Source organism: Protopterus annectens, chromosome 2.part0, assembly GCF_019279795.1.
Source record: "Protopterus annectens isolate FY-2018-M chromosome 2.part0, PAN1.0, whole genome shotgun sequence".
Taxonomy (NCBI): domain Eukaryota; kingdom Metazoa; phylum Chordata; order Ceratodontiformes; family Protopteridae; genus Protopterus; species Protopterus annectens.
In genome coordinates this window covers 1,061,260,426-1,061,523,178 of record NC_056728.1, presented here as the reverse complement: position 1 = coordinate 1,061,523,178, position 262,753 = coordinate 1,061,260,426, and the positions used below count along the sequence as shown (strand labels likewise).

At 39.2% G+C, this 262,753-nt stretch overlaps 1 pseudogene; it reads left to right on the top strand.

The window, feature by feature from the left end:
- Positions 1–23,942: 23,942 nt before the first annotated feature.
- Positions 23,943–207,509, top strand: LOC122792810 (annotated as a pseudogene).
- The last annotated feature ends 55,244 nt before the right edge of the window (positions 207,510–262,753 follow it).

Here is a 262,753-nt window from a genome sequence, read left to right as displayed (position 1 = left end):
GTACATTGGTACACTGTAGTACAGTCACTGTGTGCGTCAGAACCGTATTAGCCTGTCCCTGCATTGATGTTATGGATGACAGGGATGTGGCACAGGTATCATCATATGCACGGGGTGTGTTGCTGGATTGCCAGAGACCTAGGGCCATACATTTGACACCATGTGTGTGAGTGAGAAGTGTAAGTTACTGATATGGGCATGGTGATGTGGTGTGTGTAGGTATGGGGTTGCCCTAGGTGTGTTTGTATAGTGTGTGGGTATGCATGCACACAGTTCTGCCATGTGGCTGCCCTATACAGGTGTTTCTTGGACAGCTGCAGACCATACCTGGCAGGATGTGCAGTTCACCGCCTCCAGCCACGGACATGTGGACTGTGCCTGCCAGGGGTTCCACGGGCACATCAAGGTACAGGCCTCGATATACTACTCTCTCTAATAATGACATATGTCTGTTGGAACAAGGTCCCTCCTGGGACTGGCCAGGGCCACATATATGTGGCCTGCTGTGGTGTGTGTGGTGTGGACAGCACCCCCCCTGCAGTTCTGAGGCTGGTACTGCCACTACAGGAGTGGATTGGTGTCCTTGCATGTCCATATCGACCACCAGATGTTGATGTTTCTGGCCTACATACATGCAGCCATCGCCCCACTCTCACCACATGCTCTAGCATGGACAATCCATGGTTGATGAGGCCCACCATCTCACCCAACCATCTATCCATGACCATTGTATAATGATGGAGGGCACTTGCAAGATCATGGATGTTGTCACTTACAGATGAAAAATCAGCTCTCTGCAGCCTCAGACACTGTCTGCTATATAGTTCCATATGTGTCTGTGCCCCCATGGCAGCCTGAAACATGCATCTGGTGGTACCAGATTTGGCACTTCTGCCAGGGGCATGATGACCAGTTGCCCTCCCATGAGCAACCTGGTACATCTGTGTAAGTGGTGCCCTGCCGGACATCCGACTATACCTGCTGTGTCCAGACACACCAGCCATAGTTACCACACTGTCCTCTGCACTGCCACCAAACACCAACTGTCCCTTTGCTATGGCCACTGGTGATGGTGTATCTATAGGCACTGCGACTGTGTGTGGTGGTGGGGTCGATAATGGGGATGTCAAATGGTGGTGCAGATTCGGCCTCTGACAACCCCGCCTGTGCCTCTACACACCTATCATCATTTTCAGTGTCTGTATGCACACTAACATCAGATTGCATGCAGTAGGGACCCTGACTCACCGCACCACCTGTGAGCGGAAAACAAGAAATGCACTTTAAGACCTGTATGGTTATTACTTAACAGTGCACTCATACACACACACACACACACACACACACACACACACACACACACACACACACACACACACACACACACGTGCACAAGTTCCCCATCCTGCATTACACTTGGAAACAAACACTCATTATTACCAATCATTAATGTATCATTCTTATAATTGCCTAGTCAAGTGATCACAAAACATGACCTGTTACGCCATTACCTCTTTAACTTGATTGGTGTAGATTTTACAAGGACTTACTGCTGTCATCCAGTGTTCACCCTGGGTATGTCCAGACATTGTGAGTATGGCCCCCATATTTTAGGGGCTAGTATGGTCAATCAATGATGTCACACACTGGAGTGTCATGCGTAACTATTGCTGAGTAGATGCAAGAGCTGTTGCTCATTCAACGTATTATGTGGACAACAGTAATATATGGCTACACTCCCTGGTGTTGTCTAGTAATTTCCCAATGCATGTGTAGTTTTGCATACATGGGTAGTCTTTCACCTTTCTGCTGCTTGCAATTTTAACAATATACCTGGTGTCTAGTTTTCCTCCCAATGCATGTTCCATGCTACAGGCCTTATTTTACTATCAGTTGTCATGAGATTATATATCAGACAAGTATTCCTAGTGTCTCATGTGTCAGCCCATGTCCATGTACTGCACGATTCCAAAGAGAAGCACTGACGTATGAACAACCCCGCAATCACACATGTGCATACAAGGACACCCACACAAACACACATATACACATCCTACATGCATCAACCCCCCTCCACTCCACCATATTGTACTTACAGACAAAATAACCCCCCACACACACACCTACAGGTGAGTTTGCAAAAAGATAGTACACACAGACCTCCCGCTACCCATCTGTCAACATGCATAACATATGGTCCTCAACAGCATGCAGTGCAGCTATAGTCAATCCATGCTAGCAAAAGTATACATGTGTGTGATACATTGGCTGTGTTAGTAGGTGATTTCCCTTTCCCTGGAAAACACTGCACCCACGTATACAGTATTGCTATGCACCTGTTCTGTACCCTACCATGTACTGTGCACCATACCTCACAGGTGTGCACACCATTGCTGAATGTGTATTACTGTGTCAGTTATGTCTGCTGTAATGCTCACAGCCCTTATGTGTTTGTCCGACACATACCTAGGATGATATGTGGACAGATGTCATTTGTGAATGCCTGATGTCTGATTTACAGATGTCATCATCATCAATGCATATATGACTAATACAATACTATTACACTGACAACCATCAAACCTTAGCATGGCTATGAGGAGTGTACACACCGTTATTGATACGACACCCTCTTCCATGATATGCCACGGGACCACATTACTGCATATGTTAACATTACATGAGCCTGATATGTGACATATGTCCTGTACAATCAAATGCAGTGACTAAAAAATATGTTAGTTGTGCTGATGAAGACTGAGATGCATACGCTTCATGGGTGCATATGTGTGCATGCCCTTATCATGATGGTTGGTTGCATCTACTATGTGTACTACAGCAGTCACTATTCCTGGCAGGGGTATACTAGCATGGGCCATCTGCATTTGCCAGTATATGGTCAGTCTGCCCTGCACATGTCCCCCAACTCTGCAAGATTGCAAGGTCAACTCATGTGCATATCCCTTGGAGTTCACACACTGCCATCACTATTGCTGTGGAGTCAGAGTTACGTCTGCCACAGTTCCTGACCCTGACTTTGTGCAGATACAACCATTCATAGCATCCTTTGGATCCCTGCTGCAGTCCACTGGTGTGTCATGATGACAATCCCTCCCCACCTTTAGCATTTTTACAGATGCTTGACAACTATGGCCTACACATGTGTCTCAGTTTGCAGTGTCCCAAACACTGAACATCACGTGTAACAGCTTAGTCCCAGCTAATGAATGGCAAACTTACAGATGTATACTGGCAGTGGCACAGTACAGATGGGGATGGTGGGCCTGAGGTGGGGTGAGGCATTGATTGTGCAGCACATGTATCTTACGTGATACCGTCTGTAGGTTTCCAACGTGATCATGGTACACCATTACACATTGCAACACATGACTTTTGGGGACCTTTTCTGTTATGCATACACTACCTGTAGAGAGGCCTGGCTGATGTTTCCTGTGGTACAACTGTCACATCTGATTACCCTAACCCATAGGCCACATGTTTTCAGAGTCCAGACAATTGCTGACACGGGTACTGCACAGCCAGTACTTGCTAGAAATTCCTGCAACTCCCCTCAGTGTTGTAGCATGTTACTAGGCAGCCTGCATGACCAGTTTGCTACATGTGACATCATCTGTCTTGGATGGCCATCTGCTTATTTCCTTCATCATTCCTGTCCAATACATCCTTGCCACATAAATGACTGTCTGCACTGTTTATCATGGTATATGCAATGGTGAGGTATGGCTACATGTCCAGCTCATGGGTGCTACCTGTTGGGTATGGGGCCCACACCATGTCATGTAAGATGTGAGCAAGCCACGGCTGCTCTGTTGCAGGTAAGTGTGCACATTTGATGGCCAAACGTCTTGAGCAGCAGACCAAAACTTGGTGTGACACTGGGGATGTGTACTTGCTGGAAGGTGCATTTCCATGACAAATGCATGCAGTCAGTACCTCAACAGCTGTTTTCACTATATTTTATTTGGAGTGTGTGCACACATATGCTTCCAGTGTTTGTGAAGGTATGTATTCCCCATATTTGCTGCCCTAATATACAATTCCGTATTAAACACTCATTGCTCATGTTGGGACCTCATTACAGGTTTTAAGAGTTGTGGACCACAGTATTATGATATGCTGTAGTATAGATCTGTAACAGTTGCCATTGTAATACTGGTATATACACTGTTGTAGCACTGTATATGGGTGATGTTTGACACATGTCCCTATTGTAGGCCATTTGTACCACCCTTATGTTCATCTCTGTGGACACATTTTGCAATGACAGGATGTTAGTTATATTGCAGGAGTTTGACATACCCTTTAGATACACCATCATGGTCACCACTGTGATGCAGTGCAGTTAACATCAGCAATACGTGTACATGTATGGCATGCATTATGGGTAGGTGTGTTAAATGTGTGCATGGAATATACCATAGCCATAACATGACCAGTGTATTGGCAAGCCTGAGCAAAAACCATACTCACCAACTACAGGCTGATGCCTTGGAGGTATACCAGAGGGACTTACATAAGTGTGTGAGAGATGAGATGTCAGTAGCCACAGCTGTGGCATTGGTACAGGGTGGATGCAGCATTACAGTACATCAACAGTACAAGTCCACAATATTACAGCTTATGCACATCTGTTTATTACTACTACACAGCTACAGATTACATATATGTCATCTCACATATGCATGATCTACCTGTACGGATGTGGATGGATATGCAACAGTGGTCTACTGATGTGCCCTGTGGACTTAGCTGTACGCTCCGTTGCCGGTGTGTGAGTAGCAACAACCTCCACTATATTGTCAGCCAGTTGTGTGTGCGGGCTGGCAGGTGCCATGAGGCTGGCAAGGAGCTCCTCAACACATGTCAGCAGGATGGATGGCATGATCCCCCCTGTTGTGAGGTGATCCCCCCAGACTGCAGCAGCACACTGAAGGGCATTGCAAAGTAGGTCACTGCAATGATGCTGGACCTGCTCATAACTACGGTTATGCAGGCCAACATCACTGACCCTGTGGACAAGAATGTTCCATAGGGCAGTCCGCTCCTGCAGCTCATGGGCTGTTCTGCCATAGTGCTGCACCAGGTGTGTGATGATGACCTCATTTTCGTCCGCTGAATAGACAGGGAGTCTGCCATGCGACATCTTGCCTGAAAGACATAAAGATGGAAACAGGTCTGAGCAACTCATACAGCAAGGTTACCATAGTTCTTAATACACATTTCTGTCCCCCACCCACCATATCTGCGACAACAATCTGATCACACAACTCAGTAGGTATGGCTACAGCATACCTACCATTGGGACATATATCTTATTGTACCACACTTTGTGCTATGTGTTTGTAGCAATGTTCCCTGTGGGGACACTATCATTGCTGGCCTGTTACAGACAATGTCACCTGCATGCCATTGTAAGGGCCACTACGGTTCAATATATGCATATGGTCTGTTTGCTATGTGATTGCTGCACATCTGTTGTTATGTGTTATTGGGGATATCTATGCATGCTGTTGGACATGATCTGGGAAAGTGTGGACTATTACTACCCACATATCTTCTGTAACAGTGACACAATAGCATGTTTAGGGAACAGTTGAGAGCAGAACCACCTCTCCCACCTTATCTGGCCATGTTACCAGGCTACATCACATGTAGGACCCACCCTGGTGCCTTCTCATCTACTGGTCCTGAACTACCTTCAGGTGGAACCACCTCAGGGGATGGTGTACTCCCTGGGGGCACACACAGACAAGATCCTGTCACCTGAGGTCAGGTCCAGGGTCTGGTGCATAGGGAGCTCCACAGAGATGTGGGGGATGTGCTACAGCACCTTGAGGCCCTCAGTATAAACTCAGAGGGTCCATGTTCTCCTCCTGCTTAGCCTTAAGCCCTGGCACTTTCAGGGCTGTAAAGCTGATATTGTGACTGGCAATGGGTGAGGGTCTTGTTCCCATTGTTTCCATATGGGGGTGCATGGGGATTCCACATCGTAGATGACACTCACCAGCCAGGATGTTTACTCACCACATGTGTCATATACCACCCCTGTAGGCTGTCGTCTCTGTCTACCAACCCAACACACCTCCACAGATATACCTGCTATCCTTCCCCAAATTCCCAATCCCACTTTCATAGACAAGGGCAATGTGGTCCCAACAAGGGGTTCACACGTGACATAACTGTCACTGTTGCACACAATTACTGCTGTATATATATATATATATATGTGTGTGTATTGATATGTGTGATGTTCCCTCACACATAACATGCAGCACTGTGATGCAAAACTAGGGGATATGTATTTATATACGTGTGTGTGTGTGTTTGTATATATGTAGACATACACACACACACACACACACACACACACACATATATGTATATATATATATATATATATATATATATATATATATATATATATATATATATATAATGAGTTGTATATATGTGTTTATATATATATATATATATATATATATATATATATATATATATATATATATATATATATATATATATACACATATAGGTGTCTGTATATCTGAAGACGACATACATATACACACACATATACATACCTATATAAATATGGGGTACATTCAGACAACAGGTCCACACTCTCTAACTCTCCTTCTTGCACAGCTGCACTGTTCTGCCTTGCTACAACACAGACAGGTGCCACATGTGGACACAGCCTAACATTAGGGGGTTATATATAGGGACAGATTGCAAGTAAGCCTGTTACACACCTCTGGCATTTCAGCATGCTACATTACAAGTTAACTTGAGTGCCCTGCAAGTGGTGGGCTCTGGAAACCACATGTCTATCATAATGTCATTACTTCCACCACCAGCTATTGGCTACAGTAATATACATGTTTTCCATTACACAACACACACTATGATGGTTTACATCTTGTCAGTCAGTGCTGCTCTGCACAGTTGACGTGTATGGTCCACTACCCACAGAGACAGACACTATTGTCCATAGCAGTTGTTCAGCTGGACATCATTACAACAGCAACACCTGATGGTACATATAAATCATTCCACATCATCTATCCCATTATTATTACTCAAGTACTACAGTCAATTACATGCATATATACTTCACATAACTGTTGTGGGAATGATGTCTGTTCTGGATAGTTTGCTGAATTTTTTTTTTTTTTTGCTTTGCCGCTTTGCCTTTAGCTTTCTTTCACTCACTCTCTCTCTCTATCTCTATCTCTATCTCTATCTCTATCTCTATCTCTATCTCTATCTCTATCTCTATCTCTATCTCTATCGCTGTCTCTGTCCGTGTCTCTAGCTCTATCTCATTCTCTCTCCAGTAAATGAATTGAGCTGCTTTGAATAGATTACAGCATGGATTTTGTAGGTGATGCATATGATCAGGTGATGGCCTCTGCACCAATAAGTGTTCTCCACTTGCTACCTGCATGCAGCATGCTGTGTAGTACTTCAAATTACCACTGTCATGGCAACCCACTACTATAAATCCCTACATCATGTGGACGAGGTCCCTTTACCTTTCCTGTATGGTGGAGATCCTTCCTGTGTGTGGGCAGCAGTGTTACAGACAGCAGGTAGCAATCCCTCTTGCAAGAGGAGTTGCAGACTCAGGCCAGCTACATATTTGTATAAGGTTCCAGAACTACAGACAGAGTGTGAGTAGTGTTGTTATATGCATTGTATAGCACCAATGTTACATGTTTTGTGTGTACATACTAGTTTAACATGGAATGCAGTCTGTCTGCATAGCTCTCAACTGTGGGCCTATCCACATGATGGCCAGAGGTGTGCCTGTTATGTTTTGTATGTCACGTCACAGGTCTTGTGTCAGATATATCACTGGCAGTGTGTGTGTGTGTTGAGTGCTATCAGTACATGGCTACAGCCATTTGTGTTTCTAACTTCATATTCCTGACTAACGGTATGTTGCAGATTATCCTGTAACACCAACAACTACTCAGTGTATTTTAACACTATTTCACATAAGGGCCTGTGTTCTGGCCTCTGTCCTCCACCTACATAACAGGATTTGCCCATATGATATGCAGTAAGGGGTTCTTATGTAGTGGCCTGTGATTATGTCATTCTGCCATTCCTACCATCATTCCAGAGCTGTTGTGGCCCCCACACATATTGTGGGATAGGGTCCATATATATGTTGGCTTCAGCTGCATAAAACATGTGTGCCCCTCTGCAGACCAGAGATCAGTGTATGTAACAGTGTTATATACCCCTGCAAGTCAGTCTATGGGGGGGTATGCACCATAAATAACCCAGGCCATTACAACATGTAAGGGACATCAGTAGCAAGCCACCTTAAGGTATCTGGCTATACATTACCATACATTTCACCTTGGGAACATAGCTGGCCTACTGCTTACTGCCATTCAGACTGTTCTGTTTGTCAGTGTGATTGTGATGTTTTCAGTTATGCATTGTTATGTAACAGATATATCCCATTGTGTCAACTTAAGGGAATTTCATCTTAGGGATTGAGTATAGAGTGCAGTTAGAGGCTGCTGGACTATACATCTGCATTATATACTGTTGATTGATGGTTATTCTGTGGCCCAGTCTGTCTTTACTGTTGTACTACTTGCAGGCCTCGGTCTGGACAGCAACATATGTTATGCTTTCAGATTACTGCATTAAATAATCTGCTTGAGAGTTGCATTAATCTGTTAGTATGTATTTCAAAGTCTAAACAGCTATATGACATGGCATATACAACTGTAATCATACACAAATAAAACGTTCTTATGTATGCAAACCTGTGTGTGGTGTCATATCCTTTGACTTCTCTGTGGGTATATGTTTCAGACAACAATTGTCCATTGTATGGGTGACTCATACACTGTCCATTTGATATGATGGCAGCTGTAGGAATACTGGTTGTTCAGTATGGTGTGCAGCCTCTAAATATGTATCTTCCTATACATATATCTGTGTGTGTATGTGTAGTTACATATATATATATATATATATATATATATATGTGTGTGTGTGTGTGTGTGTGTATAGATATATATATATATATATATATATATATATATATATGTGTGTGTGTATTTGCATATATGTGTTTGTATATTTTGTATATGTATCTTTGGAATGTTTATTGCTTCCACATTGTACATTCCCTATGGTAGCCAGACTGGACTGCATGATATGTTATTGATACCATCCTGACATCATACAGGCAGGATGGATTACTGTTAACGTCTTGTGCCCATGTTGTGTTGGGTCCTGGGTATGGGACTTGCAACAGTTGGTATTCTGTTGCAAGGCAGATCTGTTTCACTGTGGGGGAGGTGGTGATATCAATACTTACAAGACTTATGTAGCTTGGGCCCCCTCACCCAATTAATGGTGCCTTTGGTCATATATGTATTTGTTATGTTCTCTTTTATATCTATAGATATATATCTGTATATACATATATATTTAAATATATAAATATATATATATATATATATATATATATATATATATATATATATATATATATATATATATATATATATATATATATATATATATATATATCCATATATATATGTATATATATATATATATATATATATATATATATATATATATGGATCTGGCGAAGGGTGACAGTGTTCTGTCCGGACCCGCTCTTGGAGGGGGTGAGCCCCATCCCCTGAGGTGGTTCCACCCGAAGGTGGTGAAGGACCAGTGCATGAAGAGGTCCCAGGGTGGGCCCCAGACTTACTGGTGCCCGGTGCCATGGCCAGATGAGGTGGGACAGGTGTGTCTGCTGGGACCGGCCTTCCCAAACGTGCTATGGTGTTTCAATTTTACAACATGTGTGGGTTAGTAATAGTCAACACATTCCAGGATTAGGTAAAACAGCATACATAGATATTCCCATCAACCCCAAACGCCAGATATGGAGCAGTTGCATAGCAAGCAGAACACATACATATATGGAACCACAGTGGCCATTACAACAGCATGCAGGTACATTAATGGCAGCATGCCAACAATGTGGGAGTATTTCAACATGCATAGAAAAAAATGTAAATATTAATCAAACAATAGGACATATGTCCACACAGCAGATTTAATGGAGCACATACTGATTGAGTTGTGTATTTAGTTTATTGCTGCAGATATGGTGGGGGGGGGTTGAGAAAGATGTCAATTAACAACTAGTATATTCCTGTAGTTCTCATTACTTTCCTAGTTAGTGCTGTGATCTGTACCTTATAGGCATTAGTACACTACCCTCCGGCTTTAGTTTGGACAGTAGTATGGATGTAAAGACAACTATATATATGAACTGAGTTTTGCCTGCAGTATACACCTCTTACCTGGTATACCTGTGGAAGTATTGTTTGTTAACACTACCTAACTGTTTCTACATGTGTTCCCAGATTCCAGGTTGATGTTATACACATACCTGTCCATCTCTTATTGCACACGCTCTGAGCATGTCTTGACCACATGCAGGTGAACCGGGACATATTTTTACTATTGCCCTCTTAAACCTTTGGTGAGTTGTACAATGGCAGGTTTGTTTTCATTGCCATTTTCCAAATATGTACAGGCCTGACAGTCAGTTATATGACATGAAATGCTGCCTACATGTCAGAGATTAGCTCGCTGATATGCCAGGGGGACAGGGTAACAGCCAGCAGATTTGGGCCGATTAACTGGATATTCTGGACAATTATGTACACTTGTGGGGTATGATTCTGCATACAGCTTACTACCACTCCCAGGATTCGAACCATGGCTGTGTCTGCTAAAAATAAAACAGTGTCCATCACAGTTGAGTGTGCAATATAGATATTGCTATGTATCTCTTCTCTGATTTCTGTCTATAAGTCTCCTGTGGTTTTACAATCTGACCTTGTAATTACAACACCCTTATACAGGATTTCCTAGATTGCTTTATTATGTAGCACAGTGTGAGTGACAGTGATGAGTAATACCTTATTATTCAGAGCAACGGCAACACTAACAATGCCATACAATGCCAGAGTAATCAGTACCAGTCCAGGATTTCAATCTTTTATTTCTAGGCACAGTTTTCATATCTGACAGACCTGTGGGGGCAATGTTTGTTAGCACTACCTGAATATAGCCACACATATTACCAGATTCCACATTAGTATTATGCACATACATCTCACTCTGTTACTGTACACACTCTGGTCACAGCTTCACAACATGGGGGTGGAGAAGGGACGTACTTGGCTTATTACTCTCTTATCATTTTTGGGAGTTCCTAGAGTGACACATTTGTTCTCCTAGATGTCTGACAATCAGTTGTATTTCATTATTTGCTGTCTAAACATCTGGGATCATCCCACTGATTTGCCAAGGGGACAGGGTGACAGGTAGTGGATATGGGCCAATTAACTGGACATTCTGGACATATCTGTACAGTTGTGGTGTATGATTCTGCATACAGCTTACTACCACTCCCAGGATTCGAACCATTGCTGTGTGTGCTAATACAACAGTTCACGTCTCAGTTGAGTGTGCTGTTTGGATTATGTTGTCTGTCTTTTTCACTGTTTTCTGTCTAAGTCTCTCTCAATTGGACAATATGACCTCTTGTGATTACAACAGTCATATACAGACATTCCTACACATGTTATTTATGTAGCGCAGTGTGGGTAACAGTGCTTAATACAATAGTACTATTAAGAGATTGTAACACTACGTTACTATATGATACCAGAGTAAACACATGCAGTCCAGCAGTTAGACCTTTATTGTCAGGGTGTAATCCTTTTATTTACATACTACCTATATGAGACTCTTCCTGCCATATTCTCTGGTGTATGCAGTACATGCCTTAAACAATACTGGTTTTATACAGGCAATTAACTTACTAATACTTTTAGATTTATTTTTTAAGACAATACATGCAAGAGTATTACTAACCTACCTCATGACGCAACTGCTGCAATCTACAGTCATGGGCTTCCTGGTTTGCAGCCCGCTCATCTGCCACTGTCAAAGACATAAGAGGAATATTTAGCCATACCTACCATAATACAGATGAGCTGGCAATTATTAAACAGCTAGTGGACTGATACTTACACATAGCTGGGACATCCCCCTTCCTCCTAGCCTGTTGAATCCACTGATCCAAGAGATCCCTCTTTCTCCACTTCAGGTCAGCTTAGGGATGCCTGATCTGCTCACCAACTCATGGTATGCCAGTGGCACTGATGAGGTCATAGGCGAGATGGTCCCAGGCTTCCGCTTTATACTGGGAACCCTGGTACTGGCCCTGCAGCAGACTCTGGTCATGGTCTTTAACAAGGAGTCCTTCCATGACTTTGGACTCCTGGATGCCCCAGCGCTGCTCCCGAAAGTGCAATTCCTCTCCCATACCAGTCATAGTGCCAACAGGAGGAAGCTGCAACCAGTTATGACATGTATTCCCACCTATTGGGTTTAAATTGGGCCGATTTCCTGCACTTTGCTGTGACTGGACAGTTTTGAAAATGTTAAGCTATGGGCAAACCTGCTTAACTAAGGTTGGCATTGCTCAAAGGGGTATACCAATGGGAAAACTGATTTATCTGGCCTACACATTACTTACTCCTAGTAAGCTGGGCTGTGCAATGCTTAGCATTGGTTAATTTTTCATTTGCATACTATTTGCTGTTTGGCAGTGATTTATTATTCATTACATGTTATATATGTGTTTGGTATTCAGGATTCATGTGTACGGGGTCTTTGTGTTTATCCCCTTGTGTTTATTAGGGGATTTCAACACTTTATTACAATGACACCTCACATCTGGACTTAATGCAGTACTCCAGCTTATTTATTTATGTTATGTAGTAGGTTATACAACATAAAACTGTGTATGTATTCCTTTTACATTAAGTTTGAATTTCCTATAGTGAGGATCTGTTTGGTAATACCTCAATTTTATGCACGCTTGTGATGGCTTAGTGGTTAACTACTGTGACTATAGTCGACAGGGTCCTGGGTTCAAGACCCTGCAAGGGCTGTTTACTTTGTTTCTGGCCAGAACAGCGGCTGTTGCATACAGAGTGATTAAGGCACTTTTTTCATCAATTGTAAGTGGGTTTGTGCAGGTTTGCACAAAGGTAAGCAATGCTAACCTCTGGTTAAATATGCTTACAGAGAGTTAGCTTCAATATTGCTTAACATGCATGCGCATTGCTTACACCCACACAAACGGGCTTAAACCCACTTACTACAGCTTAAATATGCTTACTCCCACTTACTACTGCTTAATAGTGCTTACTCCCGCTTACCCTCGCACTAATTTAGACAGAAATTTAAAATGGTTCTTGGGAAGGTGGTGGATTTGGACACTCTATGGATTTATCATTCATTACACATTGTACCTTTTATTTGCATCCCTGATTCATGTGTACATATATTGTATGGGACACTTGTGTTTATCTGTGGAGTTTACATTATGACAATGACACCTCACATCTGCATTTAATGCAGTACTCCACTTCACAAATATATGTTATTTAGTATGTTATGCAACAAAAAATATTGTTCATAAAATGATTTGACATGGAAAATGAAATGTTCTGGAGTGAGAGTCGAACCGGGAATGACTGCTCATAAGGCGAATGCACTGCTCACCATACTATTACAGTACTACTTCATTTGCATATATCTTGATATTTATCCTCTTATGCCATTTAAGCTGCAGTATATGTAGCTAAGCAATGGGCAAACCCGTGTACCTACAGTTAAATTTTGTCTGTTTGATAAAAAAAAAATAGCTTGTTTATATTTTATATTTTAACTAATTCTCTTATAAACTTGGGGGGATGTTGCTGGGGGTATGCAAACACTTATGAGTGGTCTCACTCATTCTTATTGCTAAACTGCTGTTCTTGATTGCAGGGGCATGTATATTTTGAGAGCTCTGCTCTCAGACACGCCCCATGCACTAGTACACGCTCCTTGTCCATTTAGGAGCTCAGACAGCGCGCCTTCATTAATATTAATGGTACACTGCCATGCTGCTCCTAAATGGGTGCTTCTGTGCAGGACTAAGCTAGTCCTGCACAGAAGAATAGTGAATCGGGGGGAAAGAGAATGCAACAGCCACCAATCACCTCCGTATTTCTTCCATCCAGAGCTTTAAGTGATCCAGCCAGAAGCTACAATTTCTTAATACAAGTTCTTTGCAAGCTTCCCACTCATCTTTGAAAAAATACTTCTTTTAATCAGCTAAAAGACAATTAAGATTTCTCTCATTTTCAGACATGCTTCAACACTAAATCTCTGCTTTTACACAATTCAATGGCATAGCTCTTTTACAATACACTTTTTTTTTTGGAGAGCAAAGATAGCATGCAATACCACGTATCTTCCCTTTAGTGTGTAAAGTAAGGCTTACTTTGCTTTGGCCACAAAGTTTGTATGCTACTCAGAGCCATAAATTTCTCTCATTTACTTACCGTGCTTCCATAAACCTTTCCCAGGGAAGACAAATTAAGTTACTTGGTCTCAGGCATGCAACTTGGCCTTTCTAGCATAATCCCTGCCTGATAACCTCACTGATGGGGCATCAGTTGCTATAGTTAAACCTTAATATGCATGTTCTAGTTAGTATGTATATCTATTACTTCATTAACCCGCATGTTCTAAAGTCATAATCCAATAAAAATACAGTTTAGCATGAATTGTTTTCAATTCTCCTTTTGTCAAGGTCATTACTCAGTGATTTTAATATCAAGACCCACCTAACAGCTTCTTTCGATTAAGACTTTTCAGCAGCCCTACCATAACAACACAATATTTACCTTCAGTCTTTTACATTACCAGCACAGCCAAGCCTGCCACTACAAGTCGTTTACTCGGCTCACTAAGTGTTTTTATTTATGTAACTTCTTCTCACCTGATATGAGCAAATGATAGCCAAGTGAAACCATAGCTAGATTAAACATCCTGTCTTGACATCAATTACTTCCTTGTTCATGCAGTCCATTCTTTGGTCATAGGCAAATTGGGTATTCTGCTCACTTTAATGAGTCCTTTGAGTAGGAGCCTCCTGAGTCTTCTCTTCCTGCCTTAATCCTGCTTCTTGTGTGAAATGAGGGACACCTGGCCCCTCCCTACCTTGATAATACATCCCCTACGTTAGGCATTCAGATACATCTGTACCTCACTTGAGAGGTAGTACAGGCCAGGACAATGTTTTTTTATTGCAAAACACTCCTTCACTCCAGCAAGAAAATAGAATGGAATATCATAAGACTACAAGAGAGAATTAGCAATGGACCACTTAAGCTAAGGCTGCTGTAAGGGAGTGAGTAAAGATGTGAGTAAAGATAATCATTCTTTGTTGATTTTCAGTGTCTGTTTAAAGTTGTTGAGTTTCCATGTCAATGGGCTTATATTCACAGAGCTTACCAACACATGGCAACCCCTCCATTGGGAAGTGAGGGTGTCTGCTTTATTCCAGCAACCTCCTAGCTATATAACTACTATACTTTGTTGTATTGCGCTTTTTATGTTATTTCTAAGTGATATTGTTATATTTCTACATTATTTGCTGTGTTTTTACACTTCTTTATGCCTTAAACTATTGCTGAAATTTCACTGTACAACTGCTGGTCACTTCAATTCTGCATCTAATTAATTAATTTCCTGGGATTTTACTGTATAAATTCTTGTAATTCTGCATGTTGGTTCCTTGTTTACTGATTTTTTACACTTAGATGAGATTGGTCTGTAATTTAGTGGCAGTGGAGGGTAGCCTGGTCTGGTCTGTGCTTGAGAATCACAGGGGAAAACTTAGAATATGTTGTTGTGATTAGGCAATGGGCTAGTTTCTTGATGTTCAATGTCTGTATAAAGTTGTAACATTTGCACAATGCTGCTCATCATGTAGTGGTGGTTAGTGGTCATCAGTGTTCTGTCCTCCTGTCTCTAGAACCAGCTTGGCAGAAATGAGCATCCTGAGACAGTAGCAGATGTCTCATGTTTATCAACAACCATCTAATTCTTAATCAGTCAAACACAGTATGTGAAAGATGTACTTATGCATTGTCACTGGAGGCAAAGCTCATAGATACAGCCTCTACAATTACCAAACAGGCTGCCAGAAATGCACATCGCATTCTACCTACCTCATATAGACCATGCACATAGACTCATCTTTGCTGAGGCACTTCAAATAATCTACCAAAACCCCAAAGTCCTCTTAGATGCAGCTGTAACAAGGTGGAACCTCAACAAACTCACAATCATTCTATCAGAACAATATTCACCAAGGCGCATACAGCTTCAGCTTATGCTGTCTCAGCTCACAAGCCCATAAGACAAACTTCACACAAATGTTCTTCTCATAGGTGATTCCATCATGAAACACACAAATGCTCCACTTGCCAAACTACTCAAGCCACTGAACCCCAAGTAAAAGTACGAGTCTGCAATGGTACATGTTGTACACGTGGGTGTACAATTATCTGAAATGTACCTCTGTAGTCTGTATGAAGAGAGACATGATGGAGCACTCCTCCTATGTGTTCCAGGCTACTATGAGCCTAGCATTGAGCAGCATTCTAGCTTCTCCATGGATGATGCCACAATATAAGCAGAAGATAATTGATTTTAATTGTCTTAGTTTTTGGTGTCATTCTAATGGCAGTACAATATTTCTCTACTTGGGGAGGGTGTAGATGACAGACCACAATACTTCACCAGGGATGATCTGTACCTGTTCCCTTTAGGCTTTTGAATATTGGCTAAAATTCTGTTCACCCCAAAGCATCACTTTTAGGCAATGCCACCTTGATTAACTTTCCAACACAACAAAACCAACCCAGGATAGTCTAAAGGTATTACTACTCAATGTTGGATGTTTAAACACAAAGTCCACTCCATGTAAGATCTCATAACAATGGAGAAGGTAGTCATATGTGTAGTTATAGAAACATGGTTTAAAGCCACAGAGAGCACCTCTGCAGTCTAAGACTCTAATGCCTTCCACACTTTTAGATCAACTGCTACACAAGAAGGGGGTATCTCAATATTCATTAAAGACAGTCACACCTCTAGACTGATCAAGCAGTATGATACAGTCGAGCTTCTCCATGTCCAACTCACCATAGCCAAAGTCCGTTACCACATCATTGCAAGATATTGGTCCTGCTTTGTGACCCAGGATAACCATACCACATACCTAAATGGACTGGAGTCACTCTGCTTTAAACCCAACATTTTATTCCTGGCAGATTACAACTACCTACTATAGACTGGGAAACATGCAGAAATACAAACACCAGAGATTCCTAAACTTTGTCAGCACAAATACTCTAGAATAAATTCTTAGTATACTCACTAGGTATGCCAACATCCTTAACCTGCTCCTCAAAAACATAGTGGAACTTTACACTCACCCATATGTGACATCCTCATTTGCAGGTCAGACCATAAAGCCATTTCTTTGAAATTAAACTAAAACCTCAGACCATGCATAACCATTCAACATATAAGAATTATTCCAAAGCAAACTTCTTACTACTGCATGATACCCTTGAAAAATTTCAAGCCCCACCCCCAATCTCATGAACTTCACTGCCTATTCAGAATCGTTCACAGAAAATCTATACCATCATGTAAACAGCTGCAATAATGCAGTTATATCCACCAGAATAAATAAAGGACAAACTCAAAGAACAGGCCACTCTGATGGAAACCAAATATCAACAAGTTGTGTAAAAAAGGAAGAAATCCATGGCCAAAGCTAGTAAGTGTAATATCCATCAAGACAAGAAACTCCTCATCAAACGAAATAAGTAACTCAGGGGTCTTAACATATCCATCAAAGCCAAATTCAAGGAATTGCAGAGGGATTTACATTTAGCTCAGACAGTTTATCAATGATATTTGAGTTTGGGAAGGAGTTGAATGTCTTTGTGAGGTCTATATGTGCAGGGTATACTACTTTGACCTCATTCTATTGCTACAGTAATGTTTTCAAAGAAATCAACCAGGTTAAATAAAGAGGCTCTACCTTGTCAAATCTGAACTGGCTAGGGTCAAGAGCCTGTATCTTACACATATCCTTATTTGTTAATTTCATAATGATCCTTTCCACAGCCAGAAAGATTCGACTGGTCAGTCTTAAGGATTTATAATTACCTAAGTATGTTGAAGCCCCACCATTGCGCAAAGGAATGACTGCTGCTATTCTCCATTCATTTGGCATAAAGCCTGTTTTGAGGCTGTCATTGACTAGCTTCTGTCAGATGTCTGTTTCAAGCTGACTAGTAGGCAACCTGTTATGTTGTCCAGTCCCACAGAAGTAGTGTTCCTGGACTTAGACAATGCTTTAAGGACTTATTCTTGGGAAATTTGAATCGGAATATAGATGTGGGTATATGATCTGAGAATACTGGAGATGAGGGTGAAGTCTGAGCTAAATTTGTCTGCTAGTACATTAGCAATGTCCTCTGGATAAAAGTATCTAATATCATTTACTATTAGCTCTGGCCAGTGCTGGGCATTGCTTCTGAGGATTCTGCCACAATTAAATAATGCTTTATGATTATCCTTCACCCGTGTGGTTATTTTTACCTCATATTTATTTCTAAGGAGGATGGTTGCATTGATGCAGCTATATACAAGTGCATAGAATTTGTCAGTATAGGGTTAAGCAGTGGGACTGTCAAAATGAAAGGGGCTTTCGAGTTTAACAAGGTCATCACTCAGTTTTAGTAGATTAGCCTTCACATAATCTCTGAATACAGAGGTATTGGAAGTAGGTTCAGGCTTAAGACTTTTGGAGAATGTGACTGATTTGTGGTCTGATTTGACTATTGAGAAAGTTACAGCTGGTGGGGAGTAAAGTTGCTCCATATTGGTAAGGACAAAATGCAGGATTTTATCACTCCTAGTTTTGGTGTATACTAACTGTTCAAGAGAGTTTGCATTGATAACATAAAGAAATTTCTGGGCATACATGTTTGAGGATGTATAACTCTCTCAGTTGATGGAGGTGTAGTTGAAGTCTTCTAGGGGAATGTTTTTTTGCTTAAAGTAATGGTAATCCATATTACTTAGACAGGACATGGCTGAGGTGTACATAGATGGGGTCCTATAGTTATCCATGATATGATAAGGGGGTTTGTTAATAGTTGGGCATGGAGGAGTTTCAAGTTTTTTAAGAATATGAAGAGACCATCATCTTTACTTCTTTTATCTAATGCAATGGGTCTGAAAATGTGATGGGTATTAAAGCCCTACACAGATGGAGTGATTTCACTGGTTTTGAGCCTGGTCTCTGTGATGATGCATATATATCACTGTTTTCCAGGGTAAAGAGTGCTTGTAGGGAGTGCATTTGTTTTGTTTATTTTGTTAAGGCTCCTAGCTCCGAGAAGCAATATCTTAATGTTGTCAGGATTCTGTTTTGTTATGTTGGAAACTTTAGAAAGACTGACGTTGTCTAAAAAAAGATACTAGGGGATGGACAAGGATTTTAGCCAATATATGAATGCCTCAGTTTAGGCCATCCTTGGCAAAGCAGTTAGGACTATCTACCATCTCCTCCCAGGCTGATATATATTGCACACCCTTTGAATGGCAGTATAGTTGAAAAAAATAATAATTTGTTCATATTGTGGTGTCAATCTTGGTGATGGTACAATGCTCCATAAGGTTAGGTATAGAGCAGCCACAGACTCATATTCAGAGAGTTCCATCATATTTCTCTTCATGTAGTCAAGAGAGGTACATCTCAAGTCATTTACATCCACATGTATTATGAATGTGTCATATATGTACTTGTAGTGCAAGGACTTGAGTGTGTGCAATATGTAGCAAACCCTGGTACATGATAGGTAATTGATTATGACCATCTCCTTGTGCAGCCTAGGAAATGGTGCAACAGTATGTATTACTATGGAGCCACTTATGATTAGGATATTGGAATGTGTGTTGGTTTGCCTTATGAGCTTTGGAAATGAGACATTGTGACTCTTAGATGTGTGTTTCATGGTGGGTGCTGCCTGTGTCATGTGCTAGTGAGGCTTCTGAAGGTACTTGTTTCTTAGGTTACTTTTAGGAGTCCTTATGGCTCAGCATACAAAGGTCTATGTGTTTGGTGTGAGCTGTGTACATCTTTTGTCTAATGTGTTATGTGGTACTGAAACCTGCTTGCTATTTTCAGTGGCTTTCTGTAAGAGATTTGTCCCAAATAACATTCTATAACTTCATCACTTACACACACACTGTGTCCACTGGTTTAAGTAGTAGGTGGTTGTCAGTAAACATGACACAACTGCTAAATTTTCTCAGTATTTCCATTTCAACCTGGAAAGGAGGGCCATTAGGTGAAAAGCTATGGATACGTGAATATAAGAAATAAGTACCATCCTATCCCTTTAAAAATTATATCACTTAAAGAAATAAATTTCATATCTTGGGTCATTTGAAGTATGAGAAGCTAGGAATGGTTAAAAAATTCACACTGTGAAAACAAAAAGCGTATTTTACAGAGACAGTCACATGGTTGCTGAGACATGCTGAATACTGTGCAAAATTATAACAGTGATAGCTGACATGATATCACTGTTTTATTTATACACTTAGGAAGTTTGCTAACTGCATTTTGGAGGCAAATTTAAATACTGATGTTGTATTATTGGTGCATGCACCAAGGAATTAAAGGAAACGTAGCCAATGGAAAGATATGTGTCACTAAAGGAAAATATAAATTTTCCAAAAAGAGTCAAAAAATGAAAATTTAATCAATAGTATGGATAATGTTGGCACAACATTCACATTTGTATTGAACTTCAAGATATGAATAATGTGATTAAAAGAGAGCACTACCCTTTGCTTACAATTGAAAAAAATAGACTCAGAAATGTCAAATGAGATGTTAAATTTAGTTATTGATGAAACAAGGAACTCTGGGAGATAAAGCTAAATGAAGCATCATCACATAGTCCAAACTGTGTTCATGCTTCATGTAAAAATTGAGAACAAGCTTCTCTATACTTTCATTTGGTGTTTCTTCAGTGCTAGAGTTACTACAAAGAGCTTGTGTACTGGTATTTGAAAGCTTGGAAGATATTGTAAATATAACTGGCAAGCTTGTTTTTTGCAAAGGTTGTTACAAAAACATGACAATTTGCTGAATAGATTAAGACAACATGCTTTCAAGTTAAATAATAGTAAATATAAAATACATTTAACACATCTGAAATACTTAGGTCATATTCTACTACCAGAGGAGCTGAAGCCTGAAAAAGAACCATCAGAGTAGCTGTGCTAATGCCAAGCAAGAAGGATGTACTATGATGTGAAGTTTGTAACTGACATGACTGAGGTATGTATGCCTCTAGGAAAGCTGTTAAAGTAAGATGCAGCCTGGTAATACAGCTATAAAACAGGAAGTGTGATTTGGACTGCTTAGGAAAATGATTACAGACAAATCCATATTAAAATACTGCGATGTGAAACAGTATAGATGTTCTCATCCTACAACAAAGTATTTTAGATACCTAAGGGGTAAGAACTTTACAAATTCATAAAAAAGATAAGCTCAGAGAGAAAAACATTTATTTGTAATAAACTATGATGGTGAGAAATCCTGTGAATATGTCTATTGCAGATAAGTTCAAGTAAAAAAGATCAAAAACCCTTGACAAATCATATTTGGAAAGTCTCTGTACAAGACACTTCTGAGATTACTGAGGATGGCATGATGAAACAATGAAATACAGAACAGACAAGGAATGCACATTGTACATATTTTGAATAAATGAGGTCTGGCAACAAACCAATTTGTCCAGGGAAATCTTCAGTGTGTATGGGTTAGTCTGAGGTAAAGGTGATTGGGTTTTTTTGGCTGTGGAAGGATGTTAAGACAGGAAGTAAGGGAAGGTTTGGGTAGATTTTATGAAGTAAGGGGAGAGTTGGAGGAAGTAAGGTAGGTGTAGGGTGGGGCTTAGAAGTTTTATGTGAGGGCAACTGGGAAGGGAATCAGATTTAAGTGTGATTTTGCTACACTGCAGATTTACATCTGAGATGAACTGTAGGCACTACTGTGCTCAGGAAGGCATCGGATTAATAGCTGTCGACATGGATAAGATAGGTCATGCTTGATAACCAGCTTGGTTATGCATTGAGGTATTGATTGGGGAGCATGCGGTTTAATAAATATTCCCCCCTCTTTTGGTAGGGAAAGATTAGTTTGAAGCTGTGAGTAACAGGTGTTGGGATCAGGCAGTGGTACATGTTGCGGCTATTGGGGAGGGGAGATTCTGGCCTAGGATATATAAAAATAAAAAATGGTGAGGGAAATGCAGGTAATCAGTCATCTAGTAATTGGGGGAAGGCAGAGAGCTTGGTGGTGTGATTCAATAGGTTAAGAATGGGCTTACATACCTTGCTGGCCATTCTTTGAATTTCTGGGATTTTGTCATGCAGGCTTTCAGGGTTGGTGGGTGGTTTGGTAGTCCCTGAGTCTGCAGAGTAGTGTGATGGATGTCTTGGTGCTGTACTCCAGCAGGTAGGGGTTCTGGAGTCTTCATTGGGAGTGCCGGTAGGCTGCCATGGCTTCTTTATGGCTGTGGTGGTTAAACAAAGTGGTGAAGGTCTTTTCGCAACCTCAGAATAGGCAGGATAATGGTCAGCTGTGTGGCATTAGCCATTGGGAAGGTGGGGGATGTATAGGTGGTTGCTCTGACAGGGAAGCAACATGCCAACTGTCAGCTTTGGCAGGACGTCCAGGTTTTGTCTCCTAATTCTGGTCTGTTCTTCTTAAGGCTGTGGTTTCTGGGAGTTGGTGGCAAGCAATAGGGATAGGGTAGGAACTGGGCAAAATTGGGGTTTTAACCACTGGGAGGGAGGTCTTGGGAGCAAGTGTACATTGGTCTGGTCTGCAAACATACCTCTCAACTGTCCTGATTTGGACTCAAATTTCAATGCAGTCCCTGTTGGTTGCTCCTAGAACTGGTGATTTGGGAGGAAGAAGTGGTGCATTATTCTGCTTGCATAAGTGGTCAGAAGAGCTATTATCTGTACAGCATGAGGTTGGTTATAGTTTTCTTTTATGTCATGAGATGCATATTACTTACTATTCCTTATTCTGCCCAATGTCTTCAGTTACTAGAGTTAATGTGGGTTTCTACCTGATTCTGTTAAAATTTGTCCTTGACTGGTGGAGAGCTATGCCTGAGAGTGAGGCATCTTCATAACTATTAGCCCTGCTCAAGGTCCAGGTGTTGTCTCATAATTTTGTGCTGTTTCTCATAGAGTTGCCGTTTTCTGGATTTGGTGACAATTGTTGTGGACTGAAGTCTTTGAACGATGGTAGCATTTGAGGTCAGATGTTGTGCACTTTGGTTATTGTATGGTGGCACATACTATTTTGTTTTAACAGCTTTTAGGCTCAGAGGATTAGGGTGCATTATCCAAGCATTTTTGGACATTGTGAGCAATGTCACTTAAGTGGGGAAGAGACAATGCACTGTAAAACAGAGGCAAGTAGATTTTAATTACAGCTTGACATTTTTTTTCTCTGCAAACGTCCTTTTAGGGACACGGATGCAGACCACATGAGGAGTAGTTACACTAGTATTAATATAGGAATTAATTTTTTTTCTTCTTCCTCCAGTTTCATTCTTGTATTTTCTGACAGATGGCAGAGATGGCCAGCCATTGTTTCACATGCAGAGGAGCTGCTTCAAGAATTGCCTACTAGTGAGTCTGTGGCAGCTGAAGAACCTGGGGAGTCCAGCTGGAAAAAGAAAAGGCCGCCATAAAAGAGCAAGTCATTAGCCCAAGGGAAGTGGACATAGCAGTCAAAGGATGCCTGCACAGTGGATGGTCTGGCTGCTGGACTGGTGCAGGATGTGGCAGATAATGACATGTTGTTGGGAGTTTCTGTAGGCATGTTGGACTTGATGAGTTTTGGGAATAGTCCAGGGATTATTGGAGTTGAGGCATGTCAGGAGTTGGGTGAAGCTGCAGTTGCTGTGGTGGATCTGAAGACAGTTGCTGTAAGGGGGCAGGTGCAAGGTGAGGCATTCATTGAGAAGTGTAATGAAGGCTTGTCTATAGGGAGTTTCGCTTTGTCCATAGGTAAGGTAGAGTCCTAACATGAGGTTGAGTTGGAATCTGACATCCAGCTGGGGGATTGGTTAGCTACACAGGGACTGGGGCAAGGAACACTGGCAGTTTTACTGACCCTTCACAAACTGTTCTCAGTTAAAAAAATATTTGGAAGGAGGAGCATGTTGATGACTTTGAGCTGGAAATTGTGGATGGGGTTTAACATTTGTTGGAATTGGATAGAGTGAATAGCAAAGATCTTTTGGCAGCTTTAGGGGCCTTGGGGCATAGTGGGTTAGATAGGCTGCGATCATGAACACGTGAAAATCGGGTGTTGAATTTCACATACTATATGGCAGTTTGGATGGAGAAGGATGCCGCCTTGGCCTTACCACTCTTGGCTTACTTTCTCACAATTTGGGAGGTTCAATGGTTACGGGTGGGGAACGCTTGGTTGTGATATGACCAGAAGTTTCAGAAGAAGAAAGCAGTGGCTCATTCACTCCATTGGGTGGTTAGGCACTCCAACATATGGCTAGCCACTATGATGGATAGCTTCTGAGTGGTTAGTAGAGGGGTAATGATAGGAGGGGAAGGGGTTGTGGTATGTTGGGCCATTAATGTGGGGTGTTCCTCATGGGCAGTGTGTAGGTTCTCATATGCTTGTTCAAAGTGTGTGAGAATACATCCAACTGTACAGTGTGGTCATCAGGAATGTAATTTGTGTAATTCTATTTCATTTTCTACTGACTTGGGAGGCTTACCTTCTTCCTTTCAGGGGTTTTAGAGTCTCTGAGGTAGGGGGAATTTCCATGGACAGAGGGTGGTTCCCTTTTGGGGGGGCAGAAGTCAGGTTAGGGGATGCATTCTCATTAAGGTGCAAGATTTGCAGCATATGCTTCAGCAACTTTCTGATTTGTCACTTAGGGATGCATTAATTGATGGATTTTTTCCCAGGGGTTTTCTATTAAATCAAAGGTTTTGGCAGATGGAGTAGTCTGTAAGAATCTACAATCAGTATTGGGAAAATACGATATTATGTAGAGTTTGGTGGAGAAGGAACAATGGGTGGGTAGGCTATTGGGCCCTTTTGACAGCCTTCCCTTTGGCAGTTTTAGGGTCACACCAGTGGATCTGGTTCCTAAGAAGTCAGCCGGTGAAGTCCGGTTGATTAACCTTTGTCATACCCTGATGGGAACTATGCTAAAAATTTTATTTCAGCAGATGACGCCAAGGTCAGTTATGCAAATATTTGTGCAGGTGGCTGGATTGTATAATATCACTAAGTTCATGACAGCTGGTCATATGTTGAAAGGATGGGGTAGACTGGCTGGTGTGAACATGGATATATGATGACCTTTGACAAGACAGGTTTAAAAGTTTTACTGAAGGGTCTAGCTTTAGTGGTTGGTGCTTCAGTGGATTATGCTTTGTGAGTGACCTTGTATTTGTATGGATTCATTTTTGAGCATACAGGGTATCAGAACTGTTAGGGTCTTTATTTTGGGGGGGGGTTGTGGCTTTTCCTGAGGCGGTGAACATTTGGTTACGTAGATCTAAAATGGATCAGTTGGGAAAGGGCATTCGGACAGTTCTTGGGAAAGATAAGGAAAACTGGATGTGTCCGGTGGTTTGAGCTGGGAGATTATTGTGGACCCATGCAGGGAGCTCTCAGGATTTGGTTTTTCAGTCAAGAGGGATTAAGATGGTAATGGGCAATCAGTCTGTATATATGATAAGAAGGACTTTTCACTGTATGGGCTTTCAAGTGAGAGGTTTTCCACTCATTCTTTTCCTATTGGTAGGGCTTCAGATTTAGCAAAGGAAGGCAGATCAGTTGAGGCCATTAAGAGGGTGGGTTGCTGGTCATCAAAAATGCTTTTTATCTTATATTAGATAATTGATTACATTGGTTGGTTTAATATTAATATTTTTTTTAAGGAAAGGAGGTTGTCATCCTGGGTCAATCGTATGTTCATTGGGCGGTGAAGAGGGCTGCTGTTTGTTTGGCTGGTAATGAATTGAATTTGAATCTCTTTGGGTGGAGAGTCATTTGGCATGGTATTAGAGGCCTGAAGTAGAATCAGCTCATGAATGAGTCTGCATTTATAGTCATGGGTGGGGATTCCTCAAGTATCGGTGATACATTTGGCAGGTAATGACTTGGGAATAATTCCTAAGAATCAGTTTGTGTATAGAATAAGACAGGATGTGGTTACACTGAAGATGTTATATCCAGAGGTTATATCCAGGTATATGCATTGTGTGGTCAGAGATAGTACCACAATTATGTTAGAGGAATGTTGCTAGTTTTATGGCTTTAGAGTGGACTTGGCAGTTTATTAATTGTAGGTTGGTGAGGCAGATGGTTGTTTTAAATATGCATATGATAGAACATAGGGACTTTGATGATAGGGACCCAGCTGAGTTTAGAGACAATGGAGTACACCTAAGTGACTTTGGCTTGGATTTGTATGATGTGCATTTAAGTTTATTTTTTGGAGGGTTTAGTGAAAGTCCTTCATTAAGTGATGAGAAACAGCCTGAGTCAGGTTGGTGGGCAGAGAAGAGGGGCAGGTCTGTCCCTCTTCTGTTCCCCATATTGGTCTTGGGTGTTGATGTAAGGAGTTTTAGGGATGAAAGAAAGTGGTAGGATGACTCTGCTTTGATAAGTAAGAATAAGTAAGCAGTGATGAGGATGCTGCTTATTCGGGCAGTGTGAGCGGGGATATGCTGCCCTGATGTATGGTTAAAAGGATGTTCATGTTGTGATTAGCAATTTAAAGTGATACAATAAAGTTATGTTATTAATAAAGGTTGTCAAATGCAATCCTGTTGTGATGTGTCTTACTAAAGTGGATTGGGACAAAACCTATTTACCATCAAAGCATAAATATTTTTTTAGACAAGGAGGAAAAGACTCTTTGAATAAAACCACACTTACCAATGAGAGAATAAAATAAAATAATTTCCTCAGATGTACTGACACCAGCATTAAAATACAGTTATTGAAAGATATTCCACTGTGACTATGATATAAGCAAAATTTGTCCGTAAGGAAAGATATCAATTTTTCATTAAAGAACAAATAAGTTATGTCTGCAGCTTAATGTTCAAATGTAAAAAAAATGCTTCAGAAGATATATGACATGGTACAAATAAACAGCAAAATATATTATTATGACCGGAAATGTTGCTCCAAACACAAGTAATACAGATCTATGCAGTCTTTGATGCATACCATAACAGCAGTTCAAAGGAAACAAGTTCAGCTTGTACATTTCTTCATCATACTTGCCTTCTGGAATATTTTTATCCGTGGAATGAAAGCCAAAAAAAATGTTGCATTTCAAGTCATATATTTTACAATAAAAGTTGTGTATAACAGCCAAAGTGGCAGACATAACAAGTGCAAGTGTGATTACTGCACTAAAGTCTACATACCTGAATTGGGATACCTGATATCATAACTGGACAGTAGTCTGCAATACAAAATTCAGCCCCCCCCCCCCATTGGTGGAAATGCAAGAAGAACTGAAATTTTTCTACATTTGTTAAACACCTGTTTGGGTTTGTTTGTTCTGATTTTTTCTTTTTTGTGTTCCAGTCTCCCTCCCTATTGGTAACCTGTTCTTATACTTAGTGGCTTTCCAGTTGCCCACCCCTACTGTAAATTTGATCTGGGACACTCCTCCCAGTTTAGTGTCATTACCTCATTCTACCTAATACAGGGAGAACATTTGAGAAGGCCAACCCACTTAGTTCTTAACCTTGAGTTATCTTATGCTTCTCCTTACTCCCTTTCCATTTTACTATAAAAAAAAAATCTAAGCTTGTTTCCTGCCTTTCATGTAAGTAGTCTAGTCCAGATAAATATCTGCTGTATCCAGGACTGTTTGTAAGCTTCTGAGCCCCACCGCTTAGCTAGGATTAAACTATTCCCAGCGCCATAAAGTCTGCTCTTCAAATTTTCCCTTAGAACTACCCAGTTTAGTTTTAGCACTCAAATCTGTTTCTTTGAGCTCAGCACTTGTTCAGAGCTCGTTGTAGGCACTAAATATGCTACAAATTACTACAGCACTCAACTTTCCTCACTTGTCTAGAGGAAAACAGGTTTTAGTACTTAATAAATAAGCACCTATCCAGGCATGTATAAGGTTCAGCTCCTGGTGTTTTTTCATGTCAACCTGATGAATCTCGGCATCTTGGGGCAATGCAACAGTTGCCTCATGTACACAGACAGCCCATTTCTCCTATCACCCAACACTACAACCTGTGAGAGATGCACTTATATAGCCAAACTCAAAGCAAAGTTCTCTTCACCCTAGACTGGACTAGACAGTCAAGAGGAGAGGGTAAACACTTGCACTACACCACACTCATCACATAGTCCCTCAAAACCTACACCACCAAAACACACACAAAGAAATAAAAATCTGCCCAAGCAACAGGATTCTCCAAAGCAAAAATGCAAGCAACCTCCACCCCCAACACAACCCAAATGACACATAACCCACAAACTCTGTGTGCCACTCAACCACAGACCATAAGGCATAACAATGTAACAATGTCGATGTGAATGACCTGAGACATACCTCCCTGGACTACATGAAAAGAGATATGAAGGAGCTGTCCGATCTTTTAGCTCAGTCAGGTATGACCCTATCCCTGAGTAGTATCCTGCCATCACCCAGAATGATAACACAGTACAAGGACAAAGTGATTGACTTCGACAATTGGCTATGCTACTGGTGTCATTCTAAGGGGATTCAGTATCTGTCTGCCTGGGATGACATGATCGACAGACCACGATGCTTTGCTAGAGATGGCTGTTGCCCTTGGGATTCCAGATATTGGCTAAGGCTCTTGCCACCCCTATAGTGCCTTTTTTTTAGTTAAGGTTCAAATGATAAACTCACCACAGTAACAGTTACAAGCAAGCAAAATCTGAGGGTAATGCTACTGAATGCTAGATGTCTAAACCTCAAAATGCACTCACTCGAGGCACTCCTTAAAATGGAGAACATCAACATCTGTGCAGTGACAGAGATCAGGTTCTGTGCAGTGACAGAGATCAGGTTCAAGGCTCCAGAGAGCACCCCTGCATTACCAGGCTATAATTCATACCACACCTTTTGGCCACCTAATCTGGACTGAAACACTAATGGTGGAGGCGTGTCCATATTCATTAAGGATATCCACACCTCCAGGCTAGTTGCTCAGCATAATGCATCTGAGATTATCCAAGGGCAACTAACTCTGGGCAAGACTGCAATCCAAATTGTAGCTTGCTACAGCTCCCCCACCGTGCCCCAGGATTCCCACTCCTCATTTCTTGATACACTGGGAAATATTAGGGTACAACTTAACACCCTAATAACGGGTGATTTCAACTACCCCACCATTAACTGGAAAAACTACTCCTGTACCAACTCTTTTGCTCAACGTTTTCTGGAATTCATGAATTCCAACGCCTTGGATCAACTTATCCACACCCCCACCAGGGTCAGCAATATCTTAGACCTGGTCATTACCAACATGGGCAACTGGTGTTCCACACCAGAGGTCAATTCCTTTAGGTCAGATCTGACCACAAGCTAATCACCCTAGACATCCACATCCCGTCCCCACCCCCATTAGGGAAACCTCCGTAAAAAAATTCTCCAAAGCCAACTTCACACTTCTTAAGACAGAAGTGGCAAACTTCACGACACCCATGCAGATGGACAATAGAGGTACAACTGCTGAATCCTACAAAAATTAACTTTATAAGCACTTAACACGAGTGCATGGATCGTGCAATCCCTAAATGAACCAAGATGCTATCCTGCAAAAAAATGAAGCCAATCTGGTGGTCCCCTGCGATAAACAAACTCTACAACAGAAGAAAGAAACTGCTGCAAAAACAGTAAAATCCCATGATTGGAGAAACACCCTGGTCAGCCTCAGTAAAAAGCTGAGATCCCTCATAAAATCCTCCAAAGCTAGTTACAAAAACAAAATTGCCACTGATTCTAAAGACAACCACAAAGCATTCTATAGCTATGTCAAGAATTTCAATGGCAACACTCAGATCTGTTCTGAGTTACAGCACAATGGCACTAAATATACAGAACCAACTGATATTGCCAACATCCTGGCCGATCGGTTCAGTGCTAACTTTATCCTCCTCTCGCCCCCTAAAGGGCCCATTTCTATACCGGAAGAATGCAAACTTCCTGTAATCACAGCTGCACAGGTAAAAATCACACTGTCCAAAGCCAAGAACACAGCATCCATGAGACCTGACAACATCCTGGGCTGCGTTCTACATGAACTACAGAATGAACTGGCACCCCACCTAAGTACCATGTTCAATCATAGTCTCACCTCAGGGTTTGTGTTCACTGAATGGTGCACAGCAATGGTTATCCCACTCCACAAAAGGGGAGCCACCACGGACCTCAGGAACTACCATCCCATTAACCTGATGAGCCTGTCTGCAAGGCTATGGAACATATTATCATGGAACTTATAAACAATGACATTGGTAATCTCCAAACTCTTGACCCCATGCAATTCGGGTTTATAAAAGGAAGATCATGTCTCATAAACCTGATAGACTTCTTTGAAGCGGTCACCAAAGCCGTAGATGAGGGTAAGGTGGTTCACACAGCCTATCTAGATCTTGACAATGATTTTGACGCCATCCCCCACTCTGGAATTATAGATAACCTCACTAAACTAAGTATAAATTCCTGTGTCACAAGATGGGTTGCCAGCTGGCTCACTGACAGAACCCACACTGTGAAAGTAGCAGAATCCAAATCCGCCTTCAGATCAGTGACAAGAGGAGTACCACAGGGTGCAGTCCTGGGTTCTCTCCTGTTTGGTAGCTACTTATCAGAAGTACAGGCTAACACAGAAGATCTTTTGCTAATGAAGTTCAAAGATGACTGCAAACTAGGAGCCATAATTGAAACTCCTAATGATGTGGACATCCTACAAAAGGGCCTCACTGAGACAGATGCCTGGTGTCAAAACCATTGCCTCAAGCTCAGTGCCAAAAAGTGCATTGTCATCCCTTTTGGTAAAAACTCTGTACCCATGAACTACCACATAGGCAGTAGTCTACTTAACACCAAAAGTGTGATAAGAGATCTTGGGACACAGGTGGACAGTAGTCTCTCCTTTGATAATCACATTGCGACAGTAATCAGGAAATCTTTCTACATGGCACACCTCATCAAAAAAGGTTTCTCATGCAAGAAAAAAGAGGTCATTGTTCCCCTCTACTCATCACTCATTAGACCCATTATAGAGTACAGCACCCCTTTTGGCATTTACCTAACAAGAAATCTACAACAACTAGAAAGGCCCCAGAAATACCGCACAAAGAGGATTACCAGCCTCAAACAGATGCCCTACGCAGACCATCTCAAAAAACTCCAGCTTTACTCCATTACATATCGCCTACTCAGAGGCGATCTCTGCCTAACATACAAAGCTATGTCAAACCCAGAGCTTTTGGACATACTCCACTTAAAGAAATCCTAATCCCTCTGGACTACATGTTCTAGGGACCTAAACCTTGTCACCACAATAAACAGAACATGCTGGAGGGACAGATTCCTGTCCCAGAGACTTCCCATACTCTGGAACAACCTACCTATCTATATCAAACAAAGCTCTTCATTAGTACTCTTCAAGAAAAAACTTGATGATTGGATGGGAGATAGGAAATTCACCCCCGGGGATCACTTCTGTGGCTCGGCTCGATGGAGGCACAGGAAAATAATTTTCTTGGGTGGCAAAAGCCAGGGTACCTTTTTGACAAGGCTTATATAGGCCCAAGGGCCAATAGCCAAGTACCTACCTATGAACCTATGATAATCACCCGGGCTAAGATACCTTAAAAGTCATTATTGCAATGTTCAGAATTCTTTCTTTTTTTATCAGAATTTCATTAAAATTGCCAAAGTGTTGAGATTTATGCTATCAGATGTCACACATTCAGTAGAAACCCTACCCTCAAACACATACATCATGCACACCTATGGGCAATTTGGTGGGTCTCAATTTGTATATGGCATGTGTTTGGATGTTGTCTGAAACCCCAAATGGACATAAGAAGGATGTGAACCTAAGGATCAAGAGCTGTGAGGTAGCAATGGAAACCATTAGTTCACTCTGTCACCTCTGTATATTTTATAATTAAAATGGGGCTGTTATATCTATATTCACATCTATATCTATATCTCTAACCATAACTATATCTATATCTAATCTATATCTATATCTATAATCATATCTATATCTATATCTATATCTATATCTACATCTATATCTATATCTACATCTATCTATCCATCCATCTATCTGTGTGGTATACTGTTCAGATATGTGGGTACACACTTTATAATTGCTTACAGATAAAAAAGTTGTAAATACAAATATAAAATATGGTGTAAGCAGTCTAGTGAGAGAAGCAACACATGAAATCTCTAGCCCTGCTTAGCACACATATAGTTCAGTTAAAAAGCACATTACATATTTATAGCTAAGTAAATAGCAAATATAAAATATAAACTGTTACATTAGTTCAAAATTAGACCTTATTCCCTGAATGGCATTTATGTGGTAATCCTGCACGTTTAGATTATCTGCTTTATTCAAAGTTACCCAGGTCGGTACTAATGCTAGTCATGTCATGTACATTCCATTCAATAAACCTTCCATTATTCATCTATTTTTCATCTCTATCTCTGAAAATAAACCATACTTGGCAGTCATTCATTATATTGTATTTTCTGTCACATACTTGCCTTCCTAACTTAGTTAATACAATGAAACTTCAGTTATAATTAGCAGTCTGTACTCATCTGTGTATTTCTATTGACAACAGAATCTTGAAACAACCACACCAACCGATAATTAATGTGTATTCAGGACGATCCCAATAAGTGCACAACTTCCTCGAAATGTTTAGGTTTTTATTGCGGACAACAAAATAAAAACTGAGAACCTAGTACAAATTTGAAAAAGGTTAAGTGCTTTCACTCACTATGTGAGCTTCTTCAGAACACTATTGTACAGTGTAGATACCATTAAATATTCAAACTTGGCGCCAAAAAATCGCCTGTGACGTGTTCTTATGTTGGTAAGACTGAGAGAAATTTCAGAAAGCGTATATATGACCACATTTATAGTATAACAAAAAAGATTCTACCAATGCACTTTCTAGACACGTAGAAAAAATGGGGATTAACCATGAATTCAAATTTGCCATATTAGATATTATATATAGCAATCCGAAAGGAGGGGATGTTAAGAAATTGTTGAATTTTAAGGAAATATGGTGGCAATTGTATTTAGACGCAACAAACCCACCGGGTTTGAACGATTTTATTTCTTGTAAACCTATTTTGGAGATGGAAAACTGACAGACAATAGGTACATGAACATCAACAAATGTGTTTAATTATGAATATATACACAAAGATTGTAGTTCATACATTTTATGGATTTCCTGTTCCTATTTCGTATGTGTAAAACATATCACATTCCATTTTTTATATTGAATGTAGCATATTAATTCCTGAACACTCATTTTTACCAGTTCTTATTAGTGTTTATACTTGGTTCAGCAATATGAGAAGCATACCAGTGTCAGCGTTATACGTAGTTACATTTTAGCATAGCGTTTTTTAAGCGTTTTTTTATATACAAATACAAACCTTCTTAACATATATAACATAACTTGATTTTTTAAAAGGATTTTTTTTAAGTATTTTTTACAACAAATGGTTTTAAAGAAAAAGAAAATATTCTTAGGTTATTGATCCAAATGGAATTTTATCATGGAATACTACTTGACACGAGTTGTACCTTTAAGTACACGTCACAGGTGATTTTTTGGCGCCAAGTTTGAATATTTAATGGTATCTACACTGTACAATAGTGTTCTGAAGAAACTCACATAGTGAGTGAAAGTGCTTAACCTTTTTCAAACTTGTACCAGGTTCTCAGTTTTTATTTTGTTGTTCGCAATAAAAACCTAAACATTTCGAGGAAGTTGTGCACTTATTGGCATCGTCCTGAATACACATTATATTCCAATTGAGACATACATTTCTGCAGCTTTTCTTCCTACATCAGATTCTTCACAGCCAGTACTCTCTGGATTCCTTGCTTCTCTTGCAAGTTCCTTCCTTTAGCATTCCTTTCCAAAAAAATATTCACTGGAAGGCAGTTTATTTTTTGAGCTTGTCTGCATCTTCATGTAATTCTCTTGCTGTAAATTCCCATACTTCTTTCATAGTTTCCTTATTTTCTGCATAGCATAGACAAGTGAAACGCTGACCAGGACCCTGATGACCTGGGAGGTCTATGGTTATTTATTGAATGGCAAAAGTATCGAATGTCATTACAATAGAAATGTTGTTCATCAAAACCTCCTTATGTAGGGGGTGCACCTCGATAATTATATATGTACCAAATCCGAGTTTGCACTACAGTGGAGAAAGGGCAATTTTCTTTATCTTTACCATAATGCGATCTGAGTCAGAATGGCTCGATGAACAGCATGTTTGACGATATATGCTGTTCGATACTTTGTTTTTCAATGAATAACCATAGTCCTGATGACCTGGTATGGCTAACAGGCTTGATTGTGGAGGAGCTGATAGGAAATGAGACAATAATGAGGTTTACACCTGCTCACTCATGTCAGAACTGATGATACTCCAGTATGCAGGGTACACCTGATATCACAGACAGCTCATCGCCGAGACTGATGAAATAAGGTGCTGGCAAGCCACTGGGGTGTTCAGGGTATTGCAGCTGTATCACTATAGAAGCAGAGCCATAAATCTTAATGCTCTAGTATATGCCCACCCCAACAACATCTTTCAGTTTGTTGGGAGGAGTTCAGGAGTGCTACACACATACTGTTTTTATGAGCCATAGTGATTTTGTCTCATTCCACTCCTGGTGCATGGCAATCCATAGATTTACTTACTCCTATGGACTTTATGCTGACAACTTTGAAAGAAAATGGTCACATAAGGATATCAGCAATGTGTAATGTGCCACAAAGTCCGAAAACAGTGGTGAGCTGTTTCAAATGCCCCTACAGTCAGGGGCAGCTAATCAATAAAATGTAGAAAAGGTGAATAATTACTGTCATTATTTAGTGCTGCCTTAGACTGCATATTACATTAAGACTTTACTAACCGCTCATCTTCATTGCCCCATCATTTTCCTAACCTGCTTATACACGTACTGTACCTCTCCCCTCTCATATAACAAGTCCCTACCATTCTCTTTGCTTAAGACTTTGCATCCTTCTCTTTACCTTTTTAAATGTTGTTTTTTTTTTTTTTCATAAGGCTGTCCATTGCATATAATTCTTTATCTTGCAGCTGTAAACTTCAGGCCTAAGTCATCTGCTTTTATCATTTGTTATATTAGGTGGAAATCAACACATCTGCAATACATTAGCTAACATTAGCTAGAGTTTATACTGCACTGAATATAACTCACATGTTCACCTCCACTAGAGCAGATAAAATCTGAATAATTTCCTCTTTAAGCAACAGGTGATTGACAAAATAACAAGCAAGGAAGCTAGCTCTTAAACTTCAAACGTGGTATGGTTTGGCTTTCTAGAAGCAATCCCTGAGGTCATTTGAGAAATCCCAGCTGAATGAGTAAAAAAAAAAAAAAGAAAATATCTGGATAAGTTGCTATTCACCAGATACTTTATGTATCTGACCAGAGGGTCTGGATGACTGGATAAACTCAAATTTCTTTTGAATGGCAGAATCAGTGTTGCTTTTTGGGGTACATCAGTCTTACAGAAGAGAAATACTAATGTGAGGTTGTATTGCATTCTTATTCATTACTGTGAAGTCTTCATTGTGGTTTTAATACCCATACGTGAAAAGCCACCCAGGAAAACAGAAGCTTGAAAAATGTACCAAAAAGGTGTAAACATAAAACATAACCTGATGGTAGATTAAAAGAATAATAAAACTATAGACTATCTCCTTTCTCAATATAGCCAGGCAGAAAGATACGATGACAGAAAAAATGATGAGCTACACTGAGAAAGAAAAGGAGTAAAAGAGGACTTTGTCAGTGTATACTTGTTCACAAGAAGCTCACTAAAGGGAATGTAAAATACAGCAAAGAAAATGCTGCTTATGTCTGCCTTTACTTATACTCCATTAGAAAGATATTATAAACAGATAGCCTCCTATGAATTTATATGCATAAATATTTAAGAGAAATAACAAGATTATCAGTGTTACATCATTTTCATATGTTCCTTGCCTATGGCTTACAATGGCTTGTTTTAAAACAAGGAAACTGGTCAATTATTCAGGACAAATAGTCTTTAAATTAATTTACACTGCTACTATCGATGAAAGAAAATTCACTTAACTTGTTTGACCATAATAAGTCATCAAAGATTAATTTTCCAAGTAAAGTACTGTAATAAAAGTAGCACTTTTATAAAATTAATAGTATTAGTGCATATTCTGTGAGTTACAATACTTTGCAAAATATGGTTCTTTCAACTAATATTGTTGTGTTAGGAAGCATGGTAACAATTCTAACACAGAAATCATTCTTAGAAATATTCCTGATATAACTAAATTTACTGTACTGGAAAATGGGACTGAAATTAATTTCTTAGATTAGTAGTATTGAAATAATGCTCTACCATTTACTAAAAAAGATTGTATTTAATGGTGGTGAGGTGCAAACAAGTAAACTAATTTTTTCACTGTTTTAAGGTATGGAGATCCAATATGAATTATTGTAAGACTGCTACTTTGCACCATCTCAGCCAGACAGAAAATTTGATCTGCTTTAATACCTCCAAAAAGCAAAGTGCAGCAAGGGAAGAGAAAAAGGCAATTAAGCTAATGCAAGTTGGATGTCAGAAGGTTGTATATATTTCAAGAGCTGAGCAATTTACCGTCTGGAAAAAAAGGGTGAACTCTTGCATCAACCATCTCTCAGTTCAGATTTATTATGCTTTTAGTTGTGTTATATGTGATACAATTAGCAGAAGGTGCCAATAAGGCGTATTTTCAAGGACATGGTCATCTTATGCCATCTGTTATTAATTGCATTGTCCTTTGCACAGCGCGCTGGAGGGGAAAGTTCTGAAAGGAGCACCTGCATGTTGTCATGGCCTGATGCTTGAAATTCTAAAATAGTTAAGATGATAAATACTAAAAAAAGAGCCCACTGGACCTGAAGTATTTCTCTCACATATCATATCACATTCATCTGTTTAAAACTGTTTCAGAATTTAAAAGCTGACACCCTTTTGATAAGAGGCTTTGTTTGCCCCCCCAACTCACACACACACACACACACACACACACACACACACACACACACACACACACACACACACACACACACATCTGAAAGAAACCTGAAAGAACTGCCAGGCTGCTAATGATCAGATCATATTGAGCTTTTATGAGTAACAATCAACTTCTTGGCAGAGTAGTCATTCTCCGTTGTGCAAATGTAATGTTTATGATGAATGCTGAGATCATTTTGGTCTGCAAAGAACCAAGCATCATTTATATGGATTGAAAAGAAATACTGTTTCATTTACCTACTTATTCTATCCTGTGCAAAAGCTAGACATTTAAAATTGATTAGCAGAGGCCTGCTTTTGATGTTAAGGCACTGTGAATGCAGATAATCTTTTTGCCTATGCAGATACAGCAATTTATCAACAATGCCTTGTTCCTGCTACTTGTCTTCACAGTAATCAGGGTTTAACAGACCATTGTGTTATTAAAATAAGTCGTGTAGCAGGTTCCTGCAAAAATTCCAACTGAACATGATAGATTACTGGCCACTATTAACTTTACTTTCACTTTAATGTTCTGTAGAAGGATGTAATCATACAGTATATGTGTCTGCAACATTTCTGACGAGTAAGGTGTTTTTCTTAACTTTATCCTTCTCCCTGGTATGTGACATGTATATAAAATGAAAAAAAAAACATAACGTTCTGTTACCCACTTGTCAGTATGTAATCTCATAAAATATTTGTGATACTATAAACAGCTATACAAAGGTAACAGATTAAGTTTCCTTTGTGTTAGAACAACTTCCTGAAAAAAAAAAACATGCAGTGCATACACAATGGTTAAATTAAAAATTCTGTTAAATTTCTTGAAAGTAGCCATTTGAAATTATGTGGCTATAAAAAAATTATCAGTGATGAACTGAACATTTTAGAGAACTTAACTTAAGATGCAACCCACTAGCCAACAGACAGAGTATTCCTGCAATATATTTTGCCTATAGTGACTGGCTCAGTATGAGAACATAGTTAGTTATAGGACTGGTTGTAGTGAAGTACATGCAACCAGCATACAAGTAACAGTGATATCTCATTTTAGAATAAAAACATGAGATGTATTGACTGCCTGCTTGTGGATAATTGAAAAGTACATGTTATACCTGAAAGAGAAGTGTCTGACACCATTCTGTTTTTGTTTGAATTACACACGTGGCGTTTTGGTTCTAGAACATGAAAACAAAACATGGCAAAGGACTAATCTGACTGGTTTAATGATGACTATAAAGCGCAAGACACAACTACCATCTATTGGTGCCGTCCACACTTGTATTTCATAAGACTTATTGCCTTATATAAAATGAACCCTCATGAAATGAAGTGTAATATTGGATACCTCTGCAATGAAAAGAACTATAGTAATGCTCAGGTCAGTTTCAAGGCTGTATAACACTGCAGAAAAATCAAGAAAAAAAAATTAATCAGATATAGGTAGTAGTGGGTGAAGGACTTAAAAGGAAATGCTATATGTAGGTTTGTTTTCAACATCACTAGTTAGAGCTGTATGTTCATATAACTATTGCAAACCACTGAGTTAGCTTACTGGTAATGTGCAAAACAAAATGCATTCTTATGGTAACTGTTATTCCTTGATAAACATATCTTTTTTACCAGATATGGTAATATTTTCATGAAACTGTATGCCTTCTGACACTTTCTGTAGTTCTTACAGTAGCTATACATTTGACGGAAATGTATTTGAATGATATTTTTTCAAATAAAACAGATTAAAATGCACTTACTGAATGGTAATTGTACTTATCCTCAAGATGAGTTGAACGTGTAGTTGTTTGTTAATAAAGGAGGAGACAGGGAAAGGTTTCCTCCTTAATAGAAATGTGGGGAGTGTTTTCATAGTTTCCTTATAAGAAACACTATGGAACTGAAAATCTTTTTGGTTGAATGAATCATAAGCAGCTTCCACTATGAGCAAAAAGGAGATTAGAAAGTAACTAGTGATACAGTAATACAGTTTGAAAATTTATGCTACTTTGTTTCTCCAATTAAAACTTAAAGTGTAAACTTGAGCTTAAAGTCACTTTATAGATGAAATGTAAATTAATGTCATATATATTTACAATGTAATTTTACTGTAATGCAGTTATTTTCTGTTTACACGTCACTCACATTCCTTGGCTCAAAAAATCAATCTGATTCACAGATTCATACATATTCAAAGGTCACTGAATCTTATGACCATTAACACATTGCTAGTACCGTCCTTTAGGCCACAACCCCTTTCTGCAGTAAGACCATATCAGTCAATCTCAGAGTATATTTGTGAATGCCAATCCATTCATCAGGGTTATATTTAAAGGAAGATAGCAAGTCTCACTGCTGAGCATGTAGGTCTAGTTTATTAAAGATGTTTGGGAAGTACGGGGTTATAAACCTGTCCCTCTACCATATTTTATTTATCTCTTAGTGAAGATTTAGGTCCCTGTTTCTAGCAGTGGTGGACCTATTGGACTTGTGGAGATACAGAAAGTTCAGGACAAGCAGGTCTATAATGGCATTATAAGCAATAAAGTGCCACCCCCCTCAAAAGCCTGTGAGACACATAATAAAGGAATAAAGCTTCCCCAATCTCCCTTGGTAACTCTTGGACTTCATATCCATGTAATGTTATTGAAAACAGTATGTCTCCTTCAGTTACATACAAAAATAACTCTTATTTACAATTTTTATTTACAAATATATATATATATATATATATATATATATATATATATATATATATATATGTGTGTATATTAATATATATATATATATATATATATATATATATATATATATATATAGATAGATAGATAGATACACACACGCACACACATACACACACACAAACACACACACACACACACACACACACACACACACACACACACACACATATATATATATATATATATATGTATATACATATGTATGTATATATATATATATATATATATATATATATACATGTACACATACACTAATCTATTTACACATATTCATAATTTCCTTTACAATTATATTAAATTATCCCTATTAGACCCCATCTTCTTTTTCCATAACCACCATTTGATTTTACTTAATACCGTTCCAAAAATCTATTTACTGTTAAACATAATCTCATTTATTCTCTTATTTCATATGACCCATATAACATAAAATAACTTTTTATGTACTATATATTCTTTTAACATATTATGTAATTTTCTTTTTAAATTATCCATATTTAATCATACCTATATTTATTTTACCCACTTCTTTTATATTTTTGAAAAACATTACATCTGTTTCCCCATAATTTCTTTAACTCGTTTATATTTTAAAAATACATGTTCTGTAGTTTCTTCTTCTTAACAATGTAATGTATTCTATCACTTTTCTTACTATATGGCATATTTAATTTTAATGGCAATTTATCTATTACCAGTCTCCCCCAAATTTTTTTTATTCTACTTTCTGAGTACACCACTATCTTCTTACTTTTATAGCTTTACTTTTTTAATCTGTTAGATTTCCCCATGATTTAATTAGTCATATGTTATCATTGCATTCTTATATCATACTTTTCTATCTTTTTCTGTATCATCAGTATTCAATTTCCACAACATATTTTTTCTTGGTAACATTGAATTCTGCTTATATCTTTATTCCCAAATGTTATGCCTAACACATAAATTTCTTTCATTGTAAAATATATATCCCCATATCTTTACTATACCACCAAAAGCTATACTTTTCTTTTTATTTAAAGCCATACCTATCACTTATTTGGACAAATTATTCCTTCTCTTTTCCATATTTTATCTGAAATTATTATTATGTCATCTGTATATGTTAACAGAATTGGAATTCTTAACCCTTTTGGTGTTATATACCATGCCTCTTTCATTTTGTGATTTATTTTGCATACTATCACATCCATAACTAATTCAAAGAGTACACAACTCATTGGAAATCCATCTTATATCATGCTTCATATGCACCTTTTGGCTTAACCAGCCATTTACAAGTATTTTTACTTTATTATTACTATACTCTGATATGATTATTTCCTAACCTTCATACTTATATTTTATGCTTTCATTGTTATCCATAAGATTTCATGTCCAGTTGTATCAAATACCTTACTAAGTTCTCCTATTATGATTTCACTTCTCCTTTTCTATTCATAACATCATTCACAATTTTTCTATCATTAATAATTTTTGACAACCGTTCCACTATACTATGTATACAATCTTCCACAATGTTTTCTATTTTAGTTTTAAAACTCTTTTGTAATATTTTCATAACATTTTATAATCATTATTGTTCAATACTATCAGTCTCCAGTTTTCAATTGTCTTCTATCTTCCTTCTTCTATATGAATTTAAGTATTCCACTACCATAAAACCTTCATGTAACCATTCATTCAAATCTTAAAAAAATAGCTTTTGCCAATCCCTTACATTTTATTTTATTTTATTTTTTTGTATTTCATACACTATTCCATCTGGTCCTGCAGTCAAATTTATATTTACTTGTCCTAATACTTTATTTAGCTCATTAAAAGAAATCTCCTTTTACAACTCTTTATTCTGTTAACTTTTTTATTTTCCACATTAATTTTACTACCTTTTTTTTCTTTAAACATTTCTTGTACACATTGTTGTACATTATTCATATTTTTTCCTTAGTTATTTCTATTTCTTCTTTTACATTTTTCTATTTCTCTTATTACACTACTGTCTTCCTTTACAAATCTGGTTAAGTGACTTGATACTTCTTCTCTTTTTTCCTGTGAAAATATCTTTGTTTATACAACAATTATTGTATTTTTTCTTGATTTCTTTTGTATAATTATTTTTCTTTGTCAACGTACTCTTTACTATTATGTTCTAAATCTTCTAATGTGTCGTTATATGTTGTTTTATATTTTTTTCTCAACTTTTCTCTCATCATATTGTCGGTGTAAAAAATGTTTTTTATATTTTTCTTTAAATATCACCTACCATTCAGACTGATATTTATGAAATGTTCTCAGAGTAATATGATATTTCCATAACTGTATTACTAATCTCTTTCCTTCTTCATGTCATGCTTTCTCATTTATCCATTTTTATTCCTTTGCCTATTTTTAATGTATTCCTTGTTTTTCTTTATCTCTAGACATATTGCAAGATGATCAGAAAGTCCTATTTCAACTGCCTACCATTCTCATATAGCTAAATCTTCTGATACTATAAAATTCTGTATTGGGTATTGTGTTTTATACGTTACCTTGGATGGTGTTGCCGCAATTAAATCAATAAAGGAATTTCTTCACTATATTGGTGCTGACCTTTTGTTTTGACTTTGACTTTGTCTATTTGGTTTGTGCACCTGCTGTACTGGCAGAATCTATCTTTGGATATACCTTTCTTTAACCATTAATTTAATACTTCTACAAAAAGGATTTTTTGCCAGTTTTCCATATCATTATACATACAATATTCAATACCGTCCAGTCCTGTGGCTGTATCCATATTAACATCTTTTAATGTATCATTTAGTTCTTTTACACATATATTCTCTTCCAGATTCTCATTATCCTCTTCGTTTAGCTTTTTAATAATCCATTTCTGCTTTACTTTTGTGCCCTTTTAAAAACAAAAAAATGTTCTATATATATTTTAATAACCTTAATTATTCCTTCTTCTGTTCTTATTTTTTCTCCTTTATTATTTTTAGTTTTCTTATAGGATTATAGGAGGTTACTAGGTTAATGGCCCTGCAACCCTTACAAGCCCAGCCAAGAGTATATCCCCAAAAAGAAACCTCAGTAAGCACCTATTGCCCCTATCAATGAGGGGACAAATTTGTGGTTTCCTATCCACTCATCAAGTTTGCACTTGAATAGGGTCAGTGCAGTAATCTGTTTAATGTGTATGGGAAGACTCTTCCAGAGATTGGGCAGCCTCTGGGAGACAAACCTGTCTGTCCAGCAGGTTTTGTTGATGTTGCGTATTAGATCTAGGCCTTTTGAGTGGGTAATGCACAAGAATTTATAGTTATGGATATGGAGCATCTCTAATAGGGCAGACAATTTACTTAAGTACAGTTCTACTTCAACTTCCTTTCCTTGTAGACAGTATCTTTGTTTATACAACAATCATTTAATCTTTTTTTGATTTATATCATATATTTACTTTTCTTTCTCAAAATGATTCCTCATATCTCTTATTACTTCCTTAAATATTTTTTGACTCAGTTATTTATATCTTAATTTTCCCTTCTTTTTTTTCATTTTGACATTCCAAAAAGCATTTTTTTATTTTTCTTTAAAGCTTTTCCATCAGCTTGTCTAATTTTTATAAAATATTCTCATACCCATATGATCATTCCATAATTTATTTATTTTCTATCACCTTTATTTAAGTCTTTTTCATTAAGTCTTTTAGCATCTTTTCCTAATTTTATGTATCATTTTTCTCATATACCTCTATCCATATAGCTATATCATCTGAAAAATGTGTCTTTTTTATCTGTTTCTTTAATATTTTCAAACTTTCTGATACTACAAAATAGTCAACTTCCATTTCAATTACTCCTCTTCTATAAGTCCAATGTTCATTTTCCCATATGCATAACTTTACACTTTTCATTATCCCTTGTATTGTCTTAATATCGTTACTTTTTTCTTTCATGCCCTTAAATTGCAGTTAAAGTCTCCCACTATTATTCGATCAATATTAAAACCTACATGATTTAAAATGTTTTTAAACATTATTCTCCTTCTTTTTTGTTATATATGCATATAATGCAATGGTCCTATAAACCTTTGTTTTGAATCTTAGGTTTAATACCATTATTCACCCTAATTCAACTAATGTGAAATATTAAATTTTAATGTTTTCTTTACATAGTATACCTGTTCCAGAACATGTGCCCTTTCCCATATTCTAAATAACTGTTCTGTCCCACAAAACTTCAGTTCATTACCCTTCTTTTTCTGTAAAAATCCTGGATTCTTCTAATATAATAATATGCATGTCCATTGATATACACCATTCTAAAGTACTTATTCTTCTTTGAATATTCTTCATACTATTCATGTTTAAAGTTAAAATTTTCAGCTTCTAAATGATGTTATTGTTGTTTTTATCTTACCCCTTGCCTTTTTTACTCTCTTTCACAATTACACTTTTAAATTTTCTTTTCCTTTCTTTTACCTTTTCCCATATTGAATTTTTCTTTCCTCTTACTACTTTCTATTTTACATATTCTTCTTCAAGCAAATCGAATACATTTTCTTCTCCTTCTCTTTCCCCGAGTTTTGATCCCATTATAATTTCTTTGTTTATTTTTTGTTTTTCTTGTTCCTTTTCTAACTTTTTACCATATACTGAATCACATGTAACTTATTTTTCTAAAATGTCTTCACTTTCTTCACACTCAACCCATGTGTGTCATGTTTTCCCATTTTTTACATTTCATATCACATTTTTTGCTGCATGCCCTGTTTTGCCACAAATAAAACATTTTTGTTTGTCACACAAATGTTTATTTTCCACGAAAAAATGAAAACATGTTTTAGGTTGCCCTCTATACTTAAATCCTCAATTACCATTCACATTAATCACACTGGGGATATGCACAACATTATTACATTCCATTTTCAAAATAATCCCACACTCCCAACCTGCAGTTCATAAAGCTCTTTCATCATATAGTTTTGTTGTGTCCATCACATCTTAACATATTGACTTTAAATATTCTTTCAGTTCATCTTTCTTAACCTCAGTTCTAAATTGTATCACATACTCACTCTAAGGATAACATTTTTTATGTTCATATTTTTCTAAAAAAAATTCCAAGTATTCAAAAACTATATCACAAAATGTCTCTTTGTTGATAAGAATAAATGCTGTTACCTCCTTGAGTGAAACACCCAGTGGTGCAATAACAATACCTCATACCTGTCCAGTCCTGTTTCTTTCTTACTGCTTATTCTTACTATGAATTTCTTCTTCATCAGTTATTTCACATCTTCACTTCTCTTTTCTCCTTCTTCAACTTTCTATGCATATAACTTTCTTTTTGTAGTATCTTCTCCCACCACCTCTTCTTATATTTTTCCATAATTTCTCCCAGTGAAGCCACCACTTCACTCTCTGGTTTGATTTGATAGATGATATCCTTTAGTAAAACATCATGCAACTCTCCTGACTGGAGGGTTGAAACAACACATTTGTATACTTATAGATCATGTCTGAAGAGATTTTCCTGAAAGATCTCTTCCAAACCCCTTGTGCAACATTATTCTTTTCAGAAAGCTTGACTACTTTCTCTGTACCTTTATCAGCAGGCTTGTCTTCCTGCCCTTTCTCAACTCTTTCTTTTGACATGTACATTTCAATAATATCCTCATTAATAGAGGATTTACCTCTCATTTTGCTGTCCCTTGCTCCATTCTTTTCATCCTCCATCTTCTTTTTCTTGGTTTCTCCAGGCCATCTACATGCTTAGAACAGAAATCAGAAGTGAAATGCTGTAGAATCATCTCCCTTTACAGAATGAGTATTCATAAGAGAGTATGTGAAGTTCCCTGATGCCATGGACAAATTTCCCCTAATAGTAACAATACCACCTCAGGTCTTCCTTGAATGGAAGTTGCTGGCCTAGTGCGACTAACCTGGTCAAAAAAGGAAAAAAAAATAAAAGATCTTTTTGATTTGCAACTTTTATGGTCTTTCTAATAGTTTGATATATTTAATGAAATAAATCCACAGAAAAGAGGCACTTGATAATTGGTCTGATCAATGCTGAACATAAGGGACTGACTACCTGTTTAGATATTGATGATGTTCCTTTGGCAAAGAGTTGGACTAAACAAAAAGATTTGCTGTCAACTATTGTTACATGATGGTTAAAAGAGAGGGAGCTACCAATTCAGGTACCTAGGTCTCTGACTATATTTTCATTTTGTAGAGCTGTTTAGTCAAGAAAGTATGATGAGAAGAGGTATAGTTTACCACAAATTATGATATTACACGTTTTAGCATTTCATTTGAGTCCATTTTCACTGCACCAATAGTTTATTATGGAGAGCTTATTTCGGAGGGTTTGTGTGTCATAGGTGTCTATCCAGAGGCCTTGTATCTCTGCTTTTAGATCTGAAAAGTAAATAACAAAAAGGAGAGGTTATATCAAAAAGCCCTAAAGGACACCATTGCTCACTTTCCTACTTTCAGACTAGTCACCTGCAACTTGTAACGTGTGGTTTATGTTTTGCATACAGTTTTCTTTCCATCTTACCATGTAAGGATTGATTTTTAAAGCATTCAGCTTTTGTGTGATGCTAGCATGGGGAATTGTGTCAAAGGTCTTGGTCAGATCGAGGTATACTGCATGGAAACCATCTACAGCCTCTGTAACCCTTTAAAAGAATTTACCAGAACAAATTGATAGGATATACCATTTACAAATTCAATCTGCTGGGAGTCAAGTTTATAATAAGATTCTTGATATGCAGTTCATGTGGTCAGTTATAATACATTCCATGGCTTTGCGGACTGTATGGTTGACAGATCTTTGATTACCTGAGTCGGTTGTACAGCATCACTACTATAGTGCACCAGGGCAAGGCAACCAGTTAAATGTATATTAAACACATTAAAGAGTGTGACTATCTGCAAAGGCATGTTTAACACTATTAATTAAGCAGCCAGGTATATTATCAGGGCCCAGTGAAGAAGTATTTTTGGACTTGGATAGCACAATCTAATCTTCTGAGATAATTAAGGGAGTGAGGGATTTAGATATTCAAGGGCTTTGAACAGATGTCTTCAGGGTGAAGTTATCACTAAATTTATTTGCAAAGTTATTGTCAATGCCTGTTGGGTCAGAATAAAAGACATCATAATGAATACATTCAGAGGAATGTAGGGTTTTGTTTTTCTTTCATTTTCGGTTTTCCATCATAGATAATGAAATATTCATAACTATCATTGGCTTCAAAGGCCATCCTAAGTTTATGGAGTTCATTAGTGGACCTAATAGTGTTACCCAGTTTTTTTTGTAATAATTTTGATATTTTCCTTACAAAAAGGGGTTTGAGATTAGAAAGTTGTTGATATTTCTAGTTATCGCATATTCTTTAGGTCCAGTTCCCTTGTAAATTACTTTTACCTCGTTGAGTCAGCTCTGACATGAAGACAGAAGGAAAAGAAAAAGGAGATAATTTCAGGGACATAACCTCAGATTATTGAAGGCAGTTTTCTAACAAGGAATTATTGGTAATTGTGTGGAACCAGCTATGAGGTTGAAAAGACCAGTTGAAAAGATGTTGCACAACCCTGTGTGAGCAATCATGCTGCTAAACAATTTCCATTCCCAGTTGTGCCAGTGGTAGGATGACAGCAAAACAGAAGATATTGCACTATAATGTTAGAAAACTTCTTCAAGGTAGGCAATGACTTATACTGTTGAAGTAGTGCTACTAACAGAATGCAGACCATATCTAGCATTCTCTGTGACTGCAGTAATCTGCAAACACATAGCTGGGCCAGCAGTGATACTGAGACATCCATCTGCATTAGAAAACTAGATGATTAAATGCCACCCAGCTTCTATGAAATAGTACAGTCCTAACAACCAGACAAGTAATACTGCATGAAAGGAAGGTTTCAGCCCTGATTGCTTGCAAGTTTTGAGGATGGTTGTAGCAGGACATTAAGTGTTTTTAGATGGTAAATGCAACTTTATTGCACAAATAAATAGGGTGTAACTGTGGCTTACACTATTTAGATGGGCATATATGTTCATTTATGCAGTTTGCTGTACTGAAAGAAACTAAGATGCTTTATTAAGTGATTAAGGATTTTCTTGGATACATTCCACTTAAGAAACATAAACGCTTCACTCTCAGACTGTTTTATTATGAATGTTAGCTGAGTTTAAAATAAATAAAATATTCTGATATCATGTGCAAACTTTTTTCCTCACTTCTTTTTGCTACAATTATGTTATGATCATATATAATTGGCTTTCTGATTGCAAAATATGTAGTTTTTACTTATATCATTGTCCTACATTTAATAAATGTAATAATGTAGCTAAACTAAGGAATAATCTCTGATCCTCAATAAGGTCCTTCAACTGCCCCCCTCTCTTTAAGAAATTCCTGAAACAACACTTTACCTCTCATTGGCTGTGCAACTGTACTAACAATACAGTTTCTATAACTTGAGCCCTCCCTTTTCCTTTCCACATTCAGACTTTCTCTTAAACTCAACCTTCTGCCATCTGGCCTATACCAAACTACCTAGATTACCATCTGACATTTTACTTTGATTTCTTGGGTTCCTATTACAAGAGCAAATGCTAGAAAGAGCAAATGCTCATTTGTCAAACCCAAATGCACGAAACCACAGAATATCAAAGGAATGGATCAGCAATTCTTTTCCCAGGGAAAAAATTTGCTGGGCCGTTCTTCAGACTTTGCTGTTTTCTTCACTGTGGTGCAATCTCGGAGTTGGTTTATTTAAGGTGGGGGGACACAGTCCTCCCCTAACTGGGGGGGGTGTGGCCAAGCCCCCCACTTTATGTTGCCAGTGCATTCTTTTTTTTTTTTTTGGATCAGTGAATTTTTCCCTGGGAAAAAAATTGCTGATCCATTCCTTCGAAATTTTGTGGTTTTGTGTATTTGGGTTCGATAATAGATCATTTGCTATTTCTAGCATTCAATCATATAATATGAACTTGCTTTCTCACCAAGTTCTTCCTATCACTAACTGCATCCACTGCGAAACATATTGCTATCCGCTAATATCTAACTCTAAGGACTGGTCTTAAATTGACCTAAGAGTGAGTTATCCAAACAGGTGATGAGAGAGAGAGAGAGAGAGAGGCAGAGAGAGAGAGAAATAAACAGAGAAAAGGAGTTAAGAAGAAAAATGCAGGGTTGAGAAAATAAGAAGATATTGTTAAGTAGGACCAAAACAGAAATGTTATATTTCTCTAATTCACCATGGGAAACGAAAGCTTTATTGGCAAGACTGAGACAGAGGGAAGTAGAAAGATGCACATTTGTAATTAAAAGAGATGAGGAGCTAAAAGATAGATCCACCCTAGAGGAGATATTAGAGGAATTCAGAAGATGCTCCAAGAACCTATACAGGTGGGAGGAAACAGAAGACAGAGAAATGGAAGCAGAGGAAGATGTATGGTCGGAGATGAAATTATTGGAATCCTCAAGGCAAGGAATGCATAAGTTATTAAAAAAGATAGAAGAAGAGGAAATATGAATGTCAATAAAAACTGAAAAATGGAAGACACCCAGAGCAGATGGATTACTGATAGAAGTATGCTAAATAGGAGAGGAAAAATAATATGAATATAGGTCAAACTTTTCAATACAGATCTATAAGAAGGCAAGCTACAGATGTCATGGAACAAAGCAGTCATAACAGTGATCCATAAAATGAGTAAAGACCCAATATCACTGGTCTCATACAGGCCAATCTCAATATTGAGCCATGACTACCAAAAATGTCTTTATTATTTATTATTTTATTTAGTTTACATTTGTTTACCGGGAGAGTCCGACTGGGCATAAAACCCTTTTTCAGTGGAGGCCCGGGGAGAAAAGCTCCATTGTTAATAAACTATTTTGTTAGTAGAAAGAAATTTGTATAATACAATAAAAAAATAGTAACAGACATTCATAATGGTAAAAAGACTAGAACAGAATAAATTGGTCAAGTGGGAGACAAGACCAATAATCTTGTATAACAATGCTTCTAGAAGACAGTTCTTATGTAGTAGCAGGTAGTGACATTGTATAGAATAAGAGTGTAATTGCAATACTTAGTCTTATATACAGGTAGCATAGCAAACTGACGACTTAAAATCTGGCAGATATTAACAGTGAGAAAGAAAAAAAAAACAGCATAAGGTAGTCATAAGACTTAAATCCAATGCTCATTACATATGCAATTAAAATTTTAAAATCAGCTAGTTCCATGGTTTGGGCTACCCATACCCAGTACATGTACAAGTCCAGGAGTTGATGAGGTGGGCTTTAATGTTATACTTGCAGTTTTTAAAGCTAAATATAATTCCTATTTTAAGTAGTAAGGCATTCCACAGTTTAGCAATGTAGTAGGAGTATAGAGAGTCACTTGAGCTATTTTTACTCTTGGTTACTTCAATTAGAGCTTTATTAGTGGATCGTAGTGGACGGTTACTTATATGGGGATTGAAGAGGCCTTGTAGAGCTTGTGTTTTATCTGGTTTATAGTACAATTGGTGAGCAGTAGAGAGTTGTGTCAGAATGAGTTGGTGGGGTAATTCTAACCAAGATAGTTGTCTTAGGGACTTAAAATGATGGGTTCAGGGAGGAAAGCTAGTGGCAAATTTAGCTATCTTATTATAGCAGGCATCTAGCTTGCGTAGGTCTGATTTGGAGAGGTTGGTAAGGATGGGTGAGGCATTCAGTAAAGTTGACAGAAGATGACTTTTGGCTGTGGCTATTATGGAGTGTGTAGATAGGTAGTTTTTTGCATTTGTATAAGGTACCTGTTATCTTGTGCATTTGTTTTACAGCCTGGGCAATGAGCTACTGGTTCAATCAAAGTCTTATTACTGGATGTGATGTTGAAGAAAGTGGACTGGGTTTTGAATTTAGTGGAGTGGAAGAGCATAAGTTTAGCTTTATTTGGGTTCATGATTAATTGGGCATCTGCCAACCATGATTCATTAGCATTGAAGGATGTTTGGGTTAAGTTCTGTAGTTCAGGTGGAGTTGGGGCAGAACATATGACAGTGAAGTGCTGATAATGGCAGACAGATTAGCAAGCATTTTAGCTTTAGAAAAAAAGTCTGGCTCACCGGTGTTATGATGTTTTTTTTATTAGTGTCCACCATTAGTGAACATAAGCAACTTAAGGCAAAACATTTATTGCTTAGAATAGACTGGCAGTATAAACTAAAGTCTAATGTAGACTCACATATTTAACTAACATACCCTCGGATTTACTAATCTTCCATGCAGGACTAGCTTAGTCCTGCATGGAAGCAGACGTTTAGGAGCAGGATGGCAGTGCACCATGCATATTAATGAGGCACGCTGTCTGATCCTCTAATCATACATGGAGAGTGTAAGAGTGCAGGGGATGTGTCTGAGAGCAGAGCCCTCAGAATATACATGCCCCTGCAATGGAGAACAGCAAAAAGGCCTAAGAAATGTGCAAGACCGCTCATAGGTGCCTGCATGTCCCAAGCAACATTCCCCCACGTATACAACAGCAATAACAAAGACAAATAAAATGAACAAACCCATTTTTTATTTTAAAATCCGATTTAAGCTAACAGCAGGTGCGCGGGTGTGCCCATCGCTTAGCTACGGTTAATGCAGCTGAAATGGCTGAAGAGGATAACAAGGAAGATATATGAAAATGAAGTAGCATAGCAATAGTGCAGTGGGCAGAGCAGTTGCCTTATGAGCAGGCATTCCTGATTCGAGTCCCACTGCAGCACATTCCATTTTCCAAGGCAAAGCATGTTATGACCAATATTTTTGTTGCATAACCCACTAAATAACATATCTGTGAACTGGAGTACTGCATTAAATGCACATGTGAGGTGGCAGTGTCATAATGAATAAAACACTAGTAAGCAAGTTTAAGCACCAATAAGCAGTAGTAAGCATATTTAAGCACTAGTAAGCGAGTTTAAGAGCGTTTGCGCAGGGGTAAGCAATGGGCACACAGGTTAAGTAATAATGAAGCTAACTCTCTGTAAGCATATTTAACCGGAAGTTAGCAGTGCTTACCTTCATGCAAACCTATGCAAACCCGCTTACAACTCCTCAAAAGTGCCTTAATCACTCTGTATCCAACTGCCATTGTTCTGCCCAGCAACAAAATAAATAGCCTTGTAAGTCTTGAACCCAGGACCCTATACACTGTAGTCACAGTAGTTAATCACCAAGCCATCACAACAGTACAGAAGAATGAGGTATCACCAAACAAGTCCGCACTATAGTGAAATCAAACTGAACCTGTGAAAGGAATCAGTATACAGTGATATGTTCCATAACCCACTACATAACATAAATATGTGACCTGGAGTACAGCAGTAAGCCCAGAAGTAATGTGTAATTGTAATAGTGTGTTGAAGTTCCCAATAAAACATAAGGACCCCATAGAGTGTACATACACATTAATCATGGATACCAGGCAGATATATAAGATGTAATGAATAAGAGATCATAGCCAAAAAGAAAATATAATGCAAAGTCTAATATAAGCACTGCTAAGCATTGCACAGGCCAGCTTAGGAGGTGTAAGCAATATGTGTAGGCCAACTAACCGATTGTGCCCAATGGTATACCACTTTAAACAATGGCAACCATAGGTAAGCAGGTTTGCCCATAGCTTAGCCTTTTCAAAACCAGGGAATCATGTAAAAATGCAGGAAATTGGCCCTACTTAAACACAGCAGGCGGGAATACAATCATAACTGGTTGTAGCTTCCCCTTGCAGGCACCATGTCAGGAGGGGGAGAGGAAGTGCACTTTTGGGCAGAAGGCTGGTCATCCAGGAGTCCAGAGTCATGGCAGGACTCCTTGTCAAAGACCATGAGCAGAGACTGCTGTAGGGCCAGTACCAGGGTTCCCAATATGAGGCAGAAGCATGGGACTGTCTCGCCCGTGACCTCACCAGTGCCACTGACAGACCCCAAACTGGTGAGCAGGTAAGGCATCACTATGCCAACCTGAAGCGGTGTAAGGGGGACCTCTTGCAGCAGTGGATCCAAAAGGTTAGAATGGCAGGGGATGTCCCAGCTGTGTGTAAGTATCACCCCACTATGTGTGTAATAATTGCCAGCTCATGTATATCATGGATAGGTATGGCTAAATATTCTTCTTATGTCCTCCACAGCTGCAATTGAGTGGGCTGCAAACCAAGAGGACCATGGAAGTCACCTGGAGAGGTTGCAATGTGAGGCAGGTCAGTAATACTCATGTATTTGCTGTCACAGGAAATAAATCTAAAAGTATTAGTGAATTAATTGCCTGTATAAAACCTGTATTGTTTAAGACAAGTACTGCATACATGGGAGAATATGGCAGGAAGAGTCTCATATAGTTTCTATGTAAATAAATGCGTAACAGCCTGACAATAAATGTCTAACTACTGGACTGCATGTGTATACTCTGGTATCATATGGTAATGTAGATTTGTAATCACATAATAGTACTGTTGTATTAAGCACTGTTACCCACACTGTGTACCATAAATATAATGTGTTGGAATCCCTGTATATGACTGAACCATGGCTTTGTGTGCTAAAATGCAACTGAGAGACACATAGACAGAAAACTGGGAAAAGGTAGACAACAAAACCTGAATAGCACATGCAACTGAGATGTGAACTGTTGCATTTTAGCACACACAGCCATGGTTCGAATCCTGGCAGTGGGAGTAGTTTGCATACAGAATCATACCCCAAAACTGTACAGATATGTCCAGAATGACCAGTAAAGTGGCCCATATCTGTTGCCTGTCAACCTGTCCCACTGGGAAATCAGTGGGATAATCCCAGACGTATAGATAGCAAACAGGAAATACAACTGATTGACACACATCTATGAGAACAATGTTGGCACATTAGCAACTACCCAAAACCTTATGAGAGTAATAAGCCACGTATGTCCCATTTACATCCCCATGTTGTCAAGCTATGGCCTGAGTGTGTACAGTAACAAAGTGAGATGTATGTGCATAATAGGAATATGGAATCTGGTACTGTGTGTGGCAACTTTCAGGTAGTGCTATCAAACATTTCTCCCACAGGTCTGTCAGATACCAGCACTGTGCCTAGAAATATAAGAATGATACCCTGTACTGGTACTGTTTACAGTGGTATTGTATGGCATTGTGATGGATGCAGTTGCTCTGAATAATGAGGTATTACTCATCATTGTCGCCCACACTGTCCTACAAAATATAACTGTCTAGGAAATATGTATAAGAGTGTTGTAATACAAGATCAGAATGCAAAAGCGCAGGAGAATTATAAGACAGAAAGCAGATAGGAGATGTACAGCAATATCTATATAGCACACACAACTCTGATGGACAGTCTTTAAGTTATAGCAGACCCAGCCATGGTCTGAATCCTGGGAGTGGAAGTAGGCTGCATACAGAATCATACTCCATAAGTGTACGTATTAGACCAGAATGTCCAGTATATGGGCCCATATCTGCTGCCTCTCACCCTGTCCCTCTGGGAAGTCTGTGGGATGATCCCAGATGTTTAACCAGCAAACAGGGAATACAAGTGATTGTCAACCATCTATGAAAACAATATGTCACTGTAGCCACTCCTGAAACTGTTAGGAGTGTAATAAGCCAAGTATGTCCTATCTACACTCCCATGTTGTCAAGCTGTGACCAGAGTGTGTACAGTAACAGAGCGAGATGTATGTGCATAATACTAATGTGTAATCTGGAACTTTGTGGGCAACATTCAGGTAGTGCTAACAAACATTGCTCCCACAGGTACGTCGGATACGAACACTGTGCTGAGAAATAAAAACATTTATACACTGTACTGGTACTATTTACTCTGATATTGTAGGGAATAGTGAGTGTTGCAGTTTATCTGAATAATAAAGTATCATTGATCACTGTCAACCACACTGTGCTACATAATATAACTGTGTAGGAAAGCATGTATATGTGTGTGTCAATTCACTAAAGTCTAGATATGCCCCGGTACACTTGCATGTGGTCAAGACATGGCCATGTGCACAACATCAACCCAGAATCTGGGAGCATGTGTAGAAACAGTTAGTGGTAACAAACATTTCCTCCACAGGTATACCAGGTAAGAGGTGTTTACTGCAGGTAAAACCAGTTCATGTATAATGATGATGACAGCCATATCACTGTCCAAACTAAGGTTATAGGGTAGTGCAATAATACTTGTAAGGTACAGATAACAGCACTGACCAGGAAAGTAATGTAGACAACAGGAATATACTAGTTGTTAATTGACATCTTTCACTCCCCCCCACCATATCTCCAACAATATACCCACCTCAACTGGTATGTGTTGACTCCAATGTTCTGATTATGTCCTATTAGTTGATAAATATTAATATTTGTTTCCATGCATGTGCTATATTGAATCATTCCAATACTGGTGGCATGGCACCATCAATGTACCTACATGCTGTTGTTATTACCACTGTGGTCCCATATATGCATGTGTTCTATTTGCTATGCAACTGTTCCGTACCTGGTGTCTGGGTTAATTGGAATATCTATGCATGCTGTTATACCTAACCATGGAATGTGCTGCCTGTTATGAAACCCACATATGATGATACAATCTAAACACTATAGCATGTTTAGGAAGGCCGGTCCCAGCAGACTCACCTGTCCCACCTCAGCTGGCCATGGCACCGGGCACCAGCATGTCTGGGTCCCAACCCAGGATCTCCTCATCCATTGGTCCTGCACCACCTTCGGATGGAACCGCCTCAGGGGATGGGGGTCAACCCCCCTGGGAGTGGGCGCTGACAGGAACCTGTCACCCATTGGCAGTTCTGGATCGTGGTGCATAGCGAGCTCCGCAGGGAGGTCAGAGATCTGCTATGCCAGCTCAAGGGCCACGTGTCATGACAAGAGAGTCAGCCTGCCTTTGTGACTCAGCCCCCAGCACAGCCACATTTAGGGCTGTGAAGGTGCAGTGGTGACTGCCCATGGGTGGGGACCTCAGTCCCACTGTTTCCACTAGGGGCTCATGGGCTGCTGATTTCCCAACACCCCTCCCCATCAAGGTGTTTACCCCCATGTGTGTCATATACTGCCACTGTATGCATCTTGTTTGCCTTGTCTGTTAACCTACCCAACCTACCTCCCAAATATACCTACTATCCCTCCCCAACAACCCACTCTCACCTGATAAAAGGGGGCAATTTGTTCCACAAAAAAAATTCTAGCTTCATACATAGCTGTCCATTTCACACGCATATCCACTGGACACATGTAATCTGGTCTAACTGGCATCACAACATATTATTGTTGTCCTCAACCCTCTCCCAGGGATTTGAGTGTCCAAATCTACCTCCAAATTCAGTGTATATGCACAGCTGTTGTTGCAGAAGAAATGGGCAGCTATGGACCTTCCCTACACCCTTCCTACACATCCCTAGCTATTTTCCTACTGTCTTTCCCTCTTTGCACCCATTTTTCACCACTTTTCTATCAACCCTTTTTTCTTTTCTTTTAAAGAAATTAGCACGGGGGTAAGTGGGAGTAAGCACTTTTAAGCAGTAGTAAGCAGGTCTACAGGTATCACATACATCACAAGGGTCATATGGAGGTTAAATTGGCAAACAGTATGTGGAGGTGTCTGACATCAGACAGCATGCTTCAGTATGCCAATGGGGGTTGTAGTGAGTGTGAATGTGGTCATACCCATCATGCAACACACAAACAGACACAATGTGCCAGCACTGACATGCATGGGTGCATTGCTTCACAGGTGTGTAGTGGACGACTGTGCTGGATGGCTATACATCACCATGTGATGGGTATACCTTTGGCATCAGGCCACATGACAATGGTCTGCATTGTGGCTCAGGGCTGTAGTGTCTGGATTTGACCACACAGGTGGGTATTGTATTCACCATCCAGTCATCTGGGTGACTATTGCATGTGGCCAATGCTGTGCATTGCTTGCCATGTAGGCATTCCTTAGTCCATGGCATGGATGGTATCTGGGATGTGCACACCTCCCATATGCATGTACAGTGACATGTGGAACTGTACCAGGGGTGTCTGGGCCATGTTGTGTACATAAATTGTTATCATCAGATGTGTCCCAGTCCTGGCCTCATGTGGCGGGAACTGTTAATAGATGGCAGGTTGACCCAGCACCTACATTGATAGCATGATACTGGTATTCCCTGGTGTCAGTGGCATCTGTCCATACAGGGCATGTTTTTCAGGCATGGTATGTCCTTTGTGGGTCACATTTGATGGCACCACAGGTGTTGCAGGTGTCCAGTGGGGAACATGGGGAAGGTGCACTGTCAGCATGTACGTGCCTATTGGATTGATGAATGGGGTGCCATGCCCACTGTAGCCCACTGCAATCCCACCTTGGTTACTATCAGTGGGCAATATGCAGGGTACCACCAACACAGTTTCTGTTGCCTAGGCAAGTGTGTGTGTGTATGAGGCATGGGTTGAGAGTGTTCTTTGGGTAATACTAGGGTGCATCACTTTGTTTACCTTGATGTCATATGTAGGGGTATGGATCTGCACCCCAGCCTCTTGGCTGTTTCACATCTGTTATCCCTGTATCGTAGATATTGTGATATTTACTAGGGCCACTATACAAGAAATATGCAAAACCCGCTCCACATTGAGCCTAGTTGTTACGCACTCTCAACCACCTCCACACAGGATACAAATTACAAACACACACACACACACACACACACCTGTCATGTCTGGGTTTAGAACGCCTACCTAACTAGTTTATTACACTACAGCACTATGCAGTTACAGGAAGCGCCATGGAGATTACTGGTGTACTCCTTCCCCAAAGGTATATTTCACAGTGAATGACATCAGCAGGATTACCAAAGTAGTGCATTTGAATTGTAGTGAGTGTGACTAGCCTAAAATGAATTGCTCCCTACACAGACATAGAAACACAAAACGTCCACAACTGCCATGTGTGGGGATAGAACCCCTACCAGAGGTCTATATCACACTACAGCATGAGGCAGTTATAGGATGCACCACAGGGATAGCTGAAGTATCCTTTTCTCAAAGGTGTATTACACAGTGAATGATATCAGCAGGATTGCCAGAGTAGGGCCTTTGAAGTGTCGTGAGTGTGACTAGCCTAAAACGTATTGCTTTCTGCACAGACAGAGACAGACAAACATGCACAGTTGCCAAGTCTGGGATTAGAACTCCTATCTAACTATTTTATCACACTACAGCAGTACACAGTTATAGGATGCACCATGGAGATTACCAGGTCACAGCTTTCTGAAAGGTTTATTTCACAGTGTATTACATCAGCAGCCTTGCCAAAGTAGGGCATTTGAATTGTAAGAAGTGTGGCTAGCCTAAACAGCATTGCTTTTTACACAGACAGAGACACACGCATATACACACACATACGGTTTTCATGTCTGGGATTAGAGCTCATACCTAACAAGTTTATCACACTACAGCAGTACACAGTTATAGTATGTTATAGTATATGCCATGGAGATTACTGGGCTATAGCCTTCCCAAAGGTGTATTTCAAGGTGGATGACATCAGCAGCCTTGCCAAAGTAGGGCATTTGAATTGTAGGTAGTGTGACTAGCCTAAAAGGCTTTGTTTTCTACACAGACAGAAACACACACACACACACATGCACACACACACACACACACACACACACACACACACACACACACACACACACACACACACACACACACACACAGACACACACTTGCCATGTCTGGGATTAGAACTCCTACCTGATTAATTTATTACCCTACAGCAGTATGCAGTTATAGGACATGCCACAGAGATTACTCGGCTACATCTTTCCCTAAGGTGTATTTCAAAGTGGATGACCTCAGCAGGCTTGTCATAGTAGGGCCATGGGGGGGGGGCAGTGTGTTTGCATTATCCATAACCCATTAATCTAGAGGTTGACACACCACATGCTGGCACACACAGGGTTATATTCCACAGGTATGTGCATACAGCTGCTAGATGACTACTTCCTTGTACAGTCATGTTGCACAGATAGCACTTGCACCACATAGTCTGTAATGCTGACATATACTGGTGGCTAGTATCTACAGTGAGTGACATCTGAACCTCATGTGGTTGTGCCCATTTGGCTGTGTGCTGGGTGGGACAGGTCTGATAATGGATGGCTCCTTGTCACAGTCACTCTCTTCCACACATATATGTATGTCTACTTTTGGCTTATTATAGTGTGTTGTCCTTGGATATATGTCTGTATTCCTATCCACTGTGTGTGCAAAGCATAAGTGGTGCATACTGAGGAGTGTCTGCACTAACATTTGCAACTGCCAGATATGGCTGGTCCACTGTTGTCTGCAGACATGGGCTTCATTTGTTTAAGTGTGTTAGCATGCCCAGTATGCCCTTGTGTATTGAATGTGTGGATCGATTCCAGGTAGTTTGTACTCCAGTGCAGACCTTTGTGTTGTACACCTACAGGTAGCAAACTGTTTCTGCACGGTATCCGTCGATCATTTGGCAATATGGAGACAAAGTGTGCAGGGGATAATGTGTACTGTAGGAGATTGTGTCTGTGCTGCTTCAGCTACATGGTGCTGCTGTTAGCAGAGATATTCAGACATGTGTACTGTTATACATTGTGATGCTTTCTGTCCTCATGTACTGTCAGGTGGACATTTCTGCTCACAGTGATGTCTTGTTAAACCAGGGTGACTGCAGCTATGTGAGGAATTGTGGGAAGATGCCTACATATTCATGGTAGGTTATGCCATCCTGGAGGGGAAGTTGCAGACACTTGCTGCTGGGTCTGTGTATCCAGTTCAGCATCTTGGTATAGGGCTGGCAGAGGATTCCATACTTGTACATCCATCAACATGACAGTATGGCCTTATATTGCTATGGCTGCACCTCTCAGCTGTACAGATTTGCACAGGTTACCCAGAGGCAGGGGCCATGAATGAGGACATTACCCTATTGTGGAATATGGGCAGGTATGTAGCCACCCATTTATGTGTTTACAGCCAGGGATAGTGTGTGCACACAGCTTTGTGTCGGACCTTGCACATTCCATGCTGGCCATGTTCCCACCCCCCCCCCCTCGTTATTCTATCCTCTTCCTTACATTATGCATACATTCTCTGATAATTTCCCTATGGTTATCATCCCATCACAGCTGTGTGCTGGTGTTGGTCCACAGTTCATGCAATGGGACATGGTGGACATGTTACTGTGGTTTGTCGACATGGCCTTGCATATGGCTTATGTGGAGTATGTTGTGTTGTTATTTGGGTGCCCATGACAAACATGCATTGGCAGTACACGTGAGACACAGGCCCTTGGCAGAGGCCTGTGGGCCATTAGGTGTTGATGCAGGCCAGATGTGGCAGGTCGTTGCATTCTGTTAGTCCTACAGTCTCAGACCACCATACAGTATATTCCCCTGGTGTGACAGGGTAGGTGTGCTAGGTGTACAAGTCAATACCTTCTATCAGTCTTGATCAGGTGGTGTGGATGCTGGCAGGGTGCTACCTACAGCTAGTGACACACCTGCATGGGGCACCTGCACTGCATGTTGTATTCTTTCACTATTGCCATATACAAGTGGGGTCATATTGTACCCATTCCCAACAGCAGGCGTACAACCAAAGAGGTACCTGTGGTTGGTGTTTGCGTGAGCTGGGTGCATGTGTGCGATGGATGTGCGATGGATACTACTTGCATCTGACACACAGATATGCATTGTGCATTCCAGTTATGCTTGCATGTGCAGGTACATCAGCTGTTTCCCAATACATCAGTCCTACCTCCTTTGTGATCTGTGAGGGTTTGGGCAGACAACACTGGTATCCCCTATTACAGGACCAGATAATGTGATGCATACCTGTATGTACTATTCCAAGGGTGAGTCCATTTCACAGTGACACAATTTATACTGTATGTTTGGGGTACTTTTCCCTGTGTACTGCATGTGTATTGAGCCCAACAGCCATGCCATGTCAGTTTTTCAGCTGGTGACACATATTACCACCTTACATTAACGATGGCTTACTGCTAGCTTGTGTTATGCTGGTGGGTATTGTGTTTGGTGCTGCAGTTGTGAGGACTTGTCCCTGTCATCAGCAGTACTGGGTAATGGCCACCAGGTCTTACCTCAACATGCATACATACCGACCACTCTCACACAATATGAAACACACACAAACCTAACACACACATACCTGCATATTGTGCAGATGCTATAACCTAACCTGCTACCTTGGCCACCTCTGTGCATCTGTGCTCCACTGGTATTATACCTACACATACATGTTACTACATTTCTACATAGGGTTGTGGGGGGGCACCACTGACTGTTACGACATGTGTACATCGGATTGGGGGGGCACACCAGACCATTACTACATTTCTTAATAGGTGTGGAGGGCACACTTAACTGTTACTACATTTCTAAGTAGGGTTGGGGGGAGCACACCTGATTGTTTTTACATTCCTACACAGGATTGTGGAAGGGGGGCACACTTGCCTGTTACTACATTTCTACGTTGGTTGTGGGAAGGGGCACACCTGACTGTTCCTACATTTCTAAATAGGATTGTGGGGGATAGACCTGACTGTTTCCAAATTACTACACAGGATTGGGGGGCACACCTGACTGTTTCTTCATTTCTACACAGGATTGGCAGGGCACACCTGACTGCTTTTACATTTCTACGTAGGATGGGGGGGGGGCACACCTGACACTTGTACACATTTGCTATGACTGTACTAGAATGTCAGGTATTCTATTTCACTCTGTATCCTAACCTATCATGCTGACTAGAGGCATATCAGTGTTCTACAGGTCTTAGCTTTGATTGACCTACATGTTAGTTTCTGACTTCCTACCCTTCAGAACTAACATCCCACTACCTGACCTGCTGTAGTCTGTCTGTGTAGGCCTGGTGAGGGAGGTTACACATAGGCATCATTCAGAGGCCATAGCACAGCCTTTGTTTGTGTTTGTCCACACCTGTCCTGCTGGCTGAGACTGTTGTTGGGTATGTGAACATCCCTGACTGGCATGTGTGAGTCATATGGGCACACATGTGGTCCAGCACATTTCCTGCAGTGGGTTTTGTTGCCCTGTGTAGTACTGGCTACTATGGATACAACAGTATTTGTTACAGATCTCATGGTGCCACTATAGGTGTCTACTATCTGCTGGCATACCATTCAGCCACCCAATTCCCTTGAATGCTCACATCCATACTATAGATACAGGTAACAACACATTCTACTCCATTCGGCAATTGGTAGGTTGAGTGACTTACCTTGTGGCTGTCCCAGTATTGAGGGTGGTGCAGCAGGGCTGCCTATATTGGATGTACACCGTACACTCCCTACACATGGTTGAGAACAGGTAGTGTCATGTTTGGCATCCCTTTTACTGTATGTGATTGTCAGAGAGAGGCATTATTCCCTGGGTTCCTCCTGTCTCAGTTTATGTGCTATGCGTTGCCTCTTTGCCAAGGCCAGGGCATACTGGGCATGCCTCCTTCTGCCTACTAGGGCAGGCTCAGGTCGTTCCTCCTCTGAGTAACTCTGTGCCTATGCAGGCCTTGGCAGTGGAGGGAGGCTGTGTGGCCCTGACCCATGCTGTTCCTGCTGCAGCTGTTTCTGCAGGATCATATTGTTTAGCATGATAATTTGGGTACATGTAGCTGGTGAGTATTGAAAGGCTCCACTGGATGTGTCCAGGCACCAGAACCATGACTGGAGCATTCCAAACACACACTCTATTATAATTCTGGTCTGTGCATGTGCCTCATTATGGAGTTCTTGTTCAGCCGTGTGTGCATTTCTGATGGATGTCATCAGCCACGGCTCCAGTACATATCCAGCATCCCCACAAGGTGACTGCAAGGGATGTGCCCATTAACAAATCTGTGGCACAGCTGCATCAGATGCCGGATGTGGGAATCATGATAGCTTCCAGGGCAGCCAGCACACACATTCATTATTATGCCCTGGGCGTCACACATGACCTGGCAGTTGATGGTGGGGAAGCCCTTGCGGTTGATGTAGACCTTACCCAGCTCACCTGGTGGTGCTTTGATGCATATGTGTGTGCAGTCTATAGCACCCACTACCTCAGGGTGTTCTGCTATTTGGTGGAACAGTTGCATATTGCTGACCAACATCTCACGGGTGTTGGGGAAATATACATGCTCACCGGCATGTGCTGACATGGCATCCAGGAACTGGTGGAGTAACCTGGATGCTGATGCCTGTGAGATCCCCATCATATCCCAAGTTGGCCTTTGGAAGGTACCTGTAGCTAGTATTCTTAGGCCTACACATACCTTTGTATTCACTTGGATGGGTTCCCCTCTGTTAGTTCTGTGTATCAGGCGTGGTCCTGCACAGCTCAACAATTTGCTGTAGGAGGTCCCTGTCCACCCTATAGAGCTCCACTATCTCCAGCTCATGTAGCCCCTGGTAGGTTATCCTGGGTTTGTACACTCTCCTCCGTCTCCTCACTGTGGGATGGTCAACAGCATTCACATCTTCACCAGCCTCAGCCTCTTCCATAAGTTGCTACATGATATATATTGCAGCCCCTATCATTTTGTTGTTTTTGTCTGTTAAAACTTCCCCGCTTGTATACACCGGTGGTGTAGAGTATGGGAAAAACCAGAGGGGAAGGTGTTTGCATAGTTTATAGTAGTGTTCTGGGCTGGACTGGTCTGCTGCCTGTGTAATTGGCTGAGTCTGATACATTTCACCTGCCAGCTATGCTAGTTCTCTTAGATTACCTTCCTACTGCTGTTTTCCCTTCCCATTGCCTTCCTGTTTAAGCCCGGGGGCGCACTGCACAAACACAATGCAAAAATCTGCACAGGGCTGCTATTTCCTGGTTTACTTCTTTTTTCCTTTAAAATCCAGTGCACGGTGTGCACAACTGCTTAGGTAATGTAAAGAGTGCTAGGCAGACTCAGACACACCCTCTTGCCCAGCTGTGCTAAGCTAGGAGCAAACCTGAGCCACAGGGCTTCAATCCTCTTACAGTATGCCTGACACACACCCATATGATGTCAGCTAACTCCTAGGCTTGCATCAATCTATTCCTGTTCTAACACTGTTGGGACCTGACTGGCATGCTGGGGAAATCTGGGATTCACTATCATTCCCCTCATTTGCATAGGATTGCCTGCTAATGCATAGTTACATGTCTCACACTGAGCCTCCCCCATTAGCAACCACTACTTACTGGCCATGTTGTCTTCTGCCTATCAATGACTATAATGTCAGAATAGTGATTTTAGTCAGATTGCTTATTTTAGGTTTATTTTTTTATTTTCCCCCCGATCCTGTTTGCACACCACTGTCTTACATTTAAACAGCCGAGATCGGCTAAAAAAAAATAAAAGTTGATTTTTTCAACTGTTTTCAATGCAAATGGCCTTATACTTGGCCATTGGCATGCTTGCTAAATGATATGCACCCTTTATTTGGAGCTGTCACGGCCTCGTTTTGGAATTTGCATAAATGTACTCCGTTACTGGTGGAGTCCATTTCTGCAGATTACATTAGTCCTGCACGGCTGGTTTCCAGCTTCCTGGATCGCAAATTCACCTCATTTGCATGGATTTCTCCTGCAAATGGGGTAATTCCCTTACAGGGGCTGAATCCATGCAGGACTAGTGCAGGAGCGCTCGTGCACGCCCCTACAGGCTATTCCTGGATCGCACGGCAGACATATTGTCTGCTGGGGCTCCTGCAATAATCCTGCACACAGTGCAAGGCTTGCAGAATCTGGGGGATAGTAAAACTACAGACTTTAATTACATAAAAAGAAGATCTTTAGTAAAAGGTTTTTTCAATCATAATTCACATTCCTGACAGTAGAATAATACAATTATTATTCAAAACCAAAGGTGCTGCATCTGCTTTTTTTCATAAACTGTCCTGCTTTTCATAACATTTGTACAGTAACTTTTTTATACAAACAAGGCTTTATTTATTATAAAACATGTAACAAAAGAAGGGCAAACTATCTAACTGTTTTTTGTTTAGGGCAAGCAATGTTTTATAATATTCCTTTGTTTCAAAACAAAACAAAGTCATCAACGTTATTTCCCTTGCACATAATTTTACTAACAAAAATTCATTCTGACACTCATCTTTCTCTCTCTCTCTGTATATATATATATATATATATATATATATATATATATATATATATATATATTAATATTTCAATAAACACTCATCAAATACCTGATTTGATTAAAGGGAGATCATACTGGGTTTGTGAGGAGAGAGAACATTAGATAATCTTATAAAACCACTGATGATAATGCAACAGTCACAGAAAAGGGGAGGAAATTATCAATATTCTCATTAGGCACTAAATAGCCATTGATGGATTGAAATGTTTGATTAAAATACTGAGAAATGGTGATTTTTGGAAGAACCCTAATGCTAGGGAAGATGAGTGGGAGAAGTAAGAGTAAAAATAAGAGCAAGATTATCAGAGGAATTTAAACTGGATAAAGGAACTTGGCAAGGTGCCCCCTTTACCCTTTATTGTAGCCATATACCTAGAACCATTGGCAATAGCCATTTGGGAGTCAGAAACAGGAGGATTCCTTTAGGCTACAGCACTAGGCAATAAAAGGTGATATTATATGTATATTATATTTTAATTACACTCAAACACCCAGGTCAAAATATAAGGCAGTTCTGAAGATAATATACAGCTTTACTAGTCTGGCAAGATACAAACTATGCCAAAGCAAGACACACGTGTTAGCCCTGACTGTGACCCATGAAGAAAAGTTAAGTGAAGGAGGAATAAGTTTATGGAAGGAAGAACTCAAATAATTGGGCATATGGTTAATATCAACTGTGGAGGAGACTCATGAAAAAGTACTAATGCACTAATAATAATCAGAAATCATATAGAGAAATGGACCCCCCCCCCCACAGCTGTGGAAATGGAACAAATGGTCAAAATAATGCAACTGTTTTTCTTTCCCCACTTTTTTATAAACAGTCAGGACTTTTGGGACATGCCAAAATATGTGTCGATAAAAATAATTTCTGAGATGATATGTTTCTTCTAGAAAGATGCCAAGCCATGAGTGTCATGGGAAAGGGTGGCACTATCAAATGATAGAAGATGTCTAGGAGCAGTAACAATAAAAGAATACTTAGGCACAAGTCAGTTAGCATGTTAAGGTTGACCGATATACAATATAGAAAAGGCTGGAAAGTATACTTTGGGAGATGATGAACAAGCTAAAAGATGGGGAAGACTTTTGGAAATTTTTATTGGAACTCCCAAGCATGGGAGGGCATCTCCTAATTTTAAAGGAGATGTAAAAATTAAGCAATGACTTACTGTCAAAGAAAGAAATAAAATGGTGGAGAGATGAGTTGCTACCAACTGGGGTCACATGATGGGACAAAGAGAAAGATATCTTGTTGTGGAGGTGGATGAGGAAGAAGAAAACTGAGATTAGGTAGTAGAAGGGACTAGAGGAGATTCAGTAAAAAGGAGATGATCTACAGGAAGAATCTGCATTATTATGATAATGGAATGCGAGAATCAAGGGATTTTGAGCTGATGGGAGAAAATTAAAAATACTTAGGAAAATGAAGGGGGAAATCACGAAAATTTTGAATGAGATAAATCAACGGAGACTGGAAGAAGGATGTATGAAGAGATTAGTGTCTAAAGACATGGAGGTGATAAAGGGGAAAGAAAAAAAACACAGTAGGAAAACATGAGATAAGGTTGAGAAGGGGAGCTGAAGGAATACATTTCACCTTAGCTTTAGAGAAATAATGAAAATGCCAAGACATGAGACAAAGGCGAGGACGTTTAAAGTATTTGTCTGACAGTGCCTGCACAGATAGTTTTATACACCATCCAGATTGAGTACAATGTTGCCCAATGTAAATGGAGATTCCTGGAGATGTAAAAAAGGGAACAGAGCAACATGGATACATATATTTTGGGAATATGAGGAAACTAGAAAAAAAGTAAGTGGGATCTCAAGAGACTAACCAAAAAACTTTTTAAAAGCGAGAATGACCTAACAAAGAAGTTACTCATATTAGGAATAGACAACCAGATTAGCACCCATGGCCGGCCTTAGGCATAGGCCAACTAGGCAGCCGCCTAGGGCTCCGATCTAATAGGGGCACTTTTCCAGTATTTATTTGGTGTAGGTAGACCAGGGTGAGGGCACCGTGTGGTGTCTTGGGGGGTGCCATGGAGCTCTTTTGCCTAGGGCACCAGTTGACCTAAGGCCGCTCCTGTTAGCACCCACCTTTGATAGCAATAATGCTGACAGGAAAGAAGACAATTACTAAAAAATGTAAGCTGAAGCAGCCTCTCACACTAGAAGAAGTAACAAAAATGATAATGTGTGTGTCCAGAAAAGAAAATAGAGCACCAGGAGCAGTTGGGGTGATACATGAAAAGACAGACGAAAAGGGAGAAAGAGTCCAAGAGAGAGAAATTGGATAAAATGCATATAGATAGCTAAAAGGACACATGAATATGAGAATATCAGAAAGAAGAGAGGGGTAACTCCATCACAATACAAAGATATTAATGTAATGTTGAAAGACTGTTATGTATGACTTTTGTAACAATAATTGTAGCAGCATAACTGAAATGCAATATGTTGAAATGGACAATGCTCTGATGTAACAAAGGAGCAGGGGAGTTAAATAGGAGGAATAGTGAAGTCACCAATGGAACAAAAATGGCACCATGAATGAGGATTTCCCATAGAATGGTAGACACAGTATGTGGATGTACTAAAGCTCTAACTGTAAAATAAATTAAACTTTCTGATTGTGTGTCATCTGGGCCACCTTATGATGATGTTATAAAAAGGAAAGCAGTGTGTAGTTCAGTACCTTGGGGTACTAAATTGAAAGGAGTCCTGCTATGCCTGGAAAAGGTACTGAGATGCTATAACATGTGCTAATGAATCTCATTACCTTTCTGAGCCTAGACCAAACCTACCAGATGACTGGGTGGGGCCAATGATGTATTGCTGGGAGGGAGTCAGCCTTGACTACAGGCAGAGCTGCATGGCAATGAGGCTGTCTAGCACTAGGTCATGGCCATCACACCTGCATTCTTCTCATCCAGGATAAGGAACAGGCTTGTGGGGCAACTTGCCCATCAGAGAATTAAATCTATTTTTCAAAAACATGTCACAGCATGCTGTCCACACAGGAGTTTTGTGAGTGGCTCACACCGCACTGCAGCGTGCATTTGTGCGGTTCCATTCTCTCCCTTCCAGCTCCTGAAACCTGCAGTAGACCTCCATCTCTATGTGGAGCTTAGCACTGCAAGCAGTCTGGCTTCTCACCAGGTGACACCTGCAGTACTTAGGAGATTCTACTTTGTTGAAAAGCCCATTTACTTCAATGAACAGTTTTCATTCTAACACTAATAACGTTACTGCATAACACACACACACTTTACAGAATTTTATCATTGTAGGGATTTATATACCCTAGTTTTGTTCCTAAAAGTGATTATTCCATTGTAGATAACTAATTATTCCAGTATTACTGCTGTATTACTTTGCATGCCAATCTCTATATTCATTACTAGTAATATTGTCATTTTCCTTCTCTATGTTATTTTCGTTTGAATAATAGTACATTTAGTAAAGTATTGATTTACAGTATAATTGTATGATTGAGTCATTGACTGTGCTGCGGTCTGTGCCACTTTTTGCACTTTTTGTGTTGCAGTCTGCTACAGACTACAGAAAACAACCCAATCCACTACAAACTGTTTATCCACTCTGCTGCATCTTCTGACTGCAACACCACATCTTAGACTAAAGAGGTACTTGGACAGCTGCTTGGAATACAGGAAATATAGACAAAAGATTATTAAACTTGGTAAATATCATACCAGTGAAGAAAACAGAGGTAAAAAGCTACCTATTTTAGAATAAGAAAGCATACTTTACACGAGGAAGGCAAGCTTACTGCAAAAGAAATGGTAAAAAGAAAATGTATGTGATTTTTAAACCAGATAAAATGCTTTACTAAGTATTTCATGGGAGTAGCTGGTAAAGGGCAGAGTAGCAGGTTTTGTCTACAGCATTGGAATATGCTCTGTACTAGTTAATCAGACTGAAAGGTACTTTTTTTTACACTACTAGGTGTTTTTTCCCAGGTTATGTATAGTTCTTTATTGTTTGTTTTAGTGATTTATTAACTTGGGTGAATCAAAGCATGCCAAATATTTTAACTAACACATGTAACAACTAAAATATTTTAATTTAAACAATATAGAAGGGAGACTTACTGCATGTGCTGGATAGAGCTGTGTAGTCTTTAATTAGAATACGGTATACATCTTTGCTGCAACTTTATACAAATAGATAATTGGATATTCTTTTATACAGCTTTTGTACTCTTTTGCTTTATGGTTTTAACTGCAAGACAATGTGCATAAAGCAGCTGAAACAGTATCTTGCAAATTCCATTAAAACCCTCTGGATCATAGGATCATAGGACCATAAGAGGTTACTAGGCCAATGGCCCTAGGGCCCTTACAAGCATAGCCAAGTTCAACCTGTATTCTCAAGGGTGTCCGGTTCAAGCAGGGACTAAAATCAGCATGTATTGCCCCTGTCCAAGAGGGCACAGGTGAATCCCGTGGGATGAATTTCCAGTTGCCCATGCAATCGTCCAAATTGCAGTTAAATAGGGCCAATGAGGGGCTTTGTTTAACATGAATAGGAAACTTGTTCCAAAGGGGGGGGGGGCCTCTGTGAGACAAATCTCTCTCCAGCAAGTTCTGTTGATGTCACATACCAGGTTAAGGTCCTTTGAGCAAGTGACCCGTGTGCCATTTGACTTGTATATGCAGCATTTCCATCAAAGCTGGTTCAGAGATTGCTCTATATGCAAGGCACAGGTTGCCTCTCAGCAGTCTGTATGACACAGAGCAAAGTGACAATGACATCAGTTTGTCCACATAAGACAGATCTTGAAGACCATGAATTTTCTTCATAAGGAACCTTTGTGGTGTGTCCAGTTGCTGGAGGTGTTTGGAAAGGAACATACCAAAGGAAGCATTGTACTCTATTATTGGCCTGATGAGGGAAGAGTACGGGGGGGTTATAACCTCTTTTTTTTTCTGGAGGCAATGCCCTTACTTATGAGATGAGCAATGTAAAATACCCTTCTTACCACTGTGGAGACATGGTTATCAAAGTCAAGGTTGCTATCAACCTGTGTGCCCAGATATCTCACCACTGACTGTGTACTTAGGGTATTGCTATTGATGTGGTATTTTCAGGAACATCATCCTTCTGATGGGGATGATAATGAATTTTTTGCATTAAGTTTATGACCATGACTTTGGCACCAGTTATTAGTGTGCCTATGACCTTCTTGTAGGATATTGACACTGCTAGGGGTTTCAATGATCACTCCCAGTTTGTAGTCATCAACAAACGTTATCAGCCACAGTCCTTTAGTTTTAGCCTGTATTTCAGAGAAGTAGATTCCAAACAGTAGGGGTCCCAGAACTGATCCTTGTAGAACACCACTAGTTACGGGTCTGCTGGAGAAGCTGGAGTCCCTTATTCTGATCGTATGCGTTCTATCAGTGAGCCAGTTTGCAACCCACCTGACAATATATGGGTTCATACCCAGTTGGTTGAGTTTGTCAATGATACCTAAGTGGGAGATTGTGTCAAAGGCCTTTGCTATGTCAAGTTGGCCATATACATAGATTTGTCCTTATCTATGGCTTTGGTGACTGTCTTGAAGAAGTCCACCAACTTTAACTGGCATGATCTCCCCTTGACAAGGCTAGACTGGGTGGGTCAAGCATGCGTTGTACTCTATTATTGGCCTGATGAGGGAAGAGTACAGGGGGGGTTATAACCTCTTTTTTTTCTGGAGGCAATGCCCTTACTTATGAGATGAGCAATGTAAAATGCCCTTCTTACCACTGTGAAGACATGGTTATCAAAGTTAAAGTTGCTATCAACCTATGTGCCCAGATATCTCACCACTGACTGTGTACTTAGGGTGTTGCTATTGATGTGGTATTTTCAGGAACATCATCCTTCTGATGGGGATGATAATGAATTTTTTTGCATTAAGTTTGTGACCATGACTTTAGCACCAGTTATTAGTGTGCATATGACCATCTTGCAGGATACTGACAATGCTAGGGGTTTCAATGATCACTCCCAGTTTGTAGTCATCAGCAAACTTTATCAGCCACGGTCCTTTAGTTTTAGCCTGTACTTCAGAGAAGTAGATTCCAAACAGTAGGGGTCCCAGAACTGATCCTTGTGGAAGACCACTAGTTACGGGTCTGCTGGAGAAGCTGGAGTCCCCTATTCTGACCGTATGAGTTATATCAGTGAGCCAGTTTGCAACCCACCTGACAATATATGGGTTCATACCCAGTTGGTTGAGTTTGTCAATGATTGCTTAGTGGGAGATTGTGTCAAAGGCCTTTGCTATATCAAGTTGGCCATATACATAGATTTGCCCTTATCTAGGGCTTTAGTGACTGTCTTGAAGAAGTCCACCAAGTTTAACAGGCATGATCTCCCCTTGACAAAGCTAGACTGGGTGGGTCAAGCATTTGGAGACTTTCTATATCTTCGTTAATAAGGTCCAAGATGATTTTTTCCATGGCCTCACAGATAAGGCTGCAGCAAACACAAGAAAAATGGTCAAGTTACGTCCAAAGTTTAATAAAATGCCAGTAAAATGTAGTTGAAGCACAGTAGTTAAAACACAAAGCTTTCGGATACTTTCTTCTTTACTGTGATACAACCATAGTAAAACACAATGCAATTTAAATAAAATCACATGATAACAGCCAACCAACATCACTATCTAATTATTTCATTAACTAATTATGTATTTAAAGAAACAATTATAAAATGGCTATGTCAAGTAGAAAGTTAAGTGAACGAATTATTGAACATAGGTCTGATACAAAGAGGAATATTTCTACAAATGCTATTGCAAAGCATCATATTGATTTTGGAAATACACATAATTTTTTGTTTAGGGTTATTGACGTATGCTATGCTAGTCAAAGAGGGGGAGATAGGAATAATGATTTAGAAACTAAAGAATATAATTGGATTATCAGACTACAAGCAGATAGTAGTCCAGGTGTTAATTCCACTGTTTCTATAAAACCAATTCTGAAAAAAATGCAGCCATGTTTTAAAAAATGACATTTGAAAAATGACATTTGAATATAAGGCTATACATAGCCATTTTATAATTGTTTCTTTAAATACATAATTAGTTAATGACATAATTAATTAAATAGTGATATTGGTTGGCTGTTATCATCATGTGATTTTATTTAAATACCATTGTGTTTTACTATGGTTGTATCACACTGACGAAGGAAGTATCCGAAAACTTTGTGTTTTAACTACTGTGCCTCAACTACATTTTATTGGCATTTTATTAAACTTTGGATGTAACTTGACCATTTTCTTGTGTTTGCAGTGGACTTTTGCTTAAATGGCAAGTATATTGCAGGTATCTGGTTCTTTTTCACTTGCAGATAAGGCTGGTCGTGCTAATGGGTCTATAGTTTACAGCGTCAGTGGATGCACCCACTTTGTGCAAAGGGATGACAGCAACTGTTTTCCATTCCACTGGGATGAAGCCAGTGCTTAGGCTGTGATTGAAAAGTGTGCTCAATGGTGATGCTAATTCCTGTTTTAACCCATGTAGACCTTAGCCCAGGATGCTGTCTGTTGCCATAGGGGCTATGTTTTTAGTCTTTGAGAGGGCATTTAAGACCTACTCCTTGGAGATACTAGGTGGGCAACAGATGTTTGGAATGCTTTGGGGTAAATGTGGCAGGGACAGGGGAATGAAATTTTTACTGAACCTGTTAACCAACAGGTTTGTATACCCAAAGGTTCTATATATGTAGTACCATTAACTGCGAGTTCAGTGCAAATCTGGGCCTTACCTTTGAGGTTATGGATGTAACTAAAGAATGTCTTGTGGTTATCCTTAGTTAAGGAAGCTAATTTGGATTCATAGTTAGCTTTGGAGGACTTCACTAGGAGTCTTATTTGCTTGTTTAAGTTGAGGGAGGAGTGTTTCCAGTTTTGAGACCATTCCTTCCTGCTCTTAGACAGTAATTTCTTTCTCCTATAGAATAGCCTATTAATGGCAGTTGTGCACCAGGAAAGTTTGTTTTTTCTTGAAGATCTTGATTTGGTTCTATCAGGTATGGCGGAGTCATTACAATTGTACAGGTGCTTGTATAAAGCATTGGTGTATAACTCAGCATAGGTGCCTGTTCCATTAGTGGAGGGAGAGGCTATGAAGCTATTTATTCTGTTACATAAGAGGTTGTAATTGGTCTTGGAGAAGTTTTTAGTCTAGTTGTAAGGGAGTGTCTTATGTTATAGTTACTTCTAGCGAGACTGATTTGTGGTCAGATCTCACCAGGGATTGGGGTGGTGCAGGTGTCTCCCATATTGGTGAGTACCAAGTCCAGGATGTTTGAGCCCCTTGTAGGTGTTTCAACCAGCTGGTCCAAGGCATTGGAGTTAATGAAGTCCAGGAACCTTTGGTCAAGTGAGTTAGAACACATATAATTTACCCAGTCTATGGATGGGTAATTAAAGTCACCCAAAACCAGGGTGTTTGCTTGTATCTTGATTGACTCAAGTAGATCCAAGTAGGCTGAATGGATGTCCTGATTCATGGAGGAGGCTCCTATGGCTGGCAATGATCTGAAGAGTGGTCTTACCTACAGTCAGTTGCACCTGAAGTAATTCAAGGCAATCGTGCTGTTGAACCAATCTAGAGGTGTATTTATCTTTAATGAATATTGATACACCACTTCCTTTAGTTCTCATGTGTTCAGTTTGAGGTTTGAACTTGTGGAAGGAAATGTAACCTGGAATGGCTGATACACTCTCCACAGCCTTAAACCAGGTCTCAGAGACTGAACAAATGTCAGCATCTTCCAGCGTGAGGAGTCCTTCCAGTGAGTGCAGTTTCTGGTTTAGACTCCCAGCATTTAGCAGCATAACCTTGAGGTTGTTTTTAGAGGGTATTTTTATGTCGGGAATTTTGTTCTTGTGACATTGCCTAAAAAAGGCACTATGGGGATGGCAAGAGACTTAGCCAGTAACAGAAACCCCAGGGGTGACAGATGAAGACCATCTCTGGCAAAGCATCGAGGTCTGTCGACCATGTCATCCCAGGCTGAGAGATATTGGATATCCTTTGAATGACACCAGAAACTAAGCTAATTGTTGAAGTCAATCATTTTTTTTGTTTGTATTGAGGTATTATCTTAGGCCAAGGTAAAATGCTGCTTAATTCTAGGGACATATTTGCCTGAGACATAATCTGAGAGTTCAGTCATGTCTCTCTTCATATAGTCCATTGAGGTACATCTCAAGTCATAGGTTTATAGGTTCATAGGTAGGTTCTAGGCTATCGGCCCAAGGGCCTAAGTAAGCCTAGCCAACAACGTTTCCTGGCTTACGCCATCCAAAAAAGTTAATTTATTGTGCCCCTGTTGAGCAGAGCCACAGAAGTGGTCCCCAGGGTGTATTTCCTATTGGCCATCCACTCATCAATATTTTTCTTGAAGAGTGCTAATGAGGAACTTTGCTTGACATAGATGGGTAGCTTGTTCCAGAGTATTGGGTAGCTTGTTCCAGAGTTCACACCAACATGGACTATGACAGTCATAACAGTGCCTGTTTTTGAGAGACTTGAATGTGTGTGTGATGTGGTGGATCCTGGCACCTGACAGACAGTTGACCGTGACCTTTTCCTTATCCAGGCTGGTGAGAGGGACATCTGTGTACCTGACAATTTAGTTGCCTATGAATAAGATGCTTGTTTTTGTGTTATGCCTTAGGGGTTTGACTGGTAAGACACTGGTGTGTGTTATATTATGTGTACTATGTTCTGCAGAGGATGTATTATGTGAAATGTGCTTGAGTTTGTGTTTGGGAGGTCTCTGTTGTTTAGGTAAGATTCTTGTAAGAATCTCCGCTTATGTAGGTTTATGTGTTGTTGGTTTGGTAGGTGCAGGATGTGAGGTGTGCATGCTGACAACATGCTTAGTATCATATGGACTGACTGGTTAGCGAAAGTGTCTAGATTCTAGGTTCTTGATATAGATGCATCTCTCACATAATGAATTTGTGTGGACTAGAAGAAGTGGGTTGTTAGTGTATATAAGGCAATTGCTACATTACCTAAGGATGCCCATGTTGACAAAGCAGGCTGGAGAAACTATGAGAAATGGTCCATCCATAATGCTAGGTAAGTTGATGTGGTCAGAAAACAAGGAGAGAACAGGAAGGAACAGGTAAAGTAGAGGACAGGAAAAGTGGACAAAGATATGAAGGGCTAGTGGGTAGGATCTGTGTTGGTACCTCAGGAGGTTCGCTGAATGTATCACCTGTCAGTAAGGGACAATCATGAGAGGTCAGTGATGGAGCAGAGTACTAAGGGAAAATTTGCAGGCAAAAGTGTTTGCATCTATAAACAATAATGGTGCCCGCTGCTGCGTGGCAGTGCATGATGGACAAATGCAGTGCTATGTAGCAAACAAGAACAAACTGATCTAAACAAATTAACCAATAAAAAGCTCAAAACTGAGCCCTGTTCCACAAACCATCAGTTAGATGAGTTCTAACTGCACACTCCTGCCACTAGGGTGCAGGAGAACCCTCTCCAGCAAAAGATGATCAAGACTACTTGATTCTGATTTTATGTGAGACTGCACCTCCTGTCCCTTCTAACTTATAAAACTAAATCTAAGCCCAAAAAGCCTTTAGGTATGTTATATCAGTTAGATTGACATTGCTCATTTGGTCCTCTGTTATCACTTAAATGTGGTTTGGCTAAATGTCAGATAGTAAAGCAGCCTAATACAAAGCATTTTTGTGGCCTACATAGTTTATTCCAGTGCTTTGCTTTACAAATGCAGTGTGCACTGTTTGCTCTTACATTTTAACAAGAAGGCTGGCTGATTTAAACAGCTAAAGTGTGCTTATTATTAAGTTAAAAGGAAGATTTTACAGCACTTAATGGATGATGGCCTGTACAATTTAATCAAATTGCTGTAAGCCTATACTGCAGCAAGTTTAGTGCATGTGTACATTTATGGCTAGCACTAGTAGCACAATTCTTTCTTTTTTCTCACACACACACACACACACACACACACACGCATATATATATGGGTCACCTTCATTTGCCTGACAGTTCATTTGCCCGACAAAGATTTCAGGCAGCCCAATTGCCTGACAGTTCATTTGCCCGACAGTTCATTTGCCTGACAGTTCAATTGCCTGACAATAAGAAAAAGGCAAATAAAAGGTATATGTCCTTTTCCCCACAGTAGTGTGATCCTGGAGTTAGAATATATTGTTGGGGGGTGTGGTGGGTGAAGCCCCCCACCTGCTTTGGTTTTAGTGAACAATAAAAAAAAAAACTGGACAATATAAAGCCAAAATAGGTGGGGGGCTTTGCCTCCCACAACCCCCCAACTATATAGTCTAACTCCGGGATTGCACTACTGTGGGGAAAAGGACATAGACCTTTTATTTGCCTTTTTCTAATTGTCAGGCAAACGGACTGTCAGGCAAATGAACTGTCAAGCATATGAAGGTGATCCTATATATATATATATTTTTTTTTATCAATTTTCTAAAAGACCCTCATCGGGCTTGCAGTTCAGAGGGCAGGAATTGTATTCGCCTAGCAAAAATCATCAGAAAGAAGTCTAAAAAGATTCTTCTACATGGGAGATGAGAAATAACCTTGATGATTCCAAGACCCTCCTACTTCTCACTGAGCTTGGAATGAATTAGATTCTTATCTGATGAAGTTCAACTCAGTGAAGTGATGTCCCTGATCACCGTTTGCCATACAAAATCACTGCTAGCATGGTTTCTAAGTGTGAGTTAACAGTGAATCATTTCTTTCAGGAGATTTATCACATTATTATGCTTGTGAGACAATACAGTTGGTATGTATGAGCTTGGAGGGGGTATGACAAGTCCAGTTTAGATTTAGCTTTATGTTATGATCTGTTGTTTTAGTCTGGCTGTGTGGTTATAGCCTCATCCAGAAGTATCTCAATGAGTCTTGATAGAAACTGCATTCAATCTGTAAGGTGTTTATTGCATTATTTGAAGAAAATCCTGATGATTGGTTAGTTCTATCAAGACATAAACCATTTTCCTACTAACAGATGGTCAACTTCTGTTTGAGAAAAACTAATGTTTGTAGTACATTGCAACTGTGCAGCACTTGCTTAAGATAATTCTCACTTGACAATTCACTGGATTTTGCGGCTCTAATGGTAGATGGCAATCATACTAAACTCACACAATAAACCAGTAGCAACTATCTATCACTTTAAAATCATTTAATGTTTAAAAAGATGATATAGGTATACTCAGATAATATTCTACCCTATCAAGCATTGGCTAAATTCAGATCTGCTGAATCTAGACTTTTTGGCATTTACTGAGCAGAAAAAAAACAGACCGCCTACATTGGGAAGGCCCTCCCGCACCCTTGTGGCAGAAGTGTGCAGCTCAGGATCCATCTGAGTTGGGGATTTTTGGAAAAGGGCTCAGTTATGGACTCTGTCATAGGATAGTTTGAGTTTTAACTGTTTAATTCCATTTGTATTTCAGCACCAAGTTTGCTCAGTTTTGTGCTCAGTTTGGCAGAACTGCTCTGAGTTTGGTGACTTAGCTTGAGACCTGGAGAGAATATAAATTAAATATGAAGCATGTGCTGAGAACTGCAAGAAATAAGTATATCTTAACCTCACGCTGCACTTTTTGAATTGTTTTCTGTTTAAATTTAGTTGTACTTTATCATTACTGTTGTTGCTTGACTGTTTTTTTTTGCACTTTAAAAACCTGGTTCTACTGTATCTCATAGAATAGGCTGGATTCAGATCTGCTCAATTTAGACTGTTTGGCATTTACTGAGCATGAAAACCAGCCTTCCTTCATTAGGAAGGCCCTCCTGCACCCTTGTGGTAGAAATGTGCAACACAGGACCCATCTAAGTTGGGGATTGTTGGAAAAGGGCTCAGTTGTGGGTTGTCCCATTGGATAGCTTGAGTTTTGACTATTTAATTCCATATGTATTTAAGCATGGCCTTTGTGCATAGCTGCACACTGGGCGTCGGCTTTTGGCATTGCTGTGTATACACACAAATGCTTAGAAAGACACATTTTCCCTTGATAACTGGCAGGAAACCCTCCCAGGCTTCCTTGCATAAATCAGTTGCACACTGCTGCCCAGACAGCAACTCAGCTTTGCATTCTGAGGTGTCAATTCAGGTCTCTTCTCCTTAACCTCCCCATAGATAGTTGATTTTTGTAGTCCTACAGCAGAACCTGGTCTATCTTGCCCTCCACCCCTTCTTATTACATAATACGCCAGACATAGTGGATGGATAGTTTCCCACCATTTCTCCAGCCAGCCTGATTGACATGGGCATCCTGAGGCAATATAGCAACTGCCTCATGTTTATTCCTAAAACATACAAATACAATATGTGAGAGATGTATCTATACTATGAATCTGTAGTCAATGAACTCTCTCTCTCACATAACAACAAACCAGATATCAGCACACACACTTCACCTTTTCCACAAACCAAGTGCATAACACATAAACCCACATACGTGGAAGTACTCACTAGAAGTTTAGCAAAAGAGCAGAGACCTTGCAAGTGCAAACCTTCTGCACACAATACAGTCCTTACAGCATCCACTACACATAAAAACACATGTATCAGTGACTCACTCAATAAGCCCCTAAGGCAAAACACCTCTAAATCAAATTTCTTGGTCATAGGCAACTCCATAGTGAGGCACACAGATGTTCCCCCCTCCAGGTTGGGTAAGGATAGGGTCACGGTCACCTGTCTGTCAGGTGTCAGGATCCGTTAGATCAGTATTTGTCAACCTGGCATGATGGGAACAGTCCATACTGCTTTGACAGAGATGGTCTTCACCTGTCACCTATTGGCTTTCAGTTACTGGCAAAAAGTACTTGCCTACCCCACAGAGTCTTTTTTAGGCAATGTCATAAGAACAAAATTCCCAATGTAAAAATATCCTCTAGAGACAGAATCAAGGTAATGCTGCTTAATGCTGGGAGTCTAAATCAGAAACTGCACTCATGGCAAGCACTCCTTACTGTCTGTGCAGTCACAGAGAAATAGATCAAGGCCACAGAGAGTACCCTGTCTATGCAAGGCTACAATGCCTTCCACACATTCAGACCACAAAATGAACATGAAAAAACAAAGGAGGAGCTGTATCCATCTTCATTAAAGATAAATATACCTCAAGACTGGTTCAACAGCATGACACAATAGAGTTACTTCAAATCTAGATAACTGTAGGAAAGACCACCTACACTTTATTGTTAGCTACAGTGCCCCCACCATGAACCTCAAAACCCACACTGCTTACCTGGACCTACCTAAGTTACTCACAACACCCTGGTCTTGATTGACTTTAACTATCCTTCCATTGATTGGGAAACATATATTAGCACAAACACGGCTGACCTAAGGTTTCTGGACTTTGTTAACACAAATGCTCTGGAACAGATAGTTTGCATCCCCACTAGGGATTCTAACATCCTTGACCTAGTACTCATCAACATAGGGGAACACTGCACCACCCCATGTGTGGGATCATCCCTCATAACGTCCGATCATGAATCAGTCTTATTCAAAGTAGCAATCATACCTGACCCCATCAGAATTAAAAAGGTTGAAATTTTTCTCCAAAGCAAACTATAGCCTCCTAAGTGATGGTATACATATTTCAAACCTCCTGCCACCGCTGACAGCAATGATTTCAATACTGAGGTGTTCACAAATGCCCTGTATAATCACCTATACAAATGTATATACTCAGCCATATCTGAACAGATCAAAGCAAGGTCCTCATGAAAAACAAGCCACCCTGGTGGACATCTTAGCACAAATAGGTTATACAACAAGAGAAAGAAGCTACTGTCAAAGAATAAGAGGGAATGGTCTCAGCAGCAGAAGAAGACCACCCTCCACAGCTTGTACATGGAAATTAGACATCTTGTAAAGCCCTCTAAAACTAATTACAAAACTAAATAAACATTGCTAGCTGAGGATAATTAAGGCATTCTTCAGCTGCATCCGGAATCTAAAAGGGAAGATGCAGTTTTGTGCCAAATTGGTATGGACAGTACCACTCATGCTAAACGAGGACATCACCAACCTACTAACAGACAGATTTGGTGAAAACTTCACCCCCCTGTCCCCACCAATCATATCCCAAAGCATACCCGACACTAGTCCTCTACCCAGTATCACCAAAGAGCAGGTCATAACCTCCATCTCCTAGGCCAAAAACAAAGCCTCTATGGGACTGGATAACATCCCAGGCTGCTTGTTAAATGGTCTAAAACAGGAGTTAGTAGAAACGCTGAACATTTTCTTCAACCTCAGTCTAACAGCAACTGTAATCCCCTTGCACAAAGGAGGTCCCTCAACCAACCCCAATAACTATAGACCCATAAGCCTGACCAGCCTTATCTGAGGGACAGAATCATCATGGACTTCATTAACAAGGATATAGGATACCTTCAAACTCTTGACCTGACTCAGTTTGGCCTCATCAAGGGTAGATCATGCCTATTAAACCTGGTGGACTTCTTTGACACTTTTACCAAAGCCCTAGATGAAGGCAAAGCAGCGCATTCTGCATATCTCAACCTGAAGCTCTTTGACACAATTCCCCACTCAATCATTATTGAAAAACTCACCCAGCTGGCGACTAACCCATAAGTCATTAGATGGTTTACCAACTGGCTCCCTGACAGAACACATACACTCAAATTTGAAGATTCCCCCTCTACCAGCAAACTTGTCACTAATGGTGTTACACAAGGTTCTGTGCTTGGCCCCCTACTGTTTGAAATCTATTTCTGAGAAATCCAGGTGAAAATAGATGGCCTGTGGCTTACCAGTTTCACTGTTGGCTGCAAAATGGGTGAAATCATAGAACCCCCAATGATGTCGACATTCATCAAAATAGGCTCACACAGATAAATGACTGCTGCCAGAGCAACATACTTAAACTCAAAGCAAAAAATGCATTATCATCCCCTTTGTAAAAGCAGAGCCCCTGCAAATTACAATATTAATAATACCCTCCAATTTCAAACCCAGTGGTGAGCGATTTGGGATCCCATGTTGATAACAGCCTTAACTTTGATCACCATGTGTCCACAGTGGTAAGAAAGGAATTATACTTTGCACATCTCATAAGTAAGGGTGTAGCATCTAAAGCTAAAAAGGTTATATCTCCCCTGTACTTGGCCCTCATCAGACCAGTAATAAAGTACAATGTTCATTTCTGTATGTCCCTTGCAGACACCTACAGCAGCTGGATAGACCTCAGATGTTTCTCACAAAGAAAATTCAAAACAGTGTAAGAAACTTCTCTGTGTGGAAGATTTTCAGTCCATATATTTCTAGTTAATCACTGTATATTAATCAGATCAGACAATAGTAGTAGAAGTAGCGAACGTAAACTTGTCAAGTCAAAAATTAATAATAGAAAATATATAATTCTACAGCATTACTAAGTATTCAAAAATAATCCAAGCAAGGCAGGCAGTCTGTTTCCAGTCAAAAATCCTTTATTAAGTACACAGACAAGCGATCCAAGTAAAACAAAAATAGAGTAATAATTTCCTCACAAGCTTTCTATATATATATATATATATATATATATATATATATATATATACTTTTTATCAGGCATGGGGGTGGTTTATTGTACTGTAAAACAAAGTGTTATTGGTACACATGTTAAATTCACATCCCTTCCTCCATCAGTGCGACATTCGAGCTGGTCCTGCCCTACCTAGTAGCTGTCATAATAATATATAGCCCTAATGTACTTTAATGGTATATCTTATTTAACCAAATTATTAAGTAGAGTATTAAGTCTGTGATTTTATACAAGGCAATATACTACATGGCTGGAAATATATCAACCTTAGTTAATTTTGTGATCAAAAATTATATATAAATGTATACATATACATTTTGCATGTAAAAATCAGTTTCTATTTTCATAACCTATTGTTAACAAAGATCGCTTTTGTCCTTCTAGACTTCTTCAGGTCTGTGTACAAGAACCCTAAAATCCTATATAATTGTATAATTAGTTAGTATAGTTATTACCATCATTTTGAATAAAGTGGAAAAAAGAGAACCAGAAAAAAAAAAAAAAATATATATATATATATATATATATATATATATATATATATATATATATATATATATATGTATGATGATGGAAACAAAATATACACTTAAATTTCAAATGATTTAAAATTGTATTTAAAACCAATTTGTAGAAAAAAAAACTAAAACATAAAATAAAATACAATTAGTCATGTAAACAATGTGGCAATTTTCTAAGTTCCAGTGCACTTTTAATTGAACAGTAGTAGTTTAGTCCAGGCTTTCTAAAAGAGTTCAGCTTTAATTGCCAAGTGAGTTCATGTTTCTCCAAATATTCTGGAGAAACATGAACTCATAAATATATATTTATATATATATATATATATATATATATATATATATATATATATATATATATATATATATATATATATATATATATATATATATATATATATAAATATTTTATATATATATATATATATATATATATATATATATATATACACAGTATATACTATATATATATATATATATATATATATATATATATATACTATATATATATATATACATATATACAGATTTTTCCAGAACCTACACGCATTCCTCCTATCCTGTCTGCTTTAGAGGATTTGTATTTTACCACCTGAAATTTTCCTGATAGTCAGCCAGTTGTCCCTAAAAAGGTAGATAGGATATAAAACGCTCCTCAGTCTTTTAATTTTTTATACACAGCTCTAATGATTTATTAAAAATTCAAGTAAAAACAGGAGACAGTTGATCAGCACATGTTTTTAAACAGGGGGGTGAAACCCCACTTGGGCCAGCTGCTTCTTTAATTTGCTGTCTTTTAAAAAATGATACATATCCTCCTCAGTGATAATTAATTCCGGCTGAATGTGAGAATGTGTGGAAGAGAGAGTCATATAAGTCTGAATGCTGACAGAGCTGATAACAGTGTCATTTGTAGCCTCAGGCTTATCAAACCTGTAGTAAAAAGGATTCAAGTCATCATCCAGCTGGTAATCCATTGCAGTGTAGAAGAATAGTTTCCTGTAGTTTGTAATGTTTTGTAGACCACTCCACTCTGATGCAGGATTATTGGCTAAAAACTGTTTTTTTCAGCTTTTCAGAATAGTTATTTTTAGCCACTTTGCTCTCTTTGGTCAGTGTGTTTCTTGCCTGTCTAAAAAGTGTTCTATCCCCACTTCTATAGGCATCTTCCTTGGCTTGATGAAGTTGCTTAAGTTTAGAAGCAAACCAGTGTTTGCTGTTGTTAAATTTTAACCAGGTCTTAGTGGAGACACATATATCTTCACAGAAGATGACATAAGATGTTATGGTGTCTGCCAGTTCATGCAAGTTAGCAGCTGAATCTTCAAAGACACTCCAATCTGTACAATCAAAGCAGGCTTGCAGCTTCAGCTTTGCCTCAATAGTCTACCTTCTCACTCTATATAATAACAGTCCAAACAAGTATCTGGATGACTATTCAAGAAACCTTGTGACCCCCTCCCACTCTGGCCCCTTTTTATCTTCCAGAAAGTCTGAATCTCCATTTTTTCCTCTTTGGTAACAGATTCTTTCAGACAAATGTGTTCTGAATATCTTTTACCAGGGTTACAGATGGCAAGGGAGGAAATCTCTCCTTTGCAGGTCATTCATCATCCTGCAGATCAGAATGTTTTTTTTCCACCTGTTCTTCATCACAAGCTTATAGATCTAGTTCATCCTTCCCAGATGGGGAAGGGGTTTTATTCAAGGATGTTCCTAGACCCAAAGAAAAAAAATGATTGGAGACCAGTTCTAGATCTTCCTTTTCTAAACTTCTTTGTAATTCTTTAAATTCAAAATTATGTTACTTCACAACTTGTTGCTTGTTGCTCCTCTTTCAAGTTTCCTGGTAATACTGCAGTTAAAAGAAGCATATTATCACATTCCTATTCATCAAGACCAGGTGTTTCTTAAGATTTTCTGTGTCTGGATCACATTATCAGTGCTCTGCCCCACCCTTTGGATTATTAGTTACACCAAGACTGTTCACAAAGTGTCTAGCTCCAGGTATATAGCTCATTGCAGGCTACAGGATATCCACATTTTTTTACATTTATACAACATGCTTATCTTTGCAAAGTCTTATTCTAAATGACAGGAATCTCTGTCTTGGGAGATCTCTTGCACAAGTTGGAATTCCAAGAAAACATTCAAAAGTCTTCCTTAACTCCCTCATTCAGTATTCCCAGTATGTCAGCTAGACACCTCAGTTAAAAGAGCTTTTCTTCCACAGGAAAGAATGGATCTTTGTTTAGAGCTATTTCTAAGGTTTCCACTCAGACTTCAGTCACTCTGAAGGAAAGTCTAAGGATTTTGTGTCTCATGGCATCTATGAATCTAATGATAATGTCTGACAAGTTTTTTGCATGAGAAAGATACAGTGGTATATGTAATCTCTTCAGTCCCAGCATCAACACCCTTTATCTTTTCAGATCCCAGTATCATTTTTTTTTCAGAGGAGAAAGTATTTGTTGGAAACAACAGATATCCTGAAATTAAGGTCTCCTCTTCTCCGTCCTTGCTCCAAAGCAATCAGTCATTACAGATATTTTGGTCTTTGCTTAGGGAGCAGATTCAGGAGAGATAAAGGTGCACAGGGATACCAAGGACAGATGCAAGCATGTAAATATTAAGGAGATGATTGCTCTGATCAAGGCACTCATTCCTCTGAACCATCTCTGGTCCTCAGGACCTCTTCAGGTTCACAGACAATGCCCCAGTGATATGATACATTGACAAGCAAGGGGGGAACAAGGTTGAACCCATTTGCAAACTAGCCTTGTTAGCCTGGATATAGCTTCACAGCACAGTCTCACTTTACAGACATCCTACTTTCTGTCCAAGGAAATTTGTGTGGCAGACAAACTGAGCAGGAATAAGGCAAGCCCTTGATATGGGGGTCTTCCAAGATTCGATCCATCTGTGAGGAGTTCCTCAAGTAGACCCCTTTGACTCTTTTCTGAACAATCAACAAGCAAAAGTCTGTTCTAGGACTCTGTATAAGAAGGCCTGGAGGACAGATGCCTTTTCTTTTTTTTTTTTTTTTTTTTGGACAGGAATGTTACTGTATGCCTTTCCACCCTTTCCTCTAATATCCATAGTGATTCTGAAGATTCAAAAGGAATCCCCAATATAATTGTGGTATCTCCCTTCTGGTCCAGAAAACCATGGCTCTCCCTTCTTTTGGAAATAGCCAGGAGCAATTACTACAAGCTTCTTCACAGAATGCATCTACTTACACAAGAACAGGGGTCCTTAATACAGACCAACAACAATCATCTTTAAGTGACTGCCTGGATGATCGGGTCTTAATTCCTTTTAGTCGTCTGTTTTCTGAGAAGGTGCAGCAAGTTGTAATGGAGACAAGAAAGCCTGCTACTAGAAAACGATATATTAGCAAATGGAAAAGGTTTTCTAGCTGGTGCCACAACTTAACCAACACCAACTCAGAATTAGTTTTTCTCTGGTTTTACAATATTTGTGTGAGCAACTATCCTACCATCTTTCTTATTCCCCTGTCAAGGTTCACTTATTGACCATTTTAGCATGGTTGCCCATGGATCATTTTCTTTCAAGGCAGCCACATGTCAAAATGTTCTTGAAAGGGGTTTTGCATAAGAGGCCACCAAGTAAACCGGTGGTTCCTCCTTGGGATCTTATTTTTGTGTTAGAGAAACTAACATTTGCTCCATTTGAACCAGCTATTATGTCTGACGAGGTTATTAACATGGAAAACAGATTTACTGATTTCTCTAACCTCTGCAAAAAGGTTATCTCAGTTGCAAGCTATTATGATGAGGCAACCCTACTTACTTTTCCACAAGGATAGGATTTCTTTGAGAGCTACTCCTTCTATTATAACTAAAGTGGTATCCAAGTTTACTTTAAGCCAAACTATCCAACTTCTCATTTTCTTTCATGAACCTTAAAATGAGAGAGAAAGGATGTTCCATACCTTGGCTGCCCATAGACAACTCAGGTACTATCTTGACAAAAGGAAATCTTTCAAATCATTAGATCAATTGTTCATGTCTTTTGATGGTAAGAAGTGTCAAAGCAGACTATTGCCAAATGGTTTTCTGAGGCTATTACCTTTTTTTGTACTCACCATGACAAATGTATTCAAAGCTGGGTCAAGACCCACTTTACAAGCACATTGGCTTCTTCTATGGCTTTTTGGAAAGGATTGAATTCTAAAAGTATTCTAGAAGCTGCTACTTGGTCCTCTGTTCATACTTTGTCAAAGCACTATAAGCTGGATTCCTTCTCTAGGTCTAGATCATGCTTTGGTAGGACCATTCTCCAGGGAATTCTGGGCCCTTCTTCTTCCACCTCCCAATTGTAGTTAACTATGGTAATCTTACCATATAACCAAGGCTACTGCAGCAGTTATTAATATGAAGAACACAGTACTGTTGTGTAAGCTAAACTTACCATAACAGTAGATGTGAGAATGATGACTACTGCAGTAGCTGCTCCCTCCCTGCATCCCCTTTGTTTTTAGGTATGTTTTTTGCGCCAGGGTGTGGACATTTATTTTTAGTTAATCCCAGCCATGTCCCTTCAGGGTTCAGCCTCTCCCTACCTACTGGCAGGAAAGCTGTGGAGGGCATTGCACCCAATCTTGTCTTTTAGTCATCTTACCGCAAGCTGCTTGACAGTTTGGGTGCACGGAAGGTACCCTAAAACTTTGGAAGCTTGCCAGATATTATATCATAGGCAGGATATATCTGATATAGCTAGGAAACTATTATTCTCAGGGATGTTAATATCGACTGGAATACTTGCTCTTCAAACTTCCCCTCCACCTATATAAATTTGTATGGCTTTTCCCAGATGATATCTTCCCCAACCAGAATCAATAAGCCTAACAAAAAGGAAAGTATCCTCGACTGGATATTAATAAACAACCTACCCCAGATATATATAACAGGCACCCTACATGATAACTTTAGTGATCACTTCCTGACCTATATAATCAGAAAATGAAATGATATCACTCAACAATCTTCCTTTAAAACCATTAGAAATTGTATGAACTTTATTCAGACTAAATTTCAGAATGAACTTAACACATGTGACTGGTCCAACCTATGGCTACTTCCATTAGATGAAACGGTCTCATACTTTAACTCTACATTTCTTACTATCCTGGATAACCATGCTCCCCATTGCACTATTCCTACCAATAACAAAGTAGCCCCATGGCTGGCCAATGATACAAGACAAAAAATTATTAGCAGAAACAAAGCATGGACCTCCTGGAGAACCACTAAATCCCCAAAAGATCACCTTATATATAAACAGCTGAGAAATGATACAAAGAAGTCTATTATGCTAGACAAAAATAATTACTAGTGTAATCTGCAACAAAAGCACCAAAATCAACCACAAAAATTCTGGTCAGGCATAAACAAACTTCTCCACCCAGGACAATCAACTATCCCTACCCCCTTAACTACCCTCCAACAACCTCCTAAAATTGTTGCTAACACCTTTAACACTTTCTTTACAGAAACCGTGCAATTCCTAGCCAGTATATCTCCCTATACCCCAAGTACCACCAACCCTATACTTGATAATAAGATCCTCTTTAAGCTTAATCCAGTACCAACATCTTTTATTAAGTCCCTACTTAAAAAACTGAAACCCACCACCCTTTCAAAAGACCTACTACCTGCAGAATATATCCAAAAAGCTGCTGATGAAATGGCATACCCCATATCAATTTTAATCCATAGAACTATGCACAAAACCTATATTCCTCACATCTAGAAAATCTCCCACATTGTTCCTCTTCATAAATGGAGAGATTCCACTGAACTTTCAAATTATAGGCCTATAGCCATTCTGGCTCCCTTGGCTTAAATAATGGAAAAATGCATCCACAAGCAATTTCTTGCTTATCTGAATCAAAACACTCTCCTAGCCCCTCCCAGCACGGATTTAGACCTTGCCATAGTACAGCCTCAGCGCTTCTCTCCTTCTCCCATACAATAAATCAAAACCGTAATGACAACAAGCTCTCCTCAGCCCTCTTCCTTGACCTATCCAAGGCATTTGATATGGTAAATCACCAGCTACTCTTAAGCACATTAAAATCACTCTCCATAGATAACCTAGAAATTACCTGGTTTCATTCTTACTAAGTGACAGACAACAGACTGTACTATGGAAGAATAAACTATCATCCCTTTTACCAGTCACCCTTAGAGTCCCACAGGAACTATATTAGGTCCCCTCCTATTCTCCAAATCCATTAATGACCTGAACAAAGTCATCCCTGATGCAACTTGTATTCAGTATGCAGATGACTCAAACCTAATCTGCTCTGCCACCTCCCCCACAGATTTACAATCCTTGTCCCAAATCACTTTCAGCAAAGTAGAGAACTGGCTCCCTGGTCGCCAACTACTATTAAACCCAAATAAAACCAAAGTATTACTCTTCTCCCCCACTCGCAAGGTCTCCTCACCACCTCTCACCATAATATCTAACAATGGTACCATAATTTCCCCAGAACCTAGTATTAAACTACTGGGAATGATCATCGACAACACCCTCAAGTTTGATGCTCACATAGACAAAACTATTAAAACAGTTAATAAAAAAATTAGGCTCTTTATACAGGATTAAACCATTCCTAACCCCATCTGCTAGAACTGTTATAGCCCATACACATCTGCTATCAACCCTTCTTTATGCCTCACCCATCTTCGTAAACCTAAACAAATCAAACCTCAATAAATTAAGAAGTTGCTACAATAACACTGCCAGATTTGCCACAGGATCAGCCTATAGAACCCATCACTGCCTTAACCTTCAATCGTTAGACTGGCTTGAACTACCCTACCAACTGCAAAATAACCAATTAATAGTTATTCACAAAATTCTCTACCAACCAGACAGTACACCCATACTGAAAAATATTATTACCCTCTACAGTAACCTAAAATCCCTTCTCTCTTCCAATAAATTGCTAGTGCAAACTGTTAAAACCAACAATTCAGAAGGAGAATCACTTTTCTCCAACTCTGCTGGTAAAAACTGGAACCTACTTCCTGCTGAACTCACCACTGCCCCCTCCTTATCCCAATTCAAAAAAACCCTTAGGAAATCGCTAAAAATGCAGTGGCTTTGTCCCTGTACAAACCCTGACTAACCCCCACTCAAACATAATTCATAAATGAGAACCTCATTACAAGAATAAAACTCTGACTTCTCTAATTTTTTTAAAATTCTGTGTATCACCCACCTACTGGAAAGATTTAAAGTTAACACTACACCATGTATGATAACCACCTTAATATATGTGTTTTCCTTTTTCAGATTAAATCTTTAACTATTTCTTTCTCAGCTACTTGCTTCCAACCTATGCTGTGTGTATGTGAGAAAAACATGTACCTGTGTGTATATATCGTTAAACAAATCTCAACTTTTGTGATAACTCACTGTAATAATTTCACTGTATTTACACTTGTTTTTGTACATTTGGAGCTTTTCTCCCTGGGCCTCCACTGAAAATGGACCTGTATCCAGTCAGACTTTCCCGGTTAACAAATGTAAAATAAAATAAATAAAAATAAAATAATGACGCCTGCGGCAGTAATGATTCGAACATCTACTGTTAAGGTAAATTCAACTTAACCACCTGTACTTCCTCTCTCTCTCTGAGCCATTCAGTAGCACTCTCTTTTGGTGTTTTATAACAGAATACTCTCTTGCTTTCTCCTGATGTCTACTTCTAGTCCATTAGTCACTCTGCTGTATTTTTTCTAGAGCTGTTGTTCTGAACATCAAATTCTACCTCTATGGGCGAAAAACAATACTCCACATGGGCTTGCCTCAATCCTCCTTTTATGCAACATTAACTGTTGCATTAAGCAAACTGGCTATATCTAATATAGCACATTTTTCTCTACTTTCTACAGACGAGTGATGCCTCCAGGTGTTATTGTAATTACATCCTAATGATGCCTCTAGATGAGTAATATGAACTGCTCATTGTTGCATTAATAATTCTAGAAAAATTCTATGTAAAAGCTCCTGGAATATTTCAAGCTTACATTATGGGCAACACAAATGTGTTGATGTTTGAACTTTATCTAGTGCTGCTAAACATGTATGAATTATTGATCATATACTATTTATTTATTTATTTATATTATTGCTATAATTTTAGTTTTTTCTAAATATCTTAAGAAATTAACATTGATAGAAATTGACAGCCTTATATGAAAGCTCACAAATAGGCAATCAAAATGCTGCTAACATTGTGTGAGCAGCATTTGTGGTAAATGAGATATTAGAGCAATAACCCATGCCTGGGTGTGGGTAATGCTGGATTTACCCACGGTTGGTGTGGTTGGGTCATGAGGTCGAAGCCCGAGTGGCCAAACAAAGCCAACCATGGGTAAATCCAGCATTACCCACACCCAGAAGTGGGTTATTGCTATTATACAATGACATTATTTAAGAAAAAATATAATTACTTTTCTTAAATAATGGCATTGTATAATGCCTTCTTGCTGCCCTTCCACAGCTGTCTGGTATCAAGCGGCAGTTCTGATGTACTGCGCATGTGTATACCTATGCAGTACATCAGAGCTGTGGGCAAAAGCAAAGGAGAAAGCAAGATCTCCGTTGCTTTTTACAAACTGTTTCGCTATGTTAAATGGATTTAACATAGCGAGACAGTTTTAAAAAAAGCAACGGAGAATCTCCGTTGCTTTTTTTAAAGCTGTCTCGGTATGTTAAACCTATATAACATAGCAAGACAGTTTTGAAAAAAGCAATGGAGAAAGCAAGATCTCCGTTGCTTTTTACAAACTGTCTCGCTATGTTAAACTCATTTAACATAGCGAGACAGTGTGAAGCAATGGAGATCTTGCGTTCTCCGTTGCTGTAAAAAAATAATTATAGTAATGGAAAAAGTCCGGGCAACCGGACCTTTTTCCATTACTATAACTCTGATTTACAAATTGCTCCCTGACCAATCAGCATGCACGTTTTTGAATATTAATGGGGGGCTGTTGTATAATGTAAGTTAAGTATGACAAAATTAATATTTACTGTGTTTATTAAAACTTATAAAATACAGTATAAGACCTAGAATTTAATGAACACTACAACTGTTAACCTTTGGTTATACTGAATAGTTTGCCATGCTGAAGAGTTTGCTATTTACTTTTATAATAATCAAAGATACGAACACTTGTCTTCAAAGAATGTGTAGACTGCATTTTGTCAACTTACAGTGGCCACTAAGAAGCTGAGGTCAATAGCTTGGAATATAGATTTTTAAAGCCAGTTTACAAAAATACATGTCCCCCACCACCACCACCACCACCACCATGAGGACCAAGAATGACTTTAAAGTCTGGGGTAGTTACAGATGATAAACGTCTTAGGGAACAATGTCAGTGTATATAACTGCCTCTATAAATTTTGTTAAAGCTCTACAATATCTGCAATATTATGAAAGTCAATATAAAATTCAGGAAAATACATTTGAAGAATTTGGAACTGCAATTACAAGTTTTTCATAATGATAATAACTTCAAGGTCGTGCTAAATCAATGCAAAACATCTGCTTCTAAGTTAGAAAATGACATTAAGGAAACCAAATTTGTTAATTGTGGTACAAGTTCTTATTTATTATAATGAGAACAGATTAATTTCTGGAAAAAGAGATGCAATGCTCATTTTAACTTAGCTAGATGTAATCCCTAGAAGCATAAACCCCCAGGCTACTTCAACAGATCTATTTAAGAAATAGCAATTTTTCCACCTCAGATAATTCCATTATTGATTGAGAATTTTCTATTCCTTACCATCAGATGAATCTGGAGTAGAAGGAATGGATATAAAGCAGCCTACTTAACAAAGAAGTTCTGTCACTAGTAATAATGAACCAATGACCCCTTTACTAGAACTAGAAGAAAGGATGTATGCAAACATAGGGCTAGATTTAGACTCCCTGGTTGTGAATGCAGTGTCTGTTTATTTTCAGGTAGTACTGTTGTGAGCAATTTGAATGGCTTGAATATTAATGTTTCAAACAGAGCTTTGAAGAGACAAAAGAATATTTGTTAAATAAAGGTTTAAAGTCCGACCCACTATGGAACATCCTGAGGATGTCTTTATACAGATCTTAAGGAGTTAAGTCATCTATTAAATTTGAAATTATGGCATCAAGGAAAACCTGAAAATAGGGATGACTGTGATTTTGATGTGTTAAAGTTTAAATATCATAAATGCAAATTTAACCCTTATACAACCCCACTGCAAATTGCAAGCATGGTTCGGCATAACTTATATTTCAACAATTATTTTATGTTCGGCCTCAAGAAATGCAACTTAAATAGACTAGAGCAAGTTGCACTTTTGGATTTATCATATGACAAGTGCATAGTAAAAAAACAAGTTATAACAAAGGGGGTGGTAACATGGGGTAATAAATTGTATGATAAAAAAGTTTTAAGTCAACTTCATAACCCTATTTTTCATGTAATTTACTACTTAATACCACAGACGAAAAGCCCTCACAAAATAAGCAATTTTCTTTACTACTAGATACAGTAGAAAGTTATTTTACTTTTGTTTTGATTTCAGCTTAATGGTAATTCTAAATGCACATGCATTTTCTTTTACTTTAAAGTCTATTTATTGTCAAACAGCAAAAAAAAAAAGCCCCTCTAATTGTAGGCATGCTTGTTTTTGATTTTGTTTTCTTATGACATCATCAGCAACATAGCATAAGAAGAATGTTTGACTTTTGGAAACTTTGGGTTGTCATACCCACCTGATATCCATAAACATTAGGGTGTCTAAAAAAATATCCCAACTAACAAACTGAAACAATGAGTAAAATGGTCACAGAGAAAAAACAATTTGTTAAAAATACAAAAAGAAAAAAACTAGCAAAGCTGGACTTTCCACTGCGTGATACCTGAAAACTCTTTTGTCAGAAGCAACATGGGATATATGCAAATTACCCATTAAGGATATCCAGTGTTTCAGCTAAATGGCAATTTTGAATGCCCATGACTTTTTCTTTTACTTTAAAGTCTATTTATGAACAATTTCAGGCCAATAAAGCCAAACCCCTCTCGGTATACACATGCATGTTTCTGCTTTCTTATAACATTATCAGCACAGCATATGAAAAATGTCTGAATTTTGTAAACACAGGGTTATCATACCCAACTGATATCGATAAACATTAGGGTGTCTACAATATATCCCAACTAAAAAACTAAAACAATGAGTAAAAGGTCACACAGAAAAACAATTGGATAAAAACAGAAAAACCTAGCAAAGCTATACTTTCCACTGTGTGATACATTAAACCTCTTTTCTCAAAGGCAACATGAAATATATGTAAATACCCCATTAAGAGCATCAGGTGTTTTAGCTAAATAGCCATCCTGAATGTCCAAAACTTTTTACTTTACTTTAAAATCTATTTATGGACACATTCAGGCAAAAAAAAAAAAGCTCCTTTAGCGTGAATAACTATGTTTCCACCTTCTTATGACATCATCAGCACAGAATAAGAAGAACACTTCACTTTTGGAAGCACAGGATTGTATTACCCAACTGATTCCATAAACATTAGAGTGTCTACAAAATATCCCAACTAACAAACTAAAACAATGAGTAAAAAGGTCACAGAAAAAACAATTTGTTAAAAACAAAAAGAAAAATCTAGCAAAGCTAAACTTTAAACCTCTAGTGTCAGAGGCAACATGGGATATATGCTAATTACCCATTAAGGATATCAGGTGTTTCAGCTAAATGGTAATTCTGAATGTCCTTGATTTTTTTTTCTTTTACTTTAACTTGTATGTCTATTTATGGACAATATCAGGTCAATAAAGCCAAACCGCTCTAGCTGTGGACATGCACATTTCTGCCTTCTTATGGCATCATCAGTATAGCATAAGAAAAATATTTCACTTTGGGAAACACAGGGTTATCATACCCAACTGATATCAATTAACAATAGTGTTTCTACAAAATATTCCAAATAAACTAAAAACATGAGTAAAATAGTCACACAGAAAAACTCTATTGGTTAAAAACACAAAAAGAAAAATCTAGCAAAGCTGGACATTTCACTCTGTGATGCCTTAAACCTCTTATGTCAGAGACAACATGCGATATATGCAAATTACCCATTAAGGATATTGGGTGTTTCAGCTAAATGGCAATTCTGCTTGCCCATGACTTTTTCTTATACTTTTAAGTCTATTTATGGACAATTTAAGGCCAATAAATCCAAACCGCTCTAGCTGCGGACATGCATGTTTCTGTCTTCTTATGACATCATCAGCACAGCATAAGAGGGATGTCTGACATTTGGAAACACAGGGTTGTCATACCCAACTGATATCCATAAACATTAGGGTGTCTACAAAATATTCCAACTAACAAACTAAAGCAATGAGTGATAAGGTCACACAGAAAAAAAACAATTGGTTAGAAACACAAAAGGAAAAATCTAGCAAAGCTATACTTTAAACCTCTTGTGTCAGAGGCAACATGTGATATATGCAAATTACCGTTTTAGGATATCAGAAGTTTCAGCTAAATGGCAATTCTGAATATTCATGACTTTTTCTTTTAAGTCTATTTATGGACAATTTTAGGTCAATAAAGCCAAACTCCTCAAACTATAGACATGCCCATCTCTGCCTTCTTATAGCATCATCAGCATAACATAAGAAGGTTTCACTTTTGGAAGCACAGGGTTATTGCACCCAACTGACATCAATAAACATTAGGGTGGCTACAAAATATCCCAACTAACAAACTAAAACAATGAGTAAAATGGTCACACAGAAAAAAACAATTGGATAAAAAACACAAAAAGAAAAATCTAGCAAAGCTAGACATTCCACTTTGTGTTGTCTTAAACCTCTTGTGTCAGAGGCAACATGGGATATATGCAAAATACCCATTAATTATATCAGGTGTTTCAGCTAAATGGCAATTGTGAATGTCTATGACTTTTCTTTTACTTCAACTTTTAAGTTTATTTAAGACAGTTTCAGTCCAATGAAGCCAAACTCCTCTAGCTGTGGACATGCATGTTTCTACCTTCTTATAGCATCAGCAGCACAGCAGAAGAATGTTTGAATTTTGGAAACACGGAGTTCTTATACCCAACTGATATCGATAAACATTAGGGTGCATACACAATTTCCCAGCTAAAAACTAAAACAATGAGTAAAATAGTCACATAAAAAATATTGATTAAAAACACAAACAGAAAAATCTAGCAAAGCTAGACATTCTACTGTGTGATACCTTAAACCTCTTGTGTTAAAAACAACATGGGATATATACAAATTACACATTAAGGATATCAGGTGTTTCAGCTAAAAGACAATTGCGAATGTTCATCACGTTTCCTTTAAGATCCATTTATAGACAAATCCAAGCAAATTAAGCCAACCCTCATTAGCTGTGGATATAAATGCTTCTGCCTTCTTATGACATTATCAGCACAGCATAAGATAAATGTTTAACTTTTGCAAACATTGGGTTGTCGCACCCACCTGATATCTATAAACATTAGGGTGTCTACAAAATATCCCAACTAACAAACTAAAACAATGAGTAAAAAAGTCACACAGAAAAACCAATTGGTTAAAAACACAAAAAGAAAAATCTAGCTGTACTTTAAACCTCATGTGTCAAAGACAACATGGTATATATGCAAATTACCCATCGAGGATATAAGGTGTTTCAGCTAAACGACAATTCTGAATGTCCATGACTTTTTATTTTCCTTTAAGTTTTAAATCTATTTATGGACAATTTCAGGCCAATAAAGCCAAACACCCCTAACTGTAGACATGGATGTTTCTGCCTTCTTAAGGCATCATCACACAGAATTAGACGAATGTTTGACTTTTGGAAACTTTGGGTTGTTATACCCATCTGATATCCATAAACATTAAGGTGTCTACAAAATATCCCAACTAACAAACTAAAACAATGAGTAAAAAGGTCACACAGAAAAACTAATTGATTAAAAATACAAAAAGAAAAATCTAGTAAAACTAGCATAGCTATAGCTTTGTTCATGGATATCAGTTGGGTACGACAACCTCGTGTTTCCAAAAGTCAAACATTCCTCTTATGCTGTGCTGATGACACCATAAGAAGGCAGAAACATGCATGTCTACAGCTAGATAGGTTTGTCTTTATTGGCCTGAAGTTGTCCATAAATAGACTTAGATGTTAAAGTAAAAGAAAAAGTAATGGACATTCAGAATTGCCATTTTGCTGAAACATCTGATTTCCTTAGTGAGTAATTTGCATATATCCCATGTTGCCTCTGACACAAGAGGTTTAAGGTATCACACAATGGAAAGTCTGGCTTTGCTAGCTTGTTCTTTTTGTGTTTATAACCAGTTTTTTTTTCTGTGTGAACTTTTTACTTTTTGTTTCAGTTTTTTAGTTGTGATATTTTGTAGACGCCCTAATGTTTATGGGCATAAGACAACCCAAAGTTTCCAAAAGTTAAACAGTTTTCTTGTGCTGTGTGATGATGCCATAAGAAGACAGAAACATGCATGTTTACAGGTAGAGGGGGCTGGCTTTACTGGCCTAAAATTGTCCATAAACAAACTTTAAAGTTAAAGAAAATGAAAAAGTCATATATGTTCAGAATTTCCGTTTAGCTGAAACACCTGAAATCCTTTATTTGCCTCTAACACAAGAGGTTTAAGGTATCACACAGTATAAAGTCTAGCTTTCCTAGTTTTACTTGTTGTGTTTTTAACCAACTGTTTTTTATGTGTGACTTTTTATTCTCATTGTTTTTGTTTGTTAGTTGGGATATTTACTAGACACCCTAATGTTAATGGATATCAGTTGGGTACGACAATCCTGTGTTTCCAAAAGTCAAACATTCTTCTTATGCTGTGTTGATGATGCCATAAGAATGCAGAAACATTCATGTCCACAACTAGAGAGGTTTGCCTTTATTGGACTGAAATTGTCCATAAGTAGACTTAAAAGTTAAAGAAAAAGTCATGGGCATTCAGAATTGCCATTTAGCTGAAACACCTGATATTGTTAATGGGTAATTTGCATATATCCCATGCTGCCTCTGACACAAGAAATTGAAGGTGTCACACAGTGGAAAGTTTAGCTTTGCTAGATTTTTCTTTTTGTGTTTTTAACCAAGAGATGTAAGGTATCACACAGTAGAAAGTTTAACTTTGCTAGATTTTTCTTTTTGCATTTTTAGCCAATTGTTTTTTTTTCTGTGTGATCTTTTTACTCATTGCTTTAGTTTGTTAGTTGGGATATTTTGTAAACACCCTAATGTTTATGGATATCAATTAGTTATGACAGCCCTGCATTTCCAAATGTCAATCATTCCTCTTATGTTGTGCTGCTGATAGTATAAGAAGGCAAAAACATGCATGTCCACAGCTAGATGGGTTTGGATTTACTGGCCTGAAATTGTTCATAAATAGACTTAAAAGGTAATGTAAAAGAAAAAGTCATGGATGTTCAGAATTACCATTTAGCTGAAATACCTGATATCCTTAATGTGTAATTTGCATATATCCCATGCTGCCTCTTACACAAGAGGTTTAAGGTATCACACAGTAGAAAGTCTAGCTTTGCTAGATTTTTCTTTTTGTGTTCTTCAGATTCACACCACTGGTTTTGAGCTTAGAGGGGTGCAATCTATATCATAATTATCAGGTGCTGCTTCTTTGTCAGATGCCAATAATGAGGCATTTTTTTGGCATTTTGATGTTGGCACCAATCATGTGTCTATGTCATTCCCTGCTGTAATATGTTTACATCATTAGTGGGCTTAATGATTGCACCCAGTTTTCAGTCATCTGCAAACCTGGTAAACCACAGGGCATTTATTTTCATCTGGACCTCAAAGAAATATATTCCAGGCAGTAAAGATCCCAGCACTTGTGATTATAATTGATCATAGATGGTTTTGCAAGAATACACTTGTACAACTATTATGATTCAGCAGCCATCTCTGAGGGGAATCGGGCACATCTCTATCAGAATTTAACATGTGTCAGAGACATTCAAATGGACCCTGTTACACCTGTATTAGAAATAATGAGTAGTTCCAGCTAGCTGACAGGTGTGCATACCACTTGGTCTACACATAGGGGTGTGTTGTCCAAACTGTACTTATCTTGTATATTTGTGTTCATAATGGAACTAATACCTCCACGAGTTTCTTTCATCTATAGTGTCCCCATGGCTGTGGCTTCAATTCTTTGTGTGTGTTGATACTGTATGCATTATACCAATAACACACTTGGATTCAATGATTATCCACAATTTGCAGTCCTCCACAAAGCTGATTGGGAAAGCATGTATATGTCAGTTTTGATGTGTGTGACTTAACTCATTACATTCGAGTGACACCTCCAGGTGCATCTGCAGTTAACTCCTACTGATGCCTCTAGGCATCAAATATTCCTTGTTCACATTTATGTCAATAATTTCAAAACCATGTTATGTACAATGTTTTAAAATATTTCAAATTAAAGCTTACACAGTGGCAAACTTAACTGCATTAATAGTTGACCTTTGTTTGGTGGAGGTAAAGAGATATTAACTGTTGTTTTTCTGATATCAATTTATATAGGTATAATTTTCACATTTTTTCTAAATATCTCAGTAACCAAGTAACACAGACAGAACTCCTTAGTCTCATATGAAAGCTCTCAGTTAGCTGAATAATACACTGCTGGCAGTATGTGAGCAGCTTGAGTGGTTACTGATATATTGTAAGTTATTTACAAAATATTACAAATGTAATAGTTACTGTGTTTGCTCTAACTTATAAAATTCAGTTTTAGACCTAGAACCGAAAGAATACAACCACAATAAAAATAATTTGTGCTGAACAGTTTGCCATTCATACTTTTTTCATAACCACTATGGTTCTAGAGATATGAACATTTGTTTGAAATGCGGGGGCATAATTTGATTATGTCAAAAGGCTTAGGCTCCGCCAATTGGAAGTTATAGTGCAAACTTCCTAAGCTCCATTGGAGTGAATGAGTTAATGGACTAAAAAGGGCATACCACAGATTCTTGATATATGGACCTGGTCATTGGACTCTAGAAATAGGTGGCTTATAAGCTGCAACATATTTCTTTGTCAGGTATCTGTTCTGGGTGTCTACCCACTTGGTGACATAGGTGATTATGGACACTTGTGACAGTTTCTCTGTAATACCTGACTGTTGATTTGTGTCAAATGTCTTGGCCAGGCCAAGTTTCACAGGATGATAGTGTTTTCACCATGGATGCCCTTGATAACCTTCTTGGAGATAGTGAACAGATGTAGTAGACATGATGTAGCCTGAACAAATCAAACATGGGTTTAGTATGCAGTTGGAATATTGTCTTTATCTTTTTTTTGGGAAGGTCCATGATGACTCCTTAGCCTATCTCACAATGAGGAGAGTCATAAATGGTCTATAGGTCCATGCATCAGGTGAAGGTCCCCCTGAGTCAGAAGGATGCATGTTGCTGTACACCTTTATATGGGAATATAGGCTATCAAGATGCTGTGTTACAGTATGGATCCAATTGCATCTGGTAGGTCAGGTGTTATGTCACTCAACCTGTGATGTTGTTAGAGCCCATTGCTTCCATGTTATTAGCCATAGAGAACACACAGATCTGCTGTCCTGCTGAGAATAAAAACTGAGTGATGTTTGCATGTATATTTTGGCTGGTGATCAGTGGTCACAGGGTGGTGACATGTAAGCCAAACTCTCACCTAGCAGATTGTCATGTCCTCTGGGTGGGTATATCAGCTGGCATCCACACACACATCTGTGAATAGTTGTGTATTCCACTTAATATTTCATATGTATTGGAATAAATGATTTATGACAAGACCTCCATATACAGCCTTGGTCATTCATCATATTCCAAACACTATTGCTATGCAGACAGTTGTGCAACTGTACCAATGTCACATACTTACATCCCTTGCACAATATATGCTTATATGTGTTTCACAGGCAAGCTGTGTTTGAGTGGTCTGATGTCATATCAGGACACATTAGAGATCAGTTATTTGTGGCTCATGCAGAACATTTCCTGACACAAATGCTAATAGACACACAATGGTACTACTGACCACTTCAATAATCCTTGGGTATAGCAACACAGCTGCATATACAATATTTTCTACAAGGTTGCAATTGCATCAGAACATGTGATATATTGGGTGTATATATCACTGCATAACAACCATGTATATGAGAGGAGACGTACGAGACCATATAATCAATATGAACTGATATTAATGTCAGTCACAGAACATTTAATGATGGTATGTAGGCACATGCACACCTGTATTATGCTGCAAGTGTCACTGTGATGGCAGACTGTGAATTATGTAGAAGGTTAATCTGCTTAATTACAAAAACACATGTCCTAATATGCCACCTATATACATAACAGTGTGATACAATGTCAACAGTTCTCAGGAGGCATATTACTACAGCTGTTATAGACGTAGTATGTATTGCAATGGCATCAATGGCCATAAATACTTTAGACTGAATCACAGACTGTAAGATCATTTTTGTAGCCATACTGTACATCCACACCTCAATATAGCACATATTAATGACAGCAACATTGACATGTCAACCATTCATAGGGTACTAGGACATTATTAGGCTAAAATCCAAGATCACATGAAATTCTAGCCATTATTATACTCTGTAAAACATCCCTATATCTATATTATGAAAGATAGTAATCCTATTGTGCGTATGTGTATACTTGTTTGGTTGCATTACACTCTGTCATTCTCCTTATGGAACATGTGCACCACATCATGACAGAATTAGCAACCAGACATGCAGTGGTCTTGCGATGGCTTGCAGAGGATGTATCATGATGTGTGTATGCATATTTGACATGAGGACTTCCTCATCCATGGCTTTGGTGTCTGTGTCAAAGAAATCGACCAAATTTAGCAGGCATGACCTCCCCATGATGAAGCCAAACTGTGAGGGATCTAGTGTTTGGAGGTTGCCAATGTCCTTGTTAATGAGGACCATGATAATCCATTCCATGGCCTTGCAGATCAGGCAAGTTAGGCTGATGGGTCTATAATTTCCCAGATTGGTGGATGCTCCACATTTGTGTAAAGGGATGACAGTGGCTGTCCTCCACTCATTTGTAAGTCAAGCTCCACTCGAGTAACCAACATTCACGTCCTCAACCTGGGCTGTGACATCAACAAGTCTTGTTGGTGGGATGGATTTGTGTCCCAGAGACTCCCCCATCTATGGAATAGACTCCCTCTCCACATCAAGCACAGTACCTCTTTAACCCTTTTTAAGCACAACATGGATAACTGGATGGGAAACAGAAAATATACCCCTGGGATTCCACCCATGTCCCTGCTGGACAGGGGCATCTGGTGCTGATTTGTCTAAACATGGGCTAAACTCTTGGCTAGGCTTATAAGGGCCTCAGGGCCAATAGCCTAGTAACCTACTATGATCCTATAATCCTATGAACACAGAAGACAAAAAGTGAAGGGCTTCATTTGTGTTTTTAACTTATGTGTGTGGTGTCTGATTCTATTTTTTGACTAGATTAAAGGTATTAAAATGGGGTTGATAGGAAAGTGGTGAAATGAGGAGCAAGCAGGGGGAGAACAAAGAGAAAGCACTATATGAATGTGCAGGACAGAGGTAGGAAAAAAATGATAGCTATCCACTTCTTCAACAATGTAAAATGAAAATATGTACAGGATATTAACTGAATTTGGACTGTCTCCTCAACAAAGAGGGGTGACAACAACACAATCATATTGTATAGCCAATTGGACCGAATCAAGTGTGTCAAGAAGACACGTGTGAAGTGGTGAGCTATGTATGGACAAAATTTTTTTTATGGGACAGGTGCCCATTTTTTTTACTTCATTAAGAGAGGAATATAGGGTAAGGTATGTAGGTATTTCTGGGTCAGGTAAATGGGGTAGGTGAGGAAGCAGATGCAAACAAAGAAGAGAAGTAAGACAAGACGCATGGATGGTGACAGACATGACAGTTTGTGGCACATGTTTGGGTTATGGAGGGGACAATGGATGCCCATTCCCATCAAACATGGGGACAGTGAGAATCTAGTCCTCATCTGAAGGACAGTCATCACTTCACCTTACTCCACTGGCTTTTAGAGTACCTGATGTCTTCTCCTAAGACCACAAAAGTGAGCATCCTCTCCATCTGGCATAGCCATGCACCACTGGTGTTGTGCACAACCTTCTGCACCAAACTTGGCAACTCCTCCCCATCTCCACCAGTACTTCAAGATGGTACCACAGAACCAGTTGCCAGGGTAGTGCTACCTGATGTAGAGGGCCAAGGTAATGCAGGGGTAGTGGAGCCAGTGCTGTTAGGTTGGGTCCCAGATGTGCAGGGTGTCAGTGCATGAGTCAGTGGTGCAGGGGCAGGCTAAGCCACTGAGTTTCGCCTACCTCCTTGTGCTGTAAAGCATTTTGTGATTTGTCAGAGATGGATGACATGGAAAAGTTTTGATGACATAAAGAAAAATAAAAAAGAGATGTAAAGGTTGGGGTCAGAGGAAAAAAGAGATAAAATTAGTCTCCAGAGTCATGGACGAGGGTAAGTTGGTCCACACGGCCTATCTGGACCTCACCAAGGCCTTTGGCACCATCCCCCACTCTGGAATAATAGATAGACTTACTAAGCTGGGCATTAATCCCTACATCACTCGATGGGTTGCGAACTGGCTTACTAACAGAACCCACACTGTAAAAGTAGCCGATTCCAAATCCAGCTATAGACAAGTGACAAGTGGAGTACCTCAGGGTTCAATCCTGGAACCGCTCTTGTTTGGCATCAACTTCTCTGAAGTACAGGCCAACACTAAGGGACTCTGGCTAACAAAGTTCGCAGATGACTGCAAACTGGGAGCCATTAATGAATATAACCACCACAAAGACAAAGACGGAAAAAACTGCTCAAATATTGAACCAGCAAATCACCAAAAAGCAGTCTAAAGAGGCAAAAGTACTGAAATAGCGTATTCAGAATGCACTTTGTTGCAAGGTTGACTTTTCAGTCCACAGTTCCAAATGCAGTTCCAAATACACGGACAAACGTAACTTCACAGTCCATACATCACCGGAACATATACAGTCCAGAGTTCCGATAAGCACAAACACAGATGACTTTTCAGCCCACAATTTCACTTGAACATTAATGCAATTCACTGCTACAATGCGTTTTCGTCTGCGATGACTTCCTCAGATGGAGATGCATACCCATATAATACCCAGCTTTTTATACTTATTTTAATCAATCAACACCTTCAATAAAACAATTAAATAATTAAATTAACTCCATTTTTTAAAAGCATCCTAAACATTTACAATAAAAAACATTCAACATATTTATTTCAAAATTACTACTATACAATATCTTTTAAAATAAAATATTACCTTAAAAAAACTTTATATATTCCATCAAAATACATCATTAAAAATCCTTTCATATCTTAATAAAAATCAACACATAAATAGCGCCATCTATTGTCAAAATTTAATTCCACATGAACAATCCTTCTAATACAATCATAAAAACATTTAAACTGAATATTTCATATGAATCATTATGCTGTCAAGAAATGCAATTAGTACTAATCTAATACATCTAAAACATATATTTCATAACTTCATTGCATTCTATGATGCAATATACCTCGCTAAACGTACAGTTTAGCTGATCTTAATTTTAAAACAGGAAGCAGGGAAATTGCATCATTCAGACCTGGAAACTTATTTGCTTCTAGTGAGAGTTGCCATAATAGTTCCTTGTACTCAATGGTGGTCTCCCACGGCCCACCCCTTACATCTTTATCCACAACTTCCAGTACAAAAAAACTAAATTTGGCTTCCTGACAGTTTAAAATATGCCTATAAAAGGCATTACTAATACATTTTGTCCTTATTTCATAATAATGTTCATAAATTCTGTTTTTTAATTTTCTTTCAGATTTACCTACATAAAATGCATCACATTGATTACACATCCCTAAATAAACTATTCCACATGTTTCACAGTTGGCAAAGGATTTACTTTCTATCACTTTATCTCTGCTAACTACATAAACAGTATCTCTTCCATAAATATAAGGACATTGGGAACACCTACCACATTTATATGTTCCTACTTTTTGACCCCTGCCCTTTTTTATTTCTTTTTTACCTTCCAGCATATTTTTTAAGCTTCTACCTTTTTGATATGTGCATTTTAGTGGTTCCTCGAAAATCACCTTAAGGTCAGAAATTTCACCAAACCTCCTCCAATCTTCTTCTAATATTTTTTAAATTTTAACTGCATCATTATTATAATTTACTAAAAAGTTATTCACCCCTTCATAATTATCCTTCTTCTGTGTTATCCCCCCTAAATCACTTTTAACACCTATAATGGGTTTAAATTTATCTAGTCTACCTCTCCTAACTTCATCTTCCATCCTCTCAATAAGGTCAGTGGGATAGCCTCTTTCTTTAAACATAGATTTTAACTTACAACATTCCTCACTAAAATCACTCTCCTTTGATGTCATACGGCTTCCTCTTACATATTGCCCTTTGACAATATTATTTTTCTGATGATAAGGCTGGGCACCATCAAAGGCCAGAAATGAATTGGAAAAAGTTTCTTTTCTGAATATCTTTGAATAAAAACCTTTCTCTTCTTTACCTATAGTAATATCCAAATATTTTAAAAGGTTCTTATCCATCTGATATGTAAACTTCAAGAATTCAGTAGAGCCTGATATATATTCAAAAAAGGTTACAAAGTCTTCCTCTGAACCCACCCATAGGAAGTACATGTCATCTAAAAAGCGCTTATAGAATTTCCAATATTTTACATATTTTGAATTAAAAATATACCTATCTTCCTATATTGTTAAGACTATATTGGCATATGTAGGGGCACACCTTGCACCCATTGCGACACCTTGTATTTGTTTACAAAATTCCCCTTCATAATGAATAAAGCTGTTATTTAATACTAGTTCCATTAAGGTCAAAATAATATAAAAATCATTATTACTAAACTTCCCATACTTTACTTGGTGAAATTTCTGACCTTAAGGTGATTTTCGAGGAACCACTAAAATGCAGATATCGAAAAGGTAGAAGCTTAAAAATATATATATATATGTTGGAAGGTAAAAAAGAAATAAAAAAGGGCAGGGGACAAAAAGTAGGAACATATAAATGTGGTAGGTGTTCCCAATGTCCTTATATTTATGGAAGAGATACTGTTTATGTAGTTAGCAGAGATAAAGTGATAGAAAGTAAATCCTTTGCCAACTGTGAAACATGTGGAATAGTTTATTTAGGGATGTGTAATCAATGTGATGCATTTTATGTAGGTAAATCTGAAAGAAAATTAAAAAACAGAATTTATGAACATTATTATGAAATAAGGACAAAATGTATTAGTAATGCCTTTTATAGGCATATTTTAATCTGTCAGGAAGCCAAATTTAGTTTTTTGTACTGGAAGTTGTGGATAAAGATGTGGGGGGGGCCGTGGTGGAGACCACCATTGAGTACAAGGAACTATTATGGCAACTCTCACTAGAAGCAAATAAGTTTCCAGGTCTGAATGATGCAATTTCCCTGCTTCCTGTTTTAAAATTAAGATCAGCTAAACTGTAAGTTTAGCGAGGTATATTGCATCATAGAATGCAATGAAGTTATGAAATATATGTTTTAGATGTATTAGATTAGTACTAATTGCATTTCTTGACAGCATAATTATTCATATGAAATATTCAGTTTAAATGTTTTTATGATGGTATTAGAAGGATTGTTCGTGTGGAATTAAATTTTGACAATAGAGGGCGCTATTTATGTGTTGATTTTTATTAAGATATGAAAGGATTTTTAATGATGTATTTTGATGGAATATATGAAGTTTTTTAAGGTAATATTTTATTTTAAAAGATATTGTATAGTAGTAATTTTGAAATAAATATGTTGAATGTTTTTTATTGTAAATGTTTAGGATGCTTTTAAAAATGGAGTTAATTTAATTATTTAATTGTTTTATTGAAGGTGTTGATTGATTAAAATAAGTATAAAATGCTGGGTATTATATGGGTATGCATCTCCATCTGAGGAAGTCATCGCAGACGAAAATGTATTGTAGCAGGAATTGCGTTAATGTTCGAGTGAAATTGTGGGATGAAAAGTCATCTGTGTTTGTGCTTATCGGAACTGTGGACTGTATATGTTCCGGTGATGTAAGGACTGTGAAGTTACGTTTGTCCGTGTATTTGGAACTGTATTTGGAACTGTGGACTGAAAAGTCAACCTTGCAATAAAGTGCATGCTGAATATGCTATTTCAGTACTTTTGCCTCTTTAGACTGCTTTTTGGTGATTAGCCATTAATGAATCCCCAAATGATGTGGATACTTTACAAAAGGGCCTTACAGAAACAGATACTTGGTACCAGAGCCATGGGCTCAAGCTCATTGCCAAGAAATGTATAGTTATCCCCTTTGGGAAAAAACATGTACCCATGAATTACCACATAGGTGGTAGTACACTAAACACCAAACGTGTGATAAGAGACTTAGGGACACAGGTGGACACTGGTCTCACCTTCGATAACCACATTGTCACAATTGTCAGGAAATCCTTCTATGTGGCACACCTCATCACTAAGGGCTTTTCATCCAGAAAAAAGGAGGTCATTGTCCCACTGTACTCATCCTACATTAAACCCATTATAGAATACAATGCCTCGTTTGGTATATACCTCTCAAGACATGTGCAACAACTGGAAAGGCTGCAGAAATAACACACTAAAAGAATCACAGGCCTAAAGCAGATGCCCTATGCTGACCGCCTTAAAAAACACCAACTATACTCTATCACATATCGTCTACTCAGAAGTGATCTCTGCTTAACATACAAGACCATGTCAAACTCAGAGCTGTTGGACATGCTACACTTAAAGAAATCCCAATCCCTCAGAGCCACATGCTCCAGGGATCTAAACCTTGTCATCACAATAAACAAAACATGCTGTAGGGATAGGTTCCTGACACAGAGACTCCCCAGACTCTGGAATAGACAGCCCATACATGTCAAGCAGAGCGTCTCTTTGGCCCTCTTCAAAAGGAACCTTGACAATTGGATGGGAGAAAGGAAATTCACCCCGGGGATCATGTCAGTCACCCTGCTAGACAGGGGTCAAGAGAAGTAAATAGTGTGGGAAGAAATAGCCAGGGAATTCTTATGGCTAGGCTTGTATAGGCCCTAGCACTGATAGCCTAGCACCAACCTATGAACCTATTAGTATTATCACATGTGACATACAATGCATATCACAATAATAAATTATTTATCTCTACTTTTACATTTAAGTATACTTCTTAACAACTATAAACGTTAAGTAAAGATTGCTCAAAGTAATCCTTGCAATGAGCATCTACTGCATATATGCTCGGTCAAATTACATAGATTCAGTTAACAACAAGGCATGTATGCCACTTTTGTTGAAATTAATTTATGTAATATTTTTAAAGAATTTTACTATATATTTGTTGCTTGTGGTATCTGAACCCACAACGTCTGACTACAGTATTAGACTGGATTCTTGCAGTTGCCTTGTGCTACAGACTGAATCAAGCATGCTTGTTATTACAGTTAGGATATGCATGTTTAATTTGCTACTACTGTATATAAGAGAAGTACTTCAGCTAAAATAATAGTTATATTGTGCTGCATACATACCTCTTGCTTCCCTCAGTCTCTATAGATTCTCAGAATGGGCCTCCCTATTCACCATGATCTTAGTGTTGGCTGTGGAGTAAAAAGAAGAGAACAAGAGAAGAGCATTAAGCATACCAGTCTTGCATATATACAACTGCCTATCTAGTTCTAATTCTCTGCATCTGTATACTTACACAACTTTGGGATGTCAGCAGTCCTAAACTCATCCAGCCACTGGTTGAGTGTATCCTGCTTGCACCTTTTCAGATCATTATAATAATTACTGCACTGTTCTGCACTACATGCAATGCCAGTCACACTGGAGACAGACTTGGCCAGACTATTCTATGCCTCAGACTTGTACTTGGTGCTGGTATAATCCTCCTGCAAGAGCCTTTGGCTGAGGATCTTTACATGGAGTCCAGTAAAGATTCTGGACTCCTCAACACCCCACTTCTGCACCCTAAATTGGGCACCTTCCCTTTGACCACTAGACATGTAAGACTAGAGAAAATAGTAGTTAAGAATGATTTCCAACCAATGCGTGTTATCACATTTACTACTAGTCCACAAACCCGAACAACCATGCCAACTGAGTTTGCGGAACGTTAAGAGGAGAGCAACAGTGCAAAACAAACAGGAAAGCAGTTTATGAACTAAGAAGGGTAATGTGACAATTGGCATTAGTTTTTGGTTTGGATGCTGCTGTATCTGTTACTTGATTTAACTTTGCAGATATGTATTGGATGTATAAATTATATAACCTGACGCATTTCTGGTGTGGCTTTACACACTGATAAAATTAATTTGTAGGATGTGGGATTCAAACTATGCATTAGAAACAAAATATATTCTTCCACATAGGTGATTTCTCATTCTTGCCACAGAAGAAGTGCTTGTTGAACATGCTAATTAATATTATACATCTATAGCTATAGCTATCTATCTATCTATCTATCTATCTATCTATCTATCTATCTATCTATCTATCTATCTATCTATCTATCTATCTTTGTGTGTGTGCGCACGTGTGTGTTTTTATGTATGTGTATATATATATATATATATATATATATATATATATATAAATATATATATATATATATATATATATATATATATTTATATCCATGCATGTATATATATATATATATATATATATATATATATATATATATATATATATATATATATATATTTATATCCATGCATGCATATATATATATATATATATATATATATATATATATATATATATATATATATATTTATATCCATGCATGCATATATATATATATATATATATATATATATATATATATATATATACACTTGCTGCCACAGGGACAGTTAAGAAATAGCTATATGTCTTCATATTCAATATTAAGTATGTGTGTAATCCCACTGCTCAATGCCACTTAGCATGTCTCAGTGGTGGAAAACCATAGAGTACACAATGTATTTGTTTTGAAATCGCCTACTGTCTGCTTCCTCTTTGCAGGTGTTCTGCACCTGCAGGTGTTAGAGAAGGTTGCTAACCACTGTGCAACACCACTTATTGAGTTTTCACAATGGAAAGCAAAAGATGCAACAATGTATTATTTTTAAAATCAAGACTGTCTGCATCCTGTCTGGAGGTGTTCTGTCTGCTTCATGCGTGGGCCATTAGTCCAGGCTTACATGAAGGTAAGCATCACACAAATGTGAAAAACACAGCTCACCTTGGTTTATGCTTGTGAGTAATGCTTATTACATTTCATCCTTGAAAAACAAATGTGGGACTTGAACCAAGATTTACAGATAGTATATACTGTGTGGATTCCTGTATATATATATATATATATATATATATATATATATATATATATATATATATATACATATATATATATATATATATATGTATATATATATATATATATATATATATATATATATATATATATATATATATATATATATATATATATATATATATATATATATATATATATATATATATATATATATATATATATATATATATATATATATATACACACACACACACACACACACACACACACACACACACACACACACACACACACACACACACACACACACACACAAATGATTTGCAGGTGTAGTTAATGTATTGGGTATCACAGAGGTACATTAAATGGCATTTATTCTGTTTATCTGCTTCCTGAGTTTGTGCTAAGCTGTGCACTGCCCAAATAATGGTATTAAGAAAAAAAATTATCAAATTACCATAACAAAATAAATGTTAGTACACAATAAAGAGTTTTACACTAGTCTGTGTTTGAACTGTTACACCAATGAACCTACAAAGCACAGTAAGTGTGTATTATGCTTCTTTGCCACCAAAACTGATTTAGAGCATGAATGCAGATCAGTGTGCATACAAACAAGTCCCAAATCATCCACAGTATTAACAAGACATATGACATTTGTGCAGTTCTGAGTTGTTTGCACATGTATTAATTTCAGATGTAGTGCAATGAGCCATTATACAACCATTTATGACTATTGTTTGCTACAATGCAGATCTATCTTATTATTATATGATGTTCATTCTTCTCTTATCTGAGCAGTAATCTGAGACATGCAGTCTGTAAGGCATTTTGTATCATTGTCTTTAAAATGTATGAGAATATTAAATGGCAATAAGATGCAGTTTTCCTACAAAGGCAGGGTAGTTTAGATATTACTGAACAGAAACTGAAAATGTGTGCTGCTTACTCGTCTAGTCACCAAAACTATGACTTCAGCAGCCCAAACACACACTTTACGATATCTCTTCTTTGAGCATGTCCCTCATTATAGAATTCTTCAGTTGTTGTGTGTGCATTTCTGATGGGCATCATCAGCCATGGTTCCAGTGCATAACTTGCATCACCCAGTAAATGACCCACCCAGTGAACATCTTATAAAGTTGGCAGATGTGCCAAATATGTGAGTCATGGTAACTGCTGGGGTTGCCAGCACACACATTCAGGATGATTACCTAAGTGTTACACATGACCGGGCAGTTAATGGAGTGGTGCACCTTTCTATTTAAGTACAACTTTCCATGTTCCCCAGGTGGTGCTTTGATTTCTACATGTGTACAGTCTGTGGCACCCAGGATGTCAGGGTAGTATGTTACAGGGTAGAACTTCCGCACAGTTCTGGCTCTGTCCTCTGGTGTATGGGAAAATGATATATATACTTACTGGCATGTTGTAGAATAGCATTCAGGAATTGATAGAGGATCCTGGATGTTGATGCCTGTGACACCCCCATGTGCTCTATTGGTCTCTGGAAGTTTCCTGTAGCTAAAACTCTACATGCTACACATATCTTAGTCTCCACTGGGATTGTTTTTCCTCAGTGTGCCCTTGTTCTCATTTAAGGACAACAAAGGTTGCAGAGTTCATGTAGTGTGTATCTACCCCCATAGCACTCTACAATTTCCACCTCATGCAGATTGTGAAAAGTTAAATGCTGTCTAAACACCCTTGTCCTTTTTGGCTGTTGTCTATTTGCAGCAGTAGCAGCATAGACTTGGGCCGACTGTGCATACACATGAACATCAGTAGCCACTAACATTCTTTCTGTGTAGCCCAGTTTCTGAAGCTGCATTCTAATAGGTTTTGGAATTTGCAGGGAAAACCAGCACTGAGTCTACACAGTTGCTTTATAGCTTGTTGAATAGCCCCTCCATCTTGAATTGGTTAATTAACATAAAATTCAGCTGCTTATGCTGTAATTAGCTTGCCACAATGTTTATCATTTTTGAGCATTCCTACACAAAGTATAGAGCTACTTCCTGAATACAAAATGGTGCTCTAGCATATGCGAGATACACTACAACATGCACATGGTTTTAGTGAACTGTGTAGGCTTTATTGAATCTCATCCATATCTTAACTTCAGAAAGGATGGAGCTATACTTCAGAAAGGCCTGATTGTGTGTGAGTTTAACTACTCATTAGAATGCATTTGTATGTATAAGTTAATATTTTTGGTTGTAAATATGTTTCAGATGGCTACAGTTGAATGAGATGAGTAATGTAAGCTGGTGTATGTCACACACATACTCAACAAGAAATAACTGTCTTCAGCAATAATTGGGAAATGTAATGAGTCACTATGAGTATAAGAAAAGTACTGTGCCCATCTTACATATGCAACTGAATTTTATATTAAATATCATCATTGTCATGTTTAGGAAATTGGATACACATTGAGGGTAAATGTGAAACATTAATGATATATGCTTTATAGAAAAGTTTACTTATGCAAACATTACTGATAACTCAGTAAATTGCTTGTACAAACCATATAACATTATCATTTTTTTAGTGCTACAGTCCTAATCCAAATTTTGTGAGAAATGAGATTCTTAGACCCTTTGTAAAAGTATTTTAGCTGGATTAGAACCCATAATCAGCTGTGTGCTTTATCTAAGCTCACTGCACATGCACCTTAAGCCACAGAGATAGGTATGTGACAGGTGGAATTTTTGTATTCAGTACTGTCTAGAGTGCTGCGATAAGTACACCATTGCCAGGTATGATTGCACTACAAAGGAACCTCAAACTAAATTGTTCACTTTTTAACATTGGTAGGGGACCATGTTTGTGTGATGCCAAGAGGAGATGAAATACACATTAAAATGAAAAAAAAACATGTATCTTGTGAATAATTGCAATGTGATCTCTAAACAGGATTTGAATAACACATTGACTGCCTTATTTCTCTCAACTGACTTCAGTTACACATTGTGCCACAGAGAAATTTACATGAAATGTTAACTTTCTTCACTGACTAATATTCAGAGTGCTGCCGGACGAACAAAGCTGCCAGGCATGTTTAAGCTATATAAGGCATCCTAAACTAATTGTTTCACTTTTTTCCTGAGGTAGTGAACTGTGTTTGTGTGCTGTCATGCAGAGAGCAAATGCAGATTAAAAATAATTAAGAAATATATTACATATATAGAGAAATGTGCTATGTGATCTTGACACAGGATTCAAGCAATGCCTCCTGTGATACCTTCTGCCACAGAATTAGACATCTGTCTGGTGCATTCTCAGCAGTAAGTGCTACCTATGGGGTAGATTGCCATGCACCAAAGCCAGGCATAGTTGTTGCATATAACACAGTCTAAACAATTTTTTCACTTTTTTCCTTTGTCTGTGAACCATCTTTGTGCACTGCTGAGCAGAGAGCAAATGGAAGAGGCATTAGAAGAAAATAGTTGATAGAGAGAAAAGCTGACAGTAATTGACATATGTAGTAATGCCCACAGTAAGATGTTCATTCAAGTGAGACATTCATCTGTCTCACATCTCATTGTAATATCAGACTGTACATCATGGACCACATTATCGAACCTGTAGCTAATGACAAATAATATAAAAGTCGACTCACAGTAGCTCTGTTGTTAGCTTAAACTGACAATATATGATTTTTAAACAATGACACAATGGTATCACAAAATGTGACTAAATATACATTCGGACCACCCCCTGTAAAATTAACATTTAAGTGGATTTGAGCCATGCATTAGCTGTCTTTTTTTTCTCTATGCTTACTGCATTTACACCTTGTTCCACAGAGAAAGTCATCTGACTGGTGTATTTTTTTCTGAGTACTATCCAGACTGCTGATGGCCATGCAATGCAGCCAGGCTGGTTTGAACTACATAAGGCATCCTAAACTAAATTTTTCAAAAATTAGAATCACATACCTTAAATTTACATTTCAGATGTTTAATCAATTTTGTTATCTTCCAGCAGGAAACTGTATAGATTTGAACTCTCTAACAAGGGTAGTAAAAGCAATCATTGAAGTGTATTTCTCATATTTGTCACAGACAGACATAATGGCAAGGACAAAAGAGTATTTAGATGTGCTGACAATGACATATTGTGTGAAGTTACATTGAAAGTGCAACAGAAACAGGTTATAAATGTTCTTTCACATTTGACAGTAAATGTCTAGATGACTGTGATATTTCCAACAGTTAGGATACCCATGTTCTCACACAATATTAAATAAAGACTGCAAACACCACAAGTGCATTGCTCTCTTTCTTTGTCATGCCTCATTCCTTTATCTATGCTTTCTTCATAACTATTTTATCTCTGTTTTATTGCATATGTTATCTGTATCAATGCTGAAACTCCTTCCTTGAATATGAGCAACATTTCCTATTCATAACTATAGTCATTAAAGCCAGCATTTGAATGTTAGGAATGTTACTCTCCTAAATCAGTCAATGTACTTTCAGACATTTTGGTAATTTCTTCTCCCTGATACACTCTCAGTAAGTGTACATCAAAGAGGAGAGACTCTGATGTTCCTGAAGTCATAGTAATCATAGACACCTGCTAGCCATTAGCAGATAACTCTTCCCAATGCTCTTCCTTGTATTGCTAGGGTATGTACATGTAATTGTGTAGCTCTTTATACCATGTTTACATCCCCTATGCTTAGAGCAGTTTGAGGTACTCAGGTAAGCTAATGACTTAACACCTCATATACATACTCACACAGATCACAGGGCTGCCTCTGCACTATTTAGGGGTAATCATGTAGCTAATGCCCTTGTATCAAACTGAAGAGACAGTTTGGCTCAAGCAAGCTTGATGCTGTTAAATAAACACAACTTTTGGAGAATGTGTTACTTTTTACTCTGTTGTATTGTCAAGGCATATTGCTATTTTTTACATAATGCTTTTAGTGTAACATTAAAGGTGAATTGCACTGGCCACTCAAAAGCATTTTTTTGCCTTAATGTTTTTTCTATATCCCTTTCTTTTGGCATAGCCTTGTCTGCAGTATAGAAAGTAGGCTACAGAATGCTGCATAACCTATATTTAGGTAGTACTGAAGTGCTGTTTGAACTGTTATTGCAGATGAATGCATTGTAACTTTGTAGGAAGGTCTGGCATTTTTACCTGTGTTAGCAGAAAGAAAAATGTGTTAACATTGATGGATTTCCACCTGACTGCCCTCCATACCAGTGAAGACAACACATGTAATAGTTGTCTTACATTTCTAATGCTAGATTGTGAATTTTTGCTGTTAATGCTGGTATGAATTATACAGTTAAACTGTGTTATCTGCAGCACAGAATTATTATAGATTGTTTTTATTTGATTTAGAATTTTTTTGGGGGTACAGCTGTCCTTACTTGTGTGTAGTCATAAGGAGCATTGTCCTTTAAATTGTTGTGTGCATGATATATGCATGCATTATCACATAGCTGTGTTCCCAGTAATCCTGAATGTGTATTATATACTTACTTATGCACATGTTTTCTGTTTCATCTCATACAGGGATATGGCAAGCAAGAAGAAATCTGTACCCTGCAAGCCACCATACATTGATGTAGAAAATGAGGTCATTATCCAGGCCTTATGTCACCATGGATATTTTCTGTTAGGGAGAGTGATCGATGACATCAGTACTGTTGGAGGGCATGGGAAAACTTAATCCCAGATACAACACAGGGCAAGTCATATGATAGTTTCTGCTTGCCATAGGGTGGCTGCAATTTCTTGGGAACAGATGGTTATCAGAGGTGGTCCTGCTACTGAACCACCACTAAGAGAAACAGAGGAGCTCCTGTCTATTGTCAGAGATCCAGATAGCTCAGCAGAGGGTTCCTACAAAATCCTTGATGTCAGTGCTGATGTGGACAACATACCCAGGGGGTCACAAGCAGACCTTCTGGGTATGCAAAATAAGTGTCATTGCTATTGATTTTGCTACATCATTTTATGCATATATCTTAGATGTCTGATATGTATAGAGCTAGAGATAAATGTGAGTCAGATGACACAGTCATAGAAAAATAGACAAGGATGTTTTGCGGTGTTCTAACTGTTCAGTACATTCTTGTATGAAAACATTTTTAATCTGCACATGTGAAGGGGATTGTTCTCTTTTTCTTGTTTCATTGTTTTTTGTGATAATGATCATCCTTCTTTCCTTTCCCTTCATCAACTTTGGGGACATATGGATTTCAGGCTGCCAGCTCACCTGCACATGGTAAGCACACATTTGGTTATTGTTATTACTACATATAAGGAAGATTCCGGTGTATATAAGATTATAATTCATGTTGCTTTAACATCTGTTAGAATTTAACATACCTTTTGTATAAGGAAAATACATGATTCATATTATTCTCTAGTTCTCTGTTTATTGTGTTTATTGCTTTTTATCATAGGTGATCCTTAGTGTGGCACTGTGGAACTCCTACCACTTGATGTCAGAGTATCAGTAGCCTGTGATGATGTTGGTGACAATGAAGAGGCACAGTCTGTGGGTACAGACACTCAGTCTGATACTAATGTTGTGGATCATGCACCCTTGGCCATATTTTGGACAGAGTCAGTATGCCTATGCAAACCCATGACATGAAGACCATAGATATAGGACAGATTGAGGCTGGCACAGTTAAACAGGGTGGTGTAGTTCTTCCAGTTACAGAATTAGTGGCTTCTCCCTGTAGCCAATATGTTGGTGTGGTGCCACTCAGGAGGTTTTGGTAGGGGTGCTCAGAGGAAGCATGCTGTCTAAACTCCTCATAATGCTTGTGTGTCATTAGGAGCTGCCAGATGTATGTGTAGGGCCATAGTGCAGGCACACACATGTTTCACCAGGACCTCAGAAGAGATAGTGAGACTACTAAACATTGTGCATTTTGACAGGCATGACTCCCTGAAACATGTAGGTAAACTCCTTGTACAGGATGAATGACACACTACATCAGGTAGTGCCTGTGATGGAATGTCAGTTAGGTGTTGATATTTATCCATGTGGCTGTAAAGATCCTGCTTCCATAGTGACACTACATCCATTGCTCCATCAGTTATTGGGCTGTTGACACCCAGATGAGGTAGTCCATTGGGTCACTGTCCTGGATATAGTCATGAGGAAAGCTTGTACAGCAGACAACACTCTCATTCAGGTAGCATCCTGATTTCTAGCCTAGACCATGGAAGTAGCAGTGCAACTCCTGGACAAGGTGGTTATCATGATTGGGGGGTTGATGATTTTGACTGGACTAATCTACCATGCATGGGTCACACCTCTCCCATGATGTCATGCTAGCACAGTGTTTCACTGCACTCATGCAAACACATGCACTTTGAAAAAAAAACACTTGACCATATCACCTCACACACATTCAAACTAAACAGTACTGTTTAGTGCTATACATCTGTTGTTACTAGGCATGAGCACTGTATTCTCTGATAGATACATGAGCTTCTTACACACACTCACTTCTTTAGTGGCATCCTTGCCCTCCTTCCACCCCCCCACCCTGAGCAAATGATGATGACTGTGCCCTGCTCTTTGCACATTTGTTTGTGACTTAGGTTTGCATATATGCCTAAAGCACACAGTGGATAGCTAATGCTTGCTTAGTCACAAGCATCTATTTATCAATATGTATTTTAGAAGAAAACTTTTTTGATTTCATGTTCCTACTCATTTGTGAATGATTGCTTCTGTAATTGTTGAACCTCATTGTAGTTTAGATAGTATTGTCAATAAAGCAGTGGGAACATTTTGTTTAAAAAAAGGCAGGGATTGAATAATTTATGTAATACTGATTAGGCTACATGTTACATTGCAACACATGTGAAGTATAATGTTTTTATTTTAATATAGTCTGATTACTTTTATATGAGTGTAAATTTGCCTGCGTCACAAGTGATAATTCAATATATGTGTTTGGAAAAAAAACAGTGGAAGTATTACGGACTTCAGCCTAGCTTCTTGGTATAATTGTGCAAATACAGATATAATTGACATCTTCCACATTTTATAGATGGAGGTTAACTGAAATGCTTAATGCAAAGTACTGGTTCAAGTATGTAACACAGGAAATATTACTGACAAAACTGTATACCTCAGACAAATGTTCTTCTTAGGGACATATACATATTACTATATGGAAGTAATGAGCTACATAACATTTCTTTTTCTTCACAGGTTCCATACTTGCCCATCATTACTGTAGATACAAATGGTGTCCTTGTGGATTGTCCCTGTGTGATGCTATCAGAACACAGCCATTACATAGTTACATAAAGGTTATGGAGTCTGACAGGCATCAGTTTTCCTATTTGTGTGTACATGGGATCTTAGGCTTTGGCCTGTATATTGACTGTGTGTGCTATTCTTTGCCTCTTAGCCAGAGCCAGGACATACCGTGCATGCTGGTATCTACCAGTAACATCCGCAGCTGGTGGGTCTCTCTCAGATTCCACATCTGTACCTGCAGCTGGTGGCCTTACTTGTGGTACTTTAAACTGTGGTCTTTCCCCTTGCTGTTCTTGTTGAAGCTGTTTCCTGCAAAATATATTGTGTAACATGACACAGCCTGGAAGTATTTAGGCACAGGTGCCTGGATCATACAGTGTATCTCCTGATATATCTAGACACATGGACTTTTATTTTAGCAGTCCAAACACACATTCTATAATATTCCTGGTTTCAGCATGGGCCTCATTGTATCCTTACTCAGTGGGGTTCTGTGTACTTCTTATGGCTGTTATGAGCCAGGGCTCCCATGAATAACCTGCATCTCCCAAACCTAGTGTACAGCTCATAAGTATGCCATATATGTGTGAGTCATGGAAACTGCCTGGCTCACCTGCACAGACATTGTACATGATCCCTTAGGCATTATAGTTAACCTGGCAATTATAGGGTGTAAACATTTTCTATTGATGTACCTCCTCTGTTCCCCGGGTGGGGCTTTTACTCTATGCATGTGCAATCTACAGGCTCTAACACTTCAGAGAAGTGTTCTACTGCATAGAAGTCCTGCATGGTTCTTTTCTGTGAGGTGCATGGAAAATAGATGTTATCCCTTACATATAGCAGTGCTACATTTAAAAACTGAAGTAATATTCTTGAGGCCAATACCTGTGACACCCATGTGGGTCTCTGGAAAGTACCAGTAGCTAGTATACATAATATTAAACATATCTTTGTTTCCACTGAGATGTGTTTTCCACAAGTTTGCATATTTTCTCTAGTGTTTCCCTGTCCAGCCTTTATCTGTAAACAGTTTCTGTGTCATGCTGTCCATGATAAGTCAAATGGGATCTAAACACCCTTTTTCTTCTTGTCTGAGGTCTGCCAGCAGCAGCAGCATCCTGATTTAAAACCTGTTGCATATACAGTGTAATAATAACATCAGCAACCTCTAATATACTTTTTTTCTAAGTGTAATCATGCTGTATTCCAAAGAGTTTTGGTGTACTGGGCAAATGCCTACACTGAGTTTATACAATTGCTTTATAGCTTCTTGAATAGTTCAATCATATAAGAAGCATGTACTTCAGCTCTTCAGATTGTAATTAGCATATTCTGCCACTTATCTGGGTTGGCTGCTCTACACATGACGTAGAGCCATTTAATGAATACCAGATAGTATGCTAACATGTTGGCAGTGCTCTGAGCCACCAACACAATAGCTACCCTTCATGTAGGTGTTAATGAATCCTGCCTAAAGCTTATTTATTGACTTTTGATGTTTGGGAAAGTACAACCGGGTGATATGACAATTTTCAGTGGAGGCCCAGTTAGAAACCCTCATCAAAAAGTACAAAATAATAACAATAATAATAATAATAATAATAATAATAGACATTGTGCAGGAACATGTACAAAACAAAAAGCATTTACAAGTTCAACAAATACTAAAAAAATTGGTAACACTGTAAAATATGCTTTCTAGACAATATACAAAGGAAAATATATATGTTTAACTGGCTCTGTATCCTTTATATTTGCTTAATATTTTAGCATTAACTATGATAGAGGATCATCAAAAAAAGTTTAAGCCACAGCTTCAGAAGGAATGATTTTACATGCAGTTCATGGTAAAGATGTTGCAGTATATGAACAATGTAACTGTACTGAACCACAGAACCTAAAGATGCTGTAGGTCAGTGACCAGGTCAAGGATGAGTAATATAAAAATACATTGTAGCGTTTACCAAGGAAGTGTAGGATAAGGGCATAGTCAGGTACTGCAGAGGTGTGGTTTCAGCTTGGATTTAAAGAAGGTAAGTTTTATAGCTTATTTTATTAAGGTGGGAATCTTATTCAACAGTTTAGACACGTACATGAAGTATAGGACATTTGCCTGACTGTTATTGGGTTTAGGAGATTGAACTGTGCATTAATCTTTGGATCCTAGGCTTCTTGGGGGAGCATATGACTGCAGTAGGTTTGCAATAGATGGGAATCTCATAGTAAATTTAGTATTTCATGAGTTGTTGTTAGCTGAGTATATTAGAGAAGATCAGGAAGTTTCATACAGTTTAATTTTTAAGGGCATTACAGTAATAGTTTTTTAAGGGAATCTGGCTGCAAATTTCGCAAACTTGTTTAGCTTTGCTCTAGTTTTGACATGTATCCTAACTGTAAGCTAGCGAATATAGTCTAGATATAGGAAGAATAAAGAATCATGGGAAGAGAGTAATGGATGTTACAATTCTGCTTGACTCAGTGAGAAATAGTTTGGCTATGAAAAGTGTACCTAGTTTGTGACTACTTGTTTGGGATAATGTATTAAATATGCGGTCACATCTTACGTTTTTATCAAATCTGACCCATGGGAGCTTTGTTTGATCTCTTCCAGAATCAATGTTTTGTTACTGGACTAGATGGGTAAAATTTTGTTTAGGGAATTATTTTCCCTAGGGGTGAATATGGATTTCTTTTTTAAATTAACAATAAATTCTAAAATAAAAAAAAAATGACCACCATGTTATAGAACTCTAGCATATATTAGAAAGCTAAAATATTTTAAGAAAATGTTTCTTTGACTTCACTGATAATTATTCTGCCATGCATCTGTGGATGGAAAGGCTTCTTGTGTGTTGGATTAAAATTGTACAAGGGTATGGGCAGAGCAATCAACGGTGGAGCCAGCACCATATAGTACATTGCTTGCTTGTTGTAGTGGTGTTTGAATGTGTTTAATAAACATGAATAGAAAGGGTCCCAGAATGGAGAGAATAACAAAAAAATTAACAGGAATACTAGACATTTTAGAAGAAGTTAAAAAGTATTCAACTCTGTTCTGATTCCTGCCCTAGCCACAACCCATCTGGTGTCACAAGAAGCTGTCCAAACTCCATACCTAGCTCAACTCTGTTCTGATTCCTGCCCTAGCCACAACCCATCTGGTGTCACAAGAAGCCATCCAAACTCTCTATCAAGAAAATTCCTGCCCCAGCACAAACCCATCTGGTGTCACAGAAGCCGTCCAAACTCGAAGAAATACCTAGCTCAACTCTGTTCTGATTCCTGCCCTAGCCACAACCCATCTGGTGTCAATCCTCTATCAAGAAAAGAAGAAAGTAAGTTATGGGCATAGTCCCGCTGGTATACTAGGCCTCTGTTTTGTATTGGTCTTCCTTTTACCCTCAGCTTTGCCAGTACTCCATCTGTCTCCCTTCTGTTTGATTTTCTCCTCTCTCTCACCTTATGCTTAAACACTGATTTAACCGTCATTTTGCTTGGTGCACTGGCCCATTCTAGACCTTTCCTTTTCCTGCAGCTTCTCCTTCAATTGTTTCTTATCTTTAGCCCACTACCCCTCCTGCTTAGCTCTCTCTGGCTCTACTCCGTCCTGCCTCTCATCCTCTGAGAAGTTATTTATACCCCTCCCTCCTGAACTGCTTCCTTTTTGCCACCTTTTCACCTTATGCAGGTCCTCTGCTGTCTGCTCTTGCCCTGGTGTGCTAGCTGTAGTAGGTAAAGACAGTGGTTTGGATTACATGTATTTAGTAAGAGCAACACTGCATTATCTGTTACAGTCTTTTTGTGTGCTTGCTTTAAAAAAACTCTCTCTGCTAACACAAGGCTTGTAAAATCATTGCTTTGCTCTGCAGCTTTTATAGTGGATTGTATGTGTTAGAGTAATATTGTGTTACGGACTCTTTTCTAATAGTGTTGATTTAGTTTGTGGTGGTCTGTCCCATTTGAGCGGTAATGTGCCTTGTATCCTACATGCTATGTAGAACTGTGCCACTCATGTGAGCTTGTCCATGTCGGGTTGGGCGTTATTTTTCTTTTTCCATACCCTGGCTCTTGAAAGCTAACGCGCTCCTGCACTTGCAGGAGTTCATAGTCTACACTCTGTTGTAGTGATTTTAATTGTTTCCAGAACCGTTTATACACACAAACTAGCTGTATTTAATTAAAAGCTGAAGTCTCCCAATGTTAAAGAAACCCTTATTCCACACTTGCGCTTAAGCGCATGTATTTAACTAAACGCAGCATTTTTAGGCCTTACTAAGCTAGTCTGGCCTTCCTCAAGTTGCCGTTGTACCTGCTTCAATTGCTCAGGCATTAAATTCTCAGTTATATTGCTCCTAGGTCTGGTTTATTTTAGGCATGTTATTCTGAAATATTTGTTAAACTCCTGCCATAATTGGTTTAGAAGCTGCATTCATATTCTCTAGTTTTAGTCATCACAACAAAGGCTTGTAAATACTCTGCCTTGCTTTGTGGATTATATGTGTTAGTCAGATTAATATTGTGTTACCTTTTTCTGATTATTAATGTTGTATTTATTTTACTACTTTACAGGCACACTCTTCCTTTTACTTGCCTCCCTTCTTCCCAAAGTACCTAGCTCAACTCTGTTCTGATTCGCTGGTATACTAGGCCTCTGTTTTAGATATCTACAAGGGTCTTACAGTTTGCCTGAGCTTGAGCCACTAGCAGCCGGTACCCCTCCTTCACAGCCTCTCTTCTACCTTCTCACCTCCGGACCTTTAACTTTCCTTCTCTTATAATTACTTTTTACTTTATCTCTTCACTAGTTAGCTTCCCCACTCTCCTTCTTCTATACCTGCTTTATCCACTAGGTGGCATGCTAATCCAGTATTGATCTTCCCATCCTCAGCTTTGCCAGTACTCCATCTGTCTCCCTTCTGTTTGATTTTTTACTCCTGAAACCTGCCTAGGTTTTTTGTTTCTATTCCTTGACCTGCTCCTCCTCTCTCTCACCTTATGCTTAAACACTGATTTAACCCTCCTTTATTTTTTTTTTTGTCATTTCGCTGGTGCACTTGGCCATTCTAGACCTTTCCCTTTTCCTGGTATACCTCTCTTACCTATACTCACCTGCATTTCTGATAGTCTCCTCTCCAGCTTCTGCTTCATTAGTTTACTTTCGCTCGCTAGCCCTCTAGTCTCACTCCCAGCCCCCTACCCTACCCCCATTTCCCACCCACCCCCAGGGGTCCTAAACTTATACCTCCTTAAACACACCCCCTAACTCACCCTACCAATCCCTGAACTCACCCTTCCCGCTTATTTTAACCACACCCCTACCCTCCCATTACTACTCTCTATAATTACTCTCCCTAAACTACCTCTATTCCTAACCCTCTGCTCACAATTTCATTATCCTTTTATTCCCCTCACTTACATTTGCAGGTTCCTTATCATTTCTCTCCTCCTATTCTATTTCCTCTACCTTTCATTTCACTCTTATACTCTAACCATGCCTATACTATCACTTTTACTTGTAACCACCCTCTTCTCAGCCTACCTTCTTACCTCCTATGAAAACATACACTATGTCCAGCTTTTACACTCACACAAACAAACTATAACACCTTCTACCTAAATACCACAGACTCTCGAACAACTTAATAACAAAACCAAATAATCACAAGATGGGGACATCCACCCCAACCCTGGACCCACCAACCCTACTTTTCAAATAATTAACCCTAAACTAGATATCCATTCCTTTGATATTCTAAACAATAATAGGTGATTTCAACATAGACTGGTGAAAGTATCAATGCTGAAAATCCTACCTCTCACATCAACCTTCATGGTTTCACCCAAACCATCACCTCAACAACAAGAAAACCTAATAAAAAAAAAGTATCTTAGATTGGAGATCATAAAAATAAACAAAAAAAAAAACAAAAAAGGAAGGAAGACCCTGACAGATGAGATCAGGATCACTCTTGATTTATATTACAGAGAAAAAGAAAGATTTTCATAACCTCCCACCACTAGAACAATATGCTCTACCAAACATTTCAACAATAGACTTTATTTCAAATGAACTCAGAATGCAGAAACTGAACCTTAAAAAATCCCTTCCTTGAAAAAAAGTAAATATACTTTAATACAACTTCTTTTCTCTCTATTCGACAAACACATGCTCAAAAACGTACCATCAGAATGAAGTCCCAACATAGCCACATGGCTCTCTAATGAAAGACACTCCCCCACAACCTTTTTCTCTTTTCTTCAACATATCTATACAGTCTCTAGCTAGAAAACAAAACACTGATAAATCACTTCCATCATTCAGCCTTTAGTACAACCCCTCCCATAACTTACTACACAACCCATCTCTACCTAAGGTCTCCCCATCCTCACAAAAGGTTTACGTGGGAACTCTATCTCTAAACTACTCTATAGACCAATAATACTCTATCACCACCAAAAAAAATATGGAGAAATGCATTCACCAACAACTTTTACAGCTGTCAGCATGGCTTTAGTCCTAGGCCTTATCTACCTCCTACCTCTCTCACAGACTCACTCACAAACCCATAACAAAACAACAAACAACCTTCTTCTGCTCTTCATTGACCTCTCTAAAGCTGAATCTCTCCTTTGATAACCTAGCCATGAATTGAACCTGCATTCAATATGCAGATGACTCCACCTTTTGCTCTTGGCTCTCTCCAACTGAACTTTCTTCCCTTACTCAAAACATCTTCAACCCTTAACTTCACTATCTCTTCTCACAATGCAACGCCATCTCACCTGACTCTACACTACCAAACTGTTAGGAATAACCATGACAATAATCTCTCTTTTTGATCAACAAGAAAAACTAACCTTAACAAACTTGCTTGCTATAATAATATTGCCCGATTTGCTACTGGAAATCCTTTTTCAAAACCATCTGTTAATCCCCCAACACAATTGCCCACAAACAAACTGTACAACCCACTTATATATCCTATACTCTCAAAACTTTTAATCCCATATAATAATCTCAACCCTGACTAATCAACACCTATACCCTGTTTGACTATCACTAAATCAAACTTTATTCAATGTATTCTATTTGAATACATTTTGTTTTGTTTTTTTTTTTTTGTTTTTGTTTGTATTTGTGTATAGGAGAATTAATGAATAAACTATATTACAAAGAGATGAGTCAAATACAGAACATCTTTGCGAATAATGTACTTAATAAGTTACCAGAAAGTGGTAAAGATTTATGGTTTAAACAAATTGATACTTATGAAATAATACAGTAAATCAGAAAATTAAAAGGAAATAAAGCCATTGGTATAAATGAATCAATTCTGAAAATGTGTAAGTTATTTCCTCCCAAAGTGATGCATTTGATAACATACTAATGTTCAGAATAATTAAAATCTTCTCATATTGTGGAAATACTCATTAACTACATCAATACAAAAACATAATGAAGTCCTACTGATTATTTATTCTATCAACTTGTAACATTATTAAATGTTGATTATAAGATGATTGACTCGATATTTGCAGAAAATTGAAACATAGTCCCTGGGATTCATAAAGAATCTCACTTCAGTCACTAATATCTGTGGCCAAAAGTTGCTGTTTATGTAATCATCAGAAATGCAATTCAGGAAAGACCTCATTATCAGCTAATTTACATGTCTGTGAATAGCATGGTATCACCACTAGTGCTAATCTTTGCATTTTTCTGTAGTAATCACCTCTGGCAGCCCAGGCATTGCATTGACAGAGACACCTCCTCTATTCATTTTCAAGCACACATATGCACACATGCAAACACACACACATACACCAAGATGTCTCTTGCCTGCCCCTGAGATGACAGAACATCCCCGATGTATCCTCTTTCTCACTGACACTTGAAAATCACAGATGAGTACAGTTATTCAGTAATGCCATACATTAGACTTTTATTCTTCTTACTGTTCAGAAACAGAATTGTGATGCTAGACCTGTTGCTGTACTGACTGTTTGTGTCTTCAACTAATTTTTAAAAATTCTCCCTGGAGTTGTCTAGCATTCCATCCACTTTTGCATGGAAAGCTTCAGCATGTCCATTTGGATGTATGTCAGCTGCCTCCCCAGCCAGACATATGGCCATCCTTCACAGCTCTCCTGTGCCTGATATTGTCCTGTTCCTCGTAACTCATGTAGTATGACAGTCAGTCAATAATGCCAAACACTGAGTGTCATGCTTCTTGTAGTTCAGAAACTGGAAAACAATGCAATATTTATTCAGTTAGTGTAGAGAACTACATTTCTGGATTATTAATGAGCTGCTTTTTGCGCCAAGGGTATAGAATTTCAGTCTTTTCCCACATTTAACTTTAACTTTTTTCAGTGATTTAAGATAATATTTAAAGTATTCCTGGTTTCTAGTGCAACTGAAGAGTACTAAAGCTCTGCTAATGAAATGCTTTTTGTACCGAGGGTAAAGGGTTTGAAGTTTTTTTCCCCACTTCATTTAAATCACCGGTGTCTAGGGTTCCTCCACGCACACATCTATCATGTTTCAAAACTGTTGTTTTATTAACTTATTAAGAAATTTTAAGGTAATATTTAAAGAATATCCCTGGTGTCTCGTGTCCCCCAACCTCATACACCCATACACTTCATGCACTGCAAAACCATTGTTCGATTAACTTCTTAAGTGATATAGACTACCCTTGGTATCTAGTGTTCCCCTAAAATACTGTAGGATTTGTTCATTACTTTAGGGGATTATAGAGATATGACAACCCACACTCTTGCTCTCACATACACACACACACACACACACACACACACACACACACACACACACACACACACACACATGCATGCATGCACATACGTAACTACACTACCTACCCATTAACTAAGCTTCCTAATGTGACCATCCAGGTAGATACACAGTCTCACACACAAAGTCATGCATACAGACACACACACACACACAGCTGAAATCACTAATTCCTCCACAAACACATGCAAACATACACAGAAATACACACACACACACACACACACACACACACACACACACACACACACACACACACACACACACACACACACACACACACACACACACACACACACACACACACACACACACACACACGCACATACACACACACACTTCAAATAAGTATTTTTATCTATAGCTTTCAGATGAATACATACTAAAATATTTATTTATTTAGGTTCATAGGATGATATTAGGCTATTGGCCCAGAGCCCCTTATAAGCCTAGCCAAGAATTTCACCCATGTTTCCACAAAGTCCGCACCTGTTTCCCCTGTCCAGCAGTACACAGGTGGGATCCCAGGGGTGTACTTTCTGTTTCCCATCCAGTCATTCAGACTCCTGTTAAAGAGGGCTAGAGAGGCACTCTGCTTGACATGGAGAGGGAGTCTATTCCACAGATGGGGAGTCTTTGGGACACAAATCTATCCTGCCAACAAGTTCTATTAATGTCACAAACTAGGTTCAGGCTTTCTGTTTGGGTTGTGCAAGTGGAGTTTGACTTACAGATATACAGCAACTCCATCAAGGCTGGGTCTGAGGTGGCCTTCTATGAGAGACATAGGTCACTTTTGAGCAGTATGTATGAGACTGACTAGAGGGACAGGTCTTTTAGTCTAACTGTATAGGGTAGCTGTTTGAGACCATGGATTTTCCTGGTCAGGAGCCTCTGTGGACTCTTCAGCTGCTGCATGTGCTTGGCAAGGTATATACCAAAAGGGGCATTGTACTCGATAATAGGTCTGATAAGAGAGAAGTAGAAAGATGTTATGACCTCCTTTTCCTGGATAAAATACCCTTATTTATGAGGTTGGCCATGTAGAAAGCCTTCCATACAATGGAGGCAACATGGTGGTCAAAAAACAGGTTGCTTTCAACCTGGGTGTCCAAGAGACTCACGACTGACTGATTGTATGCTGAGTATGTTGTCATTAATGTGATAATTAGTGGGGATGTCATTTTCCCCAAAGGGGATAATGATGCATTTCTTGGCATTCAATTTGAGGCCGTGCTTTTGGCACCAATCATTACTTTGGGTAAGGCCCTCTTGGGGAATTTAAGACAGCACCCAGCTTGCAGTCATCTGCAAACTTGGTCAGCCACAGACCACTGGTTTTGGCTTACACCTCAAAAAAGCATTTCCAAAACACTAGAGGCCCCAAGACCAATCCTTGGGGTACACCACTCATTACAGGTCTACTACTAGAAGTGGAATCCCCTATTTTGACTTTGTGGGTTCTATCAGTGATCTAGTTAGCTACCCATCTGGTAACATAAGGGTTGATGCCTAGCTGGGGGAGTTTATCTATTATGCCCAAGTGGGGATTAGTGTCGAAGGCTTTGGCTAGGTCAAGGTAGGTGGTGTGCACCACCTTCCCCTCGTCCATGGCTTTGTTGACTGTGTTGAAGAAGTCAACCAAGTTTAACAGGCATGATCTCCCTTTGACAAAACCAAACTGTGTGGGGTCAAGCTTTTGGAGGTTGCCAATGTCCTTGTTTATAAGGTCCATGATAATGCATTCCATGGCCTTGCAGATCAGGCTAGTTAGGCTGATGGGGCTATAATTGCCTGGATCAGTGGATGATCCACCTTTGTGTAGAGGGATGAAAGTGGCTGTCCTCCATTTGACTGGGATGAAGCTGGTGCTCAGGCGTTTGTTGAATAGGGTGCCTAATGGAGCTGAGAGCCTGAGTTTATGTAGGATACAGCCAGGGATGTTATAAGATCCCATGGAGACCTTATTTTTTCCATTTGAGAGGGCATTAATGACCTGCTCCCTGGTGATGAGGGCAAGGGGGCAGGTGCTGGGGATGTCCAGGTTTACTGTTGGGGAAGTAAGGGGGGTGAAGTTTCACTGAATCTGTCTGCCAGCAGGTTGGCTATGTCTATGGCATTTGTTTATGTGGTGTTATTGACCACCAGTTCAGAGTGGATTTGAGTGTTATCTTTCAGATTGTGGATGCATGTGAAGAAGGCCTTGTGGTTGTTCTTAGTGGATGTGGCCAATTTGGACTCAAAGTTAGCCTTAGATGATTTCACCAATGACCTTTTTTGCTTCTTCAGACAAAGGAGAGATTGATTCCAACTTGGCACCTATTCCTTCTTGGTCCTGGACAGCATTTTTTCCCTTTATTATAGAGTTTATTTAGTGCAGCTGTCCAGTTTGGCATTTTTTTTTACCAGGTAGGTCTGACTGGGCCAAAGAAGTGCCCTTTTTTAGTGAAGGCCAGGTGAGAAAAGCTCTGTAACCACAATTTATCAAAAATCAGTTACAGATAGTTTAAGTTACAGAGTATCACATAACACTACAGAATGCATTAGTGATAAAACATTGTAATGACAAAAAAATAGAACATATCTTTCATAGTAGAGTGCATTGAAAAACAATAACATGAGCTGAAGAAAATATGTGCTGAAAAACTCAGTCACATTATTGTTATGAAGATTAGTATATGATACTTGAGACTTCTAGCAATTCTAATAATATATTTATAAGAGATATTAAAGATTACATGATTAGAGACAGTAAGAGAAAATTGAGTGATGTCTTAGTATAAGAGAGTGTGATCATATTACCATTATAGAAAGAAGTAAGGATGGAGAGAAAATGAGATTATTAGAAGAGTGCAGGGTAGGGTTTCTTCAGGTAGCTTAGGTAAATAGGGAGAAACAGAAAGAAGTAGAGGAAAGGTCTGCAGAGATGAAGTGGATAAGGTAAGATAGGAAAAAAACAAAACAAAGGGGTGGAATAGGGGGCTGGAGAGGGTTGCAAGGTTTGACTTAGGTTGAATGGGGGATGAATGAAGTACAGTCAATAAGTTCATCCAAGATTGGTGGAGGAGCAGGTCTATGATTTTGTATAGTATTCTTTTAGGGAGCATTTAAAAGGTAAGTAGGTTAGAAACAGTTATGAGTATTGTCCAGGAGATTTGTTTGCTCTATCTATGGTGAACATTTATTTTTCTTCTGATCTAAGATTTCTTTTAGGGAAGTATATGTTGATGTAAGGAGTAAGAAAGGGAAGGCTAATGGTGTATGTATGATTTTATGTATTGTTATAAGTTGAATGTAGGAGAGGTGGAGGGAGCAGGGGAATTTCAACTAGTTAAAGGTATGTAGAGCTTTACAGTGATGGATAAAAGAGGTTGAATTATTAGAAAACTTGGCAATTTTGCTGTAGCAGCTTACAACATTCTTTTTCATGGATGATTGTAAATTGATTAGAATTGAGGCTTCGTAGAGTAGGGGGGGGCAAAAGATAGGCTTTGGCTAGACTAATTGTTGAGGGTGTGCTCAGAAAATGTTTATTTCCATATAGCATGCCCGTTTTTTATGTGTTTTCTTGATATTGTTTTGGATGTGCGGGTCAAATTTATGATTATCATCTAGTATGACTCCTAATAGTTTGGTATGATAAACTAATTCAGTTTCAGTACTATTTGCCAAAAAAGATTTGAAAGATTGCTTTGCTAGGGGTGTAAGTTTCTGGGGTAAAGAGGAGTAGTTTTGTTTTTTTTTTTTTGGGGGGGGTTGAGTAAGAGTTGAGCTTTTGTAAGCCAGGTTTCAATGGAGATGACTGTTTGTCAACTGATTTCTTGGGGGTGCATTAATGTGTTTGAAGAGCAGATGATGGTAGAGACATTTGCATTTTGAATCAGGATGCCTTCACAAGATGTATGTAGGTTACTAATAATAATACTGGATTAGTAGACAGCCAAAGATGAATCCTTGTGGGACTCTTGCACAAGTGGGAAGGTATGCAGAACTGGGCATTGCTATTTTACAGCTTGTTGCGTGTTGGCAAGGTAGCTGGAGAATGACTGAATAGATGGAGATGATAGACCCAGGGCAAAAAGTTGATTGAGGAGTTTATTGTGAGATGCCATGTTAATGGCCTTTGCTAGATCTAGAAAAACTGCAGATAGAAGTTTATTACAATTGCTAGCTTTATTGGTAATGTCTGTAAATGATAGTAATGCAGTGTTAGTGCTGTATTCTAGCTGCAATCCCTATTGTGTATTGGGGATTAGCTTATTTTGTAAGAGATAGTGAAGAAATTGTGGAAGTATACATCATTTAAGGATTTTTAGAGGGGAGACAATACAGCTAAGGGACAGAAATTTGTAATGTCAGTGGAATTACCTCCTTCATATCAAGGGATAATATGTGCCATTTTCCATAAGCAAGGGACACAGGATTCTGTAACTGATCTATTAGTAAGAATGCTGCTTGGGTGTGCTATTGCATTTGCAGCTAGATTTAGGTATTCTGGGGGATAGTTGCCAGTTGGGGAGGAACAAGGTTTTAGAATAGGTGAAAGATTTTTATGAGAGTTATAGAAACTGGCTTAAAGGTAAAGTAGATGGAGTTGTCTGCATGTGTACTGCAGAGTTTACAGTTAGGTGAGTCTTGTAAATGACTTGTTCTATGAGCTAAGGTGGGAAAAGTTAGCTGCATGGAAGGGGTTGAGTTAGTTGAGTTTGAGGTTAAGATGGTGACATATTCTATAAAGTATATATTGAAATAGGTACCTGCTTGAAGAGGGGAATGTCTGAGTATGGGCTGAGATCCTTTTTTGTACCTGCATTGATGAGAAATGATATGGAAGAACAGATTTTTTTAGGGTTATTTTTATGGCTGTCTTGTAGATAAGTATAATAAGATTTTTTGTCTCTATTAATAGTTTCTTGACTTGGTTTTGTAGTTATCTGAATATTTGCAGATTTTTGTCATTTTTGTTCTTTTGCTAATTAATCTGTATTTCATAAGGAGTTTGTATTTGTTATTTTTGTATGCTGTAGTGCTAAGGTGTTAAGAATATTTAGAAATGCTGCACTGCAGTATTCAACTGCATCATTTAAGAGGGGTCTTTTTAAGATGAATCAGTTAACTACTCTCAGTGCTTCAATGGAAGACTCTTTGGAGAAGCTGGAGAGATTACAGGTAGTTTTGAGCTTCTGTACCTTTTTTAGTTGCATAATATTCCAGTGGGTGGTCACTTAGTATATCTGGGAAAGTACCCATGGAGGTAAAATTAGATGGGTCGGTAACCAAACTCCACTCCAGGATAGATTGCTGGAAGTTATTCTTATGCACAAACCAACACAGAGACTGGAGAAAGCTGCAACACTTTATTCAACGCCTTCCTTTGAAGGCGTTGAATAAAGTGTTGCAGCTTTCTCCAGTCTCTGTGTTGGTTTGTGCATATTCACTCTTGCTTGGTTGTTTTGCTGGAAGTTATTCTTGCCATATCTTGCTAGTATATTAATATGTTAAGTGAATCCACAGAGGTTCATGCTATTGATTACTAAATTTGCAGGTAAGAGTACTAGTCAATGTTTACATCACCCTTGAGGACAATTTAATCTGTGATTGTATCTGCTATCCAAAATAGTATCTTTTCAATTATTGGAATTTTCTGCCCTGGGTTGATATATATAGCACAGAAATGCATATGTTCTTGGCTCTATTAAGTTTTAGGAATTTTATTTATTTGTATTTGTTATTTGTTTACTGGGAAAGTCTGACTTGGAATGAAGCCTGTTTTCAGTGGAGGCCTGGAGAGAAACACTCCAGACATATGTCTTTTTAATGCGGGAGGAAATTGGAGTAACTGGAGAAAACCCACACGAATGCAGGGAGGACATGCAGACTCTGTACAAAAGGCAATCCAGCTGAGAATTGTACCATAGAACCTCTTGCTGTGAGGCAACAACACTAACACTGTACTACTGTGTCATCTGTAAATGAGATTAGGATTCTGCTTTGCCAAATGTTGGTATTGTGCCTGTATAGAGGGTTAGTGTGGGAATATTTGGGAAGATTATATTGTAGCTATTCCACCTAATTTTTATGTGTTCTATCAAGCCTAATAATTTTATAACTGGGGTTAGTATTTCAGCATCTTTTATTTCAGGTTTTGGCAGGTCTGTGTTGTAGCTAGGTCTCTGAGTTGTGTTGAGTTATCCAGGTATAAAAATCTGTGATTTTGTTGCATATGATGTTAAGATTTGACTGACTATTTTTAAAATGTGCAGGTGTATTCTTTGGTTTGGGGTCTGGTTGGGACCTGGATTGGGGTGGATATAACCAGAATGATGGATGGTGGAGAAAGATAGTTTGTTTGTTATGCCATTTTTAGCTGAGATAGGTAGATGATTTATCTTGACATTGGGACTGTAATTTTTTTAAATATTTTTGTGTTATAACAGTATAATGGAGTTATGTAAAATAAGATTGACGAGATTTTTGAGTGGCTAATGGGAAGATGGTTGATAGGTGAGGTTGAAGTGATTGTTGAGATGTGCTTAATTATTATTGCTAATGGTGGGGATATTAGAAATGAGAGGAGGATGAATAAGGTGATACAGGAGGGAAACAGCATGGTTAGCATTGTAAAAATATGGTAATATGGTGAAATGAGTTAATGAGCAGAGATAATAGTGTAGAAAGCAGATATGTTTTGATAAGGGAATAAAGTGTGATTTGAGAAGGAATTTAGAACAGAAATGGGTGGGGATAATATAATTCAAACTGTTTGTGATTGGATAGTTCAATCAGGCACAGGATAGGATGATTAGTAGAGGAGACAGAGTTAACAGGAAGTATAAGTTTAAATATAGTGGGGTGGATGGGAATTGGGGTAGGGTAGAGGAGCGGAGTGAAACCTGAGTGTAGCAAGGGCTAAATAGAGCAGGCTGGCCCACATGAAGTAAGTATCAGGAAAACAATCTGTAAAACTGCAGCAGGACAAGAGGTAAAACAAGTCATGATAACTTTAAATGAAGTAACACAAGCTAATAGACTATTGTAAAGATGCACATAAGGTACAACAGGCAGTATTGCAGTGAGTTTAGCACAGAATGAATATAAGAAAAAGTAAGTAGGGTCTGAAACTTATGCCCTGTTATATTGTATTTTAGCTCTATTTTTGGCCAATTTCAGTTGTTCATTTAGGAGTCTATAGGCATTAGAAGACATGTATCTGATAGATAACAATACAAATAGGTCGCTGTTTTAGACGCTTGGGTGATCCACTAGAAGTGTGTACCCTGATGTCTGAATTAGCTATAAATGAACTTTCCAGATTAAAATTATGATCTGTCTTACTTTTAATGCATCACAGGTTATATCACTGTTTTCAAAGCAGTTATAATTAAAAACTTATTACAGCAGTTTGGAGTAACATAGATCATACTTTTTTAAGAATTCTGTGTCTGTCTGGAGAGGCTATAGTTTGATTTGTAGCTGTATATATAGTTTGAGTTCCCTCAGTGTAAAACATGTCCCAGTGGGCTGAGATGCAGAGAATAATTAGCATTGAAATGACAGATTAAGTCTGGGAAGCTACAAGAGAAAAAATGGAACATGGATATAAAGGCAAAATCTTTGAACTTTAACTATTTGAGGTGAGTCACAGCATTTACTTATATTGCTATAGACTTTATTAGCTTTTACAGGGAATTTTACACTGCTAGAGTAAAATATGTGTTAATTTAGCTTTACCTTTAAGCAGCATAATGCCTCTGGGTGTAGATGTGGGTGGAGGTGTCCTCCCAGCAGATTCAACACTACAATATAAAGCACACTGATGCAGGACTGAAGAAAAACAAGATATTTCTTTAATTTGATTCTTGGAAACTGCCTTATATATGTTTAAACTGAAGGCATTTCTCCTTTGGTGCTTTTGCAACTGGAGTGAAATTCAGCTGTATACGTTCCCTTGGACTGAGATTGTCTTAACTTTTGCTGCAGTTACTATTACTATACAGCAACAAATAAAACACAAACCATATTACTCTCCTCCAAGTATAAGTGGAGTGTACTGAAAGGCAGTCTTGGAGTTGTTATATTTAAGTAGCAGGTGGTGTGGGGGGTGCAGGGGGGTTTGCCCCCCCCCCCGCATTTAGTTGAAGGGTAATATGTTTATGTATGTACTTGTGCTGGAATATAGTAAGTGTTGGTATCCTGTGTGTTTTCAGGATTTTGAGTTTTCAGTATTTTGAACTTACAGGATTTTGTTCTCAGGATTTTGGGCTTTCAGGATTCTGTAGCACTTATATATATATATATATATATATATATATATATATATATATATATATATATATATATATATACATGTATGTATAGACACAGATATGTAGATAGATATATTGAAAGTGTTTCCATGAGACTGATCAATTATGGCTAAGATCGATTTCAATATTGTTGAACCACTAATCCCTAGGGAAGGGGTATATGCCCTTTCCCTGGGAAATGTGAAATCTTGGAGTTCATATATGTAATTATCAGGAGATGTTGGGGATGTGGCGGCCTACCCTTCTGCAAAAAACACTGTTTGCATGAATGTGTGATGCAAGGAGTAACCTCTGAGCCTGCACAGAAAGTGTCAACATATTGCTTCAGTATTACATATATATATATATATATATATATATATATATATATATATATATATATAGTTGACATTTAGGTAGTCAACACTACTGGCTTTTTTTTCTGTGTGAGATTGCAGAACAGCAGGGGCTGTGGAACTTGTCATTTCTCCAGTATAGTGTGATCTCAGAGTTAGTATATGTAAGTAGCAAAGTGGGTGGGCATGCATCCCCTGCAAGAAAATATAACTGGTGCTACTGTAACTTCAGCAACTCAGCCCAGCAACGGATGGTAGTATGCAAAAGCTGTGGATGGAATTCAGAAAAGTCAACAAAGCATTTTTCTTAGCAGTAAGTGATGTAAGTATGTGTTAATAGATGAGTTATGCTCCTACATTGACTTGTCTACTGTTTTGCCATTTGTCTGACAGCATCACCTGTAGTGAATTTTGACTAATACAAGTATAAGATGTAAATGGACTGTAGCACTGAATATCTTGGACAGTTCTGCCAAAAAAGCATCAGCCCTGCTTTAAATTGCCATCCACACTGCCTGGTTACTCTTTGTGTATAGCAGCTTTACTAGTGCAAGTGAAAAACATGAAAGGCCATGCCAACAATGCAATATGTTCCTCTATCCTGTCCATTGTAATAAAACTTGTACACCATTTATTTGCTTACCCCTTCAGCCAATCTTATAGTTCAGTACTGAGAACAGCATTCATTCATAAGCAGTTTGTGTTACAAATAGTACAAACTGTAATACATGGCTGAATAAACCACGTAATACGTTACAGCATAAGCATTGACTGTTGAATCACACAACATGGCACATTCTGACTGCACATAATGTGAAGTCTTTCAGACTACTGTAACGTCTATAATGCCACTATGCTTTATAGCATAAGGATGCATGTATGTATGTATAACATATGCCAGCATACACAAACATATTAATGAATAACTGTAGCCATACAACATTTGCCTAATCTGAGGTCACTGCTCATTCTTGAATGTTTGCTAATTATAACAGAAAAAGTTAATAACCAATTCCAGTCCAATATACATGCAAAATGTTGCTTCTTGAATGAGTCCATGTGAACTCTGTCCCCTTCTATCCACCCAGTTATGTTATTGCTGTTTTTCTTTCATTGAAGTTTAATTCAGCAAAATATCTAAACCTCTTAAAGATGTTAAATCCTCTCAGTACTAGCTCATTAATGTTTTTGGTCATCAAAATGCTTTCATCCGTAAAATTAAGAAGAAAAGTCACAGATCCCTTGACATCTTATCTTAATTTACAGTGTGTCTTTCTCATGTCAACTGTTAATTCTTCCTGTGGTAGATCAAAGAGGTCAAGACACAGAAGAAATCTTTGTCTGCTTTTCTGTATATTTTCCATCCTGTTGATTAATTAGCACTGAGTTGCATGTCATAGCTAGGCAAACTGTAAATAATGCTTGCAATCAAGAACAGAAATTTGTCCTTAGTGTCCCTATTATACAAAAAAGCATTATCATATACTCATTGCTGTTTTGTGTATATTTGACCATAAAAGAGACTAAAGCCCAACAACTGTTAATTATTTGATATCCTTAAATCGTGTCCATGACCAATTTTTAATTTTTAGGCAGGATTTTGTCTAATTGTCTTGATAATATTCTGGAAAATATTTTGATTGCTGTTAATAAGGGACAGGAGAAAAGGATCATCTTTGCCTTTTCTTATCACTTTAAAGTGTTCCTTTTTTCATTGCTTTTCATTGCAGTTATTATTTTTGTTTGTTGTAATATCATATTACAAACGTACTAAAGAACCATGAAAAGAACAGTTGATACTCATGATATTTAAAGGATTCAGTGGCAAATCAATCTGGAACTGAAACTTTATGGAGTTTTACTTTACCTAATGCTTCTTTGATTTCCTCGGAGTTGAGAGAACTTTCCATGGATCAAAATGTTTCTGCATCTAATTGGCTGTTGCGGAAGAATTTATAAAATGGCATGATTAAGAGATCACTGGGAGGATGTTATTTTCTAATTTACATACTGATATTTAGTATTTTAGCATGAAAAGCTATTAATTCCAATCCTAGACATGGGATATGCTGCTTCTTGAATGGACCCTCATACCTTAGTCCCTTTCCATCCACCCAGTCATACTATTACTGTTTTTATTGCATTATAGTTTAGTCCAGAAAAATATTTAAACCTGTTAAAGACATTAAATTCTGTCACTGATAGATAATGCTTTTTGCCATCAAAATGCAATTACCTACATAAAGAACAGGAAAAGTCCTAGACCCCTTTTCATCTTGTCTTAATTTACAGGGTGTCTTCTTGATGTCATCTGCTAATTCTTCCTTTTCTAGATCATTATATCTTTCTAACCTATCTTTATATCATTGGGTCATGGACTTTACATTATTCTCCCCAATTAGCTATCAGACTGTACATGGCCATGGTTCCCCCTCAGTTGCATGCCATACGTATTAATGATGGTGCATTGCCAAGAGCAAGCATAGGAACAGGGATATTCAATCAGTGTAGGGAGAAGTGTCAAGGCTACCCGTGGTTGTGGATGAATACAGAGTGAGGCTTCCTGTACTGCTCCCTGCTACTGTTGAAGCCCAGTAGAATTGTTTCAAATGCGTAATATTTTATTTTTATATTTTTTTTTCCTTTCTGTATGTTTGTGTGGTGTGGAGAGCAGCATGCCAAGCTGTGTTCAGATATAGACAGCTGACACCTGCCAGGCATCTAAAAATAGAAATTGGATGTCATTAATTATCATAATTGCATATTTTGTGGGTTTTAAAATTTTTTTTATTAGTAATTGCTGTTTGCACAGCATGGAGCACCAAGGAGACAAGTGGTGCTCATACCTACATAGCCAATGACTGCCAGACATCTAAAAATAGAAACCGGATGTAATTAATTATTTATTTATGGGTCTGTTTAGACATGTTTGTGTGGCATGGCATGGTGCTTAGCAATGCTAACAGGTAGCTCAGTAGTATATGTGAAGGTATACAAGCTTTCATAATATCGAAGTGAATGGGTAGAGTTATAGCCTAATGCTTAGTAGGTCCTGGGTTTGAGTCCACAGCAGTGATATGATGTCTGTAATTTAATTTATTACTTAGGTTTAATTTTAAAAACAAATTTGTGAAATATGGCACTGCTGCACTGTGCTGAGCACTGCTTAAACATGCTAATGGCTACTACTGTTTGCGTGGTGGAAAGCTTCCCTTAAACCTCAGTTGTGCGAGTTTTCATGATGTGTAGCTCTACTTAGCTGGTTTGTACACTGCTAAGCGATGCAGTGCGTTTTTGAATGTTGCTCAATGACATGTTAGGACAGAAAAAAAACTATATTAGGTGCAGTAGATGGGAATTCTGCACCACTGATTGGAGTCCAATCTACTGCTGATATGGCAGGTGGTGCTGGTGAAGGTTTGTGTTTTTGGGTGCAGAGATGGGGTGTTCAGGAGTCCAGGGTCTTTTTTGGGCTCCTGGTAAAAAGTATGACCCTAGGCTGCTGCAGGGAGGTTTCCAGGGCTTGGAATGCAAGCTGGAGGCCTGAGACCAGTTTGCCAGGGAACTTACCAATGCTACAGGTATCCCCCCCCACTGGTTTGCAGAGTAGTCAACATTATGATGACCTGAAGAAGAGAAAGAGGTGAATCTTGGCCACCTGGGTCCAGGTGGCATGACCTGGGATTGCCCCACAAATATATAGGTATGTTTTCCACTGTTTTATCAAACTGCAAGCTGTATGTCTGCAAAACTGGTATGCAGAAAGATGTGCTTCTTTTCCAACAGCTGCAGCTGAGTGGGTTTGCAATGTAGAGTTCCATGATGGGTGCCTGGCCAGGTTGCAACATGAGTGTGGTGACTACAGATGTATTATGCTAACTGTAGTGCAATAAGCAAGAAAGAGTAAAGCCTTTACTGCAATAACATATACACAATAAAAACTGTAGTGCAATAGATGGTCAAGTAGACCTGTAATGCTATAAATGGGCAATTGGAACTATAGTACAATAAATGAACAACAAAAAACTGAATTGCAATAAACAATACCAATAACAGTAAGCAAAATGGTATACAGCAGGACTTTGTTGTCATAACCATTGCAACAGAGCTGTATGCATTGCTTGTCTATGCTAAGGATGCTATAGTCAAGTGTAACACTGTCTCCAGGCCAATATCAGTCACATTATGCTCTCTGTTCTTCCTACTAATAATGGTATATGGGTGAGGTAGCCCACTCTATGGGCAGATATTGTGTGTGGACTTCACAGATATTTATCATTAATACCAATAAAGTGTTAAGCAGTATTGTTGATTCCTAAAGAAATCTGTTTTAATAAATAACATAATAAATTAATAAATGGCTGTATATCATGCATGAGTGTTCTACTGTCACTGCCATCAAGTATAACAGTGTAACACTTCTAGAATGCATAATTAATTCAGTCACTTAATGCTCTCATTTCCTTCCACTCTAGGGACAAAAGGTATATGGTCGAGGTAGCCCTTGTTATGAGCAGATATGATTGTGTTTTTGTGTTTGCATTTCACAGACATTTATCATAAATACCAATAAAGTGTTAAACAGCATTGTTGATTCCTGTTTGAATAAATGCTGTACAGGTGTATTCCATGCATGTGTGTTCTACTGTCACTGCAGTCAAATATAACAGTTGAGGTAGCCCATGTTATGAGCAGATATGATGCAGTTTACATTTCACAGACACTTACCAGAAATACGAATAAAGTGCTAAGCAGCATTGCTGATTCCTAGAAAAAACTGTTTTAATAAATGCTGTACAGGTGTATTCCATGCATGTCTGTACTAACTTTCTGCAATCAGTTGTTACATTTTTTGTAGATGTCCCCTGCAGTCACAGCTATTGGGTTCTATTTCCATGCCTGCCAGTAAGGCATGATGGATGTCTAGTTTATGTACTGTACACAAACACGCCTCTCAAGTGTCACAATTTCTCGTAACGTAATTAAAACTGCCTAATCATGTGTCACAGGATTACCAGATATATGATTACCTAGAATGCAATGTATTACCTAATCCACTTACAGGACACCTTGGTAGTTATAGAAGTCCACATCATGTGAAAGTGAGTAGTTGTATACCTGCATTTGTTATTGCTTGTCCCATACTGACCCATGCTAACAGCTTGATAGGTATGTACATGTTACATCAGCTATAGGAGAATTGTAGTCACTCTACTCTAAACTGACGGTCCACATCTGTAGAGTATTTATTATCAGTGTTTTCAGGGATATAGTCGGCATTTTCAGTAATGGAATGTTTCTCTATCTCTCCCTCTCTCCCCACCCCTTATCTTCATTTATTTTGTCATTTATTATTATTATGATTTAATAGTAACATATTTTGTTAAAATAACTACATTTTGGTAAAATGTGATTTATTATTTTTATGTGCTATTATGATTTAATATTAACATATTTTGTTAAACTAACTGTTTTCTTGGCCTTATGGTTTAATTCTTACTGGCATGCTGTTAACCTACTGCCTGTTATGTTACTTAATGTTGTCTTGGACATAATATACATTAATATGTGCTTGGAGTGATAAATATGATGTTCCAGTCTGTTAATATTAACAATGGTTTGGTTATTATTATTTGTTATACTTCATTTACCACAACACGTCAAGGGAGGATGGTTCCTGCTGATCTGTCTTCCTTGCCTCACCCAGCTGTGGCACTGGGTCCCAGCAAGTCTGGGACCCAGACTGGTGGTGCCCTCTCTGTTGTACCTACACTACCGGTGGTGTTGGATAGTTCTGTCCCACGGGACGGGGATGGGTCCCCCCTCTGGGAGAGGTGGTGGAGGGGGTGTTCTCACCCAGGCTAATCTGCCAGTTTTGGTGCACAGGATAGTCTACCATGGTTTTGAATTTTGCCTGCTCCAGATTGAGGGCATGCTGGCCAACCTAGTGGGGCAGCCTCACCATGGTGCCCAGCCTCCACCACTGTCACCCTCAGGGCAGTGACAGAGCAGGGCAGACAGTCTCATGGGTGGGGATGTGAGTCATGTTGCTGCCCAGTACAGGCACATGGGACTTAGATTCCACAACACCCTCCAGTCCCTATGAAAGGTGTTCACCCTCCCTCATGTGTCACATACCGCCAATGTCTGCTGTCTTGTTTGTCTTGTCTTTCTGCAAAGGCATCCTTACCTACCCAACTTATCTCTCCCACATGTACATATGTCCTTACCCCAATATTCCACTCTCACCTTAAAAAAATGGGCAGCTATCCCAAAAAAAAATCCTCCAATACATAGCTCTGCATTTCACACGTGTCCACTGAACATACACAATTTGGTCCTACTGGCTTGACAACAGAGTTATGTTGTCCTCACACCTCTCTCTGGGTTGAGAGTTCAAAGTCATGAACAAATTTTGTCAAAGTGTAGATTTGTTGCTGTACAAGAAATTGATAGCTATGGTTCTTTCCTATACCTTCTTGCACATTCCTACCTACCTTTCACTATGTTTTTCCCCCTGCTTGCACCCCATTTCACCACTTTCCTGTCTCCCCATTTTTCATTTCTTTATATATTTTAGCAAGATGCTGTGCAACATAGAGTTATATTAACTATATGTGATTTTAAAATTGTAATACACGGTTACAAAATAAACACCTGTCCCATAATTCATCCACAAGACCATTGCACCTGCAGACCACTACATTAACCTCCCACACCACACAATTCTTAATTAAAACAGGTGGTTTAACCAAAACATAGTAATGGTCTGTTACAGCCATTAAGCATATTTTAGCAGAGCTGCATGCCACGCAGCACAAACTTGATTAAAAAGTAATGGAAAAAATGTGAGTGTATCTTGGACTGTGGTGCAATAGTGCACATTATAAAGCCAAAGTAATGGATGTAAGTGAGGCCTGTGCTATCAGGTAAATGTGCCCTTTTATCAGTAACATGTAGAAAGAAACCTGCTAAGGCATTAATGGCAAAATACATGTTCAATTGGTAGCCTGGTGCAGAAATACATCCATTTAAAGCCATGCACATATTGATGGATGTAGAACGTTTGTCACAGCCTGTATGTATGTACATATATCTTGCAAATACAGCTACTGCAGCAGTGACTCAGTAGCTCAGTCTGTTAAATCCCTTGCAAACTGTGCCTTTTCCCACACACAGTCCTGGGTTCAAATCCAGTGGTGTGTAGTAGTGGAATTATAGTATTGTTATATTTATCCCCCACGTTGCTCAAGGACACAACAAATATGTGGCCTAGTTCTAGTGCTACTGATACTGTTGCCTAAAATACTTACCTTAAACACATGCCTTAATTGGGCTGGAAATGGTAGCCTCACTCTGGCTATGACTCTACAACATGGCTGACACAGCTCCCACAGTTACTCCAACAGCTTGGTGTACTTCAAAGTGTTCACTCTCTCTGCTTATGCCTATTACTTGAGCAACAGCTTCAGCCTGTCCCACACACATCTCTATGTAAAAGCTGCTGCTACAGACATACCCTCTGTGTTGAAGTAGCCTCCTCACCCCAGTAATGTCCAGCACAACATATCAGAAAGGGCCCCTAATCTACACGATGGCCTTATATATTGTACTGCGGTTGCATGTGATTGCAGGCTGATGATAGTGAATAAGCATTTTAGAACCACACTGGTAAAGAGGTAACCACCTGCTGATCAGAAGCATGTTAAAAAGACAAGCAGCTGGCTATGGGAAACCAGTCTGTATGAGACTTTCCTTGCACAGAACACATATATGCAAAATATTAACTATCAGCACATATCAGCAGATGAGTACTGCACTCCATCAGGTATGTAACCATTTTTCTTACATCAGGATTCAGATTTGTGACTATACCTAAGTAGAATAGGGATCACAGCAATAAGCCATTCTTAGAACTGTGATAATGACATGTCATCGATCTTCAGATTTGTTACACATACAAAAACTTTGCAATGCCTCAAAGATGGAATGTATAATGTCAGTGTGGCACACTGGGCTCTTGGGACTCCCCCTTTATAGTAGTTGTAATTGCACACTGCTATTTGTTTGGCACAGTTGCTTTCATGTATTATCGGGGGGTTGGCCCTTGGGGACACGCTAAACTGCAGTGTGGGCTATATGATTGTACAGTAGTACCTGTCATGGCACACACAGGGATACCTGACTATGAGTAGTATTCTATTCATATCCACATGCTTAGTTTGTTTGCACACTGTGGAATATGACATGTGTGATCAAGCAGTAGATATTGCCAGCCACTCTGTCCTTGCTGTATCTCTACATAGTGTACTTCCATGTATGCGAACCTGACATGTGTTCCCATGTTGTTGTCTTTCAGGAAACATATATGTATGATGCCATGCAGCTTTCACAGATGCAGAGAATGAGTTGATCCTGGAAGGGCTCCATCAGCACCATGATGTCCTACGGTCCAGGAGAAGGCAAAACAGGGAACAGTCAGAGGTATTCTGGGCTGACCTTGTCCATGATGTCAATGCCACAGGTAATCAGAATAGGGCATATGAGCAGGTGTGACACCGTGCAATGGACATGATCAATGCTGCATGCAGAAGAGCAGCAGATATCACGAGGGATCATGGTGCCACCAGTGGAGGGCCTGCAGTGGAACAGCCACTCTCATCCACAGAGTAATTCTTGGCAAATCTAAACACGCACGACAGCTCCCAGGCATCCATCACACCCTTCATCATGTATGTGGGTGCCACAGTTTCCACACCAAAGGAACATGCAGGTAAGCTCAGGTTGATCAGCACTGCAATACTGTAGCATTCAGTATGTGAAGGCATACATCGTTTTACGTGGGTGTCAGGTCTGTCTGTTTTGGGGGGAGGAGGGTTTAACTGCAGTTTGACTGCCATGCTCAGGTTTTGACCACTGTAACAATTAACACAGTAACTACTGTAAATTTGAGCTATATGAATGTATTACCATATGGTGGTGGAACATGTGGTGGTACTGACATTACCTCTCCCTCAACTTTTCACAGGTTCATCAGGTATTGCACAAGCCTGTGGTCCTGCTCCTAGTAAGCATGACACTGTTTTGCTATTGATGTATGTTTACAACATTGTAATCCCTAGACTGTCATCCCAGGCCTGTTGCCTACATTGCTGTACTGTTGGCATGATTGTCAAATGCGCATATATTGTCTGACTGTACACGTTAGACCCATACCTATGTCTTATAGGTGTGACCTCACTGATGGATGTGACAGTATTGTCAGGACAGTGCAGTGTCATATGTGTCAAATGTGCAGAGTCTACACTAATGTCAAAAGTATACCTCACTGTTGCTGATGAGACTGCAGTGTAATGAGAGTTTATTTACAAGTAACTACAGCTGTTAGTGGGGAGAGTACTTTCCTCATGTCCTACTATATGAAGTTGGGTTTTCAACAGGTCTGTCACAGTGACAACAGTGTATAGAGCCTTACATATCTCACAGCATAGTACTGCAGAGCAAAATAGTGCAGGTGGTAATGTAATGCTTTTTCCTTTCTTATCACAGGTGACTGGGGGGGGTTGGTCTCTGTCCCCTACACAACCTGATGTCAGTGTCTCCTCAGATTCTGATGATGATGGTGGCCACAGTGTGGCACAGGTGGGGGTTTCAGGGACTGAATCTGTCCCAGAGGTTGACATCCCTCTTCTGCCCCCATTGTCACTGCACACAGTCAGTATGCCAACACATACTCAGTCCCTGCAGGCCACAGATATTGGACAGTTATAAGGTGGTGACATTGAACAAAAATGTGTGGCAACTATAGTTCCAGTGAGTGTAGACACTGGCCATAGCCAGAGGCTGGAGAGGTCCCACACAGGTGGATTGACAGGGGTGCTTGTAGGAGGCTTGCTGTCCTTCCTCCACCTGTTGCAGGTGTCACATCATGGGTCACTCAGCGCATGTTTCAGGCTGTCATGGAGACACAGGCAAGTTCTGAATGGAACACCAGATGTATACCTAAGGTTATGGATGCAGCACAGTCTGCCATGTGTGACTGCTTCCACCACATTGGGGACACCCTGGAGTGGTTGACTGATGCAGTGGGCAGAAGGTGGGCTGAGACAGTGTCTGTCTAGGGCCACACATTGTCTGTGCTGGAATGGTGGTTGGAGTTGAGTGTCAGATTCATGGCTGTAGGTTAGCAACCCCATCTGCTGAGAGTCCATGTGGCCATGCACAATCACACCCTCATAGTGCCAGTACATCCAGTGCTACAGAGGGGAGTGTGCTGTCCACACCAAGACATGGCAGACCATGGGCTTGTGGTCCTGGGCATTCCCATGGGGGACACGGCCCCAGCAGACAGCAGTCATCATCAGGTACTATCACCGCTTCTGACCTTGGGCATGGAGGTGCCAGTGCAACCCCTGGCATACCCAGTTTCTGTGTTTTCAAGTCTATCATGTACGGTCCAAAACTGTCCAACACAAACATGTGTAGGGCTAGCACAGAGTTGATTGTGTACATTCAGACACTCACACACCACTGTCAATTGCAGGTCACCTACAGGCACACACAGCACCTTTCCATGGTCGATCTTACCTGTTTCCCTTCCAGACTCATGCACATGCTGTCAAGTATTTGGGTCAACCTAGGCATCATCCACTCCCACACAACATCCTGTGCAAGTGATAATACCTGTACCACATCCCTGTCATCCTCACTATTGATGCGGAGAAATGAAGCTATGTGTCTGGCACAGGGTGACTATATTAGTTAACATGTTCTTATGTAATGCAGTATTGTTTTGCCATGCCATTTGTAGTAGTTAACGACAGATACTTTATGCTGGCATTTGTCATGAGTCCGCCACATAATTTTGTGTACCTTATATTGTATGATATTGTAATGGCTGTATAGTTACCCAATGACAAATACATCATGGGCTTGTTTATGTTTCTGTTTCAGGACTCTGTTGGGATAACCTATGGATATACAGGGCAATAAAGCAGCACAGGATGGCATGTCAGCACAGCACAGCACAGCACAAGTATGTCTTCATCAAGGTACAGCACTATAAGTGCATGGCTCCATAGGTCCATATGTGTATAACAGGCTAACAAGGACAATGGTGGCATTCAGCATACTTGTGCATCCTTAATCTGTGAACAGGTCTGCTACCCTTACTAAGTGTCACCAGGATTTTGGGAACACACACATCTACAAGATGTCTTGACAGAGATGACCCATCTACAAATATCCTCTGTCCAGTACAGAAGTTGCCTGAGACCAGTTATGTTTGGCATGTTCTGCATCCCATTTTGTAACCTGTACATGCTGTGTCACACCAGATGTGTGTTTCACATGCACAACAGGGCCTGTTTCATGTAGGGTGTACTATCTGTGTTACATGCCTGTCTCTCCAGCTTGTAGTATGTATACCACAGTGATGTTGTAGGTGTGTAGAACAGGTAAGACATGTATTAATCCGGTCATGGATACACGGGATGTACAAAGTAGGATCTGACACCTCTCTGTATGGCCCCATACACATCCTCTCTAAAGCATTTAGGAGACATACTCACATGTACTGTTGTGACACAGACTCCATAAGACAGGTTATCTACACTGTGTATTGGTGCACCATGGAACCTGTGTGGCTGCTACAGTTGTATGATATGCCTGTGTAGTGACATAGCAAGGGTGCCATTGCACACAATGATATGTGTGATGACTGCCACATTCAGTATAGTAGTGACAATCTGGGATATACATCCCAAACCTGTCAATATAAGTTGTACAACAGTGAATGCATCCCACATCTTACCTACCAGTGAGAGTCAAAGGCTACATTAACCTCTGTGTCCATAACCCCATGTGTAATGGCTCAACTGTGTGCAGTGTGTGGACACTACAATATTTTGCAGGGGTGGATGTTTTTTCACAGGATAGTATTGTGCAGTCGTTGGCAGTTAGTCTTTGTCAGTAGCTCAGAATACAACTGTGTCTTAGGCCATCCTGGATAACTGTTGTTTCTGTGTGGGATTATGTGGTAGTTCCCAATATGTAATTATCTGCTAATGTACTCAGTCAGAGGTCATTGACAGTGGCTGTGACTGCAGAGATGGAATACATAGATGGGGTACACCAATAATGGAAGATGGTGAATTCCACTGGTGACTGGCATAATTGAAGAATAGGTCTCCCAAAGCGATCTTCCCAGAATTTGACTGTTAGACACCTGTCTATCCACCAGTTGACATAACACTCTGTACATGATGTACACAGTTTCCAGCAAGGCCTGCTGGCCTAATATTTTCATACACCTTGTCATGCCATGTTTGATGGAGTGAGACATATGTCCAACATCCATTGCATAGTGTAACAATCAATAGACTCCACCAGTCAAAGTTGGTAGGCATGATCTGGCCTTCAGCAAAAGTAACAGTGTTTGGTCCAGTATCAGTAGATGTATGACAGTATCAGTGCTCGTATCCATGCTAACTCCTACCATGACTCAGACATCTGGGGACACTGCTTGGCACTACATGCTAGTTATCATCTGTATAAGTAAGTATTACAGTTACTTCCAGCATGTTGCAAGAAGAGAGTCATGCAAGCTGTCTGTACAGAGCACATACAAACACGTTAGAGAAGAGTAAGATGTACACACTGTGTTGCTTAGTCATGCTGTGGCTCACTTGCCCAAAGGATGGTCCAGGTCCTTGCCTACAATGTCCTGCAGCAGTGTTGTGACATCCCCGCATAGGGAATCAACATAGTGCATCATGTATTTACCAATATGGATGACCAGTACTGCCCACCCAATGTGAGGTCCACCTTGGTGGATTCTGGCCACAGATCAATCTTCTTAGAACTACCGGCACATACCCCCACCCTTGCAGACAATACAGACATATATGTCCAGACAACCAATTATTACCTCCACTGGGTTGGTTGACACAGTGTGACTGCACCTCCACTTCAGATGGGACAGACAAATATGCAGAGCTGTACACCCATGCATTATGTCAGCAGCATTACAACTGCATGAACTCAGCTGTACTTGACAGGAGAGACACAGGCTCATCATGGCTCAGCAAACCTGACTGGAAGACAACTACCATTAAGCAGGCTGTACATTAACAGGTGGACAGTGCTGTGTGACAGTTGGGTTGAGGGTACCCCTCCTAACATGAAGACACTACCTCCTCAGCTTTAAGAAGCACATAGTATTATTGTGATGTTGTGCAGACACAGTAAGTGACAAAAGCAGCCACTCACACAAAATAGAACAGTGCACAGTGTAGTTACATGTGTGACCGCAAAGGACAGGCCCAGGTTTTTGGATGACGTCATATGCCATGATGCCACATATGATGGATCTGTTCTCATACCTAACCTGTACACCCACACTGTCTGCATCAAATACACTCCCTTGTCCCCACCACAAACGACACATGACATTCCTACAACCTGTCCCATAACTTCCATATTTACAGAGCAGTTTGTAACTGACCTCTCATTGGAAGATACACTGCCTCTACTGCACATGCTAACATTCCAGGCTGCATCCCACATGTGATCTGACAAGGATGACTAACATCATTGGGAAACCCTTGCAATCATACCAACACTACTGGCTGTATACCCGCTGAGTGGATAATGGCAACTGTTATACCCTTACACAGAGGTGGTGCATCCACTGACCAAAATAACTATACACCTCTTTGTCTACTATCCATATCTGTATGCCCATAGGGGTGATCATCATGGAGATGATCAGCACACATATATGTGTTCTACATACAGTTGACTGTACACAGTTTGGATGTGTGACAAGTGGAGCATGACTGTTACACGTAGTGGACATTTCTGAGACACTCACCATGGACCTGGGTGAGGGATACATCAGGACATACAACCCTCTAGACTGAGCCAAGCTGTCTGACTATATCCCCTACCCAGGCAACATTTACAAAGCACCCACTTAGGCATCCACGATACTGTCATTTTAAGGGTCATTAAGTGATTTATTGCTGGCACACATATGCAACATAGGGACATCTGCCTCCAGTAGCTGATCTGTATTCAGCAGTGCTCAACAGGTTGCAGTCCTGGGTCCTCTACTGGCTGGAATCCATTCAACCACAATACATGCAACTACTGACTGAGTGTGGCTAACAATGTTGGCTGATGCCTGCAAATTTTGAGCACTTGTACAGTCTCTGTGGTATGTCACTATCCTGCAAGAGGGTATTGCGAATGCATGCCTGTTGACATACTAATGGCCATAAACTCCATGCAAATATATAAGTAGTATCATTTCCATCAGTTAGACCCATGTAGCTGGTAAGTAGCACATCAGTTGCAACATGTGATGTACATACTCAGGGGTAAAAGAACTGGTCACACAGACTGAGCCACACAGGTTTACACCTAATGTGCCTCAGATCACTATGTCTCTACAGTGGTATGGCAGGAACCATATGGAATAGCTGAGGGCACAATCATCCATAAGTGACATACTCATAACCTCCTGGTACTCTTCCCTCAGCATGCCAATATCTAAGTGCAATGGCCATTTAGTGATGTACCTTTCCAAGCAGAACTGGCAATTGCACATAACAGTATGGTCCCTCATAAGAACACTTCACATCTTCAGTATGTATTCAATAAAGATCATCTGCAATCAGTGTCATTGTCACCTGTGGCATATAGACTACTTAGAGGTGATCTGTGCCTTGCATACAAGGCAATGTATGACCCTGCTTGATTTCATATGCTGCCTATCTCTAGGAGGCATAGTAGATGGATAACTCACTGTACGGACATTAACATCATATGTGATGTTATACTACGTGCTTGTGAGAGAGATTGGTCTAGCAGACTTAACACACCCTTGAAACAGAACCTTGCCTAATGGCACACAGACCACCTCAGTGCATCTCAGCACATACCATCTGTATTATTGGCTGGGTGACCATCATCTTAACGCAGGGCATCTGTGTATGTCCCTCTTGGACTGGGGCAATATGTGCTAATCCTGTAACTATGGGTATAAAGATATCTATGATTGTGAGGGCCGTATGGCCATTATGCTAGTAAAGTTCAAATGTCCTATGGTTCCATAACATGATGTAAAATGCTCTAACAGGCTCACACACAAACATGGCTACATTGAGGTTAGCACCACTTCCAATCACTGTGTATAGGACAAGGCAAGGCACACACATAGTGAAAGTTGGTTGTATGTAGATGAGAACACTTACCTATGTAATGGTAAACACTACAGATCACAGTATGTGATGCCCGCAACACACCTCATGTGTGCTTGTACTATTAGTTCAGGACATATTTTGCTTGCTAAGAACAGCAGGCCTTGTTGTGGTCAGTCCTTTGTGGGGGCAACATTATAAGCTACAAATAAAATAAGAGAAAACTCTGCTAATTCTAAGTTACCGAGGTGATCATTTTTATGCCATCTGGACATGCACATGCACCAAGTAGCCTAGAGTGAGTTTAGAATTCCTATCTATCTAGTCATACACACTATAAATCACCGTATTTATTGTACGTACCTTGGCTTAAGTCTAATACTACACTATCAGCTGGTAGTCTTAAGGTGGATGACATCATCAGGCTTTGTAAAATAGGGCAGTTTGGAAGTCATCAGCAAGTTACAGGGCCAAAAAATGCCTAACCACTGCAGGTGGCTAGCCCATGAGGACATGGTAGTTGTTTTGCATGGGTATGCACACACACGTGCACACACACACATGCGCGCGCACGCACACACACACACACACACACACACACACACACACACACACACACACACATGCACCAAGTAGTCTGGAGTGAGATTAGAACACCTACATATCTAGGTCTTGCAGACTATAGATTACAGCATTTATTGCCTGCATCAAAGCTTATGTCTGGTACTACATTCTCAGCTGGCAGTTTGAAGGTGGATGACATCAGTAGGCCTTGTAGAAGAGGACAGTTTGGAAGCCAGCAGCAAGTTACAGGGCCAAAAAGTGCATAACCATTGCAGGTGGATAGCCCATGAGGGCATGCCAGTTGTTTTGCAGGTGTAGACACACACACACACACACACACACACACACACACACACACACACACACACACACACACACACACACACATGCACACCAAGTAGCCTGGAGTGAGATTAGTAAGTGGATTATGTTCTGTTGCACGCTTAGTTTGGATCCTTTGAGCAACAGTATGCACACGTGATACTGCAGATTTACTCACCATTATTACGGCATGTAGGACAATACAGACATCCACACACATATTTATGTAATTAACAGGGATGTATATATAATTGTGGCTGTGTCTGTGTATAATATGTAAATTTGTTATGTATGTTTACTATGGTAAGATTCGGTCAAACCTACTTCAGTCGAAGTCCGGAGGCCGAATGGTGACAATGTCGAACACGACATTGTCAAAGTATGAATCTCACCCCTATCTCGACCCATGTTAAAGCCTGTTCCGAGGTCGAAGTCAACTCATATTTTGACAATGTCAGAATCTGACATTGTCCTTTTTGTGGACGTGGGTCAATGATCCCATCATTTGTTGGGCTCTAGCTCGACCTTACCATAGTAAACCATTATGTAGATATATGGAGAGAGTCTATGTGTCATTGTGATATATATAGCTATATATATATCGGTATATATCTATTTGACACAACATAGTGATAGATATACTATGTACTTTGTATGGCTGAGAGAGATAGTGACAAATTAATATTTATACGTATATGTCTGCATGTATAGACATATCTATACATAACAGGTCATTCTGATGACAGGACAACAGAATTGCACTCATTTTAACTGTTTGGGCATGCCCAGTGTGACTGTCATTACTTATAAAGTGATTCCAGCCCACACCTACCTGTACTCCAGTCCAGGAATTTGTGAGTTACAGACCATACCACTCAAATGGCCAGAGTTTTGCAGAATGTCCAGAGTTATGGTTCATAATTTTGGTCTGTCCTCATACAATGTGTAGTTTTCTGGCAAATCACTTGGATGAACTAAGGATTGAAGTCACTAAATAATGACATACATTTGAGTTTCTGACTTCACATCCTTCAGAAATATGCCTGTTGAAATAACCCCTATTATCCTAGCAACTTTATTTAAGTTTATGAGAGCAGTATTTAAAATATGTCCTTATTTGCAGGCCTTTGCCCCCCCTCCCCATTTTGTCTGGCTTTGTCCAGATTTCTTGCACTAAGAGTTTGAGAGGTATGTTACAGGCATTGACATCTGTCCTTGTTTCTGCAGTACTGCACTTCACTGAAAATGTCCACGGCATTCCCCAGCTGTCTGCTGTACTTAATATGTGACTGAAGGTCATAATGTTACACCATACACAGAATGACAGTATGTGAAAATACCAACATAATAATACCTCACGTGCAAAAGATGTGAATACTTCCAGATTAGAACCACCAATATCATCACCCATGCTAACTTCCCTAATCCACTGGGCCACACAGGCTGCCAGACAGAGGAGTCATTCGTCATGCATTCAACAGCATAAATGTGTTTGTTGTTATTTCTGCTTTACGTGGGACATACAATGTATGTTAGAGAACTTTGTTACAGCCCTGAGATTGCCTGGTCTGCTGATATACCATTGCTGACTTACTGTTAAAGCAGTTATATGGGAACAATGCTGTGTTGGGGATGGGGGAACAACAGCACATGATTTGCTGGGATAGACAGTATTCCAAATATCATGTGACCCTACTGTTTAAGTTTAACATCTCCCTTGACTAATGTTGTGAATATTCCAAGCAAGAGGCCTAGTGATTATTAGGGGACACATACTATTGGACTTGGTATCTGTAGTTCCATGTGAATGTTACAGCTGTCCAAATAGCCCACATTTTTTATAAATGCAGCAGATCCATAAATACGATATCATATTATATTAATCCTGACTTACTGTGTTAATTAGAGACTTACCTTGTGAATAAAGCAGTTGACAGGACTGTAGATAAGGGATGACTCTATGTCATGCAAGCAATACACAGCCAATACATGGATAGGTGTAGGTTGTGTGGGTTTCCTGGCATCAACAATTTTACTATATGTATGTGAGTAGGTCTACCTAAAGGGACATCATCAATGGGTTTCTCCTCCAAGTCCTCCTGTGAGTGTGGCTGTAGTGGCCTAGGCACTGTTGGGGGGCTTTGTATCCCTTCCCTTTTCTGATCTTGCTGCAGCTGTTTCCACAGGATCATATTGTGTTGCATGGCACCTACTGTGAATAACTGTGCACATGTGGCTGGAGTGTACTGCAGTGCTCCACAAGATATATCAAGGCACCAGAAACCGTGACTTCAGAAGCCCAAACACATGCTCTATGATGTTTCTAGTTTGTGCATGTGCCTCATTATGGCATTCTTCAGTGGGTGTGTATGCATTTCTGATGGGTGTCATCATCCATAGTTACAGTATGTAGCCAGCATTCCCCAGGAAATAGCCATGTGGGATGCCACCCCCCCAGCAAACATCTGGTACAGCTGTGATGCGTGCCAGATATTGGAGTTGTGATAACTGCCAGGGCTGCCAGCACACACATTCATGATAATGCCGTGGGCATTGCACATGACCTGGCAGTTGATGGAGTGGTATCCCTTGCTGTTGACATAGATTCTACTCTCCTCACTGGGTGATGACTTGATGTTTACATGAGTGCAATCTATGGCACCCAGTACCTCAGGGTAGTGTACCACGTGGTAGATATATTGCATATGGCTGACTCTCAACTCAGAGGATAGGGGAAAAGAAATGTGCTCACTGGCATTTAGTAGCAAGGCATCCAGGAACTGGTGGAGTACCTGGATGCTGATGCCTGTGAGACCCCCATCATGTCCGGAGTTGGTCTTTGGATGGTACCTGTAGATAGTCTCCTAAGGGCCACATATACCTTTGTTTCCACTTGGGTGGGTTCCCCTCTGTTGGCTCTGGGTCTGAGTGGAGGGTGGGAGAGCTTAGTGAGTTCTTGTAGTATGTCCCTGTCTACCCTGTAGCACTCTGCAATCTCCACCTCATGTAACCCCTGGAAAGTTACCCTGGGCCTGAACACTCTTCTCCTTCTCTGTCTAGGCCTATTGTCAGCAGCAGCAGCACTGACTTCAGCGTCTAGCTCATACAGATGTAGCAGACCTACAGCAGTCCCTAGCATTCTCTCAGTTAAAATTCTTAGATCTGTACTCCAATGGAGCAGAGTATGGGGAAGAATCAGATTGTAGGGTGTATGCATACTTTATAGTGCTCTAGTATATCAATAACATAATTTAATAGCACTAGTTTAAGTTAAACAGGAGGCAAAACTAATTACTATGTCATTGGCTTTTAGATACACTCAGCACTGCAGCGCATCACACAAACGCACGTCCTGTAGATAAACAAAGCTTAGCACTTAGTACTCACACTCCTCCTCCCAGAATTCCATCTTCAGCAATGTACTGCTGTGATGGCTTAGTGGTTAAAATACTGAGCACAGTGGCGCGCCATGCAAATATGTGGAAACACGCTCCCCTAAGCTAAACAAAGCTTAGAGATTAGTGCACACACCCCTCTAAAAGGGTATGCTCAGCATAGTGGCACGCCATGCAAACAGGCACAGCTATGATGAAATAAGCTTAGAAGTTATTGGACACACCCTCCCCTGATGTCAGCTACCTTCTCTGTAAACACCAATATAGTTTTCTGCCTACATGGAAGGGATATGCAGACATGATTAACCCTTTATGTATTCAGTAACGGCATCTCATTTGCAGAAGTATCTGTGACAACAGCCTGGAAGCTACATGCTTCAAAGTCCTACCATGTTAGCAACAGCACCAATGCACCATTGCAGATATTTCATGCAGTGTCTTATAATACATTTCTGTCACATAATATTAATTTTCTTTTTTCCATTTTTTTTTTAATAAATCATGTTTGCACATTGCTGCAAGCCATGCAAACATGCCCAGATTATTAATAAAAATACATTTAATTTAACTTTTTTCCTTTAATTTTTCAGACACACAGTGTATAGTTTCGCTCATACCTGTGTGTTGTATGCCATTTCTGTCCATCTAGCTACATTTGTACAGCCCCTTTTGTCTGTCTACATTCCTGTACATGGAAATTTTCCATGTACACTACAGACACTGACACAGGGTCTGCAGAGGTGCTATCTGCTTGCCAGATCGCTCTATCTGCTTATGAGGTGATTTGCATGCCACAGAAATGTCTGTGTTGTTGTGCTTGTGTGCACCACTCAGCAACACTTACTGAATATAAAAATGTTTGCGTCCATGTTAGCAGTGCAGTGTGATGCCTACATGGAAAAAAAACATGTAGGCTTTATTAAATTCCCCCAACATCTTTATTTTTCTTTTCTTAGAAACAAAGAATTGGTAAAACAAAAGCTATAATAATGTTTTATATTGAGCTGTTGCTAACATATAATTTGCTTACATTTTGTTGAATGTTAATATCTTATGCTGTAGTGGTATTAACTCTAACTGTACATATTAATTGAAAGAATAAAGTTAGATTTTTGTTATTGATTAGAACAACTAAAAATAGCTAAAGAAAATGAGAAACTTACAGAGGAAATTAGCAGCTGATGTGTGCTGTGGTTGTCATTTTCACATGCTGCAATCAAATTCTGATTTCAGGATGTGAACAGAACCAAGACGCTCTTCTCCAAAAAAGGAAGCCATTCTGGTGGTCCCCCACCATAAACAAACTCTACAACAGAAAGAAAAAACTGTTGCAAAAAGGGTGAAGTCCCAAGACTGGAAAAACTCCCTTGTCAGCCTCAGCAAAAAACTGAGATCCGTTATCAAATCCTCTAAAGCTAGCTACGAAAACAAAATTGCTGCAGATTCTAAAGACAACCACAAGGCATTCTATAGTTATGTCAAGAACCTACATGGCAATACTCAGATCTGCTCTGAGTTACAGCACAATGGCAATACATATACAGAACCAAGTGATATTGCCAACATATTGGCCGACAGGTTCAGTGCAAATTTTACCCTCTTCATCCCCAAAAGGGCCTATCACAATATCTGAGAAATGCCAAGTCCCTATTATCATGGCTACACAGGTAAGAGCCACACTGTCCAAAGCCAAGAATACAGCTTCCATGGGACCAGATAATATCCCTGGCTGTGTTCTACATGAATTACAAAGTGAACTGGCACCACACCTGAGTCCCCCGTTCAATCTCAGCCTCATTTCAGGCTTTGTTCCTACCAAATGGTGCACTGCTATGGTCATCCCACTCCACAATGGGGGTGCGACAACAGGCCCTGGGATCTACCACCCCATTAGCCTGATGAGTCTGATATGTAAGGCTATGGAGTGTATTATCATGGACCTTATAAATAAGGACATAAGGAATCTCCAAACACTGGACCCCATGCAGTTTGTGTTTGTGAAAGGTAGATCATGCCTGCTCAACTTGATAGACTTCTTCACATCTGTCACCAGAGCTGTGGATGAGGGCAAGGTAGTTCACACAGCCTAACGAGATCTTGCCAAGACCTTCGACACCATCCCCCACTCAGGAATCATAGATTGACTCACTAAACTAGGCATAAACCCCTATGTCGTAAGATGGGTTGCCAACTGGCTCACTGATAGAACCTACACTGTGAAAGGAGTGGACTCCAAATCTGACTACTGAGCAATTACAAGTGGTTTCCCACAGGGATCGGTCCTAGGTCCTTTCCTGTTTGGCATCTACTTTTCTGAAGTTCAAGCCAACACAAACGAACTCAGACTGACAAAGTTCACAGATGATTGCAAACTGGGAGCCATTATTGATTCTCCAACTGATGTAGACATTCTACAAAAAAGCCTCACTGACACCAATGACTGGTGCCAGACCATGGCCTTAAGCTCAATGCCAAAAAGTGCATTGTCATTCCCTTTGGGAAAAATTTGGTTCCCATGAACTACCACATTGGCAGTAGTCCAATAAACACTGATGGTGTGATAAGAGACCTGGGGACACAGGTTGACAGTAACCTCTACTTTGATAGCCACATTGCCACTGTAGTCAGAAAGTCCTTCTATGTGGTGCATCTCTTTCCAAAAGGTTTCTCATCCAGTAAGAAAGAGGTCATAATCCCTCTCTACTCATCCCTAATTAGACCTATTATAGAATACAATGCCTCATTTGGTATGTAGCTCACTAGACACCTACAACAACTGGAAAGGCCACAAAAATACCTCACTAAGAGTATCTTAGGCCTTAGACACATGCCCTGAATGGACAGACTCAAAAAACTCCAGCTATACTCTGTCTCTTATCGCCTGCTTAGAGGCAATCTCTGCTTGGCCTACAAAGCCATGTTTGACCCTGAGCTGCTGGATACGATACACATAAAGAAATCCCAATTCCTCCATGCCACATGCTCCAGGGACCTACACCTCATTATCACAATAACCAGAACATGCTGGAGGGACCATTCCCTAACCCAGAGACTTCCCATACTCTGGAACAAACTTCCCATTCACGTCAAGCAGAGCACTTCACTGGCCCTCTTTAAGAGCAATCTTGTTGAGTGGATGGGCAATAGGGAGTTCACCCTGGGGATCACTTCAGTGGCCTTGCTTGACAGGGGCACTGAGAACTAACTTTGGGCAGCATGATGCCAGGGAATCTTCTTGAGTTAGGCTTATATAGGCTCCAGGGCCAATAGCCTAGTACACCTATGAACCTCTGAACAACAGTTCACAATGGCTAAAAACACACATTCAAATTAAACAAGCAGGAATTATTTTATATATATTCAAGATTGCTTGTAATACCAGAATTAATAAGAAGAGTAAACATTTTATGAATAATATGCAACTGCACAAGGAATAAAATATCTAACATGTAAGATTAATAAAATAGTAGCATCAATGTTTAAGAATATGCATGTACTATAATTCTTAGTACAGAGCTGATGATTAAATAGCTCTTTGATGGGAGATTTTACAAATACAAGATATATAGAGTAAGGTAGAATATTAGTGGAAAGATAAGACAAAAAATATAGTTAAGCAAATTGCTTATAAGAAACATGCGTATTGCATATACCTGCATATGGAAGAAATGTAAATGTACAAGATCTCATATAATTTACATTGAAAATAAAAAAAAAATGTTTGATAATAATCTGAAAGCTGAAGTTTGTGGCTTGGTCATGTGAACTCTGAAGCTTTTTACATTTGTATGTTATTAGATTCACTAAGACTACCTGAAATAACTGAATTTCTAAGTCAAAGCTGAAATTTGAGTGGTATATTGCTGAATTAGTATATCCATTTTGATAGAAAGTAAAATACATTTTTCAACATGTTTGAACCCAGGAAGGGAGAATGGGATCTGAATTAAGCACATTGTAAGTTTTGAATACAATATAGACTACAAATATTTTTGACTCCATAGACATAGCAAGACATGTTCTTCAACCTCAGTAATGTACATATTTTTATGAAGTAGTTTAATAAGCTGAAGGATTTTTAAATATTTTGATCTTTTTATGTTGAGTGTTACAAAATTTTGAGACATAAATACTTGTACTTCAAAGCTTTTTTTAAATATATAAGATATGTGTATATATTTTGCATGACACACACACACACACACACACACACACACACACACACACACACACACACACACACACACACACACACACACACATATATATATATATGTGTGTGTGTGTGTGTGTGTGTGTGTGTGTGTGTGTGCATGTATGTGTGCGCGTGTGTGTGTGCATTGATTTCCCATTTGTATTATAGTTTATTAAGACAAAATTATCTGTCACCTGTAAGATTGCAGATGTCTTTATCTCTTCAGGTCCCACTCTGTTCTACTTATTTATTTTTTGATATAGTTATAATAATGTTGAATGAGTGAATAATTTAGAAAAATGTAATGGATAAGTTATACTACTATCACATAAATAGGAATATAGTACACTATTTGTTGGATTATTTAATATTTGTGACTAATAGAAAAAAATATTAAACTTTTATATAGCAATCAGGTGAACAGTTTTAAATGGCAAAATAGATAACTAAATTAATAGTCTCTTATTATTTTGAGTTATATAACATTGTATTAATTATTTGCAAGTCACAGTAGCTTTTGGCTAATTTGTTTTATGAATTTTTAGATATTGCTAGGTAGAAAGATAGTATAGTAGTGTATCTATTTGATGGGAAATCTAGGAACATTGGGATCCATGGTAGGTTGCGTTTTATTAGCAATATATACGGTTATAGTTGTAGATTTATCTTTGTTTTTATTTATGATTTTTAGTAGTTTAGTTTGTAGAAAGGAAGAATTCAAAAACATATTGAATGTTGCAATAGTCTTTGAGGAATGCGTTACAGTGTTATATAGAATTAAATTAATATGGTGGATAAATGTGTCATATTATCTTTTAAAAGAAATCTTTTTAAATACTCAGTTTGGATAGTTTTAATCTATTATCTATTAATGTAAATGGATTAAATAATGACAATAAAAGGAAATCATTAATGAGATAACTGAAATTAAATAGAGTAGACATATTCTTTCAAGAGACTCATTTGATAAAGATATACACTATTTAATTAACTTATTTTACAAAATGTTATCATCTGCTTCTTTTAACAAAAAGAGGAGAGGAACTGCTATACTTTGAAAAAATCTGTGATGCTTAAGGTCATGGAATTCATTTATGATGCCAAATTAATGTATACATTTGTAATATTGAAATATAATTGGAAACTATATACTAGCTATTTTTTACTGGATCCTTGGAATAGGTGCAAGAGTGGCTAAAGATCACTTAAATTTACTGAAAACTCATTTTAGTGGTAGTTTAATTTTAGCAGGGATTTTAACTGCATATCTAGTATTGAAGATATAAGTGAACAGATGAAAGTTAAAATGCTGGCATCAGCTAAAGCACTAAACAGATGGATTAGTAACAATAATTTAGTTGATTTACTAGTAAAAGCAGAAGATAAGTCATTGCTCTTCACTCATTATTGCTATGCACTTGGGACACAAATCAGAATTGAAAGGATTTATGCCACTATAGATTTGCTTAATAAAGTGAATTATTTTAAAACTATTCATTGTCATTTATCTGATCATACTGAATAAGTATGAATATACTAATGGTTATAAGTTAATTTCAGATTATTTATTGAATCACAGTACATATGAAGAAATTAAAAGAATTTAAGAGTTACCTAAGGAAAAAAATGTAGAATTTTTATCTTTGAATGATAATGGTCAGGGTGGTAAAGTCATACTATGGGATTGCTTAAAATGCATGTTAAAGACAGAATGTGAAAATAGGCTAGTAACAAAATGAAAGCATGGGATGAAGAGTTGTTAGAAATACAAGATGAAATAAACAAAGTAATGTCTGAACATCAAAGAAATTAGATTATACTGAAGTCATTAAAAATTAATGACAAAATATCCAACAGTTTTCATGCATAAAGTGGCAATAGCTTTAAAAAAATAAAATTGTACAGTTATGCGATGACTTCAAAAACTCTACATAGGTTAGCTAATAGAGGTAAGATATTAAGCAAAACAGCAGAAATCAATAATTTCTAAAATCCTCACACTAATAATTTTACTTCAGACATAGAAAAAATGCTTAATATTTAAAAAACACAGGGATCTAAATAAAGATATAATAATAATGTTGATTATTACAAAATTGGCAAGTAATTAAAGAAACGTGCTACAAATAAACTGAATGACCGATAAATACCTCTGTTGAACAAGCCTAGTACCCTGATAGAAGTTAAAGAAACTTAAAAATGGGTATAAATGGTAAAGCTCCAGTCTTAGATGGTTTAAGTATGGAATTAAGGGTGTCCTTTGTCCACTCTACAATTTGCATTAGTTATCAAAATTTTAGCTAATAGTATAAGATGCAAAGAAAAAAATGATGGATCCTCAATTAATAGAAATTGTCAATCTAAAATACAGATTTTTGCAGATAGTTTATTAACTATAGGAGATTTAAAATTTTCAAAGAAATAGATGAGAAAATTGAAAAGTTTCAAGCAGTATCACTGCTGAAATTTAATAATAATGCAACAGAAACTTTAGTGTTAAATAAATTACTAGATTGTAGATTTAAAGATAAATGTAAATATAATTGGGAAGGAAAAGAACTAAAATATTTAGGAATAAAAATATATCAAGATGTGGGTAAGAATATTAATAATAATTTTCAAAAATAATTGAAGAGGTGTTACTTCTTATTAACAAATGTATTTTTTTCTTAGTTTTGAGGCTAGGTTATTACTTATTAAAATGACTATATTTCCCAAAATTATACATATACTGCATTCAATAGCTTTAATTTTTGACAAAAAACTTTTAAAGAAAATGGAAAAAAAAATGTTATCTTCATTCTTATGGTATCTTAAAAAGCCAATAATTGTTTATAGAAATCATATAAAATTATGGAAGTATGGTAGTATTAACTTCCCAGATGTAGAATCTCATACTATTGCAGTAAATTTTATCTGTATTATACTCTGGATGGACTCAACTTATGTTAGTCAATGGAAAACCATCCAGGAGCAGGTTATATTAAATTCTTATACATTTATTAAATATAATAAATTAAAATATGTAACAATCCTTTTATCTGTTTTACAAAATTTACAGTAGAATGAAATTAATTTTAGTCTTTAGACTTTGCATATATGAAATCAGTTCTTAAAACAGTTAAGAAATATGTTTTTAAAACACATTAATATCAAAATTGATTTTTTTTTGCTTTCCCATTAAACACACCTCTAGATTTAAGAAAACTCAAAACAATGTTAAAATGAATGTTATAAAAAGGAATGGGTTAGTATTATGGTCTGATTACTCTGAAAAAAGGCAAATCTAAGTCACCAGAATATTTAATGAAAGAATCTAAGTTGGATGAATCTGCTAACCAGTAAATATTATCCAATAGGAAGAAACAAAATGAATTGTGCACAATGTGATTAAAGAGGAACAGAACACTATTCCCTCATTATATGAATATATAGATGCGATCATCAAAGACAGATTGACCTACAAAGGAAGTTTGTCTGAGTTATATAAGTTAATTATAAATAACAATAATAATTCTGATGCAAAATTCTGCAACTTTTTTGATAGTAGTGGATTGAGTGATTAAATAAATGGTAAGAATAAAACTTTGTTATTTAAATCAGTTGGTCAAACTTCTTCAAGTTTATACTGAAAAGTTATTTTGAGGAAATATATACATAACATGTTTTTTACACCCTATAAGACCTCTATGTTTAGTAAAATTACTTCTTCAGTTTGTTGGAGATGTAGTTCATAGGTTCATAGGTAGATACTCGGCTATCTGCCCTAGGGCATTTATAAGCCTATCCAGAGTGTATTTGGCTTCCACCTCCCTATTAGATTAGCCTACTGTGCCTCTGTGAAGTAGGTCACAGAAGGTACCCTTTTAAGATTAGTTTACTGTGCCTCTGTCGAGCAGGGACACAGAAGAGATCCCAGGGGTGAATTTGCGATTTCCCATCCACGTGTCCAGATTTCGCTTGAAGAGGGTCAGGGAGAGGCTAAGTCTAACATGACTTGGGATTCTATTCCAGAGTGAGGGGAGCCTCTGGGAAATGAATCTGGCCCTCCAGCATGTCCTATTTATTTTTCTGCTGAGGTTTAGGTCCCTGGAGCGTGTAGCTCTAAGGGACTTGGATTTTTTTAGGTGGAACATGTCCATTAATTCTGAGTTTGATATGGCTTTCTACGTCAGGCATAGATTGCCTCTGAGTAGGTGGTAAGCAACTGAGTAAAGCTGGAGTTTCTTTAGTCGATCTGCATAGGACATCTGTTTGTAGCCCATGATCCTCTTGGTGAGGTACTTTTGGGGTCTCTCCAGTTGCTGCAGGTGTCGGGTAAGGTACATCCCAAAAGGAGCATTGTATTCAATTAAGGGCCTAATGAGTGACGAGTAGAGGGTCACAATGACCTCTCTTGATCTAGATGCGAACCCTTTCGTGATAAGGTGGGCTACATAGAAGGTCTTTCTAACCACTTTGGCAACGTGATTATCAAAGGAGAGATTGCTATCTACGTTGGTCCCCAAATCTCTAATTACTTCTTCCATACTTAATGGATTACCACCTATGTGGTAATTTGTGGGCACCTTGTTTTTCCCAAAGGGGATGACTATGCACTTTTTAGCATTTAGCTTGAGGCCGTGGCTCTGGTACCAAGCATCTGTCTCTGTGAGACCCTTTTGGAGGATGCTTGTCTCAGCTGGAGATTCGATTATGGCCCCCAGTTTGCAGTCATCTGCGAACTTTGTCAGCCATAACACCCCCGTGTTAGCCTGAACCTCAGAGAAGTATATACCGAACAAGAGAGGTCCCAGAACTGAGCCCTGTGGGAAGCCACTTGTAACTGGTTTGGATTCAGACATGGCACCTGTGATTCTGACCATGTGGGTTCTATCTCTGAGCCAGTTTGCAACCCATCTTGTGATATAGGGGTTGATATTTAAGCTGGTAAGCTTATTTATGATGCCCGAGTGGGGTATTGTGTCAAAGGCTTTTGCGAGGTCCAGGTAGGCTGTGTGGACTACCTTGCCCTCATCTATGGCTTTGGTAACTGTTTCAAAGAAATCAACTAGGTTTAAGAGGCAAGATCTGCCCTTAACAAAGCAGAATTGGGTAGGGTCCAGTGTCTGGAGGCTCCCAATGTCTTTGTTTATGAGTTCCATGATAATACACTCCATAGCTTTACAGACCAGACTAGTCAGGCTTATGGGGCAATAGTTTCCAGGGTCTGTTGTGGCACCACCTTTGTGGAGTGGGACCACTGTAGCTGTATGCCATTCTTTGGGTACATATCCTGTAGTAAGGCTAAGTTTGAACAGTGACTTAATGTGAGGGTTCAGTTCTTCTTGGAGCTTGTGTAAGACACAGCCTGGGACACCGTCCGGTCCCATAGATGCTGTGTTTTTTGCTTTGGAGAGGGCAGCTTTCACCTGTGCATCTGTGATGTCAGGGAGGTTACATTCAGTTGGGATAGGCATTTGCTCCTTTAGGGGGGAAGGGGGGGAGTTTGTGCTGAATCTGTCTGCCAGGATGTTAGCTATGTCTGTAGGTTTGGTATATTTTGTACCGTTATGCAACAATTCAGAGCATATCTGGGAGTTTACGCCCATGTTCCTGACATAAATAAAGAAGGCCTTGTGATTATCTTTAGTGTCTAGGGCAATTTTTTTTCGAAACTGGCCTTTGATGATTTTATGAGGGATCAAAGTTTCTTGCTAATACTGATCAGAGATGCCTTCCCATTTTGGGATTTTGCTCTGTCATGTAGTAGCTTCCTCCTTCTGTTGTACAGCTTATTTATGGCCGGGGTCCACCAGACCGGTCTCCTGTTTTTGGAGGAGTGAGTCTTGGTATTATTTGGGATAGCACGATCCATGCATTCCTGCAGGTGCTCATAGAATGTATTTGTAAAGGATTCTGCGGATTGGGCTGTATTATCCTCTGGCCCAGGGGCTTTGAAGGATTCCACCTCAGTCTTAAGAAGTGCAAAGTTGGCTTTTGAGAAATTCTTTACAGTGATTTCCTTGGCTGGGGGTGGGGACGGGATATGGATGTCCAGGGAAATTTGTTTATGGTCTGATCTTACCAATGAGGGGTTTACCTCTGGTGTGGAACATAGAGTTCCCATATTGGTGATGACCAGGTCCAATATGTTGTTCCCTCTTGTGGGAGAGTAAAGATATAAAGTTGATTGGACACATATGTTTATAAATTGTGAAAAGTTAAATGCATATTGGGAAGAGATAAGTATATATATTTTTTAAATGGTTATAGTCTGATAATTGTTCTTTAACTAGATCAATAATACTAATGAATGCTCCACTTCCTGTATCTGTAAAAGCCAAATGATGAAAAATGTTTTAGACTCCCTTAGGAGTTGCTAGAAAAGTTATTTAAAAAAAATGGAAATTAAACTCAGTTCCCATGTTCAAAGAATATTTAAATTTAACAGCAATACTATGTTAAACTGAAAAATAAGTGATCAGAGTAAGATCTATAAATCATTCAAAGACTTTTAGTGGTTGGGATAACCTTGAAATTTTGCTATTGAAATGCCAGTACTCTTAATGTGCTAATTTTATAAGATTGCCTAGATGATTAAATGTATTCATATAATTTTATCAAAATATTTAATGTTGAATTTCTTCCTTTATGTGTTTATATTGAAAATATATGAAATTAATACAAATGTTCTTATAAAAAAGAAATGTTTGTGCCATACTAGGTCTGAACCTCCTTGAGTAGTAGTCAACAATTCTACTTCTGCTTTTAGTGTTCATTCTATCATATCTCATTCTTTAGCTGCAAAAGAGTTTGATGATTTATTTTTCTACTGTCACCATGGATTTTAATTATCCTTTATGTATCTTGTTCTTCTGTTCTTACCTTATTCTGCCATTATTTCTGTCCTAAAATCAGCCTTCACTGCATCCCATCAATTTGGTCCTATTCTTTATTGAGTTTGTAGCATTATAAAATCTGAAAATACATTTGTTTGAGATTATTTTGAGCTTCCCTATGTCTCCAATTAAAGAATTCCTATTCCCATTTAGCTTGCTGATCATCTAGTGCTGAGTCTAAGATAATACATGAAATCATGGCATGATCATATCTGGCACTGTCTTTAATTTTAACATCTGCTACTCTTTCCATAAATTATCTTTTTATCAGCATAAATGCAGTCTGCCTTGTTTACTTAACCTTACAAATATCAATCCTACTCTTAGTGTCAGTTTATCTAAAACTTCCTGAAAGGCCTTATTGTGACTTTCCTTCTCATCAAGTAGTCTATCTTCAGCATTATTCAACGTTAAATTAAATCCATTGTTCACATTTCTATTCATTCGATTATGCACAATCTCTCCCCTTCATTAAATAAATTTGTAAAGAAAATGAGACCATCCTAATTTGAGGTATATAACTTCTTAATTCACATTTAATAGCCATATCATCCACATTCCTAATCCCCTCATTGTATTATTAGTAGTATATATAACAAGGTCATCCTTTTTATTGCTTGTGCTTGGAGAACATTATATATATATATATATATATATATATATATATATATATATACACACACACACATACACATACACACACACACACACACACACACACACACACACACACGTGTATATCTATATATATATATATATATATATATATATATATATATATATATATATATATATGTGTGTGTATATATGGGTCTACTTGAGATGTTTGAAATTTCAAAATGCCGACATTTATATGACCGAGACCATATGATGAATATTTTGATATGTCGGAGATGTATAGCGGAGATCCCTATACAGTGCAAAACCGGGAGATTTCCCTTTTCTGCACTGTAGTGCGATTTTGGAGTATGAATATTTAAGTAGCAGGGGGTGTGGTGGGTGCAGCCCCCCCCCCATATGGGGGGTGCAGGGGGTTTGCCCCCCCCTACTAAACACAGTTCGTGAAATGTTTTTGTGTGTTTTATGTTATGTTGGAGATGTTAGACATTTCAAAATGTCAATCATATGGTCTCGGCCATATGAAAGTCGGCATTTTGGAATGTTGAACATCTGAAGTAGATCTATATATATATATATATATATATATATATATATATATATATATATATATATGCATGCATACACATAAACGTGTGTATATATATATATATATATATATATATATATAGTTTACTATCTTGTTATTGAACTTGTGGACTCGGTCAAATCCACTTTGTGTGAAGTCTGGAGGTCAAACGGTCACAATGTCGAGCACAGATATTGTAGAAGTACAAATCTCTCTCCGATCTTCACCCATGTTAACGCTTGCTCCTAGGTCAAATTTGGGATGTAATTCAACAATATCAGAATTTGGCATTGTGACTTTTTGCAGATGTGTGTCAACAATACAATCATTCAACCAAGTCCACTTCAATATAATGATAGTAAACCATATATACATACATGTATGTATATATATATATATATATATATATATATATATATATATATATATATATATATATATATTTATATAGGTCTACTTTATTTGATCAAAAGACCATTTGACCTCAACCCATTTGATCTAATTTTTATTTCATCGAAAACCAGTATTCAAGGCATAAAACTGGGATTTGTCCCCCAACCCAATGTCGTGCGACCCTGGAGTTGGTATATATAGTAGGGGGGGTAAAAAAAGTACAGATTGCAAACAAAAACAGTGAAGTGCTTTATTTATTTATTTTGGCTCGTCAGTTGAAGAACTGAGGAGCTGGGGTGCTGGTTGAACCAGATACACTTTTGGTGGACAGTTTGGACTTTCTTTTTAAAGAAAACTAAAGTTTCATTGTTGTACGGTTTAGGGAAAGTTGTTGAATGCCTTTCATGTTTTTTTTCCTCCTAAGTACAATATTTCTGGGTACAGGTAATAAAGTCCTTATGGCTTTAACAAAGAAGCAGGAGCCAAGTGGACTGATCCTGGAAACAACAAGTTGCAGATGGGGGGAGAGTTCAACTACTGCAGTTAACTTATTTATTTCATATATTACTTATTAAAGGGTAAAGGTTGGGCAAATAAGAGCAATTAGGTGTAAAGTGGAATAAGGTATAAAATGGCAGATAATTCTAACCTCAGAACATTATGAACAATCTGATACACTGATACAGATAATTACTTTTTCAGTTAAAGGATTAAGACAAATAGACAGCTTTTCATAGTGATATCCCCTTTCAGCTCTTTCCCTAGGATTCAGACAGATTATTGTTGACAATGCTAAATGGATAATGCCATACTGCCCAATATCATAATGGTGATAATCTGTGATTCAGAAACATGACAGAGTGGCACCGTGCAATATTGCAATATCATATCCCTGAAATGATCACTGGATTAACAGATCTAGCCCTGTAACGTGACAGCACCACCTTTCTGAATTGTACTTTGTTATTCTGATACAGATAGTAAAAGGTCACTTGTGGGTGTGGACTCCAATATCTTCAATCCAACCTGGCTATAAACAAGGATATGTGACTGGGCAAACTGAATTTCCAACACAGAATTGTCAGTAGTCCAAGTATTTATCTCTAACCCTTCAACTGAATTATTGCATTTCTAAAAACAAAATAAATACAGATCAAAATCCTTCTTCTTCTAAAGAGTGACTTGCTACAGATCATTCCTTTTATATGTTTTATTGGGATAAGCTCTTTTCTCCATGTAGACCTTTTCAGATCTGTTTCTTACAACTGACAATCACTATTTGATAAATGTTGGTTTGGAAACAGATATCAAGTAAAATAAGATATTCTTTTAGTAAATACTTATGCAGTTTATTAAATTAATAGCTCCTATAATTGAAAATTATTTATCCCAGCATACTCTGGATCATAATGTATTTGAGAGACTAATAATGCTTATTAAATATTGCCAGTTTGCACCATTTATTTTACTTTTTTAATTATTTATTGAGATTTGTGGTCCTTATGTTTTATCACAACCAGATTTTTGCAGTAATGCTGGTTGCTTCTGTTTAGGTCAAGTAGTATAGCTATACAGTGTTATGAAGGTTAGAGACATATGTTCTGTAATCTTTTTTGTATTTTTAGGAAGGTTTATCATTGAAATGGCTCAAAAAATAAGGTTTGAAAATAGGTTTCCCCTTTTACCGCCAGCATCTCATGTCAGTTAAGCAAGTCTCATTCTACTTCAATTGCATTCCTTTCACATGCTGTCAGTAAAGGAGGAAATCTGTTTTCAAACCTTTATTATTTTATCAGCCATTTCAATGATAAACCTACCTAAGACTACAAAAACATTACAGAAAACCTGTTTCTAACCTTCATAATACTTTCATACATCCAAAAGGAACAAGGTAACACTGAGAAATAATCCTTTGCCACAAGAACTGCAGTAAAAGTAATCCTTTCCACAGTACAAAAGCACCTAATCTGTTGTTTAAACTCTGCACCTGTATAATATCGTAAACTAACTCCCACACTCCTTTCAGCCCAACATATGTACACACGCGACCACTGTGATCGCTGAATTCAACGCTTGACGTCTTTAAAGGACACTACCCACAAATCTTAAAATTATCAATCTTAATAGTTTTTAAAACCACCACCGATATCCCAGCAGACTTTCTGACAGTCTACCCTTCCATATTACACTTCAGTGAGGCTGTTTAGTAAAAGTCAAGAAAGTAAAAGATGTCGCAAAATCTGGATGCGATAACATGTAAGTACCAGATTTGTTTACTGAGAAAAGTTTGACAGGGTAATAAATATCCATTTTCAGTGGAGGTTTGGGGAGAAAGGCTCCAGAGAGTTAGATACCATCAAATAAAAAAAGTAGTATAGATGTAATTAAAAAAAAAGCTTGTATCAATAAAATGTGACAGTGGAATAATACATAGAACACAATAATGCATAAGGAGACACCAGTGATGTAATAAAAAAATGACAGTTTAATATGTTTGTGTACATATATATATATATATATATATATATATATTCTATTATGCTAGAAACAAAGAGATAACCCCCCCCCCCGAGAATGTGGAGAGGGCAGATAACATGATGGGAAGTTAGCATGAATGTGAAATATTTCTTGCTATAGATCACGCATAGATTCCATGAAATGCTAATGACTATTTCTCTTTACAGAGGTTGATGTCTGATGTCAGTTTAATTATTGGTTTTGCTTTTTGTTTTTTGTTAACGTGTCCCTGAGTTTTTTTTTTTTCTAGCTGATGACAGAACAGCTTGCAGTTGTAATGTAGATTAATATGAACATTTTATAAAATAGCTATATTGAATTTGAGTCATTAATTGCTTTACCTCTCTGTTTGAGTAATAAGGCCTGGCCACACCTCAAAGCAGCAAGCTAATCATTGTCATCATTTATATGTCAATAGCTAAACATATGAATAAGCAAAAATTGTGTATGTAACAAATATTTATCCTTTCTTTACTAAAAGCTTATTTGCCACTTGCCAAGCTATTCAGAAAAAAAATCAGTTACTAAAATGGCAATTGAATAGCATAATGATAATGATTTGATCTGCTTTGCACATAACTATTTAACAGTAAATCAGACATCTGGCAGTGTGCAATCTCATGCAACTGGCAGACTATAAAACCAAAACTACATGCTAACATATGCACAATGAAATAACCAGTAGCGAAATGTATCGATCAGTCATTAACATGATGACAGGCAATCATGGACTCAGAAAAAAGTCAGTTAATTGTGATGTTATTTTTGAATAACCAGGAGTCATTGTAAAAGACAGTCTTATGAATGAATAGATATTAATCTTTAATTAGGGAAACCTGTTATGACATTTTCCTCACTAAGAAACGGATTAACACTCACTAACCCCACAGAAATAAGTCACATTCTCTGCAACATGCTTGATATATTTTCCCTTTATGTTATTCCCTGCAACAAGCAAATGCATTTACAATCATTTTCTTATAAATGTTCTCATTTTAGGTATTTAATAGTTACATGTAACATCAACACAGGCACTGCAAGATTGTCTTTTATAAATTTTAGTTTGCAAAATGTCTGAATAGTGTATATCATGGTAGCATTATCTGTTCAGCATCCATCTTAGAAGGGACACATCACATCCTGGTTCATTCTCCTGCTGTCCAAATTCACAGATCAAGAGCATAGCCAAACAGAAACATGCATAAACCAATGGAGACCATGAAAACAACACTAAACAAAATATTCAACAATTATAAGAAAACAATAGAAATGATAAAATAATCAATATTTAAATAAAACAATTCAATCAATAACAAAACTAGTACAACCTAATCATTGGCATAGTAATGGAGGAAGGATGGTTAGAAAACACAGTACAAAAATCTAGGCAGTTGTAACAGACATGGTCAGTGTTACTGGGGAAATAATGTCCTACCCAGGGGGTGTTTAGAAGCTCTATGCCACAAGCAAAGGGTCTCTCCACCCCAGAATGGCCATTATTTCCCAAATAACACTCACCCTGTGGGGAATTATTGCATTTATATAATGGGCTATCTGTTAAATTGTTTTGTACTCTTTTTTAGTAATAAATATATAGACAGACAGACAATTAGAGTGATAGATATAGATACAGATATAGATATATAGATATAGATATAGATATGTTTTGATGTAAAATAATTCATCTGTAATTTTATTTTATTTATTTATTTTATATTTATTTTACATTTGTTTACTGGGCTAGTCCAACTGGATATATTTCCATTTTCAGTAGAGGCCCGGGGAGAAAAGCTCCATGTCATAACACACTAATTTATCATGTACATATACAAAGGATGTTATAATACTAAACAGAGAGCATAAATCTGAAATACACTACTCTATATATGATAAACATACCAGATAGGACAAAATAGTGTTACAGTAAGATATCTGTGATAAAGTACAGTACATTCAACAATTAATTTGATATCTTAAGTCATTTTAATGTGCTTGTGATAGTTACTACTTGCAGAGGGGTAAGCAGTAGTAAATGATGAGAGCAGGTAGTGAAGAGACAGCAATGGAGACATTTGAAGATTAGTCAGGATTGCTACAAGGCCAAAGCCATTGTGTTTTAAGATGTTTTTTAAGCCTTTGTTTAAAGACCAGGAGGGAGGGTAGTGAAGTTAGATCAGCAGGCAGAAGGTTCCAATGTTTACCAGTGGTATTAGAGAACAAGGAGTCACCTGCCAGGTTATTAGACTTGCCTATGCTGACAAGAAGTTTGTTAGAAGAGCGTAAGAAATTGAGGTTTCTATAGGGGGGGATAAGGATAGAAAGTATAGGTGTGTTGTTAGGTTGGTAAAATAGTCTATGGACAATGGTAAGTTGGGAAAGTGTCAACATATTTCTTAGTTTGAGCCATTCTAGCTGCTGTAGGTTTTGACAGTGGTGAGTTCTAAATGGGTTCTAGTAGCAAATCTAGCAATACTAGCAATACTATTATAAGAGTTAGCTAGTTTAATGGGATTATTCTTTTTTAGGTTAGTATATATGGGTGACGCATAAAGCAGAGTAGAGATAAGATGGGAGTGGGCAATTGTAGCTCTGGCTGCTGGAGTTAAGAAGGGTTTTATTCTGTATAAGGAGCCCAATTTTCTCTTTATGGTTTTTATAGTATTATTAATATGATTATCGAATCCACGGTGGTAGTGCTGCGGTAGCGTTGTCACCTCACAGTAAGACGCTGTCCGGTTTGACTCTCAGCTAGAGCGTTTTCTGCATTGAGACATGCATGAATGAGCGTACCTTCATTGAAGGTTGTGCGTCAGGGCTGGCAACTCGGTACATAAAAATCAAATGCCACTCATTAGCGGACTGGAGTTCATCTGTGGCGACCCCTAACCGGGAAAAGCCGAAAGGCACAATATTAATATGATTATCGAAGGTGAGGTAGTTGTCAATTTTAATTCCTAACAGCTTGGTGGTAGAGTCAGGATGTATAAGGGTGCCATTATTGGATTTGATTGAGAAGTCTATTGGGGAGGATTTACTGTTAGGCATGAAGAGTAAGAGCTTGGTCTTCTTGGCATTCAAAAGGAGGCAAATTTTCAAGAACCAAGCTTCTACAGTGTTAAATACTTTCTGGGTTAGAGATTGAAGTTCAGATGTGGCTTTAGCAGAACATACGAGCGTAGAATCATCTGCATATTGTATGCAGGTGGCTTGAGGTATTGCTACATAGAGATCATTTATGAATAAGGAGAAAATAAGGTGTCCTAGAATGGAGCCCTGAGGGACTCCGAGGGAGACTGGCAAGAGGGAAGATAATTTAATTTCCCAGAGAACTGCCTGTTGCCTATTACTAAGGTAAGACTTGAACCAGTGAATAGCCTTGGTATCTAGAGAAAGGGATTCAAGGGTATTTATGAGGAGGGGGTGGTTAACCATGTCAAAGGCTTTTGACGGATCGATAAAGAGTGCTGATGAGAGGATGTTGTTGTTGCAGTTTCTATTGATGGAGTCGGTGAAGGATAGGAGAGCTGTGGTGGTACTATGAAATGGCTGGAGGCCATGTTGGCAGTTAGCTAATTTGTTATGTTGATGTATTAGCTGATGGTGAATGCATTTTTCCATAATGTTTGCTAAGGGTGATAAGAGAGCTATAGACCTATAGTTGGAATACTCATTAGAGTTGCCACCTTTATGTAAGGGGATAATGTGAGAGATTTTCCAGATGTCAGGGATGGATCCTTCATTAATGGTTCTGTTAAAAAGTATGGAAATAGGATAGCCAACTGCTTTAGCTGCTTTTTGTAGGTATTCAGATGGTAACTGGTCAACAGAGGGGGTACGTGGCTTAAGTTTTTGAATACGTTTTTGGATGAAACTGGTAGAGATGGGTTGTAGTTGGAATGCTGGGAATGTATCAGGTGTAGTGCTAGGGAGGCTGGACTTGTCTGTGGGTAGTTGACAGGCTAGAGATTTCATGGTGTCTGTGAAGAAGGTAATGAAGGCATTGGTCGTTTGATTGGAGGTATTATTATCAGCCCCTAGAGGAGATGGTGTGCTAGAGTGGCCAGGGTATAGGAGTCTATTTAAGCTTGACCAGAACTTTTGTGAGTTATTATGGTAAGTTTGCTGTAAATTACAATAGTAGTTCTTTTTATCAGTGAGTACTGTTTTTTTTGTAATATTTCTCAACTGTCTGAAGGTTTGTTGCTCAGAGGTAGATCTGGTATCTCTCCACATAGCCGAAGATTTGTTCCTAAGTAATATCTTTTGTCTTGTTTCTTTTGACAGCCAAGGGGCTGGTTTGGATTTCATTCTTATAGACCATTTTGGTGCATGCTCATCTAGTATTGGTAGGAATTTAGAGTTGAAATATTTAACAGCGTCTTCAAGGGGGAGAATTTTTAGATGGTTTCAGTCACAGGCATTTAGTTCATTTTGGAATAAAGTGTTTCTTGGTTCAAAAGATTCTATAAGTGGGGGTGTTAGGAGTGTCATTCTTTTGTCTTATGATGTAAGTTAGAGTGTGATCACTTACATCATCAGGCAAAGTTCCTACATTATAAGTGTGTTGTTTATTAATAAGAATCCGGTCTAACATACTCTCATTATTGTTAAGTTTGTTAATTCTAGTAGTGGTGTTGATTGCTTGACTAAAGCCATAAAGATTAATATGTGAAGCAGGATTATCTGTATTGAGACATTTCAAGTCAGTATTGAAGTCACCTAATATAACAGTTTCTTGTGGGTAGGTAGTGGATACCCAACTTAGAATATATTCTATTAAAGTAGTATTATTTCCAGGAGGTAGGTAGATACAGATGATGTATGGTGATTTGCTAGGGTTAAGTTGCAATCTGGAAATAAGGATTTCTGCCTTACTATCTTGTGGTGGGTTTTAAGGTATAGAGGAGATCTGTAGTTTAGTTTTAAACAGTGGTGCTACTTCCCCACCCTTACGTTTTATGTGGTCAAGCCTTAATATATTGTAACCAGGAGGGATTATTACATTGTCTTTAGATCCAGGTTTTAACCAAGTTTCTCTGAGACAGAAGATATCAAAGGAGTGAATATCAATAAGTGCATGGAGATGGGCAACTTTGTTGTTAATACTGTGAATATTGAGATGTCCTATTAGTAAGGAGTTAGAGTAATTGGTCAGGGTTGCCAGGGTGGAGGTTGTGGCAAAGTGAGTTGTTACTGTGGAGGGATTTGTTGGCCCTGGGTTGGGGTGGATATCACCGTCTTTTAGGGTGGGGATTTTTAGCTCAGAGACTGGGTTATTTGAAAAGGTAGGGTTATTTGAGAAGGTAGTTAGATGTTTCAGTTTCCTTATTATAGGGTTATTGAATTTAATTTGTGCGAGTCGATGGTACTTGGCTAGCAGGTAGGTGGGAGTAGATGTGATATTTATTTGAAAGTGGGTAAGGGTAGTATTTTGAATAGCTCTTTATTGTGGAGAGTAGTTGAAGTGGTAATAATTCACCTTTTCATAGGTGGTGAGGAGACAGGCCAAGATGAGGACAGGACAAAGTGTAGCTATTAGTATTAACTTGGTTAGGATTGTCTTAGTTGTTATAGACATGATGCTAAGATTATTTATAGTACTTTAACAGAGGTGTGGTAGGAAGACAATTATAAAAATTATAGGTATGGTATAGTCATACTGAGGAAGAATTTCTAATGCTTTGTGAGTGTAGTCAGGTATAGTAAGAGGATGTACTAGAGAGAGTAGATTAGGAGGGGTGTGACTAAGTTATATAGATTGGAAGAAGCACAGGATAGGAAGGATGAGAGAGAGAGAGTGGTTAAGGAAGTATAAGTTTAAGATCACTGGGGTGGTGGGGGTAATATTTTAAATGTGCTGTAGCATATGAAATTGTTGTTGTAGTTTACAGCCAAAATATAAATTATGGAAGTTTTTAACATATACACACACACACACACACACACACACACACACACACACACACACACACACCACACACACACACACTGGGCACACTCATTTATGCACACAGACACAGAACTCACACACACACACACACACACACACACACACACACACACACACACACACACACACACACACACACACACACACACACACCACTCATTTACACACAGACACAGAACTGGGCACACTCATGTATGCCGCATGCACACATACACAAACACTCATACACACACACACACACACACACACACACACACACACACACACACACACACACACACACACACACACACACACAGTAGCATAGACAGACATGTTTAAATAGAAACACACACACATACTCAATGTAAACGCACATACTACCCCCACATAAACACACACAAAGTAACAGACAGAGAGACTGACAGACATATGCACAGAAACAGGCAGACAGACAGACAGATACATACACACATACACATGTCCAGCTCCTTTCCTGACTGAGCAAACTTCACATGTTACACAGTAATTAAATGGATAAATCATTGTATACTGCAAGACATTAAAACCTGATTGCCTCTTAACTATCCCGAATTTCATTCTGCCCCTCAAAAATGTCTAATTTTTGGGTAAATTACTTGAGGTTACTGTCAGTCAATGAAGCCAGACATTAGAGTTCCATACTTTCTATTGTTCAAGAAACTCACATTACTAGAAAATCTGTTGTTCTCTTTTCTTAAGTGACTTAAAGTTATTTATTTATTATTTATTTATGTATTGACATTTGATTACCAGGAACCTTTGACAGAGTAGATGTCCCTATTCAGTGGAAACCCACGAGAAAATGCTGCACAATGTATTACAAAAACATTCTAAGAACATTCATTTTGCAATCTTCAAAAATAAAAAAATCTCAAGTTTAAATAATTAGACCAAATTAGACATAATATGAAAACATCTGTTAAGAATGTACACAACTTATATGACAACAATTTAATATTTACAGAAATTTTATCCACTTTATGTAGAGAAATTAAAGATAAATTATTATAATACAAAACAGGAACTGCAATTTGTAGCAAAATAAAAAAAAATACATAGAGATTCTTCTTAATTTCTTGTCTTTTGCCCTCAGGTTGTTGGCATTATTGATTCTCAAGCAAACAAGTTGTCAGGTATGAGCTCAGCCTCTTGCTCACTCTGTTTTTATCTCTCTCTCTTACTTTTTCTTGTTCAGTGAGCCACCCTGTTTCTTTCTCTCTGTCTCACACACATACACACACACACACACACACACACACACACACACACACACACACACACACACAAGCGCACACACACGCACGCACACACGTGCACACATGCACACACACGCACACACACAAATTACTTTCTTTTTGCTTACTTTTTTTAGTATTTATTTGGTGTTGGCTTATTAAGCTGCTGTGACATGCTGGACTTATTTTGCACCAAACAATATTTGTACATTAACTTCCTCTTGGAGAACATTCATTTTCCAGTAGGGTGGTGATGTACATTTATCCTATTATCTAAAAAGTTTATACAATCTTATACAATCTGGACCACAGTCATATGCAGCAAGTGATAAAAAAGGTCTTACTCTTTATTAGATCATGGTATAATAGCTTCAAAACATGAACTGCAAGTGGTTATGCCAGGATTTATTTGCATGTGACATTTGTGTCAGTTGGGTTTCAACTTCATTAATAATCCAACACTCACGTGCATATAATTAGTTTCCTGTGACTCCAATATGTTCTGTGCATGGGAAGAAGCTAGCCTAGACCTCCAAGACCTCACAGGCAGTCAGTCACAGGTCTTTTCTGCCTAACAGACTTCAAAATTGCACTGGCAGACATTTTTCCCTCACCACTAACTCGCAGCTGTAATGGAAGCAGTCTCTGTAATATGTCCACATATATAAACTAAAAAAGTATAAAACACTTTTATGACAGTGGCAACAAAAAGAAACAAAAATAAAAACTGCAATCAAAGAAACTTTAAAGATGAGGGCTTTGCTAGAAAACTGGCAAACATGAAAAATGTTTTTTTTTTATCATTTTAAAGAGATGCCTATAACTTACGAAATCTATATATTTTGATTCAAAATGTGCAACGTTTATTGATATTCCTCCATTACCTAAATTGTGATTGAGTTAGTATGAAACAACTGCAAATCAGCATTTACAAAAAAGAAGTTGCACAATGGGGCAATTAGTGAAATATTGCCTAAAATCACTATTCTGAAATTTCATGTGATTGGAATGCTGTTCAGCTGACCAAAATATTTATTTTGAAAGTCCTGCCTTTAGTCAATATTAAATGTGAAATAATAAAGGAAGGAGGCAGTTAGACAGCTTTAACAGAACCTGTAGTGAAAGCAAGGTCTTAGTAGGCCCACAAACAATTATGTCAGTGCTTAACATAAGAATGGAAAATAAGAGTGATAAAATGCTGATGCGCTTGGACAGCCGAATATGTGACATCAGTGCCCTGAATCTGGAGGTAACAGAAGTGTGCTGTGGGGAACTGTAGTCACAAATAGTGATCACAGGTGTTTCTGAAAATAAGAAAAAAAAACAGACAGACTGTAGAGCACAGCACTATAGCAGGATGCAACTATCAACATATTAAGTATCAGTATGGACTTGATGGTGGTCAAATGAGATGTCTTGGAAAACTGTAGTCATAAGGAAAACATGTGAGTGGTAGGCCTGATGGAAGGCATAGAAGGATCATTTCCTATTTGACTTATGGAGTAATCATTACAGCAGACAGTAGTATGGATGTCCAATATTTATATTGTGTTGGAAGGATATGCAAGCAAGAGGGAGCACTTCAAGGCATATTCTGGTAGGGTCAGTAGTTACAGATATAAACAGGGGTTATGTAGTCAAGGAGCCATAAGGAGAGGGTTTATGATGGTGAGATGCCAAGTTAAAATTCTCAAGGACTGCTCCCTACAAGTTCATGCAAAGGAAGTAGCACTATCTCCATCACTAAGGAATTTAAGAAAGGAAATGGAAGCTCAGAGTGATTTATCCTGCAAATTTAATGGTGGCTTGGAAGGTGACGGTTTTTGAGGAAAACTTGTCAGAGGAAGCTATGGCACTGTATAGAAAAATCATACAAAACGCATCAAGACTACTACCTGAAGAGGAGCAAAATTATGTCAGAAGAAGAAATTGCCAAAAATAAAATGCCAGTTAGGCAGTAATAGGTTGAGAAGATAAACTACAGCAAAATGAATTAATGGAAGAATTGTAAACTGCTATTTGGCGCAACTGAACAGGGAGATGTAATGGAATGTCATAAGATACAAAAAGGAAGGGAGGATCAGAGAGTAGAACCAGTTGGGTAAAGAGCAGAAAAATATGTGTATCAAAATACTTACTTGAGACAATAAGGCAATAGACAGGAGTAGTCAGTGAGGGACAAGTCAACCTTGAGGCCACAGAAATACCTCACAAAAAGGATTACCAGCCTCAAACACATGCCCTACGCAGACCGTCTCAAAAAACTCCAGCTTTACTCCATCGCATATCGCCTACGCAGAGGCGATCTCTGCCTAACATACAAAGCTATGTCAAACCCAGAGCTGTTGGACATGCTCCACTTAAAGAAATCCCTCTGAGCTACACGCTCTAGGGACCTAAACCTTGTCACTATAATAAACAGAACATACTGAAGGGATAGATTCCTGTCCCAGAGACTTCCCATACTCTGGAACAAACTACCTATCTATATCAAACAAAGCTCCTCGTTAGCACTCTTCAAGAAGAATCTTGATGATTGGATGGGAAATAGGAAATTCACCCAGGGGATCACCTATGTTGCTCTGCTCGACAGGTACACAGGAAAATAATTTTCTTGGGTGGCTAAAGCCAGGGTACCTTTTTGGCTAGGCTTATATAGGCCCTAGGGCCAGTAGCCTAGTACCTACCTATGAACCTAAGAAAGACAGAAAAAAATCAGAATTGTGTGGGGAGACCTATATGCCTGTGATGACTTTCTCTTTATTACATTGGTAGAGTTCATGGGGAAAAAGGAGAGAGGCAGCAGAGGTAAGACAAGGATGAAGACGGAAAACTGGGTGAACCAAGAGAGAGGGAGAGAGAGAGAGAGAAAGACCCAATACAGAAATGGATTAGAGGAAAAACTACACTGGGGCTCATAAGACAAAGCAAGACACTTCAATGACTAGAAGGTATGTAACAGTGTTAAAAGGACCGGGGCTTGAAGAGTTTATAGAGCTGTGTTCACAGTGGGATTCTTTTTATACCTTTTACTTTGTCCCTGATGATGCAAGAAGACTTTGATGGTGGTTATCAAAGAAGAAGAGGAAGGACTTTGTCTGACAAAGAGTTTGTGAATACTTTATAGGTAAATGAGGATGCTATAGAAAAGAGACATGGGTAAAAAGAATGTATGCTTGTAGAGATATATTCCCTGGTTGATTTTATCCCTGGGTGAAGTTAAAAGTTTTTCAGCTGAAATTATTTTGGATAAATGCCAATATTTCACTAAATTTCAAAGCTCTCACCCAAATGACCCCCAAAGATTCTGTAGCGCTATCAGCTCCCTGCTCCACACTGGTTCTCCTACCATCCCTAACCCTTTCCCCTATCACTCTCCCTCTGAAACTGCAGACTTACTCAACAAACATTTCATAGACAGCATCTCTAAACTCCTACCCTCTAGTAACTCTGCTCATCCCAACTCTTTTGTGTCACCCTCACCTTCCCCTAAACCTCTATGCTCCTCTGTCTCTCAGCCTCTTACCTTGCGACCTGTTTCTACTAAATATATCAAATCCCTGCTTCTTAAACTAACACCATGCTCTCCCCCCAATGATAAACTCCCCCCTCAATTTCTGAAAATTGCTGCTGACTCTATTGCATACCCTGTATCTATCTTAATCAACTGCTCCATTCAGGCATCTACCATACCAGAAATATGGAAATCCTTCTATACCACTCCTCTGCACAAAGGTGGCAACTCTGCTGAACCCTCTAACTATAGACCAATCACTATTCTCTCACTGCTCTTTAAGATCCTTGAAAATGTATACATACTCAGCTACTGTCCTATGTCATTCACGAAAATCTCCTCACCCCCTCGCAACATGGTTTCCACCCTACATGGAGTACCTCAACTGCCTTACTATCCTTTACTCAAAAGGTTGCAGAAGCTAGGGACAACAACTTCCTCATCTCCTGTCTAATACTTGATCTCTCTAAAGCCTTCAACACTGTGTCTCATCCCATCCTTCTTAAACTCTCAGACCTAAACCTCTCTCTTTCTATTCTTGGCTGGTTCCAGTCTTACCTTACTGGCAGAAAACAAGTTGTTAGATGTCAGCAGGCTTTCTCACCCTTCCTTGCTATTCAAACAGGAGTACCCCAAGGCTCCATACTTGGACCACTCCTTTACAACATTTTTATCAACAGACTACATTCATCTTGCAGTGTCTCATCTGTAATACAATATGCAGATGACTCTACTCTCTTATCTATCTCCAATACTATCTCTGAACTACTCACACTAACACAGAATTCCTTTATCTCTGTTGAAAAATGGCTCAGAAACAATCAACTAATCCTTAACCCTAAGAAAACTCAACTCCTTCTCTTCCTACCTCAGACACCCTCTCACCTTAAGTCCAATTTTTCTCTTTCCTCCCTAGATGGCACCACTATCTCCCCTGCCTCACACACCAAACACCATGGTGTAATAATTGATGACTGACTAAAATTTGGCTTGCACATACAATAGGCCATCAAAAAAAAAAAAAAAAAGAAAACACCAACAACTTGGACTACTTTATAGGAACAAAAACCTCCTCACTACTGCCACTAAACACACTCTTGCACAGGCATTTCTCTTACCTAGTCTTCTATATGCTTCCCCCATCCTTACCAATATCCAAATTACCTCGATGTGGAAACTGGAACAAACATACAACAAAATTGCCAGATTTATTCTAAACCAACTACTCTTTTCACATCACTGCCACTCACTAAACAAACATCAGTGGGTGGAATTTTCACACCTTCTCCTACAATGGTAACTCCACACTACCTTTTTCATAATCAGCAAAGCCTCTGCCTGCCCTGCTCTCACCTTCCATGTTACTCTCTACTCCCCCCCCCCCCGGCCTCTCCAGAGTGCCGATCAGCATCTTCTCTAAGTTTATAAACCCAAAATGAATATTGGCAAACTAATTTACAAACACTCTGTCTAACTAAATTGGAACAATCGCCCTCTCCATATTAAATCCATAGGTTCATAGGTAGGTACTAGGCTATCGGCCCAAGGGCCTACGTAAGCCTAGCCAACAAGGTTCCCTGGCTTACGCCACCCAAGAAAGTTATTTTCCCATGCCACTGTCGAGCAGAGACACAGAAGTGATCCTCGGGGTGTATTTCCTATTTCCCATCCAGTCATCAAGATTTTTCTTGAAGAGTGCTAATGAAGAACATTGCTGACATAGATGGGTAGCCTGTTCCAATGTATGGGAAGTCTCTGGGACAGGAATCTATCCTTCCAGCATGTCCTGTTTATTGTGGTGACAAGGTTTAGGTCCCTGGAGCATGTAGCTCAGAGGGATTGGGATTTCTGTAGGTGTAGCATATCCAACAGCTCTGGGTTTGACATAGCTTTATATGTTAGGCAGAGATCACCTCGGAGTAGGCGATATGCTATGGAATAAAGCTGGAGTTCTTTGAGGCAGTCAGTGTAGGGCATTTGTTTGAGTCCAGTAATCCTCTTTGTGTGGTACTTCTGTGGCCTTTCCAGCTGCTGCAGATGTCTTGTGAGGTACATTCCAAAAGGGGCGTTGTACACCAAAATGGGTCTAATGAGTGTCGAGTAGAGGGGAACAATGACCTCTTTTTTCCTGGATGAGAACCCTTTTATGATGAGGTGTGCCATGTAGAAGGACTTCCTGACTACTGTGGCGATGTGACTATCAAAGGAGAGACTACTGTCCACCTGGGTCCCAAGGTCTCTTATCACACATTTGGTGTTAAGTAGATTGCTGCCTATGTGGTAGTTCATGGGTACAGAGTTTTTACCAAAGGGTATGACACTGCACTCTTTGGCACTGAGCTTGAGGCCATGGCTCTGACACCAGGCATCTGTCTCAGTGAGGCCCTTCTGTAGGATGTCCACATCATTTGGGGACTTGACTATGGCTCCTAGTTTGCAGTCATCTGTGAACTTCATTAGCCAGAGGCCTTCTGTGTTAGCCTGTACTTCAGAGAAGTAGATACCAAACAGAAGACTTCCCAGGACGGAACCCTGTGGTACTCCACTTGTCACTGCTTTGAGGTCAGATTTGGAGTCTGAAACTTTTACAGTGTGGGTTCTGTCAGTGAGCCACTTGGCAACCCATCTTGTGATGTAGTGATTTATACCTAGTTTAGTGAGTTTTTCTATAATTCCAGAATGGGGGATTGTGTCAAAAGCCTTGGCGAGGTCAAGATAGGCTGTTTGAACCAACTTACCCTCATCTATGGCTTTGATGACTGCCTCAAAGAAATCGTTCAGATTCAGGAGGCATGATCTGTCTTTCACAAACCCTAACTGGGTGGGATCCAGAATTTGGAGGTTACCAATGTCTTTGTTTATGAGTTCCATGATGATATGTTCCATGGCCTTGCAGACCAGGCTCATCAGGCTAATAGGTCGATAGTTCCCGGGATCAGTGGTGGCTCCCCCTTTGTGGAGTGGGATAACAGTTGCTGTGCACCATTCAGTGGGCACAAAGCCTGATGCGAGGCTATTATTGAACATGGTGCTTAAGTGGGGAACCAGTTCGTTCTGAAGTTCATGTAAAACGCAGCCTGGGATGTTGTCTGGTCCCATGGATGCTGTGTTTTTGGCTTTAGAGAGTGCAGCTTTTACCTGCATAGTTGTGATTACAGGGACTCTGCATTCTTCCTGTATAGATATGGGCCCTTTAGGGGGTCAGAGGGGGGTAAAGTTAGCACTGAACCTATCTGCCAAAATGTTGGCAATATCAGTTGGTTCTGTAATTTTCATGCCTTTGTGCTGTAACTCAGAGCAGATCTGGGTGTTGCCATTGAGATTCTTGACATAGCTATAGAATGCTTTGTGGTTGTCCTTGGAATTAGTGGCAATTTTGTTTTTGTAGCTAGCTTTGGAGGTTCTAATAAGGGATCTCAGCTTCTTACTGAGGCTGACCAGTGAGCTCCTCCACTCATGGGATTTTACTCCCTTTTGCAACAGTTTCTTCCTTCTGTTGTACAGTTTGTTTATGGCAGGGGACCACCAGATTGGCTACCTTTTTTGGAGGATAGCGTCTTGGTTCTGTTTGGGATAGCATGATCCATGCACTCGTGTAAGTACTTATAAAGTGCATTTGTGTAGGATTCAGCAGTTGTAACTGTATTGTCCATCTGCATGGGTGTCATGAAGTTCACCACTTCTGTCTTAACAAGCATGAAGTTGGCTTTGGAGAAATGTTTTACTGTGGTTTCCTTAATGGGGGGCGGGGGAGGGATGTGGATGTCAAGGGTGATTAGCTTATGGTTGGATTGGACCAACGAGGAGATGACTTCAGGTGTGGAACACCGGTCACTCATGTTGGCAATGACTAGGTCTAGGATATTGTTGCCCCTGGTGGGGGTGTGGCTAAGTTGATCTAGGGCATTAGAGTTTATGAATTCCAGAAAGCATTGAGCTAAGAAGTTGATACATGAGTAGTTTTCCCAGTTAATGGTGGGGTAGTTGAAGTCGCCCATTATTAGGGTGTTTGATTCAACTCTAATATTTTCCAGTACATCAAGAAAAGAGGAGTGGGAATCCTGTGGCATGGTGGGGGATCTGTTGCAAGCTACAATTTGGATTGCAGTTTTGCCCAGAGTTAGTTGCACTTGGATAACCTTGGATTCATTATGCTGAGCAACTAGCCTGGAGGTGTGGATATCCCTAATGAATATGGACATACCTCCACTTTTGGTGTTTCAGTCCAGGTTACATGGTCAAAAAGTGTGGTATGAGTTATAGCCTGGTAGTGCAGGGGTGCTCTCTGGAGCCTTGAACCAAGTCTCAGTCACTGCACAGATATTAATGTTCTCCATTTTAAGGAGTGCCTCGAGTGAGTGCATTTTGAGATTTAGACTTCTAGCATTCAGTAGCATTACCATCAGGTTTTTGCTTGCCTGTTTCTTTTATGGTGGTGAATTTGTTATTTGAACCCTGCCTAAAAAAGGCACTATAGGGGCATCAAGAGCCTTAGCCAGTATAGAATCCCAGGGGCGACAAGTGCAGGCCATCTGTGGCAAAGCATCGTGGTCTGTCGACCATGTCATCCCAAGCAGACAGATACTGGATCCCCTTAGAATGACTCCAAAAGCTTAGCCTATTGTTGAAGTCAGTAATTTTGTCCTTGTACTGCAATATCATTCTGGGTGATGGCAGAATGCTACTCAGGGCTGGGGTCATACCTGCCTGGGTTACAAGATTGGAGAGCTCTTCCATGTCTCTTTTCATGTAGTCCATGGAGGTACGTCTCAGGTCATTCACACCAACATGGACAATGACAGTCATATTTGTACTTGTTGTGGAGTGACCTGAGTGCATGGGTTATGTGGCGGATCCTGGCACCCGACAGGAAGCTGACAGTAACCTTCTCCTTGTTTAGCCTGATGAGTGGGACATCAGTGTGCTTGACTATAGAGTCACCTATGACTAGTGTGTTGGGTACGTTGTTTTGCCTTATTGGTTGTGGTTGAGTGACACATTGAGTCTGTGGGCTATGTGTAATTTGGGTTGTGTTGGGGGATGGAGGTTGCTTGCATTTCTGCTTTGGAGGTCTCTGTTGCTTAGACAGATTATTATTGAGAGCCTCCGCGAATGTTTTTGTGTTACTATGTGTGGATTTTGGTGGTGTAGATTTAGTGAGACTATGTGATGAGTGTGATGTGTTGCAAATGTTTACCTTCTCCTCATGACTGTCAAGTTCAGTCTTGGTTGGAGATAACTTTACCTCCAGTTTGGCTAGATAAGTACATCTCTCACAGGTTATAGTCTTGGGTAGTAGGAGGAGAGGGTTGTCTGTGTACATGAGGCAATTTCTGCATTGCTTCAAGATGCCCAGATTCATCGGATAGGCAGGAAAGAACACTGGGAGCTGACCCTTGGACATGCCTGAATAAAAAACTATTTTCTTCTAGATAAGTGAGGAAAGTGAGTACAAGAGCTGTTTTTCTCTAAGCCAGTGAAAAAAGTAAGTACAAAAACTGTTTTCCTCCAGGTAATGAGGAAGATTGAGTGATATAGTAATTAGTAGCTTATTTAGTACTTACAAGTTCTGAACAAGTGCTGAGCATGAATAAGCACATTTAAGTGCTAAAACTAAGAATCTGTATCTGCACAAGATGAGTTACAGGACAGAAACAAGTGTAAATGCAGGATTTCAAATCAGAAAGTTGAGAGAGATGGAAGATTGCCCAAATGGCCAATAACTACAATTTCTGGGCCAGAACCACTCCATATGTGGTAGACAGGTTACCTAGTGCCTACCACTCCCACTGATAAGCTAGAAGGCTTCCCTCCAATACAGAAAGGCTTGGGGGGCTCAGAAGCTTACATACAGTCCTGGATACAGCAAATCTGTATCTGGAGCACTAGTTACAGGAAAGGTAGGAAACAGGCTTACAGTTTTTTTGTTTTTTTTTTTACAGAAAAGTAGCAAAAACAGTAGTAAAAACAATTCACATGCAGTACAAGCTAGCACACTTGAGTATGTAGCAATATTAGACCAACACACAGATTAAAAAATGAAATTAAATATAAAAGAACTAAAAGCAATTGACGAAAGAGTTTATTAGGTAGAATGTGGTAAAGAGATGGGACTAGGGGAGTGTCCCAGATCAAAACTACAGTGGGGCGGGCAACTGCAAAAGCCACCAAATTTAAACTACAAACCAAAAATAGGGAGGGGGGGGTGGGACAAAACAGTTTCAATAGAGATCTAAGCAACAACTAACAGTACAAACTCTTTTGTTTGTGTCGTTTGGCTTTTCCCGGTTAGGGGTCGCCATGGTGGAACTCCGGTCCGCTAATGATTGGTAGTTGATTTTTATGTGACGAGTTACCAGCCCTGACACACAATCTTCAACGAAGGTGCGCCCATTCACACATGTCTCCACACAGAAGACGCTCTAGCTGAGAATCGAACCGGACAGCGTCTTACTGTGAGGCGACAATGCTACCGCAGCACCACCACATCATAGTGTCTTTCAACTTTTCCCGGTTAGGGGTCACCACAGCAGAACTCTGGTCTGCTAATGATTGGTAGTTGATTATTTCATGCAGAGTTACCAGCCCTGACGCACAACCTTCAACAAAGGTACGCCCATTCATGCATGTCTCCACACAGAAGACGCTCTAGCTGAGAATCGAAACGGACAGTGTCCTAATGTGAGGTGACAACGCTACCGCAGCACCACCACTGCGGATTATTAACAGTACAAACTCTAAAACCAAAAAAAATAGTCAGCTCTGTATATTTGCAGATCAGTCTCTCAGAACAGTGAGACAACAGTGTCAACAGAGATCTAAGCAACAATTAAACTCTATAATCAAAAAATATATACTCAGCTCTGTATATTTGCAGATAGTCTGTAAGGCAGTCTCTCAGAACACATGTTCCAGCAATTTAAATGCAGGCTGTTACAGGTCAAATTTCCTTTCCCTGTTTTAAAAAGGAACTTAAATCCCATCTACTAAACATGAAATTATGCCATTGCCTTGACCACACGTAGTCTTAGTCTGACCTATTGTATAACCTGTTGCATCTCCTAACTTTCTTTGTCTGTTAATAACTTCTGCTTAAACTAACCTCCTAAACCCTCAGCTCTACTACTATAGCCGTACTATAGCCCTCTCCTTTCTCTCCCCCTCCTATTCTCCACACTATTTATCTTTTTCTCCCCACTTCTTATCAATGTCTATACATTGTCCTTTTGAACGATTATCTTTTTGTTTTAACTCTCATATGTAGTACATTTTGACCACTGCTATCAGTGAAACCCTTAATGTTCATAATTTTTTTCTTTTGTTTTTCTCTTTATAATTAATTTTGTATTTGCATTGTTGTTTTTAATAGTTTTTGTCATGTATGTTTACCTTTGCTTATGTTTGCTGGGGCTCTTTCCCCTTGGATCACCACTGAAAATGGGTCAATGCAATGCAAATAGTTAATAACTGTCCCCCGGATTCAGTAATCTGCCATGTAGGACTAAACTAGTCCTGCACGTAAGCGGCAGTTTAAGAGGATGGCAGCTCGCCATGCATAATAATGAAGGCGTGCAGCTGGTGCTCCAAATCCTACACTGAGCGTGGATGAGTGCAGGGGGCATGCCTGAGAGCAGAATACTCAGAATAAACATGCCCCTGCAAAGTAGAACAGAGGAAAGTATAAATAAATGAGCGAAACCGCTCATAGGTGTCCGCATATCTCCACCAACAGTCCTCATGTGTTCAACAGCAACAGTACATTGAAATAAAATGAAGAAAACCTTGTATTTATCTTTTTAAAACCGCGAGTATAGCTAACCATATGTGCGTGGGTTTGCCCATCGCTTAATTAGCTGAAAAGGATGAAGAGGATAACAAGGAATATAGACGCAAATGAAGCAGCACAGCAATAGTGGAGTGGTTAGACCATCCACCTAATAAACAGGCATTCCCGGTTTGAGTTCCACTGCAGCACTTATTTTCCATGTGAAAACTGTATATGAACATATATTTACATCTTTATGCCATATAACCTACATAATAACATTTAAATGTGAACTGGAGTACAGCATGAAATGCACATGTGAAGTGTCAGTGTCATAATGAATAAGGCAATAGTAAGCAGGTTTAAGCAGAAATAAACAGTAGTAAGCATGTCTAATTGAGTTTGCATGGGGGTAAGCATTGCCTACACAGATTAAGCAAAGTAGAAGCTAACTGAGTGTAAGAAACTGTATCCGGGGGTTAGTAGTGCTTACCATCGCGCAAACCCATGCAAACCCGCTTACAACCACTTTAAAGTGCCTTAATCAGTCTGGATCCAACGGCCCATGTTCTGCCCAGCAACAAAATAAACTGCCTTTACAAGACTCAAACCCAGGACCCTGTACACTATTGTCACAGTAGTTAACCACTAAGCCATCATAGCAATCGATAAGTGAGATTAAGGCCATACATCCCATACACCCACATGAATTTAAATACATATAAAGCAATATGTGTGTGTGTGTATATATATATATATATATATATATATATATATATATATATATATATATATATATATATATATATATATATATATATATATATATATATATATACATATATATATATATATATATATATATATATATATATATACATATATACACATATATATATATGTATATATATATATATATATATATATATATATATATATATATATATATATATATATATATATATATATATATATATATATATATATATATATATATATATATATATATATATATATATATATATATATATATATATATATATATATATATATATATATATATATATATATATATATATATATATATATATATATATATATATATATATTATATATATATATGTGTGTGTGTGTGTGTGTGTGTGTGTGTGTGTGTGTGTGTGTGTGTGTGTGTGTGTGTGTAGATATACACAGATATATAGCTATGCTAGGAAACAGCACACAAGACTGACATATGTTCACAGGCTATGCCAATGGAAGTGAGGGACCCAAACACGAATCATGTAATACATATCATGACCCCCACCCAGCCGGACAGAGGAAACATACACACAAACCCACAGACAAAGTAAATAGTCCACTGCTCCCAAAACCACAGGCAGGATACAATTGCGGGGGGTACACAGTGGACCTATGAAATCTAATCTTGGAACACAGACAGGGCGTCCCTTGCGGGATGCCCCAAAAATTGACATATTATGGGAGGAAGCTGGGCGACGACCATTCTGGCCGGGGTGTGTACATACCTGGAATACAAGGGTGGTAAAGCCTGATGAGTCTTGGGTTGAGACAACGTACGACATGTGTCCCATGAAGTGGAGAGTGGGCAGCATGTAGTGGTGTGTTCAGACCCGGCCTGCACCCAGACTAAGGATGGGTGCTGTAGAGGCGGTGCGGGTGGGGGAACTATGGGTAGCTAGTTATGGGTCTACGTGTGCAGGTGTTGGCTGAAGTGGATCTATACAGACAGCCCCAGGGATGTAAGCAAAATTGTTCATTGGGCAGAGGCGTCACCCAATGAGCAGCTACACCCGCTATGAGTCCCACTGCAGCAAAGTCTAATCTACATGGCAAAGAACGGAATAATCAGATGTATATATGTAGTGGTATGTGTATATATATCTATCCATAGCTACATGGAGATATACCTCTCCCTCTCCATAGTACAAATGTATACATACAGAGACAGAATACATATACATACCTACATATAGATATATACATATGCAGACACCCATACATCCATATGTTGTTAGATATATATATATATATATATATATATATGTGTGTGTGTGTATATATATATATATATATATATATATATATATATATATATATATATATATATATATATATATATATTTATATATATATATATATATATATATATATATATATATATATACATATATGCATACAAATACAGATATATACATATGTATGTATATAGATATGTAGAAATATTTATATGTATATATGTGTGTAAACATACAGTTATAGATAGCTAGGATATTAATTGAATTATGTATTTAAATCACATCTGTTAACTGGGTATGTCTGGCTGAGCTTCTGGCTCATTTACAGCAGAGACCAGACCCAGGAGAAAAGCTCCTCAGGACTAGAAAATAATGTGTTAAATAGTAGCATACACCATATATGTATATATATATATATATATATATATATATATATATATATATATATATATATATATATATATATATATACACCAGTTAAGGATTACATATGTTCACAGGCCATGCCAATGGGGGTGGGGGTACAATCAACAAACGTGTAACACATAGCATCACCCCCCCCCAACTTAGACAGGTGAAACATACAAACACATGATACAAGTAAACACACCACTGCTTCCCAGACCACAGGCAGGATACTACCAGTGGGAGAGACCTGCCAAGTCTAATCATGAAACAAAGACATCAATGTCCCTTTTTGGACACCCCAAACATTTATGATAATCGGAGTCAGTCCCTGTAATGATTTATCCAACTAGGCTGTATACCTACACAGAGCATTAGGTTGTACAAGCCTGATGACCCATGGGTCGAGACAACGTACGACATGGGTCCCGACACATGGAGAGTGGGTAGTGTGTAGTGGTGTGGTTAGACCCCACCTGCACCCACAGTAAGGATGAGTGCTGTAGAGGAGGGCCAGGTAGGGGGAACTATGGGTATGCAATTATGGGCCTAGGCGTGCAGGTGTTGGCTGGTGCAGTTGTATTTGGACGATCCTGGGGATGTCAGTAATATTGCGAATTTGGCAGAGCTTATGCCCATACCTCTCAACCTCTAAGAGCTAAACCACTGGACAGAACCTAAACCGTTGGGGGGAACAAATAGGGACAGAAAGCACATATTTCACTTACAATCTTAGAAAGCTGATAGAATAATGGGTTATGCATTAGCATGACTCGTCTGAAGGATGTGGAGTCTTAAACCCAATTACTTGTCTATATTTAATGGGGCCAGTTCCCAGGTATTTGCCAGACAGGTGCAGATTGTAAGAGGAACACATAAATATTATGAAGCAAACTCTGGACAGGCTGTGGATTCTGTACAGTTGACAGGCATGCTTACACCTAACGGGCAGCCATTCCCGATATGGGTTCCACCGCAGCACAGTCCAGTGTACATGGCAAAGGACGGTATAACAATATGTGTTGTTGCATTACCCACTACACAACACCTATGTGAACACATGGTTGCAACACCCAACTGTAGGCATGCAAGCCAATGTAATAGACATCACAAGGTATTATTGAAGTCCCCACCCCCACCCAGTGGTGTGAATGTCCAACTCAAACACCAAATGCAGTGCATATGCACAGATGCTGTTATAGACAACATGGCCAGCTGGGGACCTTCCCTGCAGCCATCCTGCTAATCCCTGCATAATCCCCATACTAACACCCCCCTTTGTGCCCCATGCACACCACATATGTATCAGCCCCTGTTCCATTCTTATTAATGTCTACTGGTACACGTAGGTGACACCCTCTTCCCCCACTATAATGCCAGTATCTGGAACCCTTAACCACATGTAGTATCAGAGCTGTCCCACAGGATGCATGTAACTAACACATGAAGGAACACCACAAGCACACCTGGAGCATCACAGGCTCACCACCTTGAGAAACCCTCCCTTCACCTCACACTCTATACCACTACATCAACTAGTGATACCGACACCTCTTGTCTTGCCTCACATACAAATCACAACATCCAACATACCTTCCCTATTGCTGCCCCATCCAATTATACCTATGGGCTACTATACAGTTACAATGTCACCCCCACTACCTACCTATTCCTTAGCTGTTTGCTTCTACTGTACCACACAGGTATGGAATAACTACACCTACCCCAGATACCTGCATGTAACCTATCCTGACCTGTGAAACAGGAATCCAACCTCACCTTAAACTGACCTTTGTCAACAGTCATACCTGACATACCTGACCTAAGCATGGATAATACTGACAGTTTAACGTAAACTAAGCATGATTAATGGAGGATGTAGCTATGCTATGTCTGTTACCCTTTATGAATGTGATCACCCCAGTATTAATTGGGATACGTATCTGGGGTCAATGTGGAGCTCTACACCCCAGGCCACCGCTGACAATGGACAAGCATACAGTCCGAGTGTCTTGGTTGACAGATGTGAACAAAATACACAACGTTGCACATGTGTATGCTAGAGCAAGCAGGTGTAAGCCTGTTTGCCCGCTGGTATGCAAGTACCACACTGATGAAACACTGTAGAGGCTAACTGAGGGCAAGACACTGCAACCATAGGTCAGTAATGCTGTGCTTCATGCAAACAAGTGCATACCCACCTACAAAATGTTCTACAGTGCCTTAGTCACTCTGTAGCCAACAGCTGTCATTGTGGCCATTAACAAAATAATCTGCACTGCCAGGTTGCAAACCCCCAACCCTGCACACTATAGAAGACATGAGTTCCACTAAGCCATGGCGGATACACATCTAGCTGCTGTGATCACAAACACATCATTCAGCACAGACATCCAACAGTATAGGAAATGTATATAAGTGTGTAGATTAATACCATAACACGTGTCCATTGCTCAACCACAGTATTATGAGCAGTCTATGTGTAGCACAGAGCAGTGCCTGTCCAATCATACTGTGAGAACAGTAGTCCTGCATAATACTGAAGGGAATAATGATATATGGTGCACACCGTGGGGGCATGTAAGCGTGCTTCATGCACAGTATGTCACACCTGTGGCATTGTTACCGTGGAACCAGGAGATGAGGCTGTCCAGGTGTGTGAGCAAACCGCTGCTACACAATACCCTGGCAGGATGCTACCAGTGGAAGAAACACTGTAGACCAGCTAGGTCAACTCTTGACACAACAACTGGTCCATCCCTGGCTGGATGAACTAACAGTTGTGGACCACATCAATGTCACCACCAGTATTGGAGGAGGAGCAGGGGAAGGCTGGAATGTATGTGGACTAAACGGATGAAGATCCTACAGACGCTTGGGTGGGGACAGTATACTGGTGGTGTACCGAGACATGCAGAGAGGGAAATGTGTGGAGGTGTAGTTTGGCAGGGCTATCAACCGGGGAATGGATGGATGCTGTGTACGTGGAGCTCAGGAGCCGGGGGAAGGGAACATGGGTATATCATTATGATAGACATATGCAAACAAAGCAAAACAGCAATAGTGTAGTGGCCAGAGCATCCGCACAATGCGCACACATTCCTGGGTCAAGTCCCACTGCTGCACATCCTATTTTCCATGTGATATCCGTATGTTAACTTCATTGTGCTGTATAACCTACTAAGTAACATTTATATTTGCACAGGAGTACTGCCTTAAATGCACATATGAAGTGTCATACTGACTAAAGCACTAGTAAGCATGTGTATGCGCATAACAGCAGTAGTACGCATGGATATGCAGTTGTAAGTGTGTGTACGTGTATTCACGTGGGGGTAAGCATTGCCTAGATAGATTGAGCTAAGTAGATGCTAGCTGAGTGTAAGGTAATGCAACCCGAGCTTAGCATTGCTTAGCTCTGGGCATACATGCGCACACCCACGTACGACCGCTCAAATGTCCTTAACTCACTCTGTATCCGACAGTTGGTGTTCTGCCCTGAAACACAATATACAGCCTGTGGAAAGGCCACACCCAGGATGCTGCACATCATACACTATGTGATTTACCATTAAATCATGACAGATGTACATAACCACTCATTCCACATACATATCATCCAGCACAATCAGTCAACAGCACAGGGAATACACCACACAACCACTTAATGCATGAATCACGGACATAGTGTGCCATAATGTGGGTACATATAGGGATATTTGTCATATCCTGCTCTAATACACTTCAAACATTGCAAGTTACATAGTAATATGTGGTAGAACACATATATTGCTGGAGATGATACGTCTGAAACACGTACGTGTCGGCATCAATGACTGACCTCAGTCCTAAGGTCGTCCATGTCAATTGCCAAGAGAATGAGGTACAGGCCACACATATAGGCCGAACATGCATGGACATATGGACAGCCATCTGTTAATGTAGAGAGTTAGACAGCTATTGGTATCTATATATATATATATATATATATATATATATATATATATATATATATGTGTGTATTTATATGTATGTATGTATGACTCACAAATAACCATGCAACAGCAATCATACAGAGATAGATTAATATGTTCAGTGTATATATATATATATATATATATATATATATATATATATATATATATACATATATATATATATATATATACATATATATATAGATATATATATATATTTATATGGATGCATACACATAGCTAGAGCTATATTACTGTCCATTTCTATCCCTCTATATATGGGGTTGTAACATATGTACTTATGCAGATATACATAAATATATATATATATATATATATATATATATATATATATATATATATATATATATATATATATATATATATATACATATCTATATATATATATGTATATACAGATAGACATGTGTATATGATTTCCACATGAGAACAGACTCCTGGCCCACTCCATACTACATAACAGACCATGAGCACAGTTAATGGGGGTGAGGGAACACATGAGGGACACCTGGTAATTACTGTAATGTAATCCCTCTCAGCCCTAATGGATATGCTGTGCATTCCAATATCCAGCACATGCAGTACTTGACAGCAGGACCCACCACAACACAGCTACAATGCTCCAACAGTTTTCTCTGATACCTGTACATGTCAGGCCAATATCTGTAACATATCATGAAAATACACCATTGTACCGTAGGGAATGTACTATGTTGAAGGGCTACACATTACAACGGTACAGATATGCACACACATACATACATTGACAATCATGTGCAGGTATATATATATATATATATATATATATATATATATATATATATATATATATATATATATATATATATATATATATATGATATATGGGATATATGGGTACATACACATATACACAGACAAAGGGTATTAGTAGCCATATATGTGTAGCAGTAGTGTGGACATACAGGGTACAATGTATATCCCCAGCCACAAGCCCTGTAACCGGTACCTGTGAGATGTGTGGTGTGACAACCAGCCCCACAAAGGGGATACTTACATTGCACATATACCCACTCACAATTCAAAGGACATGACACGACACACAGGTATGTATACGCAGACAACCTTTATTTATGTACCATACAATAATGTATGCCATTACTGACAGAACATGGTTGTTTATGTATATAACCAGTGATGGATGCAAGGCCCACACAAAAGAGTCGATGCAGACAGTGCGGGTATATATCAAACTATGGTGTCCAGGCTAAGCCCTACAATTCGTACAACAGTTGACAACGGATTTGCCTGAAGGATACGTAACAGTCAACAATATCAGATGTAGTTCAGCAGCCTCCAATTACACCCTGTAGTCAAGGCCTAGGAGACATTCTTTACTTGTGCTAATGTCAATGTATCTGTCACATGTATAGTCCATGGCCAACAAATGTTGTGGGTGTTCATGCTACGACTGGGATGATAGTAGGAATTTTAGCAGTGGTTAATTATAGGCCATTACCTAACAACCCATACCCGTATCACAGCAGGACAAAGGCTGCCATATATGTGGTGGACAAAGGCAGGAATGCAGGGCCATACCCGCAATATTGCAGTAACACACCCTGGAACATGCTGGTGTTACAGAATGTGTTGCTACATACCCTTATGCAGGAATGCGACATCAGGTACACAAATGGATATAGCCATTTACTGCTAGCATGCAACACACACACTGCCATTGTAATATCTGACACAGGACCTGTGTGGTGGACAGACAACACATGATAGGCACACCTCTATCCAGCTAGAGGATAGGCCCACAGTAGTGAGCTATGCAGACAGATTGCCATCCAAGGTAAACTAGTATGTATATATATATATATATATATATATATATATATATATATATATATATACACACACACACACACACACACACACACACACACACACACACACACACACACACACACACACACACACACACACACACACACACACAAACACACACATCCTGTAACACCAGTACTATGCAAAGCATTACACCACTCTACCCACAGTCTGTCTGTATGTCCTGATCCCCCTACGTATATGTGGCTGCCCTGTGTGTGCAGGTTCTCCTGTAAGAGGTATTGCTACCTGCTGTCTGTAGCATTGATGCCCACACACAGAAAGGATGTCCATCACACAGGGAATGTACAGGGAATACACCCATGTGATGTAGGGATTCATAGCGGGTAGTTGCCATGACAGTGGTAATTGGAAGTACTACACATGTGTACTCATAGATATATATATATATATATATATATATATATATATATATATATATATATATATATATATATGGCTATCTGGATACATACATGTCCATATCATCCCACCATATGTCCTGGATTTGAAATGTAGCCCTACCTCATCCCCTATAGTCCCAATGTAGTAGTGCAGGGGGATGTCTGTCATGTATAGCTGGTATATTAATAGACATTTGCTACTGTCATTGGGATTGTTGTCACAGACATGGTGTGTGTGTGTGTAGAAGGTGACATCTGCTCATAACATGTGTGCCATTGGCTACTGACAGACATCCTAAGGTTATCATGGTACAGTACCTGCATATATAGCAGGCTTGACACATGATGTAGGGATTCATAGTGGATGGTTGCCATGACAGTGGTAATTGGAAGTACTACACACGTGTACTCATATATATATATATATATATATATATATATATATATATATATATATATATATGGATATCTGGATATGTACATGTCCATATCGTCCCACCATATGTCCTGGACTTGAAGTGCAGCCCTACCCCATCCCCTATAGTCCCAACGTAGTAGTGCAGGGGGATGTCTGGTATGTATAGCTGGTATATTAAAAGACATTTGCTACTGTCATTGGGATTGTTGTCACAGACGTGGTGTGTGTGGAAGGTGACGTGCTCATAACATGTGTGCCATTGGCTACTGACAGACATCTTAAGGTTATCATGGTACAGTACCTGCATATATAGCATGTAGCATGACCACAACCAATGTGAACACAGCCACATGTGGTACTCTAGCATAATAGTACAGTATATGGACTATCTGTCCTACACCATCCTCATATGTGCCACACACAGACTGACCCTACATATACTGGGCTGCTATACAGTCCAGTCTGATGGCTGTCTGTGGTATGGGACATGTGTGTGTATGGCCCTACACACATGTAAGGTAATATGGTACCATACAGTGGGGCAGCATGTAACAACAGATAGAAGGGGAGCTAGAACAATGACATCTACCACAGTCTGTACACAGGCCATAGTACATATTAACAATACACGCACTGCTGACATTCAGCATCACTACACAGACCTCAGTACTGTACAAACATACACAGGATTTCCAGGGTATGGCATTAAGTGTAACCACTACTGTACATGATGTGTAGCACTCTGATAAATCACTGGCATGTTATCAGACATGTTGACACTATTTACGGTGTACAGCACATATGCACCCTTTCATGCATGACATATGTACAAAGGTTGAAGAGGTGTGGCTGACAGCACATACACATGGCCACTATAGACATGTTGCTGAGATACCCTCATTAATCTACCATTGTAATGGGGTTTTTTGCAACATATGTCCAATGAAGGATATGTAGTCAGTAACTGTCATGGCCTTCACCATCAACAGACTGCAATCCTCACACTACCTGATGCATTCCATGGATAGATGCATCATGGCTAACACATGACACCAAAGGCACAACACTGCCCAGTCTGCAGATGAGCCTGCAGATGGGGATTCCTGATATACATGGAACTGACATGGCAGGTATTGTGACATGTACGACAGGCATATCCAGACAAACACTGCTAATACAACATTACTCCATATGCAGTATAGCAGCACTTACAGTTCGTAGTCAGGTCAGGCACATCCCCCTCCTGTTTGTTGCACTCTTCCCACAGTGTGTGTTGTTACAGGTAAATCCCCAACCCATCTGAAATGCTGTTTGCCAAATGACAGTTCTAGCTCCTGCTCACAGTGACAGACAAGGGCCAACACCACCAGGATGTTCCCAGGTAGTGGAGTGCATTTCCATGCAATTGGCTATGGGAATGTTGCCACACCTGTTTCACATACAATTGGCTAGGGAAGGCCTGCAATTCATGCAGAGGCCATCAGATGATCATGAGCATCATGTTAAATACACATGCTGCTGCCTAAGCAATGCAGGTGTGGGCCTACACATCTGCCAGAGAGGGAGTGGGAGAGGCAGACAGAGGTGAATACATGTCAGGGAGGGGTGGGAGGGTAAAACCGACACATGATTGTGTCACACACCTACCAGCACAGGGTATCAAACACCCAACAGCTATGTAGTGCTATCACAGTCTGATGCTGTTATTGGATGCACCACATGGGTTAACTGGTGGGGAGCACTCAGAACATATATGTGATGGTGAGTGACATCTGCAACAGGGATACAGTAGATATACCATAGGTGACGTACATGTGCCTATCTGCATGAACAGGTGCCAGCATCAGTACAGGCACACTCACACATGGACACACACACATTAACACACTCATTAGGGCCAGGAGTTCAACCCATCACTAGTGGGATTGCCACAACACATCAATGTGCAGGGAACACCTGCACCACACAGGTTATACGGAGGTCGTATGGGCAGTGAGTATGAGGGGGTGCTAAACATAAGGCGGCATGCTTCACTGTACCTTGGGGGGAGTAGTGCATGTGGATTTGGACATACACACCATACAACACACACACACACACACAAACACACAGGTCCAGTTCGGACATACATGGGTGCATGTCTGCACGGGTGTGTGGTGGTCAACAGTGCCAGCAGGCTATACAAGGGTAGGCGATGGGTATACCTTGGCATCAGCACACATGACTATGGTCTTCATTGTGGCACAGACCTGTAGCTTCTGCATTTGCCCACCCAGGTTGGTACTGTGTCCGTCTACCAGGCACCTGGGTGACTATTGTGTGTGGCCAATGTTGTGCATCATTTGCCATGTATGTGTTCCCTAGTCCATGACTTGGATGGTGTCTGGGATGTGCACACCTCCCACATGCATGTACAGTGACATGTGGAACTGTACCTGGGGTGTCTGGCCCATGCTGTGAATACAACTTATCATCAGATGTGCCAGTCTTGCACACGTGTGGCAGGGAGTGGTACTGGTCAGCAGATTTACCCTGCACCCACATTGGCAGCATGCTAACAACATTTCCTGATGTCAGTGTCATCTGTTCATACAGGCCATGTTGTCAGACATGGTATGCCCATTGTGAGTCACATGTGAAGGCAGAGTGGGGTTGCTAACTGTGACTGGCAGGCCTTGATGTCACTAGTATGGGTATGGCTTTGCACCCCAGCCTCTCAGCCATTTACATTTGTTCTCCCTGTATGGTTGACATTGTGATATATAGTAGGGCCGTCATAAATGTAATTAGCAAAACCCCTCCAAATTGCCCACAGGTGTCACAGATTCACAACCACCTCTACACAGGATACGAGCTACACACACACACACACACACACACACACACACACACACACACACACACACACACACCTGTCATGTCTGGGAGTAGAACCCCTACTTAACCAGTTTACTACATTACAGCACTACGCAGTTATATTACATGCCACAGACATGACTGAAGTTCATCTTCCCCAATGGTGTATTTCACAATTAATGACATCAGCAGGGCTACCAAAGTAGGGCATTTGTAATGTACTGCGAGTGAGTAGCGTATAATGCATTGCTCCATACACAGAAACTGAGACACACATATCACATCCGGAACTGGCATGGATGGAGATGGAACAACTATCACCATTCTAAATCACACTACAGCAGTACACAGTTACAGAACATGCTACAGTGATTACTGGGCTATCAATTTCCAAGAGTGACATCAGCAGCCTTGGCAAGGTAGTGTATTTGTATTGTATGGAGTGTGAGCAGCCTAAAAAGCATTGCTCTCTACCCAGTCAGACACACACACACATGCACAAACACACACAGCTGGCAGGGCTGGGGTTTGAACACCTACCTAAGTAGTTTATCACACTACAGCAGTACACAGTTACAGGATGCGCCACGGCAATTACTGAATTATCATTTTCCCAGAGGTGTACTTCTAGATGAGTGACATCAGCAGCTTTAGGAAAGTAGTGTATTTGTATTGTATGGAGTGTGAGTAGCCTAAAAAGCATTGCTGTCTACCCAGTCAGACAAACACACACACACACAGACTCACACAGTTGCCAGGGCTGAGGTTCGAACACCTACCTAACTAGTTTATTACACTACAACAGTACACAGTTACAGGACGCGCCATGGCGATTAAAGGGCTATCATGTTCCCAGAGGTGTACTTCTAGGTGAGTGACATCAGCAGCCTTGCCTGTATTGCACGGAGTATGAGTAGCCTAACAAGCATTTCACTCTACACAGTCAGAGGCAGACAGGCACACACACAAACACACACTCACACAATTGACAGGTCTGGGGTTTGTACCACTACCTAACTACTCTGTCACTACAGCAGTACGCAGTTATGGGATGCAGCATGCATTTTGCTGAGCTAAAGCTCTAAAAAGGTGCAATTCACATTGGATGACCTCAGCAGACTTGTCATACTACTGCTATGGGGAGGGCAGTGTGCATGGCCCATAGCCCATTTATGTAGTGGTTGACATGCCACATGCGAGCACACATGGGGTTATATGTCACAGTTGCATGTATACAGTTACTAGATGGCTGCTTCCTTGTACAGTCTTGTTGTACAGCTGACACATACACCACATAGTCTGTCATGGTGACAGGTACTGCTGGCTGGTATCCGCAGTGGGTTACATCTGCACCTCATGTGTTGGGGGCCATTGGGCTGTGTGCCAGTTGGGACAGGTCTGCATGGCTCCTTGTCATGGTCACCCTCTTCCACACATCTATGCCTGTGCACTTGTGGCTTATTATAGTGTGTTGCCCTTACATATTTGTCTGCATTCCTATCCACTGTGTGTGCAAGGGAGGAGTGGTGCATACTGACATGTGTTCACACTGAGAACTGCAACTTCCAGATATGTCTGATCCACTGTTGTTTGCAGACATGGCCTTCATGTGTTTAATTGTGTGGGCATGCCTAGTATGACCTCTCAGTATGTTGTTGACTGACATTGCCTTCATTCCACTAAGTGTGTGAGCATGCCCAGTATGGGCATCTGTGTTGCATGTGTGGACCACGTCCAGGTTGTTTGTACTGCGGTGCTGACCTTTTGTTGTACACCAACAGGTAGCATGCTGTGTCTGCAGGGTATCCATTAGTGATTTTCCATTGACTGTTGCTACATTTCTGCATAGCGGGGGGAGACACCTGACTGTTTCTACTGTTGTACACAGGAGTGGGGGGCACACCCGACTGTTGCTCTATGTGTACGTTGGATGGGGGGGTGCACCTGACAGTTGTACACATTTGCTAGGACTGTACTGGTAAGTTAGGTACTCCGTTTCAGTCTGTAGTCTTACCTATCCTGCTGGCTAGGGCTTACCAGTGTAGTACAGATCCTAGCTTTGTTTACCTACATATTAGTGTCTAGCCTTCACAAGTTACATCTGACTGCCTGGCCTGCTGTGGTCTGTCTGTGTACGCCTAGTGGAGGGGTTAACCATACGGCACATTCGGAGGCCATAGTACAGCATTTGTTTGTGTTTGTCTTCACCTGTCCTACTGGCTGAGACTGTTGCTGGGTATGTGATCCTTCCTGATTGGTATGTGTGGCTCTTATGGACACTCCTGTCGTTCAGGTCATTCCCTGCAGTGGGTTTTGTCACCCTGTGTAGTGCTGGCTACTATGGTGACTCCAGTATGTATTACAGATCTCATGCTGCCACTATGGGTGTCTACTCTCTGCTGCCTTGACATCCGGCCACCCAATTCCCTTGCATTTCACATCCATACCATAGCTACAGGTAAAAACACATTCTACTCCATTTGACAATTGGTAGGTAGATTGAATTACCTTGAGGGTGTGCCGGACTTGAGGATGGTGCTGGAGGGCTGCCTATGTTGGATGCACATAGTACACTCCCTATACATGGCTGGGCACAGGTAGTGTCATGTTTGGCATCCCTTTTACTGTCTGTGCGAGTCAGAGGGAGGTGTCATTCCCTGGGGCCCTACTGTGTCAGTGCATATGCTATGCGTTGCCTCTTTGCCAAGGCCAGGGCATACTGGGCAAGCCTCCTTCTGCCTACTGTAGCAGGCTCAGTTTGTTCCTTCTCCGAGTCACTCTGTACCTGTACAGGCCTTGGCATTGGTGGGGGGCTATGTGGCTCTGCCCCATGCTGTTCCTGCTGCAGTGGTTTCCACAGGATCATATTGTGTAGCATAGCACATACCATTACTATTTGGTTACATGTAGCTGGTGAATACTGCAGTGCTCCACTGGATGTGTCCAGACACCAGAACCGTGACCTGAGCATCCCAAACACATGCTCAATTATATGTCTGGCCTGTGCGTGTGCATCACTATGGTGTTGTTGTTCAGGTGTGTGTGTATTTCTGATGGGTGTCATCAGCCACGGCTCCATTGGATACCCAGCATCCCCCACTAGGTGACCATAGCGGATGTCCACATTGGCAAATCCCTGTTTAGGCCTATGTGCATGCCATGCAAACAGAGTTCTCAAATATGCACAGAGCTGCTTTTTCCTGGTTTAACTTCCTTGTTCTTCCTGTACAACATGGTGCGCGGCACGCACACTCACTTACACTTTGTAAAGAGTGCTAGGCAGGTTTAGACACACCCCTGGCTTAGCTGTGCTATGCTAGGAGTGATCCCGAGCCACAGGTCTCCAATCCACTTACAGTATGCCTGACACCCCCCCATGATGTCACCTATATCCTAGTCTTGCACCCAGCTATTTATACTCTTACACTCTTGGGACCTGCCTCACACCCTGGGAAAGTCTGGGATTCACTAACCCTTCCCTCATTTGCATAGGGTTGCCTGCTAATGCATAGTTAGATGTCCCACACTGAGCCTCCCTCCTTAGCAACCATTACTCACTGGCCAGGTTGTCTTCTGACTGCCATTGACTTGCATGGCAGAATACTGATTTTAGTTAGAATGCTTATTTTAGGTTTATTTTATTAATTTCCCCTGATCCCCATTTGCTCTTCGCTGCCCTATGCTTAAGTAGGCGAGCTCGGCGAAAAGAAAATTAAAAGTTGTTTATTTATTTATTTTTTTTGCCTTTTGTAATGCCAATGGCCTTCGACTTGGACATTGACATGCTTCCTCAATGATATGCAACCTTTATTTTGAGCTGTCATAGCTCCGTTTTGTAGATTGCAGAACTGTACTCGGTTACTAACCGAGTACATTTCTGCACACTGCACTCATCCTGCACATATGGCTGCCAGCTTCCTGGATCACATATTACCCTCATTTGCATGATTTTCACCTGCAAATGAGGGTAATTTGCATACAGGAGCTCGGTCCGTGCAGGATTAGCCTAAAAGCTCACGTGCACGTCCCGGGAGCTTGTTCCAGGATCGCACGTCGGCCATATTGCCAAAAATAGCTCTTAAACTAATCCTGCATGCTATAAAGGGCTTTGTAAATCTGGGGGCTTTTCTTTTTACAATTATTTTGTATTGTAATTGTTATTTAATATTTGTATATTGTCACTTTGTCTTTACTTATGTTTGCCGAGGCTTTTCACTTCAAGTGTCCACTGAAAATGGGTTTGTTTTCAAAGTCAGTTGGACTAACCCGGTTAACAAATGTGAAATAAATAAATAAATAAATAAATAAATAAATAAAATACAATTTGTTATATAATCACAAATACAAGTTAAATGTTAATATGTGTGTGTATTCAAAGAAAAGTACTTGTGCTTAACTTCTTTGTGATAGCATGGATGGAAATGCAAAACAGACAGCTGCAAAAAAAGATCAAGCTTGCTGTCTTGAACAAAACTTATTATGAATGGAGATCTTTCTAAGCAAGACTGATGGCCATTTATTATTTAAGGGTTCCTACCAGCAAATGAGGCATTTGGTCGTAATTGTACAGGGAGAAAACAAATGGGTATTGTGTATGTATGTGTGCTTGTGTGTGTGTGTGCCTTATAAAAGTTTTACAAATATATTAAATATTGTTGAACTATGCATGACAGTTTCATCAGGAAGGGGATAATCTTAATTTCATAGGCTGGGATTCAGAAATGGCAGCCTTGAGCAGTAATTTATAGCACAAGAGACCAACCACTCAGAGTTGCACTTTCTGATTCAGAGACAGGCCCATAACAGTGTTTTTACATGATTAGCATAGTCACTGGAGTAGGCTGTCTCCATGCCCATACTACATGCTAATGAGAAATTTAGGTGAAGTGAATAATTAGCCATGTGTTCTTCCCATGAAATGCCTGTAGGAAGGGATTTATACAGCCATGTGATTCACTCTGCTCTGCAAATTAACATAGCTGGCTGTGTTAGTTAACCCCAACAAAATGCCATGCTCCCCCATTATTCTCATCGGGAGAGATTGTGCTGTAGGTATGTGTCAGGAAGTTTAGTGGTGAAGATGTGGTATGTGTGTGTAACTGTGTGTGATGGGGGGACTGAATGTATTTATGAGTGTGACAGAGAGAGGTGGTTGTCATGTAAAGTGTGTGTGTGTGTGTGTGTGTGTGTGTGTGTGTGTGTGTGTGTGTGTGTGTGTGTGTGTGTGTGTGTGTGTGTGTGTGTGTTTGTGTGTATGAGGATGTTCGTGAGTGTATATGTATGTGTGTGTGCAACTTTTCTCCATATGCGCGTGTCATTTAATGAGGGGTTGCCTATGTCAATGCACCACTGGTAGTTACTGGTGAAAAGTAGCAGCTCACACTGCTGGTATTTATACCAGTGTCAGACGTGCATATTAGAAAATAATAAGGTTTTCCTCACTGCAGCTTAACTTGCCTTCAGTCAAGAGTGTTGCAGGAGGTTGTTACATAGTTACTAGTGAAGTACCTATATTTCTGTCATCCTGGTGACTGTTGGAATTAATGGATTTAGTACTCATTCTCTGGTAACCCATGGCACTTTAAAGAGTGGAAAGGTGAAGATTTTTGCCATTAATGACATTTTCCCTGAAACAAAATACTTGGCCTATATGTTCAAGTATGATTCCGTTCATGGATGTTTTGTTGGTAAAGTTACAACAGAGAATGCAACTCATGATCAACAGATAAAAATCATTACTTCCATGAGCATGACCCAAGTAACATCAAATGGGTTGATGATGGTGCAGAGTACATTGTGGAGTCCATAAAAGTATTTACTTCATCAGAGAAGGCTTCTGCTCATCTGAAATGAGGTGCAAAAAGGGTTGTCAGAGTTGCTCCATCAGCTGTATCAGCAATGTTTGATTTTAGAGTGAATCATGGAAAGTATGATGACAGTCAGAAAATAGTAAGCAATGCCTCCTGCACTACCAGCTACCTGTCTCCCCTAGAAAAAGTTATCCATGATCACTTTGGTACTGTGGAAGGTCTGATGAAAACTGCCCATTCCTATACAGTCACTCAGAAAACTGCTGATAGCCCCTCTGTCAAAATGTGGTGCAAAGTAAGAGAGCTGCTGAGAATATCATTCCAGAATCCACAGCCAAGGCATTCAGCAAAGTTATTCCAAATCTAAAAGGGAAGCTGACTCGCATGACATTCTGTGTTGGAATATCCAAACCTTCAGTTGTGGGCTTGACCTGTTGATTGGAGAAAAATGCCTAGTATGAAAAAAAAATAAGCAAGTAATAAACAAAGCTGTTGAAGAATCAGTTAAAGGAGTTCTGGTATATGCAGATGAATAGGTTGACTTTAATGGAGATGATCCTTCTTCAGACTTTGATATCGAGGTTGGAATTGTTCTAAATGAACACATCACCAAGTTAGTGTCATAGTATACCAATGAATTTGTTCGCAGCCAGCATGTTGTACACTTGATGTCTTAGATGCATAGCAAGAAGTGACTTTGTCTTTCACAATATTTAGCACCCAGGAGTATTGGCAGATAACCAAGCCTTTTTATTTTAAGCTTTGCTTCTCCACCTTTGTACTTGTAAAATTCTTCATTAGGATATACTGTAGATGTGCTTTAAAATCGTAATACAACCTATGTAGTTGACCACCCTTGAAGACTATCACATTGCTAATACATACCTGAGAGTAGACCCAGTGGTCAGGGATTTGGGAATGCATTGTTACAATAACCTGGCCTTTTACCATCATGTGTCTACAGCACTCAGGCAATCATTCTATGTTGACTAGCTTATAAGCCAGGGTAAGCCATCTAGATTCCAGGATGTCATTGTTCCACTGTACTTGTCCCTCATTAGACCAATCACTGAGTACAATGTCCTCTTCAGTATGTACCTAGCAGACACATGCAACAACTGGAGTATCTACAGATGTTTCTCAGAAAAATAATACAGGGTGTAAACAAGATGTCCTACATGGGTCATCTCAAAGTCCTGTCTTTCTACTCAGTCTCCTGCAGACCAAGAGGCTATCTATGCCTGGCCTACAAAGCATCTTCTGATCCTACTCAGATGGACCTGTGCACATCCACAAAGCAAATAGCATCAGAATTACTCAATTGAGGCATCTAAGCATCATCTTCAATATTAATAGGATATTTTGGAGGACAGGTTTGTGTCTCAGAGACTAACTCTTTTTTGGAATAGACTTGCAATCCATGTGAAGCAGAGTTCTTTCCAATGCCAATTCAAGCATAACTTGGACCAGTGGATGGGGATTTGGAAATTTACCTCTGGTCTGGCACCTTTGTTTTTGTGGACAGGGGTAGTAGGCAAATGCTTGACTACCCATACCCAAACCTGCATACACCACTTAAAATAACCCTATGATATCAAAACTTGTCTGATAGATTTGAGACACATGGCTAGGTTTAACAAAGGCCTCCTGGGAATGTTAGCCTAATAATCAGCTATGATTTTGTCAGATTTTATGCAATCTCATTAACTACGGGTCTATATTAAAATTGTGATGAGGCATTACATCGAACGCCTCTTCACGACACAGAAAAAACAAGTGCATTAAACTGTGAATGGTCAAAACAGCGATTTATTTCCCTGGGAAAGAAATCTCTAGTACCACACACACACACACACACACACACACACACACACACACACACACACACACACACACACACACACTATTTAAAACATAACTAAGTGGGGTGCTTTGTGCCCCACACCCCCAACATGGGGGGCTGTGCCCTCCCACACTCCCTAACTAAATACATCAACTCCGAGATCACACTACAGTGGGGTAAAGGGCAATGCTATGGCTCAGATCAAGTGATTTTTTTCCCCTGGGAAAAAAAATCGCTGGCCTGAGCCTTCACTATTTTCAGACTTTGGTCTTTATGTGTTGCTGAAGAGGTGTTCGATGTAATGCCTCTTCGCAATTTTAATATAGACCCATGAAGTGCACCTTTTAGTGATTGCAGTTTACATGAGAGCAAGGATTTCATTTTGAATCCTAAAAATAGTGTTTTCTGTTCTTAATTGCTATAAATGCTTTTTGCTTTCGTTGCAGTTACAAATGCATACTTGCAGAAACTGAATATATTCTGATTTATTCTTTTAATAAAGAGATTATTTTATTGACCATTATAAAAATCTTATATGCAATGGAATTTTTTAGAGAAGGGAAAGATGCTCAACAAATGTAATATTTCTGCCAGTAAACATAACAGAAACATAACTAAACCTAATACTTTTTAAATAACTACAAAAGTTTCAAAAATAACTTCCTGCATCCTGCAATTAGTGAAGGATTCAATAGTTTCAATACATCCATTGTTTGAAAAAAAAAAAACTGTGTTGGGGCAAAATGCCAGTCAAAATGCTTTATGCTTTTGTTGCAGTTACAAATGCATACTTGCTGAAACTGCATATCTTCTGATTTAGTCTTTTAATACAGAGATCATTTTATTGACCATTATAAAAATCTTATATGCAATGGGATTTGTTAGAGAAGGGAAAGATACTCAACAAATGTAATATTTCTGCCAGTAGACATAACAGAAACATAACTAAACCTAATACTTTTAAATAACTACAGAAGTTTTGAAAATAACTTCCTGCATCCTGCAATTAGTGAAGGATTCAATAGTTTCAATAGCTCCATTGTTTGAAAAAAAACTGTGTTGGGGCAAAATGCCAGTCAAAATTCAGACTCCAATATAAATGTATAAGCCTTAGTATCAACCTAGTTATCAAGATTTTTTAAAATAGATATAGTTATGCAGACTGCCAGTATCAACCTAGTTATTGAGATGCTTTTTTTTAAATAGATATAATTATTCAGACCACCTAATTAATTCAAGGGGTGTATTCCACATAGATACTGTAGAATGTGACGGAGACCTTGCAACAGTTATACATCTTCCAATTTTAAATGAATAGTTGTACTCCCTAGTAATATGAATAGAATCTGTAATCATAATGTTTAATAATAATGCAAGTTCCTCATTCCTTAATATCCAGTAAGCTAGACACAGCTTTATTCTCATAAACATATAACTTATGAAAAAGACCTAAAATGTCCAAACTAGCTTGATATGGAAGATTTTTCAACCTTAAAATTCTATTTGTAAATTTTCTCTATATTCTATATAAAATGAATAAATCCACTTTGGTATATGCACAAAACATATATTTAATAATAGGCCAAACATATGCAAGAAATAATGTTTAAAATACATTCCTTCTAACAAAGTTCTTAAAAATTAATGGTAAAGCATTGAGTGTTTTTGGTTTTAATTACGTCCACATGTGATCTAAACTTAAAATCATTACAAATTCTTATGTGCAAATCTTTATATTCTGACAAATTCAATAAAACTTTGGTTCCCAATTTCACATTGACATGTAAACTAGGTTTGCCAAAGTAAAGGGCTCCACATGTATCTTTAGTAATATTTAACACATTATGAGTTAATCAAAAAAGCTACTTTACTCAAGTATACATAACATTCTTCTATACACCTTGTCCAAATTTGATATCATCAGCATATTTGGCCATCCAGATAGAGGAATGCCTTGTATCTGAAAAAAATCTATATTAAATAACATTGTTTTCAGTACTAAGCTTTGCAAGACCCCTTTAAGCATACCAGTCCAGCTAGATAAATAATTTTTAAATCTAAATTTTTGCTTCCTCCCATTCTGCCAGTTTAAGATCCAATGTATAATGTATGGATTTATCAGCTTTTCATGCATTGCATCAATAATTACATTATGTGGAATATTGTCAAAAAGACTTAGAATGATATGCATATTAATTATAGGTAAAAAGCACATTGAGAGAGATCCAAGAGATAATCCTTTATATCAGTTGTCAAGACGGATAGTTCGCATCCCTCAAAAAACTTATCCACCAAGAGAGTTAGACTAATTTACTTATAATTGGATATACTATCCACTGAACCACCCTTATAAATAGGTATAACATCTGCACACTTCCAACTTAAAGGGATATAACCTTGAAATAACATTGTATTAAAGAAGGATAACCTAACTGTAGAAATATATTTAGTGTAAGTACCCCAAAAGAATCCTGCTAAGTTGTCGGGAGTCAGAAAATTGTTCATGTTTTATGCAGCCCAGTTATTATCTTACAGTGTCCAAACTAAAAAAAAATCATAAATATCATCCTCTAAGCTATCCATAACACAAAAATTTAACTGTACTCGTGGAATCTTTCACAATAAAATGTTAATTGAACACCTATGCCAATTCTACTCCTTTATATAATACTTTTTTATTCACAATAATAGCACCCATTCTATTTTTTACCTTTACATTTCTGAACATAATAATACAGTTTCTTTGTTGAGACATTAGAAAATATATTCTTCATACTTATATTTAGCTTTCAGTTATGAGCTCTTCAATTTCTTACCAAGTTATAAGGTTGTTTAGCTGCAGCAGTCTTATACCTTTTCCATATAATAAACTTCTTCCTTTCTTTTTTCAGTAGTTTAGAATGTGTTGTGGTCCATCAAGAGAGTGAGTAGGTATTATATTTCTTGTTTATAGTTTGTCTACACTGATTTAAATGTTCAGCATATGTGTGCTCAAAAGTATCTCATATACTAACCAAGTCATCAAGCCTTTTAATAGATAGAACAAATGAGTTTATGAGCTCAGTTGTACTTAAATCAAATAATTTGGTTTTATCAAAAATAATATTTATATATTATATATTATAAGAATAATATTATATATTAGTCTAATGTTGTAAATGTGAATTTGTAATTACTGTGAACTCAAATGAGTTACGGTCTGAACTCCCTAAGGGGCAAAGCTGTTTTATGGTCATTATTGTAACATATTTGTAAATAGTAAATCAAGAATATTTTTTGCCCTTGTATGGAGATCTATAAGTTGAGATAAGTTATGTTATGCACAAAAGATCCACAATTCTTCTACAACAGACTTAGATGTCCCATCCTTCCATTTGATATTAGAAATCTTAAAAACACTCAACAAAATTAAATTGTCATAATCCAATGTTTACTTAATTGATCAATAAAATAACACTGTTCCAGTTTTAACTAATGTATCAAATAATTCTAGAAATAGAATTGCAATGCTACAGTCAGCAACTAGAAATCTAGCACTTATCCAAGGTGCAACAAAAAACTCCTACACCTTTCCCATTCCTTTTTTTTCTGTCAAACAGGCATACAATTTATATCCAGGTAAAATTGCATCTATATAATTCCATGTTTCTGTTACTATTATCACATCATAATTAACGCCTTACAAATTAATTCAAGTCCATCTACTTCTATTATTCAAACTCCCACAATTTACATAATGCAGTTAACTTATCTCTTTTCATTTCCTTTATATTTTCTGCTTCTACTATATGACTGAATTCCAAAAAATGCTTCAATAAATCTGTGAACAATCTGCCCCATTTAAATGAAACCTGTCCTTAAAAAAACAGCAAAATGTTCTTCTTGAAAATCTTGCTATACATCCAAGTCATTGTTAGAACAACATTTATGCATTCATTTGTTAAACTGAAGTGCTTTAGAAAACTTATAATTGATGAGTAAAGGAGAGGGTAACATTTCTGAAATGCAATAATTAACTTTGTGCTTCCTACAAATGTCCAGGATATGTTGAATTAAATTATACATAAGGTACAAAGGGGTGCCCAACAAATCATTAACATCCACATTAACAGTTGCAGACTTATACATCTTATTTCCAGAATTTTTTTAATCCCACACATGAAACAGATTTTTTCCCTATCAAGACTGATTAATGGTCTAATACATTTTTGTACTCCTACAATCACAAAAAGGTAAGACATCTTCTCTTTGCTCAGGTTAAGAAAGAACCATTTCTAAATTAATCCTAAAATTCTGTTCAACTGCTGTCCTCCTAATCCTTTTATTTATAGCTGTAACACACTCAGTCCTCTTAATAATTTCACTATCACTGTTTAACCTTGTCTGAGTATAATTATTTGTCCTTTCCCTAAAATCCTAAACATACTGATCACAATATTTTGTAGACTCAGTTCTGTCAAAAAAAAAAAAAAAAATATATATATATATATATATATATATATATATATATATATATTCCGGGCCCAAACTAGTGTCAATTTCTGCCCCAAAGCTTATAACTTACTACTGATTAGTATTGTGTCTAAATGTTTCATCTTCCACTAAACCATTATCTGAACTATAACAAGTCTTTGTATGAGTACTCCCATCTGATGTACACCTACCATTAGAACTTGATTCATCTTTATCAATACCCGGAGGTAACACTTAAAAATTGTCATGTGTTATAACAATTCCCCAACTTAAGCTCTCAATTTCAGACTGTAAAGCAAGAAAATTAATTCATTTCTGACAGTGACTGCTATCACTGTTCACAAACTATTGGCAGTCATGCTATACATTAAACATTTATAACACCGCAATACAGTATTTTCCTTCAATGATGAGTAAATACAAATGTTACCGAATTTATCAATTATTTAAAAGAAATGTTGCCTGATAAGCAACCAAATCCTTGTACAATTGCAGAAACCTTTTAAATGGCTGAGAAATACCCTGCTTAACCAATCAGCATGCACACATACCTGATCCAGAAAACAAAATAAACAATACTTTAAAATATTTAATAGCAGGACACATGCAGCATTCTCAATGCTGTGCTCACATAAAAATCTTTTAAATAGCTGAGCGATTACATGCTTAGCCAGTCAGTGTATACACCCACACCTGCCCTAGAAAAGAAAAGAAACAGAACTTTAAAACAAAATATTTAAGAGAAGGACAAATGCAGTATATTTTAAAAATCTAAATTTAATGTATGTTTCATCTTCAGTATAATTTTACGCCTTAGACCCTGTGATAATTAACCAAAATAATTGTGTGCAGTAATACTAACGTGTACCCAGCCCAAGTATATCAGTCTCCCCTACTAATCAAAATGTCCTCACTTATCTATTGCTTAAGCTACACCATTGGAGTAAACAGTTTAAATGTTTAATCATATGTGACCTGAATATTAAAAAAAAAAAAAAAAAAAAAAAAAAGTCCAAGAACTGTAGCAGGAAAACGAAGACTCCCCTTGGAAGAAACCGGAGGAACTAGATAGCACAAAATCCACTGGAGTCACCACACGGAAATAGTCACTGAAGGTAAAAGCTTCTTTATTGAGAACAAAAACACACAAGTGCTTTCACGTAGCTATACTACGCTTCTTCAGGTGTAATAAAACATTGAAAAAAGCAAGCTTATATACAAAAGGCTTTTGGCGCTCAAACTGATAAATTAAACACTAATAGAATAATTACTAACACACAATCTTTCCCTCCATGTCCTTATTTAAAGAGACAGTGCTAGAGTGAATTAAAAACAAATAAAAACAGTATAAGAGTTAAGACATGAATGCCTTAAACGAACTGCATTTAAATAAAGCAGCAAATCCTGTCGCTATAACAGCATAAGCCAACTAAGGCTATCACCTCACAACGCTAAAAAACAGTGCAAGATCATAATCAAGACAAAAAACAAGAAACAAAAAACAATATGGTTCAGATGTAAATAGACCATATTCCTATTTACAAATGCATTCAGAACGTATTTCACGACTCCAGCTGGAGTCGCTATCTGAACACATACATGTTTCCTTAAAGCGAAGCCTCCGGAATGCAAACATATTCTATGAGCTATCCCGCAACCATGTCTGATCTAAAAAGGTCTACAACACAAACAATGCAGCAGACAGCAATCCGAGAGTAAAAACAACACTCACATCTGCTGTTAGGAGGTGCAAAACATACATTCTAACATGCAGCTGTTGGCGTGTACTAAAACAACTACGCCAACATAATACCATCAGGTACTATCCATATTCCAATCTACACATGCACTCAGATCGTACCTCACAACTCACACTGGAATCGCCGTCCACACACACATACTCCCCAAAGCAAGACCACAAGAACACGATCACGCACTGCAAAATGTCCCGCAACCATGTCCGATCCAAAAAACATTTACAATACAAACAATGCAGCGGACAACAGTCCGGGAGTGAAAGATGTCCTACTCACATCCACCACTAGCAAGCACAGGAGACACATTCCAACCTACATCCACTGGCGCAAATCTAAACAACTACGCCAATACAATACCGCTAGGTTCCGACCCCATCAAAAGTCACAAAAATACATGCCTGTGCTAAGAAAAAGCATCAAACGGTCAAAGACAGATCCAGGAGATATGAAAAAATACAAAATACAACAAACAACAGGCCGAATGCAAAAAGCGACCTACTCACCTCTACTAGTTGCAGGCACATAAAATATTTGATCAAACAACTGTTAACGGGTGTTCAAATACAACTTCCATTAACATAGTGCTATCAGATTCCATGTCTGTCAAGAGCCAAGATCCGAACTAATGCTCAATGATCCAAGCAACCTAACTATATCTAAAAGTAGGAAATAAAAAATAAAAAGTACAAGAAATAGTAATATATATACTAAGCTGTTAGATAATGAACTTAATAGAGACAGCATTCTATCTCCTTTGACATGCGCACATGGTACATTAAAAAACTAGTGGACGTAACTATAATAACAAAGCAGACGTCCGATCTTATCATTATCCAAGGAGTAAACGCACATTAAGAACCAGAATGCCAGGTGTACGGCAATACTAAATAATGATAAAAAATAAGTAACAGTATAGGCAATAAGCTAAAGAGCTGCACAAATATACTTAAAAATAAGACAAATATGAATGTCACAAAACCACTACCAGGCATATATTGTGCCTATAATGTCAAACCATAGATTTTCCTTGTATCATAAACAATTCCTAAAATAAATACATACAAAACTAAAAATCTAAGAACAAAACGAGATGATCAGTCTGAGTCAGACTAGTATTATACCTATGGGGACCAGACATAAGGCATATTGAATAAAAAGTATAACTATAGTACAGAAGCACAGTCCACTAAAAATAGAAAAGCTCTATAGGTCCAAAACAGAAAAGGGGAGACTTGCAAGGGGTCAAACAGAAAAACAAGTCTAAGGGACATGATCAATACTCAAACCAGATGTCATGGGTACACATTTGCATTACAACTTCCTGTTATTAAGAACAGGTTTAACAGATACGTACTGATTAATGCCTGGGTGTACATGCGCTTTTAAAATAAGTATCCACTTGAGTTCCCTAACAGCCAACTGGTTCATATTATCTCCTTCCCTGTTGTTAATTACCAATAATTCCAGGACCATAAAGCTAAATCTATGTGTATTATACTCTACTATGTGCTTAGCCAGGGCATTACTTTCATTGCCTTTCCTGATGTCATAACAATGGTTATAAACCCTGTCACGAAGTCTCCTCTTCGTGAGGCCTACATAAAAGGCCTAACAGGAGTCACATGTAGCCAAATAAATGAGATTAGTGCTGTTGCAATCACTGTGGAATCTTGGTGTAAATTTGAAAGAGCCATCTGGGTGTGAAAAACAAACATTCTTGGATATATGTGGACACATATGACAATGTCCACAGGGAAAAGTCCCATGTGGATCATTGAGGTTACTGCTTAACAGGGAAGACTGCTCTAGGCATAAGGTTTGTTTCAAGTTATGACATGTCTTATAGCTAAACCTCGGATGGTCCCCCACAATTTTCCTGGTAAACGGGTCTGTGATTAGGGCATTCCAATTTCTGCTGATGATTTTATTATGATCGACAACATCACTGGTATATTTAGTGACATAACTAAGTCTATCAGTGTACATATCGTTACTCATTGTGTGGAACGAGAAACTTCTCCCAACAGAGACAAACTCATCTGTCCTGCTCAATAAACCCCTTTGTTTTAATAAAACTTCCAGTTTATTAAGTTCCAAAGGTAAGTTATTCCTGTCACTACAAATTCTACAAATTCTGTACATTTGACTTAGGACTATCCCTTTGAAGGTAAACCTAGGATGCATGCTTTCAAACCGTAACAGGGTGTTCCTCCAGGTGGGTTTCCTATATAGAGAGGTAACAATCCTGTTAGCATTGACTTCCAACTTCAGATCCAAAAAGTGTGCCTGATCTGGAGAGATTTCAGCTGTGAATCTCAAAAATGTAGTGGTCATTTCTAGTTCTGTAATAAAGTTCAAACATTCTGCTTTGGTCCCCTCCCACACAAGAAGAAGCTTTTACCTTCAGTGACTATTTCCGTGTGGTGACTCCAGTGGATTTTGTGCTATCTGAATATTAAAAAAGCAAGGCAAATATGTAATACTACAGGTCGGATTTTATAATATTTCTCAGCAAGTTTAAAAATTGAGAAAACCTCATCATTTTATACAGCACATCAATATGCCAAACCCTGATAATCTGTATCTGTCCAACCACATTTTATAAAGTACAAACTGCAAGAAAATCTCAGCTCTCCCATCATTACTTCTTTGTCCTTAAAAAAAATAAAACCTAAAATATCTTTTGACCATTCCTTCACTATCAGCAAAGAGCCAGACATATGTAATTAGCTTATTGCTTTTGATGGCTCCCTCTTTATTAAATATTCAACACTTTTGAAATACATTTACAAATGTATGTAACATTTCTATATATTAATAATCAAATTTACCCTATCAGAGTCCAGATTCCAAAAGATTTGCTCTTAGTATAATTGATCACTTAAAATGAGAGCAGTTGTTTTGGAATCTAGTTCCCATAGTAAGCTTGTTCATAGATAGGACTTACACCAATGTAAGTCATTTAGAATGACAGCAAATCTTTCAGAATCAGGGCAGACTTACATTGAGAGCAGAAATCTGGCCCCAAGAGTTGCTTCTATGAAAGAAATTATTGTCTTTAGGTTATTCCAGAACTGGAACAAAAATGAGACACAGAGAATCAGTGGAAAGCTTCTCATTTAATATAGGTTCATAGGTTCATAGGTTGGTACTAGGCTATTGGCCCTAGGGCCTATGCAATACTAGCCATAACAATTCCCTGGATATTTCTTCCCACAATATTTACTTCTTGCTACATATATATCACTACAATCCATACATGCATATGAAAAATGAAATAAAAATGAAACATGCATTTGATTAAATACAGTCAAAGCAGTTAGTCTTAAAAAGACACAAAAATAAAGATCCAAAATCCCAAAAGCAGTACCAGAAAAGAGGAAAAGGCAGCCTTGGTTCAGAGAAAAGTGTCACTCTGTCTCAGTCCCTTATATTTTTAAAGTTAATGATTAAAAAATACACCTACAAGATAACACAAAATTCCTCCTCTACACCCTGCACTACCCATAATTTATTCTTTCTTGGTTTTATTCTCCCCAGTCAAGACTCTCTGCTTAGACATTCAAATTACAGTGAATTACACATACAAAGTCCTCACTAACCTCCATAAACAGTTCTGACAGCAACTCTTTTCAGTCCACATTCCTGAAAAAAATAGCATCCTGTATTATCAAAAAAACTAGCCTTTGTATCCAGTCTTACAATAAAATGTCATATTTTACCAAATTGATCCATGCCTCTAAAAAAAAAAAAAACTCTGTGGATTCCAGAAAACTTATGCCTCATAGTCAAATTCTTTACCTAGGTAAAATATTTGAAAGATTAATTAATAAACAACTTCTCATCCACATACAGTTTAATAAAATTCGTTTTTTTTCTCCTGTCTCCAATATTACAATTGTACTATATGTGGACCATAAGCAATGTGCTATTATATGACCAAAAGGAATTCACAGAAACCATCTTAAGTGACTTATGAAGAGCATTTTTCTTTGTTCTCCCCATTCATAAACATCTTACCTGCAGATCTTCTGCAATGTAAAATGGCACTTTAAGCAAATGACCTTCTATTGCTTAAATCAGGTAATAATACACACGATCTCCAAAAGCAGATATACTTCGCTTTTGGCTTCACTCACATAAATTCTCTATAAATTCCAGTGAAGCAATAATTTGCTCTTTGGAACTCCTCAAACTCTCATAAACTTCAATCTCTGTTTATTAACTGACTGCTGAAATAGTAACATTCTCCTTATCAATATTTATAAGTACATAGGAATATTTCTAGACTCACATCACTCTCTCTTGGTCATTATGTCAAATCTCCTACCTACAAATGCCTTTCCTATTTAAAAATATGCATTCAAATTTGGAAGCCATTTTACTAAAGATGCTAGTTTAGTTACAGTGAAGAATCTTTTCTTCTCTATACACAGATACTGGCTACCAATAATTGTCCTGAAGAACAAAGAGCAACAATGCTTCTACAGTAGTAATAATTAAAAAAAAACTGCAAACTCTTTCATAAAACTTTCCAATAGTTGCACATTTCTCTGTCACCTACTTACAAATACATACTCCTTCTAAAAATTGAAAGATCCACCTCTTCTAGTTGTAGGCACTCTCAGTAGTCTCTGCACTCTATTTTATCTGCATTTAGCTTCTGAACATAACATAGTTGAAACCAGTTGTGCTTTGTGAAATCACCCACTTAAAACAACCAGCTTTATTGAACCACAGTTTACAATGAACAGTACAGAGTGGTCCTTTTCTAAACATGGTCCCCTCTATATGGAACACCATACCTATAAATATATGCAGTGAACCATCCACAACATTTTTTGGAAATCTCTTAGACTGGCAGAATACACCGACCAACTGTAATTGTGATCTGCTGTTATAGGTGAACAACTATATGTCAACAACCACCAACATCTATGTAACTATCTATGTGACTACTTCTCATAGCAGTTACAGTGCATATGTAATATACTTATGTGTCTCCATTAATGTTGTCAGCTTCTTTTAAATATTACACAAGTTTTCCAAAGGGTAAATACCTGCAAATATAACAGCACACACGGGAAAAGTACTTGTAATTGCCTTGCTACATTTTGACTCAGGTTTTAGCTAAAAATGATTGATTTAGCAATGTATACACTGCATTAGTCAGAGTTTTATTCTATTAGCAGTGTTGTTGCTTTAAGTCACTGTTCATAACTGTCTCCATATACCTATGATGTCATACATAAGAGACGTATCCTTAGTGAGTTCCAGTCCACAATTAGGAATGGTGTTGAGGTATTTTATTGTTATTTCATGACATTAAAATTTTGATTTGTTAGTTTGAATATATTTTAAGTGGTAGGAAGTGACATTTTTGATATTTAGGTGATGTTTTCACTGAATCCTTGGTCTGTTGAAGCATTGGTGTATTAAATGCGAAAGCGCTAACTGTTCCTTGAATAAATGCAAAGTTTTTTAACTGCTTTGCTGTTTTGTTATTGAAGTTGCCATTTTACTGAGTGTAGCCATGCAAGTTGTAGTTTCTCTGTGTGTTTATTGATATCTTAGCTAAAAATTGTCAGGTGTGTCAAGGTCACCTGTACACATTTAGCAAACTGCATAAATAAACAAATAAGCAAATAAATAAATAAATAAGCAAATAAATAAATAAACAAATAAATACATAAACAAACCTTTGATAAACTGCAAATCACAAATCTTGACATCAAAGATGGAATGCCCCTCACTAGTTATTATTGTCAAGAAGGTAAATAAATAAATAAATCCTGTAGCTGATGAAGTCCTAATCATTATAGGATGAAAGTGCTTAATAAAATTGTACTACTGTTTGATTTTCATTGTGTTTTCCTTGATGTATGCTACTTCATAGCCTAACCATTTTTTTCTTGGTTTGAGTTGTGGCTTGGGTGACTATTGCCTCATTTTTTGGTTTATCAGTTAAAAACATTTACTACATTAACTGTCTTCATTCCACATAATATACATTCATTTGAGACCATTCCAGAGTCTCTTGGGGGGGGTGGGGATTCAATAAAGCATACACAGTCATTTTGTCAGTGTGCACATTGTAGTGTGATGAGCACATGGCCTCAAAGAGTTTTAGATTCAGTAAACTCTGCATAGCGGTGTGTACTCATGCGCAAACATAGCAATTTCTGTAGTAGGCAAATTACAACAAAAGTACATGAACTGTATGCTAATGAAGCCAACCAGCATGGTGGAGCGATTCAACAATCTGTAAAACAACCATGTAGACTCCGTACTCGTGTCACCCATGCATTTGAAAGTTTTCCAATTACAGCCATGGAAAGGAGTCTACACAGAAACAAGACCAAGTAAAAGTCTACAGCTTTGTACAGAACAGATTGTAACATGTAGCCCCATTATGACATTATTAAACATGGTGGATGTTAGAAAATTAGATTATCGATAGGAACAATTCCTTTTTAAGTGCCATAACAGCAATGCAGCTTTGCCACCAACCCCAAATGAAGAACGTACTCGGAACTAATGTAGACAGGTAAAAGTGTAAACCCCATGAAACATAGCATTCATACTGTCAAGTAAACATATTCAGTATGTATCTGACAGAATATAGTCAATTTTTTTCAAAACCTGCATTCCTCTGTGTAGATATATAGAAAAGTAATACCCTCACATGAATATACAACACTGGGCTCCCCTTACAGTTTCCTTGCCTACACGGTTACCAGTCATGTAGATTCAGGGCTGGCAGCACAGTGAATATGCAAATGAGGTCAAAACTCATCAGAATTGCTAAATACCAAAAAATTGTAACTGTGCACGGATGTGCACTTCATGTAGGCACTTGTGCAATTTTTGTGTTCAATGTATGACAACAGTGAATGATTATATCAGGGAGGTGTGTCAGGTTACAATTACAGAGGTGAACATGTAGATCTCTGAAGTTTAAAAGTACATTTAAACAGTGCACAATTCACAAGCTCTGTTTCATCCTCTATTGTTTGCAAAATATATCATATTTGTCTGCTTTAAGTTAAAATTTATTTTTTAATTTTTGTCATTGCTTGCATGATGCAGTGCTCAGCACAACCACAAGAAACAGAGGAATGAATTATAGGTTTCTCAGTGCTTGTCACATAACTATTCTTGTAGCAGTAAGTGTATGAGTAGGGCTAGAGTATAGAGGGTCATGGCTTCTAGTACAGAGTCTACAATGTTTCCTTCACTTTTTGAGCTGCATGCTTGTGCAACATCACAGGAACAGAGAAAAGTAATAACAAGATTACTTGTGTTTGCATTATTTAAGTGTTGGTAAATGCAGCACCACATAGGTGTGCATTGAGCATTAATGAGAACCAATGGAGTTGATACATTCAGTAAAGCTGCAGATGTTTTTCATAGGCATTAATTACAGCATAACCAGGTGATGTCGGTACAGTGGAGTTGTTCAACAAGCTATAAAGAATCCATGTAGCCTCCATTCTGTTTTTTTCCCTGAATTCCTCAATACCATGGGAGTAGACAAAAGGAAATTTTAGCCAAAAATAAAATTCTGGCAACTGGTGCATTTGCAAGGTAAGTCATGAACATAGAACATATTCTTTAATAATATTATACCATTTTCTTGTATTTCTTAACTTGGTGCAGTCTTCTTCTTTCGGTTTTTCACGGTTAGGGGTCGCCACAGCAGATCACCATCCGCTCATGATTGGCAGTGGAGTTTTACAGTGTCGAGTTGCCAGCCCGATGCCCAACCTTCCACAGAAGGCACACACATGCTCACACTCATGCCTAGGGCCAATTTAGTGTGTCCAATCCACCTACAGCATGTCTTTGGGATGTGGGAGGAAACTGAAGCACTCGGAGAAAACGCATGCAACCACAGGGAGGACATGCAGACTCCGCACAGAAGGCATCCTAGCTGAGAATCAAACCAGAGAACCTCTTGGTGTGAGGCAGCAGTAATCAAGTAAATAGTGGTGGACTTGTATAGAAAATAACTTAACATTTGACAGCAGACACTTATTTTACTTTGATGTGTCCATTAGTAAGTTTTTTTATGTCTTATTCTTCCCATTTTTAATTGCACTTTTTGTGTTATGCCCCGCATAGCAGAAACAGTGGAAGTAGGGAAGTGGCTGTGTTTATTTCATTTGTGTGAAGCGAGGTAAACCATCTAGGAAACAGACAGACCAAAACAGAAACTAGATACATCCAATGAATGCCCTTGGCCATCATGAAAAACCTGCCTGGAGTATACATGGTACTGGATTCTAGTACAGAGTGGGCAACCTTTGTTTTACTGCTGTGACACTGCAGTTTACAACAATGAAGTGCAACACAGACAACTGTTTTCTCAACATTCTTATGGCAACAGGTGTAAGTGCAGGACTACCATACACATGCTACTGGGTTTGGATACAGCATAATCCATCCCATACAGTATTACATTTACTGATTGAATGATCTATGTATTATAAAATCTATCATCCAATTTATGACTGTGGGTATACTCTGTACTATAGTCCTGTAAATGTATTCCTGCTATCCACAGTGGAATGGCTTTAACTTTTATGAAAAACACATACACAGCTGCCTATGCATGCAATTGCTTCCACTGTTGCATTCTGTTTGTCAGATGTTAGCAATGTGGTTCACATTTGCGCACTACTTTCTTACGCTCAAACAGGTGTAACTCACATATGTGTACACTTTGTTAACCATCATGCAAATCTGCTGCTCATTGTGCTATGGAACTGTATATATGATGCTTTCTTATTGGTGTTTTATTATCCATTTCCTTTGTATGACATAAAAGTACACATAGAAACATTGCAAATTCAGGGCACATTCTAAGTATACATCATATATTCACAATAATTAAATGTGTTGGCCTGCTCCACCAAGCAGTACAACTCTGGGGTCTCAGTATTTGTTTACACGCATATAACAACCACACCACAAAGTGTAGTATATAATGTTGTGTGCTTCATCATGTACAGGGTCAGTTGGTGCTGACAGCCTTGCTCTTCTAAATTTGAACAACCAACTATGGTCAATGAGAGTACTTGTGCTTTTACACTGTTATGCTACTGGCCTCATATGAACCTGTGAAACGATGTGCCTATGCAGACCTCCCAATCTGTTGTCCCCCAAGTCAGACTTATGCCATGGTACTTGCATAAAATACTGTGTGTGTGTGTGTGTGTGTGTGTGTGTGTGTGTGTGTGTGTGTGTGTGTGTGTGTGTGTGTGTGTCTAGCCAGAAGAACAAGACAGTATCCTGCAATTACCACCCCAATTCTGTAAATTGACAGCATTTTGATACTTGCACCTGCCTACAGATCCGTTTCAGGCAGGCCTCCCAACTTATTCTCTCAAACATGCACTGCTGATGTCATCCACTGTAAGTTGACCTGCAGCCATGTAAAAATCAGTACTGTGTTCTATAGTCTGTATACGTAGATAGTAGGGGTTCTCTCAAGTGTGTGTGTGTGTGTGTGTGTGTGTGTGTGTGTGTGTGTGAGTTGTGACTTGGCATTACAGATGGCATTTTACACCAGCATTTCAGACACTGTTATTACCATATGCTGAACAGGCAATGCTAATGTCATCGGCTATATTAGATTATTGCATATGCAGTCATCCTACCAGGGCATAATCAGACACCGGCCTGGAGACCAGGCAGATGTCACCTCATCCAATACCAGAGCGATTACAGTGACATATCTTTAAATCTATCCACATTCATCATGGCATGGTTAGTAGGTCCTGTGTTATCTTGAAGAGAAAGCTGCTGCATGTGTCTGGTGAGGTTCATGCAAAAGAGGGCATTATAATTTATTATTGTTCTGATGAGATTTGACTACAGTGCTGTCATACAGCACTGAGATCTGAATGCGATGGTGTGGCTTATGATGTGCATACATACTGGAAAATCACTTAAAAGAAACGCAAGAAAGTAATGAGACACATTGCAGTTCCTGACTTCACAACCCTTACAAGAGAATACACTACAAAGTACTGACATGATGATACTATCCACTGTCTAACTCGGCAAGGCAAATATAAGTGATAGGTACAATTATTAGTTCAACAACACAAATGCAGATATACTAAGCACTAATGTAGCTATACACTTTGTGCATCAGACACAAAGGTTTGTATCCCTGAATCCAAAATAGAGAAAACAGGGATATGGCACAGTTATCATCACTTGCACAGGGTGCTTTGTGTGTGTGGGGAGGGGGCAGGAGGTCTAGGCTGACACAAAAGGTGGTAGGTGTATGTGAGTAAGAAAGGGAAGCAGGCAGGCAGGCTGAACCATGTTACTGGTGTGTGTGTGTGTGTGTGTGTGTGTGTGTGTGTGTGTGTGTGTGTGTGTGTGTGTGTGTGTGTGTGTGTGTGTCTATTGGGGTCCTCCATGTAAAAATGATGTGTGAGAGTCTGCATAAACACAGTCAAGCTCAGTGCTACCTGTATGTCTTGGTATGTCAAACAAGTGTGAGCTGTGCATGGTAGAGTTGGCAATTTATTGCTGTAGCCCCCAACCAATAGAACTGGCTCTGACAGGAGTTGCACTGGCACCCCTCCATGCTCAAGGTCAGATGCAGTTTTGCTACCTGAACATGACTGTTATCTGATGGACATGCTCCCTTTACAGGAATGCGCAGGACCATAACCCCATGGCCTGCCACATCTGGGTGTGGACAGCACACTCACAGATGGACCAGTGGAAGTACTGCTACTAGACAAAACATGATTAGGCATGACCATGTTGGCTATCAGCAGATGTTTTGGCTGACCTATGCACACAATGAAGTCATTCCCCTCCCAGCAGATGTTCCATCACAAAAACTGCTTGTTCCATGACAGACATCCCTTGGTCCATGACAGACACCCCTCAGTCCATCACAGATACCCCTCGTTCCAATTTGCCATTCATTCGATCCAGTGAATCTGCAAAATGGTGGAGGCAGTCATGCTTGTCAGCCTGTGCCACATCTACAATCATGAGCATTTGTCTGGAGTACCTTTCTGAATGTGTCTGTGCCTCCATGAAGCCATGAATATACATTGAGTGACAGAGGAAGGGACACCTACACCAGGTGGAAAAGGGACAGCATGCCACTCTCCTACATGTCACATCTCCCACACTCTGACTACGGCCAGAGTCAACAGGCAATGAAACCGCAGTAGCCATACTTCCCTAATCAATGTCCTCAGCCTCCTCCTGTCCAATATTTGTGGGGTCAGTGGACAGAGTAGGTGTAGGCCTACTGGCTGTGTCTGGGAAAATGAAGATGGGTGGCTGGATGTTAACCTCTGTGCCAAATTCAACATCTGCACCCCCTGACTTTGCTCCACCATCATCATCAGTGTCTGCTGAGACACTCATATGAGGAGGCACAGGGCCCACACTCCCACTGTCATGAGCACATGTTATAAAAAGGAAGAAACACAGCCATACATTAATACCTGCACTACTATGGTGCAACATATGCTAAACAACTAACAGTGCTGGCACTATCACAGACAGTACATCAATACACACAACTGGCCTAAAATTACACATTATGATAACTGGTCTGCAGTACTGAAATAAATGTATTTGGCTTACACTCTGCAGAAGGCATATGTTGCTGGATTCCTGATGTTCCTGAAATAGGTTGAGCAAGAGGTAAGGGCAACAGCACCACATTTAACAATAAGACAGGGAGTACATGTACTCCTTTATATCTGAATTAACTGTACATTTAACAAGAACATGGCTGACAACTCCAAACTAAGCTTATAACTGTAACAATCGTCAGTCTCCCTATAAAAAGATACATGATGCAGAAGTAACTTTTATTTCAATTGTTTTACTATACAACAGTATTCAACTGGTCATATAACATAACCTACATAGAAGTTCTTCTTGGGACTCAGAAGGAGTGATGCCCATGTCAAATACACCCTGTGGTCCACTCTGCCTTGAGCTGTCATGTTGAAGGATATTGCAAGGAACTCTTCATTGAGGGTAAGGGGTGGTTCTGTAGCAAGCCCACTCTGAGTTACCCTTTTGCCTCAGGCAACAGCAGCTTCTCACCTCCGTGCAGTGGTAATCATGTTAGTGGCCCTCTGGTGCACCTGTTCATATATGCTGCTGTGGTCACCCACAGAACAGATGTTGTCAACAATGTGCTGCCATAGTTGTAGCCTTTGTTGCATATTGGGCCGACCCCTTCCCAGCATAAATGCCCCATGTTGACAGAGAGCATCAACAATGATATTATTTTCCACTTTACTGAATGCGGGTCTCAAGCTCACTGACACTTTTTGTGTCCTAAAATGCAACAGAATGATAATACACATAACTATGACATAATTACAAAGTAACTGCTATCAGATAAACTGGTTAAGGTAGGGGTGGGAGGCTCGCATAATGGTTAGGGTGTTTACCTTACAAACACAAGATGCAGGGTTTGATTCTCACTTGGGGTAGTTGGCTAGGCTTAAAATGGCCCACAAGGGCAGTTAGCCTAGTATGAACCTATGAATCAGTCAGTAGTACCCACTAGAAAAACATACTACAAATGTGAAATACTAACAACAGGCAGGATGTAAAACAAGGGGAGTAGCAAGAGCAACTTATCCTTGTACGGCACACACATAGCAGTAACTCAGCTGTGCCCCCTTCCTAAAAAGAACAGTCTATTCTAGTTTGTAACATAAAAGTAACTCCTCTTTGCTAGCCCCACCCACAAAAGAACAGGCAAATTAACTATTTTGCTATTGAAACATCTTTGAAATGCTAAAAGTGCTTTCAAAGAACCTGTTCCTGAAACATGTGTACATATTTATCACACAGCATTCTATTTTTATGTATTGTCAATCATGTGTACCTCTGAAATGGCTTGACAAACATGGCCATGCCATCACTACACTTCTAACCAATGCATACAAGTGTAAAAACCTTTGCTTGATGTTATTCCTTAACATATTCCAGCATATGCATTATGTAGCTAAAAAATGGAAGCATACCTCTTGGGGTTCAGTACCCCGCTGTAAAGATATCTTTGAAAGAAAGAATGACCAAGAAACACAGAAATGTAAGACAGAACTGTATATTTGCAAGGAATAATCATAACAGGTTGTGTGATCACTAAGTGCACTACATCCAAATATATTAAATATAACAAATGTAAAAATAGCAGTTTATGCCTTGATATCAGTGCACATTCAGTTGAACTTGGTTGTGTGAGGAATTATTTGATTTCTTTGCTGCAAAGCTGATTGTGTTGCAAAGATGGATAAGGCACCCATCCTGTTTTTAGAATGTGCATTGGAGTGAGAGTTGAAATGCAGACCTATGTAGACATATCTCATGTGTACTAACATTTTCTACTGTGTATGTCATAGACTGATTTTCCTCACGTCAACTCTTTCTCATTTTTTAACTTAGCTATTTAATTATTTATTTTTTATTTTGGGACCCCTGTTTGCTCAATGCGCTGCTTAGCACAAACATGTTTGGCTATGCTCATCTGGTTTGCACATAGAGCAGCAGTGCACAAAGTAGCTGAATGTCCCACCAGGTAGCAGACAGCACCCAAATAGCCACAAACATAAACCAGATGCATTCAGGTAAAACTGTTGACCATTGCTCAAACACATTGCTTGGCAATGAGCACCCTCGAACACTGTGTTTGCTCAATGGTAAGCAATGTGCAACACTTTCCAATGTTGCAAAACCAAAAAGTGTGCACTTTTAGCAAGTGCGATAACTTGCAACTGGTGGGATAACATCATTCTACATTGGTCTTGATCCATGGTAGGCATAGCAGGTGGTCTTGGAAAGATTTTGAGATTATGTGCTCAAAGATGGGGTGCCCAGGAGTTCAAAGTGTTTGCTGGATTCCTATTGAATAAACATGGGCCCAGGATTTTGCAGAGGGACTATCATGTCTCAGATTACAAGTCAAAGGCATGGAATAGTCTTGCCCAGGCTTAGACCAATGCTACTGGTATCCTCTGCACTGGTAAACAATGTAGAAATCACTACAGAGACCTCTGGATGAGGAAGAGGGATACCCTCAGCCTTTAGATTGAGGAATGTAGGACTGGGGGCTGTTGTTACTGCCAAAACTCACTTCAGTTTGAAACCATTGATAGAACACAGGGATCTTATTGTTGTTGACAGAGTCAGTTCTATTATCTCCCTGGAATCAGCTGTGTTGCTGTACATGTTATCACTGATATGAACATTCAGAGTAGAGTTCTTCTGTTCCTGCTGGTTATTTGATTACTGAGTCAGCTGCTGTATTAGTAATGTTAAGTTGCCCACCATACTAGAAAATTCTGCAGCAGAAAAGAAAGGTTGAGTATTGTTGAAAAGTTCAGGTGAGGACATGTTGGAAGCCACTCAGGAAAAATTCTTCAGCACCCAAGAAAAACAGAATTAGCTTCACAGTGTAACAAAACAGAAAGAAGTCCAAAGTGCAAAAAACACACTATCTTCACCAAAGAATTAACTTTATTGAAGCTTTGTTTGAGTTATTTCATCATAAAAAACACATCTTCTTCAGAAAATAACAAAGCTCTAAGATACACTCTATTTTAAAGATGCAAGCATCATATGATTAAAGTCATATGATAAAAACATCATTTAGTTAACAAGTCATACAAGAGCTACAAACACAAATTTATATATGATTGCCTTTTTTGTTAATCAGAAATAAATATTGCAGCATCGAAATAATCATCTATATTTTTGCTGTCTTCATTTTAAGAGTGCTAGCAATATTGATAGATTTCTTCGGGCCCGGAGGATGGCTGGCATTATTTTTGAGCTGCCATTATGGCTCACAGTATTCCAAAAATGTTTCCCCAACATCCCCTGCCTGAAGTCATGCTAATTTTTTCCAGCACTATGAAAGCGAACTTGAAAAGCATCTTGTGGCAACCAGCATGTTTAGTTAATGCATTATTAGTCGGACCCTTTCTGATGTAAACATGCTCATATATTCTTACATATGAGAGATTCTGAAATTGTGTCAAGGAATAAATCAAGCCTGAAAATAAGAATGCACTTACAAAATAAGAACATCATGTGAAGGGGTGAAGCAAAGCTGAAAATTGGTATATAACTCCGAAAAAGGTACCAGCTGACAAGCTTGCCTGTTTTTGTCATAAGCAGTACAGTGACAGGAATACTAACTGCTACAATAAATGGCTTCTGATTCAATATCTGATAATCCACAGTTATTTTTCCGAGACCCATCTGTTATGAGTACAGACAATGCAAAACCACATAATGGAGTCACTGCAGGTTTTAAAGTGTGTATCTAGGTAAGTAATCAATAACCACAGTTTTTATGTTACTCAGGCAATTTGACTTTGCTTAATGGTAACACTTAGCCAGCAGTGTCATTTTTACTAGAGTGGTATTTAGATAACATGCCACCACCAGATCAATAATTCGCTACAACAATCATCAAAGTGAGTGTGAAAACATTTCCTAGTTTATTCACAAAGTTCTTCATTGAAGAGTTGTAAAATCACAATGTATTCAGATCTCTAAGTTGAGAACTGTATTATAAATGCAGCATACTGTCCAAAGCATTAAATTCTTTATAGAACAGATGTCCCAAACCTAGCTATACTATTACAATTAACAGAATATTAATAAACCATGCATTCTAGTGTAACTATGTTTGAAACAGTATCCCACAACCCAAGCTTAAGGCCACATCATGGTAAGTTACTGTGCAGTCATATTTAAATACATAATGTAAATAATTGAGTGTGAACAACAAGCCATATTATCCAAAATGTGTGCAAGTGAACAGGTCTGTAGTGAGGATGTAATCAACTGCATCATAAGTAAAACAAGAAATCTTGAGTAAGGGAAGGCATAGCAGACACTGAAGGGTGGTGCTAGGTTTGTTGACAGAAATCATGGAGATGTTGAACATTATTTGGAATGTGATTTACATAAGCAAGCAGTCATGGAGAAGCTCAGCATTACAAATATGTAGGAAAATATGGTCAATAAAGTCAGTTTGTATTATTAACATGATAAAATGGTGTATAACTGTGTGACCACTTCAAACCAATAAACAAAACACGGTCCACTAATCCAAGGCTGATACCCATGAAATCACTCACTCAGAAACGTTTGGGGGGAATTTAATAAAGCCTACATGGTCTTATTTACCATATAGGCATCATGGCACACTTCTTCCCTGAAAGTAAGCAGGTTTGCAATCCAGTAAAGAAAGCTGGGTGGTGCCCAAACACGTGCCAACATGGAAGTATCTGCAGCATGCAAATCACCTCATAAGCATGTGAATGTCATGCAATTAAGGGAGGTAGAGTGATCCAGCAAGCAGAGAGGCAGTCCTGCAGACACTGTGTTGGTGTCTATAGTATACACAGAAAAAGTCCATGTATAAGATCTTAAACAGACAACAGGGGCTGTAAAAGTGTAGTTAGATGGAAAGAAATAGCATAGCAGACACAGATATGTGCAAAACTATCCACCGTGTTTCAAAAAAAGTAAGGGAAATAAGTTAAAATATTTTTTTTCATGATCTGGTTATGTTTGCACAGCATGCCACAGTGCAAAAACATACAGTTATGAAATAATAATAATAATAATAATAATAATAATAATAATAAATAATGGAAAAAACAAATGTCATAGCATGTGACAGAAATATAGTATAAGACCCTGTGTGGAGTATCCACAATGGTGGAATGGTGCTGTTGCTAATGAGGTAGGACCTGGAACCATATAGTTTCCAGGTTGTGTGCACTGAACCTATGCAAATGAGCTGGGGTTACTGAATAGCACAAATGGGTATCTGTGTCCACATATCCCTTCCATGTAGGCACAGAACCATGTCGGTGTCCACAGAAGAGGACATCAACAGGGAGTGTGTCTGAGGACTTGTAAGCACATTGGAGCTCAACTGGGCATGTTTGTGCAGCGCACCACTGTGCTCAGCTGGGGTGGGTGTACATTGGCTGATATGCTTTGTTTACCTTCAGGGCATGTGTTTCAGCATGTTTGCATGTTCAGCTGCCATGCTGAGTGTGCCCTTTCAGGGGTGTTTGTACAATGACTGCTGAGCTTTGTTTACTTTTGGGGTGCTTGTTTCCATGTGTTTGCAAGTGTATCCAAAAGCCAATGATATATTAATTACTGATTCACTTAAACTAGCACCATTAAATGTTTTTAATGATGTACTTGGCAGGGAGAATGCATCATAGGTAGCCAATCACAGAGCCTACACCTACAGCAGAGCCCAATAAAGGTTGCATACAACCTACAATCTGATTTCTCCCCGAAACTCTGCACCAGTGGAATGCAGATTTGGGTATTTTAACTGAAGGAATGCTAGGGGCTACTGCAGGTCTGCTACATCTGTATGTATGTATTAGATGCTGAGGTCAATGCTTCTGCTGCTGCTGACATTAGGCCTAGACTGAGAAGGAGAAAAGTGTTCAGGCCCAGGGTAACCTTTCGGGAGCTACATGAGCTGGAGATTGTAGAGTGCTACCAGGTGGACAGGGACATACTACAACAACTCACTGAGCTCTGCCACCCTCAACTCAGACCCAGAGCCAACAGAGAGGAACCCATCCCAGTGGACACAAAGGTATTTGTAGCTCTAAGGTTCTTTCCAAAAAACAACTGGGAACATGATGGGGGGTCTCACAGGCATTAGCATCAACATCCAGGTTACTCCACCAGTTCCTGGATGCCATTCTACCACATGCCAGTGAGTACATTTATTTTCCCCTAATCCCTGAGGTGAGGGCCAGCAATATCCAGCACCTCTATCATGTAGCACACTACCCTGAGGTACTGGATGCCATAGACTGCACTCATGTACACATCAAGGCACCACCCAGTGAGGAGGGTAGAATCTACGTCACCTGCAAGGGGTATCATGCCATCAACTGCAAGGTCGTGTGCAATGTCCAGGGCATTATCATGAATGTGTGTGCTGGCAGCCCTGCCAGTTATCATGACTCCCATATCTGGCACACATCACCACTGTACCAATTGTTTGATAGGGGGGACATCCCACATGACCACTTACTGGGGGATGCTGGATACACATTGGAACCGTGGATGATGAGATCCATCATAAATGCACACACACCCATGAAAATAGCCATGAGGCACACGTACAAACTAGGACCATTATAGAGTGTGTGTTTGGGCTGCTGAAGTCATAGTTCTGGTGCCTCGATATATCTGGTGGAGTTCTGCAGTACTCTCCAGCTATATGTGAACAGATGTTCACAGTATGTGCCATGCTAAGCAATATGATCCTGTGGAAATAGCTGCAGCAGGATCAGCAATGGGAAGGGACACTCACCCCCCACCAGTGCCTAGGTCCCCGCAGACACATTCACAGGAGGATTCAGAGGAGGAACCCCCTGAGGTTGTCCCTGTAGGCAGACATAGGCGTGCCCACTATGCCCTGGCCTTGGCCAAGAGACAATGAATAGCAGATGCACTTACAACCTAGGGCCCTAGGGACTGACAGCTTATTCTGACTTGCGTACATATAGTAAAAATAATGCCAGCCATCCCACACAACCTGTATCTAACCATCTAATGGCTGTGTACTGCATCCATCATCCAGAGTAAGCCCTGAACTACAGGTCTGTCAACTGCTGCATTTGCAATGTAAGTCACTCACCTGTACACCATTTATAAGGAGTACTAGAATATGGTAGCATATGTATGGACCTGATGCATGTATGCAATGGACTATAATGGGCTACTGGGTTTCTTGGAAAGATCTAACAGCCACATGGGACAATAAGTACCCCGTCCAATAGTATGTGCTCCATAATATTCACTAGGCCACATGGCTGGAATATCCACTACATTAGTCAAGGGAAATTGTAAACAGTGGGGTCACAGGACAGTCACATAACTGTCAATGCCAGCAGATCATGGGGTCCCCATCCCCCACCCCTATCACATCAGTGTTCCCATACAATTGCTGTAACAGTATGTCAGCAATGATATATCAGCAGACCAGCCAACCCCAGGGCTGTGACATAGAACCTGGGCACATGTTAGATGTCACACGTAATGCAGGGATGGTAATGTATGTCTGTATGCTGTTGATTGTGTAATGAATAACACATTTCTGTTTGGTGGCCTGTGTGGCTCAGTGGGCTAGGGACATTAACATGGGTGATGGTGTTGATGGTTTGAATCTAGCAGCATCCGCAACCTTTGCATGTGAGGTAGTCATATGGTGGTATTCCCACAGACTGTCATACCCCTCAATCTGTTACTGCACGAAAACTGGAAAAAGTCAGAGAGAATGGGAGGACAAAGGGCCATAACTACAGAGAGACATTACACATGCTCTGATTAACCTAGAATGTGGTTGGTATAACAGGGGGCTGCATCACAACAAAATATCTGCAGGATGTAAAGTCCATCACTCAAATGTGTCTTTAGGTAACACTATTCAGTGACTGTATTATACAATAAGTTACTAGAACACCACAAATGTATAAGGAACAGACCAGACATATGGAGCGAAATGCTGGACTTTCTGCAAAAACATGTACAGTGAGAGGTATGCATACTATCATCCTGTGTGTGGTGTTGCATTATTTTCCCCAGTCACATATTAAGAACAGCAGACAGCAGGGGAATGTTGAGGACAGGTTTAGGGAAGTGCTGTACTGTGGAAACAGGTGCAGCTGCCAATGACTGTAGCACACAAAATCCCAGACTGGAGAACAGGTAATGCTGGCCTGGAGTCACCTTGTAAGTACTGACAGTCCCGCTTGGCATGCTCCTACACTTAGCTAACTTGAGCACAATTCTGTTGCTTTTCCATCACAAAGACCTGCTATGTGGAAATACTTCTGTACATACAGACAGCTACGTATACATTCTGTCTGCCTCTATCCCCCACTAATATGAGTAGTGTATCTAGCAGTATGTACTCTAAATACATATAATACTGAGCTATATATAAATTTAAATATATTACAATGATACATAGGCTCTCTACATATATCTATATAACACATATACATAACGTACACATACAGCAACATTTATAGAGACATCCCTGTTATACACAATTAAATATATAAATATGTGGGGATGTATGAATTCTCCACATACCCTATAAAAGCTGTGGTTATCTGCACTCCAACATCAATGCAGTTGCCCAGAGGAACTAAACCAAGGCTGCAACAGTACATATTCCACTCACCCTCAGACTCCTGTGCCTGCAGAGTGTCACCCATGTAGACAGACACAAGTGAGCAGGTGGGCAAATGTATAATGATTCCAATGCATGCCTTCGACAGGGAAAAGTACCCCTGGCCACATGTTTGCCTATATAACTGCTACCAGCCACATATGGCTATACTGGTGACTGTACACACATAACAGGGATATTAGCAGGTACCCTACTACTAGGACAATAGATACAATAACAGTACCAAGCAATATCACTCTACAGGCCATGCATGCCGTGCAACACAAGTCTACTTTGTGCACTCCGCAAGTACAGTACCTGCAATCACATATTCAGCAGATGTAATCTGTGGTGCATGCACTGCGAGATATAGTGTGTAACAGTAGACCGGTATGGGTTCTAATCTCACAGCAGCCAATGTAGTGTGTGAGTGTGTCTGTGAGTGTAAATATATCCCTTTGCAGCACAATGGACATGGGCTATCCCCATGCAATAGTTATGTACTTTTTGGCCCTGTAACTAACTGCTGTCCTCTAAATTGCCGTCCTCTATTTGGCCTGCTGATGTCATCCACATTAAGAGTGCTGGCTGAGAGTCTAATATCAAATAAACTCCAAAACGCATGCAGTAAGTACTGCAAGCTATAGTGTGCAACAGTAGATAAGTAGAGGTTCTAATCTCACAACAGCCATCTCAGTGTGTGTGTAAATATATCCCCTTGCTGCACAACAGACATTCCCTCATGGGCTATTCCCATGTAATGGTCATGCACTTTTTTGTCCTGTAACTAGCTGCTGCCCTCTAAATTGCCCTCCACTACTCGGCCTGCTGATGCCATCCACCTTAAGAGCACTGGCTGACAATCAAATTTTAGATAAACTTCATGGTGCATGCAATAAATACTGCGAGTTGTAGTATGTAACAGTACACAGGTAGGGGTTCTAATCTCACAGCAGCACACTGTGTGTGTGTGTGTGTGTGTGTGTGTGTGTGTGTGTGTGTGTGTGTGTGTGTGTGTGTGTGTGTGTGTATGTGTATCCATACCGCATACATATGATAACCATACACATTGGTAGGGTTTTGCATTATTTTACTGGCTGTGGATGATGTGACCTCCCAGACAAATGACCACAACATGGCCTGCTTATATCAACAAGAATTATGTGTCTTACACGGATAGTACTAGGAGACATGAGCATGGTGTGTGCATCTGGTATTGTCCTCTGTACTCTGTACCACTACATAGGTAAGTTTTCTACTGTGCATGCAGCCAACATGCACTATGTGTGTGCCGTGGTGTTTCCTGTATGCATTGAGTGGAAGTGCTGCTAGCCTGAATGTGGTCATGTGTGCATGTCAGGCTGTGATAGCATTGTACATCATGACACAGAGCAATAGGAGATATGCACGTCACTAGTATGATGGCCATACAGCCATCACAATTTGAGACATTGCTACCCCTCATTACAGGAACAGCACATATTGCCCAAGTCTACTGGAGTTGCAGCTATACCCCCAGTGTTGAGATGACATCCACCGAGCCAATCATGGCATGTGTTGAAGTGCACTGAGGTGCTCTCTGTATTGTACAGTATGGAGGGTCTGTGTTAAAGGTGCATCACATCTGCTATGCAAATGTCACCAACAAGCATGTACTAGTAATGTCACATAGTGGCCTAATGTCCTTAAGGTGACTAATCCATCTACTATGCGTCCTAGCAATAGGCAGCATATACAGTCAAGCGGGGTCACACTTTGTCCTGTATGCATGGCACAGATCACCTATAAGTACACGGAATGGCACAGGCAGCACTGACATGCATTGCAGATGAACAGTGGTGAGCACATACTGATGATGTGATAGGACCCTGTGATAGGCCATACTGTTGTCTGCATGTGCCAAAACAGTTTGGAAAGTATGCCAACACATGGCCATTGTAGTCAGATAGTGGCATGCTGAGGGAGGAGTACATGGAGGGTATGGGTATGCCAACTACAGGTGACTGTGACTGCTCCTATGCCATAAGAATCCTGCCATACCACTGTACCGACATGTTGATGTAGGCACATGAGCTGTACACCTGTGTGGCTGGATCTGTGTGGCTACATGTCACCCCTACTTATGTACATCACATGCAGGGACTGACGTGCTACTAACTGGGGACATAGGTATCTCGATGGAAAGGATAGTGCATTTATATTTGATTGGGGTTTATGGCCATTACTATGTCACCAGGCATGTATTTGTAATACCGTCATGCAAGACACTGACATAACACAGTGACTGTTTGAGTGCTCACAAGTAGCAGGCAGCAGCCAACATTGTTAGCCACAGTCAGTCAGTACCTGCATGTACCATGGAAACATGGATTCCAAGCAGTAGAGGACCCACAACTGTACCCTGTTGAGCACTGCTGCTTACAGAACAGCTACTGGAGTTGGATGTTCCTATATTACGTATGTCTGCCATTAGTGGACCATGTATTGACCCCCACATTCACAGTACTGTGGACGTCTAAGCGGGTGCTTTGTTCATGTTGCCTGAATGGGCAAGTACAGTGAGATGGCTTGGTTCAATCTGGGTGTTGTATATCCTGATGTACCCCCCCCCACCCCTGTCCCTGCTGACTGTCACAACAAGGTTTATGGCAGTAGTAGGGCAGCAGGGCATGCTGACAAATGTGTACACTATGTACAGACTGGTATGTCAGCTGGAGTATACGCAAGTGTCTGAGAGTCAAACCCTGGGAACATAATATCTGGATGCAGGATATTTGTAGATGTGTTGACTCGATCACCACTCCTTGTAGATATACATTCAGAGAGTCCAGGTGAGATGTAACAAGGGTAGCCGACGTTATCACAAAGTATGAATGCATGATTACATGAACTGACCCCATTGTCTCTGTTAGACTGTTATAGATATATGCACCTAGGGAGCCATGCATGTATACTGCCATACCTTGCTGATGTCATATTTGTGCTGTGCTGCCATATCATTCTGTGCCGTTATTGCTGCAATGTGTCCATAGTTTATTGCCTCAGACTCTTGGAATAGAAATATACACAGGTCTATGAAACACATGTCATCCTGTAACACTACCACCAGTACAACATCATGCAACATAAGGTACACAAAGTTTGGTGCGTAGTCATGACACATGCCAGCATACATTATCTGTTGTATACCACAACAAGTGGCATTGCAAAATAATACTGGATTACACACATATATGTCAAGTAATGTAGTCAAACTGTGCATCAGACACATACCTTCATTTCCATGCACTGATGGCAAGGATGACAGGGATGTGGCACAGCTATGATCACATGCACAGGGTGTGGGGGTGGTGGAGGCCTAGGCTGTGCCAAACAGTTGACAGCATGTGTGTTAGTCAGGAAGGGGTGGGGGTTAGACTGGCCATGGAGAGGTGCCATGTGTGTCTGTAGGTGACCTGTAGGAGACAGTGGTGTTTGCGTGTAACAATGTACACAGTCAAGATCAGTGCTAGCCCTAAACATGTGTATGTTGTACAGCTGAGAACCATAGATGGTAGAATGGACAGTTCCCCATCTCTGGCCATGAACACAGGAACTGGCTCTGCCAGGAGTTGCACTGGCATTACCATGCCCAAGGTCAGATGCGGTGCTAGTACTTGATAGTGACTGCTGTCTGCTGGGTCTGTGTCTCCTGGCCTGATATGTCATGGTAGTGCTGGAGATACTGCCACTACAGGAGCACAACTGTGCATGGCCACATGGACTTTCAGCAGTTAGTGTTGCTGACCTACATCCATGGGTCTGACACCCAACACAGGCCAGATGTTCCAGCACAGACAATATGTGGCCCAGGATTCGCAAAACAGCCACTGTCTCAGCCCACTGTATGCCCACTGCATCAGTGAACTAATCCAGGGTGTCCCCAATGCAGTGGAGCCACATATGTCAGAGTGTGCTGCGTCCATAACCCCAAGCATATGTCTGGTGCTCCATTCAGAATGTACCAGAGCCTCCATAATGGCCTGAAACATAGGTCGAGTGACTTGAGATGTGAAAACAGCAAAAGGTGGTTGATGGACAGCAGGCCTCCTACAAGCAGGCCTGTCAATCTGCCTTTGTGAGATGTTGCTAGATCTGTGGCTATGGCCAGTATCTACACTCACTAGAGCCATAGTTGCCACACTTGCCTGTTCAATGTGTCCACCCTCTGATTGTTCAGTATTTGTGGTCTCTGGAGATTGGGTATGTGTGGATATACTGACTGTGTGCGGAGACAACGGGGGCAGAAGTGGGATGTCAACCTCTGGGACAGATTCTATCACTGACAACCTGTTAAATAAAATCAAGAATTCAATACACAGGAGGTTCAGATTCAAATATTTACTAGTGTACACCAGGAGGCAAAAAACGTACAAGTACAGAATTTTGTCTGACGTGAAACAGGAAGCACACAATCTTATATAGGTTTAACATTCAAGCTGTGCCCACCTTACTGACGTGGTATGTCACAGGGCATCTACATCACTTTAGCTTACAGTCTTCTATTCATTAAATCTGCTGATGCTGTATATTTTAAAAAAGTTTTCCTCTGGATACAATACGGCCTTGCTATCCACCTGGTCAGTCATAATGTCTCTCTGTAAAGCTACTTCTTCAAGGTTTCATATCAGTTCGAATACAATAGCAGATTCAGACTTTTAATACACATCTGTGTTCTATGTTACACTTTCTCACACCGCTGCGTGCTATCTCAGTAATACATATACAAGGCCAAATCATCCCAGCAGGAAAGAGCAGAAGATTTCATTATTTCACACATTTAATTTCCTGACCCAGCAGATAATCACTTGTGAAAAGCATAAACATTAAAACTTGCTAAGCTGGCATCTGCTAGGGTCATAAGTCAGCTTTGCTTCAAGCCACATTGCAGTTTCAAAACTACTTCACATTTAAACATAAATTAATCCTCTCTACTATATGATTAATAGAATAAAATGCATTATATACTACTTTGCTTTTAAACTGTCATTTATCATATCTTCAAATACACATTTTTCTAACATTTTCCCCCCATTAATACTTTTTATTTTATTTTGAAGTATGCATAGTGTCATTTCATCTCCCAACTTCTTCCACTTAGGATTTTCAGCTAGGTGAGTCATTCAATCTTTACTTCAGAAAAAATGTCATCTGAGATCAGTCTTTCAATCTCAACATCTTGGTACAAAGTTTCAGTAACAGATACATCAATAAAATCTTTGATTAATCTTTTCATGCAGGGAATTCCACAGTAAACACATACTCCTATTAGGAGTATACCCACACAAATGGCAATCAGAATATTCATTAGGATGGGACCCCACCCCCCAAATAGATTCTGGAAAAAGTCCGTCAGTGGGTTTGGGCTTGGTTCAGTCATGGCTGATACTTGCTGAATTACCTGCAGGTGGTTATTAATTTCATGCCTGTTATCTGGTATGTACGCACAGCATTCTTCTTTGATAAGTGCGCACTAGGGTGAAGTCAAGAGCCATTCGATTTTGTAGCACAACAGTTCTCATTGCATTCAGTTCATCAGTCACCAGTTCTAGGGCAGAAAAAGTTGCATTACTCATTACTTCAAGAAGTTTCAACAACTTCCTCAGCTCCCAGATTGATTTGACTGCTCCATAGGCTGGGAATATTCCTGCTCAGGATATAACACTGTCACTCAAGTCCATATGAGTCAATTTGCTTTTGTCTTTCATGGCATTATGATCTTTCCAACCAGCTTCGATCTTTCTGACTGGATTCACAGGTTTTTCAACTGGACCTTCAGGTTTTCGAGCTGCTTTTCTCACGTTTCGTATCTTACCCAAAGGTAATTCTGCAGTATGTCTTATTGCCGGAACCAAATAATACAAAAAACAACTGCCGGACCAATTCTCAGGTAAACATTTGTATGCCTTTTTCCCACAAATAAAATAACAGTTTTCTACTTTAGTACTAATACGCATCAGCCCTGCATTAAACATTTTCTGATCTATAACTGACAATTGTTTAAACAAAACTGGATTTTTGCGAATGTCATTCATGGCTGTTTTCAATGAGTTCAAATATGAGTCATAATTAGTATTGCAAAAAGTATTGCCATTACTATTCTTAATATAACATCGGTAAGATATGGTTATATTACAATTGCTCCAGCCCACCTGGAGGGTATCATTTTTATAAAAACATACAACTCCTTTTTGTGTGACAGGTAAAAATAAAGCTATTTTGCCCTGTGATCTCACTGTTCCTGTATCGAAGAGTAAATTCTCCCAAGTCTCATTTATCCCCAAAGGAATAGCGGACATTATCAGTCCTCCATATGCTGTTGGTATAGCTGTACAAACCCAGCAATTTGAAATGTTCATAGTCTCTGCATATACACGTTTCATGGCTATGTATGTGTTAAAATTTGGATGCCAGTCTATAGACGTTTCGTCATGCCTTCCCACTTTCACTTGTGTGGTTGTGTGTAGGATAAACCACAACAAGAGGAAAATTGTCACAATTACAGTCAATAAATGTACACTCAACAAAATGATTATGCAACATCTCTGGGGTTGATCTAAATTTCTATTCGCTTTGTTTTTGGCCATCTCAGTCTGGTTGTATATCAGTCACAAGGTTCTCATCAAATTGAAAGTTCTTTACCTGTTTACAATGTGTCAAATGAACCCAGGATGTCCTCTCGGCCACTCTAACTGCAGTAGGTGTTGCCAACAGAACCTGGTACGGTCCCTCCCACTTTGGACTCGCCCAATTCTTCCTTTTCGTCACTTTCAGCCACAAGAATGTCCCAGGGGCCAAGACTGCTTCTACCGGTCTGGTCTGTTCCTTATCTGAAAAAGAGTTAAACTGCAAAACAGATTTATTTGTTAACAGTTTCTTCATATAACTAGCTAATGAACTGTCAGCCTCTTGATCTGCAGGCATGAGAGCTTTCCACTGAGGCACATAATATGCTCTCACAAAAACCATTTCAAAGGGAGTCAAACCCTTCACATTTGGAACCGTTCTCATACTCAGCAGTGCCAAAGGCAGAAAGTATATCCAATTCTTTTGGGTCTCCTCTACTAGCTTCCTAAGCTTATTTTTGAGGGTACCATTGTACCTTTCCACCAGTCCTGCTGACTGTGGGTGGTAGGCACAATGGTTCTTTAAGGAGATACCAAAAAATCTCCCAAGTTGCTGGATTGTCTGATTCACGAAATGAGTGCCGTTGTCACTATAAATCCTTTCCGCAATGCCAAATCTAGGGATTATTTTTTTTATCAGGGCTTTCGCCACTGTTGCTGCATCTGGGTTTTTGGTTGGAAAAGTTTCTACCCATTTAGAAAACATGTCTACAATAACTAAACAAAACTTTTTCCCTTCACACTTATTCAATTCTATGAAATCCATACAAATAGTATGGAACGGGTATGGTGGTAAAGGAAAACTTCCTTGCTTGGTTTTAAATGCCCCCTGTACATGGTGCTTGTTACAAGTATGACAAGCTGCACAAAATTTTTGTGTGTAATTTGTGAATCCGTATGTTTGGAATATTCGGTTTACTAACTGTACCATCCCCCCCTTTTGAGACATGGTACTGCCCATGGCTCAACAAAGCTGCATATCTAAATAAATTAGACGGCAATATCGGTTTTCTCTCTTTGGAAATGTACAGTCCATTCTCAAAAATTGCACCTCGTTTTATCCATTTTTGTTTTTCTGCTTTTGTAGTAAGCATCTGCATTGTTTTTAACATGTCTAAATCTAAAATCTCAGAGGGTTGTAATTCCTCATTCAAAAGTAACATTTTTGAGTCTGAGGCTGCTTGCTTTGCAGCTGCATCAGCTCGTGCATTGCCTTTTGAAATCTTATCCTGCTGTTTCGTATGAGCTACACATTTACAAATAGCTGCTTTGGTAGGTAACTGAATAGATTCTAATAACTACAAAATAAATTGTGCATGATTAATAGGTTTTCCACTAGATGTTATCATTCCTCTATTTTTCCATTGTTGTGCAAATACATGTACTGTAGAAAAAGCATACTGACTATCAGTATATATGTTTACACACTTGTTTTTTGCTAAAGTACATGCCCTCATCAAAGCTATCAATTCTGCTGCTTGTGCAGATAAGCTGTGTGGTAAGGATTGAGCTTCTAAAATTTCAGTGTCTGTAACTACTGCATACCCTACCAGATTCTTCCATGTAGGACCCCGTCTGCATGAGTTGTCCAGGTAATATGTCACCTCGGCATTATCCAAGGGAATATCTGTGAGATCTTGTCTAGATAAAGTTAACTGTTCAATTTCCTGCAGGCAGCTGTGTGGTGTGCCCTCTGCAGGAGTTGGAAGTAATGTTGATGGATTTAATGTCATACATCGTTCAATCATCATATGAGGTTGGCTCAGCAGTATAGTCATACATGAAAGATGTCTAGCAGGAGAAAGGTATGCCACTTTTTCTTGCAGTAAAATTATTGCAACTGCATGAAGCACTCTCAATGTGAGAGGGTGGAATAACACCACTGAGGCCGTAGCCTGTACTGCCATTGCAGCTGCAACTACTGCTTGTACACAGTGAGGCAAAGATCGCGCCACTGGATCTAATTGTGATGAATAATAGGCTATGGGGCATTGCTTATCCCCATGTTGTTGCGTCAATACTGATGTCATATATCCTTGCTTACAATCTACAGTCTGAAAGAACCATTTGTGATAATTCGGAAGTCCTAAAACTAATGAAGAAGCTATCAACTGCTTCAACCTGCAGAAAGCCGTTTCTGCTTCAGGTGTCCATTGTAAGATATCTTGTGCTGCCATTGGTGTCTTATATATCAAGTCAGTCAGTAGAGCAGATTCCAAAGCATACTTTGATATCCAGCTCCGACAAAAATTAGTTGTACCCAAGAAAGACATCATTTCCTTCTTGGTTGTTGGTTTGGGTGCTTGCAAAATTGCTGTTTTTCTTTCCTCATCCAATATTCTACCTTCATTGGATATTACATATCCTAGGTATCTAACTTGTTTTCTCCAAAGTTGTAACTTACTTTTGTTCACTTTGTGTCCTTGTGTTGCTAAAAATTTCAATAATGCTACAGTATCCTCCCTGCATTGTTGCTGGGTGGGGGCTGCTAGCAAGATGTCATCTACATAAAGTAGAATTTGACTACCTCCCGGTGGGGTAAACCCTGCCAGATTGCTAGCCATTTCTTGTGCAAATATTGTTGGGTTCTCACAATATCCCTGTGGTAGTCGAGTATACGTATACCTTTTACACTGAAATGTAAATGCAAACCAATATTGACTATCAGGATGTATAGGTATTGAAAAGAAAGCATTGTTATTATCTACCACAGAGAAATACTTCTTTTGTGGTTCTAAATCATTTAACAAAGTATGTGGGTCTGGCACCGTAGGTGCTCTAGGTATTACTGCATTATTTACAGCTTGTAAATCTTGTACCATTCGTCATTCCCCGTTTGCTTTTTTAACAGGAAATAGGGGTGTATTACATGGTGAATCAGGAGATTCTACCAGTACTCCTTCTTTGAGTAATGCTGCTATTATAGGCTTAATTCTTATTTCTGCATCCTTTCTCAAAGGGTATTGTCTTTTCTGTGGTCTAAAAGCTGACTTTGGGGTTATTGTAACTGGTCCTGCTGTTCAAATAAGTCCTACATCTGACTTGCCTGTTGACCAAAGAGTTGTTGGAATTTCACATAAGGCCTTTTCTTCTTCTTCTAATAAGAACGCTAATCAGCTATCCTCGCTAGATTGCAAGTGTACAGCTGGATGTGTCGGTGTTAACCAATTCAGTTTTTGTTTTTGTATCCCTTGTTCTGATAGTTCTAAATCAGTCTGTTTCTCCCATCTTGTTACTTTTTCTCCTAAGTCTGCCCATTTTACATTTTTGTTCGTTGTCAAGCTGACATATAACCGATTTGATTTATATAATGCAAGGAATTCTTGAGGTAATGAACAGCTAACTACACTGTTCCCCTCGGTATCCCAGTACAAAGTACGCAATACTAGTCTAGTTGCACGATTTCTGAACAATTCTTGCTCATACTCTCTATCAGGTCCTGGTGTAGTACAGTAGTATAGAGTGCAGTGTAACAAATGCTGTCGATCAGTGTCAAGGGAGGGGGCTTTACTGATGGCTACATTCATCAGTTCCTTGGTTACTGCCCCTGGACTAGTCGTGACTAGGTCCTGGCTGTACCAGTAAAAAGTTTCACCCTCCGAACGCACTACAAAGGTATCCATTTGTCTCTGTGCCTCCATACCTTGTACAGTTGGAACTACTGCTATGCCAAATATCTGTATAAGGTCCCTGCCCAATAGTTTCACTGGACACTTTGCAGAAACAACAATTTTACTTCTCTGCGTCATACCTGAAACAGGGTCAGTTATCGCTATATCATGGGAAAGCGGCTCCCTATATAGCTGTCCGTTTGCTGCTTTCACTAGTATATAATCAGGTGATTCAGAATGTTCTAGTAACTTGGAGGGGTGTATCAAAGTCCGTGACGCTCCTGAGTCACACAGGAATTTGACTTCCCTTCCCTCCACCAGAAGTGTAACTTCTGGTTTCGTATCTGCTAAGTAGAGCTCTAAACTCAATAATGCTAAGTCCAAAATTTCACTGTCTTCATCCTCCATATTTACTTGCACTTCCTCTACTCCTTCTATCACATTTACATTTGTTTTCTGTTTATTAACTTTTCCTGATGATTTCTGAATTTCACATGATGTATCTTCACTATCATATAGTCAGTCCTCATCTCCCTTATCTTCTGTAATTACCTTTTTGTTTTGCTTACAATCCCTTGTTAGATGTCCCTTTTTCCCCGCACTTGAAGCATTCACCTCTCTTTTTTCTCTCTTAAAAATCTTCTGATCATTTGTCAGACTGTTTGTTTCCCTGGGCATTCTTCTTGCCCTTTTTACCTGACTGTAATGCAAACACTTCAGCTCCGTCTTCAGCAGTGAAGACTTGCGCCTTCTTTTTCTTTTTACTATTAAAATGTCTTTCAGCATGTCTAGCGTATTCAAGTAAGGCTTGTAGCCTCCCTGTTCAATGGTCTATCATATGCTTCGTGATGAAGCTACTAATAGGTGCAATGCAACCTTTCAAAAATGCATTTTTCAATTGTTGTTCATACGGGGAATCATTCGTTTGGTTCTCAGGAACCGACATACCGCTATGATTATTAAAACATTCTAATAATCTAGCATAGTACCCATCTATTGTCTCATTTTCCTGTTGTATGCATTGATTAATGCAAGTCCAGTCTGCTCTAGGCTTCCATTTCTCAGAGATTCAGTCTGTTAGACCTTTTACTCTGTTGTCTATCTCTGCGTCACTATGTGGCAGTGGTCTAAGCTCTGCATTACGAGGATTCCAGGTGCCACAAATCATGTGCCAATCTGGACCTATAATTTGTCTTACTACTTTTTCTACTTCTTCCCCATTCAAGTGGTAACTCAACCTCATGCCTTGTAAATCTTCTAAAAATTTCGTAAAATTAACTTTTGGATGGGGAATTCCCTCAGTACCCTTCCGGATATCTTCCAGTGTCCATGGTCTGTATACTAAGAGTGTTGGGTTTTTCCCTTCCTGTCCTGCCTGAGGATTTGGAACTTCTATAAGTGGGCATATTTCTTCCTCACTCTCATCCTGTAGGTTTCTTTCTATTTGATATGATTCTGTGTCCCTGTGTGTTTTACGTGTTCGGGACCCAGTTTCAATAGGATCTCTAACAAATGGTTGTGGTCTTGCTGAAACTTCAGGATAACACGGGGGCGGACCAGCCTTTCCACTTGCTTCATATCCTGAAAAGGGTAAGGGAGGGGGCAAGGGAGGAGGAGGAGGAGCCGTCGCTATTACCAAGTTATTATCTTCTTTGTCTAAAAACAATGTTTTTGAATTTTTAAGCTTCTGTTCTCTACGATTTGCTTCCTCAATCCACCTGTGTGCCTGAGGAATGCCTAATTGATGTTGCTTTTTTGCCTGACCTCCTGCATCAGATTTAAGCTGTTTAAGGAGTTTAACTAGTGAAGTTTTATCTAGTTTACCATCAAATTCATATTTGTTAACCCATTTCGTATAATACCTAACGTTATCGGAACGTTGTGATTGCATGTATTTTGCGTCTTCGGTTAGGGGCGGATCTCGCGGTGTTTTAGTGCGATGATTACCCATGGCAAATAAAATGTTACGTAACCCTTTTTTATCACGTGATATCAAATTTTCAGTTCCTGTTCGCAGTGTATCGAGAATAACTGCCTACCTTATTCTGTTACCCTGATCTATGACCAAATATACAGTACTTCCTTTTGTCCCTGATCTGCAAAACAAATCTTGACAACAATATACTGTAACCTAGTCCCTGATCTAAAACAGAAAAAAGGTAAATTCTTCCTACCTGAGCCTCTGGTATTGAACTGTCCAATGTCCACTCTTCGGCCACAGATCAGAAAGTGGCCAGCCTCTTTAAACGACAATTCAGTCGGAGGTCTTTTCACCCAAGAAGAACCGTTTCGGTAACTTCTCCTGCGCAGTATTCGACCACCGGTAGACTCTGATCTGCAGCTGTCTGAGGGAATTTCCGGCTAAGAAGGACCAAACTGTTAAAATCAAGAATTCAATACACAGGAGGTTCAGATTCAAAAGTTTACTAGTGTACACCAGGAGGCAAAAAACGTACAAGTACAGAATTTTGTCTGACATGAAACAGGAAGCACACAATCTTATATAGGTTTAACATTCAAGCTGTGCCCACCTTACTGACATGGTATGTCACAGGGCATCTACATCACTTTAGCTTACAGTCTTCTATTCATTAAATCTGCTGATGCTGTATATTTTAAAAAAGTTTTCCTCTGGATACAATACGGCCTTGCTATCCACCTGGTCAGTCATAATGTCTCTCTGTAAAGCTACTTCTTCAAGGTTTCATATCAGTTCGAATACAATAGCAGATTCAGTCTTTTAATACACGTCTTTGTTCTCTGTTACACTTTCTCACACAGCTGCATGCTATCTCAGTAATACATATACAAGGCCAAATCATCCCAGCAGGAAAGAGCAGAAGATTTCATTATTTCACACATTTAATTTCCTGACCCAGCAGATAATCACTTGTGAAAAGCATAAACATTAAAACTTGCTAAGCTGGCATCTGCCAGGGTCGAAGGTCAGCTTTGCTTCAAGCCACACTGCAGTTTCAAAACTACTTCACATTTAAACATAAATGAATCCTCTCTACTATATGATTAATAGAATAAAATGCATTATATACTACTTTGCTTTTAAACTATCATTTATCATATATTCAAATACACATTTTTCTAACACAAGCCCACCTGCATCTCACTATAGCCACCACCATCATCATCAGAATCTGATAAGACACAGACATCAGGTTGTGAGGGTGACAGACTCCAACCCCCCACCCCCTTGTCACCTGTGAAAAACCAAGATAAAAGCAGTACATTACTACCTGCACTTTTATGTATGGTAATCCACTCAGATTCATGCAAATGAGGATCCACAACTGCATTGACATCTCAAATCTTCTCATCTGCACTCTCATGCACAAGAGACAATCTCACAACAAGATACACATACAAGTAAAAACCTTCATAATATGCACATCAGCTACATCCAGTTAAAGTTGTCAGTACAATTTACCTGTAAGGTATGCTATATGACACTATACATGATAGAACTTCACAATAAACCCAGTGCACCTATCTTGAGAATGATATGCTAGTACTAGTATCACTGCCTCAGGTATGTAACTTCTACCTTTTGTGTTTGAACAGGCCTCTTGGATTACTTGCCTCATGTATACCAGGCTGTGTAGTCACTCATAAGTATAATTGCAAATGTGTTAATATTTGTTCAGATACAGACCTGTGATTACCCAGTCTATGAACTGTAGTCAACTATTCCAGAATGGTGCATAAAAATATTCTAATCTGGCCAAACACAACATTTGTACATAGTGCAATATGGCAGACCTTAACTTTCACATGATATATATGATCCAAAAAAACAGCAGTATCATGCTTACCAGGTACAGGACTACGAATTGGGGCAACTCCTGATGGACATATGAAAGGGTGAGGGAGAGGTATTGCCAGAACCACAATATGTTGCAAAACTACAGGGTAATATGTGCATATATCCACTTTTACAGTTGTCACTGTTACTGGCTGTATTGCTGAGGTTCAGAGTATGTGTGCAAAATTGAGCTTAAACCCAAAACCCCCTCCAATGCAGATAGACCTGACACTCATGTACAGGTATGTAAAAGTATGTACAGCCTGCCAGAATGACTGATAAAGTATTACAATGGTGGACAGAGTACATTTACCTGGATGCTCCTCTGCTGGTGGCATTGTGGAACCCATCTCCACAATGCATGGTATGATGGAAGCCTGGAAGCTGTTGTGTGTTCCTAGGTTTGCCAGGAATTCCTCTGTGGCTGAGAGTGGTTGTACCACTGCAGGCCCTCCACCTGTGATGGCATGATCTCTGGCAACATCAGCTGCCCTTCATCATGCAGCATTCACCATATCTGTGGCTCTCTGCTGCACCTGCTCATAGTCCTGCTGGTCAATCTGATTGACATCCTACATAAGGTCTGCCCGCAATGCTGCCAACTGTTCACGATTATGCTTCCCCATTGACAACAAAATCTGATGATTCTGCCTTAGTGGATCCACTATTACCTCATTCTCTGCATTGGAGAATGGGCATGTCATCTGCAATACATGGTTCCTGAAAGACAGCAAAAGAGGAACACATTACAGGACCAGATACGTGGATGTCCACTATGTACAGATTTAGCATGCCCATAATGGCCTACACTATCCACTGCTCCTCACACATCATACCCCACATTCTGGCAGCATACTATATGTGTGTGGATCCCAGCAAGATAGTAGCACTACAGGGGTATGTCTCTGTGTGCAGTGACAGATTCTGCTGTGTGTTCCTACACCCAGCACTGCAGTGTACTGTGGTGTATACCCCATGGGCAACCTCTCACTACTATGTCATACGGCCACTGCCAGACAAATAGCAGTGTGCTATTACAACCACTGTATGGGGACAGTCCAGAAACACCAGTATGCCACAATGACACTTGCAGCAGCTGGAGAGGCCACAAAAGTTCCTCACCAAAAGGATAAAGGGTCTCAAACATCTGTCCTATGCTGCCCGACTGAAAGAACTCCAGCTCTATTCAGTCGCTTACCGCTTGCTCAGAGGTGACCTTTGCCTAACATACAAGGCCATGTCAAACCCAGATTTGATGAATATGCTTCACCTCAAAAAATCTAGATCCGTCAGAGCCACAAGGGCGGAAGACTTAAACCTCGACACGGCTATTAATAGGACGTGCTGGAGGGATAGATTCATCACCCAAAGACTCCCTATGCTGTGGAATAAAATCCCGGTATATGTGAGGCAGAGCACCTCGCTGGCCTTGTTCAAGAGAAATCTTGACCAATGGATGGGAGATCGCAGATATACCCCAGGGATTACCTCAGTGTCACTGCTCGACAGAGGCACAGCAAAATAATGGGTATAGTTCCCCATACTAAAGGGGTGGCGTAAGCCACAAAACTATGGGCTAGGCTTGTAAATGCCCTCGGGCAGATAGCCTAGTATGAACCTATGAACCTATGAACCTATGACAGAAAACAATGCAAATCTGCTGTAGAATACATTCCCTGTAGGCATTATACCTCTCAACTATACAGATATTTGTAGAATGTCAAGATTTTTGCATCATATTTTTGGTCATTTTCACACAACATTGTGTATTCCTGACAAAAGGTTGGCCAGTCTTTGATGGTTGATGTCAGAAAATAAAGACATACATCTGAGTTTAAGATGCCATACCCTTCAGAACACATTTATGCTACTGTAATATCTGTTATTCTATTCACTTTCTTACTTTGTAAGAGCAATAGTTACAGTGTCCCTAAGATTTGGCCTTTGTCCCTCCACTAATTATGGCTTTGTTCAGATTTGTTGCTGTAACCGGTTTGACAGCTATGTTAGGCATAGCTCTCAACCAGACAGGGACAAACATCAACAGACTCATGGACTTAGCCAGAGTACATTAGGGTCAATCAGGGACACTTTTAAAATGTTAGAAGTATTTATGTAAGACTGACAGAATGGGAGGAGGTGAATTAGTGTACATCATCTGATGTTACAGGAGTATATGCTCTTACTTATTGTCACTATGTATTATGTGCAATTCACTAGATTTCCTACAACAGCCAACTGTTGTAGGACAGATTATGAGGGAAAGAGCTAAGATGTGAGTGGAAATCAGGGACATTTGAGATGCATGCCTGTAGGTGTAGGACAGCTGAGTATCAATGACATGTCATTACCATAGATCTAAGACAGGCTTACTGGTGTAATCCTTATTTCCCATACCTTCATCCTCCCATCTGCATCCTGTTATATGGAGAAATCAATTAAATACCTAGTAGAGTGCAGTACTCCTTTGTTGAAATTTGCTTCCAGTAATCTTTTGAAAATTCACACTCTGTGTGAGGTAAGTCTCATACAGACGTGTTCCCCACAACCAGCCACTTGCCTTTTTAAGGTACTGCTCATTAGCAGGTACTTGTCTCTGCACCATTCTGTGGCTCTGATATGGTAATTGCAGCCAAAACAGCTGAACTGCACTATCATTAGACAATGATATGCCATCACAGTGCAATATATAAGGCCTTCATGTAGACCTGAGCCCCTTTCTTAACTGTTGAGATGGAAATTACTGCAGTGTGGAGACTACAGCATTGCAGAGGGCAGGTACCAGAACTGTCAAGTGTAGAGATTTAAGCAGTATGTCCACAATTTCACCTCATATGTGTGGTCAGTGTCCTATGACATTGTGGTCATCTGGAGTTTCACTGGCAAACATTGTGGGTTTTCATACCCCTCAGAATATGCATGCTAATGCAATAGCTGTTATTCTATCAGCTTGCTATCTATGTAGGAGCAAACTGTAAAACATGTCCCAATCTCTGGACCTTTGCCCCCCCCCATTAAGTATGTCTGTGTCTAGATTCCTTGTGCTAGGGGTTTGGAGGTATGGTAGGTCTGTAGTAGCTACCTTTACATACAGGTGTGTGTGCTACAAACTGCAGCTGCAGCTGCTGCTGCAGCCTAGTGCACATGGGAAGAGAGTGGACAATTTTGAGGATAGCAAGCTGTATGTTTAACTATGGCAGCTGTGTCAGCCCTGTTGTTATGGCAGAGCCAGGGTAAAGGTACTCTGTATAGTCCAAGCGAGGCATGTGATTAAGGTACATCTGTTATGCAATGGTGCCAGTAACAGAGTAGTAGGTGAAATATAGTTATGCTATACAGATGTGTGCAGTGTGTCCCTACCTGGTGGCCTTTCACTTGCAAAACTGGATAGTAGTTCACTAATTAGCAGTAACCTGTGTGGATAAGGATTGCATGACTCAGTCATTAATTGCTGTCTTCACAATAATGTAATTGAACTGCAACACAAGACTGGATTTGAACCCAGGACTGTGTGTGGCAAAATGTACTGCATGCAAGGTATTTAATAGACTGCCTATGGAGTCACTGCTACAGCAGGTGTAATTGTAAGGTATATGTGTATATATGGGTCTACTTTAGTTGACTGAAATGCCAGTTCGCCGACACGCAAAACACAGAGACCAAACAACCGAAAAACACACAATACCGACAACTCACAAAACCGAACACCATTACACCGACACACAAAACGTAAACTACACATTACACACAATTACATATCCACTAACCTTAACCCAAACCCTAACCCTAAGTCCGACACTATCACACACTCACCTTTCCCGCACCCTAACCCTAAATCCCTCACTATCGCACACTTACCTGTCCGCTCCCTAACCCTAAATCCCTCACTATCGCACAGTTACCGAGTCACGCTCACACGTTCCCCATGTCGGTCTTTCGGCTGTCGGGATTTCATCTTGTCGATCACCTTCGGTTTCGGTCGGTTCGTCTCGGTCTTCTGCGTGTCGGCGAAGTGGCGTCTCGGTCAACTCAAGTAGACCCATATATATACAGGCTGTGACACATATTATCTGCATCCATCAGTATGTGCATGGCTTTCTATGGCTGTATTTCTGCACCAGGGTCCAAGGTTGCCACTGATGGCTTAGCAGGTGTCTTTCTTCATGATGCTGATACCAGGGCACATTTATCTGCTATCACAGGCCTCATGTACATCTATTTGTATGACTTTTGCAGTCTAGTGGTATATTTTGCACCAGAGTCCAAGGTACACTCCCATTTTTCCCATTAAATTTTAATTCCAGTTTTCTCAGTGTGGCATGGTGCGGAGCTCTGCTGAGATATTCCTATAAGTGGCAATCACTACATTTGATGAAAGTGTATGCTTTAATTAAGATCTGGGTGGCATGGTGGGTTAATGCAGTATGCTGTGAGTATAATGGGCTCAGGTTTGAAACATGGCAGAGGTGCTGATTTTGTACATGTCCAGCAATGTTAGAAAAACACTTATTCATTAAAGTTCTATTTAGCAGAGCTAAGCGAAGATGCACAGTGTGGTGCACTGCACAGCTCCCCGTTAAAAAAATATAAAGAAACGAAAAAAGGAGAGATAGGAAAATGGTGAAATGGAAAGCAGGGGAAAAAACATAGTGAAAGGTTGATAGGGATGTGTAGGAAGGCTGTAGGAAAGAACCATAGCTATCCATTTATTGTACAGCAACAGCCGTGCACTTTGACAGATTTTGTAGATGAATTTGGACTCTCAATTCCCAGAGAGAGGGGTGCATAACTGCATTGTCAAGCCAGTTGGACCAAATTAATTGTGTCCGGTGGACAGGTGTGTGAAATATAGAGCTATGTATGGGGCGATATTTTTTTTTGGGGGGCAGGTGCCCATTTTTGTTTTTATTAAGGTGAGAGTGGTATGTTGTGGAAAGGACATAGGTATGTGTGGGGAGGTACATTAGGTAGGAGAGGATGCATTTGTAGATAGACAAGACAGCAAACAGGGGCAGTGTGTTACACATGAGGTGGGTGAATATGTTGGATTGGGAGGGTGTTGGGAATCCAAGTCGCACATGCCTTCAGACGGCAGCAGTGTGACTTATGTCCCCACCCGTGGGACTATCAGCACTGCTCCTTCATTGCCCCAAGAGTGGCTGTGCTGGAGGCTGGGGACCAGGGTGAGGCTGCCCTACCAGGTCAGGCAGCGTGCTCTCAGTCTGGCGCAGGTGGTGTTTATAGCTGCAATGTACAGTCCCGCGCACCCTAACTGGCAGTTGATCCTGGGTGACAATGGCTTCTCTGTCATCGCTCCCAGGTGGAGGTCAGGCCCCATCCCCTGAGGATGTTCCATCCAATGCCATAGGTGGATCAGGGGCAGCAGAAGGGGCACCAATTTTCTGAGTCCCAGACGTGCTAGGAACTGGTGCCATGGTCTGTTGAGGCAAAGTAGGCAGATCAGCTGGAACCAGCCTACCCTGACATGCTACTGTAATGGAGGTATAGCAATAAGCATAGGTTAGTTGTGAACAAATCATTGTTAGTAATAACAGCATGGCAGAACATTAGAAATAACCCAATTACATATTAATGCATATTATGTGAAACACAATAATAAATAACTGAACAGTCAAAATGTTAATAGCATGCCAGTAACAGTTACAGCATAAGGCCAACAAAATAGGTAATACAACAAGATATCTTAATATGCAATCATTATAATACATAACAATAATAAAACACACGTCCAAAAATACAGTTAATGTAAAAACATATGCTAATAGTAAACCATAACCAATGAATAACAATAAGAAATATATGAAGATAAGGGGTGGGGACAGACAGAGAAAAACAGTCCATTAGTAACATTACCAGTTATTTCCTTAACAGCAGTACTACTCTCTACTCTACAGGTCTGTATTTTCTTTATGTGTACAGTGACTACAGGTCTCCTATAGCTGATGCAGTATGTACATACATCCCAAGGTATTTGCATGGGACACTATGGGTCAAGCAGTAACAACTGCGGGTACACAACTACACAAAACAGTTGCACATCATGTGTACCTATATAACTACCAAGATGCTCTGTGAGCTGATTTGGTGATACTTTGCAATCTAGGTAATCACTTCCATGGTAATCCTTTGACAAATGGATTACACACTATTAATTAGATAACGTGAAATTGTGACACTTGAGAGACATGTATGTGTACAGCACAGACACTAAGCTGTCATGCCTTGATTGGCAGGCATGGGAATAGAACCCAATAGCAATGACTGCAGGGACCATCTGCATAGAATGTACTAACTGACTGCAGCAACTTCAATCCAGGCATATAGCCATACCGGGATTACACATTTTATTTCTGACTGAACATTGCTGATGAATACATTCTTGCTAACAATTTTAGCACTCTGTGACATCTAAACACGCAACTATCTACTCTTAATATTTAACTCTGTCAGAGTTAAATCTAAACCTGCCCCCTGGCTGTCCAAAGAGACAAGACAAAAAATATTACTTAGGAATAAATCTTGGGCTAAATGGAGAACTACAAAAACTATTTCAGACCATCAAACCTTTAGACAGTTAAGAAATAGCACTAAAAAAGCTGTTTTTATGGATAAAAAGAATTATTACTGTAAACTACAACAAACTCACTATAACAACCCAAAAGGTTCTGGTCAACCTTAAATTCGCTCCTACACCCAGGCCACTCTAGTACACCTTACCTTTCAGGGGCTGAAATGAATACCTCACACCAAACTGCCAATGTCTTTAACTCCTTTTTCACAGACACCATTAATTCTTTAGCAAGTCAACTTACTATAGACAAATCATACCCCCCCACCTGTATACCTGCTAATCTCCCCATATTTCAACTACAACCTATCTCTACTTCCTACATCATAAAACTCATCCTAAAACTCAAACCCTGTACCCCATCTGCAGATCAGTTACCATCTGAATACCTTCAAAAAGCAGCAGAAACAGTAGCTTATCCTATATCCCTCCTTATAAATAGAACCATCGGTGAAGGAACCATCCCTGCTATCTGGAAAATTTCACACATAATCCCTTTACATAAAGGAGGCAGCTCAAACGAGTATTCTAACTATAGACCTATAGCTCCCCTATCACCCTTAGCAAAAATTATGGAGAAATGTATTCATCATCAGCTAATGCACCACTTAACTCAATTTAATTTACTAGCTAACTGCCAACATGGCTTTAGGCCATTTCATAGCACTACCACAGCTCTCATATCATTTACCGAGTGTATCAATAGAAACCGCAATAATAGTATCCTATCATCTGCACTCTTCATAGACCTGTCAAAAGCCTTTGACATGGTAAACCACCATATGCTCTTAAAAACACTTGAATCTCTCTCTAGATACCAAAGCTGTTCAATGGTTTACTTCCTACCTTAGTAACAGGCAACAGGCTGTTCTCTGGGAAAACACACTTTCATCCCTTCTGCCAGTCTCTCTTGGAGTACCACAAGGTTCCATCCTAGGTCCTCTCCTTTTCTCTTTATTCATAAATGACTTACATGTAGCAATACCTCAAGCTACATGTATTCAATATGCAGACAACTCAACACTCATATGCTCTGCAAATACCTCCTCTGAACTACAAACCCTAACACAGAACATATTTACCACAGTTGAGGCATGGTTCTTGAAACGCTACCTACTTTTGAATGCCAATAAAACCAAACTCCTGCTTTTCAGACCTAATAGTAAGTCCCCCCTCTTAGACTTCTCTATTACTTCCAATAATGGTACACATATAGTCCCTGACTCTACCACTAAACTGTTAGGTATTACCATTGACAATAACCTCACTTTTAATAACCACATTAATAATACTATTAAAACTGTAAAAAGAAAACTTGGCTCCTTATATAGAATTAAAACCTTTCTAGCTCCACAGGCCAAAATTACACTTGCTCACTCTTATCTTATTTCTACTCTTCTTTATGCCTCACCCATATACACTAACTTAAAGAAAAATAACCTTACTAAACTAGCAAATGCATACAATAGCATTGCTAGATTTGTTACTGGAAACCCATTTAGAACTCACCACTGTCAAAATCTACTACAAATAAACTGGCTAGAACTGAAAAATACACTATTACTCTCCCAACTTACCTTTGTTCACAGGATATTTCACCAACCAAAAAATACCCCTATACTTTATGACTTATTTCTCCCTATTCTAATCTAAATTCACTACGCTCCTCTAATAAACTTCTTGTGAAGCTAACTAAGTCCAATAACATTGCAGGTGATTCTCTATTCTCCAACACCATAGGTAAATACTGGAATTCACTACCTACCACTCTAACTATTACATCATCACCCTTCCTCTTTAAACAAAAGCTCAAACAACACCTAAAAACACTCTGGCTATGCCCATGCATCAATCCCGACTAATCTTATGATTCTACTAATGACTCTTCTCGTATTTACCCTCTCTTACCTCTTTCTACTCACTCCCTTCTGAAGAACTAGCTCAAAACACCTTTGTTAATTAGTCTCTGATACAAATTAATTAACAACGCTGTATGGTTGTATGTTTTATAATTGCCTGTGCAAATTTACTCTTCATGAATGTTTTACTAATGTATAACTCCCCTATTCTTATACAGTAAATAAAAGTAAATGTCCTTCCTAGTATAAATTTTCTCCTAATATATTTTAGATTGAACCTTATTTCTGTATGTATTTTTTACTAACTATTTGCTTTCTTTATGTAATGACTTGTTTGTATTAACCTTAATGTGGAGCTTTCTCCCCAGGCCTCTGCTGAAAATGGAAATATATCCAGTTGGACTAGCCCGGTAAACAAATGTGAAATAAATAAATAAATAAATAAATAAATATGAGCTACCTCACCCATTTACCTGTAGTTCCTGTGGAGAGAGAAACTGTGATGATTATGTGACTGCTACTTTAATATTTACTGGATTTGAACCCTGGACTGTGTGTGGCAAAATGTACTAGATACAGAACAGTTAACAAACTGAACTACTGAGTCACTGCTGATTACTGACTGACTGATATTTACCTAGAGCTCACCTCGAACCATAATATGACCTGGTAATACTACTACAGTGTTATACTAGACTACAGTGACAGTAGAACACCCATGCATGAAATGCAAGCATAACGCAAATAGTAGGTAAGCTATATTTCAGTATCATATATGTGATGTCAACAAGCAATATTAGCACATGGAGTGGATGACAGAGCATTATGTGCCCAATATTGGCCTAGAGATAGCCTTGAACAGTACTATATACATTAACCAATACAATTTGCAGCCATTAGATTTACATTTTCCAGCTATTACAGTGTTATACTTGACTGCAGCTCCTTACCTTACTGCCTCAATGCATACAGCTCTACTGCAATGGTTACAACAGCACAATCCTGATGTACACCATTCTCCTTGGTGCTATTGGTATTGTTTCATGTTTTTAATGAACTACAGTTGGTATTATTCATTTATTGCAATACAGCTCTAATTCCACATTTATTGCACTATAAACTTTATTGTATATACTTTAATGCAGTTATTGGTATTGTTTTATGTTTTTATTGCACTGCAGTTGGCATTATTCATTTATTGCACTACAGCTCTAAGTCCACATTTATTGCACAACACACTTTACGATATATACTTTATTGCAGTTAATGCTTTACTCTTTCTTGCTTATTTCACTACTGTTAACTAGCACAACCTGGCCATGCACCTGGCATGCGACTCAACATTGTGGGCCCTCTCAGCTGCAGCTGTTGGAAGAGAAGGACACCATTATGCATACCAGTTTTGCAGACATTCAGATTGCATATCAGTAAAACTATGGTGGTGATGACACTGCTCACCTGTGTTGGGGATACCAGTAACACTGGTGAGTTCTCTGGTCAGCTGTTCCCAGGCCACTGCCTTCCACTCTGAGCCCAGGAAACCACCCTGTAGCAGCCTGTCATCATGTTTTTTATGAGGAGCCCAACCATGACCCTGGACTCCCAAAAGCCCCAACACTGTGTCCAAAGGTGCCTACCTTCACCAACACCACCAGTCATATTATACCTTCAGTTGACATAACTCCAATGGATTCTGTTGGATTCCTGCCTATTGGGCTTAATATAGGCTGTTTACCCACCCTTACACGTCATTGGGTAACATTCAAAAAGTGCAGTATCACTTAGCACGGTGCAAACCAGGGTAGCTGAGCTGAGAAGCATGAAAACTCACAGAACCATAGTCTTAATGGAGCTTAGCAGCACACAAACCAGCCAAGCAGAGCCGAGCAGTACACAAACCTTGGCAGCCATTACCATTTCTATGTGGTGCTTAGCAGGTCTAAGAACAGTTGTGTAGAGCTTAGCAGAGTGCAGTGGGGCCATATTTTAAAATTGTCTGCATAATATGTATATCAAAATTAAATGAATATTTCCCTTCCATGTATTCAATCTCTGGACCTACTCCACATGAAGCCATACCTCTACCCATTTAGCTATGTGGATAGCAAGAAATCTATTATACCTTCAGACTTACAACTGAGCTACCTATAAGCAGTGCTGAGCACCACGCCGTGCCGAGCAAACATGCTTAGACACACTTAAACACACCCTTTAAATAAATAATTAATTATGTCTGGTTTCTATTTGTAGAAGACTGTCAGGTGTCTGTTATCTTATATGCGAGCGTAGCTTGGCATTGCTGCACTCTTTTGCCATGCAAACATGCTTTTTAAAAAAAATAAATTAAAAATATAAAACAAAAGGACATATCAGGAAGTCACATACTCATCTGCAGCCACATTTATCACTGCACCTCTCCCTACATTAATTCAATAACCATGTTCCTCAGCTTTCTCTCAGCAACGTGCCATCATTAATATGCATGGCACACTGTTGATGGGGAACTGTGATCACAAGTACGGATACATTCCTTGTAGGCACTACACGGTGTCTACATGGATTTTATTAAATTCTGGGACTTGTGTGAATACAAAACATAATTTACATGAGTAAACAACAGTTGAGTGCTTTCATCCACAATACACTAGACATCTTCAAAAGGTTCTGAAGAAGTCCTGTGTATCGTGGATGAAAGCACTAAACTGTTGTTTCTTAAGGTTATTAAACTAGTTTTTGTGTTTTTACAAGACTCTGAGTGAATGATTACCAGGATTCAGCCCTATACTACATAGACCCTGTTTTGTTTAACAGTTTGAATTATATATTGGCACATCTCTCAGCTTGTCAGTGCAAGAAGTCTGAACAAACATACAAATAATTTGGGGATAAAGGTTCAAAATTAGGGATAACAAAAATACTGCTGCAATATATATATAGTGAAAGTGGATGGAATAACAGTTGTATTAGCATGCAATTTCTGTAGGGTATGAAGTCTGAAACTCAAATGTCTGTCATCAGTAACTCCACTCCTCAAAGATATGCCAAATAACTAGAAATCATAGGAAGAAGAGCATATAACTATGATGCATAAATGTGGACAAGCTGTGCAACCCAGGACAGATGAGAAGTTTGAACATGGTAGATGTGGAATATAAAAGTAAACCAGTAGTGTGATGCAGCAACATGTACATGCCTAATCACAACAGAAGTTTAGTTGTGCACCTATACTATACCATGAGGGTAAGTTAAAATGTAAAATTGTTTGTCCCAAAGTGGGTCAGTGCAGCACTGTAGATAATATATTCATGTTGTAACATTAAAGGTTGTAAATACACTTAAGTGTTTTATGTGTGCAGGTGGATTGCAATGAAACAAAGTAAGCAACAGATCTCAAGGGAAGTGAACCCAAACCTCCTCCATGATGAATTTATAATACAAGGGTAGCTGTTGACACATAACACAGCCTTGCAAATATGCATGGATCTCTTAAATGGCCAGTAATATACATATCTCCCAAACAGCTATTGCAACAGTGGCATGAGAATCCAAATAAATGAGTTATTTTAAAACAATGCCAATATAACCCACATACTGGACACAATCATGACAGGATAGCTAAAATTATGAGGAATGTAACTCATGAGAGCACTAAAAGTGACATATTTGTGGATGCCATTAAACCCCTGCTGAAGTAACTGACATGCTCAAGACCATTGTAGTAGGAGAGCATGCTACATTACCACTTGGAGTAAAGGTGAGCAGAATAACTAATTTCTAGAGTACAGAGCAGTTGCTATCAGGCAAACAAAATGCACATTCTTGTGTCTGAACCCTTGACCTTGTTAAAGAATACATTCACAACAACAGATTATTTGCAAGGTATGCTAGCAGTTGACAAAGTCTACACAAGCATATATCACAAGCATTTTCTTCTGGGTATTGAGTCTAAGCACCATTTTGTGATAGACAGCATAGACATGTGTTCAAAGACAAATTCCCAGCAATTTTTGCCATAGAACAAGACAAGAACATTACTATTTCCCATCTCCGAATAGCGATGTTGCTTTGTGCTAACTGTCACATAAAGGAAGATGCAAAAAATGTACATTGTTAAACTGGACTTGCTTATAAGGGAGAACAGCCCTTAGGGGATCAAAAACCCAATAAAATGTTCTCATATCACATCTGTTGAGAAAGCCATCCAATACATGACTCTAGTGTATTTTTTGTACACTGATACAAGGTGTATGCTGCAGGATTTGAACACCCATCTATCTGTATGTCATTCTCTAGGCCTCTGCATTAGCTACTGACACCATGGAGGAATTGATAGCACAAAGTTAAAGGAATAATATGAACAGTGAGTTTGAATGAATGTGGATTCTCTTAGAAGAGTGTACAACACTTGAGGGATTACAAGTGTTACCAATAAGTGCAATTGCACACATCATATCTGTTGAGTAAGCCATTCCTGCATGTCAATAATTTATTCTTCTACAAGGTACATGCTGCTGGATTTGAAAACCTACTTATCTAAGTCACATTCTCCATCTCTGTGCACTAGCTACAGAAACCATAGCACAGCTGTTAGCACACAGTTGAAGGAGTGTGACAACATTAGGGCATATTGACTGATATGGTTTGCCATGATGGAGTAATTGATGTACTCAACAGCAATGTTGCCTGAGGTGAAGTCACAGAGGAACTTGTACTATCATGTGTTTGACATGTCACAGATAAAGGATGTGCTCAGAATGGAAATCATTAACATGATAACATAAAGGTTCAGCAGGATTTTTCTGTTCAATAGGGGCATCAGTAACACAGTAGAATGCAACCCTCACATCCCTGAGTTATATCCTCCATATTACTGCAGTATACATCGGTGCCAGTAAGTCTTGTGTGTTCATCAGTGACAAGTTGCTGTTAGATGTATAACATTTGTAGAATAATATCAAGGTATGACTGAAACTTATGTCAATATTGCAACAATCATATCCAT